Raw genomic sequence first — 288358 nt, forward strand, 5'->3', positions numbered from 1 at the left:
AACAAATGAATCAATGAGTAATAAAATCTGCCAGGGTAAGATCTCCAGAGTTCCTAGCCAAAACAGAAACAATTGTTATTTACACTAACTCAGGCCCAATTCAAACAATGATGAGGCTTGGAGTGGGACCTATTATTGACCAATCAATAAGAACCAGCGTGATTTGGATTTAAGGATAAACTGTTTAAGGAAAGAGCCCATGTTTCTTGATCTTTAAATTGTTAGTAGTGAGTATAATGAATTGAACATAGTAAGTACTTATTAAGTATATGAAATGAAAAAGGTACTTGAGGAGTTTGATCTTATCTATTTTTCTTATCTTGATTATTCTGTTTTCTTAGCAATGTTTTCTTCAACTGCAGAATGTAGGTAAATTTTAGACCACATATGAATTTTCATTTATTCTCTGTCAATGGTGTCTAAGGTAATGCATTTTTAACAGATTGCTCAGTTAAATAAGGAAACCCAGATTTGTTTTGAAATTACCTTTAAAAAAATCTCAAAATAATTTCAGTTCTCAGACAATGATTGTTTTATGATGTGGGATTCTAAAGTTCACCTTTCAAAACCAATTGAATCAAGAATAAAACTTTTGCTTAGAAAACACAACAGCAGCAATTGACTGCCTCTTTCCAGAAGACAATTCCATTTCAACTCTACATTTTTCTTTATATATTTTTAATAGAAATGTACTTTCTTAAAGGGAAATTACAGTAATGAAAAACATACACTCAAGAACTGCTCTCAAGACAGAAATTTCATCTGGCAAGTGTATGGTAGACATTGATAAACTACTCAACATTTGCTCTTCTGGTTTACGAGGTCATTAGGCTAGTTCAGTGAAATTGCAACTTTATATTACAGTGAGGTATGTAAGAAGACTCTTATAATTTGTCAATAATAAGAATCCTCAGAAGAAACAAAGCTGTGATTTTCCCCAAATCCTTCTGGATATTCTACAAACTACATGAGTGTAATTTGGGTAGGTTTATCATTGTCACCAGGTTTCCTGGATAAAGAGCCAGATAATCCTTTGGAAAATAATACTGGTAAAACTCTAGTGATAACTTTGTTCTATTATCAAAAAGCTTAACTAAGCAATCAACAGAGCTAGAATATCATAAATCTCTTATTTGTGCCTATTATAGATGAAATCAAAAGTACTGATTGCTATTGTGGAGGGGGTTGGAAACAACAGAAATATGGCAGCCAGGATAGAAGTTAGGCAGATAAATGATATAGAGCAAGAATGAGACTAGCCAAAACTTAAAATTATTCATTCTTTTTCTCAGAGTACTTTATACTCATTCACTTATCAATTCTAATTTATATAATATTTACCTATATAAATGTCTTACACTGTGAACAATCGCACTGTATAAATAATTTCTCAGCTTAATAAATATTGTTCACTTCCCATTTGAGACATAAACACTGAGGATCTTAGAATTTTAGTCTATAAGGTAAATTTAGAGGTTGATTTAACCCTTTCATTTGTAGCTGAGGAAACTAGAGAATATTTTTTTTTATCAAGAATGCCCATCATTGGAAGTATTCAAGAAGATGATGTATGACCATTGTCAGCAATGCTCCCAATGAGACTCCCAAATGAGGCAGGATAAATTAAATGACTTCTCAGCTTCCTCATAATTGAATGATCTATCTGCCCAGGGTTATATGGTCAGTTCACAGCAGAGGCAAAGTTAGAATTCAAGATTGTGAGCCCAGATCATGTTCTTTCTCATTTACTATTAACCAATTAGCTTCTTCTGGTTTTCTGCTGGAAGTCAATTATCATATAAAGTTTCAAAATTTCATAGTGTAATCTACAAAATAATTAACATTTGCTAAATAAAACTATACATATCCCTTTAAAGTTCAGAAAAGTTCCTTTGTTCCCTCATCTTAATTGATTTAATCAAACCAAGTAGGACTGAAAAAATCTGAAGGGCAATCTGCTGTGGAAGACAGAATATTTCTTTAACTTCCTTAGCTAGAAGGAGACAAATTGCTGTTTCACTGCCTCTACCATGCACACCGATCTTGCTTTCATTTTCAGACAATAGATAGTGAGCTCCTTGAGAGCAGGCACTTTTTCCTCCTTATATTCTCAGTACTTAGTATAATGCCTGAAATATAGTAGGTGCTTAATAAATACTTATTGTCTACCAAACTGACAGGATTAGTTTCTTCTCAAAGGAATGAAAGCCAGTCTAATTGATGGAATCAGTGGTGGTTGCCAACAGAGAACTTCCTCCTTTTGGAGATTTTTCTTGATTCTGCTAGCCTTTGACCTTCACCCCACTCCAAATTACTGTTTATGTAGTACAGCCTAAATTTATTTATTTCTATATATCTTCCTAGAAGAATATAACTCTGTAAGGGCAAAGATTATCACATTTTAAAAAATATTTGTATCTCAAGGGCCAGCATAGTTTAGGCAATTGTTGAGTTGTTAGTGGAGATTTCTTTTCTACATGACTTCCTTCCAAATCTCAAATTTCTTTTTGTATGACTGTATGATTTTGATTGATGGGGCAGAGTGTGCAAAGACAAAGAGGTTAAAAAAGAGAGAGCCTACAGGAAGAAAGCAAAAGTCAGGACCTAAAACCCTAATTTGGGATTTGCTTTTGAATCAAGTTTTTTTGGTTTTTTTGTTCATTTGTTTTCTCTTATTTTTAGTTGCCTAAGTGTAATCTCATTTCTTTCCTTTTCAAAGATGTGTCCTTTGTCCTTTGTTCTCTAAGAAGACCTTGACACAAGGGAGGAGATGCCATGATGTGCAAATGAACTGGATTTAAATGAGGGAAGGCTATGCAAGGTCACCTGCCTCATTTTCTCTTCCAGAGCCATCTGGATCCAGTAGCAAGGTACAGATTAGGAGAACTGGACATGGCCCTGGATACAATGGGAGACCTTGATCTTTTTAAGTAAGGTCTTCAGTTTGACTGAGATTGCACCCATTCAATTAGTATGACTAGGTAACAAATGAAGGAAAGAATCTCCTCTTTCACCTAGTCCAAAAAAAATCTAAAATAAATGAATGAATCCTGAAGGGAAGACCCTCAGGATTTCTGGCCAAAGTGGAAATGATTAATCAGGACCCAAACAATGACCAAATGGGACTTGGCTGGTGAGGTTACCCACAATCTTCACAGGGAGTAGGACTGTAAGACTACCTCTACAATTCAGAAGGTAATTTTGTTGAAAATTAATTCAGCATGTAATTTCTCACAGTCCTATCTGCAATTAATATCGAAACACACTCTTCTCACTTTATGAGCTATTATATGTATATATAATATATATTATATATACTATATATATGCATAGTAAAAATTATAAAACAAATATTCCAAGTCACCAATAAAGCCTTATGTTATTTTTCTTCAAAGGGAAAATTACAATGATAATTGCCCACATTTATATAATGCTTCAAAGTTTGCAAAATGCTGTCCTCTATATCATGAGATAGATGAGGCACATGTTCTTAGTGTCAAAGCTAGTACTTAAAATGAAGTTTTCTAGTTCCATATTTATTGCTATTTCTGCTATCTCATGGATCTCTCAAACAAATGTTCAAAAAAAACGGGAGTATATATTCTGTTGAGAATGAATACGATGTTAATAGAAACTCTTTTAACAAAAATCATACACATACAGTCACTAATGTGATATTTATAATCAGAGATGGGGACTGAAACTTGTTTCATTTCTATAATGAACTCTGCTTCCTCTTCAAATGAGTGATGAGTGATGAGGAATCAAGAAATTTGCCCACAGTCACACAGGGTGAATGTCAGAGGGATATGGACCCAGATCTTTTTGATTTCAAAACCAGCTCTCTATCCACTATCCCACACTATATTCCTTCTTGAGTCAATAAAAGTCCATTTTTCATTAATTAATTAAAGGATAGTTATATTTCTTTTTTTTTTGAAAATTTACATTAAACAAAATTCTTTTCCTCAATGATAATTATGTTTTTCTTAAGAGACATATATAATTATTTATTTTATTGTTCATTAAAATGCTAAGGAAAATCTTGCTCTACATTAGAGCAAGTCCTACATACCATTTTGCAAATGATATGTTCAATGAGGCCAAATTCAAGAAAGACAATAATAAAATTAAATGAATAGTACAAAAAATGACAGCTCCAGAATGAACTGATGTCTTTAAATATATATATACAAAAACATTAATTTTTTATGCCTTTGAGAGAAAGAGAATGATAATAAAAGATAAACAACAAAGTTTATTTTGCCAAGGATCTTCAAATTAAAAAAAAAGAATTTGGCTAAAGATTAAGATAGACACTTATATATCTAGCATAGGAGGATCAAGAGCAGCTGAAATTTGTGCTACCCCTTTGAGATGGACACATGAAGGTGAATCAGGAGTTTTTACTCCTTTTATAGTAAAATCCCCATCAATCTATGGGGAAGAGACATCTTACAACAGTTAGGACTATAAATGAGTACTTCAGTTTTTTAGGTAGGGCTGCTGTTGAAGGCCTGCCTGCATTCTCACCTGTTCCCATTCAATGGAAAACTGATACACCAGTGTGGGTAGAACAGTGGCCCTTAATAAGTGAAAAAATTCAGGTCTTATTAGATATAGTACAGGAGCAGCTTGACCAAGGACATTTGTGACTTTCTCTAATCCTTGAAATTCCCTTGTATTTGTTGTAAAAAAAGAAATCTAGAAAATGGAGGATGTTGACAGATTTTTAAAAAGCTAATGAACAGATAGAAACTATGGGAACTCTTCAGCCTGGACTTCCATCTTTTACTCAATTGCCTAGGAAATGGCCTCTTTTGGTTATAGACATTAAGGATTGTTTCTATTCTGTCCCTCTGAATAAGAAGATGTAGAGTTCTGGCCCTCTACAATTTCCCTTATCTCCAAGGAAAAGAGATCTATCTTTGTTTACCATTCCTAAGGGACCAAGAATTTTTTATTATATAGGTTTAGATTTTATTTTCATGTTCTTTCTATTGTCATTATGTAAGTCATTCTATATATTATTTCCCTGGCTTTATTTCTTTCTTTCTATATCAGTTCATAAATGTCTTCCCATGTTTCTCTGAATTCCCCATATGCCATTTCTTATACAATATTCTATTATATTCATCTTTAACAGTTTGTTAACATTCTCCAATCAGTTGGCAAAACAATTGTTTGTTTCTAGTTTCTTGCTGCAACAAAAAAAGTGCCAAGATAATTTAAATGAGTTGTTTTCAAACCCAAATAAATTGTTTTCTCATATACTAAAATAATTTTCAGTCACAATTACAAAATCACTATTATTTTTGAGAAATAATCTAGAACAGGAGAAATTGCAGAACATTGGAGATGGACCAACATCCCAGCATTCAAAAAAGGTGAGAAAAGCAAATTCCAGAAACAGCAGACCCAAAATCTTGATGCTAATTTCCCAACAAATTCTAAGCTGAACTCTTTAATAGATGATTTATGAGCACTGAAGAGGAAAATCGATAATCATCAGGAATCAGCATGAGTTCATTAAAAATAAGTCATACTAAAATAACTTAATTTACTTTTTTGAAAGGTATATCAAAAGAAGGCTATTATTATGCAGCACTTTAGCTCTAGATTTCAGTAAGGTACTTGACAAAGTCTTTAAAGTACTTGTGAATAAGATGGAGATATCTGGATTGCACAGCTAGGTGAATTCATAGTTGGTTGAATAAGCACCAAATGTAAATGTTCTTTTGTGAATTGTTTACTTTCACCCCAGAGGGAGGTCTCTAATGACATACCATAGGGTTCTCTCTCTAACTCAGTCCCATTTTAAATTATTTATCAATAGCTCAGTCATAAAGATGGAATTTGATGCACAAACACATAATTGAATTGCAAATTGAAAGAACATCAGTAACAGCATCAAGGTGATTAAATGAAATTTAGAAACAAACAGAAACAGCCAATGTGGCCAGTGTTTGAATACAACCAATCTTCATCTTTACTATTATTTCTGTCCACCAGCAGTAAATGAGACTGTCTGAGGCATAAATGAAAAGTGTGTTACATCTAAGATGAACTTTCCCTAACAGAGAACTTCAAACAATAGAAAAATGGTTGTCACCTTTTTCCTCTCTGTCCAAGGGAGCAGATGTCTAATTCAATTTTTCTTTTTTAAATTTAGATTTATAATTTACTTAATTAATTTTGTATTTTCCTATTATCATAAGGTAACTGCTTTGGTTCATTCTTATAGATAAACTAAGGGATTGAAAATAAAAAGGAGAAACATTGATTGATGTATCTATTGAGTGAAAGGACAGAGGTACAAATGTTCTGTTTAAATCATCAGAATCTTCTCATGACTAGATACTTGTCCCTGACAAGTATCATGGTATAGTGCATAGGCTACTAAATTCAGAGTCAGGGAGACCTAGATTAAAATCCTACTTCATATTCTTATTAGTTGTGTGATCCTTGGCAAATCATTTAATGTCTTCATACCTTAGTTTTCTTACCTATAAAGTGATAAGATTAGATTCATTAACATCCAGGGTACCTTGTAAGTGTAAATCTGTGAACCTACAACTTCACCAAAAAGATCAAGCTATTTGGATCCAATCTTTTTTTCTTAGATTATAAACAGAGTGAAATTTAACAACTGGGGCTTAGAAAAATCAATACATGACACACTTTTAAGTTTAATCTTCATTATTAAATTTTTTTCATTATCACTCTAAGTCTAGACAATCAATAAAATAGTAAATCAAGCTCTGATTTATAGGTTTGTTGGGTCCCAAGATGTAAATGCTCACAAATGATTTGACAATCAGCTTTGCTGGACAATTGGATATATAGTTGATCCACATAAATCATCAGTATGTCTGTATATCATTAACAAAACCCAGCAGGAAGAAGTAGAGAAATTTCATTTAAAATAAATATAGAATGTTTAAATTATTTCAGAATTTTGTCTACTAAGATACATGCAGGAACTGGGCATATTAAACAACAAAACCCCCTTTACAGAAATAATAGGAGAAATATTAATTGTCCATGGTCAAGCCAAAACATAATAAAAATGACAATACAACTTAAGTTTATTAAGTGTCATACCCAGTGAAATTACCAAGATATAACTTTACTGTGCTAGCAAAAATAATGAAATTTATCTACAGGAATGAAGAAATTTCTTAAGGGAAATGCTTAAAAAAAAAAAAAGTGGAGAGAGGAGGGGGGCTTGCAGTACTACATATCAAACTTTACCACAAAGCAGCAAAGATTCAAAGAATGGATTTAGTATTGCTTAAAAAATAAAAAGGTCAGTTCTCAAGCAAATTAGTCATACTATATTCAGAATAAAACAAATATAGATCGTAGTTATGAGAGAAGAATTCACTATTTGACAAAAATCATTGAGGAAACTGGAAAGCAATATTGCAGAAATTAGTATAGACTAATATCTAATCCTGTACACCAAGATAAGTTCCAAATGAGTACATGTTCTGTTACTATAAAAGATAACATCATAAATTAGAAGAGCAAAAAAGAAAGCTCCAGTAAGATCTGCAGATTATAGAAGAGCTCATAACTAAATAATAATAGAGAGGACTACAGAGTATAAAATGGAAATTTTTATTACATAAAATTTATATTTTCACAAAAAATGTAAAGAGAAATAGTTAATTGAGGAAAAACTTCTTTGCAGCAAATTTCTGTGATAAAAGTTTTGCTTCCAAGATATGTAAATTAATTCACATTTATAAGAGCCATATGCCAATAGATAGTCAATTTTTGCATAATAATATATTGTATGTTGTACTATATTAAGTGATAAAAGTTATGGTTCCAGAGAAACCTGGGGAAAATTATATGAAGTGACAGAAAGTGAAGGGACCAGAACCAGGAGATCAATTTATTCAAGATTAAAAAAAAATTATAAAAATCTGAAAATCTCTTATCAGTGTGTTCACCAACCACAATTCCGAAAGACTGAGGAAGAAGTCCACTGTCTCTCTCATAGCAGATAGGTGATGAATTCAAGATGCAAATTTATAACACTATATTCTTTGAACATGACCAATATAGAAATTTGATTCCTTGATTCTGCATATTATAAGATCACCTCAAAAGGTTAAAAATGGGTGAGAAGAAAAGAAAAATGAAAATAATTGAAAAGTAAAAAAATTAAGAAACTTGTATGACATCCTGTGAGAGTCTTTAGTTTTTCACTCATTTTACTTAAGGATTTTTATTGAACAGAAAATGGGAGGGAGAAGAGAGAGATGTTCTATGGCAAGTTTCTCTGATAAATGTCTCATTTCTCAAATAAATAAGGAACTAAGCCAAATTTATAAATAAAGTCATTCCCCAGTTGGTAAATGGTCAAAGAATATGAGCAGGCAATATTCAGAAGAAAAAAATCAAAGCTATCAATAGTCACATGAAAAAAAAATGTTCTAAATCACTCTAACTATTCTAAATTAGATAAATGCAAATTAAAACAACTCTAAAATAGCACCTCATGTTTACAAGATTGTCTAATATGACAGAAAAAATAAATGGCAAATGCTAGAAGGGATGTGGAAAAATTGGGACACCAATGCTCTGTCAGTAAAGTTGTGAACTACTCCAACCATGCTGGATAATAATTTGGAACTATGCTCAAAGAGATATAAAACTTTGCATAATGCCCTTTGATCCATTGGTGCCAATGCTAGGTCTGTATTCTAAAGAAGTCAAACAAAATGAAAAGAACCAAGTGGACAAAAATATATTTATAGTAGCTCTGTTTTTAGTGGTAGAGAACTAGAAACCAACCTGCTTGTCCTTTTTTTATAGCACAATAGTACATTAATGGTTGTGAGTATGTATTATTGTGCCATAAGAAAGGATTAGCAAGTTGGTTTAAAAACAAACAAACCTGGGAAGATTTATATAAACTCAAGCAAAGTGAATAGAACCAAAAGATCACTGTACACAGTTAAGGATTGTACTGCTGCTTTGATGAAGATGATAATTCAAGACAATTATAAGGACCCATGAAAAAAAATTACTATCTACCTACAGAGAAAGAACTAACCAATTCTGAATGCAGACTGAAATATACTTATTTTACTTTTGAGGGGTAGGATAGTTTTTGTCTGTTTTCTTTTGTAATATGGCTAATGTAGAAATACATTTTGTATGACAACATATCAATTACATATGATATCAAATTGCTTGCCTTCTTAGAAAGGGAGGAAAATTAGGAAAGAGGAAAAGAATTTGGAACTCAAATTCTTAAAAAAATAATGTTATTATGAACTGGAGTAGAAATTAAACTTTCCTAATTATTCCCCCAAATGTAATAACAAATAACTTCTAAATGTTTAATTATGAAATGAATATTACCTCTACATCTCTTTAAATTGAAAGTAAAACCCAATGTATAACTCACATTTTTAGTGAAATTTATTGAAAGATATGATTTATTGTAAAGATGAATTTTAGCTAGAAAAAAATTTAGATGACTAAAGAATGCTGGAAATGCAAAAGCTGAAAACTGCTCCCTTTGGTTACTTCTCAAAAAAAATACACTTTTTTGAACTTATAAAGTTTCTCCTAGTTTTGTGAACAGCAAAAAGTTCATGATTAAATAAAGGATAAGGAAGATCACAGAAGATAAAAATAGACAAATTTTCGCATATTTTGGGGGGAGGATCAGTATCCCTATAAGGAGTACAGAATGAATTTTCACCAGTGATGTGAAGTGGTTTGAGGCTAAAATGCCCCTTCATGATATATTAAAAAAAAAAAAAAAAACTTTACATGTCAGACATCAATCTTCATCAATGTAAAAGTTACATTAAAGTCTTTTTGCATGCTTATGATTAATCACTGATGAAATTCAAGTATGATACATTTAAAAGTTTTAGTGGACTTTGACAAAGTGAGCTTCCCTACTACTATCTAAGGGAAAGCATGTGCATTTTTTCATCATCATTATAATTTTTTTTTCTTTTTTTATCAGCAATTCAGACTTCAAGGAATGAGGAGGGTACTGAGTATACTGTTAGCCTGGGAGTCAGAGAAGTTCTAGAATGTTATTCCATCTAATGAGAGAGAGAAGCCAGAATGAGCTAATCCCATAGAGAAGGTGAATCCTTAAGTTATAAAGGAAACAGATTCCAAGAAAGAGATGTAAGATGAAAGAAATTATGAAGGACAGTTAGTGCAAAGGAATGGAGATGGGAGATAGAATCTTGTGCATCAGAAATGGCAAGACCGGTAAAACTGGAAAGATGTGTTAGAATTAGTGAAGTACCTTTGACAAATTCAAGTAACAGGAAGCTACTGGCATATGCCATAGTTAAATGACATTACAGCATCTGGATTTCTGAAAGGCATTTGGCAAGATTTTTTATTATAGCCTTGCAAAAAAAAAAAAATGGAGGGATGTGAACCAGATGATAGCATAGTCAAGTGAATCCATAAAAATCAAATGAGGTAATAAATGCAAAGTACTTTGCAAGTCCTAAAATATTGTATAAATATTACCTAATATATTGTCAAACAATTGTATAGAACAAATGTGGAGTTGTGGATTAATGTTACAGTTCAGCCTAACTATCCATACAGGAAAATACAAGTAGATGAAGAATGATGGTTATATAGACTATAATATGCTTTTTTGTGAACAACTTATAGAGTTAATTCTCAGCATTTATGTTGAATAGGCACTGCAGATGGATAAGAAGATGAACAAAAATGAAACAGAAGGACGATAACAGATTGGATTGCCTCTGGTAAATATCCTAATACTTTTAATGATTACTAAGTTTCTCCCCCAAAACAACAGCTCATCTTTTTAACCTCAAAATTGTTCTATTCTATGTGGCTGACAGCCATGACATACAATAACTGTCAAAGGATTTAAGTTGTGGAACAAATGAAAGGGAATGAAGACACATATAGTGAGTAAGCCACAATGAAGAATTATACAAAAGAAAAAATATGTTAAAGATTTACCAAAGGAAATGAACAGGACTTGTCACAAGTGTCAAAGCAAAGATTGTGAGAGAAGGGTGGGAGGGGCAACGATGGATGACCTTGTCATCTTCAAGGTCTAATCAAGCTCTTCTCATGATGCTTCAGCTACCTTTATGGCCACCGCACAAATTGTTCTCATCTGCCTATTTCACAAAGAGAAGTCTTTGAAAGACATCCTCTTTACTTACTGACAGGTTTGAAGGTTATCAGTTACCCTCGACCTGGTTTAATCCACCTGCTGAGCAGTTTTACCAAAGTGTGGCCATATACTGAATCTTCAAGGAGCCACAGGTAAGATTTGGGTAAAGGTGGACACCCAAGGTAGAGAAGTAGCCATGACAACTAGCAAGCCTTCACACCAGAGGCATTAATCCTCACAGAATATCCCAAACACCCTTCAGAGCTAAACAACAATGGAATGAGCTGGCTTTGATGTAGTAAATTTCTTGTCATTGGAAATATTCAAATAGATGAAATAAACTCTGGCTCACTCCCAAAGCCAGACTGGTCATATCTACCCCCTGCCCCCAGGATCAAGAGTTTCTCAGGGTTTTATAGGGTATTTCTTTTCTAGCTTGGTTCCCAGTGATTTGTACCTCTCATGCATACACTTTTAAATGCCAATGATTAGCATCCCAGTTTATTTAATCATTAAATATCAATTAGTTGTTACAAAGCTATAGTTACTTTGAAGAGGATATTTACTATGAAGAAAGAGGGAAGTAAATATTTATTAAACACTATGTTCTATGAACTGTGCTAAGTACTTTATAACTATTATATCATTTGATTTTCACAATCACCCTGGGAAGTCATAATTGCCATAATGTAATATACAGCAAATAGTTATATGTAATAAATTATAACATGTAACATAATATAACATTATTATGTACAGTGAATTTCTTCATAGATCTGACTTAGTCTGGTCCAGTACAATTAGAACAAAACAAAGTAGTCATTGACCATGTAAAATTTAACAAAAGGAATTATAATTTAAAATAACATGAGAATAATATTCATCAAGGAGACAGCATTGGTCCAATTAGGCACAAACCCCTTATCTCTGATTTATCATAGTGGTATGCCTGGTCAGAAACTATGCAAGCCTGATTTGTCTGTGACTTCTTATGGGAGAAACTTTTATATTATGACCAACTATTTTAATACTTGAAGTCTTAGTCCCCTGGTGCAATTAAATCTCAGATATGATTTCTATCCTTTTTAGGAAAAAAACAAAACAAAACAAAACAAAAAACAAACAAACAAACAAAAAAAAAAAAAAAACTAGTGCAAATGGCAGGGATCTTAGAGAATATTGCTCCCTACCACAGAGTTAAAACTTGTACAAAATGACTCATGGCCCCAGTTAACTTTGAGATTCTATGATACACGGATACAATTAATTTGTTTAATTAATTTATAAGTATAGCTTTTCAGAATCTGAAGAAAAAAAGAGGTCATTGAAGAGCAGCTCAACTGAAGCTACTTTAAAATTAGTGTGAATTAAGCACAATTCATTATGGGCCCACAAGATTATCAATTAACATTTACTAAAGTTCATCCCACTCTTTGGGCACATGAGATAATTAAGTGATTAGAGAAAACCTTAGTAGGAAAAGGGCAGCAGATTCAAACATAACTTGTATTCCTGATCTTCTTAATACTAGTTTAGTAATAACATTTCTCTACAAGACTGTAGGATAAACTGTAGGCAATATAAAATGAGAAGCTTTGAATATACACAGTGAATATTCTAGTACCAGAATCGAGAATGGTAAGATGGATACTATCACTAACACCCCATATAAGATTTCCATATGCTGGTTTTAGCTTTTTTGGGGGGTTTTTTGGTTGTGTTTTTTTGTGGGGTTTTTTTCATCAAATTGGAGAATACTGATGAAGGAGAAAAGGATTAGCTGGGACAGACCACCCACAGAGAAAACAATTCAGATTTCAGAATCTCTTCCCTATGTTAACCAATTAACCCACTTAGTCATCTTTTATCTAAACTGAAATACCTTCCAATAAAAGGGTATAAACTTCCCACTCAAACTTTGTTTACATCACTCCCCTATGACTGTACCTCCTTTAAAAACATGAGTTTCCTGTTAAAATATCCTATTATTTTAAAAGTATTTTTATATGGCCTATGAGGTAATACTTCACTGAAACTTGCTTGGAATCTTCCTTATGTTGGATTAAACCTTCTCTTTCAGCTGATCAATTTACAAGAAACCATATGACTTGATGTAAGCACTCAACTTTTCTTCATTCTTACACAATAACCATCACTCATAAAGGAGGATGTTGACCAGATCTGTAATAATTCTTAATAGTAGGCATCTTACCTACATTTTGTATTGTATCTGTAAGAGTACAGGAAACTCTCAGTGAGGAAACTCCTATCAATTCTGATCAGCATCTGCTCAAGTAATAATCAGAGTCAAGGTTAAATGAGGTCTGATTCCAAGGTCCAATCTCTACCTACTATACTATTTTCTTTATATACATAAGGAATGCAAATTACTAGTAGGAAAAATGAGCAGTTTCTAAATTTGAGGTCCACAAATACTCCTTTTCTTAACTCATTCAGAAAATAACATATTCAACTTAATGGAGCAATAGACAATCCTCTGCAACTTCTGTGGGCCTCAGTTTCTTCATCAATAAAATGAGGATAATAATAGCAACTGCTTTCTAGAGTTGTTGTAAGGATCAAATGAGATAATATCTATAAAGTTCTTAGCATTGTGCCTGGCATGTATAGGTACTATATAAGTGTAAAATCTAATACTAATTTTGTTATTGATATTATTACTATTACTAATATTATTATTGTATTATTGAGCCACTGTCAGTAATATGTGAAAGAACACAGAAGATGGGGAAAATAACTGCAACTCATTCTCAAGAATCATACAATATATTTATAAAGCACTTTGCAAACCTTTAAGTGCTATATAAATATTAATTAATATTATTTATAGTTATCATTATTATCATTTACACAGCAATGTGGTAGATACTTTATTTTTTAAGAACATGGAAAAAGAGCATTCTTCAGTTTTTGGTTTTTTTTAAATTTCTCTATTTAGTCCTTCTAAATTAAGACATTTACCTCTCTAAGTGTTTTCTTTTTAAATGCAAATTTTACGAGGAAGAGTAATCTTTTAAATTTTTAGTGTTAGTTGATCACATGCCTCCATGAGAATGCGCTAATGGCCAAAAGACTAAATACAAAGGGAATGAGAATTTAGGTGTGCTGAAACTCTGTATAGACAGAATAGGTTTTGTTAAATTTTCAGCTTAAGCATTTACAGCTTGATTTATTACTTTGTTGGTTATCTGGATTTAAAATAATAATGTTTAAGTGTTTGGAGAATGATAAGATCCCTAGCTACTTTTGTGTGGTATTACTATTTAAAGATTCTTGGGTTTTGAGATGATCAAGTAATTCCATATTGACTGAGAAGATCAATGACTTTAAGAAAAGGGAATGATTCCACTCTTGTTTCTTTCTTCCTTTAATTTTCCAGTGGAGCAAGTATTTCCTTCTTATTATATTTCCTGTAAAGTGGTTGAGGGTGGGAAAGAGTCCTTTCCCTCTTATCCAGACCATATGATGAACTCTCTAATTTGGCACCTACATCTAACTGAAATTCAACTCAGGACTCTGGTTGCCTTTTCCATTTTTTGTTTCTTTTCCTGAGTAGGTGACCAAACATTGGACTTGAAATGGGCATTTCTAGGCTTTGAGGTGACTTTGAATGGAACTCACCAGGAGCAGGGGAAGATTCTACATAAGAAAAGATGGCCACCAACAAGAAGAAAAAGAATCAGAAAGGGCAACTTCAAATTGAATTGCATTTCCCTTCTTTTCCAATCTTTGTTATAAAGAATGGCTTTCCTGAAGATGGTAGGGGAATACTGTGATGAAAAATACAAATGACAAAATTTTATTTTATTTTTTAAAAATACTCTTGAACAATATTATCTTCGACTGTTTAAAATTGTGAATAGAACATGTTTATTAGAAACAGAACAATGAGCATAAGTGAGCAGAGTTTAATATGCTAATCATATAAAAATCACCAAAAAGGCAATCTGACACGTTATTTTTTATATGACATTCTTCTTAGATTCTGTGGCACGTTGGAGTTTGAAGAAAGCCATATGCTTTCCTCAGAATAGGAGGAATATTGTATTGCAAGTGGTATTCTTCCTGTTTTATACATGAGGAAAATAAATCTTAAAAATGAGGAAAACTGATAAAAGTAGAAAGAAAAGTAAGTCAAAATATATATAGATACACTACAGAGATGGGATCTGGTTCTATAATTTCACTGGTTTTGTTCAGTTGTTTCAGTCATATTTGACCATTTGTGGCCCCGTTTGTGGTTTTCCTGGCAAAAAATATCGGTTTGCCATTTCTTTCTCTAGCTCATTTGACAGATGAGGAAACTGAGGCAAATAAGCATTAAGTAACTTGCTAGATAGGGTCCCACAGACTGACACTCTATCTACTGCACTACCTAACTGGCCCACAACTGGGAAATGGCTAAACAAATTGTGCTTGAATGTAATGTAAAAAAACAATGAATTTGAAAATTACAGAGAAGTATAGAAAAACTTATGTGAGGTAGTACAAAGTGAAGAGAGCAGAATCAAGAAAATAATATATGCAATGACAAGAATAATGCAAATAAAACTAGAAAAAAATAAGTGAACTCTATAATTATAAAGATCAGGCACAACTCTGAAAAAGAAATAAGAAAATAAACCTTCCTCCCATCTTTACAGATGTGAAAGACTATGAATGAAGACTAGATTGCTGTTTCAGTTAGTTTTGATGAATCCCTTTTTTTAAAATTAACTATAATGGAAATGATTTTCTGGGAAGAAAAGTAAAAAGAAATATATTTAGAAAGTTAGGTGATATTATTAAAATCAATAATAGTTAACATTAATATACCACTTTAACATTTCCAAAGCACTTTATGAACATTATATAATTTGATACACCATCCCTGGAAAGTAAGTACTATTATTAAGTCTGAGACAAACAGAGGTTGAGGAACTTGATGGAGATCACTCTGAGCTTACATCTTAACTTCAGGTTCAGCACTTTATGTATCTTGTTATCTATCTATCTTAATAATATTAAAAAGAAAATCAAGAAAACTGAGCTCCAGAGTGATTTCCTCAAGACCAAACCTATCTGGAAGAGCAGGGACTAGAACTCAGTTCTCCTGAAATCAATCTAAACATTCTTTCAATATTAGCACACTGTTAAAATACAGAGCAAACTCCCCCCCCCCCCCAGACTAAGTTTACTTGATGCTTTTCTATCACCTTTGGTATTATAATAATGCTTTGTATTGATACAGATGATGCATTTACAATCACTACAAGACCTTTACTGAGTGATTATTGGGCATAGGATTATCATAAAAAAATAATTAATAATAATAATTGTAGTAATAATTTCCATTTATATAGAACTTTAATGTTTACAAAGTATTATATATGAATATAATCTCATTTATCTTTCTATTGAATTTCTATAATTTTATAAACAAGTATTTCTATTTTCATTTAAAAAATAATGAAATTAAGAATCTGAAAATAAATTATCTATTAGTTTGATAATTATTTAAGAAAACAATCCAATAATAAGAACAATTTAGATTTTTTTTTCAGTTAGGAAAGTATGAGGAATGGGAAAACATAGGACCTGGGAGGGGGGTGCAGTATGTGTGTGCTTTGAGAGGCAAATCCATAAATGATTAATTATTCACATATACTAATTACTCCATACAACATATGTTGCATATGTATATGTACATTTATATATAGTTATATAAATATGGATATTATGCATATATACATATATGAATATACAAAATGCATATTTGGAACATTTAATACTATTTTTAAATGAGCAATATATCTCTAAAGATTAAAATAGATATGGTATTACTCAAGGAAAAGTAGAAAAGAAAGGATTAAGAGGTTAATGGTATTTTTTCCCAAAAATCTATATACTTTTCTTTGAGAAAAAGGACTAAAAGAACTCTGGCTTCAACTGAGGTAAGCAGTTCTTTCAGGAGGCTTTTTTTTTTTTTTTTTTAAAGGAAAAGCTTAGCATAAGAGTTCTCATGATAAATATTCAGTTTTATTGCCTCAAGATGAGTATCCAGAATGAAGGTAAGAGGAAGAAAATATTTATCTACCTGAAAACTGACACCTAGTACAAATTATACCCCATCAAAACTTTTTCCAAATTATCCATTATTCTCTTATGGAAGAAAAAAAGACATTGATTATTTGGGACATCATTGTGTTCCAAAACGCTTCTGATGTATATTTTATTATTCAAATGAGGACATTCTAATAAATTGGTTTTTAGGGTGATTGCTTGCTTTGTAGAAATTGACATTTTTGGCCATGACCCTATGAACAAATGCCAGGCAAAGAGTGATTTGGAGATGATGTACCATAAAGTCCATTCTTCAGGAAAGTCTTCTGTATATCAGTGCCTCAAAAGATCTATTGCTCATGTAAACTGCAAGCAAGGCTCTTGAGTACCCTAAAAAGTAGTTTCATGGATTGCTGTGGCCAAAAGAAGTCATTAACTAACTGGCGGACAAATTTCTAGTGATAACGTTCTTCAAACTTAACTTGGCTGATTCTCAAATAGCAGTTCATTTCTCAGTCTGTACTGTCCAGATTGCTAGGACTAGCTCCATAGCTCTGTAGCTTTTATCCAGGTTCCAATATTTGAGAAGCACACTTCCTTCCTACAGCTCTTTGGAGACTTCCATCCCCATACCTTGAATCAACTGTCAGTATCTTCATAGGAGATAGGACAGAAGCTGAGTCCTAGAAGTGGGTGAATGAAATGAGGTTACAGACTAGTAGAAGTTGGGAGAAATAAGAATGGAGATGATCTACCCCTTTTTCCATCACAACTGTAGCCAGGATAAAACTGTCTCTCCAGAAGTCTCCGTAGACTTTCCCTTTATCCCTGAATACATTTACTATAGATGCTTAGGTTTCTAGTTTAACATTATATTGGCATTGCTTCCAAAACTCCAAGGTCTTTTCTGTGCCAGAATGACACAATTTGGCAACTTTCCATGTACTATGATATAAGGGGTTCTAAGACTCCTCTACTTGTCTGCTGAAACATTCAATGTTATTGTAACTCTCTCTGAGAGTTTGACCTTGCATCATGGTGGCCATGGAGAAACTGATGCTTTCTCAAGATCCCACTGGATGTTAGAATCATGAATTATATATGAAGTCTCATATTCTGGAAAATTTCTGAAGAATTCTGGAAATTTCTGCAGAAAAGATTCAAGAATCAGGAGGAAGAGGAACCAATGAATATCCAAATGCATCCTTCATCTTGGGAACATGTAAGGAGCTGCTGACACCCAAGCTTCTTCCTTTCAAGAATTTTTAAAAGAATATATGGCAAAAGATGTTAATACTTCAATTTATTTCCTCTCAATATATCAGAAAGACAATGTTAAGTATAACAGATATGAAAAGCCTGAAACAGCACCATGAGCTAGTAGGATGATTCATTAAATATGTAAAAAAAACACCCAATGTACAGCTAAGCCCTAAACTTCCTTTCTTTCTAATGGACCATTTTACTGGAGTGGCATCCCATATGTCTTCACCAACAAACAAAAAAGATATCACCATACAAAGTGGTCTTTAAAAAGGTATTGAGGACCTGACATGAAAGTTTTGAGTCAGTAAATTAAGAATTGAGAGTGTGGACATACCAAAAATAGGGTGAAGGCATATCCAAGATGATTTCCATCAATGTTTCACAACTTGCTTTCAAAATTGCATTTCTTTGATGCTACTGAATAAACATCTAAAGCACTCTATTAGAAGAACTAAATTTTATTAAGTCAGAAAAAACTTGGTCTTTGCCAAACCATAAGAATTTGCAAAGAACAAAAGCAAAATAGATACAAATATCCATAGGTAAAACTGTGAACACAAAGAGCTAACCAAAAATTAAAGACTATCCTGTGTTTTAAGCAAAAAACTGGAATTTGCAGTGTTCACCTTCACCCTTCAGAAGCCCATGGGAAAGCAGAGAGAACACAGAATACCTTTATATAGAAAATAAACTGCCTAAAGGAAAAGCTTCTAGCAGAACCATTTCCAAATGTTTTAAGCTGTGCACACACTTCTTGCATTTATCACACTATTATGTTAGTAAAAACACATTTTGGAGGCTGAAATAATAAGTCTGAACAAAGAACTAAACATAGAATGGATGTACATTGACCTATGGGAATTCAACCAATGGTTTATTTAAAGATTTCAGCAGTAAAGTATTCTAAGCGGGAATAGTGGGCCCAAAATGCTGTAAATCAAACAAAACATTTGTGAAGGAAAACTCTTTAATTCCTCTCCAAACACTTGTATCAATGAAAAAATAATCAGAATAGAACAAATTCAATGTCAGAGGTTAATGGAGATGTGTGGCATATCAGATTGCAGCCTTCTATTATATAGTATGTAAAGTATGCTATATACGAGTTCATTTTTAATCCCAATCCCAATGTTTCAACTATACTTACATATGGATCCAACTTAGTTATTGGAATGTATTTTCCCTACTTTTCTCCCTTCTATTTCCTTTTTTAGGATAGCATATAGAGATTTTAAAGGTCTGGTAAATAATATTCCCCATTCACTCAGTTTGTTATGTAACACAACATGCTGTCTTTCTATACATGTAAAGATGATGCTTCACCATCGGTGGGAAATGTGTCATGGTAAAGATACTTCACTTATAAATCCATAATCCTTTCTTGGTCTTATCAATCAAGTTCATGAGAGCCAAATATTGAGCAAAGAAAATCAATCAATCCCAAGTGAGATATAAACCAATGACTTTAACATCATTAATGTTGTACTTTGACTGAAAATCTAGCACAGATACACCCTTCATAATGTGTGTGTCCCTCAGCTTATACACAGCAATGATAATAAATTAGCATATTGTAGTGATCAACATCAGGGATTGTTAGTATGTCAAAAAAAATTAGCACAATGAAACACAGATGTGATTTTATTTTTAGCTTGGCCAAGTTCAAAGTACACTACATCCAATATGCTAATAGTGCTAAAGAGATAATGGATAGCAAACAAAACTCAAAGGCAGGAAGTGTTGGATTAAAATCCTGCCTCTGACAACTATAGCTGTGTGATCTTTAAGCAAGTCACTTGATATCTCAGTGTCTAGACACCTCTCTGGAACTATAAGTTAAAAGCTCTGACTTTTATTAGTAGAGGGTTTTTCTTTCAGATGGGGAGGAATTCTTATACCAATGAAATTACAGATTCAATACATATTCCCTAATAGGGAAACTTTTTTCTTAATTAAGATAGCAGCCATCAGTTTCAAAAAATACTTAAGTTACAAATAGAAATATCAGTAAAGATAGAATCTTCTAACCAGCTGATTTTTAGTGAATTTTTCATTCATTTGTTTATTTCAGAAATCTTTATTGAACACAAGGCTCAGTATTGACTGCTATATTGAATTGATAGGTCATATGCACATATACATACACATTCCTTATATACCAAGATGGCTTTGCTAACCACAAGCACAAATGCAGCTGAAAGATTTATGCATAACCAACAATTCTTTCCATGCAACGAACTGTGTTTTGGTTTGCAGCCAGAGCTGCTGTCTGTTGTTGTTTGCCTCACAGGCTGAATGTCACCTTTTCTCAAAAACAACCACTTCATCTCTGGTTACTAACTGTGGGGTCATCCTGTCATCTGATGCGCTATTCCAACATTCTACAGCTGTTGTGAGTCAGCCTGGTCCTTTTGTTTCTGGGACTCACAGGTACCCCATGCCATCCAGCAGCTGCTTAGGTGGCCTCCTATTATTATTCCTCATCCCCAAAGGTCCTCCCTTTCAGAGTTGCATCTCTTTGATGACACTGAATGGTCCTTGGTATGGGGTCTTATAGTTGGTAATCATGTTTTATTGTGTCATTTCAAATTCAGCTGAAGTAATGATGAAATTTCTCAATAATACAGAAATGGTTCACGTTCAATAATTTCTCAATAATTCAAGCTCAAAGGAAGATTGATCATTTTAAACAGTTGACCCCCTTTCTTGTCCATTGTATTCTACTTCACTTCTCCCTTCCAAACTAATCCTTTAATAAAATGAAAAGAACCAATATTATTTAAATAGCATACAATTATACAATATCCCCTGTAATTTCTAATATTTATTTATCACTTTACAGTTTGATAATGTTTAACTTATTGTCTCATTTGGTTCAATCCTTGCAACTCTATAAGGTATTATTCCCATTTTACGGATGAGGAAATTAACATTGAGTGAGACTAAGTGACTTGCCCAGGATCACATAGTTAGCAAATATGTGAAGCATGATTATAACTCATGTCTTCCTGATGCCAAGTTTAGCACTCTATCCACTATATTATCTAGCTACTTCAACTTTGCTTTGCTTTGCACTACATGGAGCTCAGGCCAAAAAAAAAAAAGAAAAGAAAAAAAAAAGAAAAGAAAAGGAAAAAGGAAAGAAAGAAATGCTGTCATTCAAGAAGCCAATAAAGGTTTCACAGGAATTCCAAATGGCAGAATGAGAAATACATTGTGAGTTTCCTGTAGTCTGGCATGTTGTGCATAGCAAGGTGGCTGTGATCAAGGGTCCTTGTAACCAGTGGGATATTATTTATAAATAGTGAACTATTCTCTTTGCTTTTTTATTACAAATTTTTTTGTGCTAGATGTTAGTGACATGAATATTTGCAATTATTACCCTGAATAAAGATAACCTTCCAATCACTAAATACAAAGAAATGATATTTATCCTTCAGGAGAAAGCTACTAGCAATATATAAATAGCAAATATGCAGCAGACAAACATTTTCTAAAAAGATATATTTTTCACTTTTATTATTTCATGTTAAATTTTATCTCTTTAAATACATTTCATTTTATGCTTGAAAATTCTCTAGTTCTATGAATGGAGTAGAAATAAACAAAGTGGCACATGACATCCTTAGTGAAAGTTCTTGCTATATATCTTGACAAACCAATTCAACAGATTGCCTCTTCAGTTAAGTCTTAGCTCAGGCAAATATGTTTTTCCTCTACTTTTTTTCCCCCCTCATTGTGGTTAGTTAACCCAATCTTTTTCACATTGCTACAGATTTCATTAACAAGACTTTAGAGTATTCTACAAGAGTATGATGTGATTAGTACAGGAGCATTTGAAAACTACAGCATTTGAAAAGCTTAGATGAAATTGTAAATCACTCTGAAGAAGAGAGAGTACCATCATGTACCAGGCTATTATTCGTCATTGCTCTAATTGACTTGAATTGAAATAAGTGTCAAGAGTATGTTTTTGTTTCACACAAATCAAGCACATTTATTCCAGTTATGAAAGGACTGAATATTTTGTAAGAGATTGACCTTTTTCAAAGGATATGAACAGACAATTCTCAGAGGAAGAAATTGAAACTATATCCACTCACATGAAAGAGTGTTCCAAATCACTACTGATCAGAGAAATGCAAATTAAGACCACTCTGAGATACCACTACACACCTGTCAGATTGGCTAAGATGACAGGAACAAATAATGACAAATGTTGGAGGGGATGTGGGGAAATTGGGACACTAATACATTGCTGGTGGAGTTGTGAAAGAATCCAGCCATTCTGGAGAGCAATCTGGAATTATGCCCAAAAAGTTATCAAACTGTGCATACCCTTTGACCCAGCAGCGCTACTACTGGGATTATATCCCAAAGAAATACTAAAGAGCGGAAAGAGACATATATGTGCCAAAATGTTTGTGGCAGCTCTTTTTGTTGTAGCTAGAAACTGGAAGATGAATGGATGTCCATCAGTTGGAGAATGGTTGGGTAAATTGTGGTATATGAAAGTTATGGAATATTATTGCTCAGTAAGAAATGACCAGCAGGAGGAATACAGAGAGGGTTGGAGAGACTTAAATCAACTGATGCTGAGTGAAATGAGCAGAACCAGAAGATCACTGTATACTTCAACAACGATACTGTATGAGGATGTATTCTGATGGAAGTGGAAATCTTCAACATAAAGAAGATCCAACTCACTTCCAGTTGATCAATGATGGACAGAGGTAGATACACCCAGAGAAGAAACACTGGGAGGGGAATGTAAATTGTTAGCACTAATATCTGTCTGCCCAGGTTGCATGTACCTTCGGATTCTAATGTTTATTGTGCAACAAGAAAATGATATTCACACACATGTATTGTACTTAGACTATATTGTAAAACATGTAAAATGTATGGTATTGCCTGTCGTCGGGGGGAGGGAATAAGGGAGGGGGGGTAATTTGGAAAAATGAATACAAGGGATAATATTATAAAATATATATATATATAATAAAAAAAAAAAAAAAAAAAAAAAAAGAGATTGACCTTTTCCAAATGGTATACGTATGTAAAAAAAAAAAAAAAATCACAAAATTCCTTACATAGATTATTCTTGCATTGAAACAAAATATAGACATAAAAGGCTAATTCTAAGACTAATGTAAAAAAAATAAAAAATGTATCGTACAAAGAAAGAAATTAGGAGGAAATCTGATAAATAAAATTCCTAAAGATTGTGTGTGTGTGGCTGAGGGAGGGGGGGAGGGGGGAGAGGGGAGGTGAATGCTATAACAATTCTTTGAATTATCTTTTTTTAACCACAAAATAAAGTTGTCCAAAGAAATGCACATGTTTAACTTTTTGACATATATATTGTGGTGAAAAGTTTCAAGAGTAATAAAATAAACCTTCATTTTCTTGTTCTATTCTAAGTCACTAGTCTGGAATCAAAAGATGTTTCTTTACATGGGGTCTTCTGTTTATAAATTAAAATTCTCATACTAATAAAGCCAACTGGGGAAAAAAATCTATATTACATTATTATATATTATAACAAAATATTGTAACATTATTATAAAAATGTATATTACAAAATATTATATAACAAAATATATTATTATAACAAAATATTATATTATATGTTTTCCTTATAAATATAACAAAAATTATTTTAAGCAAGATTGAATTACATTTTTACATTACAATTTTGGGCACAATATGGAAGATTTTTCCATTCTAAGATGTTTTAAGCACTTGAAATATTAAAAACATAAAATTATATTCCTTAAGTGAAATTGTGTAGAATTACTATCTTGATTTTTTTTGAGTGGGAAAAGGAGTCCTCATTCGTGTGAGCAAGTCCCAGTGTGGAAACTCCCATTATCTCCACCACTGCGGATAAAGTATGTGTGACAACTTAAACACAACTTGCTCACATCACACAGAATGTATGAGTAAAGAATACAAAATGTAGAGTCAGAGGAACTAGATTTAAATCTTTCCTCTGTCATTTACTAATGATAGAACTTTAGGAAAGTCACTTACTTTTCTGAGTCTCAGGTGTCCTCTAAAGTGCCGTCTAGCTCTAAATCTATAGTTCCATGTGTCAGAGGCCAGATTCAGAATTTGCTTGATTCCAAAACTTGACTATGATGCTATGCTGTTTCTCTATTACTTTAGTGTCCTTTCTTAAATGTAAACAACTAGTAACTTAATAAATCATATCAGAAGTTCATGTTCCTGGACGAATTCCTATTTTCTAATTATCTCAATTAGAATATGTGTTGCTAAGAAGGGGTAAGCATCTGACATTTCTTAATGAATTACTATTTAAAGGAAAAAGAAATTAAAAATGCCTCTGCTACATGACTAAGCACTTTGTTTCATACACACTTCTCTAAATTCAAGCATTTGAACACATTTCATTTCTCCAAGAAGAGGGGCTGTTGTACTGAAAAATATCTATAAAAATTTACAGCATTGACAGATATGAAATAATTTTGTTTTGAAATTGCTTCCAAACTTGTTTCCAAATTAATGAACTCAAAGAATATTACTGTAGCACCTGCTATTATAGCTAAGAACTCAGTTGCCACATCTTCCCCAGGTTGGACCTGAAGAGGGCCAGGATTAGGGCTTATGGCTGTAGTCATACTGCCATCTCCTGTTCATAGCCTAGAATGACAAGTAATTAATCAACCTTTGAAACAAGGAAATGAAGCATGAGATGTAAAATTAGAAGCTAGGAATGTTTGACTTCTCAATAAATATTTTTTTTCAAATTGCAAAAAAAAGCACACTTTAAAGTGTGAGCTTCATGGAATTTTGTATTAATCTAAATATTTTTAGATTACCTAATGTGTTAAATAGAGGCCTTTCTTCACATTCTGTTGAAGGTAGTTGTAGGAGAACACATAAATAATTTTCAAGGGTCATTTTCAGAACTGAATGTTTCTCTTTTGGTGATTCCAATAAACTTGTGATGAAGAGAGCCATCTGTATCCAGAGAGAGAATTATGGAGACTGAATGTGTATCACAATTTGTATGTGTAATAAATGTATATTTTCATCTTTTTTGTTGTGGTTGCTTTTTTTCCTCTCATTTTTCCCCTTTTTGAACTGATTTTTTTTTCATGAAGCATGATAAATATGGGAATATGTTTAGAAACACTGAAAACTGCACATGTTTAACCTATATTGGATTACTTGCTGTATAGGGGAGGGGAGAGAAAGAGAGGAAGGGAGAAAAATAAGGAACACAAGGTTTTACAAAGGTGAATGTTGCAAATTATCTTTGTATATATTTTGAAAAATAAAAAAGCTATTTAAAAAAAAAGTTTCTCTTTTAAAGCTTTACTAAACATAATTCCCTGCAGCACTTACATTTAAATAATTTATCTTACATTATAACTAGTTCAATGAAATTAAAATAGATTGTAAAAAAAACTTTTTCATGAATTGCTATTTTAAATTTAGATAAAATACAATAGCTGAATCCTTTTTTTTTAAAAATATATCACTTGCTGGCTCTCTGAGAATATCAAGAAATAGGATTTTATTCACATAAATAAAAAGAAATTAAATTAAAGCAACTTTTCAGTAAGTTCGCTGAGGGCAGAGATTCATTTTTGTGTTTATGTACCCAATGTCTAACACAGTATCTACACATAGCAGGTACACAGACAATGCTTGTTAAAAGGTTGATTAATTGATCTAGAAATATCAGGACTGAGGGCAGCTAAGTGATATAGTAAATAGACGATTGGTCCTAGGGTCTGGAGGATTTGAATTCAAATCTGACTTCAGATACTTACTAGCTATGTAAACCCCAGGCAAGTTACTTAATCCCCATTGCCTTCAAAAAAATAAACAAAAATGTCAGGGCTGAAGCCTGATGTGTATTTTTCCGACCTTTTCTGAGAGACATGATGTCATAGAGGAAATAGTTTTGTCTCTCTTGAGTTTTTTAACTTTTTCTTAAGATTTGTCAAACCTTATGCTCCTGATATCTTTTCATCACTATAACTTTTTGCTTTTTCCTGTCATGAGATGACTTTTGAAATCAAGGATTAACTCATTCTAAACTGTGCAGCAAGAATTTCCTTATAAACTTAGGAGGTAACTAGTGGTGTCATGGATAGAGAGCTGGACCTAAATCAGGAAGACCTAAATTCAAATCCTACCTCAGATACTTACAAGCTGTGTGACCCTGTGCTAGTCCCTTAATCTCAGTTTCCTCCACTGTAAAATTAGGATGAGGTAGGACAGCATCTACCTCCAAGGGTTGTCATGAAGATTAAATGACTTGCTATTTGTTAACCAATTTTGCCTGGCACATGCAGACTATATTGCTAGCTACCACCATTTATCCCAAAAAGGTAAAAGATATACACTAAAGTATTTATGCCAGCACTTTTTGTAATAGTAAAACTCTGGAAACCAAATAGATACCCATAGATTGACCAATGATTATGATTTAGGCTATGGTTCAGTAATGACATTATTTAGTAACAAAATATTAAAATTACAGAGAAGCACAGGAACACTTATGTGAACTCATAGAAAGTAAAGAATGCTGAGGTAGAAAAACACACTCAATGATTACAATACTGAAAATGGAAAGAAGAATAACATGAATGTTGTATAGGTATTAAGACCAAGCTTGACTCCAAAGAGTCATCTTTTATGTATAAAAAATTATTATGCTGAACTCAATTGATGTGTTAGTTAATTTTGCAGATTTTTAAATTTCTTTTTAATTCTAATAATTGTTAGAAGGTACAACTTTGTAGATGAAGAAAAGTAAAAGAAATGACTTTAGAAATAACAGTGATATAAAACCAAAAGGTATCAATAACATTATTAAAAATTTAAATGGGTAAGGAAAACTTTAAACAAATAAAACAAATAATTTGCTCAATTCTTTAATATAGTATATAATTTTGCATACAAAAAGGAACAATATTTAAGCCACATATATAGTTCTCCCATATTTATTTTAATTATTAATTTACTATCAAACACTAGCAGTGTTAGCCTAGACAAGTCACTTAACCCTGTTTTGCTCATCTGTCAAATGAGCTGGAGAAGGAAATGGCAAACCACTCCAATATTTTTGCCAAGAAAACTCCAAGCAGGGTCACAAAGAGTCAGGCAAAACTGAACAACAAAATAGATTCTATAATCATCTGACAAAAAAAGCTAACTTCAGGATGTAAAGTAAAATATAGTGCACAATTATGCCCTAGTCGGACACCAACCTACTCTGCTTTACATATAACCTAGAATTAGATAAAGCTTCTAGCCAAGTGGGCTCACTTCCAAAAACTTTTAAAAAAGGGGGACAAATTAGTATAGGATTGGCTTAAGATAGCAAAACTCCAACATTCATGTAAGTCCTCTTGGCAAGTCATGAGGTTTACTCCTCCACAGAAATCATAAAATCATGGAATTTTACAGCTGGAAAGAACCTTAGAGATCTGCTAAGTACAGCACCAGCTAATTTTTTTTTTTTATTATTCAAATAACAAATTGTTTCACTTAATCATAGATTCTCAGCATTAGGAAGAACTTCAGAGTCCATGTGAACACTTCCCAACAATTAGTAAATTGAGTTTTTGCCCCTCCCCCCCCAAAAAATCCACTTAGAGAAAATTCCTCTATCTCCTGAAGCAACCTATTTTGCTTAGGGATAGTTTTAATTATTGGGAACTGTACTTTCTGCTCTCAGACCTCAATTTGCTTCTGTGCCCATTCTATCCATCATTCCTTGTTATGCCAGCTGGGACTAAACCAAGAAAGTCTTTTTATTCCCTCTTCCACGTGACAATCTTTCCAATATTTCAAGATAATGATATCATCCTCCTTAACTCTTTTCTTCTCCAAGTTAAATATCCCCCATTCCTTCAAATGATTCTCACACTTGCAGTTTTCAATCATGCTGGTTGCCCTCCTCTGGATGACTGCTTTCCATCATATCATTGTTCTTTATAAAACATGGCATTCAAAACTGAAAATAATAACGATCCAGGGCAAAGTACAGTGTACTGTTTTCTCCTAGTCTTGGACGCCCTGACTCAATGTAATTTAAGCTTCTTGACTGTCACATTGATATAACTTGAGCTTGCAGTCATAATGAGCTTGTTTTCCTCCAAGACCCCTATATCTTTTTCAGATGAATTGCTTTCTAGCCATGTCTCTCACAACTTATACTTTTATAATTGAAAGTTGTTTTAATCCAAGAATTAAGACCGTATTTATCTCCATTAGATGTGATCTTTCCAATGTTCTAATCTTTTCTTTTTAATCTTGACTAATATCTAATATGATAGCTTTTTCTTCATCTGTGTCATTTCTATCTTTATCCAAGTCTCCCATATTTATTTTAAACAGCACAAATCTCTTTTGGGTACATCACTGGAGGCCAACTTTCTTGCTTGATTTGAGTCCATTTGATAATTTCCTATTTGAATATAAAAGTAAAAATTATGTTACTATTGAGTATTTTTTCCTTCTTTAAACAAAAGCTATAAAATATCACATCCAAATTGAATGATGCAATTTCTGAATAAGAATTGATACCTGAACAAGAAAATACCTCAAAATTAGCACAGATAGAATGGAATAATCTTTTACTTTGATGCATGAGGTAAAATCTAAAGCATTACAACCACTATTCTGTGGTTTGGCCATAAAGGAAAAACATCATTGACATTTTTCACTCCAATAAAATATCATTTTATGGAGAATATATGTAGCTTGCCAAAGCATAAAGTACTTAATATGAGAGATGAGGTCAGCTCTTGATTGATAGCATACACAGATTTCAGAGAAATCTGTTTCTTAGAACATTGGCATTTTTTCCCCACTGTCCTCATGTTTCCAATTCTTTAAAGGTATTTTTGGATAAAAATGAAAGGTTGTTATCTTTTTCATAAGAATGAACTTATGAGGATTAATTTCATCCTTTAAAAAAAAAGAAAAATTACTTGACTCTAAAATATTAACCTTGTTCCTTCTCATATTCCCAATGATAATGCATTCTTTCAACTTGAAAGCAAGTTAGACTTCTTGTAAATTTTATTCAACTTAAGAAATGATTATTAACCATAAATTATTGGTAAGGAACTATGTAGGTGAATATTCTAGACATCCATCCCAAGTAATGCATTAATGACAAAAATATGAATTTATTTTATGAATTTAACTACATTATCTCCTTTGAGCTTCACAAGAATATCAGACATTATCCCCATTTTACAAAAGAGAAGACAAAGATTCATAGCTAGAAAGAGTCAAAGGAGAGATGTGAACCTACCTAACTCCAAGACTATCTCTCAGTGGTCCTCAAACTTTTTAAATAGGGGGCCAGTTCACTGTGACAGGGCCGGACTATAGTAAACACACAAAAGCTCATACTCTGTCTCCGCCCCTCAGCCCATTTGCCATAACCTGGCAGGCCCTATAGCATAAATGTTCTCAGCGGGCTGCATGTGGTCCGCAGGCCGTAGTTTGAGAACCCCTGCATGCTATTTCCTTCAAAAACAGACTACTGGCTTATAAACCAATTAATATACTACGCCACTTTGAGTACAACTTACTTTAATTTTCAATAATAAGCTAAAATAACAATGGCAATTATACCAATATAGTATTCAGCACTCCATGAAAGACCTACAGTACTTCCCATAAATTATTTAGTTTATTCTCACAAGCATGCTTTATTTTGTTCTAAAGACCTCTCTTTACTTCAGCATATATAATAATGCACTGACATCATAATAGCGTCATGATTTATTTAATGGAAAACATTTCTGGATAGAAACTTCACAAATGAAATCTTGACCTCAAAAAAATATGAGTTCCTTGCAAGCAAAGATTACACCACTCTTTGGGTTTGTATATCCAATAACACATTAAATTGAAGTTTACTTGATCTAGGTAAAATGGAAAAGAGGACAGTTTTTCTTTAACTTTTATTCAAATGATTACTCTTTAGTAATATAAAAATAGTGTAACAGTATACACTGAAACCTTTCAGCAAGACAGTTTTCCCCACTAGGCAATATAGTTGTTGACCCATGAAAATTATTAAACATCAAGTCTAAAAACCAAGTTTCAATTTTGAATTAATTTGCACATTAATATTTTCTTTTCCCTCCTATTGATCCCACACATTTAAAATATATATATATGCACATTGTTCCTTTTAACCTGGTATGGCAGTAATGTGAAGCACCACAGTCCTTTTAAAGGGTATTGCTCTAACAAGCCAACCAGGTATAAACAGGAGTTTTATATCCATTGGTAAATTTTACTTAGGTGTAGTTAGGTTGAGGGAAAGGAAAATAGAGAGACAAATACTGTAATTGTATAAGGTTTTATTCACCTCACTCCTAAAATACAGTACTGTTGGCATATGTCTCAATAAATGGGCTTCAAAGAGGAGTTATAGCAGTGTAAAAATAGTTTCCCTGATTTCACATGCTCTTTAGTGCTCCCAGGGCTCAAAATGGCTTTTAAAATTATTTTTTCAGGCTCTTAGTGTTATATACCCCAGATTGTGATGGGATATATATTGCTCCACCCAATTCCCAAGGGTGAAGTTGAAGTAGAGGGAAATTAAGACAGCTTGGCACCATCCCACTCCAAGAGAGTCCCAATTGGAAAGATTAGTTTTCCCTGCCAGGGAGACATGACTTTAATATATATATGTAATATATAATATATATATTAAAGGGTTAAGAGAGGGAGAGAATGATGATGCTTTAAGTAAGAAATGATCATCCTCACTTCCTGATAGAAATTTTGATCAAATCCATTATCTCCTCATTAGAAAAGGAGTTGGGAGTAGGAGGAATCCACTTTCTAGAATTAGCCTGTTCTGTGGTCTTTTGATCTTCAAAGTATTCCAATGAAGTTCCCAACATAGTTCCCAACGTAGTTAATGGAAAAGGTTCTGAATCCACAATCAACATATCAGGACCAGTACTTCATGATCATCAACAAAACTTTTCTTCATTATCCAGGAATATGCTACAATTTCTCATTAATATTGTGATATGACAGTTCCAGTTCTAGGTGATGTTTTACAAAGCACTAGATAAACTTTTGCCTTTCCTATATTAACGTCAAATAGAATTGCTCCTCAAGTAATGAGTTAGGAAATTCCAGCAATAAAATTTTAAATATTATTTCACAGGATAATAAATTTAGAGTTGGAAAAAAAGTCAATGGTTATCAAGTCCAATCCCTGAATTCTTCTAACAAGAAAACTTACTTGGCCTAGAGAATTAGTCCTTTACTCAGGGTCAAAGATCAGAAATAGGATTTAATTACAGATCTTCTGACACCAATACAGGATTAAGATTTTAAGATAGCTAAATAATTTCTAATGACTATTATTAATGGATATTCAAAATAGTGTCAAAATTTAGATTTTGCTAGTGACACATATTTAGTCATCAATTCTAGAGAAAAAAAAAAAAAACAAAAACAAAACTTGTGATTGTGGAGCTATTTCCAATCCTTTGTGACCTCATTTAGGATTTTCCTATTTCCTTCTCCAGTTCATTTTACAGATAAAGAAACTGAGGCAAATATGAGACTTGCCCAGGGTCACACAGCTAATAAGTATCTGAGGCCAGATTTGAATTTAGGAAGCTGAGTCTTCCAACTTCAGCCCACTGTATCATCTAGCTGCCCTGCCTCCCTCCCCCCATATCCCTACTGACACACATATAACTTAGAAACACATTTTTTTCTTTCTTGCTCTTAATCTAGTAATTATAGCAACTCCAAATGTGTTACAACTGAGATTTCCATTAATATCTGCCACAGGAGGAAAGAGCAATTAAAAATTAATTTTCTATCTACTTTTCTACTCTCCAAGATTTTTAATTTAAATAATAAATTCCACTTTGATTAGAAAGCCTTACAGAAATGTTTGCATTTCACATTTTACTCTTTATAGCAAGAAGCTAGGCTAAACAAAATTCTTCAAAGATTGTCCATCTACCTTTTTAAAGTAGAAGGCTTCAACTAAAAAATTAGCAATCCAAAAAGACATAGGAAGACTTACACAGTAATGTAAAATGAAGCAGAAGAAAAATAATGACTTCAAAATATAAATGGTTGGAAAAAAATCTAAAGTATACACTATGTAACTAGAAGTACTAAAATTGCCACAAAGAGAAGATACAAGACCTTCCCTTCAGACATAGAGAACTGTGAATGTGATCACAGCAAACAATGTGAAATTTGGTAAATGTTTCGGTTAATTTCACTGATTTTTTTTCCTTCCTCTTTCTATTTTTTTTAATTTTTTATTGTTATAAATGGCTCATTGAGTGGAGTAGAGAGCTTCAGAAATTTAAAAAAATTGTACAAAATAAAAAATGTCAAGGATTCCTTTTTTTATTTTTTAATGAAAAGACCTAGAAGTGAAAAAAAAAAAACACAAGGAAGCACAATTGAAAAGGGATAGTTCTGATAATGCTCTTTCAATTTAACACACACACACACACACACACACACACACACACACACACACACATTTATTTTTTTTTTAATACAACTTGTATGCAAAATTTCAGTTTCATATTTAATCCATTTTTGTTCTTTGTATATATTGGAATATTTATGTTTGTTGATATTTAAGTACATATTTTTTAAAAAGAGTCTAAAAAACATGCCAAAAACAGTTGATAAGTCAAATAATTTTCAAGTTGGAAAAGACTATCTGGTCCAATCCATATTTCAAAAACAAATTCATTTTTTTTTTTTTTTGCTGAGCCAATTGGAGTTAAGTGACTTGTCTAGGGTCACATTGCCAGGAAGTGTTAAGGAGCCACATTTGAATTCCGGTCCTCCATGACTTCTGGGCTAGTGCTCTATCCATTGTACCACCTTAACTGCCCCAACAATTCCTTTTTTAAAAAAAATCTCACCATTCAGTTGTTACTAGATTTCACAGCTCAGGATTTAGCTCCTATCTTTTAAAAACAAATTATGTCCCTTCAAAGAACAATGGTCTAATTTACATCTATCCATCTTGCAAAACATTAATATTTGGGGGATGGAGGTAGTCTTACAAAGAAATTTGAATGAGTGAAGAACCTTCCTCCCTATTTACATAAGTACAACTTTTATTCAGAACTCTATCATCTCTCAGTTAGTTATTGCAATAGCTTACTGGGTCTCTACCTCAATTTGCTTGCCACTTCAGTCTACCTTCCCCACACCGCCAAAGTAACTTTCCTTAAGCAAGATCAGCCATGTTACTCCTTTTCTCCTATGATTTCCTATTGCTCTGAAATATAAACTCCTCTGGTGACCTTTTAAAAACCCCTTTATCACCTTGCCCAAACCCATCTTTCCAGCCTAATTTGAACCTTATTTCTCTTTTCAGCAATCTCTGATCCAATCAAATTGTCCTTTTCTTTATTCCTCAAAACAAAACCCTTCATCTGTCTCTAAAGCCTTTGCACTTCAATGACTGGAATACATACCTTCCTCATCTCCATTTCATAGGATTCTTTTCCTTCAAAATTCAGCTCAACGGAAGACTAGATAATGCAGTGGATTCCTTGAAATCAGGAGTTCAAATCCAGTCTCAGACACTCAAAATTTACTGTGTGAGCCTGGGCAATCATTTAAGCCCAAACCCCACCCCCCCAAAAAAAAGGCAAGGGAAGAGGAGACAACTCAAGCACAACTTTCTAAGGAAGGCTTCATTAATCCTTCAGCTTCTAACTATTCTATTGAACATTTTAAATGTATATTACTTATAAATACAAAGATACATATTTCTCCTAGACAGAATACTAGCTCATGTAGGGATTGCTTCATTCATTACACTTATATTCCTAGCATGTGACACAATGCCTAGTACATTCAGTTGTTTCTCTGATTCTTCATGACTCCATAGTCTTCTCCAGCTCATTGAGAACAAAGTGACTTGCCTAGGTCACCCAGCTAGTAAGTGCCTAAGGGCAGGTTTTAACTCAGAAAAATGACAGGCCCTGTACTTTATTCACTGTACCACCTTGCTGCCTTTCTGGGAGTATATACTAGGTGCTTAGTAAATACTTGATATATTGACTGAATTTTAAAATGCAGAAGAAACCTTATTCCATAGCAACCGAATTTCATTCTCCAATAGTGTTCTACTCACAAAAAAGAAAAAAAAAAAAAAAAAAAAAAAAGAGTAAAACAATAATAAAAGACTCAAAATGAGGCTAAGAAGCTGGCTTTTATTTCTGTTGATTGGTTGACTTTGTTACTTTCCGGTCATGTCTGACGCTAGGTTTTTCTTGGCAGTTACTGGAGTAATTTGCCATTTCCTTCTCCAGCACATTTACAGATAAGGGAACTGAGGCAAACGGGTAAGTGGCTTGCACAATGTCACACAGCTACCAAGTGTCTGAAGCCAAATTAGAACTCAAGAAGATGAATGACTCCAGGACTAACACTTTAACCATTGCATTACCAAGCTGCCCATTGATCAATTTTGAGAACTTGTTTTTTTATTAATAGATTTCGTGAAATACACAGGGGAAAGAAATGTATTTCAAAGTAAATTTTAGGGGGAGATAAAAATGTATAAAGGAAAGGATGTTTCCATGGTATGAGAGAAATTTGTTAGAGTATGAGATTCTCAAAAACGGAATTTTGACAATGTAATCTAGATCAATATTATCTGAGATAAGCCTACATCTATAAAAAGAGGAAAAGAAAATATACATAACATCCCTTAGTTGTTGCTTGCCCTTCATTTTTTAAGATCACCAATGTTCATGGAGTGATATCTTAACTTCCCAATGAAATCAGATTTAAATGAGGCAAAGACGAACATAGTTGTTAGTCACATTCTCCTTCTAATCATCCAAGTCCAGTGGCAAGACAAAAAGTCAAGATGATAGGAATTCAGTGGATGATCTTGGCATCTTCAATGTCTAATAATAATGTCTAATAATGACTAAATTCTATGCACTTCACAGTACTTACTTCAGCCACCTTCATGGTCCATTGGAACAATTTGTCCTCCTACTTCAAGTTTCCTTGTGCTTGGGTTAACATCCCCCTTAAATCACTGATGGTTTTGAGGTATGCTGATTATCCTCAATCTGGTTTAACTTGTCTATGAAGGTTTTACAGGGCTGTGGTTATTGTGCATGCTACAACTTTTTGAGGCTGGGGTTAACTGACTTGTTCAGGGTCACACAGCTAGGAAGTGTTAAGTATCTGAGATCAGATTTGAACTCGGGTCTTCCTGAATTCAAGGCTGGTGCTCTATCCACTGCCTACCTAGCCACCTAGCTGCCACCTAGCTGCCCCCGTAAATGATAATCTTTTAAAGCACTGTCAACATTGTAGTCAATGAATGGACTTTTCCCTTTTCAGAAGATGCACAAATGTCCTTAGCAGCTTAAGTCATATTATCAGATGGTTGCAGGGTGTGATAATGAAGTCTTTCAATGGGCTGCTGAGCTAGAACTCTGGTTATAGTGAAGGAATAACTTGACCATAAGATCTCCTCCTCTGTCTTTCTTCAAAGCCTAAAGACTGTTGGGGAAGGCAGATGAAACAAGTCTTATCTCTACCCAGTTTTAATGTTCTACAAGGCAAGGGATAGAGCAGTTGCTTTTATTTGTTTTACAATAAGATTACTGATCAGCAACTTTGTGGATTTAGGCTTTCCTAGGCCAAGAAGGAAGTGGCTTTAGGAGCCATTTAAAGTAGTCTTCTCCATTTACAGCACCAGCAAAAGAGGAGTGGGCTGGTTTGGATCACAATTGGTATAGACAGTGTTCATTATAGGTGAAATGTGAAATATCTAATCAGTAGCAGGAAAAGGTCAGTTCTAAAAACTGTAGGCCAATGTGCTAGATTTCAATCCCTAGAACTGTAGAGTATATGGTTAAAATCAGACATCACTTAGAAAAGGAAGCAATGATTATTAAAGACTGAAGTTCACTTTTAGAAGTCATGATATGGCTAATATGAAAATGTTTTACTTGATTGAACATGTATAATCTATATCAAAGCATTTGCCTTCTCAAGGAGGTAAGAGGGGAGAAGGGAGGCAATATCAAAGTCAAAAATTATAAAAAATTAATGTTAAAAATTGCCTTTTCATGTAAAAATAAATTTCTTTGAAGACATGCTAGAATAATCTCCTTTCCTTTGTGAAGTATTAGAATTTTAAGTACTGATTTCCAGCATGTGATTTTTGCTTCCCTCCATGAATGGAGGTTGAAGATCCCAAGACTTTTTAAGACTTTTAAGAGCTAGGTGGCTCAGTGGATAAAACACTGACCCTGGAGTCAAGAGCTCAAATTCAAACTCTTGCTGTGGGACTCTTGGACAAGTCAGTCATTCTGATAACCTCCAAAATTTTCAAAAAAATTATTAAAAACAAATCCTAAAAGATTTGCTTGAGGCTTGATCACATTTGTGATTACAGCTATAAAAACAGGAAGCAAAATTTGAACACAGGTCTTTTGAATTCTGGTCCAGCATTCTTTCCTCTACTAGATTATTAGATGGACCAGGATGTCGAGTTTACTTGATTTCAGCAAGGCTGACTTCATCAGTCTGGGTAGAGAATACGGAGCTATTTTTAGAGCTGTGATGATATATGAAGCAAGTACACCATATAGTCAATTACTGATCTTGGTAGGTCAACAACATGGTTGAAGATTTTTTCCATTAGCTCAGTAAATGAAATTGTCTTCAAAAGCACCAATTTTTTTTTTTTTGGCTGCCTTAACCTCTGGGAGGTGATGTGATTCCACTTCCATCACAACTCACACTTACCTCACAAGACCATGGGAGATAAGGGGATTATAAGATTCTTCAGCAAAGTAATATGCCCCCCCATTACCTCCTTGACCTTTTGTTTTCTAGGAAAAGAAAACTCCAACTATGGAAGGTTAAAGGCTAGGAAAATAAGCCACAAAAGTCTAGGAATCTAGGCCAGATGTTGCAGCCAGAACATGGAGTGGGCTTGAGACTCAGAGTCCTGAAGCCAATAGGCCATACAAACTTCAGTATACCAATGTTTTGTAAAAATGACAGTTCCAGCTGCACACCACTTCCTATCCACCTGAGATCTAAGGGGTACGTATTTTTCTCAAGTGTTATAAAAGACATTTGTACATTTGTTATTACAGCTTTTGTAAAAGTTCCATGTTTTAATGGAACAGGGATGTTAGTCACTGTACTAACAGGGTTCAGAACTGATAGGGGCTTAAAGCAATGGCAGAGAAAACAAATTCCTCAGGATGCCAAAGAACCAAAGAGGTGAACCTTGCAGGTACATAGAGCCCAAATATTAATACTATAGTATCAATACAAAGTGTCCCAAAAATCTTAGTTTTAAACACCAATAACTTTTTAGGCTTAATTGTTTTACTAAGATTTGCTAGTATACCAAAACTTTTGGTAACCGGTTTTTCAAACTTTGCATATACTAATCTGCATGCATGATTTTTCACAGTACAAGTCCTGCCAGGTAGCAATTCACAAGTGTTTGAATTAAAATTCCTAGACATGCTCCCATGACCTGACCCCTGCTTCTTTCCAATCTCAAAATATGCATTCTCTTAAAAACTAGTCTGTTATCCAAGTATAATATTCTATAACTCCTATCTACCTTGTTTTGCAGTTCACCCATGTCTGGAATGTATTCCTTTCTCCACCTTTCCCTGAGCCTTCTCTACTTGTCATGTTCCAAACCGATCTACCTCTCCCTCTTCACTGACAAGTTTCTGAATCCCTTCCTTCAGTGCCTAAAATGTAGTTTGAAAAACCACATGAAGTGAGTAGTTGTCATGACCCAGACCTACAGTTCCAATATTAACAATTAGGGCTGGAGCAGAGGCCATAAGGTTGATTAGTAGTACCCATCTTTCCACTTTCTTTTCAAATCATTCCATTCCAAACCGTTCTACCTATTTCATCCATAGTGATTGTTGACGACTGGAAAGATTTGGGTGTAGAATACCAGAAGATTAAAAAGGGACCATTATAGTGTGCTTCGTCTTCAAGATATCCCAGTCTGTCTGCTCCCTAAGCAGAGGAATTAAAGGTCTTCCTCTCCTTAGAAAGATCTTTTCAGTTGGGTTTGCTTTCCCTTTTAGGAGTGGGGCATAGTTTTTGATGTTGGTTTTATTTACAAAAAGAGCTCAGGCATTTAGGGTTAGGGTTAGAATGCATTTTTGAGAAAACAGGATGCAAGGTGTTAATCTAAATACAAATACTACTACTCTTGAGGCCAGTAAAATTTACTTTGTGACTTCATATAAGTTTGACACTCAAACTGGCAGAATGGAAAAGAGGTCAAGTTATGCAAGGACCATGTGTGGCAGGCCCCAAACTGCAGCTGTCAGAAGAACCCCTTTGCAGAAGTAATAAATTACATGTTTACAAAGCTTTCTCCCATTGCATGAAATAGAAATTTGATTTGTCCACAGCTATTATTGGATTAAAATAATTTTTTCCACAACTTGGAAGATATGGCAAAGATTCACAAAGTGCAAGAGAGCACAATTTCAAAATCAAAACAGGTTTTTAAAATAGTGTAGGTTCCCCTGAATCTACTTTAATCTAGATGAACAGCTAACACAAATCCACATTTAACAAGTCAAATGTCCTAGGCAACTGTCACAATGTACCCCCATATACATATAAGTAAAAATCTGATTTGCACCAAGTTCTTTTCCTAAAAATGACAGATATACTAATATAACTATTTTTAGGCAAAGTATTAGATATTATCCAAAATAACAGCTAATACAACAAATCAAATTAGACCAAAGCTTTTATTTATTCATTTCTTGCATTTAAAATATTCTTCGATGACATCTTTGGCCTGAGATTCCTTGCCATAGTCCTAAAAGAAATTAAGGAGCACTTTTAAATTTATGAACAGCATTTTTGAACTCACATTTCACAACACTAACCTTAGTGAATTGCTAAGCAGTAAGAACAGAATTTCAGGAATACACAAAGCAGCTATACAAAGCAAAAGACATCCTTTCAAATTCCATAAAAATATCATGGAATGAAAATGTAGCCACATTTCAGGGACCTCAAGGACCTTTGTCATTGAGGCTCGTACCATGGCTGTACTATTGCCAGCATTTTACTTCTGAAAAACACATTCAGGTAATCCAGATGTAATTAATTACACTGGCTTTTAGGAATTCATAGCATTTTTTTCAGATTCTAAAAAGACACTTGAAGGGGAAAAAGGTTAATTATTGCCATTAAAAAAAAATCCCATTTAAAACATCAAATTAAGGCCCAAAACCTTTTTTCCCCATATTTACACTCCTCACATTATAACAAGAGGCAAATTATTTTTTAACCTTACTGGTCTAAAGCCATTTACTGAATTGATAACCAGAATGAGTATTTAAATATATAATATTTAATACTATACGATATTATAAAATATTCAATATTTAAACTCACCTTAACAACCACGCAACTGCAGCCAACCACTTTTCGGGGTTTTCCCTCTCTATCAATTTTACAGAGGCCTACCCATTCACCCAGCTTCTTGTTGTCATCAACCTGTTTAAAAAAAAAATGTTGAAGATGGCACTATACAGGCACAACAAAATCAAAAAAGTTAAGTAAGCTGCCGTATGCTCAGAAATATTGGGTGACATGGCTGTTCTCTTCAACATTCTCAGTAGAGGGAGCCAAGTTATCATCATGTACAGCAGTTTCAAAACAGAACCCATTAACTCCAACCAATATTTTTTCCTGTCTCATTCATCTATCTTCAGTAATATAAAAAAAGTACATGCAATCCTGTTTACAAACGGTTTGCTAAGATCTTAAAAAAAGCAAATTGAAGCATGTGATTCTTCCTTAAGTTGCAGTCAATAGCAACTTATATTCATTCTTATAATTAGAAATTATCATTTAAGAAACTCACCTTGATCAAGTTGATTTGGTGTTCAGCACACAGGGCCTCAACCAACTTTACATACATAGGTTCATCACAGTTGGAAGCAAGAACACAAAGATGGGCTTGGCGCCTAAAAGACACAAAATTATTGTTACAGTCTAGCACGTTTTTATAAACATCAGGCTTACATACACATTAGTTTAATGTTGAAAGTTTTTTTTTCCTGTTTGTACTGGCTACATTGGCAATGAACAGCATGATACTACCATAAAATACCCAGCAGATCAACCCAATATAGTGGTCTTAAGTCTGGCATTTTGGTATCCTGATGTGTTTTCCTAACCAAAGTTTTATATTTCTGCTATTTAGTTGTTACCAAAGAGCTCTGAAAGCTTATGGGCAATCAACAAAGCATGCACTCTGAAAGCTTTAGCTTGTATCAGCTTTTGTGAATCAACATAGGATCAACCACTAGATATAGAGGGTTGTTACCTGTTGCTGGATCAGACATCGAATTAGAATCCATTTTTAAATTGTGCAGCAGCATTCCCAAGGTGCTAAGGTTGAAAGGGATTCATGACAGGTACTGCTGAAGTACATCCAGTCGATGTTTCCATTGGATTGAACTGTTCAGTCTATACCAAAGTGAATTGAACTGACTTGAAATTCATCCATTTTAGAAAGCTTTCAAAACTTACAATTTTTAAAACCAAATTAGGTAGTTTTTTTAACACATGCATACTTTGCCAACGTAACTAGTCTTGAAAAAAAAACTCTTTCAACTAGACCCAATAAGTATATTTTAAATAGCTCTTATCAAAGTTAATTGTTGATTACTTGGTCAGTTGTACCAAGTAAAAAGTGGCTATTTTGGTTTGTCCTGAAATACAAAATTGAGTTTGAGAGAATAAAGAAATTTTTATGGTGTCAGATAATTAGAATAGCATTTAAGCTGTAGTCCTTGAAATTTTATAAATGTACTTCAATATAACTTGTCAGTATCTCATGCTATTTTTTTGCACTTCCAATTTCCAAGGCAAGGGCACAGGTTTTTAGCAGTCTGCCAAAGGCATGTTATTAAAAAAAAAAAAAAACCGACACACCTCATTGACTTTTCTCATTTAGAATACACTGGCTACAGGTTTGTCAGACTGTTTTTTATCACTCATAAATAGAGTGAAGGGGTATCCGACAATCAAAGTCATCATTCAAACACTGTAGATTTTCAAAGCAAAAATTTATTGGAACTAATTTTCATTCCTAATTTTACAAAAATGTAAAAAGCAAAATTTAGTCAAAATAAAAAACTGCTGGTATATTTCAAACAATGTTACCATTTACACATATATACTCAATTAGGAGAACTTATCACTACTTAAAATGTTTCTACTAAACCTTTACAAAATCGTTATCAGGACATTTCTAATTGGAAAATCTTTCCAGACTTATGAAGCAAGTTTCCCGAACCCCAAATCATTAAAAGTACAACAAACTACTTTCCAGTAAAATATAATTTAAACGGTGATTAATGAAAACTGCAACATATGTGATTTTTTAACACTTAGAAGCTGGCAATCTTGAGCTCGTTACCAAAGATATTTCATTTTGTGAGGGCAGGTACATAGATCACTTAAAATAAGTCTTTTAAGAAAACTAAAATCTCAAGACCTACTTGTCCAAGGCTTTGGCAGCTTCACGAATTCCACGAGCTAATCCATCGTGGATGAGTGCGGTCTTCAGCACTTCTTGTAGAGCAGTGTTAACGTCCATTACACCTCCAGCAGCAATGCTGTAATCAAAGTATATCATCAAAAGACTGCTCGCTTTAGTCCACCAAAGTGGCCAGCCACGTGAAAGAGGCTTGGGTCTGCAAGTGCCCCAAGTTGGGGAAATGGGAAGGAGCAAGCAGCTCTGCTTTCCCCACCTGCGGAGTAAACTAGACAGAAGATGGGAGTCTAAAAGAGGCGCCAAACCCCCAGGCCGAGGTGCGCACGTGGCCGCGCCGCAGGAGCGGCCGAATAAAGGTTACACATCTCCAGAGGATTCCTCTCCCTTAAGGCTCACCCCTCCCCCACAACCCCCGCGCTTACCCTTCCTCGGCCATGGCAGCGGTTCACGGGTGAAGCTAAATCTTGAAAACACTGAAATAACATTGAAAAAAAAGAACAAGCACGTCAAGTAAGAAGCCAATAGGAGCTCACGCCCACCCCAGAAGCCCCTAGCTCGTGTAAAAGAGTTAAGAATTTAACTTTCGAACGCGCGCAGCCGTCATCAACACTCACCCCGGGAGCCTCAGCCTCCCGCTCGACTCAGCGGCGACAGGGAAAGAGGACCTTCCTCCCCGCCCGAAAGAATTTAAAGGGCTTAGGACCCCTTCCTGCGCATGCTCATTAGTTCTCTCGTTTAGAGGTGTCTGCAGCACTGCCAGACCTTGAGATGTCTATTTCCGGCGATCTCCGCAGAGTCTTTGGCCGGCAGCTACCGGCAGGCATAGGAATGGGCAGTCCCGGCCTGCTCTCCCGGACTGAGGATGGGGCCTGGAGATAGAGTCCCGAGAACACGTACGTGGGTATCCGGATCTGCACGTGGGTTGTGTGCATGGCTAAGTCAGTGTTAGTCCGAATCCTATGGTTCTGAGGTCCTCTTCAGAGCTATGTTAGACTTGGTCCCATTTTTGTGCTCGATCTTAACAGGTCTTTGCCATTCATAGTGGACCGGCCGCTTACACCATATTTACTGTGTCTTAGAGCAAGTCTCTTAACGTCAGCTCTCAATTTTATATGTAAAATGGGAACAATCACAGTCATTTCCTCCCTTCCCCTTCCCTCTCCCCCCCCCCCCCCCCCCCCGGTTATGAGAATCAAATGAGAAACTAATTGTAAAGAGCTCGCTGTAGCATTTAAACTTTTTCCGCTCCCGACCCTTCGTTTTCCCGGAGGAATTTCTATGTGGTCCCGGTATATAGATATATAAAATAGGTATGCAAAATCAAACATTTACTGATAATAAAGCACAATTTCATAATTGCCACATTTAGTTAAAAACCTGGGTGTGTGTCTTACCGAAGGGTGCAGCTATAGTGCTATATAAATATGAGCTATTTTTGTTATGGTTACTGCCCTTTCTGAGTTGTGGGAAGGATCGTATGCAATATTTGAAAAGCCACCTGGCACATAGTAGGTATTTAATCTATTTGTTTTTCAAAGAAAGTCACTCTGCCCTCATCTGACTTAGTCTCACTTAAATCTGCAGGAGACTGGTAAAAAAAAAAAAACTCTTCCAACTCGTTTTCTTGGCAGTAAAATGTTAAGTTCTTCCTTCCTCTTCCGTAACTCAACATTTTCTCTTAAATCAGCCAAAAGGAAAATGGGAGGGGGGAGGGGTAGAATGGAGGGGAGAAAGGGGTGCGAGGAGGAAGCAGTACCTGGAAGGAAGCGCGATTTTGTAACTGTAGACGAGGAGACTGTTTTCATACCTGATCATCACATTCCTAATTTAAGTAATTAAAACTGTGATCACTTGGGGGTGCTCTTTTTTCTTTCTTTCTTTCTTTCTTTTTTTTTTTTTATTTTCCAGATATATGCATGGGTAATTTTACATTGACAATTGCCAGATCTTTTGTTCTAATTTTTCCCCTCCCCCCTCCTCCCCATGGCAGGTTGACCAATACATGTTCAATATGTTAGAGTATAAATTAAATACAATATATGTATACATGACCAAACAGTTGTTTTGCTGAACAAAAAGAATCAGACTTTGAAATCGTGTACAATTAGCCTATGAAGGAAATCCAAAAATGCAGGCGGACAAAAATAGAGGGATTGGGAATTCTATGTAGTGGTTCATAGTCATCTCCCAGAGTTCTTTTGCTGGGCGTAGCTGGTTCAGTTCATTACTGCTCTATTAGAGCTGATTTGATTCATCTCATTGTTGAAGAGGGCCACGTCCATCAGAATTGATCATCATACAGTATTGTTGTTGAAATATACAACGATCTCCTGGTCCTGCTCATTTCACTCAGCATCAGTTCATGTAAGTCTCTCCAGGCCTTTCTGAAATCATCCTGTTGGTCATTTCTTACAGAACAATAATATTCCATAATATTCATATACCACAGTTTATTCAGCCATTCTCCAATTGATGGGCATCCACTTAGTTTACAGTTTCTGGCCACTACAAAAAGGGCTGCCACAAACATTCTTGCACATACAGGTCCCTTTCCCTTCTTTAAGATCTCTTTGGGATATAAGCTCAATAGTAACGCTGCTGGGTCAAAGGATATGGGGTGCTCTTTTTTCAAAGGACTTACACATTCATTCTCATTCCAAATATTGAGACTTTCTTCTGAAGCTTCACTGGGTCTTGGGAGTTGATGATCACGTAAGAGCTGTATTGTCTTGAACTATAAAGTTTATAATTATTAAGTGGTGTTTTAGCAGTTGCCTGTTGACCTAAAAGCTATTCTAGCAACTTTTATGTAGCATCTAGTGTGTACTGAGTTTGTATTAAAGCAGTTTATTTTTTATCCAAAGACACTAGAAGGACATGGGAACCTGAGAAGAGAAGGGGCTTCAAAGTAGAAGAGGAGAAAGTTTCTTCCTTTATAAAATAAATAATATTTATTTTGTTTTCGAAGTCCTTTAGGCTCTTATAGAATATGATTCTAAAGGTGTGAATTGGAAAACTGTACGTGTAGAGTTGTTTGAGGCATTGAACATAGTATAACACACATAGAGCTGAAAAAGATCTTAGGAGTCATTCCATTCAAAATTAATAAATAAGGTTCACAAATGACTTCCTGAAATCATGTAATTAGGATAGCTAAGTTTTGCAATTACTTTTGTTACAGAGTTAGTATCTATATCTACAATAACTTCTCATATTGGTGAGCATGTTTTGTTTTGTTTGTCAATTTGTCCAGTTTTAGTTTCTCCATGGGAACTGTTATGGAGCTAGGTTCTGCCCTATGCTACACTTTTGAGTAGGATGATCAGTCCTGCCTGGTCTTACTTACTCAATGGTACCTGTGCACCTGGATTGGACCTTAATCCCTGGAGTTAGTTCCCATGGACCTTTGAGGTTCAATACTGAATTTTTAGAGTCTTGACTTAATTCCTGAGGCAGATAGGAGACTCTTTGACTCTAAGCTTATAGTGCCCAGATCTAAGTGTTACATACAGCTCCATTCTCTTTGTTACCTGCTACACTTCCCCGAGGCTCACCTGTGAGCTTTCCAGAGCATATTGACATTTTCTCAGAAGAGCCCCCCATCATGGTCTCCAGTCACAGAGCTTTCTAGGCCACATATATCTCTGTCTACTCTACTTGTTCTGGAATAATATTCTATAATGGCATCAGTGTGACATGCTGGAGCCAATTCCTACTAGCCAAGAGCTGATTATTAAATTTTCGTAATGAACATTTAAATGCCAGAAATTGGCAAATAGTACAATTAGGGCTTGACTTACTGCTTTTTTTGATTACCTAGACTTAAGAAAGTGGTGAAAAAAATATTAATAATGAAGTTTAGGCTTAAAAGTATATTCTATTTATATATTTTTTCCCAGAACTGGTTATTAAACATTTATTAGCACACCCCTGACAGCCCTTTTTCCTATTTTTGTTAGTCTTTTGGCTGACTTCTTGTGTTCAGGTATGAAAAAAGCTACTTATTATAGTTTCTCATTGTGGTACAAATTTAAATTTTTTTGTTGAAATACATATGTGGGAACTGGGCAGTTTGCCTCTAGCTCAAGCTTTTTATTAAACATTTATTAAATACTTGTGAATTGACCAATTGAATCATATCTAACCTAAATCTTTACCTGCTATAGTTTTAAACCAGGCTAATAATCCCTTTGCCCTTAGGTAAATTCCACTAATGATACTGCATTCATTGTTTTTTACACTCCTTGGGTGAACATCCTCAACCACATACATTCACATAGTTTACCAGAGGCTGCAGCCCCAAATACAGCCTATGGCTCTTCTTAAAAGGGATATTATTGGGGAATGTGAAGAAAGGATGGAGAGGGCACTGTATGTATATGTAAGGAGATATTAATATAGAGCAAATGAAAGAATAAGGAGAAATGTTTTGGGGAAAGAACAGAAAATTGGGATAAAAGAATGGAAATAGTGACTATCTGTATTTAGAGGGTTTCCTGAAATTCTTAATAATTCTAACCAAGAACATCCCCTTTGGCATTGTTGCCATTAGTTACTTATTCCCTGGAATAGTCCAGGGGAAATAGACAAAAAGTAGCTATAACACAATTATCTGTAACTTCAAGATTTATAGAAAATATAAATTATAATCAAAATACTTACCTCATTAAAAAAAAAAAATCTAAATTATTTAGAAATCTCTTTCACTATTGCTCTTCTAACTCTTCTTCCTTATGCTCCTTAAATTTTGATGTTTCATAACTTGGAGTCACCATTATGTACATGACACTATCTCCTTCCCAAAATTTTCACTAAACGCTTGTTCCCATGATCTGTTATAAGTATATATCTGACTGTCCTACAGATATTTCAAATTCATCATATCAAAAACCGAATTCATTGTTTATCTTATTAAAACTTTTCTCCCTCTAACTCTTTTCTATTTCTGTAAATGGACAGCTACTTTACTATTGAGTATCCTAACCACCTTACTGTCATCAAATTTGACTTCCCACTCTTTTACCTTATGCATCTATCTAATCAGTTAAAAACATCTATTAGTTGTGTATCCTTAAGCATAATATAGTGGAAGGTATGCTAGTTTGGAAGTCTCAGGACCTGGATTCAAATCTTGACTTCAATGAGAAGGCCAAACTTTCCCAAAAATTACTCTGGAGAAGTTTTTGAACCAGAACTTGATCTACAAAACTAGGAGATTGAGGAAAGGAGAAAAAAAAAAACAAACCAAAATCAATGCTAGGGGATTGGATTATGTGACATTTAAGGTCACCTTCATTTCCAGACTCTCTTCTCAACTTCCAAAGCAATCACCCTATTTTAGGCCTCTCATCTCTTCTTCCCAAGGCCTTATCTGGAGAATAACCTCTTTAAAAGCCTTGCCTCAAGATTAACTCCTTTCCAATCAGTCTACCTTCACAGTGCTATACCAATAATCCAAATAATCTTATACCCTTATACTGTTATTCATCTCTTGAAAAAATGGTTTACTGGTGCTTACTTGTCTAATGAATAAAGTACAAGTTCTATATCCAGCTATTAAAGGTACTCTACAATCTAATTCAAAATTACCTGCCTAGCTTTATCTTTTTTGTTATTTAGTCATTCAAGACTCTTTGTGATGCCATTTGGGGTTTTCTTGGCAAAGATACTGAAGTGGTTTGCCATTTCCTTCTTTAGTTCACTTTAGATTAGGAAACTGAGGCAAAGAGTTAAGTGACTTGCCTAGGATCACACATTTAGTAAGTATCTGAGCCTAGATTTGAATTCAGGAATATGTCTTCCTAATTGTAATCTAGGCAATCTATCCACTAAACCACTTAATTGCTCTTTCTTAACTTTATCTACTTCTCTCCTTATACAACCTCTCTTAAATTAGATTACTTTCTGTTCCTTGTTCTGTAGTTTAACTCACATGGTCACCACAGTTGGGATAAATATATCATTCTCCTCCTAAGACTGTCTGTAGAAGTCCCTCTCATCCTGTCCAGAAGAAGCATGATATATTGAATAGAGTACTTGACTTGGAGTCAGTACAACCTGCTCTCAAATTCCCCTTTAAATATTTGTTACCTATGTGATCATGGGCAAAACACTTATCTTTCTGTATCTTAGTTTCTTTATTCATGAAAATGAAAGGATTTGATTTGATGGCCTCTAATGTCCCTTCCAGGCCTAAATCTGTGCCTTCAATATCTAATTTAGATGCCACATCTTTCATGAAATCTTTCCTGATAATATTCAAGGTTAAATTGATCTCTCTTCTCTGTCCAAGATACTTTGGAGTCTAACCTTCCTTACCACAATTCCAGTCACAAGTGTTGTCTTTTCTTGTTAGAATAGTAAGTTCCTTGGGGTAGGGGGAAGAATTGGAGGAGGAGGAAATAATCATTCAATAATCATTTACTATGTGCCAAGCACTGTGCTAAGTGTACTACAAATATTATTGTATTTGATCCTCACAACAACTTTGAGAGGTAAATGCTATTATTATCCTTTTTTATAGATGTGGAAATTGAATCAGACAAAAGTTAAGTGACTTACTTGTTAGGTTCACACATCTAGTAAGCATCTGAGGCAGAATTTGAAAGTGACTCCAGTGCTCTATTTACTGTACGAAAGATATAGAGATTGTTTTGCTTGTTTGAATTTGTATCCCAAATGCTTAGCACATTGCTGAGATTATATTAGGCACTTTAAAAATGTTTTTTCATTTTTCATTCATTATCCAAATTATTTCCCTTGACTTGTCATATGACCTTACCTCAGTCTTCCACATGTTCATGTCCCTCCTTTGTCTTATATTTTAAACATTTTTAGAAGTCTTATATCCTCAGCACCCGATGTATAATAAGGACTTAATGATTTTTTAAAATAAATGGAATCATTAACACCAAGTAATTAGTAAAATAAATGAATATTTTTAAAGCATGAAAATCATTATAATTGTGTTTTCTATTTTGGATCAGTTTCTTAAAGGTAATTTAAAAATCATACATCTTCCAGATGGCATCTTTCAAGTCAAGAAGTGTGTTTTAACTATTACATACTAGACATATTACTAAGCTGTAGGGATACAAATAAAGGCAAAAACAGTCCCTTTCCTAAACAAGTTAACAATCTAATGGGAAATAAACAGCATGAAAACAACTTCATATAAAGTACAAGTTTAACTAATATCACTACTTCACAGGATTCATTATTTGAACTAATAGGGACCTAGATATGTGTGCAAACAAGATATATACCAAATAAATTTGAGATAATATCAGAAGGGAGAAACTAGGAAAATATTCTTGAAGAAGGTAGAATTTTAGCTAAAACTTGAAGAAAGCCAGGAGGCAGAGGCAAGGACAGAGAACATTTCAGGCATAAAGCACAACCAGTGAAAATACCTAGTCTGAAACTTATGCAAGGAATGATAAGAAGGTAGTGTTACTGAATCACAGAATATATGGAGGAATATAAAGTATAAACAGACTGGATAGATAAAGACCTAGTTTAGGAAGGGCTTTAAAATCCAATTTGAAGATTTTGCATTTAATTCTAGAAGTGATAGAGATTCACTGGGGGTTATTGAATAGAGATATGACATAGGCAGAAATCCACTTTAGGAAGACAATTGAGTGTAGGATGGGCTGGAGTAACAAAACACTTGAGGGAGAGAGACCAAACAACAGCAGGCTATTGTAACTTCATTGGTGCAAGATGGGGAAGGTGTAACTTGTGGGCATAGGTCAAAGCAGAGAATAGGGAGGGGTTCACAAATGAGAATTGTTGTAAAGGTAGATAGGACAGAACTTGGTAACACTTTGGATATGGGGGAAGGGGGAGGGACAGTTTGAGAGTGAGAAGTGTAAGATGACATTTAGATTTCAAGTCTGTATGACAGGGAAGTGGTGGTACTTCTAACAGCAGGAGAAAAGTTCAGAAGATGGGAAGGTTTTAGGGGAAAAAAATATTCATTTAGTATTGAACATGTTGAGTTTAAGAGGTTTTTAAAAATCTATTAAAAGTAATATGGAACTGGAAATTAAGAAACCTGTCAGTGGTAAACTTGGCAAGGTACTTTCCCTTTCTGTAAAATGAGGAGTCTAGATTAGATCTACTATGAAAACTTAGTAGATTTTAATATTTCAGTAGTCATTCAATCAACTAGTACTTATTAAGCATTTATTATGCACCAGCAAGGATACAAGGCTTCAGGTCTGGAATCTGTGATTTTATTGATGTAGGTAGGTGTACTATAGAGCCTCTATAGAGCCTTACTGAACCTTGGTTCTAGAGCAAAGCATCTGAATTGACTGTTGTAAAGGAGCAACATTTCAAAAGAAAAGTACCACTAATTCCAAATTACTTCAGACCAGTATTCAGCTTTCTTGCCACAGTGGGACAGATCATTAAGTCATATGTAATAAACAAACTTTGTTTAATAATATATTACTTTCCATTACAACGCTGCTTATAAGTATAAATTGAGTTCTCCTTTGAGTTTCACATTTTCATAGTTTCTCATTCTATTTGGTCTAAAATTAAGTAGTGTCACACTTTATTGTTGAAGTCTTTTAGGACTAGTAAAATGGTCTAAAGGGAAGAGAATTAACTGAATTTATTATCTTCAAATTTAAGTTTCAATAGTCAAGTTAACATATATACATATAAAACACATTGATAAAACATATCCATAATAAGATTTATAATTTTTATGATTAATAATTAATATTGTCACATGTTCTTTAAAACCAATCATATATTCATACCTGTACTTGCAACTTTAGTAATAATTTCTGACTAAAAAGTAGAACTATGAAGATAATGATTTGCTAAGATTGGGTGGGGGCTTTGGGAAAAAAGTAGGCTTACATTTTGCCATGTTGTAATTGAAGTTTGAGTACTATAATTCTTATCTCACTAATAAATTCAGGCACAATCTTGGAGTGTAAGTCTATAAAGCACTAACAGTTTGATACCAATAGCTTAGAACCCAAAACCATGAGGGATAAATTATCTTTAAATTCAGCTCCTTTTCCTTTCTAACGTTCTATACTTTTTACAGTACTTTAGAGCAGTTTAAAAAACAGTAAGTACACTATATGAATTCAACGAATTTAATTTTTAAAGTTCTACATTTTTTTCACCACAATAATCTTTATTAATGAACAACCCCATTTTCCACGTCAAATTTCACGCATATATTTTGTTTCCTTTTGAGTTTTAATGGACATTTATGCTCTTTTTTTTCTCCTTTTCTTTTTTAGGTTGAAAGGGAATCGATTATATGCCAAAAGTGGTACCACGTGGGTTCCAGTTTCTGAGTTCCCTCTCTTTGACAATCTAGTGGCCTGTGCCTTTAAAAAAAAAAAAAAAAAAAAAAAAAAAAAAAAAAAAGCCGGGTGGAGAGAGCTACTCTAAGGTCTCCCCAGGAAATCTCTCCTTGTGAAGCAGAGAACCTATGACGGCTGGGGAAGATGCTGGGACGTAGCAGAAGGGCTCACGTTTAAGCCGGTGCAAAGTCAAAGCTGAATCCGGACACCTCCTGCACGATTCCGTCCAGAGAACTTGCTTCAGTCCCGACTCTGCCGGCTCAGGATGGACAAACCTTTTCTGCCCGAGAGCGACTTTACCTCAGGTGGTCAGGGAAGTAGTGGATCGTGGCTTTTAAAAGGCTTCCTTCTGAACGGACTTATTCCCTCCCCTCCCCAAAGAAAGGTCCCCGAGACCCGAGGACAGTTTTCGGGAGCCTTTAGTTCAGAGAAGGGTCCTCATGACTTTGTTCACAATAAAATCATTTAGTGCGGGATATTATGGATGTTAGGGCAGATTTCTTTAATCCTCCTGTACCCAAGATTTGCGCTCACGCACTTGTCTCCCACCCGGAATTCTGGTTAGGAAACTGTTATATGTTATATTTTCTTCCCCTCTCTTCCCCTCCCCCACACACTATACTCCTTCCCTCTTCCCTTTCACTCCAACTCTCAGCTTCTTTTGTTTTTATTTATTTATTTATTTATTTTCTGTGATCCTTTCCGGACTGGGTTCGTAGTTCCTAATCCAGATTTGCTAGTGGTGCAACAAGTGATTTAGGTGTTGGGCTTTATTTTTGCTTCTTTGTGGCGAAGTTTATGCAAATAGAATAATTTCTCTCAAGGTTTCTCTCTTTGGGCCATTTTAGTTATTTACTAAGGAATACAGCTTGCTGGAAAGATTCTGGGAAAACAGAAGCTGCAACTGTTTCTGCATGAATGACAGTTTTTCAGTAACTGAGTTCAGAAAGTTCTTGAAAGTTTTACAATAAATCAAAGAGCCATTCTGAAAACAAAAGCTACACTAAAAGGTGCATGAGTTTATTAACTAACTTGAATGTGATGATCCAAGTTAAATTAAAAAGTTGCTGTTCAGTCCTTTCAGACTCTTTTTAACTCCATTTAGGGTTTCCTTGGCAAAAATTCTGAAGTGGTCTGCCATTTCATTCTCCAGCTCATTTTATAAATGAGAGACCTGAAGCAGAGTTGTCACTTGCTTAGGATCACTGATCAGAACTATGATCATTTTTGAGTTTAGCCTTGGCTCTCAATCCACTTCACTGCCTAGCTACCTTAATTAAAAGGTACATGAGCATAATAATTAGTTTGAATGTAATAATCCTGAAAAGAAAAGCTAAATTATAAGTAATACACATAGTTAATATGAAAATATATTTTGTATGCCTTCATATATACGATGGTATCATATTGTTTGCCTTAAGAGGTTGGAGGAAGAGAATTTGGAATTCGTTTTATTTTTTAATGAATGTTAATTTTTTCTTCAATTTGAAGATAATGAATAAAACAAAATATTTTTTGAACAAAAAGGTACATGAGTATATTAATTTGAATATATTAAAACTTTCAGATTTTTTTTTGCTGAAGCATACTGTTTTCTCCTGTAATTGTGACACTGTCTGATTTTACTTATTTGCCTATATCCTCATTTCCTTTAATGACCTTAAATGAAAAATAATGAACTACCACTCAGTCCTGAATGAAAAATTATCCATTCTAGCTAGCATATGAAATTGGTCAAAAAAGATTTGCAAATTCTTCAGAATAAAATCCAAAAATTCATTCCCCTGTTTAGTGTGGGTCAGTTAAGTGGTATAGTGCCAGACTTGGAGTCAGGAAAGCCTAAGTTCAAATCCAGATTCAGGCACTTATTAGCTGTGTGACCCTGGGCAAGTCATTTATTATTGTTTGCCTCAATTCCACCTCTGTAAAATAAAATGATGAAGGAAATGGCAAGGTACTCCAGTATTTTTGCCAAGAAAACCCCAAATGGGGTAATAAAGAGTAGGATAGCATTCAACAACAACAAAGAGTATGTGTCTTAATTATAACATTCCCTTTAAACTAATTAGATGTTTTTGTAAATTTCTAGTTTGAAGTACTTATTGCCAAACTTATAGAAATGAAAATTGCAATTCTCTAAAATTACAGTAAAACAATATGGAGATTGTGTATCTCAGTTGCAAGAACTAATACATTGTTTCTCTTTTAAAACTGCTGCCCAGCAGAATATCAGGAGCAATTAAAAAAATATAACATTTCCATTTCAAAAAGGCATATATAAATAATAGAAGAAATTATATTTGTGAGTGTCAATTTTTGCTTTCTTGGAGGTTATTTTGTTTTCTGCTGACCACTTTTTACTTTATTCTTTTTCCCCTTTTATCCCCTCTACCCTACCCCCACCCTCAATTAAGCACAGATATATTTAATATGCATACACACACATACACACACACACACACATTCACACCCATCCACATAATTATATATCTCTACACACACATACATAGATCTACAAGCATACATACCCAAATATACTTAGACATATATATGCATAAGAATTTATCCATATATAAAAATTGCATCTAAAACAATAATATGACTAAATAATAATAATAGTAATAATCTAAAACAATAATATGTAGATTTCTCTTGATTGAATATTTAAATTTGGCTTTGTCTAAGATCAATGAAAGTGCTACTTTTTTTTTTTTTTAAGGAAATTATACTCCTAATCCTTGTTGTAATGTTTCTATAAATCTCTTATTTCCTATTCCAGATAACTCTTCTACTTTAATTCTGCTCCTTAATTTACCTTGCTATTATTTAACTTCCCTCCATTCATAGATTCAATCTTTTCTTTCTCTTTTTATCTCATTCTCATTAATCTACACATTTTATCCCACAACCATTACTCCTATCTTATTTTATGCAATCCTTTCCTCCTTCTTTATCCCTTTCCCATTAATCTACATACACTAATCCCATTACCATTACTCTATACATCTTTCTGCATCCCCACTTTATCCTTTATCCCTTACCCATTAATCTACACATCTTGCCCCACTGCCATAAATCTATAGATCCTTCCATACTGCAATTTATGCCTTCTTATCTTCTCTCACCCTTTGTTTCCCCTTCCACCCATCCATCCCTCCCCATTCATTTCTTTATAGATTTTGAAGAGTGCTATACCTTTCATGGCATATATGTATAGTGTTGCCTACTTATTCCCTTTGTGAATAGGTTTTCAGAACTATGAGGGATCTTCCTATCTTCTATCGCTTCTGTGTCTATTTTTCCTCTGTACCTCATTTGTATAGCATAATTACTATTTTTACATTTTTCTAGATAGTTTTGCTTTTTAGAGTCAGATGATATTCAATCCTCCCCAATCCTTTTTTTTTTTTTTTGAGCTACGCAATTAGTGATGTCAATTTTAAACATATGGTACATATTTCCATGTAGTTAACAAAATTTGTCCATATTAAGTTCCTTGAAATTAATCTTTGATATTGGCTCTTATATGTTAAATTTTCTATTAAAGTCAGATTTGGTTGAAAATTCTGAAAATCTACCAAGTCCGTTGTACATTTTTTTCATTCAATATTATATATAATTTTTGCTGATTTTTGGTTGAACACCTAGTTCTTTGTATTGCCCAGGATATATGATTCCAGGACCTGTAGTCTTTTATTGTAGCTGCTGATAAGTCCTGTACACTTCCAATTATAGCTCTGGCATATTTGAATTGTTTTTTTCTTGTTTCTTACAAAGTTTCTTTTTGAATCTGGATGTTTCAAAAATGTGTATTCACTAAGGCTCTCTTTGAGACTGGTGGTGAATAGATTTTTTTCTGTTTCTACTTTTCCCTCATGTTCTATCACTCCAGAACAATTTTCTTGGATTATTTCTTGCGTCATGGTGTCAAGCAAGGTTCTTTTTTTGGTTACAGCTTTCAGGAAATCCAATTATTCTTAGTTTTCTTGATCTGTTTTCTCTCTCTCTCTCTCTCTCTCTCTCTCTCTCTTCCCTGATGCTGGGGTTAAGTGACTTGCCCAGGGTCACACAGCTAGGAAGTGTTAAGTGTCTGAGACCAATTTGAACTTGGGTCCTCCTGAATTCAAGGCTGCGCCACCTAGCTGCTCCTCTCTCTCTCTCTCTCTCTCTCTCTCTCTCTCTCTTATAAAATGTTTCATATTCTATTATATTTTCTCATTTTTCATATTTTCTTTTGGTCTCATAGCTTCACTGGCTTTCTCTTATTTTTTTTTTTTTTTTTTTTTTTTTTTTTTTTTCCTGAGGCTGGGGTTAAGTGATTTGCCCAGGGTCACACAGCTAGGAAGTGTTAAGTGTCTGAGACCACATTTGAACTCGGGTCCTCCTGAATTCAAGGCTGGTGCTCTATCCACTATGCCACCTAGCTGCCCCCTCACTGGCTTTCTCTTGACCAATTCTAATTTTCATAGTATTTTCTTCTTTAAGACTATATCTCCTTTACTAGTTGGTTAACTTTTTTTCATAATCTTGTTTTTCTTTGGTAGTGTTCATTATTATTTTGTTTGTTTTTCCTCACTCTTATTTGATTTTTAAAGTTCATTTTCTGAGAAGTATTAGTATGAATACCCCTAATTGTGGGGAGGCAGAATGGTGCTTCTTGCTACACTTCAGCTTTCCCTACTGATCAGGAACCCCAAACCAAAAGCTACCCCCTCTAGCAAGTGCCTGCTGCCACCAGCATCCCTGCCCCGCCTGCCTCTGTACTCCCAGGTGTGCTAGTTCCTTTCCACCCAGGGCAGAGTCTCTGCAGCACAGCTAGGCCTGGTGTTCCTAACAAACAGAGGTTCACTCAGTCTTCCAGGACTCATACCCCACATACCTGGGAGGTAAAAGTTTTTGTGATTTTGGAGGAGCCTCTAGCCAAACCCAGATCACCCACGGGCTCCCTACTTGGTTTTTGTGTAGATCTATGCTGGAGGTATTTGCACTTCAAGTGGCTTACTCCCCTGCCTGGGGTCTTTCTTTGGGTCTTCTCCAGTTGTATGGGGAGGACTACTGTTCTGCCCCAAGTTTTCTTTGTTTTTCACCTGTCTATATTTGTCCTGAGGCACAAATTTGTTCTATTTGTGGGGGAAATCTGGAGAACTTCATATTTACTGATCTACTGTACCATCTTCCCAGAATCCTCCTCCAAAGATACATAGTTTTAAAAGTATAATATATGTATATGTATGTATGGATACACACAGAGAGTACCTAATGTGTAACTATGTTGTTATCTCAATTTATGTAACCTAGAATGTTTGTATTTAAGATGATGGTCAGCCGGAGGTTGTCAGAAGAGAATCTACACGGCTTTCAAGAGAGCAGCTTTGTACACTAATATCTGCTGCTTCCATTAATTTGGGATCAATGATGTGCTATTCAATATTGGGACCATTTTTCCCTAATGAGGTGAGAGGTTTTTCATTTCTTTACCCCCTTCATGCTCCTCAAAAAGGACAGAAATTATTGTTGGACTTAATTGTCCTGTTAAGAAAAAAAACATATCATGCAGAACCTTTATTTAGGGTAAAACAAATGTCGATAATCAGAATTGTAACTTAGCAAAAACATATTAGGTCAAGTCAGAAGTCCATTTATCTCAAGCAATAGAGAACTAAAATTCCATCAGGATAGGGAACTCTTGGATAAGGGAAACTGGCTTTACCAACAGATTCAGGCAGGCACCTTTTCTGCAACCTAATATTCTCAGAGAATTGTCTAAAGAGGCAAAAGATACAATGATTTGTCTCTAAAGAGGCAAAAGATAGAATGATTTCTCCATGATGACATAGCCAGCATTACTTAGAAGCAAAACTGGGACCCAGTTCTTCATGACTCCAAGTCCAATTTTTTTCTCCACTACATAACTAGCAGTTATTTGTAACATTTTAAGATTTGCCAAGTACTGTATGTGTATTATCTCACCTGATCATCACAATTCTGAGAGGCTAATATTATCTGCAGTTTACAAATGAGAAAATTGAGACTGAGATTAAGTGGCTTGCATAGGGTCACACAGTTAGGCAATCACTGAAGTTGAATAGTAATTCAGCTCTTTCAGACTTCAAGTACAGTGCTGTATCCCATATGCCATAGATACCTGTCATTCTGATATAAATAAATCCTTTACCAGAAGAATATATATGGTTTCTTGGAGTTTCCTAGCCTATGTAATTGATTTCTCCTGAAAGTAACTTTACTTGTATTCTGGTGGAAGTGGATATCTTTGACAAAGAGAAGATCTAATTCAGTTCCAATTGATCAATGATGGACAGAATCAGCTATACCCAGAGAAGGAACACTGGGAAATGAATGTAAACTGTTTGCATTTTTGCTTTTCTTCCCAGGTTATTTTTACCTTCTGAATCCAATTCTTCCTGTGCAACAAGAAATTCGGTTCTGCACACATATATTGTATCTAAGATATACTATAACATATTTAACATGTATGGGACTGCCTGCCATCTAGGAGAAGGGTGGAGGGAAGGAAGGGAAAAATAGGAACAGAAGTGAGTGCAAGGGATAATGTTGTAAAAAATTACCCATGCATATGTACTATCAAAAAAAGTTATAATTATAAAATAAAAATAAAAAAAGAAAGTAACTTTACCATACATTCTGATTTTTCTTCTTTTGAATAGTTGTTATTTATTTATTTATTTTTGGGACTATAGAAAAGAATAACTGAGAATAACTTCCCCTAGTGTTAGGTTTACCAGTTTCTACTTACAAAGTCTGAAAATCATTACAACACAATAACAGGTAGCACAGTGAGTTGAGTGTTGTTGGACCTGACATTAAAAAAACATGAATTCAGATTTGACCTCAGGCACTTACTAGTTATATAATCCTGGGCAAGTTATTTAACCTTTGCTTGCCTCAGTTTCCTTATTTGTAAAATGAGTATAATAATTGTACCTATCTCTTAGGGTTGTTGGGAGGATGAATTGAGATTTTTGTAAAGTGCTTTACAAACTTTAAAGCACTATATAAGTACTAGCTATTACTACTACTACTATTACATAGTTCTTTGGAATTTGTCTTTTCCCCCTAGCAATCTAACTTCTGAAGTGTTGTTGAGTTAGAACCTATAGTGGTATAACAACTATAAACTTGCTTACATTTCATTTCAAGGAACCATTAGAGCTGTCCTATTTATTAATTTAATTCCTATATTAATTCATGTTTAGCTAATTCAGTGTCAACAGCAAGATCCACATTTAAATCTTGCTGACTACAAGTCACTGCCACATTCATATTAGAGTTGATACTGAGTATTTATTCCCAGGGAATGCTGATCTTAATCTTGTAGTTTTGAATATCTTAAGGGATAGAATATGAACCCATCTTCTCCTATTCCTTATTCAGAATAAGACTATTCTTCTAAAGATTTATTTTGCCTTTGTTATGCTAATTTTTTTTTTTCCTCTAAAGGCTGAAAAAAAGAATGTAAGCAATACAGTTATTGGAATGATCTTTGGATGTTTTGCTCTGTTCGACTTGCTATCATGCTTGTTATTTGGGAAATATGTAAGTATCTTTAGGGTTAATCTGTAAATTGTAGTTTATGATGATGATCTTTGATTTATCATGTTTTCTCAATGATTTTTCCTTCATTCCCCTTAGTATAGGAGTGATCATGCTATATATATTGGGTGGAAGAAATAATATCATGAATTACTCCTCTGTTTATACTTTTGTTCTCAGAAATAATGATTTAAGCAAAGATTTTTTTTGTTTTAACTATAGCTATTAAATAAATTTGTAGGCATTACTCAAGTATAATAATAGTACACTTTTATATTATGATGTATGGTTATAATGTTATTTTACATTTTGTTTAATTTGATCACAACAAAAAAGTTTGGCAACTAATTTATATATATATATATATGTATATATATATATATATATATATAAAATTTATTATATATGATAATCCCCATATGACAGATGAAGAAACAGACAAGTTAAACAACTCTCTAATATTGCACAGTAAATAAATGCAAAAACTAGAACTTGAAATATATATTAATGGAAGAAATACCAACATTGATAAAGCAATTTTTTCAAACATTAAATTGCATTTAAGTATATAATTGCATTTAAAAATTTATTTTATTAAAAAAAAAGAATAGAAAAAAAGAAAAATAGAAAAAGAATGCAAAAGAAAAGAAAACAAAAGAGAATATTGTCATGTGCCTAGCAGAGTATCAGGGAGGGTTCAAAATGTAGTATGTTTTCTAGAACCCCAAAATTGGGGTGCCAAAATATATCATCCGGACTAGCTCTCTGGAGGATCTCAGGACCAGCCCGAGTCCTTGGACTTAATGGAGGAGTGATGAGGCTGGAAACATGAGTATTGGTCAAAGATGGAATCCCTTTATTTCAAGTCCTCTTAGCCTCTAAATACCTTAGTACAATTACATCACTACAGTATACTGAGCATGTGCCAACTATAGAACTATTAAATCACCACAGCATACTCTTTATGTGCTAACTATAAGCAGCCTGCTATAGATATATAAATTCCTCTTACTATAAATATCCCTTGCTTCTAGTGGAACACAGGTGGTCACACCCTCCTAGACTTCTCAAGAAGAGTGAGAGAGAGGCATTAAAGGGAGATGGGAAGCCTAACCTGATATTGTCAGCAGGTTCCCTCTGGACTGAAGGGTCTTATACCTTACTCAGAGTTCCTCCACTATCTGAGGCCCTCTACACAAAATATATAGCAACAAATTACCACTTCAACAAAAAAGTATATGCATTTCTCTATATATATGTATACACACACACACATATAAGTAGAAAAAATTATACTCATGAATGTCGGTATTTTCTTTACTTCTTTGTAAATTGTTTTTTTGTTCTGTGTTGTGCACTTTTTTTACTTCATCCTTTTTTTCTTCCTTTTTTCTCCTCAATACCTCAAAGCAGGTTGTAGTTAAGAAAGGATATATTTATGTGTACTTTTGTAGACACACATAATTCTGCTCCTTAACTTGCCTTGCTATTATTTAACCTCTCCCCATCCACAGATCCTTCCCTTGTCTGCTTCCCTCACCCTTTACATCCCCTCTCTCTCCTTGTTTCTTTGTAGATTTTGGAGGGTGCTATATGCTTCATTATATATATATATATATATATATATATATATATATATATGTAGTGTTGCCTATTGAACCCATTCTCAATGTGAATAGGTTTTCAAAATTAGGAGCCCTTCTCTTTCCTCTAATGCCTTTGTGCCTATTATTCCTCTGTACCTCATTTGTATAATATAATTACTATTTTTGCCTTAACTCTATCCCGATTTTTCTTTTGAGCTCCCTATTGTGGATGTCAATCTTAAATATATTGTATATATTTTTCATGTAAAAAAACCAATTTGTCATGTTGAATTCCTTGAAATTGTCTTTGCTATTGGCTCAGATGTTAAATTTTCCATTAAATTTGGGTTGGTTGATAGAGTTCTGTAAATCTGCAGTTTGTTGAATGTTAATTTTTCTCTTTCAATATTATAAATAATTTTGCTGGATATGATATTTTGGTCTGTGTCAAAGTTCTTTTGATTTCTGCTAGATATGATTCAGGATCTGCAGTTTATTATGGTCGCTACTGATAAGTCCTGAACAATTCTAATTGTAGCCCCAATATATTTGAATATTTTGTAGTTGTTGTTTCTTGCAAAATTTCTTTTTGCTCTAGGGATTTCAAAATTTGGCAATAATATTCTATGTGTTTTTGTTGTTGTTGTTGTTTGTTTTTTGTTGTTTTTTTTCTTTTTTTTTTTTTTTTTTACAAAGGATCTTGTTAAGTTGGTGATTGGTGGATTTTTTCCTATTTCTACTTTCCCTTCATGTTCTATCATTTCAGGAGAATTTTCTTGGATTATTGTGTCAAATTTTTTTTTTTGTTTGTTTGTTTTTTTGTTTTTGTTTTTTAGAATCTGTTTTGTTATTTCTTGGTCTCTCCTAGCTTCATTGGCTTCCCCTTTCTCAATTCTAATTTTCAAAGGGTTGATTTCACCTTTGAGACTATATTTCCTTTTCTAGTTAGTTAACTTTTTTTCCCCTAATCTTCTTGTTTTTCTTGGATGGTTTTTATTTTTTTTTAAAGTTTTTCCTTAATGTTTCTCATTTGATTTTTAAATTATTTTTTGATTTTTTTTCTATAAATTCTCTCTTGGCAGAGAGCCATTTAATGCTACTCTTTGGGGTAGCAGCTTTTTTTACTTCAGTAATTTCCTCTGAAGATGAACTCCTGTCTTCCCTGTTCTCATAGTAACTTTCTATGGGGGAGGAGTTCCTTTCTTCTTTGCTGGCTTTTTTTTTTTTTTTTTTTTTTTTTTTAATAAGAGATTAGTGTTAGTACCTCTAATAATGGGGTGAGGGAATGATGCCTCTGGCTTCCCTTAAGTTCGTTCCTCTGACCAGGAACCCCAAACCAAGAGCTCCACTCTCCAGTAAGTGCCTGCAACCAGTAGCATTCTTGCTCCACTGCTTCTGCACTCACCAGGTGCTGGTTCCTTCTTGCCCAGGGCCAGGGCTTTGCATCACAGTTGGGCCTGGTGTTCCTAATCAGCAGTAGTTTCCTCCATCTTCCCAGACTCAGACCTGGTTCCACCAACAGTCCAGGGAATGAAAGTTTCTGTGGTTCCAGCTGAAATTCTAGCCACCCCAGAGCTCCTCATTTGGAGTTTCTTTGGAACTAATCTGGTTTACATGGGTTAATCCCTGGCCTGAGATTTTTCTTCAAATCTTCTTGGATTGTTCCAGGAGACCCCAGTTCTGCCCCAAGTCTTCTTAATCTTTTACCACTCTGTATTTTCCCTGAAGCACAAATTTATTCTGTTTGTGGAGGAAATCTGGAGACCTTGAAATTTACCAACTTACTCTGCCATCTTTCCAGTATCCTCCATGTATAATTGCATTTTAAAAATACAATATAGAGAGTTAACAGAGAATATAATGGATACCAATCTGGCCTCAGAACGGGAAAGATTTGGGTTCATGTTCCACCTCTGATACTTCAAGGTCATCTCTCACTGTTCACTGAGGATGTGAAGGAGGTGATTTGCTTGGGGTTGGAGAGTTTCCTCACCTTGAAATTCCCTATGTCAGTGAAAACACAAGTTTGGTCACTTTCCTCTAATACTTTTATAATAGGGCTTTGCTGATTATGCCCAGATCACCTTGTGGAAGATGGCAGGTCCCATGGTTTCCGTCACCTTAGCTGCTCAGGGCATACTCAGCAAAGCCTCATTATACCCTGTGTCTAATCAATCAATGAGCATTTCTTATGCATTCCTTTATATTTTATCTCCTTTATTCAATTGTAAACTCCTTGAGCATAGGCACTATCTTTTGCTTTTTTTTTATATTCCCAGCACTTAGCACAGTGTCTGGCAAATTGTTTTTGTTCAGTCCAACTTTTTGTGACTCCATTGATATTTTTCCCTTCTGAGGTTTTCTTGGCAAAGATACTGGGGTTGTCTGCCATTTCCTTCTCCAGTGGATCACTATTTTTTGTCAGAGCTCTCCACTACAACTTGTCTGTTTTAAGTATCCCTGCACATCGAAGTTCATAGTTTAATTGATCTATGCAAGGCAGTGATTTTCAAGGGGCTTTTTAAACAAGAAAAGGGTAATTGATTTAACTCAGGTGTTTCTTTCTCTCTTGTAACTGAACTCCATCATAGTAATTACGTAATAAATGCTTGTTGACCAACTGACTGACTTTGGTCCAGGGACCATGCCCAGTTCTGGTGATACAGACAAAATTGGAAGATATGCCTATACAGGGAGTTCCAAATATTGCAATTTTAAACTTTAACAGTTTAAAGCTACATTAATACTTTTAGAACACACTGTATAAATACATGTATAATACATACAAAATGAATACAAAGTAGTCTGTTAACAAACTTTTAGATTTCAAGTCCCCAGCATGAGACTTGAAGGGAGCCAGGGGAGTCAGAAGTTGGAGATAAGGAAACAGAGAATCCAGAAATAGTATACAGCCAATGAAAATGCTGAGTCAGGAGATAGAATGTTATGTTTAGGAAACATCAAGGAAGCTGAATCACAGAATACATGAAGGGAAGTAAGGTGTAAGAAAATTTGAAAAGGTAAAAAACCCACCAAGTTATGAAGGGCATTACAAGTCAAAAAGAGGTATTTGATCCTGGAGGTGTTAAGAAGCCACTGGAGTTTACTTTTTGGGAGAAGGGGTAGAAATATGACATGGTTGTTCTTTTGCCTTAAGAAGATCAATTTACACACTAAGTGGAACATGGACCAGAGCAAGAAGATACTTGTGGCAAGAAAACCAAGCACAAATTATTGAAATAGTCCAGGTATAGGCTTGTACCAGGATGGTAGCAGTATCATGTCATTAGGTTTGATAGGAAAGGAACTAACAGCTGATGGTATCAAGAAAGACTTCTTGTAAAAGATGGTGTTTGAATTAAGTTTTTTTTTTTTTTTTTTTTGGCAAGGCAATTGGGGATAAGTGACTTGCCCAGGATCACATAGGTAGTAAGTGTTAAGTGTCTGAGTTCGGATTCGAACTCAGGTCTTGACTTCCAGTGCCCTTACTACTGCACAGTCTAGCTGCCCCTTAACTTAAGTCTTGAAGGAAAGTAGAGATTCCAAGAAGCAAAAGTGAGAAGGGATTATACCCAAGAAAAGAAGGGTTAGACAATATAATGAATTAATTAAATTTAATTGACAAGTTTAAATAGTCTATAAATTTAAAAATCTCTTGTCCTGACTTGATATATAATAGCAAGCCAAAAGATACAAAACAGACAGATTTTTAAAAATATATTTAAATATAATAGGAGATGAAGTGTCACATCTGTCTTCATCTGTAAAATTAGGATAATAAGTCACCCACCTCCTAGGGATGTGAGGATAACATAAGAATTGTTTTTTGGTAATGTGCTTTGCAAACATTAAAGCATTATATAAATGCTAGATATCATATGACACACTCTTCCCCACATCTTGTAAATTAATTCAGCAAACATTTATTAATACTTAACATGGAAAATGCAAGGTGCTGGATACATGGGAAAAACAAGAATAAGTCCCCTGAGTCTCTTAGTACAATTTTAGATATAATGGATACTCAGTTTTGTTAACATAGATATAGCGCTGAAGTAAGGAACTCATTATTGTTATTTAACATTTTATAGCTTGTACACATTGGAGCAAAGTTTATGTTTGTGGCAGGAATGTTTGTCTCAGGAGGAGCTACAATTCTCTTTGGGTAAGTATCTGGCTTTCTGGGCTGCTTCTAGTCTTATCAAAATATATTACTAGCCAAATTGAAGTATAATTTTTTTTCCTTACTTTATTTTCCTTGCTTTTTTGGTTGCAACATGGCTAATATGGAAATGTGTTTTATATTATTTCACATGTACAATTGACATATCATACTATTTGCCTTTTGGGGGGAAAAGGGAGAGACTTTGAAACTCAGAATTTTTTAAAAAGAATGTTAAAAATAAGCATTTAAATAATTAAATTTAAAAAATATTATTAGTGTAGTTAGAATTAGAATGTGAAGAATCTAGGTAAGAAAAACGAGTGTACCTTGAATGCAGAAGATTATCATCTTAGGTCCCACAAAAAGCCGCTCACACCTGACATTATTGCTGATGTTCATATTTTTTTCCTTGTCTTCTGAAAATCAGTTTAGGTAGTGAGAGGAAATGAAAGAGAATAGAAGAAATGTTATGTTGAGCTCTAGGACTTTTATTAGTAGATAATTAGTAGTATTAGTAATAGTAGATGGTTACAATTTTACAAAATCCAATCATAGAGGACACATCAAACTGGTTGTAATGAAGGTACCTATTAACCTGTTACAATTTTAATGTAGTGTAGACCCTAGTGAGTAAAAGCAAATCTTTTCTCAAACGGTATCATAGGTACTCTTTACCTTAGGCCAACCAGTGCCAGGGATTTGAAGGTAGTTTAAAGTCATGAAAGTTAAAGCTCTAAACTGAGGGTAGCCTTTCTGGGTAATTCTGACTAAATTGTTCCATTTTTAGGGTACCAAAGGATTTCAAATCACTCTGAGGTTGCTAAGTTCTCACCCTCATTCATCAGTCTGTCAATAAGTATTTCTTAAATACCTCATCTGTGCCAGGTACTGTGGAACTATATTCTCCAAACATTATCTCAAGAACTGGGGAAAAAGGAAGCAACTGAGTTACCCCAGAACAAAGCAAATTCTTAAAGATCTTAAAGATCTCCTTGCTGTGAGAATGTAACCCAAAACTACCTCACAATGATTAAAGAAATTGAATATTTGATTTGCTAATCAGACTGCTATACTGATCTGTTGATTCAGGTAGAAATCTTTATATTTGAGAATTGTTTTTATTCTTTTATAGCCTGTTGGACCAAGCTCCTGATGGACCAGTGTTTATTACTCTGTGTTTTCTAGTGAGAGTGGTGGATGCCATAAGTTTTGCTGCAGCAATAACTGCATCGTTTTCTATTCTTGCAAAAGCTTTTCCAAATAACGTAGCTACAGTAATGGTATGTCTTTAAATGCTTGCCAAATATTTGGCTTCTGAGTTTTTCCCATGTCTAAAGAGGCTGTGGACCCTTTTTTCCATACATATTAATATTATTTTCTTCTCCTGATACTTTTATTATACTAGGTCCTTGAGAAGCAGGATAGAAAATAAGAGCCTCAGAGTAATAAGGATCCCATTTGACTTTGAAAACACACATTGGTGACCCTGAAGTTAGCCTCTCAGTGTTCCAAATAGTCCTCTCTAAGACATAATTTACCAAATAGTTGAACATCTGCCTTTGTAGAAAGCATTTTCTCACCAGTTTTTATCACTATGTGGATGGAATCACAGGTCTGGGTGAAAAAAAAAAATACTGCATTCCTATCTTATATTCCAAGACCACAGAATTATCATTACTGACTCTTTGTAGTTGCTTAGGAAGATGTAACCCATTTTTCACAACCTTCTGAAGAGAGAGAATTATAAGTAAATGAGGTAAAAGCCAAATTATTCCTTTACTTCTAATTTTCTTTGAAACTACTTTTCCCCCTTTTTCTCCAGCTAGGTGGAAGCATGAATGTAGCCACATTTGCATTGGTACAAGATCTACTCTCTGTGGGGTAGCATGAAAATTTGGGTCCTAACCCTCACTTTTAAATATTCAAAACTATGGGCTGCTGCCATGGACATTTTGAAGATTGAGTAATGCATGGATATAAAACAACTATACAGAGGGTTTTATCACATATCACTCTAATTTCTAGATTTTGTACTGCCACTCATTTCTTACACTTCACTCTTATGGGCTTTCTTATTTCCTTGAAGAAAAACCTTATTAGTGGTGGGGAACTTGTTTTGTATGTACCCAAGACCTATGCTGGTTATTATAAAAAGCTACCCTATCAGCAGAATAACTGCCTCTAGTTAAGTTCAAGGAAGCTAGCTTAACTTTGATGAGGGAAAATGGCTATGCAGTAGTTTGCTTCTGGATGGCCTTTAAGAACTTATCAGTTTTAATGTTACCAGTAAAACACATTCACTTGATTTTTCTTTGTTTTCCTACTTTTAGGGAAGCCTTGAAATCTTTTCTGGTCTGGGCCTAGTTTTGGGACCTCCTCTAGGTGGTTTTTTATACCAAACCTTTGGCTATGAAGTACCCTTTATTTTTCTTGGATGTTTAGTTCTACTGATGGTGCCTCTCAACATGTGTATTTTACCTAATTATGGTAAGACTACATTTCCTACTCACTTTTGGTACTTGACTAGACAGAATAGTCTTGTGAATGTTATAACCCCTCCCCAAATTGATTATGAACACATGATTTATGTTTATTTCTGTCTATATCTTTTAAAAGATGCAGCTATTATTATGGAATTATAGCTTTATTACCAAAGGGGATCAACCTAATTTAGAGTTTCTTAACCTTGAATCCATAAACTTGATTTTTTTATATTTTAATAACTATATGACATGAACTTGATTTTTTAATATTTTGATAACCATATTTCAAAATAATTGGTTTCTTTTGTGGACCTATATATTTTGTTTTATTCAGTTAAAAAGCATTATTCTGAGAAGGGATTCTTGAATTTTACTAGACTGCCAAATGAGCCCATGATACAAAAAAAAAAAAAAAAAAAAGATTAAAAATCCCTATTTAATATAACCCCTTTACATCTAGCATAAGCTCTTTTATAGATGAAATAACTGAGAACTATAGTTTTAAATGATTTGTTTAAAGTAACAAAGTAGTAAGTAGAAGAGTTGGGTTATTCCATTTAAAATATAATAATAAACAGTCATGTTTTGGCAATAAGATAATAGAGCAAAAGGAACTCCAAATGACAATCCATAAGACCAAGAAATATAGGAGAGTATAGTTCTGCAAACTCTGTGTTGTTAGGTGTGAGACTTAGCTATAAATAAACTCATAAAGTAAAGCTTATCTTTAGCATCTGCTTAGGGATGATTCTTTCTATAGTGGTCATGCCTTTCCCAGTTGACACTTTCTGTTATCTCAAATCAGAACTTCTTTTTCTTCCTTATATTCCACAATTGCCAGTTTCCCATTTCTCCATGCTGTACTTTTGCTCTTGATTAAGTTGAAGAGAAGAATGCTGACTTGCTATTTTAGCATGAGTTTCCTCATGTAGAAATTTCATTTACCAGTTAAATTCCTTTCCCTTTTTAGCACTGAGTAGAGGGAAATTGCCGGTTTGATTTATTTTATTTTCAATCCTTCAATTAAAAATAAACACAATAATATTTCAAATGTTACCTTATTTGATAGAGATAAGAACTTGACCCAAGATTTCATTGGTATTGGGAACTCCCAAGTAAGGAAACTATGCAGGCTGTGCCTTCTCTTCCTTTGTAGCTTTTGAGAGGACCTTTTTCCTTTCTTGCTTTTATTTAGTTATTTGATTACCCTCCCCCCTTTCTTTTTTTCTCTCAGTCAAGTGGTCAAGTATAATTTTCCTTCTTTTTCTTGCCTTCAACTTATTTTGTTCATGATTTTTAAAAAAAAAAGGTTCAGCTCTCTTCTAAAAAAAATTTCTTTCCCTTAATTTTATTCATTATCCATCTTCTCTATTCTAGATTTTTATTCTTTCATTCATGACCCTTACACTTATTTGGGCTTTTTTGATCTTTCTATTCCTCATGAAATTAAAGCTTCCAAGGTTTATCAATTTGATAGGGTTTCTTCATCGAAACAGTTTCTGTGTTATTGTCCAGTGATCTTGTGCCTGGCCTGCTTTTTTTCTGCTATTCCTCATCTTAAAAATAGCATTTTCCTACAGGTAATAGAAAGTATTTTACCCACATTAGAAATTTTCCTATGCCTTTGATCATCTAGGCATCTCTTTGGTATTTTTCGTCCACATTTTCCTTGAAGTCTCTTTCCTGGGTCTATGCTTTTCCTCTGTTCTAGCCTCACTTGTGCCCAGGAACTTTAGTTCCTTAAGACAGAATGAATCATCTCTCTAAGCATCAAATCCCTGTAGATTTTACCTATTGTAAGGTGCCCATTTCCTTTTATAAAACGTTTCTTCTCCCCATAAAAGCATTCCTCCCACCAATGAAATAATATTTCTCCTTTCTTACCTTTTCAGTCTTCTGCCTTCTTTTTCATCCTTTGGAAGGGCACCTTTTTCCAGAGACACTACAGAATACTTCCTTTTTCTTTTTAACCTTTAACTTGATTAAGATATGTCATATATTCCCCTCTATCCCTTCCATATGTCCTTGTGAATGCCCACAAGGCATTCACTACATTTGTGGATACCCTTGTTGATGCCCACTCAGCATTCACTCCTGCCAGTCTCTCTTAATTCTCAGGCCCTTAGAGAAACCTCTGGTCACTGTGTTTTGCAGCTTAGAAATTATCTGTTGCTCAAATATCCTAAGCAACAGAAATACAGAAAGGGCAAACAAATATAGTGACCAGTTTTACCAAGCTCACCTCTGTCTGAGGTCATCAGAGATCTCTGGCCTTCATTTCATATGAACGATGGTTTAAATACATGATAGCTCAAAAACAGCCATGTGCAAGCTCAAGGTCTTTTATTACACATCCTGCCTAGCTGACCTTCTGCTGACTCCCAGTGAACTCCTAATTTATTCCAGGTCAAAGAGAATCTGCTTCCTCATCTCACAGCTCAAATAGGGTCTATGAGGACATATGCACAGCCAAACAGAGAAGGAGACACCTCTTATTAAAGATGCCATCTCAATGTGATGGAGCTCCCGCCCACAAGGCAGTCCCTGTTTCACAGAAACCATTTCTGGGGTCTCAGGCTTTATTGCCTGTTTACTTCCTGTTTTTACTGCGCCTGAGGTCAGTACAGAGGAGGCTCTGACCCTTACACATCCTCCTGTTCTGTAACTCAGCCCTGCCCTCCAAAATAAATCCACTTGTAGGTGAAGGGCTATGAAACTTACACCATGATATTTCAGAACTGTTTCTTCATCATCCCTTCTATTTAATTTTTGTTCTTAATTCTTGTCATCATCACCTCATGTACATTTAGAAAGAAATCTCTTTAATGTGGTCTTTTTCTTATTATGTTGTTGTCCTTGGTCACTATATTTGTTTGCCCTTTCTGTATTTCTGTTGCTTAGGATATTTGAGCAACAGATAATTTCTTTAAATCTAGTTTTCTCTCTGGGAATATTTTAAATACTTTTTTTTTTTTTTTAACTGAACATTCACCTTTTTTTATTAATAGGTTCAGATTTACAGGATAAATTTGGGCCTCATTTTGAGTTCCTTTGCTCTGGAATATATTTTTCCATTTCCTCCTGTGGTTCTGATTAATGCAGAATAATTTTGTGTCATTTGAATTTTTTTCCCCTTTATATTTGAAAGTCTTTCTCATGGTCACTTTGTAATTTGTTTTATCTTAATGGAATTATTTTTAAATCTCCATATATCTTTTAAGCTGCAACATAATTTTTATTGTTTTCATTTTTCTTTTTTTCCTAAAGGTAATCTGTAGATTTTCTTAATTGACAGTTTGTTTGCAGTGTTCAAAAATTCTCTGCAGTGTTCTTGTCATGTTGTGTCCAGGTTTTTTAATGTGTTCTTCGGGGAACCCTATAATTCCTAAGTTATATCGCTGAAGCTTTTCAGTATATTTTATTTATATGGAGATACTTTTTAATGTTTTTGCATTGTTTTTAATATTATTGCATTGTGCTTTTCTTTTTCTTCCAATTGTCCTTTTCATCTATATATTTGTATTCTCAATTATTCTCACTTGTTTCTTTGATAAGGACATGTGAATTTGGATTTTTCTATTTTACCCATAATTTTTGCTCTTCAGGACATATATTTCAGAATTTTAATTTCTCTTTTAAACCATTCAGGAATAAACTGCTGTGGCCCCATGTTCTCTTGCAAATTTACAAGCTCTTTTGCCTCTTTAGGCATTGATTCATTTCCTTTACATTGCATCAGTGCCTGAATTCTTTTAATTGACCTAGAAGTTATATTCTCTTCTAATATTATTATTTTCCCTGTTGGCTTATCTATTTGTGCTCATTGTTTTTAATGATTTTTTTTTTCCTCCTGAGATATTTGGTAATTTCAGCTTCTAAAAAAGGGAAAAAACCCTTTATTATTTTCTTTTACTCATTTTTTTACTCCTTCTTTGATGATAGTTTCCTTTGAGTTTTGTATCTCAAAGTATCTCAGCTTCTTCCCTCACTGGGCAAGTCACCACTTATCACTCCAGATCACTGCCTTAAATGCTTCTTGGGAGACAGAAGTGACCCCAGGTAGATACTGTGCTCTTTCCCTCAGGGTTTATGGAATGCCATACAACCATATAGACATTCTGTCTCAATTCCTCTTGCTCTCTGGTTGACCACTGTTTTTAGCAGAACTAATATCTTCTATTTGTATTTCTGTAACATTGGGAGAGAGGGAGATAAGTTAGAGTATAAAGTTGAATTCTTATGAAAACAGTTCAGTTTATACAATCTTGCTTCCTGGAGGATTGTAGGAGGTGTTGGGAGGGATTGCTAAATGACCCTGTAAAGAGTTAGGGATTCAAAAACAAAACAAAACAAACAAACAAAAAAAAAAAAAAACGAATTAGAGATTCTTCTCAGTTGTTATTTCATCAGGTTATTTGTTTGGGTTTTTGGTGTTCAAGATAAAATAGCTGTGTTTCAGCGGCATATTTTCTATTTTGAAGAGGTTTAATCTAAGCCTTCATCTTGTTGGTCACCTCCTACAGTGTACTTAAAACAAATACTTGCTTTTTGTTAGTTTCCATAGGGCAGGGATAATTAAATAGTATGTATTTAACAAAAATTTTCTAATAATGTATTGCTTGGGTAACTAATTATTATTAATGGATTTGTGCTCTCATTGATGTTGTTACTCTCAGATTACAACCTATTCTTCACTTCTTTTCAGTTTCTTTGAAAACCCAAACAAAAAAATGAGAAAAATCTCAAAGGAACTCACTGAGCAGCCCTTCTCCTACCTTCTATAGCCCTTTAGGAAGCAGGGTTATAGGGTGGGGATCTTCCCAGTATGCTGGAATCCTTCCTCAGAAAATCTTGACATGGAATAAATAGGAGTAAAACATGTGAGCTTTTTGTATGTCTCCTTCACACTTGCTACAGAACCGGTCTAATTCTTTTTCTTTTTCTATTCATGTATCTTTGTTGTCTTTTACACAGATTCTCTTGTGCAATTATTTGTTGGTACTATATTGAAATTACTCCAAAAATAACATTTCTATAGATGTTTCCTTATAGCTTTGTAAAGGAAAGATGGTAGAAGCAGTATTTTCTCCATCTTCAGATGAGGAAATAGACTCAGAGAAATTAAGTAGTTTTCTAAGGTCATAAGGGTATGAAATAAGATATGAACCTGTCCATATAACTAAAAATTCAAGATTATTTTCACTGAATTAAATGTGTCTCTGCCAGAATCCGGCAGAATTTTCTTTTTGTCTCTTGTACCTTGCTAAGATTGTAAGACTTTTGTTAAAATAATGGTCCCTGCTGAAATTTTACTATAATTTTGTGAACCAGCCTCAGTGCAACTGACAGTGTTGTTTTTCCTGACTTATAACTTGATAAGTTGTCATTTCAACTTGTGAATAATTATTGTGAAATGATTTTTAAATATAAAACAACTAGGAGACACTTTGAGGGGCTGTGGTATTGTCTTTTTTTTCATAATTTTATTTTATTTTATTTTTGCAATAGTTTTTTTTTTTATTTTTTGAAATACATGCAAAGATAGTTTTCAACATTCTAAAAATCTGTGTTCCAAATTTCTCTCCCTCTCTTCTCTTTTCCCCCTTCCCCAGACAGCAAACAATCTTATATAGGTTAAATGTGCAATTCTTCCAGATATATTTCCATACTCATCATGCTGTACAAGAAAAATCAGATCCAAAGGGAAAAAAAACAAACAACAAAAAGTGAAAGTACTATGTTTTGATCCACATTCAGTCTCCATAGTTCTCACTCTGATTGCAGATGATTCTTTCCATCACAAGTCTATTGGAATTATCTTGAATCATTTCATTATTGAAAGGAACCAAGTCCATCACAGTTGATTATCACATAATCTTGTTGTTGCTGTTTACAATCTTCTTTTGGTTTTACTCACTTCACTTAGCACCAGTTCATGTCTTTCCAAGCTTTTTTGAAATCAGCCTGCTCATCATTTCTTATAGAACAATAATATTCCTTTACATGCATATACCATAACTTATTCAGCCATTCCCCAGCTGATAGACATCTATTCAATTTCTAGTTCCTTGCAATTACAAAAAGTTCCACAAGCATGTTTGCAAATGTGAGTCCTTTTCCCTTTTTTATGATCTCTGTGGGATACAGATCTAGTGGAGACACTGCTGGAGCAAAGGATATGTAGTTGATAACCCTTTGGGCATAGTTCCAAATTGCTCTACAGAATGGTTGGATCAATCCACAACAATTCTTTTAATTAGGGTCCCAGTTTCCCCAATCCCCTCCAACACTTATAGTTTTCTTTTCCTATCATCTTAGCCAATCTGAGAGGTATGAAGTGGTACCTCAAAAAAAAAAATTGTCTTAATTTGTATTTCTTTAATCAGTAATAATTTAGATCATTTTTTTATGTGACTAGAAATGGCTTTAATTTCTTTTATCTGAAAATTGTCCATATCTTTTGACCATTTGTCATTTGAGGAATGCCTTGCATTCTTATAAATTTGACTCAATTCTCTATGTATTTTAGAAATGAAGCCTTTATCAGAAACACTGGATGCAATATTTTTCTCACCCAACTTTGTGGTTCTGGGGTATGATCTTAAAGGGAATGTGAGCAACCAACCAGAGAATTCTAACTAAATTTTCTTCAAAATATTAGGCAAGAATTTACATTTGAATTTAAATATAAATGACTCAAAACTACTCAGTTTGAACTCTGGTTATACACCACCTTGCCTTTTGCTTTTCCAAAAGTGCAGTTACTATATTTAGCCACAAGGTGGCATCCATCCTCTACTAAACCTAATAACCTCACCTATTGTATTGGAGTTCAACTTTTAAATATAGCACACCCTAGCTGAGTTTATCAGGAGACTCTCCCATATGCTTTGCTGCTACTTTAACCAATCACTGTGCAATGTAGTCTCTGCTCCTCTTACTCTCCTGGTCTCTCCTCTCTGTGCCTTTTCCAGTTTTCCAATGTAGTAACCACTTCTTACAATGTAGTAACCAGAAGAATACTTGATTTGTGCTCTAATCCAGGTAGAGTTTCTTCTTTTGTTCTATGTATCATCTCAATGCAATTTAAAATTGTACTAACTTTTTAAAAACTATTGGGTCATATTGTTTTCTTACAATAAACTGATGCTTCCAGATTTTTTCACATGAAGAGTATCTCCATTTCTGATTTTTGTATGGATGGAGTTTGTTTGCTTGTAATTGTTAGACTTAAATTTTAGCAGAGGTAAGTGAAATCATTTTAGATTTGAACTTAAAGGCTACATTAGCCTTTAGAAACATTTTGTATTTTGACTCTATCACCCAGTGTCTTCATTGTCTCTCACTCCCAACTTTGGGTCATCTGCAAGTGTGCCTTCGTCCAAATCCCTGATAATAGATTTAGTCAACACAAGGTCAAGGTTAGATTCCAGGGCATAACACTGAAGCTGTTTCACTGGGTTGACAATGATTCATTTATCACTTCTTATCAACTTAAGAGAGTAACTCTCATGACTGGTTAGGAAAGTTAGGTGCTGTTTTAAAAACTGTGGCAAATATGAGAAAGAATTTGTTAAGCAAGGACTTGCAATCTTTTCTAGTTTCTGGAAAATATATTCCCAACTAGATCACTAAGTGACTTTGTGACCTTAGACAATCATTTTAGTTCTCTGAACCTATATCTTCAAATGAGAAAATTGGACTTGAAGATTACCAAATCTCATAGGTATCCATTTCATAATTAATAGGATTGGATCTCTATATGGGGAGGGGGAAGACGTATTTTGAGAAATAAAGATGATCATAAAAATAAGAATTATCAACAACTTTTTCAAAAGTTGCATTTAAGATTACAGTTGTTCTTGTTATTTACTTTGATCAATAGATTCTGCTCCTAGTGAACACTCATTCTGGAAACTCATTACTCTACCCAAGGTTGGATTTATATCATTTGTCATCATTTCTTTAAGTGGATGCTTTGGCTTCTTGGATCCTACATTGTCTCTCTTTGTATTGAATAAAGTAAGTAATGTTAATATGAACATTTTCAATTTCCCATATAACCATAAATTGCCTGCTTCTCTGCTTTTAGGAATGGTCTCTATATAGACATGAAAAAAGTAAGAGCAGAAGGTTTCTCTTAAGCTCAGAGTTTCCTATCTCTTTTGGTATAGTGGTATGCTGCTGCACCTGAAGGGAAGAAGGGGCTGGGAATATACCTCTTTCTGACACTTACCAGTTGTCAGTTTCCTCATTTGAAAACAAAATGTGAGGTTCAAATGAAATCATGTATTTAAAAAGGCTTTTCACAAATCTCAAAAATGTTTTACAAAATTTAAGACTTCCACTGGAAAGGTGACAACTATGAAAAGACAAAAGTGACCTAGAAAACTGCATGGGCAGCAGCATAATCCCTAATCTTTTGTACATGGCCTTCAGATGATAACATTAAGCATAGTCCAAGTCTTCATTGGAACATTTTTGATAAATTGTCTCTGTAGTGTCTGTGGAGAGAGAACAGAGAAAAGTATTGTTTCAGAAGGAGAAGGCGTTGATGGGTTGTGATCTGCACAGATGAAGAGAATATCCACATTCATGAAATCATTAGATCCAATAAAATAATTTGAAAGAATTAGTACTGATAGCTGGCTTAGCTTATAGGCCAAATTGATTTAATTATTAATATTTCTTTAATATGTAAATGATTAAACACTATTATTTAGGTTTTTATATCCTGTGATTTTTTTTTCTAAAGCCTTAACTTCTTAGAGATAAGAATATGAATTATCCTAAATTCTGTTTTTACATATGTTTTCTTTTCTTTTCTTTTTTTTTTTTTTTTTTTTGAGGCTGGGGTCAAGTGACTTGCCCAGGGTCACACAGCTAGGAAGTGTTAAGTGTTTGAGATCAGATTTGAACTCGGGTCCTCCTGAATTCAAAGCTGGTGCTCTATCCACTGCGCCACCTAGCTAACCCTAGATATATTTTCTAAGTGATAGACTTCAATTTCTCTTGGGGAGAGGAAGGGAAGAGGAGATAAAATTAATAACATCAGCTTTAAGAAAACATTTAAAATACTAAACTAGTAAACCACTTTAAATTTGTATAGTGCTTTACAATTTTCAAAGGGACTGCATATAGACATCTCATTGAGTCCATACTTATTTCTTTTTTATAGATGAATAAATTAAATCCCAGAGAGATTACTGACCTGTCAGCTTCTGGCTTGTGAGAAGCACCCAGAGCTTAAGAAGGAAGCCTTCAGATTCCTAGAGTTCAGTGTTCTTTTATCTGTTCTATGCTGTCCCTGCCACACTGTTCTTTCCCTAATAAGTAGAAAGAGAATTACCTTAAAAAAAAAAAAAAAAAAGGCTTAGATAAGTTGAATAGAAGATATAATAAGAAAGGGTTTTAATTTTATTAGTTGATTCATACTAATGAATAGGAAGATGAAAAGTGGTGGAAGGGTAAAAGGAGGAACATTGTTTGAATCAAAGGTTAGTAATTTTTTTGGGGGGTTCATGGACCCCTTTGACAAATTCTGTGATGCTAATGGACCGATTTTCAGAAACATGCTTTGTTTTTTTTTTTTTTTTTTAATTCTTAATTAAAAAGAAGTTTCTTTTAGGGGTTACTTTAAATAAAGATGCAACTGTTTTCCCATATACATTCTGAGACCTTCTGAAATCCACTGACAGGATCCTGAACTTCAGGATCAATGGCTTAGATCAATGACTTAATATGACTTCAGTGTAATATTTTTCTTGCAGTTTAATTTGTCAGCAGGATATGTGGGGCTCGTATTTCTGGGATTGGCATTATCATATTCTATTTCTTCACCCCTCTTTGGATTGCTAAGTGATAAAATTCCAGTAAGTATTCTTTCTTTCTTCTTAAGAATTTACTTTAGTGTTTTCATTTTTCTGGTTGTAAAACACCAGTATTGTTTCTTTTTTCCTCCCTCCCTCCCCCCCTCCTTCTCTCCCTCCTTCCCTCCCTCCCTCCCTCCCTCCCTCCTTTCCTTCCTTTCCTCCTTCCCTTCCTTCCTTCTTTTTCCTTTCCTTCTCTCCTTCCTTCCCTTCCTTTTTTATTTTTAGATTTTGAAACAAGAGACCTAAACATAGACTAAAATTGTAAGAGTGCAGAAAATTTGGATTTTATTTATAAGAGAAGGAATTGATCAAGGAAGTAGCTATTGATATTTTGTGAAATCACTGAATGTCACTTCATTTTAACTTGGACTAAACTGTTATGTATCAGGGAAAGATGTTAGTGGCCAAATCTTGAGGTTTTGTAGCCCTTTTAGCTTGTCTTTCTTCTTTTTTTCTATTCCCAATTGGGATTTGCATTATTCTTTAATTTACTCAAAATTGTTCAATTTTGACAATTGTTGAATATTGCTTATAGTGGTGTCTGAAACTTGATTTAAAAGGAAAGATTTGAATCTCTTGGTTATTTTACCCCATAATCTTTAGCCCCTTTTAAAGTACAAGTATGAGGCAAAATTTGCAATTTGTGGATTTAAAAGAAAATAGGTTTACAGTAGAGATCCTTTTCTCCTTACCTCATGCCTCTCTTCTAATTTTACAAGTAGCCTTTTTTTTAAAGGTGAGATTTGGTGAAGACATTGGCATATGATTATTATTTAATTCTGGAAATCATAACTCAAAAGGCATCTCTAAGATTACTAAGTATGTATAATAAGCAAACCAGAACTTTTTCTTCATTCTCCCTCAATTTTCTTTGAGGGATAATAATGAGATGAAAATGTGGTAATTGTAAAGCATATAGTAAGTAGCATATAAATGTAATTATTATTATGATGCTGATGCTGATTGTCATTGATGAATTCTGTCCTCATCTTCATTCAGTTTACCATTCTTTTTTTTTTCCCTCTCAAAATGAAAGGGGAACTGTTTAGTCTATTCATTTGAATCTTATAAATAGTATTGTCTTAACTTTAACTTCTGCTTGCAGAAAAAGCATTTGATAAAATCCAACATCCATTCCTACTAAAAACTCTTGAGAGTATAGGAATAAATGGACTATTCCTTAAAATAATAACGAGCATATATTTAAAACCTTCAGTAAACATCATATGTAAGGGCGATAAACTAGAACCTTTCCCTGTAAGATCAGGAGTGAAACAAGGTTGCCCACTATCACCATTACTATTCAATATAGTACTAGAAATGCTAGCTTCGGCAATAAGAGCTGAGAAAGAGATTCAAGGAATTAGAGTAGGAAAAGAGGAAATCAAATTATCACTCTTTGCAGACGACATGATGGTATACTTAGAGAACCCCAAAGACTCTGCTAAAAAGCTATTAGAAATAATTCAGAGTTTTAGCAAAGTTGCAGGATACAAAATAAATCCACATAAATCCTCAGCATTTTTATACATTACCAACACAATCCAACAGCAAGAGATACAAAGAGAAATTCCATTCAAAATAATGGTCGATAGTATAAAATATTTGGGAATATATCTACCAAAGGAGAGTCAGGAATTATATGAGCAAAATTACAAAACAATTGCCACAAAAATAAAGTCAGATTTAAATAATTGGAAAGACATTCAGTGCTGTTGGATAGGCCGAGCAAATATAATTAAGATGACAATACTCCCTAAACTAATCTATTTATTTAGTACTATACCAATCAGACTCCCAAGAAACTATTTTAATGACCTAGAAAAATAACAATAGAATTCATATGGAAGAACAAAAGGTCGAGAATTTCAAGGGAAGTAATGAAAAAAAAATTAAATGAAGGTGGTCTAACTGTACCTGAACTAGAACTGTATTATAAAGCAACAGTCACCAAAACCATTTGGTATTGGCTAAGAAATAGACTAGTTGATCAGTGGCATAGGTTAGGTTCACAGGGCAAGATAGTGAATAAAAATAGCAATCTAGTGTTTGATAAACCCAAAGATCCCAAATCTTGGGATAAGAATTCATTATTTCACAAAAACTGCTGGGAAAACTGGAAATTAGTATGGCAGAAACTAGGCATGGACCCACATTTAACACCACATACTAAGATAAGATCAAAATGGGTCCAAGATTTAGGTATAAAGAACGAAATCATAAATAAATTGGAGGAACATGGGATGGTTTACCTCTCAGACTTGTGGAGGAGGAAGGAGTTTATGTCCAAGGGAGAACTAGAGACCATTATTGATCACAAAATAGAAAATTTTGATTACGCCAAATTAAAAAGTTTCTGCACAAACAAAACTAATGCAAACAAGATTAGAAGGGAAGTAACAAATTGGGAAAACATTTTTACAGTTAAAGGTTCTGATAAAGGCCTCATCTCCAAAATATACAGAGAATTGACTTTAATTTATAAGAAATCAAGCCATTCTCCAATTGATAAATGGTCAAAGGATATGAACAGACAATTTTTAGATGATGAAATTGAAACTATTTCCACTCATATGAAAGAGTGTTCCAAATCACTATTGATCAGAGAAATGCAAATTAAGACAACTCAGAGATATCATTACACACCTGTCAGATTGGCTAAGATGACAGGAACTAATAACGATGAATGTTGGAGGGGCTGTGGGAAAACTGGGACACTGATGCATTGTTGGTGAAAGAATCCAACCATTCTGGAGAGCAATCTGGAATTATGCCCAAAAAGTTATCAAAATGTGCATACCCTTTGATCCAGCAGTGCTACTACTGGGCTTATATCCCAAGGAAATACTAAAGAACTTTAACTTCTGCTACTTTGTTATTAAAAAGTTTTTACTTGTTTCGATTTCATCTGGCCTTTGTCTTTTTTATTTTTTTTAGTACCTAAGGAAATGGCTCTTGGTTTTTGGAAACATAATAACAGCAGTATGTTATATGCTTTTAGGACCTATTCCAATCTTGCATATTGAAAGGTAAAGTTTCTTTTCTCAGCATTTATTGTCCTACTTATCATTAAGAAGTCTTTAAGTCTTTAAGTAATTAAGTTAATTTTAGATTTTTTGTTGAACTTCCTTTTTATCAGTGAGTTACTTTGGGGTTGGACATGTGGAATTCTGGCCATCTCTTCCATATTACTCAAAGCACAAGAATCTGAACTTATTAAATGATCTAAGTTACTAAGAAAAATGAAAGAATTAAGTATGATGAAAAGATTGCTTGTAATACCCATAAATTTCTTCATCATTTCAAAATATTAATGCTAAATTTCTTTTTGTGTGCCAAACTAAAGGAAGCAGTTCTGGTGCTTTGATTAAAACAAAAACAAAAACTCACCCAAATCTAGCAGCTTTTGTTCTCTTTTGTCTTTTTTTTTTTTTTTTTAAGAACTTAGAATGGAAATATAAGAGTTCTGGTGAACTTGAACTGGTTGCTTTTGAGGGGGGCAAGAATTACTAAAGACCCTGAGTGCTGGATTTCTTCCCAGCTTAGCAAAGCAACCAGTCCAAGTTTTGCTAATATAAAATTCAGTCGTGCAGTAAATATGGCAAGGATTTGCCATCTTGCTGGCTTCCAGAGATTCTTTAGAAGAAGCAAGACAAACAAGTCCAAAATCTAAATCTAAATCTAATACTCAAAAGATGTTGGAACTAACCTGAGGAAAGTGAAGGAAACATGATAAGTAGGTCTAAGTAAAGTAAGTGGGCTACTCTTAGAATAAGGAGATAACTGGGTTTCAATGGGGTATTTATGCTTATATATGATTTCAGCAGCAGAGAAGTTCCTCTGATGATTACATTCTCAGGCATTCCCCTTTCCTGTTAGGAATCATGGCTTTTAGAGTCAGTGGTCAACAAGTTCTTCTCTGTGTGAAACTAACTTATCATGTTAATACCATTAGCACAATTTACTAGCTTTTCATTTTTCTTTAAAACACTAATTTTTCTTTCTTAATTCTTTTTTTTTGGTAGTCAGCTCTGGCTGATAATCCTAGTACTGGTTGTGAATGGCATCTCTGCTGGAATGAGTATAATACCAACGTTTCCAGAGATACTCAGTTGCGCATAGTAAGTGATTAATTCAATTGATTAGACTATTTTTGTATTTGAGATAATGTGTTGAAAACTTTGTTTAGTTTCACCATGTGGAGAAACACTGTCATAGAAGGTAAGTGATCTTATTACTTAAAACCTTCAAGATTTTTGATCCCATAAATTATTAATAAATGAATGTTTAAATTAGGGTATAAGTTACAGTTATCTTTTTGATGGTTGTATGTGTCATCATAGGTTGGGACTGGAAGGCAACTTAAGAGATCACTAAGTCCAGTCCCTTCATTTTACAGATAAGAATGCAGAGCCTCAATGAAATGAGCCAAGTGACTTATGAAGAGTTTTACTTCAGAGAGCCAGTGTTTGAGGCACAGGATCTTACTGAACCTGGATTTTATTGGCTATAAGTCCAGTGCTCTGTGATAGGCAGAGGATTTGATATTTTTTCCTATAGGTGATAAGAAGTCACTACAGCTTTTTGAGCTGAGGAGTGACAGACATCTCCCAGAAAGATTATTTTGACAACTATGTGGATTTTAGAAGCAGAAGAGATAGATTAGGAGGCTGCTGAGAAAAACTGAACATGGCTTTTAAAAATACCAAGCACAAAGACCATCTTTTCAACAAAAGTGTTTCTCCAGTAATGCATCATGATATAAATCTCAGAACTGTCTAGGGCATCAGACTTACAGGTAATCCATAAAACAATTAATAGAATATTTCCTATTATCACTTATACTCAAGAAATGGCATAAGGTATATAATTAAGGAACTGCGTAATTAAAAGAGGAGATAAGCTGGCTAAGTGGAGGCATCATGACATAATAAAACATCTAATGACGCTGGAGTCAGAACTTAGATTCAAATGCTACTTCTGATACTACGCATATGACTTTGGTCACTTATCCTCTGTAGGCTACAGTCTCTTTAATGATGATAATAACAACAACAATAATAATAACACTCACTATATATTATTTCTGATTGATATATGTTATCTCATCTCTGTGAGGTGGGTATTATACCCCCATTTTACAGATGAGAAAATTGAGGCTGCTGAATAAAATTAAGTAACTTGCCCAAAGTCACACACCTAACAAAGTGACTGAATTAGTATTCAAACTCAAGTCTTCCAGACTATAAGTCCAGCACTTTTATCTGCTGAACCACCTATTTAGCTATCTGTTAGGCCTTTATCAAATCATCATTATGAGAAAGACTTAAAATGAGGAGGTTAAAGTAGAAGGCTTCCAAGGTCTTTTCTAGCTCCTAAATCTTTAATCTTCTCTGAAAAGAACAGAGATGACAGGGATAGCTAGGTGGTATAAAGGATAATCTACCAGTCATGGAGTCAGAAGGGCTGAGTTCAAATCTGGCTTTAGACACTTAACTGGTTGTGTTACTCCTGGTCAAGTCACTTTGGAGAATTATAGGAAAATATAAATGAATTGAAACCATGTAATAGGCAGAATCAGGAAAACTATCTATTTAATGACAACAATCTTATAAATGGAAAGAAAACATCAGCAAACCAAAAACAAACAAACAAAAAAACAAATGCCATATAATTCTAATGACCAAGCACCGTCTCAAAAAAGACTTAAAAAAGAAACCATACCTATCTCCTTTTTGCAGAATTGAGGGATTAGAATATTGGGTATATTGTCAGTTCTTTTATATTTTTGTATGAGATAACCCACTGAGTTATTATATGTTTATAATGAAAGTGGGAAAAGAGAAATATGGCATTTTTTTTTTTTAAAGGCAGTTTCATGCATCAATGAGGGCCCAGATGATATTAGGTAACATCCTTGTAGTGGACCCAGTCAACACTGTTGTATACGTTCTTATAGCATTCAGCAACTTGAGCAAAGTAGATAGACAGGGAGGGTCTAAGACTGAAGAATGACAGGACTTGAAATATAAGGGAGTATGGGAATAAAAGGCAGTATGTTATTAAACTTTTTGCTTTCAGGGTTAAAGAAAGAAAGTGAGCCTACAACAAAATTGTTCTGGCTTATATGAAAAGGACCAGATAGAGGTACTAGTTATAAAAAAGTAAAGCAGAGAAAGAAATCAAAGATTAGCAGATAAGGATCACAGAAAGGAATTTGAGCTCTAAAATTCATAGTTATAGGTGATATTGAATTCTGATGTTTGACTACTTCTAAGCATGCATGGAATCTGGAATGAAGATCTGGGTTATGGGACCTGAAGAAGTTAATAAATTGAGAGGCCAGGCTGATCAGAAGGTAACATGCATATTTGTTATTCAAGCTTGAGGCTAGTGTTAGAATAGAGAGCTTGGGAATGAAAGGAGAGTAGCCCCATTGCCTACAGATGGTGACAGTCCTGAGAATCTGCATAGAGTGACACAGATGAATAGAGGACACTCCAAAGAGGAAGTGGCAGAAGGTTAGGTGCTATTATCAACCCCATTAAGGCCATTGAGGCAGTTCAGGGTTAAGTGACTTGTCCAGCACTAAATGTCTGAGATTAGATATGAACTCAGGTCTCCCTCCAGATTCCCACTGCAGTACTCTATCTTAGCAGCTAGATAGAATAATTGATACAGGACTGGGCCTGGAGTCTGCAAGACCTGAGTTCAAGGGGCAGCTAGGTGGCTCAGTGGATAGAGTGCCAACCTTGAATTCAGGAGGACCCAAGTTCAAATCTGATCTCAGACACTTAACACTTCCTAGCTGTGTAACCCTGGGCAAGTCACTTAACCTCAGCCTCAGGGGGAAAAAAAAAATTAAAAAAAAAAAAAGAAGAAAAAACCCGAGTTCAAATCTAGCCACAGGTCCTTACAGTCCATTGGTTCCCTTTTGCTTAAAATACAAACTAAAATATAAATGTTCTTTTCTTAAATCTTTGCCAATTTGCATGATATGGGATGAAATGTCAGAATTGTTTTTAATAAAGATATAGAATTGTTATAAGGGAAGCAGAAAGGTGATGGCATCTGTTGGGAGAAATAGAAATTTAGGAAGAAATTGGCAAAGATTTAAAAAAAGGAAGAAAGTCAGTGTTAGAAAAGCTATAGGAAAAGATATTTACAGATACATTTCAGTGGAAGTTTCATTAGTCCAATTATTCTGGACAGCTCCTTCAACCAGACAAGAAAGATGACTAAACTGTGATCCCATCATTGGGAATACAGACCAAAGAAGTCAGGCAAAAAGAAGTCTAAAACACTCCTACCATTGCTTCTTGAGGCAATACATTGGAAACAAGGTTTTTGTCACTGTCTTTATCTTTCTTAAACTATCAACACTTCTGCTTAATAAATATTTGATTGTTCTTTCTCTAGTGAAAATGGATTTGAAGAAGGATTAAGCACATTGGGACTTGTGTCTGGGCTTTTGGGTGCTATGTGGTCACTTGGGTAAGAAGTTATTTTTCCTGTAGAATTTGCTTTACTTATATTTACTGGAGTTTTCATGTGAGATTTATTGTGCTAATAGTATAAGATTTATATATGAGAATTGGTATATCAATTTCAATCCCTTGATTCTTGAAATCCTCTCAGAAGCATTATGGAACTAGTGGAAAGTATTTGATGTAAAGTAGGGGATGCAAATTTAGATCTCCTTTCTGCTACTTACTAATTGTATGACCTTTGGCAAGTTTCCTATCGTCTCTTATTGATGAAGTGCACAGTATCTGGCACATAGTTGTCATTCTAAAATAAATGCTTGTTCACATCGCTCTCCTTCCCCCTCTTAGCTTTGGTTTCCTCACTTCTAAAATGAGGTTAGACTAAATGACCTCTGCTGTGTGTTAAATCACACTTTACATTCTTTAATTAAATTTTGCTCCTTTTTAAGTTGCTTCCTAATTTAAACAAGCCTTTTCTCTTTTCATGGCCAAGAAAAAATTAAGTAGAGGTACTTATAGTTTTTCTTCACTCTGAGATTATTTTCAAATTAGCTGCCTTTATTACATTAAAACAGTATCTCTATCTTAAAGAGAAAAGTAATCTAACTATTATTTACCTCTAAAACCTTTTAAAGAATTTACTTTTTATTTTTTCTTCTGACAAATTCTACAGAGTAGTATCTTAAAACTCATTAAGATATTTCAGCATATGTTAAACTTCTGTTAAGTGTCTTATTAGATAGGACAAAGAGAAGGGGGGTGGTGGTGTGTGAGCTCTTAGAATTACTCCCTTGCTATTTTAAAATTATTAATCTCCAATCTCCTTGATCTGCAAACCTCCAAAATCTACTATGATATTAACAGTTCTACACCAGGAAAAAGTTTTCCTTTTTTAATTTGATTTTATCTCTGTAATTGCAATATGACTACAGCTGAAATGACAGCAAGCATCTTGCAGGATTTTTTTTCCCCTCTTGCCAAAAGTAGGAGCAGTACTGCTTACTGGGAACAGCTGATTTTGTATTGCTGGAGAAACTGAGCAAGACAGAGATTAGAGATTAATAATTTATTAAATGGAGAGATATACTGGGACCAATGGATCCATGTTTGGTCCCAGGGCTGAATGAGACTTGGCTCCAAGAATCCAACAAACAATCAGAGTTCTCAATAACATATATACACGTGGCTCAGACACAGAGGGTAGACTGAGTCAGGGGCAGAGTCAGGGTACTGAGAGCGAGAACAGGATTCAGACAGGGTGGGATAAGCCTCTGGAGAGGGGATGACATAATCAGGGGGAGGTACCACAGACCTGGGGAGAAGCTTCTTGATAAGACAGTATCTGACATTCCAATAGCTTGATATTCTTTTAGAATAAGATCTTTTATCCTTATCAGGTATTCTGATAAAGAGGGAGGGGAAGTTTTGCAGAATTGAGAAGCAGGGAAACCAAGGCAGGACTGAGTCAGGATAATTAGGGAAACTGAGTCAAGACAATAAAAGAGAATTGTGGCATAACAACTTAAGTATAAAATTTCAGTGCTCTTTCCCTGCATTTTAAACTCTTTGACTGTAGCTTTTTAGAAGTTTTTCTGGCACTCTGCATTTTCCTCTTAGAAATATTTCAAATTCAGAATCTGCAAACAAAAGTAAACACAAGACAAAAAAAAAAAAACAACAGACAAAATGATAAGATATATTTGTTAGCCTTACTTTTTTTTTCATTTTACAGTAATGAAAAGAGGACCAAAATTAGGACCAAAAAAAGATTTACCTGCTGAATCTCTAGCATATTTATTTCAGATATCACATATTTCAGTTGTTTAGTGCTGTTTAGTCACTCTTACAACTATCAGGAGCATTCCTTAGTACAATGTTATCAAAAAGGAAGCAAATTTCCATTATGGGAACTCATAATTCTTCCCCACCCCTGGAGGAAAACCTAATCTTTAATTAAATTGTATTTTAAACTTCCCCTTAGGGGAAAATCTACCCATCTACTGGGGAAAATGTAATCTAAAATTATGCCACCCCCTCTTGGGGCAAACTAAATATGTAACTACATTAAATTAAACCTTACCTGAGCTCTGTAACCAGATTACTCTAGGGAATTTTTCTGAAAATTCTCAGCCCAAGAGTCAGAGTCCCACCCCAAGATGGCTGGCTTTTCCAAAAAATGTGCAGATGAAAGATGAAATCATTAAGAAAAAAAAAGCTTGAGTTTCCAAGCATGTTAATTTACTAATCAATGCTTGCAAATTGCCTAACAAATCAGTTCCAGGTCACAGTTTTTTTTTTTAATATATACACATATTTAAACACATTGCACACACAATCTCTTCTTTAGTCCTGTGGGATATACACATGCAACAACACTTCAAGAAAGAATTTGTGATCTGTGAGCCCGAGAACTTCCCAAAGTAAAAGCTTCCTTCTAGGACTTAGTAGACAAATCCAAAGGAAATGCCTGAAGCAAAGAGAGGTTAAATGAAAGAGTCCAGATCACACAGCATTATTGTTGTTGTTCTTTGTCCTGCATTCTGGAAGAGGACCATGACATCAGAGAGGAGATGTCATGACATGCAAGAGAATTGGATTTAGTTATGGGTGCAATGGCAAGAAAAAGATCGGGAAATTTGGAGATGACTGTGGATGAAGTGGAAGACCTTGGGCTTTTTAAGCTAAGGTCTTCAACAGGTCTCAATCTGAGGCAATGTCCTATAAGTGATTAAGGATAGGTAAAATATAAAGAAGAGAATGGCCTTTTTACCTAGTAAAATGTGTGTGTGTGTGTGTGTGTGTGTGTGTGTTGTGACTAACCTCTTTTACCTGATTTATAAATATGTGATGTACATATAATTTTTTTTTTAATTTTTTATTTTATTTTATAATTATAACATTTTTTGACAGTACATATGCATGGGTAATTTTTTACAACATTATCCCTTGCACTTACTTCTATTCAGATTTTTTCCCTTCCTCCCCCAACCCCCTCCCCCTGATGGCAAGCAGTCTTATATATGTTAAATATATTACAGTATAATTTAGATACAATATATGTGTGTAGAACCGAATTTTTTGTTGCACAGGAAGAATTGGATTCAGAAGGTAAAAATAACAGTTTACATTCATTTCCCAGTGTCATATAATTTTCATAATAGATATGTTTCTTACTATATATGTGTGTATGTCCATATTTTATATATGTGTGTGTGTATGTGTATATATCTATATCTATATATTATTTGTTTATTTATTTGGGTTTAAGCCATTAGAATCCTAGCCCATAAACCCCAAGATATTTTTGACATTCAGAAGTGGTGTTTGAACTCAGATCTTCCTAATTTCAAACCAGAACACTATGCAGTACAATCTCTAGATATGTATGTGTTTATTTGTGTACATATATTGATGATAGAAACAATATTTCATGCTATCATTGTATACTCTACGAATTTAACATGGTAGATATTCTTTGAAATAGAGTATATCATTTAAAAGTACTGTTTTATAGACCTATGGATTAGAAATATAAAGAACATGTGATAAATATGGCATCAGTTTTTAAGAAGTTAAATTTTTGGAATACTTTGCTCAAGTTCTACATTTGACCAATAGATGCATGTTATTTGATAACCTTAAAAAGATAATTTTTCGTTTGTCCTTTCAACTGAATTACCATGTAGCCATAATTCCAAAAGAATTAGAGGTTCTTTTTAACTTATAAAAGCAACTCTTTTGGGGTACATTTTTGTCCTCTTTTTTTTTTTTTTTTTTTTTTTTTAAAGAGCATTCATAGGACCAACACTAGGTGGATTTTTATATGAAAAAATTGGTTTTGAATGGGCTGCAGCTGTACAAGGACTCTGGACTCTAATTACTGTAAGTAATCAGTTTTTTTCTCTTAAGTTATATTACTACTCATGGAAAATAAATTCAAACATTAAAAAAAGAAGAAAAGAAAACATCTACAATGAAAAAATACACAGATGAGAACAGAATGAATTTCAGAAAAGAACACAGATAAGGAGGGCAATTTTAGTACTATTTGGATAAATTTAAAAGTATATAATGGAAGTTCACAGTTTTGTATAAAAATATCTGCATATTGCACAAGTAATTTTAATCAGCTACTGTAATTCTATTAAAGGGATTGGCGATGGGACTGTTTTATGTTCTGGAGCATTGTCGAGGAAAGAGGTACTTTAAACTGTTCACTTTTATTTATTTGTCCCTTATTAATTTTTTTTTTTTTTTTTAGTTTTTCCATAGCATTCATTTTAAAGTATGTTCCTTCCTCTCCTGTTCCCCTTCCCCAATCAATAGGCCTTCTTTTAGCAAAGATTTAAAATGGAAAAGCAATTTTAACAAAACCAACAAATAAATGAAATTTGACTGGCAGCATATGTAATGGCCTCATCTAAAGTCTTCCCACCTCTGGGAATGAAAGAGGATTTAAATTTTCTGCTTATTATATGCTCCACTGTTGGGGCAATAAAAGCCTTTAATAATCTGATCTCAGCCTTAATATAACTTACTTCCCTTCCTACACCCAGTCTAACTTTCTTGCTTTCATACACTATTTGTACTCTATAGTTTCATAATTTCCTTTAGTAATAATAATAGCCAAACTTTATATTGTGCTTACTATGCTAAATGCTTTAGAATTATTATCTTCACAACAACTTTACAAAGTAAGTGGGTTATTTTCCTCATTTTGTATTTATATTATTTAACATATTTATGTATTCCCACTTTACAAGTGAGAATACTGAGACAAACAGAAGTGACTTGTCAAACAGCTAGGAAGTTTTGAAGGTACACTATGGTGTCACCTAGCGGCCCCAGTTTAATCACCACTTCCCCCATCAAATCTTTCCTGATCTCCCTCAACTGCTAGTACCTATTCTTCCCCCTCCAAATTATCTTTGATATATTTGAACATACTCTTACCTGTAAAATTTTTGAGCACAGAACTGTTTTCAGTTTGTCTTTCTAAAAGCCCAATAAAGTATCAGACATATAGTAGATACTTGTTATATTCTTGCTGATTAATTAAAGAACATTTTTCAACCCTTCAAATTACCAGGCTTGAGCATTATAATTACACAAAGTTCTGTTATGTTATATTGTTGTATTTTTTGTGTATTTTTTCTTAGTTATGTTTACTTTATAATGATTTCTTAATTTTGGTAATAAGGGAGAGAACGTAGAACTCAAAAATCTTAAATGAAATAAAATTGTTTTAAATATAACTGTGGAAAAATATTAACATTAAATAAAATTCTGATTTGAAGGAAATATAACTTCAAATACTAGATTTTTAGAGTCGATTCAGTTCTAAGAAAATGAAATCATAATCACTTGGCAAGAGTAGTCATAAAGTAAACATTTTGTTACAATTTAAAATATTCATCTTTTTCTTTTAAGAACATTGGATTATTTCTCAGTAGATGAGATTGGGAGGGAGAAAAGGCAGATATTTTATGAAAAATAAAATATAGTTAAAATTTTTAAAATAAGCATTGTAATATCTTTCTTTTTTTAAAAAAATTGTAGACGTGAACTCCAAAATACCCTCATCACAGAAGAAGAAAGAGAAGAAAGAACATCTCTATTGCCCCATGAAATATAACCTTACATACTCTGGATAGAAAGAATGCTTGAAACTGTATTTTTGTTACTTTTAGAAATTAGAAATTTTTTTTTTTTCAGAAAGAAGATCCTGTAAACAGGACACAGGGCCTTAAAACCAGTCTTCTGAACCTGTTGACACTACCTTTTGAATAATCCAGTTAGGCAATCAATGGCCCTAATAAAGTGGCTAACTTTGATGCACATTGTACAGGACAAATGTTGGAAAATTCTGTGGACCTTTTTTTAAGTGAATGTCATAGCTCCTTGCTTTCTGGGCTGGTGGCTAATGTATTCAAATTTCTTACTAGTTCAATATATGTTTTACCAGAAGTGCAATCATTCTGTAAATGCACCTTTTTATAGGGGGGGTTGGGAAAAGAGGATGACTTGACTTATCTATGGTAACTAATAACTTCAATGAACTTAATAACTCAAAATATTTAAAAACTGAATTTGAAGTTAAATAAAACATTTTTCTTAGTGTTGAACTTATTTGTCTATCTGATTCAGGAGGGAAAATTCCTTATTACTGTGCTTGAAATCTAAAGTGTACCTTCTTATTTCTTTATTTTTTTATTTTCTGAGGCTGGAGTTAAGTGACTTGCCCAGGGTCATACAGCTAGGAAGTGTTAAGTGTTTGAGATCACATTTGAACTCAGGTCCTCCTGAATTCAAGGTTGGTGCTCTATCCACTGTGCCACCTAGCTGCCCCCTTCTTATTTCTTTAAAAAGAAAAAGAAAATAAAGGAAAGGAAAAGAATGATCTGCTGTGCTTTTGAAAGGTGCATGAGCAACATTCCTTGTTTGTCCTTTTTATAACATACAAATTTGGCCTTATTTACATAATAAGATTTATCCCAGCTCAGCAGCCTCAGGCTTAGTTTTCCCATCTATAAAATAAATAAATTTTTTACTTCAGAAGTTTTCTTTTAAGAAAGAAAACTTGAAAACTCCTTTGATCTATTGCTAAAATGTCTAGACAAATGTTCAGATGCAGTTTTTTCTGTTTGCAAACTGAGAACAACATGGCCTTAGATTCAGCTTGATTCATCTTGGACTCCTATTTAACTTCCATATCAAACTTATCACCAAATCTTGTCATTTTTACCTTCACATTTGATTTTCTAGGCATCATCTTTTCTCCATATACAAATAACCACTATTCTCATTCAATTTTTAATCACTTCCTGCCTGGATGATTGCAGTGGCCTTCAATTTGGTTTACTATCCTCTGGTCTCTCCTCTCTCCAAACCATTTTTTATCCAGCTGCCAAAGTGATTTTCCTAAAACTTAATTCTGTGTAGGTCATCTCCCTGCTCAGTAAATAACAGTGGCTCACTAATTCCTCCAGGATCAAATAAAAAAGTCCTCTGTTTGATATTTAAAGCCTCTTTACAACCTGGATTACTTTTCTAGTTTATTATACCTTATTGCCCTCCATGTTGCAATTTAGCTATGATAGTTTATTTGTTTTTTTTTTTTTTTTTTTTTTTTAATTTTTTATTTTATTTTATAATTATAACATTTTTTGACAGTACATATGCATGGGTAATTTTTTACAACATTATCCCTTGCACTTACTTCTATTCAGATTTTTTCCCTTCCTCCCCCAACCCCCTCCCCCTGATGGCAAGCAGTCTTATATATGTTAAATATATTACAGTATAATTTAGATACAATATATGTGTGTAGAACCGAATTTTTTGTTGCACAGGAAGAATTGGATTCAGAAGGTAAAAATAACAGTTTACATTCATTTCCCAGTCCTTTTCTGGATGTAGCTGGTTCTGTCCATCATTAATCAATTGGAATTGGATTAGCTCTTCTCTATGTTGAAGAAATCCACTTCCATCAGCATACATCTTCGTACAGTATCATTGTTGAAGTGTATAATGATCTTCTGGTTCTGCTCGTTTCACTCAGCATCAGTTGATGTAAGTCTCTCCAAGCCTCTCTGTATTCCTCCTGTTGGTCATTTCTTATAGAACAGTAATATTCCATAACATTCATATACCATAGTTTACCCAACCATTCTCCAATTGATGGACATCCATTCATCTTCCAGCTTCTAGCCACTATGAAAAGGGCTGCCACAAACATTTTGGCACAAACAGGACCCTTTCCCTTCTCTAGTAGTTCCTTGGGGTATAAGCCCAGTAGTAGTATGGCTGGGTCAAAGGGTATGCACATTTTGATAACTTTTTGGGCATAATTCCAGATTGCTCTCCAGAATGGTTGGATTCTTTCACAACTCCACCAACAATGCATCAGTGTCCCAGTTTTCCCACAGCCCCTCCAACATTCATCGTTATTTGTTCCTGTCATTTTAGCCAATCTGACAGGTGTGTAATGATACCTCAGAGTTGTCTTAATTTGCATTTCTCTGATCAATAGTGATTTGGAACACTCTTTCATATGAGTGGAAATAGTTTTAATTTCATCATCTGAAAATTGTCTGTTCATATCCTTTGACCATTTATCAATTGGAGAATGGCTTGATTTCTTATAAATTAAAGTCAATTCTCTGTATATTTTGGAGATGAGGCCTTTATCAGAACCTTTAACTGTAAAAATTTTTTCCCAATTTGTTACTTCCCTTCTAATCTTGTTTGCATTAGTTTTGTTTGTGCAGAAACTTTTTAATTTGGTGTAATCAAAATGTTCTATTTTGTGATCAATAATGGTCTCTAGTTCTCCCTTGGACACAAACTCCTTCCTCCTCCACAAGTCTGAGAGGTAAACCATCCCATGTTCCTCCAATTTATTTATGATTTCGTTCTTTATGCCTAAATCTTGGACCCATTTTGATCTAATCTTAGTATGTGGTGTTAAATGTGGGTCCGATAGTTTATTTGTTATTCCTTGTCTTTGCACTGGCCATCTCTTTCCTGAGTTTCCCTTTTTTCTTTCAAGTTATTGTTATTCGGTCACAGGTATTTATTACACACCTGTTGATTAAAGCACATTTTCTCAATTGTTCTTATTGCCAAACTTGATCATTATAATTGCACAGGTTTCAGTTATGTTCTATTGTTAGTCTTTGTGAGTGTGTGTGTGTGTGTGTGTTTCTTGATTATGCTTACACTGCATGATATACTATTAGCTTTTCCTTTTTCCTTTAAAATTTTTGATTTGAGGAAATGAAGGCAGCATAACTTTAAATGTTATAATCCTAAAATTATTTGGATGTAATTTAACATATGCACTTTTTTTCCTTATAATAAACATCAAATTCCAGTTTTAGATACTGTTTCCAATTCCCCACCTTCCCTCTCCCCCTTTTCCCCTCCCCCCCAAGAAAATAGACCATTAACTACTGGGTTCTTTTGTCAAAGAAATTCATTCAGCGTTTTTAAAGTGCCTAGGCTGGGAATACAAGACACACTGTTTATAGCTTTATTAATGGGAAAGCTAATGGTACAACCACAGCTAATTAACTATAACTACAAGAAAGAATATGGAGAAAGCATCCATTCTTCTTGAATGTCTCTGTATTATGTGGTGATTAGATGGGATAGGATGGTGTTATCAGATTATCAGGAAAGATTTAACCTTAGTTGGGTCTTGAAAGACTGGAATTCAACAAGCAGAAAAAAATTTCTTGTAAAACCAGAACTTTGAGAAAGTACTGAAGTTTTTAGAAGTGAGCCTTTTCTGTTTTAGAATTTTGTATTTCAAATGTCATCCATGATAGTCTTTTTCTGGCAAGAACATGACCCCTTGGGTTCTTAAAGGTACATGGAGAGAGAGCAGACTAGCAGAAGCTATTGAGTTGCAAAGGCCCATTCATCTTGTATATCTTGGCTCTGGAGAAATAGCTTGTTCATTCATTTCAGTCATGTCTTGTAGCGAGCTGTCGTCTCTAGAAGCTGCTGGATCACTCTCTGGGAAGAGATCTGCTGTGTCTTCTACTCAAATCTCCGACAGATTCTTCTTCCTGTAACAAACCGTTGTCTCCAGGCAGTTGCTGTTAACTCTTGTCCAGAGAAGTGACTTCCCTTCCTGCAGGGAGTCCTGTCAAGCCTGATGCAATGCAGAGTCTCTTCTATCTCTGGGAGTCCTCTCTTTTATTCTCCCAGAGAATGGGCGTGGGATAATGCAAGGGCTTCTGGGAAGAACCACCTCAGCCAATGAGCCTGCTCCTTCCATCAAGTCAACCTGAGTTCTCACCTTGTAATTGTCCAACCTGAATTCTCACCTTGTCACTATCCAGACAACCCGAGTTCTCACCTAGTAATCCCAACAATGTCTGATAATGAAATTTGCAATTTCCTTCTCCAGCTCATTTGACAAATAAGAAAAGTGAGGCAAACAGGCTAAGTGTCTTTCCCAGGATCATACAGTAAGTATCTGAAGATGAATTTGAACTCAGGAAGTTAGTCTTCTTGACTCTAGGCCTACTATGATATTCATTAAACCATCTAGCTGCCCTGGAGAAATAACTTAGCATTGGTCAAAAGACTTGTCACCAGATTGTCCACAGGATGATGAATTTTTCTGCTTTCACTCCCACTTATAGGGGATCATTATCTGCATAAATGGAGGGAGTCTCTATATCTGAGAAAACACTGATTACTGAGATATTCATATGCCATGATCAATTCCTCTGAAGCATTCAATTGTTTTAATATCCTGAAATCCACACTAAAATTGTGATTAAAACTCTAATGCCTGTGCTTTAAGCTGTGTAGTCAGTATTGGTTTAATCATTTAGGTCTTCCATTTCTTGAAATCACTTTTAAGGGAAATACAAATAATTAAAGTGAGGTTAAATATTCAAAATTAGTACAGATTGGAATACTCTGAATGAATGAAAAATTATCAGTTATTACTTTTTATTAGAGATATTGAAAATTCAGAAAAAAATTCCCTTCTAATTCATTAATTTTCATTGACATTGAGAAGACCCTATAATCTTAGTTATCTAGGGAAATAAGAGATTTTTGGCTTTTATTCTCATTAAGGTACCACATTAATAATAATAATAGCAATGATAGCATTTATATAGCACTCACTACTGCTTGGTGCTATGTTAAGCACCTTAGTAAATGTTATTTAGTTTGATTCTCATGACAATCTTGATAATCATTGTTATTATCCTCTTTTTTTATTCAGGAGAAAATTAAGAAAGACCTTAAGTGCCTTGCCCAGGGTCACCCAACATTTTTCTATATGGTCATATATAACTTTGATTACTTCATCTGAAAACTTCATATCTTTTGATCATTTATCAAATGCAAATTTAAAAAAAATCTGAGATATATCTCATATTTATCAGATTAGCTAATAGGCCAGAAAAGAAAAAAGACAAATGGTGGCAATGTGGGTAAAATGAGGCATTAATGCATTGTTGGTGAAGTTGTGAACTAATTCAACTATACTGTAGAGGATTTTAAAACTATGCCCAAAGGGCTATAAAACCACTACAAGGTCTACATCCCACAAAATATTAAAAAAAAAAAAAAAAAAAAAGAAAGGCCCTATTTGTCCAAAAATATTTATCATATTTAGCAGATAAAAATAAAGCATTTTTCTGGGGGCAAAAAATTTGAAATTGAAGGAATGCCCATCAATTGGAAAATGGCAGAACAAATTGTAATATGTGATAATGATAGAATACTATTGTGCTTTTAAAAAATTATAATCAAGATACTTTCAGAAAAACTCAAAAAAACTTACATGAGCTGATATTTCAACCTTTATATCTTTCCTAAACATCTTCTCATATGGAGACAGATCTGTCTGGGCCCTAAAGTTCTTCACAGTCAGATACTTTCATATCTTTCCCGCCTTTTCATACCAGCAATACCACTGCTTTGACATGGCTGTTTTCCATGCATACCATGCTCTCTTCTCATCTCTGTCACTTAAAGTCCATGGCTTCCTCAAAGACTCACCTTAAACTCTACCTTCTATGGGAAACCTTTCTCAGATTCTTCAGACATTGAAGCCTTTTATTCCAAGTTACCTTCTTTCTACCTTGCATGTACCTTATACATACCGATTTATTTACATGATGTCTCTCTTTCTTTCTCATTGTCCAATGACGGCAAGGACTGTTTTTTTGTGTTTTTGCCCTTTTTAGAATTCCTTGCATTAAGCACAATTCCTGGAACATAGTAAATTACTCAAAAAGTGCTTGTTGGTTGATTGATTACCAGATAATAAATAGTATAATCAAGTTTAAAGATTCTTATTTCTTTTTTGAAAATCAACTTGTTTTCATGTCATCTACATTTCCTGATATATTCCTCTCCTACTACCTAGAAAGTCATTCCTTATAAGAAGGAATTTTTAAAAAAATAGTTCAGTAAAACAAACCAGGACACTAATCAAATCTGAAATGTCACATTCTACAACCATGATTTTCCTTCCTCTGCAAAAGAGAGAGTGACAGTAATACATTCTTATATCTCATCTTTGGGGCCAGGATTTTTATATTTCTGTTTCAAAGATTGACTCATAAACTTTATTTTTTTCTAAAGCAGGCTCCTTAATAATAATAATAATAATAATAATAATAATAATAATAATAATAATAATAAAACTTTGTCCTAAATGATATTTTAGACAACTGAAAGTGTTTATTGTTCTGCTGCCATACTTAACTGCATTTTGATTGAAAAGCCTACAAAGTATACACAATACACATGTATAACATTTTTCAGCATTAAGTTTTATTTTATAGTTGCTGAGGCATTTGGGGTTAAGTGACTTGCCCAGGATCATACAGGTAGGAAGTGTTAGGTATCTGAGACCAGATTTGAACTCAGGTCCTCCTGACTTCAGAGTTGGTGCCCTATCCACTGCACCACCTAGCTGCCCCTTTGGCATTAAATTTTAACAGGAATCTCCTTCCCTTTTCCTACTCCCTAACAAATAGTTTACTTGATTTGGTCATCTCTCAACATCAGAAAAAAAAGACGAATTTACTTACTTTAACAGCATGTAATAATTTACTAACTAAAGCACTTTTTCTTCTTTTTTTTTATTAAAGTTTTTTATTTTCAAAATATATGCACAGATAATTTTCAACATTCCCTTTTGCAAAACTTTGTGTTCCAATTTTTTTTTCTTTCCCTTCCCCCCACCCCTTCCCCAAATGACAAGTAATCCAATATATGTTAAACATGTGCAGTGAAAAAATGAGAAAGGAAACAAAATGCAAGAAACAACAAAAAGAATGAAAAAAACTAGGTTGTGATTCATACTCAGTCCGGACAGTCCTCTCTGGGTGCAGATGGCTCTAGAATCCCTTTTTCTAAAAAAAATTAAAAAAAAAAAAAAAATCATTCATTTCCCCAAAACTAATCAATTTCCTTTGCTTTTTTCTGGTGTCTATTCTTTCACCATTTAACGCAATACCTTAGACACAACAGGTAGGTGAATTGTTAAAGATTCTCAAATAAATGAATGGTTGTTATTTAGAATCTGAGTTTTGAGCTGTTACTGTTAGCTTAGTAGCAAGTACTAAAAGCAAGAATTGAAGTATTTGAATTGATTAGATAATTTAGATTGAGTAGCACAGAGAGGAAGCAGGGTTTACTTGTGGTAGTTTGGATATTTCTCATCCTCATATTTCCGTAGTCCCTTCCTAATCATTTCAGAGAATTTTTATTAGAATATTGTCATTATTTCTGAAGGTAAACTAGTGCCATTAGCTGGCTCAAAGGTTTGTGCTTTGAGAGCCAATGTGTGACAAGAGGGAAAAATAGAGAATATGAAGTCAAAGAGTTGGGGGTTCGACTCTGTTACTTGTTATCTTTCTGATACTTTGCAGCCCTTGACCTCAATATTAAGTCCGAAAAAATGAAGAGGGTGAACTAACTGAACCCTGAGTGCAGGGAAAAGAGGACTGAATTTATGTTCAGGGAATCTGGTTCTGAGCCTCAATTCCTCAGGGAAGCTGGTCTGAGTCTCAGTTTCCTCCTCTGTAAAATGGGAATAATAATTTTTCCCTGAGCTGCCTTCAAAGGGCTATTGTTATTTGGTGTGGAAAAGAGATATGGATATGTATAAAAAGCCATTGGATATAAACATGGTGGAAACAGAAGCAAGCATTATTATTTTATTCTGTTTCATAGCTGTGTGCCTCTGGGCACAATGCTTCTCTTGTTTGTGAAATCAAGCCTCCCAAAGTCCTAGCCCTTAATCACCTAGAATTCAATGTAGTTATGTGGATTAAAAACATTCCTCAAATCAAAAAAAGAAAAAAAAATTGAGTTTTGGTTTGACATTGCTTCAGGTGCTATATACTTGGCTCTAAGAGTTGCATTGTACAGTTTTTTTTTTTTTTCCTTCTCAGTGTTGTCTCATGTGATGCGTTCATAAGATTTCTAAACAGCCAATAGCCAATAGTGACATTATCCAGAACTATTTCCCAATCTATAAATATCCAGGTATCTTGGTTTTCATTTTCAGAAGACATTAGATTCCAGCCATGGTTACTTCTTGGTTTCCCATTTGTGTGACAGCTTAAACACATTTATAGGTGCCATATGACCATGCTGTTATACTACAAAATATATCATAAACATCTGTTTTTCCAGTAAAGATGCCCTGAGGTTGATGAATAAACACTTAGGTGTTTTAGAGAAAGCAATCAAACTGACAGGCAAGCAGATAATATTCCTGAAATACAAGGTGAATAAGCATATGCTGTTATTTAGTACTGTACCCCCAGAATTTGGAGTTCATGTCTGGATCATCATAAGAGACACTCATTTATCCTTATTTAGATTTCTCAGACCCTCATATCAATTGGAGGCCATGTACAGAACCTTGCAGGATCTATTTGGGAAAAAAAAAAAAATAAGATTCTGTAATAGATAACATTTGTATAGCATTTTAAGCTTTATAAAGTGTTTGATGTGTATTATCTCACTTGACCTTCATAACAATCCTGTGAATTGGTATCATTCTAATTTTACAGATAAGGAAATTGAGGCTGAGAGCATTTATATGCCCAGGGTCACATAGCTGGTAAGTATCTGAGGAAGCATTTGAACTCAGATTTTTCAGGTTCCATGTCCAGTGCTCTAACCACTGTAATACCTCATCATCTAAGAGGCAGAGTAACTCAAAGTTCTTTTTTATTTTATGCTAAGTGCTGGGCTAAGTACAGGGAATAAAAAAGACACTAATGAAATAATTCTTTCCCTCAATGAATGTACATCCTAATATTCTAACGGGGAAAATGACATGTACATGTGTAAGAAAATTAATGAAAATGTTAATCAAAATTAATACATTTGAGAGGGATGATATGAATAGCTAGGATGGATAGGGTGTTCATGTAGAAGATGACTTGAATTCTCTTCAAGGAAACCAGGAGCTCCAGAAGATAAAGAAGATAAGATAGAACATTAAGGACAGCTAATGTTGAAAGGAAAAAATCTCTCCTAGGTCTTCACACTCATAAATCAGGCAGTTCAGGAAAATGTAGAAAAAGGAGTTTGCTATTTTATACAAAGCATATAAATTGCATGAGTCTGGCAGTGAACAAGCCTTGTTTCAAAGACAAACTTTTGTAACAAGAGAAATTCTGAAAGACTGAAAATACAAAAAGGGTATAGACTAGTGCTTCATCAATGGCAAGTTAATCCAGTAGGATGTGGATTCTAAAGCAGTCAAAGCATATGTGACTGGAATGTTCAGCCTGGCATATACAATAGCTATCACATTTGTCTGTGTGCCCTCCTCCCAACCTGTGATGCATGAAGTCTTTCACCTTTACTTGTGCAGCTCCTTGTCCTGTAGATCTCTAAAGGGATGAAACTCATGGATACATTCATATTTACATGGTAAAAGTGTATAAGTAGTGGTAGTGATGTAGTGGCAGACCTGTAGTCACAACTGTGTACCTCAATTTCCTCATTTGGAAAATAAACTGAGGAAGGGAAAAGGCAAACTATTCCAGTATCTCTACCAAAAAAATCCCAAATGCGGTCTCAAAGAATCAGACCCAATCAAAATGACTGAACAACAAATTGGATAAATTCTTCAATAATGTGAAGCTACTTAGATGATCTACTGTATGAGCAGAGCAAAAGTTGGCCATGGATGGAAGAGTGTGGGAAAATGAATAACATGTAAAGACAGTAGAAAGATAGGGAGAGACCAAGTTTTGAAGAGATTAAAATTTCAAATAGAGGCATTTCTATTTGATGCTAGAGGCAATAAGGAACCACTATTTATAAGGAGTAGGTATGCAGTACTGCTCTTAGATCTAGTCAAATACTACCCCTTCCCTACAAAATAATTATGAATAATCTATATAAAGAAGAGAATGTTACCTCATTTTACATACGTATATGTACATATACATGTATATGTATATACAATAAATTACACCCACCAACTGTCAATTGTCCTAGAATGTGTGAATGCAGCAGAAATTTAGTACTATGACAATAGCATAATAAGGTCACAAAGTCCTCAAATTAGTGCCAAAGTAACTGTCAAAAATTTATTTCTAAAGCATCAGGTCTCTATTACCAGTAGCTACAGGACAACCAATTAGGGCTTGACTTGTCACCCTCCCCTTTGCAATTAAAGTTTGAAGACAAAGAGAGAAAAAGCTCCCACTGTCCTATAACCCTATTGATAAGCCCTTGAGCTGGACTATGGCAAAGCTTCCAGACAAAAAAAGGATAGAACCTGAGGATGAGACCATGCTCTAGAACTAGCGACCAGGGAGTGAAATGCTGCTCACCCTCCATATTGTTTAGGGCTCCTAGAGCAGCAGGCATCTCAAATCTCTATAAGAGTAGGATGAAGCAGGTAAGGAGAGGAGTTGTTCATCCATGTCATCTTCCTGCTCCCAAGTATTTCTTTGTTTTTCACACTCCAAAGCCATATCAAGAGACCAAGTGAACAATGGAGTTATGATCATATCATCATCATCATCATCATCATCATCATCATCATCATCATCATCATCACTAGCATTTATATGCTGCTTTAAAGTTTAGAAATGTTATGTAATACTCATAATGATTCTGGGAAGCAAGTACTATTATTATCCCCATTTTACAGGTGAGGAAACTGAGGGTGAGAAAGGACTTGCTCAAAGTCACACTACCAATTAGTCTCTAAGGCAGGATTTGAACTAAGTTCTTCCTAATTCCAAATCCAGTGCTCTCTCCACTGAGCCACCCAGACTACTTGTCTCATTCACTATTTTGAAATATCAGAAATAGTAAATTTGGATTTGGAAACATTTTTTCTTTTCTTTTTTCTTTCCTCTTCCTCCCTTCCTACTTCCCTTCCTCCCTCGTTCTTTTCTTTCCTCCCTCCCTCTTTCCCTTCCTTCTTTTCTCCCTTCTCCCTCCCTGTCTCCCTCCTTCTCTCTCTCTCTCATTCACTTTTTTTCCTCCCTCCTGTTTCACATATTCTAATTTTTGCCTATCAGCAATGGAATGGTGTTGAAAATGCTTTCTGAAAATGAAGCTATATATATCTGTGGCCTGCTAAGGGCAGCAAAGGGGTGAGGTGTAAAATATTTTGCTGGACTATCTAATGAATAGTGGTGGGATAGGATAATGGGAAGATAGATGGGTAGATTTGCTCTTTTAGTCATCATTGGTCGTGAGTACTGCATCAAATTATCAATATTGAATGTAGACTACAATAAAAACAATTGGAAAGATTAGTATTATTCAGTAAAAGTTCTACTGGCACTTAAATAAATAGTAGAGTCCTTCAGAAAATCCTTTAGATTTTGACATCAAGAATGTCATGTGATAGAATCATACTCTACAAAAATTTCTTTTCTTTGCCTTCTCATATAGGTCATGCTGGTTTTAACTTGAAAGGTGACAAAGTGATTCCCAAGACTTGATTGACCCAGGGGGCTAAATCTCAGGTTGTTCCACATTTGACCCAATTTCTGGCCATATTGACATAGTTTTCTGATCAGACTTGGTGAATGCCCCAGAACCATAGAAATTGTCACATCTGCCACTGCTGTCCAGTAGTGCTTCCTTATAGAAAGGGTCAGGGCTGGATCTATCCAAAGCTAAATTCTAAGTATTATTGTTGGATATCCTTTCTATGTGACAGTTAATCCAACTTTTTGTTTCATAAGTGTATACATATTGTTTTCATAGAATCTGGAATAGCTCTCTCTGAACCGGTCTAGTTCTCTATTCTTTAAGTGATCTGATTCTCTCCTGCTTCCCTTACTATATTAATGCAGATCTTTGTTCAGAGGTTAGATTCATGCGTCCAATCTTAGACACTGACTAGCTTTGTATCCCTGGACAAATCACTTAATCTCTTCTTGTTTTGATTTTATCAGTAAAATGGGATAATAATAATAATGTAGGGACATCCTAGGATTATTGTGAAGATCACATGAATTAATACCTGTAAGGTGCTTAGCACAGTGGCTGATAGACTAGTATGTACCATATAATGTTAGTTTTTATTATTTGTTTACTTTTTCTAAAGTGTGTCAGATGGGGCAGATATGTTATTTCCTATTTTTGATATTTCAACCCCTTGTTTATCTTTCTGTATATTATCTCTCTATGTAGCTTTCTACAGAATAACAATAAACTAAATGCATAATGCCAAGCTACAAAGGCAAAAAGCCAAACTCTATACTACAATCTGTTGCAAGGAAAGTACTGGTTTGATATCTCCTTCCAAAGATCTTGTTTTAGGTCTTCAGCTGTACTAGAAATCTTTGGACATGGGGAAACCATGTGGGAAGCTGCTGCTGTAGAATCCTATTCTAAGTAATTATACATCCTAACTTTGAGTTAGCTTTAATTTTTTCAGTGTTGCTGAAGATCAGAAGTGATTATCCATGTCCTCTAAATTTGCCATCCTGAAGTAAAATTCAGATATACCCAATCTGTCTACAAGCCCCATTTAAGCCTTTTAGTCTAAATATCTATCTGTTACATATAGGAAATAAAGATATTATCAAATATATTTAGCATTTGGAGATATGGGTCCAGCCTATATCATATCAGTTAGAGTAATCAGACTTGTTAGGAAACAATGGTTTTTTTAAATGATGGGACTACCAAAAAAAATTCCACACAGGAATTTCCATTTATTTCCTCTTGGCTCTGACAGTAACACTTGTTTATTTAAAAGGTTTAAATGAGTAGATATTCCAGGCCAGCAAATTACTTGTTCCCAGAAATAGGTGAGGGATAACATGGTTAAACTTCAATTTTAGGAAAATCTCTCTGGAAAATGGAATGTAGTAGGGAGAAGCTTAAAGTAGGCAGAGCAATCAGCAGGTTACTATAATAGTTTAGGTGTGAGATTTTTAGGTGAAGAATTTTAGATAATCTTAGTTCTATTTTGGAGAAATAGCAGCACAGCTCAAGATTATATTAAAATAAAAACATTTCTTCAGTGTTTTGCAAGGAACTCATGGTTGCAGTGATTCTGTAGGGGCAGCCTCCAAAACAATGATTACTTGTTGAGGACCACACTTAATTGTGGAACCCAGAAAAGCCTGTGAAAAGGTTCAAGGGAACTTCACTTTTTAAGAAAGGGGCTCAGTTCTCCAAAGCCCCTCACCCCTACCTTAAACTGTGAATCACAGAACTTTAGAGAAATTAAAATATGTTTTGGTAATAGGTATATCTGTAAGGATGTGGTTCCCGCAAAACAAGAGAAGGGAATTGTAAGGGCCCTTTAAATGGCCGGGCACAGCACAACAGCAGATTGAGGCCCAGAAGTAATCTCTGTGGATATAGGACTGCGCTGTGGGTGGGATCCTGGCCATATTGAGATAGCTTCGTAATGGGTGACCACTCTCTCACTGGTTGGCTGTGTGTGTGTGACCTCACAGGCCCTTTATAAGCCCACTGCAGACAGCAATCGCTCTCTTTAACCTGGTGCTCTTTAACCTGGATAGCTGAGAGGTAAGGAATTTGGTAGAGAACACGTGGGTCTTCAGACCAGGTGTTCACTAGGGAGCTGACAAGTCAGGGCATTATGTGAGTAGGTATAATAAAGGCTTTTAAGATTACATGTGGCTATTATTGAGCATGCTACCGGTTATTAAACTACAGATTCAAGAAGTCATGGCCAGAGACCTTTGAAGGCCTCAGAGGAGGCGAGCCGGGTAGAGTTGACACTGCAAAGGTCAGTGGTCAAAGGTACTCTGTTGGGCCTAGGGCAGACTAGTAATTGTAACTACCAGGAGGGCATGTTACATATATCACTCTTTGAGTACAACTCACTGACTTTAGGAACTGCTCTGACCCATATTGGCATTCAGGATAAGAGTCTGGAGGACATTTTTACTGATGCAGATGTTTCTTGAGAAAGAATGTATGCTTTTATTTAAACAGTAATAACCTTGCTATGCTTAGAAAATATATATTCTTGGATGACTACTTCCAAAAATTTTTTGATTATATCACATTGAAAAGTTTTTGGACAAACAAAACTAATGCAGACAAGATTAGAAGGGAAGCAATAAACTGGGAAAACATTTTTACAGTCAAAGATTCTGATAAAGGGCTCATTTCCAAAATATATAGAAAATTGCTCTAATTTATAAGAAATCAAGCCATTCTCCAATTGATAAATGGTCAAAGGATATGAACAGACAATTCTCAGATGAAGAAATTGAAATTATTCCTGGCCATATGAAAAGATGTTCCAAATCATTATTAATCAGAGAAATGCAAATTACAACAACTCTAAGATACCACTGCACACCTGTCAGATTGGCTAGAATGACAGGGAAAGACAATGCAGAATGTTGGAGGGGATGTGGGAAACCTGGGACACTGATACATTGTTGGTGGAATTGTGAATACATTCAGCCATTTTGGAGAGCAATTTGGAACTAAGCTCAAAAAGTTATCAAACTGTGCATTCCCTTCCAAAGACATTTTAAAGAAGGAAATGGGACCTGTATGTGCAAGAATGTTTGTGGCACTCCTCTTTGTAGTGGCCAGAAACTGGAAACTGAGTGGATGCCCATCAATTGGAGAATGGCTGAATAAATTGTGGTATATGAATGTTATGGAATATTATTGTTCTGTAAGAAATGACAAACAGGATGATTTCAGAAAGGCCTGGAGAGATTTACATGAACTGATGTTGAGTGAAATGAGCAGGACCAGGAGATCATAATATACTTCAACAACAATACTATATGATGATCAATTCTGATGGGCGTGGCCCTCTTCAACAATGAGATGAACCAAATCAGTTCCAATAGAGCTTTAATGAACTGAACCAGCTACACCCAGAGAAAGAACTCTGGGAGATGACTATGAACCACTACTAGAATTCCCAATCCCTCTATTTTTGTCCACCTGCATTTTTGATTTCCTTCATAGGCTAATTGTACACTATTTCAAAATCCGATTATTTTTGTAGGGCAAAATAACTGTTTGGACATGTATACATATATTGTATTTAACTTATAATTTAACATATTTAACACATATTGGTCAACCTGGCATCTGGGGTAAGGGTTGGGGGGAAAGAGGGGAAAAGTTGGAACAAAAGGTTTTGCACTTACCCATGCATATATCTTATAAATAAATAAAAAAAGAAAATATATATATTCTGTGAAGAGAAGAAATAAATCAGAGATAAGAGGTTGAGATTTTCACTGCAACTATCTCTTAATCTCCTTGTATCCTTATTGTTCACACAATCTATTCTACTGGTTAGAATTAGATCCCAGCAGTCACTAGCAGGTGGCTCCCATGACAAGTGGCATCCAAACTTGGGGCACAAAGCACAGGAAACAGGAAACAAAGAAGCAACAGCATTAGAGAGCTGTTTGTGACAGGATCCTTTGCACAAATGTCCCTTGGTAACCCTTCTCGGGGAAGGAGAGTGGAGAAGAACCAGTAAGACATTTTTCAGTCAGGGTAATTAAAATGGATCAAAGTTGCATCAAAGGACTTAGCTAGGAGACTTATGAAATATGCTTAGTAAAACTGATAAAGCAACAAAAGCCTGTTAAGATTCCTTTAATTTATCCACCTTTATCTAAGGAAAAGATTTTTGCCTTATCTTATATTACTAATTATGCCACCACTGCCACCAGAGGCTCTTATATGCCAACAGCAGAAAAAACTAATGTCTCCATTAGAAAAGGGAATCATGAAAGCAAGAGAAAAGGGTGATATGTATTATGATTTAGGAATTATCACCTGTCAGGTCATAGAAAGATTTGGCTCCAATAACTTAGGACAACAGAGAGGAATGTATAAATCTTTTGATGGGAGCACCCTTAGAAAATTTTAAAAAGCAGCCTATTATGACTACAATCCTATTTCTCCATTTGTCAGAATGATATTAGAGCAAATTGCATATGAGATACTGACTCCCAATTATTGAAAACATTGGCAAAGGCTTGTTTGGAGCCAGGTGATTATGTGATGTAATCCAAAGAACACACTGATAAATGCAAAGATCAATTGAGAATTAATGCCAGAAACCCACAAGGATACCAACTGACATTTGAGATATTGTCAAGAACATGAATGTACCAATCTAATGCTGAACAAACAAGACATCCTATTGAAGTTTATCAGCAGATAGCTTCTTGCTCCTTAAGTGCTTGGATGAAAATTCCAGAAAAGAAAGATCAAGAGGTATGAAATTACACAAGAACAACAAGAATTATTTTCTGATTTTCTCGGACTTCATAATGAAGCCCTGGCCAGATCAATTGGTAATGAGGGAGTGCTAGAAGTACTCCTGATACAGCTCTAGAAAATTATAATGCAATTTTTAAAAAAAAGCCTTGGCTGGTTTGAATAAGGATGTCTCTGTAGAGGAAATGTTGAGTTCAGCTGTTGGCATAGAGGCACTTTATATATCTGCACTATCTGATCAATTTCAGACCATGTTTTTCAGATAAAAACAAACAAACAAACAAACAAATAAAAGGTGTTTTATATGTGGAAAGATAGGACTCTTTAAGGCTCAATGCCATCAGAGAAATAAGAATAACAGGCCTCAAACTCTGTGCCCTAAATGCAGAAAAGGCTTTCATTGGAAAAATGAATGCATTTAATAAATCACAGACGGTAAATGGCCAGTGGGGCCAAATTCCCAGGCCCCTCAACAACAATGGGAAAATGATGGCTGGCATGAAATGCCCTCAGGGAGTGAGCCCATTAATCCTACAGGAACAATATGCACAAGTACCAGAAGAAGCCAATTCTACACTGGAAATCTTATCCAGGTGGTGGTAGTTACCCTTTATGCTCAAAAAGAGATCAAAATTATCCCAAGGTACACTAGATATGCTAAAATCCAAAAAATACCTCCTTTACCTATTGGGTCAGTGGCTATAACTCTCCACCGCCCAGAGAATATTCAACAGGTGTGACCCAAAATATATGCTGGGGAGAGAAAGAAAAAACTATTGAGTGTACCTAAATGTGAGCACACAAACTGTAACCATAAAAGTAGGGGATTGTGTTGCACAAACTTTAATATTACATCAGAGGCAGTTAGAAGGCTGTATAGTAAGACCAGAAGAGATTTTTTTTTTGGAGCCAGATCATTACAGATACATGACCTATCTTAGCCTTGTACATAGAAAGAATACCTTTTAGAGGCTTGGTTGACACTGGTGCAGACAGAACAGTTATAACATAGAAATAATAGCCTCCTTATTGGAAGATGGAACCATTTTTAACCCGAAATCTTGTGGTAGGTACTCCCTCCCCTCCAAACAAGCTCCAGTGAATTGATAGAGACTCAAGGTTTACACCTTGCATTCTCACAGATCTCTCAGTCAACTTGTGAGGTAGAGACCTGCTAGGTCAATCAGGTATTGTACTTACAACACCTTTTTAATTGGGGCCCCAGTCTTGAAGCCCTTCCAATACACACCCATACCTCCTATCCATATTCATAGGAAAGATTGTGGCTCTTCAGGACATAGTTGAATTACAATTAAGGCAAAAGCACTTTGAGCCTTCCATCAGCCTTTGGAATTCCCTAGTATTTGAAAAAAAACCTGGAAAGTTGAGAATGCTGACTGATTTGAGAAAAGTTAATAAACATATGCACACTATGGGCACATTGCAACTCGGCCTGTCTTCGCCTAATGTTTTACCATCAGGATGCCCAGGATGGATTGTAGACATAAAAGATTGTTTTTATTCTATACCCAATGGACTTTCAGATAGTTAGATTTGCATTTTCTTCCAATTGATTAATGATGGACAGAATCAGCTACATCCAGAAAAGGAACAATGGGAAATGAGTGTAAACTGTTATTTTTACCTTCTGAATTCAATTCTTCCTGTGCAACAAGAAATTCGGTTCTACACACATATATTGTATCTAGAATATACTGTAATATATTTAACATGTTTAAGACTGCCTGCCATCTGGGGGAGGGGGTTGGGGAAGGAAGGGAAAAAATCTGAATAGAAGTAAGTGCAAGGGATAATGTAAAAAAAAATTACACATGCATATGTACTGTCAAAAAAAAGTTATAATTATAAAATAAAATTAAAAAAAAGATTTGCATTTTTATTTCCATCCATTAATTATACTGAACCCTAGAAACTATATCAATGGCTTGTTTTACCCCAAGGAATGAAAAATAGTCCCACAACGTGTCAAGAATTTATTGCAAAAATACTAGCACTTATAAGAAAAAGATATAAAAATTTAATTCTGTTACATTATATAGATGACTTCCTGGGAGCCCATTAAGATGCTTTTATCTTAGAGCAAGCTTTACAAGAAATGTTAAGATAGTTAAACTTGCATAATTTAGAAGTAGCCCCAAAGTGCAAAAATTCCCTCCTTTTTTTTTTAGTACTTAGGCTTTCAGATTACAATTGATATTAAAAAAAACAAACAAACAAACACATACACACACAAATTGCAGATAAGAAAAGATAGATTAAAAGCTTTAAATGATTTTCAAAAACTTATGGGTGACATACAATGATTTCGTCCAAAACTAGGATTTTCTAATGTACAATTGTCTCCTTTATGTGATATTGTGAGAGGAGATTCAGATTTAAATTCTCCACGCCAACTTAGTCAGCTATGAAAGCACTATAAACAGTTGAACAAAGCATTGGAAAGATTCAAACAGGTCTCATTGATCCAGACAAAGGGCTAAGTATTGTAGTGTTGGATATTCCTGAGTATTCTACTTTGATTTTTCATCAAGAAAAACTATTGTAGAATGGATGACAGGTCCAATGCAGTTTAACTCTTCATTAACTCCATATGTTACTATGATAGCCAAATTATTATTCAAGGCTGTGAAAAAGATAATTATTTTGATTGTATATTCTGTAATAAATAGTGTCCCTTTTTCTACAGAACACCTAAATGATTTGTTTCAGATATCATTATAATGGCAGTTATTGCTACAATTTCCTTTGTTTTATTTACATGACTCTCTTTTACATAATGTAAAACTGTATTCTACATGAACCTGGATGATACCCAGAATAATTACTGACAAGCTTATTCCACAGGATCTTAATGTTTTTATTGATGTTACTAAACATAATAGCAGCTTTTTTTGTCCTCTCAATCAAAAATATGTGTTTGATACTCCTTTTGAGTCTACACTACAGAATTAATTATTTGCTATTTTACAGGCTTTAAAGACTTGGGCTATGGATATTAATTTACTTTCTGACAGTGCTTATGCTACTTTTGCTTTAAAATATTTAGAGACAGAACATATTAAGTTTCAACCAACTATATTCCAATTATTTGTTGAAGTACAGACACAATTAAGAGCATGACATGGGGGCAGCTAGGTGGCGCAGTGGATAGAGCACCAGCTCTGAATTCAGGAGGACCTGAGTTCAAATCTGGTCTCAGACACTTAACACTTCCTAGCTGTGTGACCCTGGGCAAGTCACTTAACCCCAGCCTCAGAAAAAGAAAAAAAAAAAAAAAAAAAGAGCATGACATGGCAAAATATTTCCTTATCATACAACATCTTTTGGGACCCAGAAATATGTGCATGTATCACTGGACAGTACTCTGGTTTTACTTATGCTAACATTAGCAAATCTGAGGGAGTTCAGGCTGTCATAAAACATCTTTGTGCTATTGGATAACTCATGTAAATGTAATATTAAAAATATTGTAATTTTAAAAATGTAATATTAAAAACTGATATTGCTCCTGCCTTATAATCCTTATAATTCCTTATAAACCACAAGGTCCAGGAATTAATTTTCTGATATTTGATGACAATGGTGTAACCCCCACAGACAAATTTTGTCCCCTCCTTTCAGTGTGCCTTGGGCTCCACTGTGCCCTGCAACAAAAGCTTATTAGGGCCATGCAAAGAAACTTCCTCACCAATTTCAACAGGTGATGGAGAAGAAAAATGGATTCCAACCAGAAATATCCACATTATAGGGAAAAAGCAAACATCCCACAAGATTCAAGCTACTACATCGTCTCACCCTGCAAACTCATGAGCTTCCTTACGAACAGCGACCATACAGAAGGAAAAGGCGGAGAAGAGGAGGTTTAAGTTCTGTTGAGACTCTCATACTGTTTCTGTTCTTTAACATGCAGACTCAGATAACAGCTGCTCCACAATATTGGACTTTTCTTTTTCCACCATGGGTATGAACTGTGACTTGAGAGGACAAATTTACTGATATAACTACAAATAACACCATGCTATTAAGGAGAAAAATATATCCTGTGGGAAACTTAGACCTGCAACAGCTTTTAACCATATGCTTTGGTAAAACTGTAACTGAAATCTGGTTATTAAGTTAATGCTATATTGTATATGAGGGATTTAAATGCAATAATTAATAACACTGAACATAGCCAAAGACCAGAATTTGATCCTGAAAATGTTGCAAAAAATGTTATCTGTCATACAACAATTGACTCCTTTAGGCAGTATAACTTCTTTGTTATACTTTGGAGCAGCTCTTATTGTGCTTGTGTTATTATTACATTGCTTGTGAGGATTATTGAAAGTGTTCCTTCAGCCTATCAGCCAAAGTAGCACCCAACTTCATTTAGCTTCTCAAAAACAAAAAACAGGGAATTTGTTGAGGGCCACACAAAGTGTAGAACCGAAAACAGCTTGTAAAAAGATTCAAGAGAACTATACCTTTAAGAAAGTGTCTGGGTTCTCTAAAGTACTCCTCTCCCCCCCCCCCTGCTATGAATCACAGAAGATTAGAGAAACTAAAAGATGTTTTGATAATCGTTATTATCACTCTCTGAGCAGAACTGATAAATTTTAGGAACCTGCTCTGACCTACTTTGGCATCCAGGATAAGAGTCTGGAGGTTATTTTTACTGCTAGAGAAAATTGCTTAAGAAACAATGCATGCTTTTCATTTTTCTTTTTTCTTTGCTGAGGCATTGGGGGTTAAGTGACTTGCCCAGGGTCACACAGCTAGGAAGTGTTAAGTATCTTAGGTCATATTTGAACTCAGGCCTCCTGACTTCAGGGCTGGTGCTCTATCCACTGCACCACCTAGCTATCCCGTGTATACTTTTCACAAAACCAATTCTTAGTTTTATTTATTAGTTCAATAGTTTTCTTTCAGTTTTATTAATCTCCTTTTTTATTTTCATCATTTCAAATTTGTTATTTAACTAGGGGATTTTAATTATTCCTTTTCTGGCTTTTTTTTAGTAGCATGCCAAATTCATTGATCTTTTCTTTCTCTATTTTATTCCAGTAAGCATCTAGAGATATAAAAAAATTTCCCCTAAGAACTGCTTTTGCTGCATCCCATAAATTTTGGTATGTTGTTTCATTGTCATTCTCTCAGATAAAATTCTCATTGTTTCTATGATTTATTGACTCACCCAATAGTTTTTTTGTTTGTTTGGTTGGTTTTTTTTGGTATTAGATTATTTAATTTCCAATTAATTTTGGTCTATTTTTTTACTGGCCCTTTATTACATGTAATTTTTATTGTACATTGATCTAAAAAAGGTGTATTTATTATTTTTTGCCTTTCTGCATTTGATTTTGAGATTTCTATGCCCTAATATAGGTCAATTTTTGTGTAGGTGCCATGTGTCTGTGAAAAAAAGGTATATTCCTTTTTATCCCCATTAAAATTTCTTCAAAGGTCTAGCATACCTAACTATTCTAAAATACTATTTACCTCAATTTCTTTCTTATTTGTTTTGTGATTTTTATTTATCTAGTTCTGATAGAGCAAGGATGAGATCCCCAGTTGTACAGTTTTGCTTTCTATTTCTTCTTCCAGCTCTCTTAATTCCTCAAGGAATCTGGATGCTATCCCACTTGTTGCATATATGTTTAGTATTGATATTACTTTATTATCAATGGTAACCTTTAGCTAGGTGTAGTTTCCTTCTTTATCTTTTTTAATTAGATCTATTTTTTGCTTTTGTTTGATCTGAGAACAGGATTGCTATCCCTTTTTTTTTTTTTTTTTTTTTTTTTTTTTTTTTTTTACTTCAGCTGAAGCATTATAGATTCTGCTCCAGCCATTTACCTTTATTCTGAATGTAACACTTTACTTTAAATGTTTTCTTGTCAACAACATATTGCAGGATTCTGGCTTTTAATCTAGTCTGCTATTTACTTCCAATTTATGGAAGAATACATCTCATTCACATTCACAGTTAAAATTATTAACTCTGCATTTCTCATTATACTTTTCTCTTTTTTCCCCCTTTCCCTCCTCCTCAGTGTTTTGCTTCTGACCATCCTCTCCCTCAATCTGCCTTCCCCTTTTAAAGTCTCTCCCCCCTTTCTTATCACTTTCCCCTTCTAGTTCTGTTCTCCCTTCTATTACCTTTCCTTTTCCTTTTTGCTTTCTCATCCTACTTCCCTAGAATCTTCCTTTATCAAATTAAATATGTATGTCATTCTCTTTTTGAGCCAAATATGATGAATTAACACAATGTTCATCTCCATCCCTTTTTTCCCTCAAGTGTAATAGAATTTTTTTTGCCTCTTCATGTAATGTAATTTACCCTATTTTACCTTGCTCTTCCTCTTCTTCCAGTACAATCCCTTTTCTATTCTTAGTTTCTTTTTTATATCATCACAATAAAGTCAGATTGTACCTATATGCTCTAAGTATACCCATAGCAACAATACAGTTCTCAAGATATAATAATGTAAACATTTTAACCTTTAAAAACCTAGGTCTTTTTCTTCCCTTTCAACCTTTCTATGCTTCTCTTGATTTCTGTATTTGAAGATCAAATTTCTGTTCAGCTCTGGTCTTTTCATCAAAAAGAAATAGAAATTCCTTCTTTCATTGAATGTCCATCTTTTTCACTGAAAGATAATGCTTAATTTTGCTGGACAGTTGATTCTTGGTTGCAATCACTGAGAGAAGCCCATGTGAAGTTGGTGCAAAACATTTCCATAAAAGCCATATTACAAAAGAAAATATACATCTCTCCCCCACCCTAGGCAGTTCTTAAGGACTGCTCAGTATCCAGTCACTCATTACATAAGTATATAATTAATATAGATATAGAAGATGAAAACAAGGTGATCTTAGAAAAAAGAATACTAGCAACAAGGGGAACTGGGGAGGAGGGAGAGCAGATAAATAATAATTTACTAGAAAAATACTATTCTATTATTAGGAATAATAAAAATGTTAGTGTATTTGGTTTCGTGATTTCACTTTCAATACTTGTAATTTGGGCTTTCAAAAATATATTAAAAAAAAAAAAAACAATCCTATGTGTACTACTCAATTTTTCCTGGATATATAACAGTTGTCTTTCACAACCTTCTTTCTCAATGTTGGATTGCATAATATATTTACTGATATACTCCCTAGGTGACAGTGACACAATATGTAGCTTTTCCCCACATATAAATACCCTGGTATTCATGCTCTCTTTATCAGTCATTTGTCCCCAGCCATGGTTACTTCCTGGTTCCCCATTTGTGTGATAGCTTTAGCAGTCTGTGTCCTCAGGATTGATGCCTTAGACACATTTGTAGCTGCTGTATATGAACATGCTGTTATCCTTCCAAATAGGACAGAAACACCTGTTTCCCAGGAAGATGCCCTGAAGTTGATGAACAAAAACTTGGACGTTTTGGAGAAAGCAATCAAACTGGCAGCTGAGAAGGTATGGATCCTTGCTGGGCAAGATGTTGGGGCATAAAGAGTAAGTAAGTTGAAGGGCTCTGTGCTTTTGTTCATATTGAGAAATTGATTTGATTTGTTTCTGATTTAGTAAGGATAGAAAGAATGCTAGATTTGATATCAGGGGATTTGGATTCAAATCCTATTTCTGCTACTGGGAAAGTCATTTAACATTTTTGGGGCTATTCTGATTTTTGAGAAGATTAGATCAGATGATATCCAAGTTTCCTTATAGCTTTATATCAATGATCCTGTGATCCTTTTGGAACTCAGCTTAGATTCTTGAGATTGGGTTCTAGTTCTCAATTAACAATCTGTGTAACTAAGCAAATCATGGATTCTCTAGATCTTTGCCTTTTTTAAGATGACAACCTGTATCTTACTGGATTTAAAATTCTATAATTCTATTGTTTTGAGCAGGGTGCACAAATTATCGTGACCCCTGAGGATGGAATTCATGGCTGGGATTTCACAAGGGAAACCATTTACCCATATCTAGAAGACATCCCAGACCCTCAAGTAAACTGGATTCCATGTATTGAACCAAACAGGTATTTATAATTTTTATTGTATAAGTAAAGATATGGTTCTATAAAAGGCACAGTTAACTTTATTTTTTATTGTTAACTTTTTTCAGTAGTATTTTATTTTTATAGAAAGTATAAAGACATTTTTCAATGCTAAATTTTTTTTCCTCCTTTCCCTCTCTCCTCCCCAAGACAGCAAACAATCCGATGTAGGTTAAATATATGTAATGCTTTTAAACATATTTCCATATTTATCATGTTGTACAAGAAAAACCACACCAAAAGAAAAAAATGAGAAAGAAACCAAATAAGCAAACAAAAAATTAAGATACTATGCTTTGATTCACATTCAGTCTTCATAATTATCTCTCTGCAAATGGAAGGCATTTTCCACCTCAGTATTATTTTGATTTTGTATTGCCACTGACAAATACTAACAGAATGCCCATGGACAACTTAATATCACTCTTTCACCTAGTGCCCTAATTTTGAATTGAGTTGAGTTGCTGAGATCTTAACCAATGAACTCCACACCTATCATTGGTTTGCTTTGACAGTAAAACAATAGTGCCAAATCCCCACCCACAAAAATTAATTTAAAATATGCAAAAATCTGTATCATCTATGTAACAGAATGCTGTAGTTCCTATGTATCACAAGATAGAGTAGTTGTCTTCTTCCAGCATTCTAAAACACATAGATCCTGAAAAACAAGTTCAGAAAATATTACTGTAGTTATGAACTCTCAAGTAGATTCTGCTTGAATCTCTTCACTCCATAAAACCACTCTCTGGGCTGGGAGGTTAAGAAATCAGGCTTTATTCACACCAATGTTCTGGATTCAATGAATCAAATTTTTCATAAACAATGTTATTTGTAACATGTCACCTTTAGTGGAAAAAAGTGGAACACTCAGCATATATATATATATATATATATATATATATATATATATATATATATATATATATATATATATATATATATATACATATTCATACACAGAAAAAACTTTTACCATGAATTTATTACATTTAGGACCAAAATTTATAAAAAGCAGAGTTGTTACTCACAAAAGTGTTTATAAAAATCCCACTGATGCAAGTGAAATTTTAATATACAAATTTCTTTTAGTATGTCTGGCTCCTAATGACATTTTTATATATTTTAATGTTACCATTAAGTACCTTTTTTCAATGGATTAAGATTTTGTGTTTACAAAATGCAAAGATGCTAATCTGTACTAATGAAGGATTTTATTCATTGGTAGTTCCTTATACTATAGTAATCATAGGTCTAGTGTCACATAATAATATTTATATATAATAAAGTATAAATGATACAAAGATAACTGTGTCAAATTAAAAATTGTTTCTTATGTTTACATTAATAATTTTAATGGAAGTAACCAAGTCTGTTTACCTGTCCATTGAGGATATCATCATTATTGTTAGGACCAATATTGGTATACTTTGCTTTGAATAAACAAGTGCAATAATATCTTGTATGAAACACTGCATTTGCTAGACATTATTTGTAGAGTTTACTCATTTTACGAAGATTTTACCACACTTTCCCTCTGAATATCAGCCTTTCTTAATGGCTTTAAAAGTGACTATTTGGATAACACTTTTCAGGGACAACTTGTGTACATAAAATGAAGTTCATATGTTGAATTTTGTTACTTGGTACTTGCTGTCTCCCGGAAATCAAAGTCTAGAATTACTAATAGGAGAAAGATTCAACAAGAGTTGCACAACCTTAACTCTCATGTTGGTCTCTGAAAAAAATTCACTGGATGTTGCAAGTATTTTGTTATCATAGATCATCTTAGAATGACAGTACTTAGCAGAGTGTTGGAACTTTTCCCAGTGCAAAGAGCATTCACTGTATACTTGACTGTGGTTCAGGAGGACTCATGGTCCTAAATTGTTCTCATTTCCTGAGCTGATAATACAGGAACCTGATATGATTGATGTAACTGAATACTAATAATCATCTTCAATTAAAGGTGTTATATAGTTACAAAACATTTATTTATGTTATTTAATTAGATCATTAAAACAAAACTGTGAGAAAAGCAAGGCAAGTATTATAATCTTCTCATAGATGAGAAAATTGAAGTTCTGAAGAAGTGAATTTTCCAGGGTCATACCCAAATATATGAAAGACCCAGGATATGAACCCAAACCATCTGACTCAGAATCCAATTCTCTTGCTGCATTAGTCTATGTCTTATTTAATCTGAAAGAGAAAGGTAGGAGGGAGATTTATTAAGAGACTGTGTTATCAAAAAGAATTAATGCATAAAGAATTCTATTCAAGTCTTCCTAATTTTTAATGAAAAGAGTTTATTTAGGGGAAAAAAGTTCAAAGAATGATTTAAATGTACCTTGTAGTAGAGGAAAACATGCTAGAATTCAAATTTTGGTTCCATGTTGACTGCTTATGAACCCTTCAGCATGACACTTAAATTATCTCAACTGTTAGTCCTCAGCAAAATCATGAGGTTAGGTTTGAAGGCCTCTATCCATTCTAAATCTACTATTGATCTTTGCAGTAAAGGGCCAGAGGACTCAAAAATGAGCAAAACAGAATTTCAGAGTCAGGAAGACATCAATAATCTTATTATCCAAGACCCCTCCCTGCCATACACACACACACCTTATCTGCCCAGAAGTGATTCAGACTATCCAAGTATAAGGCAACATGATTCAGTGGACATTTTTGGACTTTGAAATGGAAATTATTAAAATAGATTACAATTAATGGAATGGTAAATGTTCATAAGAACTTTAAATGTGTTCATACTATCATGGATTTAGACCTGGAGTGTTCTTAGAGGATAAGTGACTTATTTTCCATTACATTCTCCACTACTTAGGCTGTTGATATAATACTGTGTATGTATGATCAACAAAACAATCATCTATAAATCCACCTCTTGAATTCAAATTTGAACTAGATTTGGCTATTCACCAGTGCAAAAAAGACTTAGCTGCTTGGCCAGAGAGAACTCTATCTATGTGGTGGCAAGTATTGGAGACAAGAAAGAATGTGATGTCAATGACTTCAACTGCCCATCTGATGGTCGGTATCAATACAACACTGATGTAGTGTTTGATTCAAAGGGGAAACTGATTGCCAGATACCATAAGGTAAGAAGTTATTATATATAGTAAAATAATTAACATTCATTTCTTATTGATTAAATCCCTCATTTGAAAGAGAAAAAAAAGATTAAATTTGGAGCATCATGCTCTGAGCATTGATAAAAAAAGATATTAGAGATACTTAAGTTGGGCTTAACAGAATTTCTGGGCTTTTTTGTACCTTATGAAAAAGAGGTAGAAATCCTGCACTCATTAGAATAAGCTTTGACTGACTGTCTAGCCAATCACTTTTCTTTCTTTTCTTTTCTCATCAAGCAGTTGCCAGGTATAGCATGTTGACTAAAAATGTTACACAAGACACTCCATAAAACAACTTTAAGACAACATAATACAAAGTGAAAAACAGATAATGTGAGCATTATTCAGATCAAAAAAAAAATCTCAGGTGTGAATTTTTTAAAAAGGGCTTATTGACTGATACTAATCTGATTGACTATAAGTGTTAGCTTTTTGATTTGCACAAGTATAGCAAAGAACTAGCATTAATGTTATCTTCATGCTTCATACTTTATAATGAGTAAAAGGAACTAATTAGTTTCATAAAATTTTAAGTAGCCAACCAGGCTACTTGCCAGGATCAAGCTTCTTAAAATCAACTTGAAGCAAACTCCATAAAATATATATCTGGGAGAAGCAACATGACAACAGAATCAAATCAATTGTGAACACAAATTCATTTGGGAAATGGGCAAGAAAGACCCTAAGATGCAACAATTTTTTACTTTTATATAGATGTTGGTTGAAGGAAAGGAGTGTCCCTGATGTAATCTGGTCATTTCCTATTTTAGGTAATAATTCTTACCAATCTTGTATTAAATTCAGTAGTTTCTTTGCTTCTGAAGGAGTACAATTGCTAGGGACATCTTATGATCTTTAGCATACTGGGCCAAAGACCTGATTGTTTAGCCTCAATAGACTATAGAGGAATGAAATCAAAGATTTGAACATGAACAAATTTGAAGAGGAATGACATGTCAGACCTGTGCTTACTTTGGTAGTTGATTGAAATAGGATACTCTTAGAGAGAGAGACTAATGAGAAGGTTACTGAAATATTGCAGGCATAATATGATGAGGGCCTTCACCTTTGTGGTATTGTGCCAGCAGTGTGAAAAAAAAAGGAAGATATATAGGCAGAAATGCCTATAAAAGATAAAGATAAAAGAGATAAACTCTTCATTTCACATATGTAGGTTAAATGCCATGTAAAATTTCCTCTCATTAATGTACCCCAGTTTTATGTAACTCTCTTGACCCATATATGAAGGAAACATTCATATGATATTAAACACATATTTACTGGTGGATTATTTCTTATTGTTTTTTCCTTCCATTTCTTTAATAGTACAATCTCTTTGCAACTGAAGTTCAGTTCAACTTCCCTAAAGATTCATCTTATGTGACCTTTGATACACCTTTTGGAAAGTTTGGCATTTTCACTTGCTTTGATATATTTTCTTATGATCCTGCTGTAATTTTGGTGGATAAATTCCAAGTGGACAGCATAGTGTTCCCCACAGCTTGGATGAACACTCTGCCCCTCTTGTCTGCTGTTCCATTCCATTCATCCTGGGCTAAAGCCATGAGGGTCAATCTTCTCTCAGCAAATACTCACAACACCAGGATGCAAATGACAGGTAATTTACTGAATCATTAGCTTTTCATACTAGTTAACTACTGATTACAACATTTATGCTTTCTAACAACTTGTTCTGGGTCAATGAACATTCTTCCATCAGACGAGGAAAATTAAGCTCATAGAAATTAAACAATTTCTTCAAACCCATAGGATAACTAATATTGTTTTCAGGATAGATTATTTTCTAATCTTTGGCTAAAACTTTTTTTTTAAATTAAATTATGTATAATTTGAATAACTAACAAGTTATCAAGTTATTAAATATCTCTCTATACTGCATAATGAATAAAGTTTGGGGAGGAATAACTCCCAACTCTAACATTAACTCTTTATATAACCTTGGGGAAGTAACCGATTAAGCCTTATAATGAGGAGAATAACTTGTGCTATTTCTTATCTATTCCTACATCTTTAAAATGAAAAGAATAATACTTGTGCTATAGATGTTTATTAATCATAAAGTGCCATATAAACAGAAAACTCATGCTTTTTTTTGTATCATTCCAATTCTTAATGATTTATGACTTTGTCAATGTTATTCATTTTACTAATGTAAATAGTAACTCTCATATATTCTAATCATCATGTTTTATATGTATTGTTTTCATTAAAATGTGAGTTGTTTGAGAGTAAAAAGTTTTAAGTTTCTCTTTTTTATTTCTATTTGTTAACACTTAGCATAATGTTTTATACATAGTGATTTACAAATGCCTCATTCATTCATTCCTTCATTAATACCCATTCTTTCATTCATAAGCAGTTTTGGATGAAAAATATGTCATCTTTGAACCATATTTCTGGTGTTGAGGGACTCTTTATTTAGCTAGATTGATTCTTGAATAATAGACATGCCATAAAATTATTGTTATAAACTAAATTTTTCTCCACATGCTGACCATATTTTTTTTCCTTTTCCTAATGGTTCTCAATTCTATACTGCTTTAATATGTACAAACCACTTTCCACACTCTGGTGTGACCCTTGCTTTAAGCATTTCTTTAGAATTGCTCTTTTCAATCACAGGTTGTAATGTTCACTGATAGAGTTCTCACTCTGGGAACATCACAGATTCTTCATGAATCCCTGTATTTCTAACAAGTCAAAGAAGAGAATGCTATTCAAGTATTTAACTGACTTTCAAGATTTGATAAAAATTAGCTATCATTAGTTGTAGTAACTGGTAATATATTCGTGGTAATAAGATCCCTAGAAAAAGTATCCCCATTTTATAGAGAAAGAAACACAATCACATCAAATGCTTTGTCAAATTTGGGACAGCTAGTGTTAATATCAGACCTCAAACGTTTTGACCATTAGCTGTTTCCATGAACAATTTTTAATGGTGTAATAATTTTAGATTTTATTCCTTAAATTTAACTGATTTTAGCATTCTGAATTTGTGGCATTTTAAAAAATAAATAAACTCAAGGATGAAACGAAGTTTTGTTTATTTTAATAAGAATGTGTTTTTTATTCTAAGGGAGTGGAATCTATGCACCAGAGGCAGTTAAAGTTTATTACTATGACATGGAAACAGAAAGTGGCCAGCTATTGTTATCAGAACTAAAGTCAAGGCCTCGAACTTCTCCCAACTACCCTGCAGCAGTAGATTGGAGTGCCTATGCCAAGAATGCTAAGCCATTTACTTCTGATCAGGCAAACTTCCCTGGGAATATCTATTTTGATGTGTTTACCTTCACTGAACTTACTAAGGACACAGGAAATTACACCATTTGCCAAAAAGATCTCTGCTGTCACTTGAGTTACAAGATGTCTGAGAAAAGAAGTGATGAAGTGTATGCACTAGGGGTTTTTGATGACTTTCATATTGTTCAAGGAGAATATTATCAACAGGTAATATTTTATTTATTTTTCAAAATATCCAGAATGGATTTTGCTTTGGCTAGATTATTCATGCTATTAGAGCACATCACATATTTTAAAAAGAGTACTGATGTAAATTGACTCCTGTAATTTTATTATTTTTAATTTGAATTAAATTTTATTTTTAATACTGAAATTTGTGAAAAAAGAAAATGTCTATTTACTAAGTAGAACAAAAAAAAAAAACCCAACTGTATATGAAACTTTCGCATGAACTTTCTTTTTAAATAATAAATTCAACATATAAATCTCATAGCTGTCCTACTTATCTTTCTTCTGAAATTCCTTTGTTCTCTTTTGTTCGTTTAAAAAATGTTTCAGTGATTTCTTAGTGTTTCTTTTTCTTTTCTTTATTTTGGGCACCATTATTAATAGCTTCTTTCTCTCCCTGCCTATCACCCCAGAAAAAAAGAAAAGCAATTATTGTAGCAAATAAGCAAAGTCAAGCAAAACAAATTCAAACATTTTCAATAACCAAGAATATGTATCTCATTTTGCACTTTGATTCTATCTTCTTTCTGTCACAAGGTGGGTGCTTCATACCTATTCTTTTGGAATGATTATGGGTTATTTGAATGATCAGAATCCTTAAGTTTTGCAAAGTTGATTGTCTCTATAGTGTTGTTGTTAGAGGACAAATTCCTGGCCAAGTTCTGCTTACTTTACTCTGTAGTGGTTCATTTATGTCTTTCCAGTTACTCTGAAACAATTCTTTTTAACATTTCTTATCGTATAATATTCTATTATATTCATATATCATACTTTGTTCAGCTATTCCTCAATTAGTAGAAACCCTCCTTTTTTCTAGCTTTATTTTTTCTTACAACAAATAGAACTGCTATAATATCTTTGTACATAAGGAGTTCTTTTTTTTATTTCTTTGGGGTATGACCCCTATATTTGTTGAGTCAAAGAGTATGCATAATTTAGACGCTTTTGGGATAGAGTTCTAAATAACTTTCTTAGCTCTAATATATATCTATCTTCCAGCGTCCACTCCCATAATTACCTCTCTTTTTCATATTTTTGCTAAAGATAGGAATAAGGTGGAAACTTGAAATTGTTTAATCTACATTTCTCTAATCATTAAACATTTGGAGCATTTTTGTAAGTTTGTTATTTTGAATATTTTCCGTTGAAAATCGCCTTTGACAATTTATTTGCTGGTAGTTATTCATATTTATTTAGTTTCTTATGTATCTTGGATAGGAGATCTTTATTGGAGAAAAAAAAAGAAAAGATGCAAGAAATTTCCCCCATTTAATTGTTTGATTTTTAAATGTTATTTATTTTTTATTTTAAATTTTAAAATTTAAACTGCATTGGTTTTGTCTGTTCAAAAACTTTTAAACTTTACACAATCAGAATTGTCCATTTATTTTCTATACATCTTTCTATTTCTTATTTAGTCATATCCTCTTTCCCTAGTCATACTATTTTCTATTTTCTTTTTTGTTTCTCTAATTTGTTTGTAATATGACTTTATCTAGATAAAGCTCCTGATTTTTGAAAACCTTACTCTCTTTCTGTATTAGTATGATTGTGTTGTGGGAAAAACAATGTGTCTTTTCATTTTCATATCATTTTCTAACATTTTTATGTTTTCTCATCTAGATATGCACATTATTAAAGTGCCAAACAACTGATTTAAAAACTTGTGGTGAGCCAGTTGGATCAGCTTTCACCAAATTTGAAGCATTTTCCCTCAGTGGCACATTCAACACCAGTTATGTCTTCCCACAGATAGTGCTAAGTGGCACTCAACTTGTACCTGAACAATACTTTGAGGTAGGATGGTGGATTGAATATTTCTGAATAACAATAATTGTCATCTATACTTATTATTTAAAATATGCAAAGCATTCTATACCTTTTTGTAATTAAAACTCATAACAACTCTGTATGATAAATACTAATGGTATTATTTTATAAGTGAGGAATCTAAGGTTTGATAAAGTCAGGCCACTTAACCATAGAGAAACAAAGAAGAAAATGTCTTACTGGGCTATGGATAAGGAAAGAATTTATGACTAGCTCTTCAGTAATAAAGATAGGATGCGCCTAACATTCTATATACCTTTTTATCACTAAACCTCATAACAACTCTGAATGGTGGGCACTACCAGTATTATCTTACAAGGGAGGAAATTGAGTTTTGATAAATTTAGGCAACCTGTCAGGATTGAGTAGTTCTTCAGTAACAAAGATAGGATGAAGATCCATATCTTGCTGAATCTAGGTCCAACACTCCATCCATTATGTCATATTGCCTTTAAGAAATATCTTTTAAACTGAATAGTAACCAGATGTGATTAGTGTAGAGAAGGAAATATGATTCTAAGTTGTTGAAACATCATTTTATTTTCACTTAATATTCCATAGTTTTGGAGTCATGATTTTTGTAATCAAATAAAATGTTGAAACCATTTGTATTGGATGATAGTATGGAGCAGCTGAAGTCCTGGTTAGTTACTGGTGAGATATGCAGAATTTATGGAATTTGGTGGATGGCAAAGGGAAGTGAGGAGGGACAAGGAGGGAAGAAATTTCAGGAATCCTTTATTACCATCCTTTCATTTCACAGGTTTACAAATGGGCCTGAAGAGACTATGTGGCTCAAATTGAGTTGTGGTAGAGCCAGAGTTGACAATCAGGGTTCCTATAGCTGTCCAGGGGAATGTTTTTCCCTCTATATGAATTCTCCTCCATATCATAATTGTGTTCCTATATCTGTCCAGGCTAATGTTCTTCCTTTTATATTACTTTTCCTCCATATCATAGTTGTATGATTGTCAGCATTCATGAAAATTGTGATAAGGAACAGAACATATCATGGTAAACAGAGGTACCTAGGGGATACTGTGATTAGAGATCTGGGTCTGGAGTCAGGAAGACATAACTTCAAATTTGGCCTCAAATAACTCTCAGCTATAAAATGGAGATAATACTGTATCCACTTGCAGGGTCATTGTAAGCATCAAATGAAATAAAATCCATAAAAGTTCTTAACATAGTACTTGGCATATAGTCACTATATAAATATATATATATTTTTTCCTTTTCCCCTTCATGTTCCCCATTAATCAAATGTTATCAAGTGAGGTTGAAGGAATAAAGTCTAATAAATCCATACTACAGTGATGCAGTGATACCCAGGGCAAACATAAAGGGTACGGGAAGAATGATTGAAATTAAAAGGGATCATCATCTAGTAGTGTGGAAAGTGATGTTTCCTGAATCTTGAGTATGTAGGGCTTCATGAATATCCAATAGCTTTCCAAAACTTAACATTTCTAACTCCATTTATCTTACAATTCTTCCCACTCATTTGATTACTATCTTAATTCAGTTTATCCCCACCCTGTCATGGGAGTGATCTATTGAAACCATCCTTGCATCTTGATTGGCTAATTTTTGTTATCACAGCCTAGTTACATCAACATAAAACAGTCATAAAGAGCTCCAGGCATCTGATACTTGGATCACAAGAGACAATTCAGAGGCAGGGAAGCCTCAATGTATGTCCACAATGCATATCCTTGTTCATTAGCCTTTTCTTGCCTTGGTGAAGCGTGTCTCCTTTTGTTAACTGTTGAATGACTTATTTCTGCTTCATTTCATTCTCATATTAAACATAAAGTTCCAGACTGGAGGCCTGGTCTGAACTAAGCCAGCCTCAAATACACAGCTAGTCCTAATTGATGACCTTGCTTCCTATCTCCTCTCTCTCTAATCCATCTTCCATACAAGAAAAAAAAAAATCTTTCTGAAGCACAGTAGGATCATGTTACTCCCTCCCTCAAGAATTATCAGTAGCTTCTCATCATTTCTATGATGTAATTCGAGCTCCTCAGGATGGCATTTAAAACCTTGTGCAGTCTAGGACCAATATAGACCTTTCCAGGCTTATCCAAGACACACTTTGTCATAGAGGCAAACGATTCTATTTACATTTCTGGGGATATCTTATCTACAGTAGCTTTGTCCAGACTGTGCACTATTTCTGAAAAGTGCTCCCTCTTCCTCTACCCTTTAGTATCATTAACTTTGACTTCTTTAGCTTTCTTTTTATAAAATTTCTTCTTGTTATCTTTTTTTCTGGTTATTCACATACATTAATTTAAATTTATAAAACATATGCATGGATAATTTTTTCAACATTGATCCTTGCAAAATTTTCTGTTTCAAATTTTCTCCTCCTTCCCCCCCCCCATTCCATCCCCTAGATGGCAGGTAGTCCCATACATGTTAAATATGTTAAAATATATGTTAAATCCACATAAAGTTATCTTGCTGCACAAGAAAAATTGGATCTAGAAAGAAAAAAAAAATCGGAGAAGAGAAACAAAAATACCAGCAAACAATAACAGAAAGAGTGCAAATGCCATGTTGTGGTCCACACTTAGTTCCCATAGTCCTCTTTCTGGGTGTAGATGTCTCTTCATCACTGAACAATTAGAACTGGTTTGAATCATCTCATTGTTGAAGAGAGTCACATCTGTCAGAAATGGTCATCATATAGTGTTGTTATTGTTGTGTACAATGATCTCCTGGTTCTGCTCATTTCACTTATCAGTTCATGTAAGTCTCTCCAGGCTTCTCTGAAATCATCCTATTGGTCATTTCTTATAGAACAATAATATTTCATAAGTTCTCTTTAGGATATAAGCTCAGTAGTAACACTGCTGGTTTGAAGGACAACGGGATAACTTTTTGAGCATAGTTCCAAACTGCTCTCCAGAATGATTGGATCTGTTCACAGTTCCACTAATAATATATTAGTGTCCAGTTTTCCCACAATCTCTTCCAACATTCATCATTATCTTTTCCTGTCATCTTAGCCAATCTGATAGGTGTGTAGTGGTATCTCACAGTTGTCTTAATTTGCATTTCTCTGATCAATAGTGATTTGGAGCATCTTTTTTATATGATTAGAAAGTTTCCAATTTCTTCCTCTGAAAATTATTTGTTCATATCCTTTGACCACTTATCATTTGGAGAACTTACATGATTATTATTATTATTATTTTTTGGCTGAGGCAATTGGGGTTAAGTGACTTGTCCAGAGTCCCATAGCTAGGAAGTGTTAAGTGTCTGAGACCAGATTTGAAATCAGGTCCTCTTGACTTCAGGGTTGGTGCTCTATCTACTGCCCCCATACATTAATTTTTAATAGATATTTCTTTATGAATCATGGTAAGAGAAAAATTTCTTCAGCTTTCTTTGAAAATAAGTAGATTTCTTCAATTAGAAAATTTCATTGATATGGAGATTAAATCTTATGTAATCATTGACCATTGTCTTCATTTTCTTTCTTAGGTACTGAGTGATGGCCGTTTGCAGAGCAGAAGTGATGTTCCATTGCCTATTTTAGTAATGACACTATATGGGAGAGTATTTGAGAAAGATCCACCTCAACTAGGACAGGGTGATCATACTTTACAAAGAGACAATGTGGAAAGAACACAGAGCTAAGAAATTGCTTGGACTCTAATTTCTAGGGGTTTCTAATTAGCTGCCTAACATAGGAACTTGGGAAGTCATACACACCCACAAACACACATAAGTGGGTCCATTTTGATATGGGTTTCTTATTGTTTAAGTGGCAAGTATATTTTTTTAGAACAATTGAAAATAACAATAAACTATCTATTGACTAGACATTCAGTGAAATGCCTTTTGATTTATTACTTATTAGATTATGCTAAGTCGTGTGTCTGGAAATTCTTCAATTAAATGATGTGGGTTGTGCTCCCTTTAAGAAACTAATCCTTTCAGGGAATGATGTGGGTTGTGCTCCCTTTGGGAAACTAATCCTTTCAGATTGATTTATTCCTTTCTGATTCCCAGCCCCTCCTAGCTGATGCATTATCAATTCAAGAAGCTAGGACTTTTGATTCACAAATCCTGTCAAAAGCACTCTTTTGAATTCCATTAGGAGATCTGGGCCTGTCCCAGCCCCCACCAAATCTGAGCCAACTTGGGACATCACCCACAAGCCCCTTTAGCTATAAAAGAGCCAAACTGGAGCTCTCTCTTTGCAGGGATTCCTAACATGGCAGCCTTATGCCTGGCTGCCAAGAATCTCTGTCCACTGGAATCCTATTTCTTATGCCCTTTTATCTCTACCTTCATTTTTTACTAACTGGACTTTAATTTTACTTCCAAACCCCATAATAAACCTCCTTTATCAATCTAGGTTTTGGGGTCTGTAAATTTCTTTACAGGGGACCCTGCACTGTCACTAGACCTCATTTAACTCTGTATCCCTGCACAGAATCCAAAGGGGTTGCAGGAGAGCTCTATTTGGCTCCCTGTACCATGAACCTGCCACTAGACCTCAATTAAACCCTAATTTCATTTAGGTATCCCAATTCTACACCTCATTATAAACACATTAAATTAAAATGGAATTTTAAAAAATGAATAGTAATGTGTTCAAATTCCAATTCAGATATCTAACTAGATGTGAGATCTTAAGCAAATGATTTTAACTCTCTTACCCTAATAATAAAATTAGTCAATCAATCAATACTCAGTAAGCACTTGCTATGTGCTAGATACAAAGATCTTGAGTATCAAATGAGATAATATATGTTTTGCAAACCTTGAATCACTTTATAAATGTTTTTATTGTAACTATTTTAAATCTAATCTCTAAGTAATTAATTTTTATTTTCCCCAGGACCACAGCAGGTAAAATTTAGGAGACATGAACTCAGTTTTTCCCTAGTAAATATCTTTTTTAGGAAGAACATGACAAACCAATCAATTATTACAAAGATTACATAAGATCAATGAAATTTTCTAGCTCAAGAAATCTACCATAATTTTCGGCCATGTATCACATATATTTAAAGAAAGCTGAAGTAATTTTTCTCACTTAACATGATTCATAAAGAAATGCCTATTAAAATTAATGTATATATATATAACCAGAAAAAAAGAAAAGAAAAAATTTTTAAAAGAAGTAAAGGTTAATGATACTAAATGGTAGGTGAAGAGGAAGCACTCTTCAGAAATAGGGTACAGTCTGTGCAAAGCTATGTAGATGAGATACTCCCAGAAATGTAAAGAAAATGGTTTGGCTCTAAGATGAAGTATGTGTCTTGGATGAGCCTGGAAAAGCCTACTGGCTCCATGTTACATATGGTTTTAAATGCAAAGAACATGACAAAACAGTAGAGGATCAGAATCTATGCTAAACATTGTTTTTCCTTCTTTCAGGACACTATCTTAGGAGAAATAAGGCTGAGAAATTATCAATGATTATTTCTAGGAAGTTGCTTTCTTTCCAAGCTCCCCTCATCTTGAAAAATATATTACACTGTCCAATAATAGGACATTAAGAAGTAATTTTAACCTACTTTCTACAACTTGTTTTTTACAACAAAAACTGTTTTCTATTCATTCTTTATGGGTAATGGTTCTTGCCTCAGTATTCTCTTTCCCTTCATACCATGACATCTTGCTTGTTCCTTATTATCTTTGTTTTGAACTGATGTAGTTTTTTGAGGCTTTGCTTCTGGATATTTTCAAATTGTCTCCTATGTTTGAGCTTTCCTGTCATCATAGTAGCTATCACCGAGGTTTTTTTGTTTGTTTGTTTGTTTGTTTTAATTTACTTTTTTTGTTTAATTCTTTCAGCCTCATTCTTGAGTTTGGACTTTCTATTACTGAAAAGTTCAACACACTTTGGGGGGAAGGGGACAGGTCTGACCCCAGATTCTGTCCTTTTATATGTTCTTCTACTTCTTTCATAGCTGAAATTGGGATCAGAAGTTTTCAGTACTTAGTCACTGGTGTGATTCAGGGAGTGGCTTGTTTCATGCCATCCTGGTTTGAATTCTTCAAGTTCCTGACCCAGTTTTCAACTATTGGCTTATTCATAGTTAAGTTTTAGTAAATATCTATTGAACTCAGTATCTGTTAACTTATTGAAAGACTTTTTTCAGTTTGGAGTGACTGAACCTTGCTCCCTTTTATTTTTCTGGGACTCCTGCCCTGGTTATTTCATGTAGATTTAGATGCTAGAGTAAATTTTAGAAATGAATCTCTCTTGGTATGATCCTAGACTCAATTACATAACTACATTTCTGGAACTGATTTCTTGATCAGTGAACAAGTAGGATGGGCTCATATAATTCAGAACTAAGCAATAAACTCACAGATGGCCCTATATAAATTCAAGGATCCCCTACGATCTCTCATGGTTCCTGCCCTGGCATTATATCTATCTCATTTTTCTAAAGGGCTGAAATGCTTTTCTCATTCCTGGCTAGTCCTGCATCCCTAGTGTCTGCAGATCTCTGCCTCCTAAGCCTTTCTAGGATGAGAAAAAATGAAAATTAGGAGAAGTTCAATAAGAGTTCCTAGAAGAGTTTAAAAGTGAGCTAAAATGATTTTAAAAACTAAATGATAAATGCTGAAGGAAAATATAAATTTAGTTTTAAAAATGGTAAAAAAAAAAAAAAAAAAACTTTATTGAAAGAAATATCCTGGATATAATGTTTTATGAAATCATAAAAGAAAACTGCCCAGATATTTTGGGGAAGCTCCAAGGTTATGGAAAAATATTTCAAATAGTGAGGAAGAATTCAAATATCTTAGAGCCACAGGCTTGACCACACAAAACTTAGCAACAATTTTAAGGAATGGAAAGTTTGAAATATGATATTTTTGAAGGTAAAGAATCTGAATTTATAACCAAGAATCACATACCTGAGTATAATCCTGCAGGAGATAAAACATATTGTTAATGAAATCTAGGATTTTCAAGTATTCCTGATAATGAGACCAGAGCTAAGTAGAAAATTTGGTGCATAAAATGAAGGCTCAAGAAAAGTATAAAAAAGATAAACATAAATGGGAAATCATAAGAGACTAAAAAAGATTAAACTGTTTACCTTCTAATATGGAGAAATGGGGCATTTAACCACCTTGGAACTTGTTATTACCAGGTATTTTAGAAGGACTCTAATTAGAGGGTTTAGGTATGATTCTATTATATTTGGATGATCTCAAAAGAATGGAAAAGTGAAGAGAAATGCAAGAGGGGAGATGAGAGAGGAATAAATGCAAATATAAAATATATTCAATCTGTTTTGGAGGAGAGAGCATGGGGTAGTGGATTGAGACCTAGGCTTAGAATGAGGAAGAATCACAGCTTTTTTGTTAGATTTGAGTCTAGACTCTGATTAAGGTAGACTAAGAAATCACTAGTAATTTCTAATATTGGAAACTGGATTGCAAAGACTTAAAAATGAGGCACTTATAGATAGCCTTCCCAAGGAGTTTGGCCCAAAAGGGTAGAAGATATATAGGATAATAATTAACAAAGATGCAAGGATCATGATGTTCGGTGTTTTGTTTGTTTTTGAGGACAGGGAAAAAACGGGCATGTTTGTAGACAGTAGGAAATGAACCAGTAGATATGAAGGATTGAAAAAAAGTAAAAGGGTGAGAATGACAAAGGGGGAAATCTGTCTGGATTCCCATCTGGACATGGGATGGAACAGGAGAACTTGAACAAGTAGAGAGAAGTTAGCCTTAGTGAGTATTAAGTCCATTTCATCATATGAAATATGGGTGCAAGGGAAGATCATGATGGAAGGCATCTGAGTGATATGAAATGAGGAAGAGCAGAGAAGAAGGAGCACATGGGGAATGACTTCATTTTTTTTTTTTTTTTTCTGTTTAAAAAAATGAGGCAATATTCTTACCAAAGAGAGTGACAGCTCTGGGAGATTTGAGCAGGGATAAAAAGGATTAGAAGCATCATTATGGAGAATAGGATAGTGAATTGATAAGGCAGGATTACCTAGGAGCAGTGAGGTGCTATTCTTCACTTTTACTCCACAGCATGTGAGCAAAGGTGGCAAATGATGGGAGTGATGTAAAGCTGAGCACAATTAAGAAAATGTTAAGGGACCAAGGGATCCTCAAGAGAGGATGGCAATGTGGAATTCAATTGGATCACTGAATGGTCAAGAAATGTAGAGAAATGCATAAAGAAAACTGGCTAGTGCAAAGGAGATGGTTTGAGGGAGAATTGAGGAGTGAGTGAATGACTGGAAATCACCATAGAGATGAGGAATAAGTTTTAGTAATAGAAGACAGGTAACAGTGAAAAGCCAATAAATTATGGTCAGATAAAAATAATTTAAGAGAAGCATAAAAAAGTAATTATGAATTAGAAATCATAAAAGCTTCAATTAGGCAAAAGTGTTTATATTCTTCCATGAGAAGATGATACACGGAACTCCTAAGAACTTTATCACCATTAGGACATTTTGAAAACATCTATATAGACAGAGGGAATGGATATATGTTAAGGACCACACCTAAGTGTGTAACCCAGAACACCTGTAAAGGATTAAAGGAGACTGTACCATTAAAGAACTTGTCAGCTCTCCGAAAGCCCCCATAACACACTTGAAGGAATTGCAAATCAGCCTTTACTAATGTAGATGTTGCTTGTGCATTGGGAATGAAATAAATCAGAGGCAAAAAGGAAGAGGAGAGAGGTCAGAGAATGCACCTGCCTCTCTGTCTCCTTGTATCATTATCATCCTCTCACATGAAGGGATCTATTCTGCTGGTCAAAATTAGATCCCCAACAACCACTAGCAGTTCGCTCCTGTAACAGGTATGAGTTGATTATATTAAGATGATCTAAAAAAATGAAAGGTCTAGCATTGGAAGAAGGGGGAAAGGAGAATATGATAAAAGAGAGAGCAAATTAAGAGAGGCAGGGGCGAGAAATAAAATAGATATTTGAGGAGGTTCTGGGTAAAAAAAAAATAAGGAAAAAATAGAAAAAATAGCTTGGAGGGAAATACATAGTAATCATAGTGATAGTAATGTACTCATACTTGAATGTGAGTGGAATAAACTCACATTTAAAACAGAAAGAATAGAAAAGTGGATTAGAAATAAGAATCCAACAATATGTTGATTACAAGAGATATACTTGAAACAAAAAGTCATACACAGTTAAAGTCAGGGATTAGAACATTATCTGTTATGTTTCAGCTAAAGTAAAAGAGACAGGGGTAGTAATCATGTCCCAGACAATGCAAAAGCAAAATTAGGCCTATTTAAAAGGGATAATAAAGGAAAAATGTTTTCTTAAAAGGCACTATAGAAGATACATTACAATAAATTACAATTTTTTAATAGTAAGTTTCTCTGATAAAAGCCTTTTATAAATTTGACTCAGTTTCTTATATATGAGTCATTTTCCAGTTGACAAATGTTCAAAGAACATGAATGGGCAATGTTTAGGAGAAGTTATCTAGTAATTTAAAAGAATGATCTAATTATTAGAGAATGAAAATTAAAACAAATGCACGTATCAGATTGGCTAACATAAGCTATGAGAAACCAAGAAATAACAAAACAGGTTCTAAAGAATTAAAAATAGAACAAAATATGAAACATCTTATAAGAAAAACGAATAGATCAAGGAAGAGAAAATATAAGAATAATTGGACTACCTGAAAGTTGTGACCAAAAAAGAGAACCTTGATACAATAATACAAGAAATAATCCCAGTGATAGAACATGAGGGGGAAAATAGAAATGGAAAAAAATCTACCAATCAGCACCTCAACTAGATCCTTTGTGAAAAACACATAGGAATATTATTGTCAAATTTCAAAACTCCCAGAATAAAGAAAAAATTTTGTAAGAAACAAGAAATAAAAATTCAAATATGCTGGAACTACAATTAGAATTGTATGGGACATCAATAGCCACAACAAAAGACTGCAGGTCCTGGAATAATTTCTACTGACAACCAAAAGAACTGGCCTGTGGCCAAAAATATCATATATAGCAAAATTATCTATAATATTGAATGAGAAAAATGGATATTCAATGAACTTGCAGATTTTCAGGACTTTCAATCAAACGCAATAGAAAATTTAACATTAAGAACACATATCAAAGATCAATTTCAAGGAACTTATCCTTGACAAATTGTTTTAGTATATGGGAAATGTATACCATATGTTTAAGGCTGACATCAACAATAGGGTAACTCAAAAGGAAGATCAGGGCAGAGTTAAGGCAAAAATCATAATTATACTATATAAATGAGGTTCAAAGGAAGACTAGAATCAGAAGCATTAAAGAGGGGAGAAGGGCTCATAGTTCTGAAACCTGCTTACATCAGGAACGAGTTCAATAGGCAACATTACATATATACCATGAAGGTATAACATTCGTCAAAATCTATAAAGAAATAAGGGGGGAGAGAATGGGCAGATGAGGAAGCAAAGGGTGAGGGAAGAAGACAAGGGAGGAATATATATATATATATATATATATATATATATATATATATATATATATATATATATATATATATATATATACATATGTATATGAATACATCTTCTCTTAACTATAACCTGCTTGGGGAAGTGGGAGGAGATGAAAAGGGGAAAAGAATAAAGTAAAAAAAGGTCCAGAGCAGAGAACACAAGAATAATTTATAAGGAAGTAAATTAAAGATGGACACTCATGAATATGATTTTTTTCTACTAATCTATCTATCTTTACTTCCTTGAACTGATAAGTCATTGTTATATATTTTGAGTAATCCCTGATGTTCTTCTGGGCACATGACTTTGCTCTCTTTTGTTTTGTATTCCTTTTGTTTTTCTTTTTTCTTATTGTTTTTTAAATTAATCTTGTATATACTCAATTTTTCCTGCTTCTTTTAGATATAACAGTTGTCTTGCACAGTCTTCTTTTTAATGTGGGATTGCAGAATATATTTACTGATATGTTCTCTAGGTGACAGTGACACAGTATCTATCATTTTCCCATATATAAATAAATACCCTGGTATTCATGCTCTCTATTTCAGAATCACTTGTCCTCATTCATGGTTACTTCTTAGTTCCCCATTTGTGTGTTAGCTTTAGCAGGCTGTGTCCTCAGTATTGGTGCCTTAGACACATTTGTGGCTACTTTATATGAACATGCTGTTATCATTCCTATAGGATAGAAATACCTGTTTCCCAGGAAGATGCCCTGATGTTGATGAATTAAAAACTTGGATGTTTTGGAGAAAGCAATCAAACCTGTAGCTGAGAAGGTATAGTTCTTTGCTGGGCAAGATGTTGGGGCATAAAGAATAAGTTGAAGGGCTCTGTGATTTTGTTCATATTGAGAAATTGATTTGATTTGTTTCTGATGTGGTAAGGGTAGAAAAAATGCTAGATTCGAAATCAGGGATTTGGGTTCAAATCCTGTTTCTTCTACTGGGAAAATCATTTAACATATTTGGAGCTATCTGATTTTTGAGAAGGTTAGATCAGATGATATCCAAGTTTCCTTATAGCTTTATATCAGTGATCCTGTGATCCTTTTTGGAGGGTAGAACTCAGCTCAGATTCTTGAGGATTAGGTTCTAGTTCTCAATTAACAATCTGTGTAACTAAGCAAATCATGGATTCTCCAGGACCTTTGCCTTTTCTTATGTAAAACGACAACCTGTATCTTTCTGGATTTAACGTTTGATAATTCCATTGTTTTGAGCAGTACACAAATTATGGTGACCCCTGAAGATGGAGTTTATGTCTGGGCTTTCACAAGAGAAACCATTTATCAATATCTAGATGACATCCCAGACTCTCAAGTAAAGTGGATTCTATGTACTGAACCAAACAGGTATTTTTATTATTTTTACTGTATAAGCAAAGAAGATATGATTCTGTAAAAGGCACAGTAACTTTATTTTTTATTGTTAAATTTTTTCTGTAATATTTTATTTTTGTAAAAAGCATAAAGATATTTTTCAACATTCATTTTTATAAGGCTTTCCTTACTAAATTTTTTTTCCCCTTGACTCCCTTTCCTTCCTCCTCCCCAAGATAGCAAGCAATCTGATATAGGTTAAATATGTGCAATACTTTAAAATGTATTTCTATATTGTTATGGGCCAGAACTTTGAACTTGAAACAAAGGATTCTTACAAGGTACTAAGTCAGTAGAATTGATAGAAATAATAATTATCTATTTAGCGTGATTCAGTATGATAGATTTAATCTTACAACAAATAATGGTTCCCTAGTGATATAATGATTTATCAATGATTGATGCTCAGTGTAGAGCATATAAACTAGGAGCCTTAGCCAGGATTCATTTGGAGAGATTCAGACGGCAGAGAAGACAGGCTCAAGCTCTCAAAACCAAGGAGAGAGGTAGGCCTCTAAGAAAACTAGCTGAGCCCCAAGTGAAGGAGATAGGACTTTGAAAGGCATAATAAAGGATTTGGACTTTAACCTCTGGCTACTCGTGTGATGATTACTGAACTGAAAGGAAGGCTGCTCCCAGAGACCCCAAGAAAACCGAACCAAAGAGAACACTACACTATATGTCATGTTGTACAAGAAAAATCAGAAATAACTTTGAGTTACAGATGAGTTGAATTGTTGAGATCTGGACCAGTAAACTCCACACCTATCATTGGTTTGCTTTGCCAATGAAAAAATAGTTCCAAATCTTCACAAAAATATTTTTAAAATATGTAAAAATCTATAACATGTAACAGGATACTGCACTCCCTATGTATCAAAATAGAGTAGGCTTCTTTTTAAAAAATATTTTTTTATTTTAATAGTTTTTATTTACCAGATATATGGAGTAGGCTTCTTTTTTCCAGCATTCCCTAAAAAACATAGACCCTGAAAACCTCATTCAAAAAATATTACCACACTTGTGAACCCTGGAATATATTCTGCTTGAATCTTTCAACTCCATAGCACTACTCTCTAGGCTGAGAGGTACAGAAATCAGTCTTCTTTCACACAAATGTTCTGTACTCAATGAATCAAATTTTTATATATTGGCTGTTATTTGGCATGTCACCTTTTACAGAAGAAGGTGGAACACACACACATTTACATACAAACACATACACACACATAAAACTTTCTGCTTTTTACATAAATATTTTATTACATTTAGGAGTAAAACATATCACAAATGCAGTTATTAGCTACAAAACTGTTTTTTGGGGTTTTTTTGAATCCCATTAGATGTTTTAACATATAAATTGTCTTGAGTTATGTCTGGCTTCTGATTATTATTAATTTTTTTAGACATTTTCATGTTGCTATAGAAACCTTTTTTCATTTGACAAATGTTTTGTGTTTATAAAATGTAAAGCAGATACTAATTTGTACTAGTGAAGAGAATTTCCTTATTGGTTATTCCTTACACTATAGTAATAACAGGCCCAATAGCATTCTGGAATATTTACTTATAATAAAATAAAATATGAATGATATTACTATCATTGTTATTGTTATTTTTGAAGTAGTACATTTAATGAAAGGAACCAAGTATTTTTAATCTGTTAAGTATACTGTCATATTGGTAGGACAAATATTGGTGTACTTTGTTTTGAATAAACCAGTAAAATAATACCTCATATGAAACATTGCATTTTCCAGACATGATTTATAAAGGCTTTACCACACTTTCCCTTTAAATAGCAAATTTCCTTAGTACTTTTAAAAGTGACTTCATATACTATTTCTCAGAGATACCCTCCGTTCATAAAATGAAGTTTATATGTTGTAATTTTTGTTAGTTGGTACCCACTGTCTCCTGGAAATCAGAGTCTAGACCTACAGGAGAAAGATTCAACAAGAGTTGCATAAGCCTTACCCTCTTTGTTGGTCTCTGAACAAAAATCACTGGATGTTGCAAGTATTTTGTTATTGCAGACCATGAGATAGTACTCAGCTGATTGTTGGAACCTTTCCCAGTGCACAGAGCATTCACTGTATATTTTAACTATGATTTAGAAGGAACCTGATGTTCCTGGACCATGGAGGAACTTGGACCTCATGGTTCTGAATTGTTCCCTGAACTGATAACCCAGAAAAAGCTGATGAATGACTGATATAACTGAATACTGATAATTATCCTCAATTAGAGGTGTAAGCATTTACTTATGTTATTTCCTTAGGTCATCAAAACAAAGCTGTGAGGAAAGCAATGAAAGTATTATCATATTCATTTTATAGATAAGAAAACTGAAGGTCTAAATAAGTGAATTTTCCAGGATCACACCCAAATACAAGAAAAAGCCAGGATATGAACCCAAGCCTTATGACAGAGATCCCAATTCTCTTGCTGCATTAATCTGTGTATTATTGAATCTGAAAGAGAAAGATGAGAGGGAGATTTACTATGGGATTGTGTTATCAAAAAGAATTAATGTATAAAGAATGCTATCTAACTCTTCCTTATTTGAAAAAAATTAGCATTCAAAGAATGATTTAAAGGTACTTTATAGTAGAGTAAAAAATGCTGGAGTTCACATTTTGGCTCCATGTTGACTACTTGTGAATCCTTCAGCATGCCATTTAAATTCTCTGAGCTGTTAAGTCATCAGCAAAATGAATGAGTTTAGGTTTTCAAGCCTAAGAGGCCTTCAGGCCTCTACCCATTCTAAATTTACTAATTATCTTTGAATTAAAGGACCAGAGGACTCACAAAGCAGAATTTCAGAATCAGAATATCAGTGATTATGTTTTCCAAGAAAATATATTTGCCAAAAAGTGATTCAGCTTTGGTGTGTCCAAATGTAAGGCAATATGATCCAAATGGATAGAGTTTTGGACTTTGAATAAGGAAAGGTTCAAATCCTGACTCAAATATCTATTAGCTGTATGACTGTAGAAAAGTCACTTATTTTCTTTGAGTTTTAGATTCTCATCTTTAAAATGAGGGAATGAAACTTAGGGGACCTTTCAATTTCCCTGTCCATCACAGTTGAGCATCACATAACCTTGTCATTACCGTGTACAATATTCTCTTGGTTCTGCTCACTTCACTCAGCATCAGTTCATTCAAGTCTTTTATAACTTTTCTGAAATCAGCTTGCTCATAATTTCTTATAGAATAATAATATTTAATCACATCCATATAATATAACTTTTTTGAGAATTGGGAGCAGTAGTTAGAAGATGTGAAGATGCAGACTTAGGATGGATGTCAGAAAAAAAAACAAACCTTTCAAATAATTAGAACTCTTGAAAAATGGAATGAGTTATTTCAGGACGGAAGGAGTTATACCTCCCTGGAGAGCTTCAATGGACATGCTATCGAAGAGATTGGTGTTCAAGAGGTTGAATCATGTGCTCTCTAATGTTCTCTTTATCGCTCAGATTTTTCACTGATAACAGCTTAATGATTTTATTTTATTTTACTTTTTCTCTTCAAGAGGAGAATTTTATTACTAAGAGCATCCATAATGGTCTTTAGCAGTAACCAGGAGGAAATGCCATTAAGACGTGACATACCTTACTGAGTTTCAAAAGAATGAGTGTCATAATTAAGAGGGAGGTTTGGGATATGTACACTATTTTACTATGTGTGAATTTTTTAGCGCCACAAAAGATGAACCCCAACAAAAATATTTTGACTTGAACCCACATAATTCATCCATTTTATGATAAAGCTGAGAGTGGAATTCAAATCTTTGGGTTTCCAATCTATTGTTCTTACCATATATATGGCATTAAAATGATAACTATGCTGAATCATTTAATTTGTTTCCTGGTTTGTAACTTGTTCATAATGTATATTTGATTTTTAGGTTTGGGAGAAATTATTTGTGTGTGAGGGAAAAAATACTTTCAACTCTGTATCATAGTTGAAATTTCAGGCCCTACCTTTGTTTGTCTACATGGTTCAAAGTGAAAGAAAATACTGTTTGTCTTTCCACCTAAAAAAAATTAGTTTCAGTCCTATCTGGTTACATGCTAATATATCACTCTTCGCTTATTAAAGGAAAGGCAAAAGTCAATAAGAGCCTTTAAGTATGTTTTTATTGTCATGGATTTAGAACTGGAAGGTTCTGAGAAAGGTAGTTTAAGAAAAGTTAATTGACTTATTTTTCATCACACTAACTTTTGTGATACTTTGGCTGTTAAAATAAATTACTTTGTATATAGGATCAATAAAAAATCATGTATAAAAAACACTTGTTGCTTTCAAACTTGAACTAGATTCAGCCATACGCCAGAGCAAAAAATACTTAGCTGCTTGGCCAGAGACAGACAACTCTAGCTATGCAGTGGCAAACATTGGAGTCAAGAGAGAATGTGATGTCAGTGACTTCAGCTGGTCATCTGATGGCTGCTATCAATATAGCACTGATGTAGTGTTTGATTCAGATGGGAAACTGGTGGTCAGATACTATAAGGTAAGGAGTTATTGTGTATAGCAAAATAATTAACATTTATTTTTTTATATTATATTATACATTTTTTTATTAAGTTCCTTGTTTGAGAGGCAAAGCTTATTTTCTGTAGTATCACATAAGGGCTCTGAGCATTGGTAAGAAAGGATGTGGGAAAAACATTTAAATTGGGCTTAGCAATAGGATTTTTTTGTACTCTTTCCTTTTTAAAAAAAAGGTAGAAATCCTTTTCACCTTAGAATAATTTTTGACTAACTGTTCAACCAATCACTTCACTTTTTTTTTCTTTCTTTTTTTTGCTTTTTTCTCAAGGAGTTGATAAGGGTAGCATATTGTCAGAAAGTATTACATAGGCCATCCCATCCAACAACTTTAAGACAACATAACTCAAAGTGAAAAACAGATAATGTCTACATTTTTTATTAAAGCTTTTTGTTTTTCAAAATATATGCGTGGACAATTCTTCAGCATTAGCCCAAAACCTTGTGTTCCAATTTTCCCCCTCTTCCCCCACCCCTCTCTCCTAGATGGCAAGTAGTCCAATATATGTTAAACATGGTAGAAATACATGTTGAATCCAATATATGCATAAATATTTATACAATTATCTTGCCACACAAGAAAAATCAAATCAAACCAGAAAAAATGAGAAGCAAAATAAAATGCAAGCAAACAACAAAAAGCGAAAATGCAAATCATACTCAATGTCTACAGTTTTTTTTTTTTTTTTTTTTTTTTTTTTTTTTGAGGCTGGGGTTAAGTGACTTGCCCAGGGTCACACAGCTAGGAAGTGTTAAGTGTCTGAGACCAGATTTGAACTCTGGTCCTCCTGAATTCAGGGCTGTGCTCTATCCACTGTGCCACCTAGCTGCCCCCTGTTTTTTGTTTTTAACCAAAAAAAGTCACAGGTGTGAATCAAAAGATTTATTGACTGAAACTAATCTGATTGTCAGTGTTGACTTTCTCATTTGCACAAATATAGCAAAGCACTAGCATTAATGTTATTTTCATGCTTCATATAATAAGCAGTGCTTTATAATGAAAAAGTATAAAGAATAAAAGGAGCCAATTAGCTTCATGAAATTCTAACTAGCCTCCTCCATGCCAGGATCAAGTTTCTTAAAATCAATTTGAGGCAAACTCCATAAAATGTATAACTGGAAGAAGCAGCAATGAAATGGGATCAAATCATTCAAGTGGGGATTGGACAACAAAAGTTTCTAAGACTCCACAAGACCGTTTTACTTTTAGGCACTACATGAAGGGGAAGAGTTTTCCTGATGTAATCTGGTCACTCCCATTTTAAGTAAAATTCTTCCTAATTTTGTATTAAATTGAGAGGTTTCTATGGTTCTAAAGGAGTGTAAATGCTGTGAACACCCTCTGATCTAGAGCATACTGAACCAAAGACCCAATTGTTTAGCCTCAGTCACTAGAGAGGAATGAAATTCAAGATTTGAGCATGAACAATTTTGAAGAAGAATGACATGATCAGACCTGTACTTAATTGGTAGTTAAAGAGAGGATAGATTAAAATAGGGATTCACATGAGACAGAGACTAACCAGATTGCTACTGAAATATTGCAGGCATAACGTTGATAAGGGCCTTCACTTTTGTGGCATTGTGATAGCAGTATGAATGGAGAAAAGATAAAGGTAGAGATGCTGAAATTCATAGAGACACGCTAAATACCATGTAAAATTTCCTCTCAATCTACACCAGTTTTATGTAACTCTCTTGACCCCACATATTAAGGAAATATTCATATGATATTAAATATATACACATCTGGTGGATTATTTCTAATCGTCTTTTTTTCTCCTTTTTTTAATAGTACAATTTCTTTTTAACTTATGTTCAGTTCAACTTTCCTAAAGATTTCTTGTATGTGACCTTTGATACACCTTTTGGAAAGTTTGGCATTTTTCCTTGCTTTGACATATTCCTTAATGATCATGCTGTAGTTGTGGATAAATTCCAAGTGGATAGCATAATGTTCCCCACAGCTTAGTCCAACAATTTGCCCTCCTTGTCTGCTGTTCCATTCATTCATCCTGGGCTAGGGCCACGAGAGTCAATTTCTTTTGGCAAATATTCACAATACTAGCATGCCCACGACAAGTCATTTAAGATCTATTTTATTTCATTCCCTAATAATACTCAACCGTTAGCTTTTCAAACGAGTTAACTCTACTGACTATAGCATTTGTGTTTTGTGACAATTTTATTTATGCTTAACAGATGAGGAAATTCAAGCACATAGAAATTAAATAATTTATTCAAATCTATAGGATAACTAAGATTTCATGCTAGAGTGTTTTCTAGTCTTTTGCTTAAACCTTTTTTATTAAAATAAGTTAACATTTGAATAAGTTGCAAGTTATCAAGATATCGAACAGTATCTGTCTAGTATTGTATAATGGAGAAAGTTCTGGGGTGGAATGAGCCCCAGATCTACCATTAATTATTTATATAACCTTGGGGATGTAACTTATTAAATATTAGTTTCTTCATTTTTAAAATGAGGAACATAATACTCATCCTATCTATTATCTAACTTGGAGTGTTAAATGGATTCAATGAGAAATGTTCTAATATTTATTAACCATAAAGTACTACATAAATAAAATAATTCATGCTTCTTTCTGTATTATTACAATTCTTAAGGATTTGTGACTTTGCCAATGTTATTGCTTCTTTTACTAATATAAAATAAACTCCCATGTATATTTTAAACTTTGTATGTTGTATATGTGTTGTTCCCATTAGAATGAGTTTCTATTTTCCAGTGCTTAGCATAAGGTTTTTTACACAGTAAGCACTAAATAAACATTTCATGTATTCATTCACTCACTCATTTATTCATTCACAAGAATTTTAGTTTAAAAGTACATCACCCACAAGAATTTCAATTGAAAAATATGTCACCTTAGAGTCATACTTCTGATGTTAAGGCATCCTTTATTTAGGTAGATTGGTCTTTGGATAGCACACATGCCATCTAGAATAAACTAGAATTTTTTTTCCAAAGTCTTTCTATGATCCCAGTTTCTTTTTCCTGTTCTTAATAGTTTACAATTCTATACTGCTTTAAAATGTACTAAACACTTTTCACACTCCTGTGTGACACTTGAGAAATAGTTTAATTCTTATTTGCTTTAAGCATTTCTTTAGGACTTCTCTATTCAGTCACAGATTTTGATCTGCACAGGCAAAGAGAGTCCACATTCTGGGAAATTCAAGAGTCACTATCACAGATCTTTCATGAATTCTTTATTCCTAACAACCCAAAGAAGAGAACGCTATTCAAGCATTTTGTCGAATTTGCTGGCAAAGAGCTACATAATTGTCAACTATCATTAGAGGTCATAATACTGTTGGTAATGTGATTAATATAAATAGTTTTCCCATTTTATAGAGGAAGAAACATACACTCAAGTTAAATGCTTTGCTGACAGCACAATTAGTGTCAGTACCAGGCCTCAAACCTTCTTCTGACCATTAGACCAGTGCTGTTTCCATGAAGAAGTTTTAATGAGTGATAATTTCAGATTTTATTCCTTAAATTCAACTAGGAGAAGCACTCTGAATTTGTGACAATTCAGAAAAAGTAAACCCAAGGATGCTACCAACTGTGTGTGTGTGTGTGTGTGTGTGTAGTTTTTAATAAAAATATGTTTTGTTTTCTTAGGGAGTGGAAAATATGCTCCAGAGGCAATTAAAGTTTATCACTATGACATGGAAACAGAAAATGGCCAGCTATTGTTATCAGAACTGAAATCATAGTCCCGAATTTCTTCCAACTACTCTGCAGTGGTAGATTGGAGTGCCTATGTCCCAAATGCCAAGCCATTTATTCTGATCAGACAAACTTCCTTGGGAATGTCTATTTTGATTATGTTTACCTTCAGTGAGCTTACTAAAGGCAGAGGAAATTACACTGTCAGAAAGACTTCTGTTGTCAAGAGCTACAGGATGTCTAAAAAAAGAAGTAAAGTCTATGCACTAAGGGCTTTTGATGGCCTTCACACTTTTGGGAGAAAATATTATTTACAGGGAATATAGTTGGTTTTTGTTTGTTTTGCTGAAACAATTGAGGTTAAATTACTTACTCAGGATCACACAGCCAGAAAGTGTTAAGTGTCTGAGACCAGATTTGAACTCTGGTCCTCCTGACTTCAGACTTAGTACTCTATCCACAACACCATCTAGTTGCCTCAGGTAATATAAATTATATATTTTATTTTCTGTCCACTTTTTGCCACTCATTTGACCACTACCATTAATTCAGCTTATCCCCACCCTGTGATGGGAGTGATATATTGAAACCATTCTTGCATCTTTGGCTAAAGTGAGGCTTTTGTTATTACAGCCTAGTTATAGCAACATAAAACAGTCATAAGGAGCTCCAGACATCTGATACTTGGATCACAAGAGACAATGCAGAGGCAGGGAAGCCAGCTTGGTGTGTCCTCAATGCATATCCTTCTTCATTACCCTTTTCTTGCTATGGTGAAGCATGCCTTCTCTTGTTAACTGTTGAATGACTTATTTCTATCTCATTTCATTCTCATATCAAACATAAAGTCCCAGACTAAAGGCCTGGTCTGAACCAGGCCAGTCTCAAATACACAGCTAGTCTGAAATATTGCAACAAGCTCCTAATTGATAACCTAATTGATAATCATTTCTATAATGTAACTCCCTGTGCAATCTGGGGCCAGTAGGCCTTTTCAGGTTTTTCCAAGACATATTTTGTCTTAGAGGCAAACCATTTTATTTCCATTTCTGGAAATATCTTATCTACATAGCTTTGTTCAGACTGTGCCCTATTTCTGAAAAGTGCTCCCTCTTCTTCTACCCTTTAGTATCATTAACTTTGACTTCTTCAGCTTTGGTTTTTTTTTTTTTTTTTTGAGTTTGATATTGAATGCTAATATTCAGATTTATATTTTGTTTAGTAGGCAATCAGATACTATTTTAAGCAGAGGAAGAGATCACGACACAGTTGCTTCTTGACAAAATTATGTACAATAATTATAAAAGTGGAACTGAAAATAACAATATAATATTGTATGATACAATACTGTAATGAAATTTGGGCACCTCTAAATTAAACCATAGTCTCTACAAAATAATTTTTTTCTTTTTTTTCTTCTTTTTTCCCCTCAATTCTTTTTTTAAAATTAATTTAATAATTATAACATTTTTTTTGACAGTATATATGGATAGGTAAATTTTTACATTATCCCTTGTACTCCTTCTGTTCCGAATTTTTCCCCTCCTTCCCTCCACCCCCTCCCCTAGATGGCAGGCATTCCCATACATATTAAATATGTTATAGTATATCCTGGGTACAATATATATGTGCAGAACCGAATTTTGTTGTTGTTGTTCTTGTTGCAAAGGAAGAATTGGATTTGGAAGGTAAAAATAATCTGGGGAGAAAAACCAAAAAATGCTAACAGTTTACCCTCATTTCCCAGTGTTCCTTTTCTGGGTGTAGTTGATTCTTTCCATCATTGATCAATTGGAATTGGATTAGCTCTTCTCTATGTTGAAGATATCCACTTCCATCAGAATATATCCTTATATAGTATCATTGTTGAAGTGTATAATGATCTCCCAGTTCTGCTTGTTTCACTCAGCATCAGTTGATGTAAGTCTCTCCAAGCCTCTCTGTATTCATCCTGCTGCTCATTTATTACAGAACAACAATATTCCATAACATTCATATACCATAATTTACCCACCATTCTCTAATTGATGGACATCTGTTCATTTTCCAGTTTCTAGCCACTACAAAAAGGGCTGCCACAAACATTTTGGCACATACAGGTCCCTTTCCCTTTAATATTTCCTTGGGATATAAGCTCAGTAGTAGCACTGCTGGATCAAAGGGTATGCACATTTTGATAACTTTTTGGGCATAATTCCAGATTGCTCTCCAGAATGGCTGGATTCTTTCACAGCTCCACCAACAATGCATCAGTGTCCCAGTTTTCCCACATCCCCTCCAACATTCATCATTATTTGTTCCTGTCATCTTAGCTAATCTGACAGGTGTGTAGTGGTATCTCAGAGTTGTCTTAATTTGCATTTCTCTGACCAATAGTGATTTGGAACATTCTTTCATATGAGTGGAAATAGTTTCAATTTCATCGTCTGAAAATTGTCTGTTCATATCCTTTCACCATTTATCAATTGGAGAATGGCTTGATTTCTTATAAATTTAAAGTCAATTCTCTGTATATTTTGGAGATGAGGCCTTTATCAGAATTTTTAACTGTAAAAATGTTTTCCCAATTTGTTATATCCCTTCTAATCTTGTTTACATTAATTTTGTTTGTACAAAAGCTTTTTAATTTGATGTAATCAAAATTTTCTATTTTGTGATCAATAATGATCTCTAGTTCTCCTTTGGTCACAGATTCCTTCCTCCTCACAAGTCTGAGAGGTAAACTATCCTATGTTCCTCTAATTTACTTATGATCTCGTTCTTTATGCCTAAATCATGGACCCATTTTGATCTTATCTTAGTATGTGGTGTTAAATGTGGGTCCATGCCTAGTTTCTGCCATACTAATTTCCAGGTTTCCCAGCAGTTTTTGTCAAATAATGAATTCTTATCCCAAAAGTTGGGATCTTTGGGTTTGTCAAACACTAGATTGTTATTTTTATTCACTATCTTGTCCTATGAAGCTAACCTATGCCACTGATCAACTAGTCTATTTCTTAGCCAATACCAAATGGTTTTGGTGACTGCTGCTTTATAATATAGTTCTAGATCAGGTACAGCTAAGCCACCTTCATTTGATTTTTTTTTTTTCACTACTTCCCTTGAAATTCTCAATTTTTTGTTCTTCCATATAAATTTTGTTGTTATTTTCTCTAGGTCATTAAAATAGTTTCTTGGGAGTCTGATTGGTATAGCACTAAATAAATAGATTAGTTTAGGGAGTATTGTCATCTTGATTATATTCACTGGGCCTATCCAAGAGCACTTAATGTCTTTCCAATTATTTAAATCTGACTTTATTTTTGTGGCAAATATTTTGTAATTTTGCTCATATAATTCCTGACTTTCCTTTGGTAGATATATTCCCAAATATTTTATACTATTGACCATTATTTTGAATGGAATTTCTCTTTGTATCTCATGCTGTTGGATTGTGCTGGTAATGTATTCAGCTTTCTTTGAAAATAAATGTCAAAAGGCTGGAAATTTTGGCAGATTTCTACTGCTAGAAAATTTCATTTTTGTTGGAGATTAAATCTTATGTGATAATTGACCCATTGTCTTCTTTTTCTTTACATAGGTATTAAGTGAAGGTCAGTCAGAAAACATAAGTTATTTTCCATTGCTTATTTTAGTGATGATGCTATATGGGAAAGTATTTGAGAAAGATCCAACCTATATGGTACACTGTGATCATCTTTTAGAAGAGGTAATATGGAAAGAAGTTTAAAAATGGCTTGGGCTCTAATTGCTATTGGTTTCTAATCAGTTACCAAATATAGGAAGTTAGGCAAGTCAGACACACACATATATATGTATGCTTATACATACATATATATTTCTTAGGACTATTTAGATATGAATTTCTTGTTTATATGGCAAGTTCATTTGTTTTTCAAAACAACTGAGATAAATGATAAAATAATTATTAAAATTATTCCTCTTCCCCATATTTCCATTCTTATTTTGAGATCATCCAAATATATTACAATATATTAGAATCATACCTGGACCCTCTAAATTGATTCCCTCTAAGATATCTGGTGATAATAAAATTCCATTCCATATTAGAAGAAAAACAATTTAACCTTGTTTGGTCACTTATGATTTCCCACTTATGTCATAATCAAGTAAACAAGATAAAACTGTTTACCTTCTAATATGGAGTAATAGTGCATATAACCATCTATAGAACTTTATTATCTTAGAAGGAGTCTAATTAGGCAAATACAAAATATGTTCAATATATTTTGGAGAAGAGATAGCATGGGGTAGTAAATTGAGACCTAGGCTTAGAATGAGGAAGAATTGAAACATTTTTTGTTAGATTTGAGTCTAGTCTCTAACCAATATAGACCAGGGAAGTCACTTAGGAAGTCACTGGGAAAATTTTCCAAGATTGATTAATTTATAGAATAGGTGTAGCTCTGCATGAGTAGAGGATGTTCTTCACTGGGTACTCTTCATGCCAATGAAACTGCAGATGAGTCAAAACCAATTTTTTTTTCTGTAAAGAGGTACAATCTAATTTGAAAGGCAGTTTGTCAACAGTAAAACAAGGGCCCATAATAAAAGAGTAGAAAAGAGTGTGAGAGAGACAAGTGAAGCTAGGACTGATAAGAATGAAGATGAAAAGGAGTAATGGTCAGGGAAGGGAGCTCTAGCTTAGGCAGTCTACAATGAAAAGTCACAGAGATATACAAATGTCATGCTCTTTTCAGCAGTATAGGTAATATTGATTATTAATCCTTGAGAAAGAAATGGGAAGGGTGGAGGTATTGAATGGATGAGAGGCAGACAGAAGCAGAACAATCCATCCTGATGGAATCTGAGGGCAGCTATTGGTACTGGGGGTAGATTGTAAAACTTGAGAGTTGGAATACTATATGATGATCCATTTTCAACAATGAGATGAACCAAATCAGTTCCAACAGAGCAGTAATGAACTGAACCAGCTACACCCAGCGAAAGAACTCTGGGAGATGATTATGAACCACTACATAGAATTCCCAATCCCTCTATTTTTGTCCGTGTTTTTGATTTCCTTCACAGGATAATTGTACATTGTTTCAAAGTCTGATTCTTTTTGTACAGCAAAACAACTGTTTGGACACGTATACATATATTGTATTTAATTTATACTTTAACATATTTAACATGTATTGGTCAACCTGCCATCTGGGGGGGGATGGAGGGAAAAATTAGAACAAAAGGTTTGGAAATTGTCAATGTTGTAAAATTACCCATACATATATCTGGTAAATAAATATTAAAATATATAAAAAAACTTGAGAGTTGGGAAAATCTGATTTTAAATTTTGATTCTGCCACTAATTCTGTGAGCCTTAGCAAATCCTTTATCTTCTCTCTCTGTTTTCTTATCTGTGAAATAGCACCTCCCTCACAGAGTTGTTTTGAGGATCAAATATTCTAAAACACTTTGCAAACTTTAAAACTTTTCCCATCATCAATCTGTGTCTTCTTTATGGCAGTTTTTCACATAGTTATCACTTATATATAGCCTATGTATAGAAATTGTAAGAAATGGGTGCTCCAATGTAGCTGGTCATCAGACAGTATCCCTTAGTTGAAACCAATAAACACTTAGAAAAAAATAAATCTTTGTCTTTCTCCTTTTTTTTTTTTTTTTTTTTTTTCCCGGTGGTGCCTTTAGATGTCCCATTTCTCTCCTTCCTTTTCCAACTCAAAATCTAAGATCTTTTCTGCCCTGGTTCCTTCCCACTTTAATTCTTTCAAGTTTTTTGTTGTTCAGACATTTCCAACTCTTTTACGGTTCCATTTAGTATTTTTTGGCAGAAATATTGGAGAGGTTTACCATTTTCTTCTCCAGCTTATTTTACAGATGAGGAAACTGAGGCAAATAGGATGACGTGGTTTGCCCAACCTCACACAGCTAATCTAATACCAGATTTGAACTCTTGAACATGATTCTTCCTGACTTCAGGGCCAGAATGTTACACTGCTTTAAAAAAACAAATAAGAGAAAAGTATTTTTTCACTCTTTATTCCACTGGAGTAAAAAAGGGAAAGAACGTCTCTAGCAAATACACACAGATAGTATGTGGACAAATTCCCTTCTCAAAGGTCTCATTCCACACCCTGATTATTTAAGGTCTCAGAGAACAGAGGGATCAAGCAAAATGCAAACAAACAAACAAAATACTTCGCACATTTTGGCCCTGCTTAAGCAAAAGTGGTACAGAGGATAGGGTGCTAGACTCTGGAAGACCTGAGTTCAAATTCTGCCTCTGACATTTAGGCAGAAGCATGAGCGAACCCCTTCATCAAAAGGGGCACCCTCCAAAGTCCCTTCCAGATCTAAGCCTAATCGATTTGGAGGTGATATTAATCCTGGTCACCAACTTTACAGGACCGTTATGAGAAAGGACCTCTCAAACCTTAAAAGACTACAAAAATGGTGGGCACACTTTACGTAGAGCGTGCCCTCCCTCCGTCCTCTGGCTCTCAAAATCTCAAGTGAGGGATGAGGCGTGGCCAATTTAGGGGTATTAAAAGCTACATTCTGATTGGACGGATTCCGGCCCTTGGCAAAAAGTCCTGGGCGGTGGGAGGAGCTGAAGGATAGAAAGTCTCTCTGAGGAGCATAGAGATTCCACGAGGACAAGAGCATCTACCTCTAACGTGTGCTTAGACCGCCTGCCTCGTGCCTGGCTCGCTGCACCCCTAGCGGTCAAGCTCACGTTGTTTCTAGTCAAGCAAATTTCTTTCTGGAAAGTTCTTTGGTAAGGTAAACTAGTACGATTTCAGAAAATTTAATGGGAACAATTTTCTTGGGTATTCATGCCTCCTTATTCTGTATCTCAAATCTCCTAGCTTTTCTTCTGAATCCGAGCTTCCCTTCTCACACCTCCTTTAGTGCGATGTCTTCCCCCACGCTTCCTCCCTCATTCCCATCCCCCACATTTCTACTCCCCACTTCCATTTCCAGTTGCCCGTCTCCACCTCCTCACCCCTCTCTAGTTGTTCGAATTTCATTATTTTTTTTTTTTACCAAGTCCCTTAGTCATCTCTCAAGAATCCTTTATTTTCTATCTCCCTCCCACAGAGAAAAAAAAAAAAAAAGAAGAAAGCCATTGTAACGAATTTTCATCCTCAAGAAAACCACGTGATCAAACATACTGGACTTGTCCAGAAAGTTTGTTTTAAATTTTAAGTCTTGAATCCATCTCTGTCAAGACTGGCTGAACGATATATTGATCAAAGTTACTAAGTTTTTAAAAAAAATTATCTTTACATTGTTACATAAATTGTTTTGGTTCTGCTCATTGCTCTCTAAATCACTTCGGACAAGTCTCACCAGATTTCTCCCAAATCATCCCTTTTTTATTGCTTATGTCCAATTACAATCATATAATAGAAACCATTTGTTAATATGTGGAAACTCCCTTAGTTTCTAGTTCTTTCCACCTCAAAAAGAGCTTCTATAAACATATTTAGTCGTGTGGACTTAAGTATCAGTATAAGTATAAGCTTGTTGACAGAATTTTTGACTGAATGACCTCCCAAGTCTAATTCAAACTAATTTGCTTTTATGATGAACGGTATCACTAATCCCTTTATATTTATCAAAATTGTGAATTTTATCTATAATGTAAAAATAAGAGTGAGTTTTATGTGAATAATTAAAATGATATTATTATTAGAATTAGGTTGGGAAATTTTTTGGGACTTAAAAGAAAGAGAGATCAGTAGACAGAGAGGAGGGAAAACATTCCAGGCATGGGGGTTGCCAAAAAAAAAACCCCAAAACCCCCAAAAAAACCAAAAACCCAGAACCAAGATGTGGAGAGTATTATTTTTAGAATATCTAGAAAGTGATTTTCACTAGATTAAAGAGTACTTGGTGGGGAGTAAAGTGTAAAAAAACTGAAAAGATGGGAGGGGCTAAGTGTGTGGGAAGGAATGACATAGTCAGATGTCCAATGAAGGAAAATCACTAAATGAAAAGTAGATCATATTGGGGAGAGTTGCAATAACTCAGGCCTAAGGTAATGAGAATCTGCACAGGAGGTGGTTGTGTCAGGAGAGAAGGGTGAATGAATATTCTAGAAATGGTGTAAAAGTGAAATATTTGATTGGGACAAGTTAAGTAGATTTGACAATCATTAGCATAGAGATGATAATTAAATCCATGGGAGCTAATGAAAACACCAGTGAAATAATATAAAGGGAGCTGGGAGAGGGTGTGATGTGGATAAGAATATTACAAAGAAGATTGAGTTGGAATGATCTGATGATAGGAAGTAGAATCAGGCTAGAGTAGTGTACTAAAAACCTAGAGAGAGAGTATCGAGGAGGAGAGTGTTCAGCAATGTCAAAGGATAAAGAGAGGTTAAGGAGAATGAAGACTGAGAAGAACTGCTGAATTTGGCAATTAAATCACTGGTACCTTTGGAGAGAACTGTTTCAGTGGAATTTTAAGATCCGAAGCTGGAATGAAAGGAATTAAATAAAAAGTTAGTAAGAATGTGGAGGTATTTGTAGATAGCCTTCACAAAGAATTTAGCCAAAAAGGGCATAAAGAATATCAGTGGTTCTCAAACTTTTTAAATAGGGGGCCAGTTCACTATCCCTCAGACTGTTGGAGGGTAGGACTATAGTTATAACAAAACCTCACACTCTGTCTCCGCCCCTCAGCCCATTTGCCATAACCCAGCTGCCACATAAACGTCCTTAGCCCTCGGGCTGTAGTTTGAGAACCCCTGAATAGGCCAATGATTAATAAAGATGAAATAGTCATGAATTTTTTTATTTTATTTTTTTTGAGGATGGGTGAAAAATGGACATGCTTGTAAGCAGTAGAAAATGAGCCAATAGATATGGATGATTGGAAAAAAAGTGAAGAGATGGAAGTGACAGGGAAAAATCTGTCTGATTCTCTTCTAGTCATAGAATGGAATGGGAGGGCTTGAACAAGTAAGAGAGAGGTTAGCTTTGAAAAGTATTAAGACTATCTCATCATGTAAAACATGGTTTCAGAAAAAGATAGTAGTAGAAGGCATCTAGGTGATAGGAAATGAAAAAGAGGAGAGAAGAAGGAGCTCTTGGAGAATAATTTCATTTTTTTCTGTTCAAAAAATGAGGCAATATTCTCATCTGAGAAAGTGGAAGCTATGGGAGGTTTGTGCATAAAAAGGTTTGAAAGAGCCATTCTGGAGAATAGGATAGCAAGTTGATAAATCAAGTTTAGAAGGATTGCTTAGCAGCAATGAGGGCCCAGCTAAGGTGCTTTTCTTCACTTTTACTCCACAGCATGTGAGTGAAGGTGGCAAATGGTGAGAGTGATGTACTGAGACTTGGCTGAGCACAATTGGTAAAATATTAAGGGACCTGGGAATTCAAGAGAGGATAGCAATGCGGGATTCAATTGGTTCACTGAAGGGTCAAGATAATGAAAAAAGAAATGCAGAAAGGAAACTGACTAGTGCAAAAGAGATGGTTGGGGAGAAAAGTGAGGGGTGAGTGGGATTAGATATCATAGTAAAGATGAAAAATAAATTTTAGTAACAGGAGACAGAAGGAAAAGTGGAAAGCCAATAGATTATGTTCAGACAAGGAGATTTTTGAAATCTTGAATATGAAGGTAGTACATTTATGTATACTGGCAAGATCAAGAATATTATGTTCTTTGTGTGTGGTAGAGGAAACAGTATATCATAGAAATTATTAGGTGCATGTATGAGGGAAAAATCAGAGAATCCATTTGAGGCAAAGGAACATTAAGGACAACACCTGAATGTAGGATGGAAATTAATAAAGTACATAAAAGGGAACACTATTCTGATAAGTACAAATAATAAGTTGGAACTGAATTGTGGAGGGTCTTAAATAATAAAATAATTTATCCTAAATTCTAAATTTTTGTGAGACAACAAAAATATTCTCATCTGTATTGTCACTAAAGCTAAATTGTTAGGAAAAATTGATATCTGGTCATCTATTTTGGCATCTCCTTTTTCTGTAAAATTCTTCTCATTTTTACTAGTATCTAATTGCTTTTGGGTAGCTTCTCTCCATTCTTTGTAAGAATGGGTTTTGTTTTTGCTTTCAGAGGTTTAGCAGATATAAGCTTGCTAATATTCTTAGTGGTTCAAGTTTAGCTTTGTTTTTACCCATTTCTTTTAGATTTTATTTTGGACATAGTAATGAAAGGATATGTGGTACATTATTTGGTAACCATCGTAAAGTCACTGAAGGTTTTTCAATAGTGATGTGATCAAGTTAGCATAGAAAGATTGAGTATTTGTACTAACAATAGAAGGATAAATCTAGATAAAAGAAAATTAAATATAATTACTGTAATTATTTGTAATTAAATTGTAAGTATTGTCAGCAAGTTCTTATAATCTAAAAAGATACAGAGTGTAAACTATGGTATGAAATTGGTATGAAAATTGGTATGAAAGTGAAAATTAGAGTGAGCATAAAGGCATGAGCAAGTATGGCTAGCATTAGGAGTGAGAAAAAGGGGTGAATAAATAAGTCAGAGACATTTTGGAGGAAAATTTGATAGTATTTCCAATTCAGTTAAGTTGACTTGATGACAAGATGAGAAGGAAAAGGAAAATGACTAAATTATATAGAATATCAAGATTGAGGAAATTAGATAACTTATGGTTCTTTTAATAGAAGCAAGTTTTCAAGAGGGATGGATTCAATTTTGGACATGGATCGCTGTCAATAATAATTTGGGGTGGAAGCAGGATGTGATGTAGAGGTACCAATATAGCCAGATCCTCCCAACATTCCTCACCAAACAGTTAGAAAAGTGCTAAAATTGAATTCTGGAGCAGCAGAACCAACAAGAGTCAGGTGCACACATTTTTTCAGAACAAGACAACATAGCAGATCAGTAGGAGAGATTTGTGACAGGTGGAAGCTAGGTCTGGGTAGATTGCTTTAGTGATACCATGACATCAGTGATAGGCCTTGGAGGCCACTATGACAACAGCAGAACAATCTTTGGAAGTTCTCAGACCAGAGATGGTAAGGGGATTTGACAACTGGTCAGAAAAAAGATTAACAGGGAATTCTGACCTGGCACTGGGTACAGAACCTGGTGTTGTTTGGCAACTCTGTTGCCCATATATAGTTTTGGGTCACAGTTTCAGAGAACAGATCAGCATTAGTGCTTGCAGATGCAGAAGAGAAGGGGCCTTGGTCAAAATTCCAAATCATACAAAAGTGCTAGCACTTAAGGATTTAAGGCACTTTTTTGGAGGTATCAAAATTTTGCAAAACTCACAGAGCTACCTTTGAAAATATCAGGACAGAAAAGCCTGACGCTTGAGACTGGGTAGTCCTACCCCAAGGTGAACAGAGCTTAACTCTTTATATATTTTTTGAAATTAATTGTAAATTTAAATACAAAATGAGAAAAAATGTATTTCTAAGTAACAGCAGAACATAGAGGATACAACATAAAACCATAAATTTTCATTTTCAGCTGTTTACATAAAAAAAAAAGCTGTGTAATAAATACTATACATTATTTTCAAAGGTAACCAGCCTTTCTGTGCTTCCTTCTAAGTTTTCTTTGGCTCTCTGCTGTGCACTTGTGCACTTTTTAATTTTTTTCTCCCATTCTTCCCTAGAGAAAGTCCCCCTCTTCCCCCCCACCCCCGCCAAAAGACTATATACATAGACACATACAGACACACACACATATATCTGTATGTGTTAAAACCATACTATTATATACTTCTAATTATTAGTTTTTCTCTGTAGGAGGATAGCAAATTATTTTATAGATCTAAGTCTTTCCATATTTTTCTAAAAATCAAGCAAGAACCCAACTTTAATATGAAGTTTAATGTCAAGAAATAGATTGGAAAAATAAGCAAACTATAGAAAAAGATCTTGACCAAAAAAAAAAATAAGTATGGTGACAGAGAGACCAAGACAGAAGCTAAATAACAATATGAAAACAGCCACAATCAAGTGTCAAAGAAAAATGCAAATTGGACAGAAGGTCAACAAGAATTCTCATAAGCATTAAAGAAAGAGATAAGAGTGGAAGAAGAAAAATTGGGAAAAGAAATGACAATGGCACAAACAAATTATTAAAAGAGAACAGCTTAAAGAGGTACAAAAATACAAAATAGCACCTTAAAAAAATTAACCAAATGGTAAAAAGCACAAAAATCTATTAAGAAAGGAACTAATTAAAAAAGCAGAATTGACTAAGTGGAAAAAAGTGGCACAAATGCTCCCTGAAAAAAATAATTCCTTAAAAATTAGAATTGGAAAAGTGAAAAGTATTGACACTATGAAAAATTTAGTAACAATGAAATAAATTCAAAAGGATGAAAAAATAGGAAAAAAGTGAAATATTTCATTGTAAAAACAAGTGACCTAAAAAAAACAACAAAAAACTGACCTGAAAAATAAAGGAGAGATAATAATTATTTGACTATTTGAAAGCCATGTCTAAGAGCCTAGACATCAATTTTAAGAAATTATCAAGGAAAACTGTCCCAAAATAGTAGATTCAAAAGATAAAATAGAAATTGAAAAAAAAACACTAATCACTTCCTGATCAAGATTCCAAAATGAAAACTCCCAAGAATATTATTGCTAAATTCCAGAGGTAATGGCCACGTGAAAATATAGTATTGTGATGTTAGATATTGTTGACACGTTAAAGAGCAGAGAATTTGAGAATATGTCATCCTAGAAGGCAGAGAAGATAGAATTTTGACCAAGAATAATATATTTAACAAAATTGAGTATAATCCTTCAAGGAGAAAAATAATGAAACAGAGGACTTTCAAGAATTCCTGATGAAAAGACGAAAGCTGAAAAGAAAATTGGACATTCAAACATAAGATGCAAGAGAAGCATAAAAAGATAAACACTAAAGAGAAATTATAAGGTACTCAATAAGGCTAAAATATATTTTTATGTGACAAGATGATACATATAACTCCTAAGAACTTAATCATTAGGGCACTTTGAAGATGTCTATTAAAAAAAAAGCATGGGAATGAGTCGATTATCTTGTGATCTAAAAACAGTGAAGGTGTAAGTATGCATTAAAAGAGGGAAAAAGGAGAGGAAAAAAAAGGAGAAAGTGTGTTTTTACAGTGAAGAAAATGGGTGGGGAACTCATAGGCATTGCTTGAATCTTACTATCATTGGAATTGGTTCAAAAAGGGAAAATACATATATATGTATATGTAAATATGCATAATCTAATCTATTGTTTATACACATTTATACACATAAATGTATACATACACATACACATAGTTGGGTACTGTAATCTTTCTTACCAACAGAGAAAAGTGGATAAGGGAAAGGAAAGTAAATGAAAAAACAAGAGAGTGGTTAGAAATAAAACATTTAAGGAGGAAGAGGGTAAAAAGAAACAAAAGAGGATAAACAGAAAAATATATGTTGGAGGGAAATAACAGTAATCTTATCTGTGAATGTTAATGGGATGAATTCATCCATAAAACAATAGAGGATAGAAAAATGGATTAGAAACTAGAATCCATCAAGTAAGAGACACACTTGAAACAAAAAGTCACACAGTTAAAATCGGGAGCTAGAATAGATTGTTACACTTCAGCCAAACTAAAAAAGACAGGTTGTAATCATGGTCTTAGACGAAGCAAAAGCTAAAATAGACCTAATTGAAAGAGATAGTCAAGAAAACTATATTTTTAAAAAGGATACTATGGATAATAATTTTTTTACAATAAGTTTCTCTGACAAAAGCCTCATTTCTCAAATATATAAGCAACTGAGTCAAAGTTATAAAAATAAACTTCATTAACCAGTTAAAAATAGTCAAAGAATATAAACAGGCAATGTTCAGAAGAAATCTAAGTTATTTCTAGTTAAATAAAATAATGCTCTAAATAGCTGTTGATTAGAAAAATGCAAATTTAAAAATTGTGAGGTACCACCTTGCATCTATCAGATTGATTAATATAAAATAAAAGGAAAATGACATGCTTTTTAAAAAACATTGCTCATGTGGAAATATGTTTTTCATAATTTCACATTATAATTTGTGTGGTATTGCTTGCTTTCTCAATGGCTTGGAGAGGGCTGGAGAAAGAGAAATCAGAACTCAAAATTAAAAGAAAAGCCAATAAATAATAATTTTTTAAATTAAAAATATGAAATTTCTCTGAAAACCTGTGCAGTATTTCAACTCTAGGGATACAGGGAGGAGAGGTGATATCATTTGTGGAATAGATGATAATAGATTATAGAATACCAAATGGCAAAACTTAGAAAAGTGATCCATCACTATCACAAATTGAGCAAGCATTTAAGTGCTCACTGTGTGTAAGACAAGGAGTGGTCTTAATATTTTTATAAATATGTATATATTTAAATCCTTCCCAAGTCTGAATTAGGTATAGAGTAATTCAAAGTAAACATCTTCACTAAAAAGGATAAGCTGAATTTGCCAAGTTTTGAGTTTTGACATAGGGCTTATTCTCAGAACTGTCCATTGATAGGATAACTGATTAAAGTTGTTAATCGGATGGGCTTAATCTGGGCAGCGAAGATCACTAACATGTAATTATTAGCTACATTTAGAAGTCAAGGACTCACTACTTAATGTTACTTCTTAATGAATTACTACTTAATGATAACTCCTACAATATTCTTTACTTATCAATAGACTATAATAAAAGTTTTTTCATTTGATATGTATACATTATGAGTTTATCTGTTTTTCAGAAATCATTGGATAAATATGCTTTCTTCTCAATGGCAGAGTTATATGGTAATTTTTGCTCTTTGTGCCTTCAAAACTACTTGTCTGGATAACTTTATTGCAGCAGTGTATGAGCATGCAGTAATAACACATTCTGACAATATAACGCCTGTTACTCGTATAGAAGCCTTAAATTTGATGAACAAAAACATGGACATTTTGGAGCAAGCAATTATATCAGCAGCAAAACAGGTACTTTTTCCTAAATATGTTTGTTACAACTACATTGTAGTAGAGTGAAATCTGAACTTTGGAACCTATACTGAAGGGCTCAGGAGAAAGGACTATATAGGAGCAGTAAATTCATTTGTGCTTGACATTGGCTAAAGAGTATGTTATCTGATAAAGATTTGTCAGTTTAGTGTCTACAACCATAACATCAGTCAGAAAAGCTAACACCAGAAAGCTAACATAATTTCAGGGTGCATGAAGGGATATGTATTGACCTTATATAGAGAAAGCATAATTTTGATGTATTCTGCTCTAGAATACTTCATTAAATTCTGAGTACCACATTTTCAGAAGGACTTTGGTAAGCCAGAGAGCATGCAGAGGAAGGAAAATAGTAAAACAAATAGGCTAGATTTCCATTAAATGTACATTAGTGGGGGCAGCTAGATGGCTCAGTGGATAGAGCACCAGCCCTGAATTCAGGAGGACCAGAGTTCAAATCTGGTCTCAGACACTTAACACTTCCTAGCTGTGTGACCCTGGGCAAGTCACTTAACCCCAGCCTCAGGAAAAAAAAAAAATGTATATTAGTTTAAAGAATTGAGGATATTTATCCTGGAAAAGAATAAAAACAGGGAATTCTTGATAGATTTCTGCAAGTATTTGAAGGAATGCCGCTTGAAAGAAAGATTAGACTTGTTTTATTTAGTGTAGTAGGACAGAAATAAGAGCAATAGGTAAAATTTTCAAGGAGGCAAATTTTTACTTTATGTCATACAAAATTTTATAACTATTAGAACTTTTCCAAAGTGACATAGGAAGTGAGATTCCTTTAATTTGAGGTCTTAAAGTAGAGGCTAAATGAATATTTGTCTGTTATATTTATTCAGGGATGAGTTAGACTGTAGGAATTTTCTATTTACTTCCAAATCGGAAATTCTGTGTTTTGTGAGTGTAAGGGGAAACCAAAATTTTAAAAAATGTTTATAATCAAATTATGTAATTAAGACCCTGACTCAATGAATATTATATAGGCTTCAGAGATATGTAGAGAAAATTTATAGTTGTCAATGTTCCCTATCCCAAATAACAGGAAGATTAATTTCCTTAATAGTTGAATTTTTTAAAAGTCTAGAAATTCAATAATTATTAGGAACCAAGGATAATAGGACTTAATGATCAATAAGATTTCAGAAATTATCTAGTTCATTCCCCTGATTGTATAAAAAAGGAAATCAAAACTACAGAGGTGAAAAGTAAAAAGTCCATGGTCAAACAAGTGGCAAGTAGCAGAGGTAGGTTTTGAAGGCTTATATTATCTAAATTCAATGATTAAAAAAAAATAAAAACAAAAGACAAATTTCTGCTCTGCTTTCCTGTGAGAATTGAGTTTCCTCATAAAATTCAGGGATTAGGTAACATCATCTCTTCGAACTTAAAAATCTAAAAGTCAGAATCTCAGAGTTAAATATAAAAGAGACAAGAAGACAGCAAGAAAATTGGGACAGGAATTTTATTTGGGCTCACTATTAAAGGTAGATAAACTATGAGACAGCTGAAAGAAAGTTGATAAAGGAGCTAATGTGGTACAATAGTGGGTGTTATTTAGCCAACATTATTACTGTTATAGAGCTTACCTGAAATTATATTAATTAAATTTATTTTCAATAGGGTGCACATATCATTGTGACTCCAGAATATGGTATTTTTGGATTTATCTTTGATAGAATAAATGTATATCCTTATCTGGAGGACATTCCACATCCAAAGGTGAATTGGACCCCTTGTACAGACAGCAAAAGGTATTAAAATATATTGTCAAACTCCGTCTTTCTCTTCTTGATTTTCTCTGTACTTGCCTCCATTGTAGCGTTTTATACTGTTGATAATCTTTCAAAAACTCTTCTGTTTCTCCTTTACACTGTTTCCTCTAGGTTCTTCTATCAGTCTCAGTGCTCTTTCTTAGTTCGTTTGCTAAATATTTTCATGTATATCATGTTTTCTAATTATAGGTCTACCTTATGTTCTGACCTGGGTCCTTTCTATTCTCTATTTTCTCTCATTGGTGACATCCCTGACATTTTGGAAATAATTCCCTGATCTAAAAATCCATCTTTAGTCTCTATCAACAGACAAACACAGCTTCACAAAACTTATGTTAAAACTATATTTTTATAAGAGAAAAGAATAAGAGAAAAGAGAAAAGAATATGTGGAATCTGAAGAGCTCCCAATCCACACAGAAATTTTCATATTTATATCCACAAGACAAAAAAAATTCAAAATATTTCTACTTAAAGGGATTTGGCATGAGAATGAAAGGGTGCAGGAAATATTATAGGACAAAAGAGGGAAGGAGCAAGATAATGGCAAAAGCTGCATTCTTTTCCAGTGGGAATTGCCAGAGTACTAAAATAGAATGTTCTGCTAATCTACCTGGTCTCTTCTGAATAAGCAGCTTCTTAGTCTAACTTAGACTGACTGATGACTCCCAAGAACGCACGGGGACTCCAGTTTAGGTTGCAAATAATAAATTATGTTAGCTGGGGCTTCATTCAGGATGCATTCAGGGCTTCCATGGTCAGAGTCCGATGTTTCTGGAAAATATGGCAACTCAATAACACAAGTTCAGGGGACCCTTTAAATGAACATTTCTACTGGAGCTCTAATTACTCATCTTCAAGTGGATTGGCTGTCCCATAGACTCTCCAAACAACACATACAAAATAAGACATATTATTTTTCCTCTAAAATTCAACCTTCTTCTGAATTTCCTTTTTTTTTTTTTTTTTTTTTTTTCCCTGTGCAGGATACTGTGATACTTCCTGTGTCCAAGTTTCATAGTCTCAGAATTTTACTATACTCTTCACTTTCATCTTACAAATCCTGTCAGTTGCTAAATTTATTTTTTCTACTTTTGAGATTTTCATGCTAGTTCTTTGTAATAACTTCTTCCTTTTTAAGGAAACTTATCAACCATTTCTCTAATGATCCATTCTAAAATTTCTTCAGGAATTTGTCAAACTCATTGATTTACAGTTTATAGGCTCTTTTCTCTTCCCTTTAAAAATTTTTGGATATTTTCTCCTTTCCAGTCTTTTCTATTTCCTATAATCTTTCACATATTTCCGATAGTAGTTCAGTAATATAACTTTAATAATAGCTAATATTTATATTGTACCATTTATGTGCCAGGCACTGTGCTAAGCATTTTACAATTATTTTATTTGACTTTCACAACAGCACTGATAAGTAGATGCTATTATCTCCAGATGGGGAAAATGAGGCAAATAGTGACTTGCCCAGAGTCATGTAGCTTATATATGTTTGGGCTGTATTTGAACTCAAGCCCTAATTTTATCCACTGTGCTACCAGCTCCTCCAGTGTTTTTAATACTGAATATCTGTCAGTACTTTCACTACCTGGAAATCTAATTCATTGAAGTCCAATGATCTGAATTCATCAAAGGCAACTAGATGCTATATCATCTTGCTTCTTTCTCTTGGCTATCAATTCTCTCCTGGCCATTTTTATTGTTACAAGCAATCAAAGAGACATAATCAAAATAGGAGTTGAACAGAAATTCCTTCTCATTCAGGCTCCTTAAGCAAAAGTCTTTAATCTTTATCTTCTTTTTGTTTCACAGTGTTAACTCAAAAATGAAATAAACATACACCAAAACCTCTTTCTTGTCCTTCTTGTCCCTTGCCAGGTCACCTTAATCTCAGCTCCAGTGTTCCTATCACTAATTTTTTACAGGACTTTGCTATGCTCTTATATACTTTCTGGGTTCCTGACCCTTGTTTCCATTTTCTTTACATTTCTCTTTAAATTTTAAGTTTGTGAATTTCTGAAGCATCCACTGGTGTCTTCAGACAAATCCCATTTTCCCTCTCTTTAATGAAATTGTTTCTCTTTTTATCTTTAGAATTTCATTCTTGACCATTTCCATGACTCTTGGACTAACTTGCTCCTGCAGCATTTTAGTCCACTGAATGTTACTTAACTGTTTTCTGAACCTTGTGAATTGTTTGCCCAAGATCTAATATACAAGGCAGACTAAGTCTAGATTTCCTCTCTTTTTTTTCACAAAATTTGTAGGAACCTTTTCTCCTTCCTTTTCTCCTACCTCCCAGGTTTCCCATAATTTCTGCACTAGAAATCAATTTCTTCAAGATAGTGAGAATTAGATTCAGAATAAAATTTCTCTATATTGCTTTCTTTACATTTTGAAGAATGAAACTGTTACTAAGTCAAGTTAAAAAAGTTATTATTTGCTCTGCTTTTTGGCAGAGAAGGTGTCCTAGTAAATGTTTGGAAATTTAAAATCTCCATTACCATTATATTATGTCTCAGTACTAGATTTGTTGTCTGGCTCCAAATTCTTTTTTCTTATATAACAGTAACTCAAATCTGGCAAAAAGAACACACTACACCATTGATTCAAATCACTGTTCAATTGCCTCTGCTTTCTATAATAGAAAATCTCTACAACTTTGGTACTATATCTGACTACAATCTCCCTCAACTTCTAGATCTAGTCGCCAAATTCTGTTGTTTCTGTCTCTATAATATTTCTTGCATCTATTTTGTTTCTATTTGCTTGGCCATTATCTTAGTTTAGAATGTCATCATGTTTTTCTTTTCTTTTTTTTTTACATTGTCATGTGCCCAGCAGAACATCAGGGAGGATTCAAAATATATAATAACAGATTACCAATTAAAGAAAATATACACATATTAGTAGAAGAAATTATATTCATTAATGTCCATATTTCTTGTAAATTGTTCTTTTGTTCTCTGCTGCACACCTTTTTTATTTTATTCTTTTTCCCCCATTTTATCCCCCCTACTCCCAAGTAGGCTATAGTTAAGAAAGGCTATATTTATGTATACATTTGTAGATATATACATCCATACACACACACACTTGTACATATGCACACACATGAACATGCACATAAATCTTTTTCCTATCCTGCTGACTCTTTGCTTTAATTCTGTTCCTTAACTTGCTTTGCTATTACTTAACCTTTCTCCACCCAAGGATCCTTCCCTTGTCTTCTTTCCTCACCCTTTGCTTCCCTGTCTGTCCATCCCTCCCCCCTTATTTCTTTATAGATTTTAGAGGATGCTACACCCTTCATTTTATATATCTATACACACACATATAAAACTATGAGCCTGCCTTCCCCCTTTAAAGCTTTTGTGTCTGTTTTTCCTCTGTACCTCATTTGTATAACATAATTATTATTTTTATCTTAACTGTGCTCCAATCTTTCTTTGAAGCTATCCTCTTGTTGATATCAATATTAAACATATAATATATATTTCCTGTGTTAAAAAAAAACAAAAACAAAAGCAATTTGTCCATGTTGAATTCCTTAAAATTGGTATTTGATATTGGTTCTTATATATTAAATTTTCTATTAAGTATGGGTTTGGTTGATATAAAATCTTAAAAATCTGAAAGTTTATTGAATATCCATTTTTTTTTGGAAATTTAGCAATAATATTCTTATGTATTTTCCATAAAGGATCTCTTTGAGGTAGTGATTGATGGATTGTTTTCCATTTCTACTTTCCCCTTATGCTCTATCCCTCTAAGACAATTTTCTTGGATTATTTCTTGCATTATTTGGTCAAGGGTCTTTTTTTTTAGTCACAAATTTTAGGTAGTCCATTTATTCTTATCATTTACTTTTGTTTATCTATTCTACAACCTGTTGTTTTTCTTATAAGATGTTTCATGTTCTGTTCTATTTTTTCATTCTTTAAATTCTGTTTTGTTATTTCTTGGTCTGCCCAATTCTAATTTTCAAAGAGCTGTTTTCATCATCTCTGTATCTCCTTTTCTACTTGGTTTAACTTTTTTTTTATCTCCCTTTCACCTTGGTTTAACTTTGTTTCATAATCTTGTATTTTTTGGGTTGTTTTTATTTTTACTATTTAATTTTTGCTCAATGTCATTTTATTTTTAAATTCTTTTTTGAGTTGTATAAATTCTCTCTGAGCAGGGAACCATTTAAGGCTACTCTTTGGGGTAGGTTTTTTACTTCAATTTCCTCCTCTGAAGGTAAACCCCAGTTTTCCCCATTCCCATAGTAAGTTTCATTTCTGTGGTGGGGTTCTTTGCTGGTTCATTTCTTTTAAAATAAGAGTTATTAGTGTAAGCATCTCTTATTGTTTGATGGGGAAACAGTGCCTCTAGCTTCACTTCAACTCTTCTCTCTGATCTAGAACCCCCAAACCAAGAGTTCCACACTCCTGCAAGTATCCACAGCCAGCAGCATCCCTGCACCCCTGCTCTTGCACTCACTGGGTACTGGTTCCTTCTCACTTAGGCTACAGCATAGCTGGGCCTGGTACTCAGATCACTCAGGTCACTCAGGTTCACTCAGACTGAGATTCACTCAGTCTTCCCAGAATCAGACTCCAACTTCCAGATACAGCCTGGCAGATGCAAGTTTTTGTGGTTTCTGCTGAGATTCCACATAACTCTCTCCAGGGGTCCCTACTAGATGTTTCTGCAGAGCTAGCCTGGAAGTGTTTGCACTTCACACTGGCTAATCCCTGGCCTGAGGGCTTTCGTTGGATTTTCTTGGGTTGTACCATAAGGACCCCAGTTCTGCCCCAAGTCTCCACCAGTCTATGTTTGCCCTAAGGTAGAAATTTGTTCTATTTATGGGGGAAATCTGGAGAGTTTAAAATTTACCAACCTTTCCTGCCATTTTCCCAGAATTCTCTCCCCACATTTTTCCTAGATACAATTCATCTCATTCAAGTTCCCCTCAGCCCCCACCTGGTTGCTTAAGTTATTTTCATAACAGGAAGGTGTTACCATTCCACTGCTCTGGTTGGTAAACTCCAACAGCTCTGTATTGCTTCTTGAATAAAATATAAATTCCTTTATATGGTTTAAAATCCTTTGAAGTTTGCCTCAAATTTACCTTTTGGCATTGGAATACATTTCATCCTCTCTTGTAAGCGATGATAAACTAGATTAGCTCCAAGCACCTCATCTTCTGTCTCTTCTGTTATTTGTCTTGGTTGCCTGTCATTCCTATAATGAACTCCCTCTTTACTTTCCTTCTACATGAAGCCTTTTCCATTGTTCTCAATTGCTTGTAGCATTCCATAATCCCATCAATACATCTCATTCATTTTGTGTGTATCTGTGTGAATTTAATACCTAAACACACCTGTACATGTGTACAATTGAATGTAAACTCATGGAGTGAACACATTTTTTTGTGGGATGTGTGGATGTGTGTGTGTGTGTGTGTGTGTGTGTGTGTGTGTGTGTGTGTGTGTGTTTGGTATCTCTAGCATTCATTACAGTTTCTAGCACATAGTAGGTGCTCCAGAAATGCTTAATGTTAGAGAATCAAATTAACACATGTGAAAACACTTATGATTCTTTTTAGCTTTAGTTTCTTTATGATTTCTCTTACATAGAATTGAATATGATTTCAAAGTTTAAAAGAGAGTCTAACTAAAATATGTTATTTACCACTTGCTGTTAATGGATGGCATGAGGTTCTATGACTCAACCAAAAATAACCTTAAACAGCTTCTTTATTTTTTTCCCCAATGAAATTAAAATGACTGAACATGCATAAAATTCTTTGTAATGCTTAAGAAAACTAAAACTTAAATCCAGAAGACCAAATGAAAGAATAGATTTTTATGTTACAAATAGTTTGATCTCCTCCAGCCAAGACTCAACTAAAATGTGTTTTTCTATGTCAAAAGACTTGTTGGCATCTTGAAATCAAATATCAGTGAGAAAAACATATTAAACAGTAAGACCGATGTAATGTCAGTCTTACTATACACTTTTAGAACTGTCCACATTCAGCTGAGAAAAAGAATGATCTCCCATATGACTCTAGTCTTTCCATCTCCTATAGCTTGTGACCCCCAGGGAAAGTTTCTGTGGCTTAGTATGATTTCCATTTGCTGCAAAGCACCATATCCCTTTCGAAGTGAGGAGAGTCTCTTCTAGTTCTCTATATCCTTCTGCACCTATTCCTTGAAGAGGAAAGTTGGCAGTACTAGGACCCATTTTTGCTGTTCAGGTTTGATTTCTATTTCATGTTCTGTTGTCTCTTGCCCAATTTTCACCCTTTGGAAGAAAGAGAAGAAGTGAGAAGCCTTACATCTAACTCTGACCCCCATCTTGTGCTGCATTGTCTCCTGCCTAATCTTCAGTTTCTTTTGGGACAAGGAGTAGTTCCTTCCACTTAATGATGAACATACACATACCTAATCACACCCCAAACATTCCAGTGATTCTGAACCCTTGTAGGTCATCATTTAAACCTCATGCTACATATCCCTTACACAATTTTTTATTCCCATCCTCTTCAAGGATCCCACCCCAAACTCCTGACCAAACACTATTTATTCTTACTGTGCTTTCTGAAATCTATAGGTTACAAAGTTACTTTCATCTTTAACCTTCTTTCTCTTCAACATACATATTGAAATACCCTATTTAGTTATTTCAAATGTAGCACTAGACTTAGAATTGAGAGACCTGGAATGAAATTCTAATAGTGCCACTAACTAGATTTTAGTAAAATTCTTAGAATTATATAAATAATTTAGATATGAAAGAGACATTGATCTAATTCTCTCATTATGTAAATGAAGTGGAGGTCCACCAAAGAGGCAATGCTACTCAGGAAGTTAGCAAAGAATCAGAATTTGAACTGAGGTCTTCTGATTCCAACACATGATTTTTCAATATATCACACCTCTGACTCAGTTTGTTTATTTATAAAATTTAGATAATACTTATATTATTGACCTGCTAGCTGTAAAAAATGCTTTGAAAACTTGTAAGTTGTAAATACTTTATAAATGTGAGAATAAAAAGAAAAAAAATCTATATTACTCACTCTCAAAATGATTTGGTATGAAAGATGATTTGAAAAGTTACTTGCCAGCAGGTGGCACCGAAATAATGTGTTTTCATATCTGTTTCATGCTCTTCATCCTCTGCACTATCCTGTTCCTATTATATTCAAAGTAAACTGGAGATATTAACTTACTTTTTGTCAGTTTGCTTTGTTAAACCTTGTAAAGTGTTCACTGCTTTTATAATTTTTTATTAGGCCAGTTATTTAACCTCTCACTACTCTAATTTGCTCATCTAAAATAATGTTTATATTTCTAGAGGCTTGAAAGCTTCAAAACATGTTTCTCTTTCCCACAACAACTTTTGTGAATTATAGTTTGGGTTTTTTTTTTTTTTTCTTTGTTTTTTTTCTTTCTTTTTTTTTTTTTTTTGTTGTGATTTATAATTTCACTGATTGGGGAAATTCCCTGTAAGGAGATTGTTTCTATGAATGCAGAATAGAAATTGTTTTGGAATTTATATGCTTAGAAAATTGCCCAGGAACTCTGAGGATTTAAGTTAATTTGTCTCCTCACAGAAACAATGAATGTTAGACATTCTCAGATCTAGGACTTGAATCTAGGTCAACCTGACCCATCTAACCATTATGGTATGCTATTTTTGCTGTAAAATAGGTAGCATTAGTATTATCTTCATTTTACAGATGAAATTAAAGATTTTGCTCATAACAACATAACTGAATTGTCAGAGCTGGGACTCCAATTGACATCTTATGATTCTAAAACTAATGCTCCTGTGGTGTTACCTTGTCTGTCTCTTTTTAAAGGGTTAGGCTTAAAGAAATTTGGCAGTTCTTAAGAACAGCATTATCAGCCTGTTAACTTACCCAAGGAACCTAATTTATTTATTGATTTTAAATTTTATTTTTTTTATTAAATTACATATATATATATGTGTATATATACATATATATTTGCTGAGGCAATTGGGTTTAAGTAACTTGCCCATGGTCACACAGCTAGGAAGTATTAAATGTTTGAGGATAGATTTGAACTCAGATTTTCCTGACTCCAAGGCTGTTGCTGTATCTACTGCACAATTTAGCTGCCCCAATTTTTAGTTTTTTAAATTTTTATTTATTTTTAATTTATGGAATAAAATGAACATTTCTATAACATAGTATAATAAAAATATATTGCACATAAAAATCAATTATGCATTAAATAGGTAATACAGTTATCATATACATTTTTTATTTTCCTTTTTTCTTTTCTATATCCCTGCCCAAGACATAGATTTTCTTCTTAAACAATATTACTATTATTGTATACAACATTATCTTGGTTCTGTTTATTTCACTTTTCTTGATTTAGTGCAAGACTTTCTATGCTTTTCTAAAATTATTGAGCTCATCATATCTTATTGTACAGCAGTAGGAACATAATTTATTATAGAAAATTCAATCTGAGAAGATAGTGATGATATACCCCACCAGAATCTCTTCTCTTACATGCCTCTCTATTCTTCAATTTCATTAGTGTTGCATTAGTTCTGATTATCCCTTTTATATGACATATGATTCTACATAGTGTTACTATCACACACATACATCTATATCAATAAAGCTTTATACTTTCTAAAGTGCTTTCATAATAATAACTTCTGTTCCCTTGGGTTAGGTAGTATGTACTATCATTTCTACTTACAAACAGAAAAACAAATCAAAGGAGTTACCCAAAGTCATATCCTGTAACCAACAAAGCCAGAACTAGAACATGGGACTTCAAATTCAATGGGCTTTTCCTTTGGGACTCACTTTTTCCCTTTCTCTTTTTCTTTTTTGAAGGGGTTATCTGGGCTTGTAATTTTAGTAGTTTGTGGAAATACTGTTTATGAAGACTTCCTCTACCAATGTGCTTTGTCAATTCATCCACAAGTTATGATTATAAAGATTTGCTTGGAGCATTGAGAGGCTCATGGCCACATAACTAGTTTATGTTAGAGACAGGACTTGAACCTATGTGTAATTGACTCCAAGGGCAGCCCTTATTCTCTATGCCAAATATTGATTCCTAGGACCTGATTTATTTCTTCCTTAATGAGTTTTGCTAATCTTTTGACACCTTATTGCCATAATTTTCTCTTAATATATATGCCCTTTTATAGTCATATATGTCCCTAGCCCTCTTTTGAGAATATTGCCCACTGAAATTTCCTTTTATCTTCTTTTTTATTCTTCTACCTCTCTTTTGAATTGGCTTTTTGTGGATAAAACAATTTATTGTAGTATCACTTTTTTTCTGTTCACAAATATAGTTTTAAAAGTATTAACTTAAGAAATGAAACAAACGTTTCCATAACAAAGTAGAATAGAAAAAAAGATTGCACAAGAAATTAAAAATCTATTATGTATAATTTGCTTCTTCTTTTTAAATATATGATAAAATAATTGTGTAATTTTGTTTTTTCTCCTCCTTCTCCAGCCTTAGAGATGGCTACCATTAGACACAGATATGTATGTAAAATATAATATTAAATAATAATAAAATTATATATATTATAAACATAAATATACATATTTTTATGTTAGCTCTTTCTCTGGATACAGATGGAATCTTTGTTTCATAGGTCCTTTGTCATTAATCTGTACTTAAAATAGTCAAAATGACTTTGTTGCTCAAAGTTGTAGTATCACTTTTAATTCTTTAGATGTTGCATTTAGTGGATCCTGTTTTTTTTTTTTTTCCTTCCACTTGAATATCTACTAGATTTGCCAACACACCAGTTCAAGAAAGACTCAGTTGCATGGCCAGGAATAACTCCATCTATGTGGTAGCAAATATAGGGGATAGAAAGACATGTGATCCCACGGTGGCCAAGTGTCCCTCTAATGGCTATTACCAGTACAATGCTAATGTGGTATATGATTCAGAGGGGAAATTGGTGGCCCGTTACTATAAGGTATGAATTCATTTTTAAATAACTCGGCAACCGAATGTCAAATAATAAAATAATTGTCAAAGAAGAAATATTGAAGATTAAGATTATCAAAATAATACTGATGTCAATAGTAACAGAACTTTAGAAATAATTTTTATCAAAATTACTTACCCGCATTGTTTAACTTCAAACTTGCAAGTAGTAGTGAAGCAACTGGAAACAATGGCCTTATAGGAAGGGGCCTACAAAGTTTCAATTGTTAATATATATTGGAAAAAGTTACTATTTTAATGAACTAGAGCATATGAGAAACAGAAGTTATTATTTGAAATTGAAATGCTTCATTTGGTCCCAAACAGTGAAAAAGATAGTAGTACAAAATGGTTGTATATTGGACTGAGAATTAGCAAGTCCTGGGCTCAAATCTTTCCTCTAACACTTGTTAATCTGTGTAAACCTTATGTCTCTTAACTGATATATGCTACAAACATGCTTGGGATTCATCCAATTAATCCTTTAAAGAAGCCAATCTTTGTTATTGGAGGCAGTTCTTTATATTGATGGCATCAGAAGATTTTATTACATGTTTATGTATTCATGCAGTAGTATGGGAAGTTTGTTCTGCCAAATTAAAGAAATCAAGGTGCACTTGTCCATAGAAATTATAATTAAGTATTTTTGATAGTCATTAAAATTGACAGCTATTTATTGCTTTCCTATAATGGATAAGGCAGAACAAATCATATCTTATCTTTCCCCTATAATTGTCTTTAATTTCTTTCACTGTAAGAAAAATAATGTGGTTATACAATTCATTATCTCTATTTTCTCCAGAAGTTTTCATTCTGTCTGAGGCAAAAATCAATACTGTCCAATAACTGTAAGCTAGCAGTATTTAAATACATTACAGTATTTATATCAACTTTCTTATAAGTTTTTTTTTGTGTGTGTGTGTGTTTATTACAGAAATATATGTTAACAAATGAAGTCCAGTTTGATAGCCTAATGGAACCTGAGTTGGTGACTTTTGATACAACATTCGGAAAATTTGGCATTTTAACAGGCTTTGACATACTTTTTCGTGACCCTGTGGTAACTCTGGTGGAAAAGTTGAAAGTGGACACGATTGTGTTACCAGTAGCTTGGATGAACAATTTACCACATTTATATCCTACTGCATTCCATGCAGCATGGGCTACGGGAATGAGAGTTAATTTGCTTGTGGCCAATATCCGTAATACTGTCAATCAAATGTCAGGTAATTTATAATTTCTAAAGGAAGACTTAGGGATTTTTTGTAATAAAGTCTCAGACACCATTCCTCTAATTGACATACAGACCCAACTAAAGTATTTATTTCCCAACTTAAAACTTTTCAATCAGCAAATTTGGAACAGAATATAGACTTAATTTGGATTTTAATTTCTTTATAGTTTTCTTATTTAATTTTCTAAAATTGGATACTTAATTTGTTCATAAAAGTTTCAATAAACCTTTTCCAAAGCTTTTTTCCTGATTGTTTCTGCTTCCCTTCCTCCTATCCTCTAATCCTGAAATCATTGGCAATACGATTATTTGTTCAGTATGTTAAATAGTACAAGAGTGGCTAATTTAAAAAGTTATATATTTTGTACTTATTGAAAAAATTTCTTATTTGTTATTTTTAGGGAGTGGTATTTATGCACCAGATTCTCCCAAAGTATTTTATTTTGATATAAATTCAAAGAATGGGACACTCCTCCTTGCACAACTGGACTCACATCCCAAACTCTCACCACCAGTGAATTGGAGTTCTTATGCTAATAGCATAGAACCTTTCTCAACAGAGCAAGGAGAATTTAAAGCCTCAATTCTTTTTGATAAGTTCACCTTCAAAGAACTTGTTAATGATACAGGAAACTACTCTGTTTGTCAGAAAACACTGTGTTGTCATTTAAGTTACAAAATGTCTGAGAAGAGACCAGATGAAGTTTATGTTTTGGGAGCTTTTGATGGACTTCACATTGCTGAAAGGGAATATTACATGCAGGTAATCATTTTTAACAGAAGGAAGTTAGGTGGAAAAATTGTTAGAACAGTGAAATTTATAAGAAAATATATGTTAAATTTCTTATTCAATATTGATCTGTAAAGTTTGTATATAATTAAAAAAAACAAAAAGCTAGTATTTATATAGTGCCTTAAATTTTACAAAACACTTTATATGTTACCTCCTTTGCTCTTCACAACCACCCTGTGAAGTATTATTATCATCCCTATTTTACAGATTAGGAAGCAAGAGGCTAAGTGACTTAGCTAAAGTGACATATTTAAGGTCTGTGGTGAGATTTGAACTTTAGTCTTCTAGAAGCCAAGATCATTGCCTCTCCACTGTGCCACCCAGTGGCTTCTAGGTACTGAACCCTGATAAAGAGCATTTTGGGACTGTGGAAAATATACTGGCCAGAAAGTCAGAAGATGTGGATTTTCATCCATGCTTTCTCATTAATTGGCAGTATGACATTGTACAAGTCACTTATTCTCTCTGGATCTCTGTTTCTTCACTTATAAAATGAGGGTACTAGACAGAACAATCTTTAGCGTCCCTTCCCGCCTGCAGCTAGAACATTTTATGAAATAAACAACAGATTATGTTTCAATAGATTTTTCCAATCATTATTTTAAGATATTACCAGTGTTGAATTGAATTGAATTAAATTAAATTAATAATAAGTCATAAGCACAGGCACAAATAATTTCAGGTTTTGACAGAGAACACCTAAGGTCTTGTTCTGTTTCTTAGTAAATGTGTGAGTATATATTTCAGTTACTACCTAAAGGGAAGCATGTACTACACTATAAAAAACATTTTATCAAGTGAATTGTTAGAGCCTCAGACCTGCTCTAGGACAAAGGAATGACTTATTAAATAGGGAAGTTTACTTTACTTAACAAAAGAACAAAAGCAGTTTATACTGTTGAAGTTATATATATTGATCATTTGATCTGTATTTATTTCACCCAGATTTGTACTCTTTTGAAGTGCTTAACAACTATGTTAGAAACTTGTGGGCAGCCAGTTGAGAATGCTTCTACTTTGTTTGACATGTTCTCTCTCAGTGGCACATTTGACTCTAAGCACGTTTTTCCAGAGATGTTGCTGAGTGGACTTCAGACTGCACCTGGAGAATTTAAGGTAGGAGTTTTTTCTGTATATTTTCACATAATTTCTTTGTGAGATGAAGGAATAGTTTATGTAATAAAATCTAATTAAAATAATACTGCAATGCCAGAAACACCATATATATTTATAGAAATTAAGGGGTAATGTGGCATTTGAGAAGCATCAGAAATACTTGAATATAGTCAGAAAATAGATCTAAGTAAAAATGATAAGCCATAAAGTAGTACCTATTTACATGTGGGAACTTAGCAATAAATCATTTATTCTGTGTCATGTAGTCAAATTAGTCTTCTATTTCTTTTTTCAGTTAAATTTTGTTGATATTGTTTGTATTGCCACATTTTTTTCTTAGTATCTCTTCCCTCTCACTTTCAGAGAAACATCCTATATAAGAAATAATAGCTTATAAAGAACAAAAAAGAAAAGTAAAGGGAAAAAAATCAGCAAAAGTAATCAATACAATAAAAAAATCTGAAAATATATATAGTACTTCACATTTGTTTAACTCCTACTTCTGTAAGGGAGCAGGATGTATGATACTATACTTATCTTGTCATGCTTGTTATTTTTAATTTTGCAATTATCATTTTTGATTTTTTTATGATGGTTTTTTTCATTGATATTGTTGTAGTCATTGTATATATTGTTTTGTTTTTTTTTTTGCTTAGACTAAACTATCTACTCATGTTGCTATAAATATTTTGGTGTATATGGGAACTTTCTTTTTAATCAGTGACTTCTGTGAGGTATATACCTTTTAGTAGAATCTCTAAATAAAAAAAATGGATATTTTTGCTATTTATTTGCATAATTTTAAGTTCCTTTCTAAACCAATTATACTGATTCACAGCTCCACCAAGAAAACTCTAATGTGCCATCTTGTGCCTCAACCTCTCCAGTAATATTGCTCTTAGATCTAGACAAGAAGGGCTTCTGCTTCAGGACCAGAACCTCAAGGACTCTTGCACTCCACACATCTTAATTACAAAAAATTAAAGAAAATGTGAGGAGTAAGAGGAAATCCTTGCTGGTGCCTTAGAAACCCTTAGGTCTGACTGGAATAAACTTAGGCCTTTATGAGTGTTGCCTCCCATAGAGAGAAAGAAGCTAATATTATAGTTTATTCAAGTAAGCCTTGTTTCTAGGGTCATGCAGTTAAAGCTTGGGGTATAATTTAAGTTTTGGCCTTCCTCACTTTTTAGATCAATGAAAGCATTGAGTCACCTAGACTTGACATCTCAATCACTACCTTTTCTGTTGGAAATAGAAATTTTAGACTGGAGAAACTAGAATTAGGGGTATAAAGTAGGTATGATGGCTATAATATACCAGGAGGTAGATTTCAGCTCAGTAAGTTGCTGTTGAAAATCAACTTGGCCTAGGCCAGCCCATAACTCATGCATGTTGGCTGTATGACCATGGGTAAGTCTTTTAAATTCTCAGTGCCTTTTGCCAGGCATAAAGCCTAGGCAAATTATTTAAATTTGGATTGTTCCAGTTTTCTCATTATAAAATGAGATGTAGTAAGAAATAGCAACGCATTTCAGTGTCTTTGCCAAGAAACTCCCAGAATGGGGTCCTGAAAAGTCAGGGCCAACAGAAACAAGTGAGCAACAACTTAATGTTGTGAGCAGTTAACTACTTTTGACATATATTTACTTCTTAGAATTTTTATCTCCTATTGACAGTTTCAAAATCCTGAGTGCTTTATCTAGGTTCTTAATGACTCATAAAATTAGCCATTTTTTTCACTAATTTAAATTGGAAAGGTCTCTCATTTAAGGAAGTACAGGTAAACATTTGCCACCAAAATGTGCATGCACTCTACCTCATTGTATTATGTTAGATGTATTCTATTATGTAGCATTATATTAGAAACTGAATATTTTAATTTTATACCTTTTGTGTTTGGGTGCTATGAAAATATAAAGATAGTATCAACATTCTATTTTCTGGTTTATTTGTTTTGCCAATATAACAATATTTTTAAAATAACATTTTAAGTTTTAGTGTAAGATGAAACCAAAATTATATTTACAATTATATAGCTCATGAAAATAAAGGCTTTCTATGAATGGCCTTTTTTCATGTGAAATGTATTGAAAGAGTTTTTATTCACTATTTTATTCTCTGGTTCGTGCCGTTACAAAAATGACATCATTTTCAGTTTTTCTTAAAATGTGTGTTATTGAGGAGTGATAGTGGCCTGTTTTGTGTGTTCTATATCCTGGTTATCAGCTTTTGAATAATATTGAAAATATTTTCTGGAAATGAAGCTATCTTTGTGATGTGGAGTGAGACTGTAGGCATCCAGAAAGTAAGATGAACAATAAAGGTATAAATTGTTTTCCGACAAAATCTGATAAATATTGTTTGATAAATATTGTATGAAATAGGTAGGAAGATGAAAATCAGGAGTTGATATCTTCAGGGAATTATAGCATAAGTGGTCATATGGACTACAGTAGTAACCCAATTTAGATATTCTGTATAGTTCAGTATTTTTAATCACAATATTTATTATGAAAAGATGAAGATTGTAAGTTAATTATTCCAGTTTTTCACAAAAATCATTATTTTTTTCCACTTGGGGCCATACATTTTGTATTGCACTTTTTAGTTAAATTGTTTATATAGACAGATTTGCTTCTTCCAAATTTTTTTTTTCCTTTTGCCTTGTAAAGTCCAGTGATAGTTCTTCCCATCATTATTTCCTATTCTCATCTTTTGTGATTACCAGTTTGCTGAGTGAGTTGAAACTCTATGGTGGCTTTGATTTACCTTTTTCTTAATATTTATTCAAGTAATTTGGAACATTTTTCATGTTTGTTAATAATTTGATATTATTCTTTTGAGATTTATTTATATATTTGACCATTTATTTTATAAATAATGTACATATTAAATATTTCTATATTTCTATCTATATAATCTGTTAATTGTCTTTGCACTCTGGATAACTTGTCTAAGAAATTTGATACAAAGATTTATTTTTCTATTTGACCATTTCCTTTTGTATCCTAGATGCATTTGTTACAGAACATTTTAACTTTCATATAATTAAAATTATTTTTATCTTAAGTAATTAACTTTTTCTCTTGTAGATTTAAGAATACATTTCCCATTCATAGCTATGTAAGGTATATTACTGCTTCTGTTTTAATTTTGCATAGGATAATCTTTGAAATTAATATTACATATCCATTTTGAATTTATTACAGAATATGGTTTAAAATGTTGGTCTGTGCTTAATCTGTGCTTAATCTTTGCCATGATGCTTTCCAGGTTTCTCGATAGTTTATATTGGTTACATGTATTTAGTTAACAGTATTTTATTTATGTCGAATGTTATTTTTATTTTGTTTTCTTCCATCTTGACAATTTTAATTAAACAGTTAACAATTTAATATTCCTGACTATGATCCATAAACTAATTTAACACATTTGTTAATCATTTCTTGGCTCAAGAGTTTGAAAATATTTTGTTTATAATATCATTTTGAGGTATTGTCTCTTTATTATTAATGAAAGCAACTTTTTTTTTTTTTTTTTTTTTTTGTTAGATTTTAAATGATGGACGCATAATAAATGAGAATGGTACGTCTGGACCTGTCTTAATGGTGACTCTATTTGGGAGGCAGTATGAGAAGAATAAACCAACAAATGCTTCAATTGAACAGGAAATTGCATTATTGATGAGGATAATAACTATGGTATTTGTTTTCTACTCAGCAGTTTGGTAGGAACTGCATAATATCGTGTTGCCTACCATTTATTGTTTCCTGATGGTAAGAACATATATGTCTGGACTACTTTCCTATCCTCAACAATTCTTAGGTGAATGCTTAGGTTAGTATAATTCCTACCTTTCTCTGTAGTATTGAAAAGTTACTGAACCACAGTGGCACATTTAAACCCACCAAATGATACTGGTAATTGGATACTGGTATAGGAGATTCTACCACATGCTTATCAAAGCAGGATCACTGATGCTACTTGCTAAATTATATTACTACTATTACCACTTGCATCCTTCCATTTACAATGGGAAGAGCACTGAATCTGAGTTCAATTTCCGATATTGACTTGGAATCTTATATAAACACAAATCTCCCTGAGCCTCAGTTGCCACATCTATAAAATGAAAGGACCATACTCTCTTATGTGTATATAACATCTTAAACAGAATATCCCGGACAAACATTCTCTCATGCCATTCTCCTAACACCCCTATGAAATAAGCATCGTGAGTACTATTATACTTCAGATGTGGCAATTGATCCTCAAGGACATGAATCATAGAATCCTGAAGTGAAAAATGGGCATCTGCTTTACCATTACTTTAAACATGGATCCTGCTTTTATAGCATCCCTTACAAGTGATCCACAAACCTCTGCCTCATGATTTGACCAGTATCACACAGTTATGTGGTAGGAAAAGAATTGAAAATTGCTTCTTCAAAGTAAATTTTTAGATTTCATGTTTGTATTATTTCATAATTGTACTGTTTAGTCTTAGCATGCATTAGGACATTAATGATGAGATCAATATCCAGTTTCCTACTATTTAGATGATCCAAGCTTTAACTCTATTGACAGGCATTTGGGCTTAGTCTGTAGATTTCTCAGAAAAATCTCACTATTTTAAATATGTCCTTTTTTAATCACCTCTTTGATTTGTCACATCTTTCTATTTACAAATAACAAATGCCATTGCTTCTCTGAATAAATAGATTTCAAAAGAATTTTGTAACTTTAGTCCCTTACTACATTTCCTTATACATAGTTACTTCAGGTTTATATATGAAATTTGTCTGCCCCTAAATGGCTTCTACATCACTTATGTGAGTCTTTCATTGCTGTACAATGTTAACAATTCCTTTTGCTTTTTATATTTACAACCTCAAGGTTCAGACTTGTTTTAAAATAAAGTATATTGGAATCCTGTGAAGTACAGAAAACAAATACAATTATTAGATTGTTCATCAAAGGAAATTTAATAAATATTATAGGTGGAGAAACATACCATCATAGAAATGCGTATTTCTTTTGTGATTAATTGATTCATTCCATATTTATTAGATTCTTAAAGTGTACTTGGACTGATATTTATAATTTTTTTCCCTGAGGTAATTGGAGTTAAGTGACTTGTCCCAGGGTCACACAGCTAGGAAGTGTTAAGTATCTGAGGTCACACAGCTAGGAAGTGTTAAGTATCTGAGACCAAATTTGAACTCTGGTACTCCTGATTTCAGGGCTGGTGCTCTATCCACTGCACTACCTAACTGCCCCCAATGTTTACAAATTCTTTACAAAAATTCTAAAGCTTTGTAATTTTATTTTTCCTATAGATAAGCTTTTTTACTATCTCAGTTTCTCTTTGACAAACTTTGTATTTCTTTGTAAATGCCATAATCTCAGGAGATAAGCTCACTGAAATAATTTTAGGATTATTATTAATAAAAATGGTAGATAGCTACACAACTCATTGTGGTTTAAAAAGTACTGTTCATACTTGATCTCATTTGATCTTTAAAACAGCCCCATGAGGTAGGCAATAGAGATATTATTTTCTGTGTTTTCCAGACAAGGCAACAGACTCTGAGGGATTAAATGACTTCCCATGATTATATAACTATTAAACATTGAAGATGAGATTTGAACTTAGGTCTTCCTGATTTCAAGCCCATTCATCATTTCACTATATTTATGTATAATATATAAATAATATTATTCTATAGTTGTAGATGTGTTGCTTTATAATTGTTATATATTCTTTGTTTTCTCTAATGTTTCAACTAGAATATAAACTTCACAATGGCTGTGAAAGTGGCCAAAGGAGGTTCTATAAAGCATTTAGACATTAGTCAAACATTGAAGATGTCTATGTTTACATGTGCATCCTAGGCCATTACCAATTGGCATGACATTTTTCTTGCCACTGGACTTTGATGACTTCGGAAGAAAGAATGAAACTGAAAACTGTACAACTCTGCCTCACTTAAATCCAATTCATATGCAAGCCAAGACATCATCCATGATGTCATTTGTCCCCTTTGAAAATTGTGGTCAAAAAATTAACACCTTAAATTAGGAAGATAGTTTCTTCTCTATAATTTAGTGAAATTTTTTTTTCTGTCTTTTGGAACTAAGCAGACCAAGCTTAGTCCCTTTCCCATATATTAGCTCTTCAAATAGTCAAAGACAGCTATCATATGTTCCTTCTAAGCTTCCTGTCTTCTATGCTAAGCATCTTTAGTTCCTTTAGTCAATATTCATATGGTATAATCACATGGTCCTTTACTATCCTGCTTGTCCCTTTTGGGCAGTTTCCAGTTTATAGATAAGAACAGCTAGATGCCACAGTGGATAGAATACTAGACCTGGAGTTTGGAAGACCCGCATTCAATTTTAGGCTTAGAAAATAGCTACATCTTTGTTAGCAATTCACATAACTTCTGATTACCTCATTTTTATCAACTATAAAATTGAGATTATCTACTTCCAACGGTTCTCATAAAGATCAAATGAGATTTTTTTTTTAAAGCATTTAGCACAGTGCCTGGCATTATAGTAGATGCTTAATAAATACTTGTTTGTTTTGTTTGTTTGTTTGTTTGTTTTTTGTTTGTTTGTTTGTTTGTTTTTTCTTCTCTTTCTCAACCTGAATTTACATTAGTTTTCTTTTTTTACCATATTATATTTATATAGAGTATACATTTCACTAAATCCCAAAATCTTTTTTTCAGATATACTCTTGACTAGGCTCTTTCTTATATTATCAAAGTTACTTTAACCCCAAGTATCAAACTTTGCAGTTATCCCTATTAAATTCTGTCTCCTAGAAGTTGTTTATAGAAATCCTGTTGGATTCTAACTCAGTCACCAAGTATGCTTGCTATCCCCTCATAATTTTGGTTCAAAGGCAAATTTGATCAACATATATCTTGTGTCCTTTTCTATTATTGATAGAAATGTCAAATGACATAACATCAAGATCCGTGAAGCACTCCATGATAGATCTCTCTCTAATTTAGACTATGAATAACTATTTTTGGGGGGGTTTGGCTCTTCTACCAGTTTTGAATCTACCCAATTTTACTGCCAACTATCTTATGTTTTTCATAACACTATAAAACTTTGCCAAGCTTTGTTGAATTCTATTGATAGCATTCTCTGATTTTCTGATATAGCAACTGTGAAAAGTGGAAATAATGTTGATCTGCCATCATATTGGTTATTTGTGTTTACCTCTTCCTTTTTATAGATATTTACTAATAATTCCTTTAATAATATTTCTAGAATTGTGCCATAATTTTGGATCAGAAGTCACATTATGGCATAATGGGAATACCACTAGATTTGGAGTCCAGATCTGGGTTCGAATTCCATTGGTGAAGTCAAAAACTTTGAACTTCAGTTTTACTCATCTGTAAAATGAGGGAATTGGACTGGTTGGCCCCTTAAATACAATCCAGCTTTGATCTTCAAGGCCCTGGGCTATGATTTATCAACTTTCTTTTATTTGAAAATCAGGAACTTGCCTTTTACATTCTTCATAATTGTTCAAAGATCAATGTTTGTTCTTTCTGAAACACGGGGTGGGTGACACGTGGACACTCAGTATTTCTTTACTAGGAGTAGTGTCTCTTGGAGGTGTGTGATATCTGCCCAATCCACTAGAGTTTTCTATTTCCTTCTTCTTCCAGTAAAATCACCTTTCCTTTTCTAGTTTCTTTTTTTATGTCATCACAAAAAAATCAAATTATACGTGCACCCTCTAAAAGGTGTATAACAGAGATACAGATCTCAAGAGTTAAACATATCATCTTCCCATATAAGGATATAAGCTTTTTAACTTTTAAAAGAAAGTTATTTTTTAAATTTACTTTTTACCTTTTTATGCTTCTTTTGAGTTCTGTATTTGAGAATTAAATTTTCTATTCAGGTCTGGTCTTTTCATCAGAAATAAATGAAATTCACCTGTTTCATTGAATGTCCATCTTTCCTCCTGAAAGATAATGCTCAGTTTTGCTGGATAGTTGATTCTTGGCTGCTATCCAAGTTCCTTTTTTACCTTTTGGAACATCAGATTCCACAATCCCTTAAACCATTTAGCTGCCTCAGTTTCTTCATCTATAAAATGGTGACAATAATATCTAATTCAGGATTGTTATAACAAATGAGTTAACAGGTAAAGCACTTTGCAAACTTTGGAACACAATATAAATGCTAATTATTTTAGTAATTATGCTTAATACTGTTTTTTTTTTAAAGTTGATCAGTGAAACACAATAGATACACAACATTCAGAAAGAAACAAATTAAGACACACAATTGTTTGGTAAGCTCCCAAAACTCAGATACTATAATAAAGGAATAATCATAATTCCTCAAAAACTCCTTGGAAAAATGGAAAGCAGTCTGGGAGAAGATAAATATATATACAATCACTTCACACCATATACCACTCTTAAGCTTCAAAAGGATATGACTTAGACATAAAAGATGATATCACAAGAAAACTAAAGGAGATGAAAGTCTTATTTTTCACAGTTACATTAAGGGGGAAAGTTCATGACCACACAAGGGATAGAATCACAAGACATAAAATGGATAATTGTCACTTCCTTAAAGGGACTTCAGAAAGACATGTATACCATTGCATTGCTGGTGGAACTATGAATTGATCCAGCCATTCTAGGAAACAATTTAGAATTAAATTTAAAAAGTCATTAAACTGTGCATATCCATTGACCATATAGATAGATGTATCCTTCAAAGAGATCAACGAAGATCCACATGTACAAAAATATTTACAACATTTTCTCTTTTTTGGTAAAGAAGTAGATATAGAGTGCCCATCAATTGGGAAATGGCTGAAGAAAGGATAGGATATTATCAGTATAATATTATGCCACAAGAAATGCCAAAATTGACTGTTTCATAGAAAGCTGGATTTGTGTAAACTTAAAAGTGAAAAATAACAAAATTAAGAAGCATTTATTAAACATCTACTATGTGACAGCCACTATTCTAAGCATTAATAATATAAATATGGAAGGCAAAAAAGGGCAGAAATTCATAAAAAGGGGGTGATCTTGATGAGGAAACTCTTCTGGACTCTGCCTCAGGGACTCTGCCCTACCCCAAGCACAAACAGTTTCCTCCTTATCTAAAAACCCATTAAATTCTATTCAAATTCTAACCCTGGCTGAAGCTCAAGCAGGAAGTCAACCTGGGACTCCACCCACGGGCCCCTTCAAATGATCCAAAGGCCTCCCCATTATAAAAAGGGCCAAACTGGTGTCCACTCTTTGCAGAAGTCCCAATATGGCATCCTTACGCCAGCCATGTCAAGGATTCTGTCCACGATGCTAGCCCTGGCTCTGGTGTCTTTCTACCTTTTACCTTTATTTCCAAACCCTGCAATAAATCTCTTTTATCAATCTAGGTTTTTGGGTCTGTAAATTCCTTTACAGAGGACTCTTGCATCGTTACTAAACCTAATTTAACTTTGTATCCTAGCACTGAATCCAAAGGGGTTGCAGAGGAGCTCTATTTGACTCTCTGTATCACGATCCTGCCACTAGACCTCAATTAAATCTAATTTCATTTAGGTATTCCTTATCTAGTTCTCATCAATCATAGTCATGGAAGTTGTCTGTTCTTAGTTGGGCACACTTACATATTCTGAGCAAAATGGTCAACTACTACCAAGAAGCTAGTTATATTTTCCTTTTTTTCTTTCCAGAGACAAGAAGCTAATACATACCAGCTATATCAAGTAGAGCTGTCAATAACATATTCCCTGGGGCAACTAAGTGGCTCAGTGAATAGAGCACCAGCCCTGACATCAGGAGGACATGAATTAAAATCCAGACTCTGACACTTAATACTTCCTAGTTGTGTGACCCTGGGCAAGTCACAACCCCAATTGTCTCAGCAAAAGAAAAAAAAAAAAAAATTCCCTGATAGAAGTATCAGACTCTTAGCTGCATTTCCATTTGACTTTGGCCTAATTTTTCATTACAGACTTTCATAATCACAGATTTTATATCACAGACTTTATAACTTTGAGAAATATACATAGTTTTGTTCTCATAAGGCCTATAGCAGGAGTGGGGGCCAAGAATCATTTGGATATTTATAACATTCATAGACCATACAAAATCATTAACTTACATAACTCAATATAACGTAATGATTCAAATGCAATCATTGGGAGGTTGTTATAGCTAGCTTTCAGCTCATCGTAGGTAGCAGTTGCCTTAGCAAATGATTTTTCTGGCCTTATATGGCCTATGGGCCAAAATGTTTCCTACCTCTGGCCAATAGGATGGAGCATGTGCCTCTGTATTAGTTTCTCCTGGTCGATAGTATATATTGAACTAATATTTATTGAGTACAATGCATCTCTAGCAGGCAGTATTTAATTTGGTACATGTTTATTCTATAGTCTTTGAAGTTCTTGGTGACATCTCGTTTCAAAGCTAAGCACTACAGTTTGAATGGGAGATAAAAACTCTCATTGTCAGTATGTTCTCTACTGGCAAATGCAAATAGTTTTCTGGTAACCATTGCTCTTTTGATTCAGAACTGCTCTCAAGTCTTTTAATCTAGAGTAAATAGACAAAGTATATTTTTGAATTTACATAGACAAACACTGATTAGTATATGTGAGACAAAGACTAAATCTTTAAAAACTTGTTCATCTAACCATATCAGATCCAAAACTATATTAGAAAGAGGCAATCATCAAAACCACTTGGCACTGACTAAGAAAAAGAGTGGAAGATTAGTGTAATATGTTAGCTATACAAGACACAGTAGTAAATGTCCACTGTTTGATAATCTAGTGTTTGATAAATCCAAAGACTCCAGATTTTGGGATTAAAAACTCACTGTTTGACAAAAACTGCTAGGAAAACTGAAGAATAGTACGGCTGAGGCTAGGTATAGACAGCATCTCACACCCAATGTCAAGAGAAGGTCAAAATAGGTACATGATTTAGATATAAAGGGTAATACTATAAACAAATTGGAAAAGCAAGAAATAGTTTACCTGTGAGATATTTTGCAGAAGAGAGGAATTTATGACCAGAGAAGAAATAGAGAACATTATGAAATACAAAATGAACAATTTTGACTATGTTAAACTAAAAAAAATTTGCAGGAACAAAACTAATGTAGCCAAGATTTGAAGGAAAGCAAAAAAGACAATTCGTATAGCTAGTATTTCTTATAAAGACATCATTTCTAATATATATGAACAGTTATGTCAAATTTACAAGAATACATGTCATCTCCATGTGATAAATGGTAAAGAATATGAATGAACAATTTTCAGATGAAATTAAAGCTAAATAATAGTCATATAAATATTAAATCTTCACTTAATGGTGTATAACTAATGGAATACTATTGTACTATAAGAAATGATGAGTAGCAGGGTTTCAGAAAAAACATGGAAAGATTTACATGAACTGATGCTGAGTGAGCAGAACCAGGAAAACATTGTACACAGTAATAGCAACACTTGCAATAATCAACTGTGAAACACTTAGCTCTTTTCAGAAATACAGCGATCTAAGACAATTTCAAAGGATTCATGACAGAAGTTGTTATCCAAATCCTGAGAACTATGGGACTCTAAATGTTTTCTGTCTTGTGATTTTTCTCTCTTGTTTTGTTTTTCTGTTGTTGTTGGGGTTTTTTTTTTCTTTTTTTGGTTTTGTTTTCTGATCTTTCTTTCATAAGACTACTATGCAAATGTGTTAAACATGATTGTACATGTATGTATATCCTATATTGGAAGACAAATTTGGAACTCAAAATCTTACAAAAATGAATGTTGAAAACTATCTTTACATGTAATTGGAAAATAATAAAATATTATTAATTAAAATAAAAAATTGTATTTCTCATGCTAATGATCTCATAATGATTTCTAAGGCTTCAGGCCAAACTGACATTTATTGTCCTTCTGCTTAGAGTGCTTTTTGGTTATATAATAAGAATGAAATTATTTAGAACTTTAAAAATGACAAAAATAATTATTCACAAATTTTCTAAAATATCTGCCAAATCCAGAGAGAAAATTATAAAGACTGAATGTGGATCAAAACATAGTATTTTTACTTTTTTGTTGTTGTTTGTTGACTTGGTTTTTCTTTTTTGTGGTTTTTTCCCCTTTTCATCTAATTTTTCATGTGCAACATGAAAAATATGGAAATGTTTAGAAATATTGTACTTGTTTAATCTATATCAGATTGCTTACTGTCTTGAGGAAGGGGGAAAAGGAAGAAAAGAGGGAGAAAAATTTGGAACGCAAAGTTTTGCAAAGGTCAATCTTGAAAACTATCTTTTATGCATTTGGAAAAAATAAAATACTATTTAAAGTATAAAGTATATGGCAAATCCTAGAAAATTAAATCTTAAAAGTTCTTTGAATATGACTAACTGACAAATCCTTTTGTGTTCTCTGCATTAGTAATGAGTTATAGAAGATGTTATGTAACTCAGGAATTCTAGAAAATGTTATATAATTCACGAATTGTTTATTGATATCTCTAGTCTCCTTCCAGCTACTCCAATACAAAATTAACCAAAAGAAGTAAAATCATTCAATTCAATGAAATTTCCCTTTAATTCATAGCTCCAGTCATCTCCATAAGTCTTAAAATGTTAGCAGGTACTTATACTAGGCTGGGGATATATGATCAGATTTGTAAAGTCCACCTGAAAATGAAAGTTCTCTTCTTTGTCTTCCTGTGCTATAAAGATCTGATGGTATTCTACTGGATAAGCCTCTAACCTAATTGCTCCTTCTCAAGTTTTCTTTGTTGGTTATTGTCCACATTATCCATCCTAACTGCTGGTGTTCCTCAAGGAACTGTATTGCGTCCTTTTTTTTCTTGATAACCTCACTAGTTTCCATGGGTTTATCACCTCTGTGTAGATAGATCCAGTTTCAGTCTTTCCCCCTAGCTTCTGTCTTGTATCACCAATTGCCCAGTGGCTAATTCAAATATCCAATTATCTTGGGTGTCTTAGTAGCATCTTATATTCAATGTTTAGAATAACTCTTTATTATCTTTCTCCTTAAAAACTTCCCTTTTTGACTCAGCAGTGTTACTACTGGGCTTATATCCCAAAGAGATCTTAAAGAAGGGAAAGGAACCTGTATGTGCAAGAATGTTTGTGACAGCCCTCTTTGTAGTGGCCAGAAACTGTAAACTAAGTGGATGCCCATCAATTGGAGAATGGCTGAGTAAGTGATGGTATATGAATATTATGGAATATTATTGTTCTGTAAGAAATGACCAACAGGATGATTTCAGAAAGGCCTGGAGAGACTTACATGAACTGATGCTGAGTGAAATGAGCAGGACCAGGAGATCATTATATACTTCAACAACAATACTATATAATGATCAATTCTGATGGATGTGGCCATTTTCAACAATGAGATGAACCAAATCAGTTTCAATAGAGCAGCAATGAACTGAACCAGTTACACCCAGCGAAAGAACTCTGGGAGATGACTATGAACCACTACATAGAATTCCCAATCCCTGCATTTTTTATTTCCTTCACAGGCTAATTGTACACTATTTCAAAGTCCGATTCTTTTTGTACAGCAAAACAACTGTTTGGACATATACATATATTGTATTTAATTTATACTTCAACATATTTAATATGTATTGGTCAACCTGCCATCTGGGTGGGGGGGAAGGAGGGGGAAAATTAGAACAAAAGGTTTGGCAATTGTCAATGTTGTAAAATTACTCATGCATATATCTGGTAAATTATATATATATATATATATATATATATATATATATATATATATAAAACTTCCCTTTTTCAAAGTACCCTGTTTCCGATAGAAGGCAACCACCATCTTTTTATTGTCTCAGGTTTGTAATCCTAGCAGAATTCTTCAATCCTCCTTTTGATCCAATCAGGTACCAAATGTTGCTCATGCCTTTATAATATCTGACCCTTGTTCTCCACAAAGCTACTGCCTTAGTTCAGCTTCTCATTCTTTCTTGCCTATATTATTGCAATTGAATCCTAATGGATCTCTCTTCTTAAAGCCTCTGGATAATCTATCCTATTATACACTGCTGACAAAATAATTTTATTTAAGCAAAAAGATATGACTATGACTTCTCGGACACATCCAGTGGCTTTGATTGGGAGATATGGGAGACATTGGCACAAGACCATTTAGCAGGTCTTGCTCACAAATAAGATATTGTATTCCTTGAGCAAAACAATCACAGTAACAAATATTTCCCTGGCTCAGAGCAGCTGAAGAAATTGACTGTTTCCTCTATTGAGTATACCTGAGAAGAGAACCAATCATTAAATGTTGGCTTCAAAAAACAAGAGTAGAGTCAGAACAGTGGTTAACTTGGATCTGAAAAACAATCCCTTTCTGATCTGGAAGTCACCAGATGTTCAATTTATCAATTTATACCTAAAAAATCCTAGTGACAAAACATTAAATCATCAGCTAGAAAGGACATAATTCTAGTGAAGAAAAAAAATTTGAGAAATACCTTTAATCTCAAAAGGAACACTACCAACTTTACGGAACTTTTTTTTTTTTTTTTTTTTAATTAAGCTTCCTGTGGTAAGTATATTCTTGTGGAGACATTCTGGGAGCAGCACTTCTCTACTAGGGACCAGACTTAGAACAGCGACTCCGAAGTGCTATATCTACACAAACCACCAGATGTCACTCAAAGTTTGAGCTAGACTCTGCCTGGATCTGGTTTCGGAGATCATGGAAGTGGGGTTTGGTGGGCTAAGAGTGCCGAAAGTATAGATCTCTGCAATCTACCAAACTCCAGATGACTGTTTTCTTTCATTATAGATCATTATTTACTTCCTTGAGCTCTTCCTTAGAATGTAAATTTTTTAATACATTTTATTATTGAGAAATAATGAGGAAAGAAGTGTTCATTTTTGTCTTTATATTTTCAGCATCCAGCACAATGCCTGACATCTGGTAAAGACTTAAATTTTTGCTTGTCTCCAATTACTAGTCACTGTAGGCATATGGCAGCTCTGTGTAGCTTCAGATTGGCTTTGGGAAAGAAAGAAGTCTCCGTCCTCAGGTCTCTTTCTAGGGAGAGATGTTCTCCCTGGGAAATCTGATCCTTTAAAAAAGTCTTGTCGAAATTGGAAACTGAGTGGATGTAGTTGGAGAATGGTTGAATAAGTTATGCTATATGAATGTTGTGGAATATTATTGTTCTAGAAGAAATGATCAGTAGGATGATTTCAGGCCTAGAGAAACATGAACTGGTGCTAAGTGAAATGAGCAGAACCAGGAGATCATTGTACATGACAACATCAACATTATAGGACAATCAATTCTGGTGGATGTGGCTCTAGTCAAGAATGAGATGATTTAGGCCAGTTCCAATGATTTTGCGATGAAGCCATCTGCACCTAGAAAGAGGACAGTGAGAACGGAAAGTGGATCACAACATAGTTTTTTCACTTTTTTGTTGTTTGCATTTTGTTTTCTTAATTTTTTTTTTTCCTTTTGGATCCATGTAGATATTGTAGCATATTTGTGGAAATATGTATAGAAGAATTGCACATGTTTAACATATATTGGATCACTTGCCATCTAGGAAAGGGGGTGGAGGGAAGGGAGAAAAAAATTAGAACGCAAGGTTTTGTAAGCATGAATGTTGAAAATTATCCATGTGTATAGTTTGAAAATAAAAAGCTTTAATTAAAAAAAAAGTTTTGTCAGCACAACCAGATTGTGACTTCTCAAAAAACTGCCTTGGAATAGACCTTTCATCCTCCTTTGTATTTCCATTTCTTTTTGATACTCCCCCCCCCCCCCCAGGCTGGGGTTAAGTGACTTGCCCAGGGTCATACAGCTAGGAAGTGTTAAGTGTCTGAGATGAGATTTGAACTCAGGTCCTCTTGAATTCAAGGCTGGTGCTCTATCCACTGCACCATCTAGCTGCCCCTCTTTTTGATACTTAAGATCTGGAAATTTCAGGGAGGGAAAATAGGTGCTTGTATCAGCAGAAAGAGAGACCCATGTGGGTCTAGTCATGAATTCATTAAGAATATCCAGGTGTTCTTTTTTATTCTTCCTAATTATTTTGAGTGTCAACTCTATTAGCCATTTTTGTTCTCTTTTCCAGTTCTTTTGGCAGGATAAACAGGAAGCAAAGTAAGCACTGATGAACTGCATTTTTTCATCCATTATTTTTGCAGGGGTCTCCTGTCTTTTAATCCTCCTCCCTCCTCCCTGATAGCTTAAAAGATCTTATCTTTTTGTAGTCTGTAGTTTTATTCATTGTAATGAGCTAATTTTGAGGCTTAATATTCTGATGCTTACAAGACTGTGAAGTTTTTGTGGCCATTCTTTATTACAATAAAAACTGAGTAAGGAATTGTGGACCATTTACATGGCTGGGGGGAAGAACCCTACCAGGGGCATGTAATTCTGGGTGGACCCTCATTACAATCCTGGAGTCAAGGAGAATGGAGAGGTATGGGATCTTAGAGCATGGGATTCTTGGTGTCCAGGCTGTTGACCCACCCTGCTCAACAGTTGATGCTTCTAAAAGAGATAAGTGACCTGGCAAATGAGCATTATCACAATAGGACATAAAAGCTGGGAGCTAACTGCATGAAAATATTGAGAATACAAGGGGGTCAGAGAGAATGGGAATAGGTTAGGGCATTAAGGTACAAAAGGTGGTCTGTTTTTAGTAGGATCTTTATTTGGATGGAGAAGGTACTAAACAATGTGGGGAATGAGCAGGAATCTGGACCAGATATACAGGTACTGGTGGTAACACACAGGGGGCAATATTTGGGAACTTGACAGTCTAGTTTATGTTACAACTTTTCATCATGAACTTTTGGATATTATAACAGGCCTTCCTTTTGGAATCTGGGATTTTCTGGTTTATTTATTAGACCCAAAAGCTACTGAGACCTGTGGGAGAAAAATAGGAACCATAATTATTTCACATCATCCTGAGGGACTAATTCCACAACCCTAAGGTAAGTGCTAGAAAGTCTTCAAGTCCTTTTGAAAGAAAAATAAAAGAATAACAAACCATATATGGACATAGTAAAGAGAATGGTCTCATTCACTGAGACCCTGACATAATTTCTCCCTGCCTCCCTCTGTCTCTCTCTCTCTGACTCCCATTATGTCTCTGTCTCTGTCTCTGTCTCTCCATCTTTGTCCCTGTCTCTCTCCTTTCCATCCCTTTCTCTGTCTCAACTAGAAATCCTTAGAGAACACAATAATGGTATGTGAATGATTTCTGGCAGATTTGTGCCTAACATCGAATATAGCACTGCGCTAATTATTTTCTTTAACAAGAGTTTTTCAAAAACTTTGAACCCCTGCCAGTGCAAATAGAACCTACCTATTAATTAAGTGGCTGATTACTTGATAGACAATGTTTGATCCATTAAGTAGATGTGATGATGGAAGGAGAACAATTTACATAGAGATACAAACAGATTATATTTACTTTGCCAAAATTGGTGACATTTTGTCTTCCTGTCTTCAATGATATTGAATCCTATTATATTACAGACAATTACTGGGAACCTGTTTGCTGTTGTAGTATAACTAAGAACTTACTGGAAATATATTGGACTTAGTGGTATTGCTAAGAGTTTAATGATAATTAATACAGTAGGAAAAGAGATCAATTTTTGAATCATTGTTAAAAATAAAGCAAACTAATGATTTACAAAAAATGGTCTATAAAATGGTATATAAATATATGTATATAGATGCATACATACCTACATACACTAAATGGAGTGTATATACAACTGTATTTCTATATTTTTCATTATTTTAGCTGAGATATTGAATGTTGGATATATTTAGATTGCTCTGACAAAATAATATAAAACTATAAAAGTTTTAGTTGATAAGAAATAACTAATGTTTATATTATTATTAAAGTTTACAAAACATTTTATATCTCATTTGAGTTTCACAATAACCCTGTGGGTAAAGTGTTATATTTATCACCATTCCCATTTTATAGATGAGGAGACAGATTAAGTGATTTGCCTGTGGTCACATCAACTACTAAATGTTAAAATTAAGATATGCATCTAGGTCTTCCTGACCCAAAGTCTAGTACAAGCTTAAATAAAATTATCAACGAGTAATTGGCAGGCATTTATTTTTAAGTACTTATATGATTTGCCAGATACTTTTCTAAGAGCTGAGGATAAAATAGAAAAATGAGCCAGTTTTTTCTTTCAAGGTTTTTGTTCATATTCCACAGTGGGGATTCCATATGTTTACAGATCAATAAGATATATACAAATATACTAAGTTATTGGGAAAGGGGAGTATTAATTACTGGGGGGGGGTGAGAAAAGTCTTTTGGAGAAATTTGCTTGACCTGATTCTTAAAGGGAAGTAAGGTTCCCAGGAGGTAGAGTTGAAGAAGTACATAGCACATAGTAAATGCTTAATAAATGCTTTTTGACAAATTTATTGTAAGAATTCCAACCCTGGCAAATAACTTAGATAAAAACTTGGACACAGAGGATGAAATGATATATCTAGCGAACACCAGGTAAGCCCCAGAAAACTGTGTATTAGGGGAAGCACCACACTATCTGAAAATGAACTAGAGAAGGAAATGGCAAGCTATTCCAGTATTTTTGCCAAGAAAATCCCAAATGGGATCACTAAGAATAAGACATGATTGAATAACTAAATAACATCAACCCTCTGGGGTATATTCAGTTAAAGTACTGCTATATTTCTAACCTGTTTACCTGAGCTCATGCTAGTTTGCCAGGTGAGACTGCTCTTCTAGTGCTCAGAGCTTCTCCTTGTCCTTTTTGCAATCCTAGGCTCATTCAGAAAGAAACTTCTGATTTTTTTTCTTTGGATTCGGGATCATTATTTGATCTGGAATGCTTTTTAAAGCATTGCTAATGTTTATGTGGGAAGACTGGGCTTCTCTGTGACTCTTCATGCTACCATCCTTATTTGGAAGTCCACTGTCATAGAACTATTTCAAAGAATCCCACTGTCTTCCCCAATTTCACCACTTATTCACTTTACTGAAGATTTTGGTTCATAACTAAATGGTTAGGTAGAGTCTTGAAGGAATGCAGATACATTATCTACTATTTCTAGCTTCAGTATCTTGAAATTTATAAATGGTATTGTCCAGTTCTTTGGTTTTCATTGCTCATACAAAGTTTGCTAAACATTTTATATCTTATTTGAATCTCATAATAACCCTCTGGAGGAATGTATTATAGGTAGGAACATCCCCATTCTATCAATTTTAAAGGTCTGAATTGTGACTCAGTCACATAAGTAAACGTTTTATTCATAAAGATGATTGTAGGTTTATGGAAATGGAAAGTAATACACTTGTCTTTAGGCATAGAAAAAATGAAGAAGCAATATTCACATACATCATTAGGGTGTGAAAGTCAGTACCTTAATCATAATCCTGGAATATAGGGGCAAGATACTTGTTGTTATCAGTCTAGAGCTATTTTTATCAGACTGCAAGGAGGGTCAGGAAGGGGAAGGAAGGAAATTTTGCATAAAATATAAGTAGTAAATGTCTAACAAATGTTCTCAAAGATGATGTTGATGGTAATGGAATTATAAAATAAATGTTCAAGCCATCAGTTCACCATCATGATAGCGATTTATGAAAATTAGTTAAATTTCAAAGTTTTCATGATTTTCCACATTTTAAATTTTGTTCTTTTTTTAATTACCCAGAAATTCCAAAAGGATATTGCAACACAGAGGAAATAGTATGTAAAATGAAAAAAAAACCACTTTGATTTTCAAATGAGCTTTATTATTTATAGGAAGAAATATGACGTTACCTTACCAAGATGTCAGGATCATAGATTTAGTACTGGAAGAAACCTTATCATTCCATAGATGAAGAAACTGAGGCTCAAAGAGGTAAAAATGAATTGGTCAGAGCCACAGGGCTACTATGTCCATCAAACCCAGATCTTTTTTTTTTTAAATTTTTTTACTGTAATTTAAAAAAATTATTAGTATTATATTTTTTATATTTTAATAGTTTTTATTTAACAGATATATGCATGGGTAATTTTACAACATTGACAATTGTCAAACCTTTTGTTCTAATTTTTCCCCTCCTCTCCCCCCCAAGATGGCAGGTTGACCAATACATTAAATATGTTAAAGTATAAATTAAATACAATATATGTATACATGTCCAAGCAGTTGTTTTGCTGTACAAAAGGAATCGGACTTTGAAATAGTGTACAATTAGCCTGTGAAGGAAATTGAAAATGCATGCAGACAAAATTAGAGGGATTGGGAATTCTATGTAGTGGTTCATAATCATCTCCTAGAGTTCTTTTGCTGGGTGTAGCTGGTTCAATTCATTACTGCTCTATTGGAACTGATTTGGTTCATCTCATTGTTGAAAATGGCCACATCCATTAGAATTGATCATCATATAGTATTGTTGTTGAAGTATACAACGATCTCCTGGTCCTGCTCATTTCATTCAGCATCAGTTCATGTAAGTCTCTCCAGGCCTTTCTGAAATCATTTTGTTGGTCATTTCTTACAGAACAATAATATTCTATAATATTCATATACCACAATTTATTCAGCCATTCTCCAATTGATGGACATTCACATAGTTTCCAGTTTCTGGCCACCACAAAGAGGAGTGCCACAAACATTCTTGCACATACAGGTCCCTTTCCCTTCTTTAAGATCTCTTTGGGATATAAACCCAGTAGTAACACTGCTGGGTCAAAGGGTATGCACAGTTTGATAACTTTTTGAGCATAGTTCCAAATTGCTCTCCAGAATGGCTGGATGTATTCACAATTCCACCAACAATGTATCAGTGTCCCTGTTTTCCCACATTCCCTCCAACATTCTGCATTATCTTTCCCTGTCATTCTAGCCAATCTGACAGGTGTGTAGTGGTTTCTCAGAGTTGTCTTAATTTGCATTTCTCTGATTAATAATGACTTTGAGCATCTTTTCATATGACTAGAAATAGTTTCAATTTCTTCATCTGAGAATTGTCTGTTCATATCCTTTGACCATTTATTAATTGGAGAATGGCTTGATTTCTTATAAATTAGAGTCAATTCTCTATATATTTTGGAAATGAGGCCTTTATGGGAACCTTTGACTGTAAAAATGTTTTCCCAGTTTATTGTTTCCCTTATAATCTTATCTGCATTAGTTTTGTTTGCACAAAAACTTTTCAATTTGATATAATCAAAGTTTTCTACTTTGTGATCAATAATGATCTCTAGTTCTTCTTTGGACATAAATTCATTCCTCTTCCACAGGTCTGAGAGGTAAACTATTCTATGTTCCTCTAATTTATTTATAATCTCATTATTTATTCCTAGGTCATGAACCCACTTTGACCTGACCTTGTGTACAATGTTAAGTGTGGGTCAATGCCTAGTTTCTACCATATTAATTTCCAATTTTCCCAGCAATTTTTGTCAAACATTGAGTTCTTATCCCAAAGGCTGGGGTCTTTGGGTTTATCAAACATTGGGTTATTAGAGTTATTAATTACCTGATCAACTAGTCTATTTCTTAGCCAATACCAAATAGTTTTAATAACCGCAGCTTTATAATATAATTTCAGATCTGGTACAGCTAAAACCCAGATATTTTTGAGTAATTCCTTTCTCTTTCTAAATCATCTGATCTCCAAGTCTTGAACTTGGGAATGTTCAGCCTTGAGGTGACTAAGGCAACAAGAAAGCTAGTATTTTCTGGGAAATCTCTCATTAGAAGGCTAAAGTGCCATCTTTGGGTGGTAGTAGAAAATGGACAACAAAGGCCCCAAAGACTGAGGGTGGAGTATAGAAATAATGAATGTTTGTTTTTGTGGCTTCCATGGAGTTTTTCATTTATTTCAAAGCTATAACCTTAGTCAATTTTCAGTATTCCTAGGTTGAATGAAATATTTAGAGACAAATTTCTCAAGGAGTAGGACTGTCTATAAGACTTTAAGTTGGGAGGGATACTTAAAATATAACTTGCCATCTTATAGACATTTAAACATTGCTTTGGATCCTAGTAAGCCACTTTCTTGCTTGATGCCAGCTTTGCATACTTATTGCTCCTGTTATTTTTATCACCTTATAAGCTATCTTGGACCCTCCAGGAATCTTACTTGACCCACTCTGCTTGGATTACTTCTTTCAATCTTAGTCTTTCCTTTAAATGATTAACCACCTAACCAAACCTTACAATAACTAAATGCCACAACATTTGAGACATTTGCTTAGATCCTGGCAGGTACATTTAGAATAAACAGTTACTAGTATCTGCTGTCCCAAACCAGCTTATTTTGGCAGCAAAATCTCAAAAACCTTATCAAGCAGGGACAAGCCTGATTTATTCTAGGCAAATAGGTCAATGGATCCTCAGAAGTTTATTTTTTTCCTTCCATTTCTAAGGTTTGTGATTATATGTTAGATACAAACCAGATGATATAATTAGTACAAGAGAAAGAAATTTTGACTTGCTCATCCATTCTCTTGGACATTTGATCTTAATAAGCAATTTAGGTATTTCAATTTAGTAGTAGAAGTCACTTGTTTTAAATGTGAATTATTTTAACATGCCAGACATTTACAATGTTGAGATCATCCAGTAAATGAAAACAAGAGACATTTTAAAGTCATATCAATGGATAAGTATTTGAAGCTATGCCTCCAGTAACTGGAGACACAGATTTAAAAATATATGATTAAAGTAAATTGTAATATTCATATATCCATTTAGTTTGTTCATTTCTAACTTCCTGATTCTGTTTTTGAACAAAAGCACTTTCATTTATCATTTTCAGCACTGTGAGCTTGTCTTCAGAAAGATTTATTATTAGCTTATCTTTTTCCAGTGTTTAATATTTACGTCATCCTGTCATCTAACCCACCGTTAAGTAGCAACAGGCTCAAATCAGCTGCAGTCGGGTTTGTGGATTCATGTGAACTCATCACTAATGCATACTTGGTACTTTCTGGCCTCTCTGATCATATCCTGGGAAGGTATGTTTGTTAAAAGTTGCTACAGAGGAAATAGAGTCAAAGGATTGCAATGGCCCTATATTTGATAGCTCAGAGGTCTAATTTGGAGGGAGAGGGATTATGTTTTATGTGAAATCAAATGAAACAGCAGTGGTTTGGTAATGATCAATATTTTGAAATTTAGGTTAATTTAATATAGAACCACAGAGTTTTGTAATTAAAATTTTTTAAAAGATTCAGTTTCTTTTAGTTTCAAGCTTTAAAGGAATATTTATATTTTTGAAAATAGATTGCTTTACAAATATGTCTTTTAAAGATATTCATAGTTTTTTGACTATTCACTTATTAAGATATGTAAGATGCAGGGGTGATTTAAAACATTGAATTTTGTCTACTAATCTTTAAAAAAACAAGAAAAGAATATCATGCCAGGGATGTTGTCCAGATTTTATGCAAGTCAGATTCAGAATAAATTAATCATTTTGTAGCAAGAAAGAATAATGTTAGAACATCAAATTTTAAAAGACAAATTCCTATTGGAAATTTTTACCATTACATTTAGTTAATGCTCTTTATTAGATCTTTAAAAGTATACCTTTTACCCTAATTTTAGAACTTAAGATATTATTTGGTTTTAAAACATTTCCTTTTTGCTCTTTCACCTAAATGTATATATTTGATTAGGCATAAATGGTATATTTTCACATTTTAAAAAGAAATGGTATATATACACACTCTTTTTGGTACTTTCAAAAGCTCATTCAATCTTCTGTGTCCAATATGCTGATGGTTACTATCCATTCCTAATATTGGGAGATAACCCTAACATCCACTTTTAATGTGATTCTGTTTGGTAGGGATATTACTAACAGCCACATGTTCTGATTTTTGGTTCAGAAAATATGGCCACTATATCACATGCTGTTTCAATATATACTATGACACTTCTGATTTGCCTTTGGCTATGTTTAAACTATTATTGACATTATTCAAATCTGTGCAATAGAATAATTGTAATACTGTTTTAATTTTTTTGGTCAACATTTTGTTTTGTTTTGTTTTTCTGCTTATATTTGCCTCTTTTGAAATAAATGTATATATATAGCTGGCATTGTTGTTCCAGTTTTAATAGTAGAAACAGTTTACTTACTGACTCTATAGTACAACCTCTGTGCAGTGCCACAGACATATTGGCAATATCTTCTTTGTCTCTTTACTTTTTTCTTGTTCTAATTAATCTTTTTGGAAAGTTCTTTCAGTGTTGGGAAGGGAGTGTGGTAAACTACTGCATTAATTATGGAACTCCTAAAGGTTTTGGAATTAAGACCAAACTACATTTTGAGTCTTATTATTTTCTTTGGTCTTATTTCCTTGCTATGTGTCCTCATGCCTTTTTCTAGTTGTTCCCTCCCTCCACTTGTAAATATTTCTCTGACTTCACTGGAGCCTCTTTTGCCAGATACTTTTCCTCTTTTTTTCCACTCAATTCATACCCAGATTTCTTCTTCCTTAACTTGCAAATGATGGGTCTGGAAAATTCTGGATTGTAGTATCTTGTCTCATGTTCTGAAATATAAATTCTATAACTTTCTGACTTTTTTTTCTTTCCTTTCCTCTTTTTTTCTTTTTCTTTTTAACTACATGAAACCTATACTTCAGTCAGAATAATAATATATTCACTGTTGTTAAAATACCAGAATCCCCAACTTTCCACAGTTAATTTCCCCCCATTTCCTCCTTCCCACTGAACTAAATCTTATCTACATTTTGAGACCTATTTTGGATTTTCCCTTAATAAATATCAAGCAAATAAACATTTATTACTTGCCAAATATATACCAGGCACTATGTTTTAGTAGTCATAGCTTTCTGATGATATCTACTATACCACTGTTTGCTTTTTACATCTAGATATTAAATATGGAATCTACAAAGGTTTACATCTCAGTTAACTAGATAAGAACATTTTTCTAAAGTTATGTAGACTAAACCAGGTCTTATTATCTTTTTTCCCCTTCATTAACCCCTTTGGACCTCTTCTCAGAGCAATGTTTTTAAACAGATGAAATAGTTATAAGAGAAAACTGATGATACTGAAATACAGTTATCAATTTAAAAAATTCCATAGACTTTATGTTAAGAACACCAATTTAAAACATCTGAAGAAGAAAATTTCATTGAAATTATTATTTTGTACTTTTTATAGGCATATAGAACACAAGAGGGATATCTGGCTTTCTCAGAGGATAAAGCACTGTTCCTGAAGTCAGGAATACTCATCTGTAAGTTCAAATCTGGCCTCAGACACTTAGTACCTGTGTGATCCTGTACTAGACACTTACTACTGTTTATTTCAGTTTTTCATCTACAAAAAATGAACTGGAGAAAGAAATGGTAAACCACTCCAGTATATATGCCAAGAAAATCCCAAATGAGGTCACAAAGAGTCAGATGCAACTAAAATGAGTAAAAAAAGAAAAGAACACAAGAAGTTAAAGGGATCTAATCATCTAGGATGTTCAAGTTCTTTGTGGTAGACATAAAGAAACTGGCTCCAGTGGTCAAGTACTTTGTTCAGGTCACACAAGTGGCAGAATAGGTCATAGAAATCAGATCACCAGTATTCTTTTAACTACATCACAGTTCTTCACAGCCAGACAAATGAGAAACTCAAAGAGAATAAAACACCACTGTGTTCCATTTTTAGATAACTGGGTAACTCAAAATGCTATGATAAATCTCTTAAGTCAACAAGTTAACTTATTTTAAACAAAATCATTTCATTTTTAAATTGGACATTTAAAATTTTAAATGTTAAAAATAACATATACTAATTTTATTGCTACACAAAGTGGTATTGACAAGCAAGGTTTCACCAAAGACATTTTCAGTAGGGGCATCTCTTTCAAATAATGAACCAAAATTTCTCCTTGGAAAAAAGGTCCATCTTTTATTTTTTAACATCAGTATTTTGCTAATACTGCATAGTCAAAAGCATAGTTAAATGTCACTCTTCCTGATTCTAATGTAGAGGTACATTAATGTGAATAAGCAGCAGCAGAGTAATTCATAAAGTATTATTAGAGATATTTATTGAAAAGGAGGCAGAATGGCCAATAATGTAGATATTGGAACTAATAATGCTCTGTTTGGTATTCATGCAATGTCAAGAGAACCAAAGAAAGGCTTTCAGTATGTTGGGTAAACCATTTGTGAAGAATATTCAGGTAAACACGAACCTAAGGAAGGGGCATAAAGATAGGTTGCAATCTATACTGTTTAGAGGGAGTAGCTATACCAGTAAGATTAAAGAGATATAGTAAATTGTGAGAAAGGAAGGTATTTTGTATTTCTCCAATTAGTGGAGTAATTTTTCAAAAGGCTGTTTGCTCCTCCCCAAAATATATCACTGATACATAAAGTAAATGTTCTAGTCAAGTTGTCAGCAAAGTGAATTCCTACAAAGTAAATCCTATTTTCAATTTAATTTCCATCATTAAATTGGAACTATGATCCCCTGAAATACTAATTTACCAACAAACTAAATTGAAAGCATTTCCTTAGTATGCCTAAGGCAAAAGGCAAAGAATGGGTTTAAAAGATGGCCAGTTCATGGTATATTGGATGTTGTGACACTTTTAAGTACTTTGACCCACTTTTGTCCATGAGCAGTATCTCAGAAATTTAGAACTTTCCATTCTTTCCTGGCATCTTAGAAATCTATCATCAATATGTCATATTTGTGGCTAACAGAACAAAGAATATATCTTTGAGATTCTTGTTATCTAAGAGTTTATTATTATTACATTTTTATTGGAACTTTTTTTTTGTGAAAAATCTTTCCATGAATGCAGATTAGAAATAAATTTAAAAATTTATAATCTTGGAAAGTTCTTTAAAGTTCACTTAACTAAAAAAGTTAAGTGAGTTGCTCATGATCACAGGGTTAGCATGTGAAAGAAGTAAAGCAGGAATTCTTCTCAATTCCAAGATCAGTCATCCAACCTGCCTCTGAATAGATGCATGTCCAAAAGAGCTATGCCATAATAATACATTATTGAAGATGTTATCTATTCTAGTTTGGAACCTTGAACTTAAGGTGTAATAAGTCCAAATTATAGAAAAAGAATGTATCTAAAAGAAGAATTGGGTATATAAAAGTGTTACAGTGAATCCATTGAGGTGACGATATAACATTTATGCTAAAAGAACATTTAAAATATTTTTTAGTTTTTTCCTTTAAATTTTTTCAGTTGCAAACCATTTCTAGCAATTTTGTTTTATGAGGTAAAACTCCTTCCATAGTGGATTAAACTTCATCTTTATTTTGTGGCTCCTTTTTTTTCCAGCAGTGAAGGTAACCAGGCACATTCATGATTTAGATTTTTCTTCTTTCAGGTTTCTTGGATGAATATGTTTAATTGGAAAGGTGAAACAATTCTCTTCTGATTTTGGACATAGGACTATTATTTCTCAAGTAGTGTCTCATGCACTAAAGTGGAAAAAACTTGTCTCAAAGGCCTTCCTTGGCAAAATGTCATTTTGTTATGAAGCCATAAATGGTTCCTGTATAAAGAACAGTTGGACAAATATCATCCGCATTCCCATGTACTGTGTAATGATACTCCTGATTCTCACTACATTGGCTGGAAATCTTATGGTTATTATCTCCATTTCACATTTCAAGCAACTTCATACTCCAACCAATATGCTAATCAATTCCATGGCCACTGTTGATTTTCTTTTGGGATGCTTGGTTATGCCTTACAGCATGGTAAGATCAGTCGAAAAGTGCTGGTACTTTGGAGAGGTCTTTTGCAAACTTCATACAAGCACAGATATTATGCTAAGCTCAGCATCAATTTTCCACCTGTCTTTCATTTCTATCGACCGCTACTATGCTGTGTGTGATCCTCTAAGATATAAAGCCAAGATCAGTGTCTTGGTTGTACTTGTGATGATTACAATAAGCTGGGCTATCCCTGCCATTTTTGCCTTTGGGATGATCTTTCTGGAATTAAACTTAAAAGGAGCTGAAGACTTGTATTATAAACATATTCACTGCAAGGGAGGTTGCTTTGTGTTTTTCAGCAGAATATCTGGCATCCTGGCCTTTATGACTTCTTTCTATATTCCAGGATTTATTATGCTATGTGTCTATGGGAAAATATATGTCATTGCCAATGGGCAAGCCAGATCAATAAAGAATTCAAACCAGAAGATCCAAAATGGATTTGAAGAGAAACAGAAAATTTCACGAAGCAAAGAAAAGAAAGCAGCAAAAACTTTAGGGATTGTGATAGGAGTTTTTCTCATTTGTTGGTGTCCATTCTTTCTCTGCACAGTCATTGATCCTTTTATGGATTATACCATCCCACCATTTTTAAATGATGTACTAATTTGGTTTGGTTATTTAAATTCTACCTTGAATCCAATGGTTTATGCATTTTTCTATCCCTGGTTTCAGAGGGCCCTAAAGATGATTTTTTTGGGTAAAGTTTTCAAAAAGAACTCTTCTAGGTGCCAATTATTTTTAGGGCTAGATACTTAGAAATATGTTTAACTTGGATTTGGTTTTTCTTTCTGTACATCCTCTCACTTGATGACCATTATGGGCTCCCCTGGACTTAATTATAATGTTTTATGGTAATTGTTATTTTATTTTTAATTCATGGAATAAAAAAAGCATTTCTATAATATAGAATAATAAAAATGATTGCATAAAGAACTGTAACATGTACAATTTGTTATTCCTTTTAAATATATAATTATCATGTAAATGTCTATTTTCCCCTTTTTTTATTTCCCTCCCACTGCCCAGAGAGTATTATTAAACACAAATAGGTACACATACATACACATACACACATTTATTTCAACATATCTATATAATAAGCTCATGTGTTATCTCTGAACTCCAAGCCTCCATCATCAACTTCCTATTAAATATTTCATCCTGGATGTTTCATACACATCTTATATATAATAATGTTCTATATGGGATTATTCCTCTAAAATCCATCCTCTTATATTTCTGTCAAAGGTTCTCCACCCTTTTAGTTTCCCAGATTTATATTATGTCCAAACTCCTCGCTTCCTTTCACTCTACAGAACCAATCAAGTTTCCAAATTTTGCCATTACTATTATTTCAAAATCTCCCACATCAGTCCATTTTTTTGTTACTCACAGCCACCATTTTAGTTCAGTTCTTCGTCACTTATCAATTAAAGCTATTGTAACAATCTCATAATTGATCCTCCTGGTTAAAGTCTTTTTTTCCCCCATTACAATCCTTCCTTGGAATAGCTGTGAAAGTATCTAAAATACAACTCTGACTATGACACTTTTCTATTCAGAAAACACCAATGGCTCTCTATAATCTCTAGTATAAAAGATAAAATCCTCTTTTTGGCTTTAAAGCCTTTCACAACCTAATCCAACCTAATTTCTAGCCTAATTATAAACCACTTCTCTTTCCAAAGTCTATGATCTGGTTGCTAGGATCTAGCTAAATTAATTTTCTTCTATTCCTTACACATGACATTTCATCTCTATACCTGTGCTTCTATACTAGTTGCCCGTATTCCTAGAATGCTTTTCATTTTTGCTGAAATCTCAATTCCTTATTTCCTTCAAGACTCACTGTTTTTGACATGAAGCCTTATCTCATCCCCCGAATGCCAATATCCTACTTCTCCAAACTAACTAATATTTACTCTGTATATATTATACTCTATGCTCTGGTCAAATGTAATCTCCTTGAGAACAAGGACTGATTTATTTTTGTCTTTCAGTAGCCCCATAGAATAGTTCTTGGTGCATATTATAAACTTAATAAATGTTTAGTGATTGATTTCTGAAACTGACTACAGCTGTTTTTATATCAGCTTCCTGCTAAAATAGATGTACATTATTTGGCCATGGTGTGTTTTGGAGATTTACTGAAATCATAGCCATATAACATGCAAAAATTTAAATAAGAAAACTAGTTAATAGTTGCAGAAATACTATTGTCAGACTAAACATACCATGAGAAGTTGAGTTTTAAGAATTTACAAGTGGCAGCAGTTACTCAGTAAAAGTCTTTAAGGTAAACATTGATCCTTTTAGTTTCCTGAAGCATATTACTCCTTTGTTCACAACAATGAACTGAAGAGGGGTACAGACACAGGATTGAAATCTAAATCTGTGTACTTGCAATTTGGTGACTGTTTACTGGGACCTAGAAATATTTGCCATATAAATGGTACAAACTACATTGCTCTGGAATTTCACAGGTGGAGGTTATCCTTGTGGATTGGGTTGGGCTGAAAAGACTTCATAAATTGGTGGGGATTTTGAAAAATGGATAGATAGAAATTGGAAAAATTAAAAGAGGAGCCACTTTCAGAGAAGCTGAAACAACATGTCAACTAGCATTATTTATATAAGGAGCAATATAATAATAAGTATCAAGAAAATATTTTACAAATATTATTTTGTCCTCCTAAGAACTCTTAGAGATATCTCCATTTTACAAATGAGAAAACTGAGGCAAATAAAAGTTAGAGTTAAGATAGTAAGTGGTAAGATAGTAATTATAGTAAGTAAGGTTAAGATAGAATATAAGCCTAGAATCAAAGAAATAATAAGGGTTCAAGGCCAGATTTGAACTCAAGTATTCTGACTCCAGATTCAGTTCTATATGACATAGAAAACATAAGATATGTTCTGGAGGTGGCGAGTAAAATCATTTACTTGGATTGGAGAGGAATTAATTTAAGTATGTAAGATTATAAAAGCAAGTCCATGATAGATTGTGGTAGATGCTGAATGTCAATTTATCCAGGACTTGTAATTTTGTAGGAATGGTAATATAAATTGCAAATTATTTCTAATTTATAGTCCTAGAAAATTATATGAGGTTCAGAGAGGTTAAATAGTCTGTCAGTAATTTAGCAAACATTTAATATGCACTTATTTTTTCTCAATATTTTATTTTTTCTAATCACATGTAAAGATAGTTTTCAACACTCCCTTTTATGAAATTTTGAATTCCATTTTTATTCCATTTATTTATAAATTCCATTTGTTTATCAAGTTTTCTCCTTCCCCAAGACAGAAAGCAATCTGATATAGGTTATACATGTGCAGTCAAGTAAACATTTTCATATTAGTCATGTTTTGAAAGAAGAATAGGACAAAGGGAAACTCCATAAAAAATTTAAAAAGTGAAAATGGTATGCTCTGATTTGTATTGAGACTCCAAAGTTCTTTCTCAGGATGTGGATAACATTTTCCATCATGAATCTTTTAGAATTGTCTTGGATCACTGTATTTCTAAGAAGAGCTAAGTCTCTCAGATTTGACAATTGAAATGTATTGCTGTTGCTGTGTACAGTGTTCTTTTGGTTCTGCTCATTTCACTTGTAGCATCAGAAAACTACCCATTCATATCCTTTGGCAATTTATCAATTGGGGAATGACTTGTATTCTTATAAATTTGACATCATTCTTTATATATTTTAGAAATTATACCACTTAAAAAAACTTGTAAAAAGTGTTTCCCAGCTTTCTTATTTCTTCCTAAACTTAATTGCATTGACTTTGTACAAAAGCTTTTAAATTTTATGTAATCAAAATTATCCATTTTGCATTTCATAATTTTCTCTATCTCTTGTCATAAATTCTCCCCTTCTCCATAGATCTCACAATTAAACTTGCTCTCCTAATTTGGTTATAGTATTACCCTTTATGTCTAAATCATGTAGCCATTTTGACCTTATCTTCATATATAGTGTGAATGTTGGTCCATGACTAGTTTATACCATATGATTTTCAAATTTTCCCAGAAGGTTTTCCTGAAATAGTAAGTTTTTATCTCAGAAGTTGGAGTCTGTGGGTTGATCAAATAGTAGATTATTATAATTTAGTACTATCTTATGTACCTAAGCTATTCCATTGATCCTCTACTATATTTCTTAGTGCCAAATAATTTTGATAATTACTGCTTTATAACATAATTTTAGATCTGATTTGGCTAAGTTTTTTTCTTTTGCATTTTAAAAATTAATTCCCTTGATATCTTTTGCCTTTTGTTATTCCAGATAAATATTGGTATTATTTTTTCTAGCTCTATAAATAATTTTTGGTAGTTTGATTGGTATAGTATTTAATAAATAAAATTTTATAATATTAACTCAGACTACCTGGGAGTAATTGATATTTTTCCAACTGCTTAGATCTGACTTTATTTGGGTGAAAAGTGTCTTATAATTGTGTTTATATAGTTCCTGGGTTTGTCTTGGTAGGTAGATTCTCAAATATTTTATATTTTCAATAATTATTTTAACTGGAATTTCTCTCCTGCTGCTGGGCTTTCTTGGTAATATATAGAAATACTCATGATTGATGTAGGTTTATTTTAATCCCTGCCACTTAGTTAAAGATACTGGACAGGATTGCGATTTCTTTCTTCAATTCATTTTACAAATGAGAACATGTAGGCAAATAAGCTTAACTGACTTGCCCAGGATCACATATAAGAGTTTGAGACTAGATTTGAGCTCAGGAAGATGAGTCTTACTGACTCCAGGCCTGGTGCTCTATGTACTGTGCCAATGAGCTTCAAATTCTCTTTCCCCAGATATATGAAGCTGTTGAGTGTCTCAATAGAGTGTCCATTCAATTGCATGTCATTTTTCATCTACTTGATTCCTGCTAGAATGGTAGGATAATTGTGTTAATGACTATGGAGTTCATTCAGCAGTCCTTGTAATATCCTCTGACTCAGTGCAATCAGAACAAGGAATAATGACTTGTATATAAAAAGTACTCTAAAAACATTTAGAATATGTATGATAAAAAGAAAGTAAACTATTCATGTTCCAGGAATGAGGGATAACATATTAAAAGCTTGAATGTTGCACTGGTACCCCCAAAATATTCAAGACTCAGAGAAAGGCTTTCATTTCATTAAGATGATTAGCTATGGAGGATTTATTGAAGATTTGATTAATTTATTACAACTTAGATAGATGAGAAGGCCTGAATTGCTTGTAAACATATACATATTCACAATCTTATCAAAGTGTAAAATAGCAATAAATTTCACTCTTCTATATTCTAGAATATCATCTCAGTGACATTTTATTTTAGATTTTCAACATATTTTAATAATGAATTAAGTTAAACATAAATGCATTACATAATTAATGTGAACTATAATTTTCAGGCTTGCCCAGGACACCATAGCTTTCTTGACTTAAATATTTCAAAGATAGTTGGTTTTTTCAGTGAGAGTATTCCCTCCACTGATAGACATTATAGCTTTCCTTTGTTTTATTAGATAGTGTTCATATCTTATGATGAGTTCCTGTATGAAGTCTTTCTAGCTTGGCAGACTTCCCAAAGTTTACATTCTTTCTTTAAAATACTAGATTCAGCTTAACCATGTAGAGTCTTTGGAGTATGAAGTTATGAAAGATACTTTTTAATGTAAGCAAATTCATCAAAATTACCTATAGTACCTTATTTGCTACTTCAACACTTTTTTATGATTTGGCTAAAATCAACTCAAGTCCCTGAAAGTTTATTAAGTACCTACCATGAGACAGATACTATGATAAGCAATGGCTAATCCTAGTTGGGGTGGGGAAAAGGAAAATTGTATGTTTCACCCCCCATCCCCTCCAAACAAGTATATAGTAACAATAGTTTTTATCATATTGCCAAGGAGAAGTGCACAGGCAAATTCCTAAGAGTGGAACTTGAGGGAAAGTAAGGAAAGTGCATCAATTAAAAAAATAAACAAACAAACAATTCTTATTATATTTTTGCTAAACTTAGGTAGCAGCATTAATCAGAGTATGATTTGATGAAATCCAGTGGTACATTAAACATATTTTGAATGTCATGTATCATTTTCTTCTCACAGGCTAGGAGATTTTATAACAAGAGCACCAGATTTAGAGTCAGAAAATATGGATTTAAATTCTGGGTCGTTTACTTTTCTCCCTATGACCTTTGGCTAGACACTTGTCCTCTCTAAATTTCAATTTCACTATCTATAAAATGAAGGGGGTTGATATTGCATGACTTCCAAGGTTTATGTCTATAATTTATTTTGATGGGGGTTGAGGTCCCTTTAAGATTCCTTTCTAATTGCCCAACCCATGGCTGACCTTGATTCACAAATCCTGGTCAAAGGCACCCTTAGAATATCCGGGCCCAGCCCCACTATCTGCTCAGCTTCCCCCAGCCCTCAAATGATCTGAGCTAATTGAAAAGCCCACCAAATATTTAGGGGTACCGCCCATCATCTTCTAGGTATAAAAGAAATGAGCAGGAGCCTTCCCAGCCATGGGTTGGGCAATTAGAAAGGAATCTTAAAGGGACCTCAACCCCCATCAAATTTATATGTAATTTAAGGTTAAACCTGTTCTTACTTGAAATGCCTGCTTAGAATACTAAATTGTTTTCCTTGAGATTTGCAGCCCTATCAAACAGGACAGGACATTTCTTTGTCTCAATTATATCAACTAAGATTTTCCCTTCTAAGTTAACAATTTGCCTTCTCTTTACAAACTCTTCAAAGTCCCTAAGCACAGCTGTTTCCATTTTTTTTTAATTAAAGGAAAACAAATATCAGAACTCCTTATTTCTTAAACTCCAACAAAACACCTGTTGCCCTAATTGGGACGGTATGAAATTCTCATAACAAAATGGGAAGGGGGAAAAAAAAGCTGTGTTAATGATGCCCTTTGGTCTGCATTTCAACTCAGGTTTGGCAAATTAGATTCAACTGAGGGAGTTGTTTTGTACACATAGCCTTCTAGAATAGGAGATTGAAGTTACTGATGTGGTACTGTAGCTTCCAAGTGTCAACTTGTAAATAAAGTGCAGTGGGCATTGTTAAACATGCAATCAACACATCTGATTAAGAGGCTCATTAGCGGTGTTCTCTCCAGGCTCTTTTCTTCAAAACAAAAAGTTTCTGAAGGATGATATCATTTATTTGTAATCTGTTGAAAACTTTAAAAAATGGTTTAAATTTTTTATCTCAAGTGTGGCCTTAAAAACAAACATTTTGGAGAACCGAATGATCAAAGCCCATTACAACACAACATTATAAATTTTGATTTTGAGGGGTAGAAGTCCAGACCTATTATTTCATCAGTGTGGTAAATTCCTTTTGTGAAAATTTCCTTTACTCATACAAACGACTCCTTTGTAAATTTACAATCTTTGAGAGTTGCTGAGGAAATTGAAAAGCTAAAAGCCATTTGCCCATGGCTATAAAATAAATATAATCAGAGGCAAGACCTGAATCTTAGTTTTCCTGAATCCAAAGCCCACTCTTCAATAAAGCCTCAAATCACAAGCATCCTATGCCATTTTTCATGCTCTCACTGGTTCTACAACATGGCCTATATATTCTACCCATGATCTCTATTTTTCCTTCTCTGTATGTTTCTGGTTCTTTTTTTCTTTTTCTCTTACATGAACCAGTCTAGATGTATATAGTCAAATATTTTTTGACTATTCAGAAGGGAAGGAAACCCATATTTTTTCTTCATCAACAATAATTTTTCTGTATCATATATGTATATATGATACAGATACATATGTATATATGTAGGCTTCTATTATCTATTTTCTTAGGCTCTGTGAAGAATGACCATTGTACTTGTGATCTAATTATAGTATTAGTGGCATAATGGAAGTAACCCTGGGCACAAAGTTAGAGGACTTGGTTTTTTGTAGCAGTCCTTTTTGATGGTAAGCAACTGGAAACTTGAGTGGATGCCCATCAATTGGGGAATGGATGAACAAGTTATGGTATATGAATATTATGGAATATTATTGTTCTATAAGAAATAATCAGCATGATGATTTCAGAAAAGCCGAGAGTAACCTACATGAAGTGATGTTAAGTGAAGTAAGTAGAACCAAGAGAACATTGTACACAGCAACAACAAAATTATGTGATGATCAATTTTGATGAACATGGCTCTTTTTAACAATGAGATGATTCAGGACAATTTCAATAGACTTGTGATGGAGAGAGCCATCTACAAGAGAGAGGATTGTGGGGACTAAATGTGGAACACAACATAGTATTTTCACCATTTTTATTGTTTGCTTGCTTTTTTTCTGTTTGTTTTTTCTTTTTTGATCTGATTTTTCTTGTGCAACATGATAAATGTGGAAATATGTCTAGTAGAATTAGAGATGCTTCACATATATTAGATTACTTGCTATTTAGGGGAAGGCATGAGGTAAGGTAAGGAGAAAAATTTGGAACATTTACAAGGGTGAATGTTGTATGTATTTTGAAAATAAAAATCTATGTTTAAAAAAGATTTGGTTTGAGTTCCATCTCTGCCATTTACTAGTTCTGGATAACTTTTCTGAATCTTGTTGCCTTTTCTAGACAATGGTAATAACATCCCAGATTTTTGAGACTCACATGAAATCATAGAATCAAAATCCTTTGCAATTGTAAAGTATTATAAAAGCCATCATTTTCATTACTTTTCTTTACACATCCTCCAATGTGCAGATTTGACTTTTTGCATGTAATTTGAAGAGCATCAAAAGACTGGCCTGTTAGAAATCTCATACCTCATTATTAGAGTTGTTTGCTAATGACATGTTGGGTTCTTAAGAGAAGACAGAAATTAAGTGACCTGCTCAGGATCACACAGTTAGACAGTGTCTGAGCCTGGATTTGAATTCAAGTCTTTCTGAGGTCCAGCAGCGTTCCATCTACCATGGCATATAACCAATGTGATATCTTCCATAAGGAACATGACCAATATCACTGCCTTGTTAATGTCCAAATTCTACAATGTAATAGGATAATAATATTGGTAATAGTCAATATTTATATAGTACTTTAAAATTTATAAGGCATTTAACATATATTATCTCATTTGGGATATATAACTCTCATATAATGATCTTTGTCATACACACACACACATGTGTGTGTATTCCCCTTTCTCCATTCACACAGCTTGTATGCTGGTGCAAACCCTCATCATCTCATACCTAAAGTATTACAATCAATCTCTATTTGGGCAGCTTTTCCAAAGTCTTCACTAACTTTTCTTTTTCCTTTGGCTGAGGCAGTTGGGGTTAAGTGACTTGTCCAGGATCACACAGCTAGGAAGTGTTAAGAGACCAGATTTGAATTCAAATCCTCCTGACTTCATGGCTGGTGCTCTATCTACTGAGCTACCTAGTTGCCCGACCTTTACTAAGTTTTCAAAATGATTTTTCTAATTTGCAGATTTGACCATGTCACCCCTTTCTCAGTTAATCTCAATGGCTCTCAATCATTTCTAGGTAAAATAGAAAATCTTTTATTTGGCCTTAAAAGCATGCAAAACATGAGTCCTTTCTACTTTTCCAGTTTTCTTATACTTTACTTCCCTCTTTGTACTCTACAATCCTGTGAAACTTTCTATTTCTTGAATCCCATTACTGCATCTTCTTATTCTTTTCACTGGCTATCATTCATGCCTGGAATTCTTTCTTCTCTGGCTTCTGGCTTCTCTTATTTCTTTCAGGACTAAGTTAAAATCCCAGCTTCTACAAGAGACCTTTCCTGATTCTCTCTTTTTACCTAGTGCTTTCCCTCAGATATTATCTTCAATTTACACTGCACACACACATGCACATTTGCATAGATAGATGTATATGTATATATATATTACTTATTGTCTTGTATGTTCGTCATATTTGTTTATATTCTTAGTTATTTGTATTGTCTTCACCATTAGAACATAAACTTGAATACAGATTTTGCCTTTCTGTGTCCCTATAGCACTGAGCACCATGTCTGACACATAGTAGACACTTAATAAATGCTTACTAACTTACAAGGGGCTTAGTCACTCCAAGTTGCATTGACCCTTAAAAAACTTTGTGTTCCCATTTTCTCCCCATTCTCCGCACCTCCTTCCCTAGATGGAATTTAATCCAATATATGTTAAACATGGTAAAAAATATATGCTAAATACAACATAGGCATACATATTTATACAATTATCTTGCTGAATAAGAAAAATCAGATCAAAAAGTAAAAAAAAAATGAGAAAGAAAATAAAATTCAAGGAAACCACAACAAAAAGAGTGAAAATGCTATGCTGTGATCTACCCTCAGTTCCCATAGCAATCTCTCTGTGTGTAGATGTCTCTCTCCATCAGAGTTCTATTGGAACTGGCCTGAATCATTTCATTGTTGAAAAAAGCCATGTGCAATAGAATTGATCATTATGTAATCTTCTTGTTGCCATGTACAATGATCTCCTGGTCCTGCTCATTTCACTTAGCATCAGTTCATCATTCAGAAACTTAAACTCCTAGTGCATGAAACTTTGATTGTACCCTCTGAAAGAGTCAAATAGCAGATTCTCTTCACTAAAATCCATCCACTGAAATACACTAACCAGATATTTTAAATTCAAGAAATATTTATTGCACATACATTCTGTTTAAAGCATTGTGTTAAGTAGTGTGCTAAATAGTAGCAGAGTATTAGGAGGGATACAAAAATGAACATTTCTGTACTCCTAAAAAACTCCACGAAGTAGGGGGAATAAGATAAGGTATAGTAGATGATATGAGAGGTAAGTAAAAGAGAGAATAATTTCAAGCTGAAGGTGAAGTGGTATTGATTTTGTTTGAGTTGTCTAGATTCCTGGTGGTCTAGAGGTTAGTGGCAATGAGAAAGTTATTAAGAATCCCCTTTAAATCTGCCACAGGTTTTAGGAGTGAAAGAATTCTTGAATTCCCGAATTATTAGTTGCAAAATGAAAGTTTATTGTTTATTTTTTTTGTTTGTTTTTTTCCTTTTCTGAGGCTGGGGTTAAGTGACTTTAGGGTCACACAGCTAGGAAGTGTTAAGTGTCTGAGACCACATTTGAACTCAGGTCCTCTTGAATTCAAGGCTGGTACTTTATCCACTGCACCACCTAGCTGCCCCTGAAAGTTTATTGTTAAATAGAAATCAGTTTACCACAAGACTGACTTCTATAGTGACAGATGTATGGAAAATGGAGTTTTGCACTGAGATTATAGTTCTCAGTGGACAGAAAATCCTGGCAGCTGAGTGAGCCACCAAGGTCCATCTGCAAAAGACCTTCCTTGGTAGAAACTATTATATTGGGTGTCTTGAGGTGGGGCTGGGACAGCCCCAGCAGGTCAGACCCAGTGGGAGCAGGAACAGCCTGGATCTCCCATTGGAATTAACAACACTTCAGAGGGGTGCTTTTGGACCAGGATTTCTACTTGAATCAAAGGCTCTGGCAACCTGGAAAGATAACTTATCTAGGGAGAAGGGACTGAGAATCTGAAAGGGATCACAGATCAATAGGAAATACAGTTTCTTAAAGGGACCACAACCTGCTTCAGTATCAGAAAAATGTTATGCAGGGGATGGCACCTGATTAAGTTCTTCAGGATGGTTGAGATTTTAATAAAAATTGAAGGAAGTAATGATATGTCAGATGAAGAAAATCTGTTAATACAGATGGTTGGAAATCACAAGGTATGTTTGGGGAATGCTGAATATAAATTCCAAGAAAATGAGACGATATGGGGAAATTGGGTTTGGGTTACATCAGGAAGAATCCATTAAGGAATTTGGGCCTTTATTCTTAAGGCAATGGAAGCATTATTTTGTAAGCCTGTGATTGATGTGATAATATCTATGCTTTAAGAAGATTGCTTTGACAGCTAGGTATACAATGGATTGGACACTGCAAGACAAGAGGATTAAGTCAGGGATAGAAGTAAGAAAGCCATTTAAATAACGTACTTGAGGATTGACAAAAGCTTGTACCAAGTGTTAACAGTAAGAATGGAAAAGAAATGATGAATGGGTGAGATAGAAAAGTTTTATGTTATGAAGGAAGTTGTGTTCTAGGTCTACATAATTCTTACTGTTAATAAAATTTAGGCAGAATTGATTTTGGGGGATTAAATTATCTCCAGCTCTTAATATCCAGACTGACCATCTATGCCAGCAAAATTGAATAGACAATTTGAAGATGTCTGTTTTATATTCTCTTGTTTAGGCCTAATGAGTCGAATATATTATTTTAGAAAATCAAGGAAGAAATTAAAAAATAATTACAATAGCATATAAAATATATTACCTTTTATCTTCATATTTCTCAATCTACCCAGGCACCCCTCTGTATACCTAGTCTAGGAACTCAGAGGCAATTGACATTAAAACATTCAGGAAATGAATGGACATTATTATATTAAGGCTACATATAAGTTTTATTGACATGGAATTTGGAATAATATGGTCTGGCTTCAAATACTCTGTAATATTTTAAGTATGATTCTTATTGTAAGGAGAAAAACTAAGCTGGGACCTTATTACTGTAGGTTTTCAAATATAGATTGTTGAGTTCTTCTTCCCACCCCCGCCTCCAAACTAGCTTAAAATAGAAACTATTTCCTTTGGTTTTGAATCCACAATGCCTAGCATAGTGTTGTGTACATAGCAGCACTTTATACATATTCACTGGATTGAATTGAATATACTCTAATTTATTGTGGAACTGGTAAATAATGTAGGTATCTGTAAGTTCTGGGCTAGCTTCCTGGAGGCCTCAGAATCAGCTAGACAGGATAAGCAAAAGTCCTGGGTTTTTAGGGGGAGAAGTGAAGGGGATGGACAAAACTGCTACAAGCTCTCCACAATCTCTCTTCTCCTTGTCCTCCTCCAAAGTGGCTTATCTCACTCCACCCCCTAATCCCTCCTGCAATTATCTATATACAACAAAAGATCAAGCCAGCACAGAAAAGTGAGAAGAGCCATTTTTCCAAGCGTATGCTAATAGTCATTGTTCACTAGGTAATTAACCTTAAGTGCTTGGTTGTCTGATTACTGTGCACCCATTCAGCATTTCAGCCCTTTACAGGTATCTTACAGCCTTTCATGATTTGAATAATATTCCTTAAGCAAATAATAGTAGTCTGAGATAACAAATGGTATTCCATTTTGACTCCTGAACAATAAAGTATGTTTCCTAATTTGTGGTTTCAAATGTGCAAAACATACCCTTCTTGTCTGTGAATTTCATGTGGAGAAAAAAAAATATCCAAGGGTAGACCTACAAAGATGGAGAATATTCTTGTTACTATTGTTGCTGCTGCTACTACTGCTGTGATGAGTTCTCCTCCTCCTCCTCCCCTCCTTCTCCTTTCCTCCTCTTTCCCTCTTTCTCCATCATCCCCTCCTTCTCTTCCTCCTCTTCGTTCTTCCTTCTTCTTCCTTCTTCCTTCCTTCTTCCTTCTTCCTTCCTCCATATTCCTCCTTTTTCCTCTTTTCTCCTTCCTCCTTCCTCTTTCTTCCTTCCTCCTCCTCCTCCTCCTCCTTCTTCTCTGACAATTAATTTTAATTTTATTTTCCCCATCAATTACCTTTTACTTCTTAAGAGTAGCCTTAATGCTTTTTTTGGCTAAGCTGCAGTATGGAGTAATGTCTAATGTATAATGGAGGATATGCTATGATTTTGATTGTTGCTGATTAAATAAAACTTTTTTCTTTTTCATATATATTTGCAACTCACTGTTATTATAAGGTGATTGGAAATGGGAGTCACGGAGAGATGACTGTGAGACGGGATGTATTTTTGCAGAAGGAGAACAGCAGTGGAAAGCTGCAGCCGTTTTTGGCTGAAGAAAGCAAACTGATTTAAAGGGTCTGGTTACTCATACAAGATGTTAATTGAGTGAACATTTGTTTCTAAAATACATAATGGTTTTTGTGTTTAAAGAATATGATCAGAAATGTGATATATAGTCTGAAAGGGTAATTAAAAAAAGTTTAATTGATGTTTTTAAGAACTTTTCAGATTCTTTTATGTGAAAATAGAAGTTTTAATTAACTATATTGATGTCAATTATTTAGAGGGACTCCAAGGATAATAGTTTTTGCTTTTGTCCTTTTAAGAATGTTTTTGTTATGGACAATATGTAGTTTGGGATTTTTCTGTGTATTGGGTATTTTAAAAAAAAGCAAAATGATTGATATAATATTCAATTTATGGAACATCTATTTGGGTATATAAGAATTCTGTGAACATTCTGGGATAAATTTCTTATTGTTAAAAGTCTTACAAAATGTAGATGATCTTCTTGTGACAGAAAAAAAAAGAGTGACCTTGTCCAAGTTACTATCAGTTTGTTAAATTATTTATTTAAGAGCACAGGGTCTGAGAATTTCTCAAGAGAAATTGCAATTTGTGAAATGTGAGGTAAAATATTTAGGTCATTGTATAATTGAAGGGAAAAAGAAATTAGATCCTATAAATTACTTGAGGGAAAAAATGGAAACAGTAAAGGAAAGGGATTGGCACACAGGGCGTTGGTCATTGAAATTTTGACAAATCTTATGTTACCTAAGAACATTGCAGTGATTCAGGTGCAGGGGCACCAAAGAGGAGATTCATTTGAGATAAGGAGAAACTGCTTTGCAGATGAGGAGGCAAAGTGGCCTGGAAAAGAGGAATCTGTAAGTACGGAGGAGATGATGGTGCTAATTCTGACGTTTCTGACTCTAATGCCTCCACTTTCCCTTACCCCAGAAGAGAAGCAGGAAATCTAAAGCCTTGGCGCTCAGGAGGATAAAGAAGGGCACTGGTTCCTCCCTAATGGCAGAGAGATACTGACCACAGCAGGTATGAGACATGTACCCAAACATTTACATCAGGGCAGTCATTGGGGTGTCCGAGACTTGTGTGACGTGGTGCTAATAGGCAACTAGTCAGAGGCTGTCCTGTTTGTCAGAGGATGAATAGAACGGAAAGGACTGTTCCAGATCCTCTTGACATCAGATACAGCAGTGCTACACAGGAAAGAGGGTGGACTCAGCATACCAGAGTTAAAGGACTGGTGGACTCCAAGGGTGTGGACTTCCCAACTGAATGCAGAGAACAAGCTGAGACAAACACTAAAAAGGAACTGATGAACTGTGCATGTAAAATCTTGATAGCGGTATTGGAGCCTCACTATTAGATAAAATATCTATTACTGACACCTCCCCCTCCTATAAAACATCCTCCATCAATCATAAGAGTTCCTAAAACTTGTACCAATAATGTAACTTTTCCTCCTCTGATGAATTGTGTTAGAAAGAAAAGAACCTGGTATGATACCCTATTTGGTGGTGCTGGAACTGGTTTGGGTATAGTTAATTCTATAGATCTTGAGACCTTGGCCAGCAGACTGCGCAGTGCTGGACAAGCTGTTTCTCAGGCTTTGACTGTAAATGCTCAATAGTTGCCCACGACGATCCTACCCCACCAAAATACTTTAAAATATCAAGACCAATTTCTATAGATTTTTAATTATAGTATTATTACTAGTTTGGGTTTTACTGGAAATATTAGTAAACTATTTAAGTGGACCAAATGCTCTTTACAAAATATGTATAACTTGATACAAAAAGAAAATGCTCAGAGATTATTACAAGAAGGAGATATTCAAATGTGGGATCATATGTTTAATTTACCAGAAGCATGAAAAAAAAAAAAACAACGACCTGAAAATGCTATGTGTACTTCTCTTTGGTGTACTGGAACTATTGTGTATTATCAAGTTAAGATATGGACTGTTATGTGTCAATTTCATGTGATACCTTTTGTCTTACATAATTACTTTGCTTTACCTCATATATATGGAAACTGCATAGATTTGAATAACGTAACCCACACTTTGTCTGACTGTACTGAAACTGATAGAGGGATTGTTTGTGGGATGATGATTCGGCAGATAGAACACTGCCTTCTCTCACATTCATCCAATTTGTGTGATTTAGCATTGTATCTTGTGAATAATTTCTCCATGATATATGAGGTATCCTCTCAGCACATATGTATAGCTTCTAATAATCGTACTGATCTTATTTCTGTAAATATTGTTACTGCCTCCTTCTCTGGTTGTTTGCCTAATGTCTCTTTTTTGCATTGGCAAGGAAACGATTTTTATTTCTCACCTGATACAGATGTAATCAAAAATTCAACCTGGGTACCAAGCTTCTTCCTTTACCCCATGTCTCCCTTTCACTACAACCTCTTATGGATATCCTGAACAAAGCTTTAGTTATGAAGAAGCTATTAGAGTCTAATCAGCGCGCGTTAAATGAACATCGAATACAGACTCTTATAGCTGCAGGACAACTTATCTAGGCCTCTCATTTAGTAACATCGGATACTAACCACCATTGGTATGATTTCTTATTTAGATCAGGTAGCGCTACCATTTATTTTAATAGTTTAGCCATACTCATATTATTATTATTACTTTTTCTGGAGATGTGTAATTGCTATATGTATTGGAAGATGAAATTAATTTATTCTAATTTTACTCCCTTAGCTCAGTCCTCTTATTACTTTTCGTGATCTTAAGGCCAAATGAATAAGAAATTAAGATTTCATATTAGAATTGTAAACTCATTCAAATCTAACAGGCCTGAGCTTCTAAATTATAGGAACTTGACCTTTCCATGAACTCTGCATGTTCTTGACAATAGATACCAGGAACTAGCTATTCTTGGAAAATGCTTATGCTTAGGGCTGGGTGGCTTCCTCCCTGTGCATATGCAATAAGGACATATGTCAAGCCTCAGAGGTTTGGGATGAGTCAACATGAATATGTCCCCAAAAATATATTGAGCTTTGTCACGCAAACTGCACATGTTGCAAGTCCTTGTCAAAAAAAAAAAAAACAAAAACAAAAACAAAAAAAAAAACACCTTATATAGCTACTTTGGCCGGGAGACTTATTTGTTTGAAAACATATAAAAAGTCTGTGTTCTAAACCATAAGTTGAGCTTCACCCATGGGAAGGACAATTCGCCCAGGAAAATCTTTACACAATTCAAGTTGATTGAGGCTGAAACGGGGCTCCCAGCCATTTGAGGTTTTGAGGTTCCCTTGAATTGGTGATGTATTTTCTTCCTCTATCTGCTATAATTGTCATATTGTTAGTTGTTCTTATTTCTATTTGTTTTTTTATGCAAATCTAAACTATCTATACTTTGTCCTATTTGATTAAAACCTTACTTTCGTTTTCAATTGAGTCTGAGAACGTCATTTATAGGAATGAATCCGAACACATACAACTTTTCTTAATACACAAGGCTATATCATGAGTGCTGTTGTACAAGGCTGTAACTCCCATCAGACCAGAAGACATATTTACTTAGGATCTTCAGAGTCCACTAATGAAAACTTTTTTTCATTTTATATATCAATAAACTGAGGCACAGAATAGTTGATTTGTCCATGGTTACTAGGCAGTAATTGGGAGATTTGCTTTGAAGTCCAAACTTAAGAATCATTCTATGATATTATAATCCCTTTGAATTTACCCCAAAGATCTTGAGCAAATAAGACAATGGATCCCAACAGTGGATACCATGAGTGAATAACTTAAAACAAATACAACAGGTTGCTCTGAGACACCGTGCTAAGTGAGAGTAACCTAGTAGATTACCAAAATAACATTATCTGCTACATAGAGACTCCATGCTGGACTGTAAAATTACATTGGGGACTACTCATTGTAGAACTTAATGGAAACTGGATATATTTCAGTTTATTGGAAAAGTGTGAAAAATTATTTTTCAATGAAAGCTTCTTTTTTCTACATATTATAGGAAATGTGCTTACAAGTGTGAAATGTGGATGGATATATTGGGCTGCCCCATTCAGAGATTTTCCTTGGTTTCTGAGTTGGGGGTCCAGGCAACACATGTCATAAAACCAGTTGATTAACTATTATGATCTTCCTTAGAAGGTGAAAGATATTCCTGTAAAACTGCATCCAACTCCTGAGTAATCCCATCATTTATCTCTCAAAGATGATAGCTTAGTTAACAGTCAGCAAACATTTATGAAGCTCTTGCTATCCTTCCTAGATACTATGAGTGGTGAGGCTATAAAAAAGCAAAAAAAACAAAAACAAAACCAAAAAAACAGTCCTAGCCTTCCAGGAGTTCTCACTTAACAGGGGTTATAAATAATATATCATATCAGTAGCATATAAATAATAAGGTCATTCTGGGTTTCTCTGTCTCTTCTCTTATTGTTCTGCAGTCCCTGGTCTGCCAGTCTTTTACTGGGAGCTCTTGTACTAAAAAATTGTGGGACTCAAAGTCATATTTTTGTTGAGATGTTGTTGGCAATGCCCAGCAACTATGATCCTGGTGATTTCTTTAGACTCTTCTAAGTGGTCAAATTAATTTACATAACCCAGCCCAAGTTCTGGAGGAAGGAAGAATGATAATAGAGGATGTGATTATTTTTCCCTTGTGCTTTAACAGGATGTACTGACTATATGGGAGGCATAGTGTCTATGTCAATAGGCAAGGAAGAAAAGTATCATTTTATTAGCAGGGAGAACAAAATGGTAACAGACAAAGCAGTCAGAGGGGAAAAAAGTGCAAATTGTTTTCCAGAATGCTCTGTGACAAATGTATGGAATAACAGAAAGGGAAACACCAAGTTCTTTGACTGATAACTTGTGATGCTTTTACATAGCCCTAGTATAGATCACTTTTATCTAATGCTTTAAGATTTGCAGAACAGCAGGAGCTAGGTGGCGCAATGGATGGAGCACCAGCCTTGAATTCAGGAGGACCCAAGTTCAAATCTGACCTCAGACACTTAACACTTCCTAGCTGTGTGACCTTGGGCAAGTCACTTAACCACAGCCTTGGGGGGGGGGGATTTGCAGGAGGGGGAAAAATTTGCAAAACAATCTATTTGTTTCACCACAAGAATCTTGTGGTCTAAATACCATATTATGTCCATTTTTACTATCTGCATTTTATATATTGGCAAACAAGCTCTGAGGTTAAATAACTTGCCCAGGATAATTAGTTAATGACAGAGGTAGGATTTGAACATCGCTAGAAAAAACAAAAAATACTGCTTCACCTATTATATTGTTTTAATGTGTCAAATAATACAAAGCAATGTTAAGAGTAAGCTGGAAAGAACACTGGCAGATCCTCTCTAGTTGTGGCAAGAAACATGTCCTCTCCTCCACAGATCACCTTACTATACCTACTCCCAAGTGACATATTATTACGTATGATCTCCTCAAAATTCTAAATAGAATATGGGGGTATTTGTTATTTTTTTCCAATAATTATTAAGGCTTAATGCCTTTAAGATTTTGGAAGATGAGTACACGTGGACTGAAAGCATCATCTTAATAGATGGTCTTGGTTAGTTATTGTGGGGGGAAAAAAAGATCCCCTGATGGACCAGCTTCTGAAAATAGTTAGTCTAGGCTGATCCTCTGATGACCAGAATAAAATAGAGATATTCTAGAAGCATTTCTAGGGGAAGTACTAGGATTTGCCCTTTATTTGCAAAACCTTCAAGCTATCTCAATCCCATGTTGAAATGTCAGAGTAGATTTAATTCAGTGGAATTAAAACGTAATAATTACTCCTCAAAAAGAAGCATTTGATGTAAAAGGCATAGAAACAACACAACACGAAGCATAATATGTGAGTCTCAGCTCTGACACCCTTTCCTTATGTGATCTTAGGCAAGTTATTTTACCTCTTTGGGTCCCAGTTTTATTTTCTGAAAAATGGAGACAATATATAACTTACTCATTCAACCACATTCTTGTCAAGAAAGCAAAGTGAGAAGCTTTATATGATTATGAGCTATTATCAATTTCAAAAGATACTTGGGTTGCTTTAATATTAACAAATCAGTAGTTTTTAGTATATAATTAGAATCACTTTGGTATAGTGCACAATGTTGAACTTGGAGACAGGAAGACTTAGCTTCATATCTCAATAGGCAAGTCATTAAACCTCTATCTGTCCAGGACAATTTCCTAGAATTTCCCTACTAAGTCATAGATAGATTGAATCTGCTTGTGTTTTCATAATAGATGTATTTTCATAATAGATATTTTCTAGGAATTGAAAATTGTAGTTTACTTTTTTAGTGAGAGTACATAAGAGGTCAAACATAAATATTTCAAAAGTGAAAGGATAAAATATAAAAAGATTGGATTTAAGCTACAATTCTGCTGTAAAAAATGAATCACACTTCAAATTTCCTTTATTATATTATTTATAAAAACATTTTGTAGGCTAAAGTGATAATGGATCTTACTCTAGAGTTTCTAATTAGGGAACCATCTATTAAATTAATAAATAATCTTTTTAAAATGTCCAAATCCCTATCAATTGGGGAATTATTAAACAAGTTGTGGTATATGATTATGATGGAATACTAATGCACTATAAGAAATGATGAGCAGAATTATTTCAAAAAAACCCTGGAAAGAATGGCACGAACTGATGCAAAGTGAAGTGAGCAGAACCATGTGAAAATTGTACACAGGAACAGCAATAGTAAATGATGAAGAATTGTTAATGATTAGCTATTCTCAGCAATACAGTGATAGAAGACAATCCCAATGATGAAGCATACCATCTGCCTTGAGAGAAAGAACTGATATTATTTTAATACATACTGAAGCATGTTATTTATTCTTTCTTTCATTTTTCCTTTTATTTGATTTTTCTTGTACAAAAATATGAAAAATGTTATATATACATATATATTTATATATATGCACATATACAACCTTATTGCTTACCTTCTCAGGGAGGGCAAGGAGGTAGAAATTTAATTTTGAGCTCAAAACTTTAAAAAATGAGAATAAATTGTTTTAAAATATAATTGGGGGAAATAAAGTATTACATATTTTTTAAAAAATATATTTCTCTAGCATTAATGTTAGTATCAATGTTTTTTTTCAGTGAGACCAATATGAATAAATATACTTTAAAGTTTTTTTTTTTTAAAATTTAACACCATGATAAAGTGATTTTAAGGTCCAATATTAAGTTTAGTTTATTTTTATACTTAGTTATTATGCAAAATATGTCTCATGAAAACCAATATAAATGAAAGGATATTGGCTATACTTCCTAAATCAGCAAATTCATTTTAAAATTTCATTTGACAATTCTGCACATTTTTGGGGTTTAAATTCAGGTAATAAATTTTTTACTTCATGGATATTTTTGTAAACCAAATGAAAGGTTTTAAATTTTAAAAAAATTAATACATAACTATATAGCTATTCTGTAATTGGTTGTAGGTACTACTTGCTGAATAGGAGGAATTTTGGTTAGTTGTGGAGGTATGTAACAAATACAACTCCTAGAATCTTTAGACTTGCCAGAAGAGTTTTTATAGAGTTCTATATGGTCAGCTAATATATTAAGGCACAATAAACATTTTAAAGGAAGGTCATTAATAAGAGTGGATATAGGGGGCAACTAGTTGGTATAGTGGACAGAGCACTGAAGTCAGGAAGACCTGAGTTCAAATCTGTCCTCAGACTCTTAACACTTCCTGGATGTGTGACCCTGGGTCAGTTGCCTCAGAAAAAAAAAATCATGGATACAAATCTATATTTAAAAAAAATCTTATTGATAATTTTGAACTTAGAGCATAAAATTATTTTTACATCAGATTAAATAGCTGATGTTTCCCACCATTTTTGTTCTACAAACTCTTCCTGTCCGTATTTGGTTAATACTTGAGATCATTTGGTATACTATTATACTATATTAATATTTCTTTATTTTTATTCATCTAATACAATAGTTATAATAGTGACTTTTGCCCTCTTCCAAACTCAAAATGATAATTTGTATCAAACAATTAAAATAATAGAATATAAAAGGTTATTGTACCTAAAATTGTGAAACCCCAAATGTAATATTATATAGTAGTTATGAAAATTTATATGAGACATGCTGTAAGAATTTAAAGAAGTAATCCACTAAGAGCTTCAAAGGCTTACTATTTCCTGTTAGGTTTCCTATATGAACTAACCTTTGAAAAGAAAGAATGTCTTTAGATGTGATTTCTTTTTCTTTATTACATTCATTGATACACTTTCCAAAACACCAGCTATACTGTAACAGAAGCTCTACTGATCAATGTTGCCAATTAGTTCATTTGAAAATCTGCCAGAAAGAATAGCATAAGTAGAGGATATGTTTAAATTGAAGAATAGGTTCACTACTACAATGAGAGACAAAATAAGGTGTATTTCTGACTATCATTTGTCACAGCCCATGATGGTTTCAAAATGAATTACAATGTGATGCCCACCAATCATAGTTTTCAGACATCCCCCTGAAAAGATGCAAACATTTGTAATACTTAATCATATCATTGCTAGTGTATTGTAGTGTACAGCATACAAAATGTGAGTATTTCTGTGAATCTTATTATTGATTATACATTTATGCTTGAATGTCACATCCTTGTGACAATTTGGAAACCACTTGAAAATAGATTGAGAAACCTCAAGAATATGTTATGCTTAGTCACAAATAGTCAAAGTTTGATGTAATTACTCTACAATTACCAAGATTATTGTGCTAATTCAATTCAGTTCAATAAATATTTATTAACTACCATTGATAATCATAATCATTGAAGAAGCAAATACACATGTTTACTGGCACAGTATAAATATAATTGTAACATAATTGAGGAATTATTTGTTACTTAAAGCTAAATTTTTGTGTGTGTGAATCCTTTGGATCATTTTTGTGAACCCTAAAGGGTTCATTAACCATTAAATGGAAACCATTAGATTTGATCATTGTTTTTTAAAATTTTGTTTTGTTTTATTTTATTTTTTATTAAAGCTTTGATATTTTCAAAACATATGCATAGGTAATTTTGAGCATTCACCCCTGCAAAACCTTGCATTCCAATTTTTTTTCTCTTCTTTCCTTCTACTCCTTCCCCCAGATGACAAATAATCCAATGTATATTAAATATGTGTAATTCTTCTATACATATTTCCACAATAATCATGCTGCACAAGAAAAATCAGTTCAAAAAGGAAAATAAGAAGAAAACAAAATGCAAGCAAACAAAAAGTGAAAATATTATATTGGAATCCACAATCCTCACAGTTCTCTCTCTGGATGCAGATGGCTCTCTCTGTCACAAAACCATTGGAACTAGCCTAAATCACTTCCCTATTGAAAAGAACCACATCTATCAGAATTGATCATTGCATATTTTGTTGCTTGTACAGTGTTCTCCTGGTTCTACTCACTTCATGTAGCATCAGTTCATTAAAGTCTCTCCAATGCTCTCTGAAATCATCTTGCTGATTCCTTTTTTTAAAACAATAATATCCCATAATATTCATATGCCATAATTTATTCAGCCATTCCCCAACTGATGGATTATCTGCTCAGTTTCCAATTCCTTGCCACTACAAAAAGGGCTGCTACAAACATTTTTGCACATATGGGGGATCCTTTCCCCTTTTTTATGTTGCTCATTGTTTTAAACATGGCTGACAAAGAATTATTATTGATTGAATTTATCAATTTCAGCATTTCTCTAGAATGATTTACATAAACCAATTAGTTAAGCATTTTGGATCATTAGTTAAAGTAATTAACTAGTTTGTACATGTAGACATAACTCATGTCTTACCCCAATTAATGCTCATGATTGCAATGCTTTAATTCATCAAATATTTGTTTTCATTGGTATGGGTATATAGTTTAACAAAACTGATTACAATTGTACTATAGTGGAAAACTTTCATTCTAAAGACAACTTGGTGATCAATAGTTATAAACTTAGCAAGGTGGATCTTCAGACAACTGATATACAACTCATTATCAGACTCATACTGGAAACCTGAAGCTATATCTTAGAGAGTTCAGGAAATCAGGTTCAGATTCAGGGCTTGAAATCAGGCTTTACAGATTCTTAGATTACCTTTATATCATTTCTAGATTCTGTTTGTCTGAGAATACAGTAGAAGGAACTCAGAATTGAGGAAATTAGGTGCTTTTCTCAGAAGTCTGATTTAAATAGGCATCATAAAGATATTTCAAATTCATTTATTGTCATCATAACCAATTCACTTTAGATATATATTTGAACTATTTAGAAATACTAGACTATTATCTATAATAGTTTATAGACTAAGTCTATGAAATTTTCTAATTCGATGGTAATAATTTACAAATGAAAAGGGGCCCAGAGTGAAATGAAAGATTTTTTTGTTACTCCACTCAATAATTAGTTCTGAATGTTATTAGCTTTACACATGGAAGAGAGAGTTTAAATTTAAAGCTACATGGATTTAAAACAAATTGTAATTAAAAATCATATCTGTAGTTAAATGACAAAATTATAGAACCATATACTATTACTGCTGGAAGGGATTCATCAGATCTAGCTTTAACAGATAAATAAACTAAGAGCTAGAGAAATAGATTTCTGAAATCAATACCATGTTGTTGATTAAGTTATTTTCTTCCCCTTAAACTCATGCCTATCATTGAATAACCAATTCATAAAAGATATGCATTTGGTTACATTTCTTTAACCTTTGTTTTTCTAGTGAGCTCTAATTTTACAAATACAGAGTTATATATATGACATAGAACTTCTAAATATAAATAAATACACACAACATATCTATCTATCTATCTATCTATCTATCTATCTATCTATCTATCTATCTACTATTACAAATTTCTTTGTACATATATAGTCTCTACATATTTACTATATTATTCAATGGTGGAAAATCTTCTACCTTTGGGAATAGAGTTGATTTTTGGAAATAGTTAAAAAGTCATCTGGAGCTAAATCTGGTGAATAAGTTGAATTCAAAATGTTGTGTCTTTTTTGAGGGTGGGGAGAGTAAGAAGGAGTGGTAGATGAGGAGAGATAAGATGAGAGGGCATTTTTGTTTTCCTTCTCAGGTTTTTTTAAACTTTCTTTCTAGATCTGATTTTTCTTGTACAGCAAGATAACTGTATAGATATGTATACATATATTGGATTTAACATATACTTTAACATATTTAACATGTATTGGACTACCTGCCATCTAGGGATGAAAAGGGGGAAAAGTTGGAACAGAAGGTTTTGCAAGGGTCAATGTTGAAAAATTACCCATGCATATGTTTTGTAAATACAAAGCTATAATAAAAAAAAAATTCTAATGCTTAAAACTTCACCATCTGAAAAAAAAGAGAGGGCTATAAAATACTGAGACTGTTTCTTTTTCAGCTCTTCCTTTGATGGCAGTTCAGACAAAGTGAAAGAGATCCTGAAATATTTGAACAAGATTAACTTTACTAGGGCAAATGCTTATCATATCAATGTTACTATTGTATAGGTATGACACTCATTTAAATGTGTTAACTCTGATATGTTTATTTAAAAATCTTTCTTATTTATTTATAGTAAAATACTACCCCAAAATATTTTAATTTTTGAGAACCTGTCTGTGGGCACTCTTCTTAATAAAGATTAAAGGCCCTTTATATTTTGAAAGTTGTTTTTGGTGACTTGGCACATCACTGAAAAACATCCTCTAGTAATTAACTTTTAACATTAATAATTTTAATTAATTATGACACAGTAGTAAATTAATTATATTAAAATTTTATTTTTATTACAAATATTGAATGACTTATAGAAATAAAATAATTTCAATAATAATGATTAATTCCTCATAGTTGTATTACATTTTTCTTTCTTTTCCCTTTGGGTTTTACATTCAATTCACAGGCAGTGTAATAGAGTGGATACAGGGCTAGCTTTGGAATCAGTTTGACAAAATTCAGGACAATTCATTTGATGTCTCAAGACTCTCAGTCAATTCCACCAGATAGATTATAGAACAGGTGCCAACTTAAAATGTTAAAAAGAGGTTTCCTCCTTTAGGAGTCCTTTTATCATTGAAATCTAAGTCCAATTCCTATCTTTATATTAAATCCATTGATCTCTTCATTCTCTTCTTTGTTGACTTTTATTTTCAAAATAATTTTATTTACATTTAAATACCATCAGGATATTGGTTGTGCATTTTTTGGGTAGGAGACATTTCTTTGTCTCTCCCTTATTGCTTTTCTTCATAAATAAAATGAATATCCCAGAACAGTGTTGTTACATTAAACAGGACACTAGTATCATAGTTTGTCATTTCTATGCCCTAGTCAAAATAAATCTATCTTGCTTCCTTAAGTACCTAGTGAGAGTCAGCAGTGAACTGAAGTTGGCATCAGAAGACACAGGTTAGGCTCTTGACTTAGTCTTTTACCTCTTTGAACTCAATTTTCTCATATATGAAATAGTGATAATACTATCTACAGTAAAGTGTCAAAAGATTGTTTTGACTAAAGTGCTTTGTAGTCCTTAAAATATTATATAAATGGTATTATGGTTGCAAGAATAACTTTCACATTATAGAAATAAGAAATACTCTATGACATGTGAACAATTTAAAATAATAAATTCTCAGAAAAATAGTGGAAGGAAGGCTTCTGTGATAGATATTTTGATCAAAAAAAGTCATAGCATCAATTATTGGGCCAGCATCAATTATTGGATGCTCTTGCTCTAAACCAGAATCCAATCCAATCTTTTATCATATGCCATATTTTGATGTTTTTCATAGTGAAAAAGGTATGAGTTTACCACCTTAGGAAAAGGGATACTCTTCAGTGTCTGAAGTAAAAGGAAAAAAGGAAACAGAGGAATGACATTCTGCTTCCAACTGCTTTAAGCACTTATCCAAATTTTGTCTGACTTGGAAGTTCTTACTACCATTCTTACTACCATTCACCACTAAAATTCAGTGTTGCTCTTAATGACTCATTTCTAGTTGAGGATTTACAGTTTTAGTGTTAAAGATGAAGGAAACCTGTGTGCATCAAGATCAATTAGAAATAGATGCTGAGGACCTCAGAGAATAGAAGAGGAGGGACCTACCCTAATTTAGTCCTTGAAACTTCAGGATGCAAAGTTCCTGTTTTTATTTTCAGTTCCAATCCCCTAGAGAGACATTGTTGAATTATAAATCACCACAACCTGCATCTTTTAGTCCTTTGAATTCACTCATTAACATTTTACAGTGCTATAGGCAAAAAACAAGAAAAAGGGTAACAAATTCATCTCTGGCTCTTTTTTTGGGAAATGGAGCAGGTAAGTGAGGAAAAGGGCATTGGCTTGACTGGATCTGCATTTTTTCTGTTACTTGAACTTTTCTTAATAAGTAAAAAATACAGTTTCAGTTACAAGGTCTTTGTGCTTCATGCTCTGTTTCTCATTTATAACTCTTTTCAACAACACATGTCTTGAAACAAAAGATGTTACTGAAGGCTAAATCTAAATTTAATCTTGTGAATTTTGCATCTTACCTATGTAATATGTTCCTTCCTCAAAATGTCTCATTTTTGTTCGGCTTTTGGCATAAAAAATCTTGGAAAAGATGAATTAACTACCTGCTCCTAAGTTGCCAAGTGTATCATAGTTTTGCCAGCTTTTTCTCCTGATGAACTTTTATTATAGCAGGAAAATAGTACGGAAGGATAGTCAGTGAAGACATTTAATCTCAATAAGGAAAAAAAAATAATCCAGATTCGTGTGTGTGTGTGTGTGTGTGTGTGTGTGTGTGTGTGTGTGTGTGTGTGTGTTTCTATGATGTGAATAAAAGATTGGAAGGGAAGGGACAGCTATTAGAATTGTGGTTTATAGTGTGGTATCTAGGTTTTAGAAATGTTTGGGATCCATGATGTTTCAAAAACAATGAGCAAATAATTATATTCTTCTTTGAAAATCTTTATCATCAAATAAAACATGATGTATATTTCTTACTATAATTAGGAATTAGAGCATTAATATTGGGTGTCCTTCCTTACACAAAGTACAGAGTTAAGAATTTTGCTTTTTAGTATAAAGTGTGTATAAAACACCCAAAACAACTGTGTTCTGTCAGTATTAGCTCACTCACCAAAACCCCTTTGGAGAATATCAACAAAATGTTAAAGCTTAGTTGATGAAATTCTACAAGCAAGAAGGGAAGAGGGAAAAAGAATTGCCTTGATATCATCCCTTGGTCACATCCCTCTCTTAGCCTTCTTGGTCAAACTTAAACAAAAATACTTGACTAAGAACACTGGTCCATGAAATTTTGGATCATTTTTCTGCCTTATGTCATCCTATAACACAGTGATATTAGTATCTGTCCCATGTAGATGTGTTAAGAATTATGATAACTCATATTTATATAGTACTTTACTATTTATAAAACAGTTCCTAGCAATCTGACTTGACCCTCATACTGCTTTGATAAAGTAGGCCCACTTTTATGCCCTCTTTACAAATTGTCATGTCCTATTTCTGTTTCTTTCCCTAAATTGACCTCCTTGATTTATACATTTCTTAGAATCCGTAACTCTCTTTGAAATTACTGTCTGAAATTACTTTGCATCTACTTATCTCTCTCTATACACTGTAAATAAGTAAGTAGAACATTAATCCCTTGACTGCAGGGTTGCTCCCTTTTATTATTATTATTATTCAGGATCCCCAGAACCTAGCACTATGTCTTTCATTAGTAGGTACTTAATAATTTGTTGAATTAGACTGAAAAAATTAAGACTTAAGTAGGTTAAGTGATTTATCTGAACTACATAGCTAATTATTGTTGGATATGGGATTTGTAACTAAGTCTTCCTGATTCCAAGTCTGGCACACCTTTTAGTACAGTATGTTGTCTCTGAATAAAAGTCAGATTACTTACTTCAGCTTTTTTTTTTTTTTTGAAAGACACATGTCAACTAAGAATGAATCAGCAGACATATCTTTTTACTTAGAATAAATGGCATCTAAATTGTTTAAAGGTGCTTTTAAATATTCTAACATAATATAACTGAAAGATGGTATTAAAAGAAATATGAAACCTTTTTTAAATTATACTTGACTCAAAGAATACATGTGATTCCTCAATTTAATCAAACTATTTGGATGCATGTTTAGATGCCAAGAATTTATTGAATCTTTGATGTCCATTTCAAGATATATGCACTTAGAAGATGAATAACTTAAAACCATGATTCTTCATGTATTCAAAAATAAATTCTGAAAATTTATAGTCATTAGGTTGAATTTGTATGAAAGTGCAAACAAATATGAGTTGGGAAGAAAATCTCATAAATTTTTAAAATCAAAATCTTTGATCTAGATATGTTATCATATTTCTGAATTATTATAAGCATTTTTGCAAAGCATAACACATGTAAAATGTTGCCTGACAGAACCTAATATCTTATTTTGCTTTTCTGAAGGTAGCCTTTGACTGCTCAGAATTTGGAAACGGATCATGCCCAGAGAATAACAGATCATTAGGTATTCGAACTGCCATGTATCTATTCTTATCTGGGGCTATCTTCATTACTATTTTTGGAAACCTTGCTATGATTATTTCCATTTCCTATTTCAAACAGCTTCATTCTCCAACCAACTTTTTCATTCTCTCCATGGCCATCACTGATTTTCTCCTGGGATTTAGCATTATGCCCTACAGCATGATCCGGTCTGTGGAGAACTGCTGGTATTTTGGAATCCTTTTTTGCAAGATCCATTACAGCTTTGACTTGATGTTAAGCATAACATCGATTTTCCACCTTTGTTCTGTAGCCATAGACAGGTTTTATGCTATATGCTACCCTTTGCATTATTCTGCCAAAATGACCATTTCAGTGGTAAAGAGGTTGCTGCTTCTTTGTTGGTCAATACCGGGAGCATTTGCCTTTGGGGTGGTTTTTTCTGAGGCATACGCTGATGGTATAGAAGGCTACGATGTTCTGGTTGCATGTTCCAGTTCTTGCCCAGTGATGTTCAATAAGCTGTGGGGTACTACTTTGTTTATGGCAGGCTTCTTTACTCCAAGCTCTGTGATGGTAGGAATTTATGGCAAAATTTTTGCAGTGTCCAAAAAACATGCTCGTGCAATCAACAACATTCCTGAAAATCAAAGTAGTCAAATGAAGAAGGAGAAAAAAGCAGCCAAAACCTTGGGAATAGTGATGGGCATCTTCTTGTTATGCTGGTTTCCTTGCTTCTTCACAATTTTACTTGATCCATATTTGAATTTTTCTACTCCAGTAGTATTTTTTGATGCTTTGACTTGGTTTGGTTATTTCAACTCCACATTCAATCCTCTAATATATGGTTTCTTCTATCCTTGGTTTCGCAAAGCACTGAAATATATTCTCCTTGGTAAAATATTCAACTCACATTTTCACAATACTAATTTGTTTCCTCAGAAAGAATCTGAATAGAGATTTAGCAGAATTATTTTAAGTTTTTAAAAGTGTAGAAACATATCTATATATGTATGTATAGATGTGCATATGTTTACATATGTATATAATATGTACATACATATACACATATATGCATATATATATATATATATATGAAAGGACTAATTTTGGAGTCAGGAAGACCTGGGATCAAGTTTTACCTCTGACATATATTGACCTTTGACATATAATGTAAATAAATATCTTCATTTTTCCAGGTCTCAGACAAATTCCTAAGATTTTAAATTATAGATGGATTAATGATGATTTGTAGCAGTGGAAGAGATTTCAATACAGAGAAGTTAATGAGATCAGTGAAATAAAAGCTCTGGACAGCAATGACAAAGTGTATATGTATAGTTCTTGAGAAAAAAGGTGTAACCAAAGCATTAGCTTTGATAGCTTAATCAATTAATAAACTTTATTAACTACTTACAATGTGCCAGGGATCAGCTAAGCACTAGGGATACAAAAAAGAGAAAAGACAAGCCCTTTCTCTCTAGCAGCTTAGAATCTAATGGAGAAGACAATGTGTAAACAAGTATTTACAAGGCTAAAGGATAAATAGAAAATAATTAATAGAGAGATTCTATAGAACATGAAACTTTAATTAGGACTTAAAAGGAAGCCAGGAAGGTCAGTAGTCAGAAAGGAGGAGGAAAGCATTCTGGGCATGGGAGCTAGCCAGGGAGAATTCCAGGAGCTGAGATTTGGAGTGTTTTGTTTACGAAATGGTAAGGTTAAGCTGTAATAAGTTACTTGAAGTGTTCAGTAATGTAAAACTTCATTAAGAGTTTGGGAACATCCCTTATAGAAATAAAGGAGATGTGAAAGGTGTAACTGTGTCCAACTTGTAGTCCTCAATTCCTCCTGAATTTATGTCCAAACATCAACACATGAACTGTGTGACCATAAGCAGTCTTTTTCATTTTCTTGATTTCAAATCTGACCTCAAATACTTACTAGCCTTTTAATACCTGGGTAAGTCCTTCACTCTGGTTACCTCATCTGTAAAATGATCTGGAGAAGGAAATGGCAAACTATTCCAATATCTTTCAAGAAAATCCCAAATGGGGTCACAAAAAGCTGGACATTATCGAAAATGACTGAATAGCAGCAACAGCAATATTGTGTATTGTGATTTTGATAAATCTAAAGCTATTTTGTCAAATTGAAATATAATTTCCTCTTTTAAATGAGAAAATGTTGTTTGTTAATTATTAATAATAAAGTTTATCCAGAATTTGGGTTCAGAAATCTTTAATTGACTTAAAATTGAAATGGGTTACATTATTGTGAAGGCTATGTTTCATTTTATTTGACTTGGATTATATCTCTGAAAGAATCATTTTATTAAAGCAATGACATGTATAAGTCAATTTTTAAAAAAGACTAAGCATGGTGATGCTGAATTGAATTTGAAGTCAGAAATTCTAGGCTTAGATTTCAGTTTTGCTCCTCACTACCTGTATAACTCTAGATTAGTCATTTTATCTTTCTAAGTGTCCTTTGTGTGTAGCATTATTCTCCTATCTCAAGACAATTTCCCAGTCATTTCTAAATCATGCTCTTTTGCTCCTCATGTTTTGCCTCCTCTCTCCCAGTATCTTTTGAGTTTTCTTCCTTCTCTAGAATGAGAGCTCCTTGAAGGCAGGACTTGTTTTTGCTTTTCTTTTTATCCTTGGTGTCTGACATATGCTTAATAAATGCTTGCTGATTTTATTGTTATGCCATAATGATGATAATAGTACTTATCTCGCCTTTTTATTATGAGGATCAAATGCTATAATATATGTAAAGTGCTATATAAAGAAAACTGATGATGATGATGATGATGATGATGGTGATGGTGATATCAGTCTGCACTGTTTCATTATTCCATATCCCTATAAGGAAAAACTAAAGTCATTGGTGGCTTAAAAGAGAGCAATTTTAATAGAGTGATAGGAGTAAAAGCTATATTGCAAGTAAGGAATCAGGGTAGTAAGGAATTAAGGCATCCGGTATAGTTGTGGTTTACTTGTTTTTTCAGTGTGTATGACTTTTCATGATGTCATTTAAAATTTTCTTGGCAGATACTAGAATGGTTTGCTATTTACTTTCCTAGTTCATTTTATAAATGAGGAGACTGAAGCAAACAGGGTTAAATGATTTCACCTGGATCATTCAGCTAGTAAGCATCTGAGGCTGGATTTGCACTTTGGAAGACAAGTTTCCTGGCTCCATATCCAGTATTCTATATATGATATCACCTAATCACCCAGGTTTTAGACAATTGTGTTATGAAATCTATGGATGAAAGAGGAAAGAAAAAAGGAAGGGAAGTTAGATACTATATACTATATACTATATACTATCATGTCAGATAAATATTCTATTGATATAAGTGACTACCTTCTCAATTTGTCTCCCCTGGAATGATTATAGGTTTTTTTTTAATATATTAGGTACCACAGAGAGGAATGGCTATTTGAAAGATTATTTTCAACAGGCTTCACAGCCTTAAAACTATGAAACAAAGACAGACAGCATCTAAAAGCAATAAAAAGTCCTGAGCATGGAATCATGTGTTCAATGACCTTTTGGTAAATGATTGAATGAATATAGTTTCAGAAGTGCTTCCTATTATGTTGGTATAGATCATGAATGATTTTCACTTCTTCTGAGCTGTTATTATATAATTTCAATTGCCTTGACTATTTCAACTTATCCCATAATAACTTACATATATGTAAAGATTGCATCAACTAATTTATTGTCACAAAAAAGGTCTTGAATAGAACCCTCTTAAAGACTCTTCACATGGTTATATTATCATTTATTGAGAGATATGATATTGGAGTTCAGTCTTTATGCACAATATAGATGTATTATCTATTGTTCCTAATCAGTGAGTTCATGATAAAAAAAAAAGTATGCTTGGTAACTCTCCAATAAATCACTCTTTGTTAATTTTTAATACAATAATTGTTATGTTCTTCTTTGCCTTTTTTCCTCTCTCCCACAGAGATTTGTACAGCACTCTGCAAACAATGAGATCAATAAGTGCTATTTACAGACTGTGCTTGGCTCTCATTTTAGAGCCCTAGGTTGTGGGTAACAAGATAATGCTGCCTGCCACGTACTATGTCATGTTCTAAAGATGGAAATCAGTCTCTTCAATTACATGAATCTCTTTTATCCATTTGAATCCTGAAATAATAATAATAATAATAATAATAATAATAATAATAATAATAGCAATGATAGTAGCTGACATTTATACAGAACTTTAAAGTATGTAATAAGCTCAAATGTAAATGATCTCCTAAAAGGCAGATCAGACAATTTAACTTCCCTGCTCAAGAAGCTTGGTTGTCTATTGCCTCTATGATAAAACATAAATCATTCTTTTTGGCATTTTAAACCTTTCATGGTCTATGTTCTCTCTACCTTTCAAGGCTTGCTACTAATAATTTGGGCAGCTAAGTCATAAAATGGTTTTGGGGGACTGGACCACTGGACCATTGGGACTAGAGTCAGGAAGACTCATTAAATTTTATCTCAGACATTTACTTGACCTCAGTCAAGTTACTTAACCCTGCTTGCCTCAGTTTCTTCATCTATAAAATGGAGTCACAAAGAGTATGACATAACAGAAAAACAACTGAATGACAATTAATAACTCCTCTTCATATATTTCTGTCTGATATTATGCTTCTCATAACCAGTGTTATATTTCCTACTTCCACATTTTTGCACAAATAATCCCTCATGCTTGGACTAAATTCTAATTTTAACCTCTTAGAATCATAGATCAGGTAATTGATAATTTTCTACACAGGTTTTTTTTTTTTTTTTTTTTACAATTAATTTTATGTGTTCATGTGTTTTCCTCAAATTACAAGCCCCCAAATTCCATACACACACACACACACACACATATATATATATGTAAATTTGCCTATTATATGTTGTTTCTCCCTAGAAGGATGTCATCTCCTTGATTGTAAGGATTATTTCATTTTATGTTCATATTTCCAATGCCTATCTATCTGTATTGAATTAAATGGGAAGTTCTTCTATATTTGAAACTTAATTAGAAACAGAAACTCATATAAAACTGGCCAGGAGCATTCCCACAATGCTAGGCAGTGTCATTCAATTTCTAGGGGTGGCAATCCACAGCAATCTATGGTCTTCTCCACCTCAGAAAATGCCCCAAGTGGATGTTACCATATAACTTCCTAGGCAAAGGCCTGATAATCCCTTGGGAATAGCATAAATCAATACCAATCCCAAAATCAATTGACTACTGTACTTGTCACTAGTCTCAAGTAACCTCTTAGAAGATTATTATTATTATTAGGTTAAAATATGATGTTGGGATCCACATTTAGTCCCCAAAGTACTCTTTCTGGAGACAGATGGCTCTCTCCATCACAAGTCTATTGGAATTAGGTTGAATTCACTTTATTATGGAAAAGAGTCAAGTTCATCACAGTTAATCATCACATAATCTTGTTACCCCTGTGTACAATGTTCTCTTGGTTCTGCTCATTTCATTTAACATCACTTCATATAAGTCTCCCCAGGCCTCTCTGAAACCATCCTGTTGATTATTTCTTACAGAACAATAATAATCCATAACATTCATATGCCATAACTTATTCAGCCATTCCTCAATTGATGGGCATCCACTCAGTTTCCAGTTCTTTGACATTAAAAAAGGGCTTTTTTTTTTTTTTTTTTTTTTTGTACATGTCGGCTCTTTCCTTTTTTATGATCTCTTTGAGATACAGACCCAGTAGAAACACTGCTGGATAAAAGCATATGCACAATCTGATAGCCCTTTGGGCAAAGTTCCAAATTGCTTTCCAGAATGGTTGGATCCATTCACAACTCCATCAACAATGGATTGGTGTTCCAGTTTTCCCACAATCCCTCTAATATTTATCATTATCTTTTACTGTCTCAGCCAATCTGAGGGATATAAAATGGTATCTCAGAGTTTTGAAGGATTTTTCTTAGCATGTAATTGGTACATTGAATGTTTGATATGCTTGAATTTTGCCATTTTTTTCTTGTCATGTTGGATTTTTGCCATGTGTAATTTTTCTTATTGCATAATTGGCATATATACACACATATATATATATATATCTGTATCTGTTTATTCTATCTTTGCAATATCTCTCTTGTATATCCCCTTCTCTTCTTTTGACACTATTATAACTCTGTGCAGGCTCTCATTGCCTCATATTTGAACAACTGTCCTCTGATTGACCTCCAAGCCTTAGGTCTCTTTTAGCTTTATTTCATCTTCAACTCAGTTACCAAAGTTATATCCCAAAGAACCATGTCACTCTACTTGCTCCCCTGTTCAAAACTCTGGTACCTTCCATTACCTCCAGGATAAAATATAAAATCTTTTATTTGACTTTTTAAATCCTTTATAGCTAGGTTTTCTTATACTTTACTAACCCTTCCCAACTCTGCCTCTTATCCACCCATCTATGTCTCTCTCTTACTCTAAAATTCAGTGATACTAGTTTTCTTGCTGTTCTTCAAACAAGACACTTTATCTACTACTTCTATCCATTTTTACCAGTTATTTCCTATGTCTGGAAGTGGCAAGATACTCATGGCCCCTATAACACAAACATATATCAGCAGTAAATCCACTCATCACTCTTATATAAAAATACCATAATTTCAGACAAACTTTGCTTATCTAATAACTTGAAGATCAATGCAGACCAGAAAATTATTTATTTAATTGTACAGTGATGACCTTTCTGTTTTCCCAAAGTCAAATTAATAAATTATTTTCATGTTGACAATACAAACAGAGGTTGATGTTTTCTTTCATTTCAAAGGGAATATGGATTTCAGGAAGTGGGAAAATCCCATTTCACTAAAGAGGTAGTTTGATGACGTTAAGCATTTCATTACTGTAAATAGCTCAGTAAATGGACAGTGGAAAATGCAAGAGAAATTTCTGTTACAATAGAAGGCTATTGTGGGTCATTAGTTTTGCTGAGTTCTGCTCATTTCCATTCTCTACAGATGCAAGTAGAAAAGGCCGAAAGAGAATGAGAGAAGGGGATTTCATCACATGAATTTATCATTCAATATCTTGTGGAAAACAGATAGAAAAAGCACTATCTGAATTTCACAGGTAGTGAAAAGCAAGGGAGTTCTGAGAAAAAAAATTATGCAAATCCCATTTCCTCTGAGAAAAATAACTATTTTTCTCTTGTATTAATAACTAATTATTGAATCAAGATGAAGTTCCTCTACTTTTTACTTCCTCATCCAAAGATCAACAAGTGTGGGAATTCTTGGGTAAAATTGTACCCAGATTAAAATCTAATAAGACAATAAAAGAAATTTAGCCTAACAGGTGAATTCCTATTCATTGTGTTTGGTCAGAAAGATCTGGGATAGAAGAAAATTTCCTCTTTGATATGTATATTGATAAGTCTCTTTGACCAAGACTTGGATGATCCAAGTCATAGTATCTCATTAGAATGAGCCCACATCTCATTATAATATTCATTTTCTTATGAATTTTAACTAATTAGAATTGATTGTCACACTCAGGAACCTACTCTTCCAAGAGCCTATAAACTGTAAGTCCACTACCTGCATGGAATCCTAGTGCGTCTCAGTCATGTCCTTTGTTTAACTCTTTGATGAGAGTATAAGAACAGGCTTGTGTTTATTTGATATAATGCCAGGAGGCACAGGAAGGGAAGGCCACTCTCTCAGTGCATTGATTAAAAACCTTTTTGTAATAACTGACATGTTTTGCTCCAGAAATCTGACTAGTTCCCTGAGTAAAAATAGTTAACCTAGAGGAATGAATAAGCTATTCTCCCTGGAGGGACCTTTTAGACAGAAGTACCCACATCTGGAAGGCTGCTTTATCTAGAAGGTCATATATATATATATATATATATATATATATATATATATATATATATATATATATATATGTAAACCCACTTATTATAGTGTCTTTCTTTGTTCTTAGTCTATATAAACTGCATAGTAGGAAAGACATTTTGGAATCTCACCCAAAAAGGACACCTTGTCTAGGACCTTACCAACTAGGACCTGGAAAGCTGTGAATGGGATTCCCCAGCCAGGAAAATCAGGTGTTGCTGCTTCCCTGGAGTGATGATGCTGTATGTTTTTTTGTTTCTTATATTGTATGTATTGTTACAGTGATCACTGTACTTGTTGATTACGTGTTACTTTTATGTTATAAATTTTCTCTTTCCCTATGTCTTGTTTTAATCCAGGTTATGAGTAGTAATAAATTGTCTTTTAAGTCTGTGCCTACTGAAGGTGAATTCTGAACTTAGTTGAATTTTATCCCATCATGAAGGGCCTTTGATATTCAAGATTGCCATTGACTTCTTTTTAAATATGCTAGTTTTATTAATAAAATGATTATTACCAAGAAATTATGTTATACAGGGTGACCATTAAAAATGTAAATGAGACAGTGTCTTTTCAGTGTTTCTACTAGGGGTGACCTTGATAATATCTCCTGGAGTACAATGTGGAAAAGTAAGCAGAATGTGTTTAAGTAGACATATATGCCACATATGGATTTTAATGAGTATTTATTATTGAAGGCAGACAAGGTCATCTTTCATAAGCAGGAAGATGTGCATTTTGTCACCTTGATTGAACTAATGATTTCAGCTAGTCTAATCTAATAATAATAATAATGAAATTAATAATAATTAACACACTGTGTCAAGAACTGTGCCAATCTAGTTGTCAATACTTATATAAGTACAACTCCAAAACTTTTTATGAAAAATAATACGATGGATTTTAAAAAATGTAATGTATAAGAAAGATCTTTTGATTAACTGGGAATGAAATTTGGCAGAATAATTCGCATTCTCTTATTCTGTCCCAGAATAACCCAAAGGCTGTATCTTGAAGACAAATGTACAAGGTTCAGTTGAAATTTATAAGCTATGGGGTAGGGTGAAATTAATTGTCACACAAAATTGTCTTTATATATTCAGAACATTTATTTGTTAGAGCTAAGTTCATAATTATTTTTAAAGATAAAAGTGATTTTAAAATGGTTTGCAATTGAAATAATTTAGATCAAAACTCTTTAAAGAAGTAATCAATGATGAAAATGGAACATATACAATATTCATGACACCAAGATTGACTAACATAATTTTATCCAGAAATTTATTTCTATGAAATTAATAAATTTCCACATAAATTTATTTGTAAGAAAAAGAGGTCAAAAGCTCATTATAACAATCTATTTTCTAGTCAGCAATGGGTGAAACCACAACACAGAACTAAATTGGCATCACAGATCTATATGTGCTTATAGAGAATGCAAAAACAATATAACAGAAACTAAAAAAGGAAAAATCCAGAGTAAACCAAGTGATTTTACATAATAGATTCATGCTAATGACAATGTGATAGTGAAGTCATTTAAGGACAAAGAAAGGGCAAATTGAAATTGAAGAAGGCAAAAAATCTCAAATTTTCTTAATACTGAAAAAAAGTGACTAAAAGAACACAAACACTTAATTTGTATAATTTCTTTCCTGTATATATAAAATCTTTTAAAGTCATGTATAGATGAGTAGAGAACATCTTACATGAAGGCTTTAATAGGAAATTAACAGGCTTTAGCAGCTTATTTGCAACAATGGAACATATTATTTCAAAAAATTTTAAAATTTTTATAATTATAACATTTTCTTTGACAGTACATATTCATAGGTAATTTTTTTTACAACATTATTCCTTGTACTCCCTTCTGTTCCAAATTTTTCCCCTCCTTCCCTCCACCCCCTCCCCTAGATGGCAGGCATTCCCATGCATATTAAATATCTTATAGTATATCCTAGTACAATATATATGTGCAGAACTGAATGTTGTTGTTGTTGTTGTTGCAAAGGAAGGATTGTATTCGGAAGTTAAAAATAATCTGGGAAGAAAAACAAAACAAAACAGTGCTCACAGTTTATACTCATTTCCCAATATTATTTCAAAATTAAATGAGAGATGTAGAAAACATTTTATTACATTGTTTTGTTGTTGTATAGTTTCACTGAGTCTGACTCTTCATGAGTTCTTTTGGGGTTTTCTTGACAAAGATACTGGAATGATTTGCCATTTTTTTTCTCCAACTCATTTTATAAATGAGGAAAATAAGGCAAAAAAGTTTAAGTGAGTTGCCCAGAGTTACAGCTAATAAATGTCAGGCCAGATTTGAACTCAGGAAGATGTCTTCCTGATTCCAGGCCTGGACTATTCACTATGCCATCTAGCTGCCTATAACATGTTCACTGTTTGAGAAAGCATTCAATTTGGTAGAAAAAATGCTCCCTTATGACAAAGGGATGTCCTTATGACATCTATACATTAAAATCATTCAAGATAACTTAAAAAACATGATCAAAAACCCTTGTTCAATGATTCTCTAATTATAAACATCAGAGAAAACATCAAGCAGAAATGGTAGATATTTAATGAAGTGACTAAGGTGAGGAGAGAATCCCCGTAGACAATAAAGTTCTCCAGATGCTCCTACTTGTGGATGCTGTTGGGATGATTGCATCAATCTTTAGACAATTATAGAACCTCCTGAAAGAGATTTATAATCATTCAAAGTAGATTGACTGGACCCTCCTCACAGGAAAAAAGAAGTAATTGGAAAAGAGTCTAATGTTCATTTTAATACATGATTTTTTGGTGGCTAATCTATAGTTTTTCATCACAATATATGTCTCAGACAGAGAATTGAACACATGGTAAACTGCAAGATCATTTAATGATCTCAACTTTTTCACAAAAATAAGAACAGATTTAAAAATAACATTGTATTGGTGCTTCCATAAAGGGGCAAGGCAAGATAAATAGCAATCTCTGAAGAAATAAAAATGAATTTCATACAATGGTCAATGAAGAGAAATCTAGTGGATTTGAGGAGACTAAAACATATTACAAATTAAGAACTAAGAAAAAAGGAGCAAGAGATGTAATCAAGGGATTATGTGAATTGGAAAATAAAACGGGCTGGTCCTGTGACAAGGGACACAAGTTGAGCACTTAATGTTCCACCAGTACCTACATCATAATAGGAAGTGTTAAGGAAGAATTTCAGCATGGTTGGGTAGTTAAATGGTCCACTGCATATAATGTTGAGTCTGTCTCCCAGGATCATTTTGAGATTAAGATGAGGTAATATTTATCAAGTATTTAGCACAGTAACACGGATAGAATAGGTGCATAATAAATGTCTTCGCAACCTTATGGAAGGTATTGGTAAGAGTTTCACAGGACCTACCAAGGGAATTAGAAGGTGAAAAGACCCAGAAACTTCTTTCAGAAAAAGAAATGTGGCTGAAGGCCTTTGTCTAAGGAAGATCTGCATGATACCTCCCTCTAGACTATTTTCTGTTCAAGTTATAGCACTCTTGTTCATGACAAGTTGTATTTATTATTGTCTGAAATTCTGTTATATTGATTTCCATATCCTACTTCAAATAATTTCACTTTCCACCAACTTCTTGATTCTCTCCTTAGCAACTGCTTACTTCCTGCTGGGATATGTCATTTTGCTTTGCAGTGAAAAGCTGCTGGTAGTTCAGAGGTAATTTTTAAGAACATTGCAAGGGAATGATGTGATATGGAACTTGTCATCTGTTTCCCGTATATGCTTCATTGTAATTGATGAGTTTCGTGCTGCATAAATTTCACTGTATTGCCAAGATGTTCACAATAAAAGGGCTGCTACTAATTTCCTTGTTAATCTTAACTATCGCTTCCTTTCTCTTTGTCTCTTCACTGACAAATATAGCATGCAGACTTATAAGATTTTTGTCACCTGCTTCAATGTCTGTCTTGCTTTTTCAACAGATTTTGGGGAGACTATTCTTTATCACTTGTTCTTTACTCTAAGTTCCATCAAAGTTGTTATAAATTTTAAAAAATTCAGTTTCCTTATGACATGCTGTGAGAATCAGCAACACAAATGAAGAAAGGAAATGCAAAAAAAAATGCTTAATAGGTGAGTTGTAAAGTCTCTGGAAGTGATGGTTTACTGTAAAGGTCCTAAATTGTAAAGGTCCAGTCATCTCTAAGTTATCCTTGGGGACTGCCATCTCAACTCAATCTCCCAGCCAGATTCTCTCCTTCCAGCCTGCTGTCCCAACTCTGTCCCAGACTCTACTACTTCTTGCCCTCCTGCCCTCCTCTTTTATCCTAGCAGAGATTGTAGTGAGAACTCAATGGGGCTTGTGAGAAAATATTTCAACCAATGAACTTGCTCCTTTTAAAGGGACATGTGAGAACTCAGGAGCTTGTGGGAAAATTACTTTAACCAATCAACTTTCTCCTTTTAAAGGTTGTGTAAACTCCTTTTCAGAAGTTCAAAGGTGTAAACTCCCCCTAAAGGCTGGAACTAGAGGTGTGAATTCTGAGCTAGAGAATTGCCCAGACAACCTGAGTTCTCACCTTGTAATCCTAATATCTCCCCCTTTCTTTTGATTTAGAACATAGGGTGGTCATGACCTTGAAACATAAATCCATCAATATGGGAGGTATTACACATAATTACATAAATTACATGAATACATAGTAACACAACATATTCTAGAAGTATGTAACAAATAACATGATCAAATAATCATAAATTGAGAATTTATAAATGTCCATAAGTCCATTGTCCATTAGTCTCATCTTGTGTTAGGAAATCAAGTGATTCCTGCTGTTTTAAAACTCTTTAACAGTCTTCTTATTAGCTAAGCTCTTTCAGTGTCAGATGTTCCTTAGATTTTCTCCTTTGTTTTGAGGTCTTTCTCTTTTTCTATCTCTCTCTGATGGACAAGGTGAATATGACTCATTGGCACCCATCTGATTCCTTCTTTATCTGAAGAAATACAAGCAAACCCTCTCCCCCAGGCACTTAACCTATTTGGTCCCTTCCATTCACCACTTTCTGGGTCTCTCCACATCACCTGGTGATTATCTAAGGACAGTGGAGCTGTTCACACTGGACACTGCCCTTCTGGTGGGTTATAAAACCTGTCTGCCAGAGCCAGTGCATCTTTGTCAAAAATTAAAAAAATTAATGGTATAGAAAACCAAATTTAAAAGTTCTCTAGGGTTACCTGTGGGTCCCTCTTTCTTTTGTTTTTGGAGGAGTGTTTTAATGTCTCTGTTTCTTCTCTCTACTATTGCCTGTCCTTGAAGATTAAAAGGTATGCCAGTGGTGTGTAAAATCTTATACTGTGCACAAAAGTGCACAAAATGTTTAGAGGTATATGCAGGTCCATTATCTGTTTTTATTTCTTGTGGGACACTCATAATTGCAAATGCTTGGATAAGGAATTCAGTGACCATTTGGGCTGTCTCTTTTGCTGTTGGCACTGCAAAAGTGAATCCTGAAAAAGTATCTATCACCACATGGATAAAAGATAGACGACCAAAAGATTTATAATGGGTCACATCCATTTGCCAGATTTCATTGGGTCTCAAACCACGAGGATTCTTCCCTGGAGGGAGTGTAGAAGAGTGGAAAGGAAGACAAGCTGTCTAGCTTTTTACTATGCTCCTAGCTTCCTCTCTTGTTATTCCAAATTGTAAACGTAAAGCTCTTGCAGCCTGATGATATTTAGAATGATATTCTTGTGCTTCCTGAAATAAAGGTACTGGCTACCATAGTTAAAAGGCTATCTGCCTTTGAATTTCCATCAAAAATAGGACCTGGAAGTCCACTGTGTGAGTGGACATGCAAGATATAAATCTTGCCTGGATGCTTTCTCACTTGCTCTTTTAAGTTCTTTAAAGAGCTGATAAATATTAGAGGTTGCAAATTTTATTTGGGCTGTGGCAATTCTTTGTACTACACCTACTGAATAGGCTGAATCAATAATTATATTTATGTCTCCTGGGTAATAAGTAAGAGCTAGCATGATAGCAAATAATTCATTCTGCTAAGTGGACTGAAAAGGAGTCCTGACTACTCTCTTTATGGTTAAATCATGAGAGTATACAGCACAAATATTTTCTTTGGACGAGTCTGTAAAGATTGTTGGTCCTTTAAGAGGAACCTTAGAAACCTTTTTTTCAAAAATCCATCACCAATTATGTAGTAGCTGGGTTATCTTTAATGGAGATCCATGTGCAAAATTTGGAGCTGCGGCCAATAAAATTTGCCATTCTGGGATGGTCTCACAGCATACATAAATTTGTGCATTAGTATAGAATGTGTATATTTTTTCAGGACTTATCCCAGATAATTGTACTACTCTCTTAATAGCCTTTAATAAAATTCTAGCCACAAGCACTGGGTAAGGAGTAAAGCTTTGTTCTGGTTGTGCTGGGAGGTTCACCCACTCAATCACACTGTCTCCTTGATGAAGGACTGCTGTGGGTGCCTCTTTTGTAACAAAAACTGATATTTCTTTTTTTTTTTTTTTTTGTTTTTGTTTTTGTTTTTTTATTATTATATATATATATATATATATATATATATATATATATTTTATAATATTATCCCTTGTATTCATTTTTCCAAATTACCCCCCCTCCCTCTATTCCCTCCCCCCGACGACAGGCAATACCATACATTTTACATGTGTTACAATATAGTCTAGGTACAATACATGTGTGTGAATATCATTTTCTTGTTGCACAATAAACATTAGAATCCGAAGGTACATGCAACCTGGGCAGACAGATATTAGTGCTAACAATTTACATTCCCCTCCCAGTGTTTCTTCTCTGGGTGTAGCTACTTCTGTCCATCATTGATCAACTGGAAGGGAGTTGGATCTTCTTTATGTTGAAGATTTCCACTTCCATCAGAATACATCCTCATACAGTATTGTTGTTGAGGTGTACAGTGATCTTCTGGTTCTGCTCATTTCACTCAGCATCAGTTGATTTAAGTCTCTCCAGGCCTCTCTATATTCCTCCTGCTGGTCATTTCTTACCGAGCAATAATATTCCATAACCTTCATATACCACAATTTACCCAACCATTCTCCAACTGATGGACATCCATTCATCTTCCAGTTTCTAGCCACAACAAAAAGAGCTGCCACAAACATTTTGGCACATATATGTTTCTTTCCGCTCTTTAGTATTTCTTTGGGATATAATCCCAGTAGTAGCGCTGCTGGGTCAAAGGGTATGCACAGTTTGATAACTTTTTGGGTATAATTCCAGATTGCTCTCCAGAATGGCTGGATTCTTTCACAACTCCACCAGCAATGTATTAGTGTCCCAATTTCCCCACATCCCCTCCAACATTTGTCATTATTTGTTCCTGTCATCTTAGCCAATCTGACAGGTGTGTAGTGGTATCTCAGAGTGGTCTTAATTTGCATTTCTCTGATCAGTAGTGATTTGGAACACTCTTTCATGTGAGTGAATATAGTTTCAATTTCTTCCTCTGAGAATTGTCTGTTCATATCCTTTGACCATTTATCAATTGGAGAATGGTTCGGTTTCTTATAAATTATGGTCAGTTCTCTATATATTTTGGAAATGAGACCTTTGTCAGAACCTTTGTTTTTAAAAATATTTTCCCAATTTGTTACTTCCCTTCTAATCTTGTTTGCATTAGTATTATTTGTACAGAAACTTTTTAGTTTGATGTAATCAAAATCTTCTATTTTGTGATCAATAATGATCTCTAGTTCTCCTCTGGTCATAAATTCCTTCCTCCTCCACAAGTCTGAGAGGTAGATTATCCTCTGTTCCTCTAATCTATTTATTATCTCCCTCTTTATGCCTAAATCATGGACCCATTTTGATCTTATCTTGGTATATGGTGTTAAGTGTGGATCCATATCTAATTTCTGCCATACTAATTTCCAGTTTTCCCAACAGTTTTTTCCGAATAATGAATTTTTATCCCTAATGTTGGAATCTTTGGGTTTGTCAAAGATTAGATTGCTATAGATGTACCCTTTTTTGTCCTTTGTATCTGATCTGTTCCACTGATCTACCGGTCTATTTCTTAGCCAATACCAAATGGTTTTGGTGACTGCTGCTATATAATATAGCTTTAGATCAGGTACACTTAGACCACCTTCCTCTGAGTTTTTTTTCATTAGTTCCCTTGCAATTCTTGACCTTTTATTCTTCCATATGAATTTTGTTGTTATTTTTTCTAGGTCATTAAAATAGTTTCTTGGGAGTCTGATTGGTATAGCACTAAATAAATAGATTAGTTTGGGGAGTATTGTCATCTTTATTATATTCGCTCGGCCTATCCAAGAGCACTGAATGTCTTTCCAATTATTTAAATCTGATTTTATTTTTGTGGCAAGTGTTTTGTAATTTTTCTCATATAATTCCTGACTTTTCTTTGGTAGATGGATTCCCAAATATTTTATACTCTCAACATTTGTTTGGAATGGAATTTCTCTTTGTATCTCTTGCTGTTGCATTTTGTTAGTGATATATAAAAATGCCGAGGATTTATGTGGATTTATTTTGTATCCTGCCACTTTGCTGAAATTTTGAATTATTTCTAGTAGCTTTTTAGCAGAGTCTTTGGGGTTCTCTAAGTATACCATCATGTCATCTGCAAAAAGTGATAGTTTAATTTCCTCATTTCCTACTCTAATTCCTTGAATCTCTTTCTCGGCTCTTATTGCCGAGGCTAGCGTTTCTAGTACTATATTGAATAGTAATGGTGATAGTGGGCAACCTTGTTTCACTCCTGATCTTACTGGGAAAGGTTGCAGTTTATTTCTATTGCATATTATGCTTACTGACGGTCTTAAATATATACTCCTGATTATTCTAAGGAATAATCCATTTATTCCTATACTCTCAAGAGTTTTTAGTAGGAATGGATGTTGGATTTTGTCAAATGCTTTTTCTGCATCTATTGAGATGATCATATGGTTCTTATTAATTTGATTATTAATATGGTCAATTATATTAATAGTTTTCCTAATATTAAACCAGCCCTGCATTCCTGGAATAAATCCTACTTGATCATAGTGTATTATCTTGGAGATGATTTTCTGAAGTCTTTTTGCTAATATCTTATTTAAGATTTTAGCATCAATATTCATTAAGGAGATTGGTCTATAATTTTCTTTCTCAGTTTTCGATCTACCATGTTTAGGTATCAGTACCATGTCTGTGTCATAAAAGGAGTTTGGTAAGACTCCTTCATCCCCTATTTTTTCAAATAATTTATATAACATTGGGGCTAATTGTTCTTTAAATGTTTGGTAGAATTCACATGTGAATCCATCTGGCCCTGGGGATTTTTTCCTGGGGAGTTGATTAATAGCTTGTTCTATTTCTTTTTCTGAAATGGGACTATTTAAGCAATTTATCTCCTCCTCTGTTAATCTAGGGAGCCTATATTTTTGGAGGAAGTCATCCATTTCACTTAAGTTATCAAATTTATTGGCATAAAGTTGGGCAAAGTAACTCCTTATTATTTCTCTAATTTCCTCTTCATTGGTGGAAAGATCCCCCTTTTCATTTGTAAGACTATCAATTTGATTTTCCTCTTTCTTTTTTTTGATCAAATTTACCAAAGGTTTATCTATTTTATTGGCTTTTTCATAAAACCAACTCTTGGTTTTATTTATTAATTCAATAGTTTTTTTACTTTCAATTTTATTGATTTCTCCTTTTAATTTTTGTATTTTGAGTTTAATTTTTGGTTGGGGGTTTATAATTTGGTCTTTTTCTAGCCTTTTAAGTTGTAAACCCAATTCGTTAATCTTCTCTTTCTCAATTTTCTTCAAATAAGCCTCTAAAGATATAAAATTTCCCCTTATTACTGCTTTAGCTGCATCCCAAAGATTTTGATATGATGTCTCATCACTATCATTATCTTGGGTGAAATTGTTAATTGTTTCTATAATTTGCTCTTTCACCCAGTCATTCTTTAAGATGAGATTATTCAGTTTCCAATTACTTTTTGGTCTATTTACCCCTAACTTTTTACTGAATGTAGCTTTTATTGCATTGTGATCTGAGAAGAAGGCATTTATTATTTCTGCCTTCCTACATTTAATTTTGAGATCTTTATGTCCTAATATATGGTCAATTTTTGTATAGGATCCATGAACTGCTGAGAAGAAAGTATATTCCTTCCTATTGCCATTCAGTTTTCTCCAAAGGTCTATCATACCTAGTTTTTCTAATGTTCTATTTACTTTTTTAATTTCTTTCTTGTTTGTTTTGTGGTTTGATTTGTCTAAATCTGAGAGTGCAAGGTTGAGATCTCCCACTATTATAGTTTTACTGTCTATTTCTTCTTGCAGTTCTCTTAACTTTTCCTTTAGAAAGTTAGATGCTATACCACTTGGTGCATATATGTTTAGTATTGATATGGCTTCATTATTTATGCTACCTTTCAGCAGGATATAGTTTCCTTCCTTATCTTTTTTAACGAGATCTACTTCTGCTTTTGCTTGATCTGAGATAAGGATAGCTACCCCTGCTTTTTTGGCTTTACCTGAAGCATAATAGGCTCTGTTCCAACCTTTTACCTTTACTCTGTATGTATCTCCCTGCTTTAAGTGTGTTTCCTGTAGGCAACATATTGTAGGGTTCTGCTTTTTGATCCAATCTGCTATCCGTCTCCGTTTGATGGGATCGTTCATCCCATTTACATTTACAGTTAAAATTACTAATTCTGTATTTCCTGCCATCGTATTATCCCCAGATTATGCTTTTTTCCCTTGACCCCCCTGATCCCCCTCCCTGATATTTAATTTACAGACCCCCCTTGTGACGCGCAACCCTCCCTCTTTTTTTTTTTTTTTTTTTTAGGATCCCTCCCCCCTCCCTCCAAGTCCCTTCACTTATTCTCCTTTTCCTTTTCCCTTTTCCTCTCCCACCTTTTAATGAGGTGAGAGAAAATTCTCTGAAAAACAAATATGTTAATTATTTACTCTTTGAGCCTCTTCTGATGAGAGTAAGATTCACACAATGATTCTCCCCCTCACTAAGTTCCCTCAGATATGGTGTATTTTCTATGTCTCTTCCTGGGATGTAGTTTCCCTCTTTTTATCACTCCTTCCCCTTTTTCTGAACCGACCTCCTTCCCTTTACTACACCCCCCTTTTTTTCTTTTATATCAGTAAAATCAAATTATCCTTGAGTATTTTTTATATACCCACAACAGAGTTACAGTTCTCAAGGGTTCTGTGTACCTTTTTCTGTTTCTCTTCAGTCTTGTGGATGTAGATCAAATTTTTTGTTTAAGTCTGGTTTTTTTCTTAGAAACATATAGAATTCCTCTGTTTCATTGAATGACCATCTTCTTCCATGGAAAAAGATGCTAAACTTAGCTGGGTAGTTCATTCTTGGTTGCAGTCCTTGATCTTTTGCCTTACGGAATATCAGGTTCCAGGCCCTTCTATCTTTTAATAAGGAGGCAGCCAGATCTTGGGTGACCCTTATTGTGGCACCTGGGTATTTAAATTGTTTTTTTCTAGCTGCTTGCAGGATTTTCTCCTTTGTGTGGTAATTCTGCAGCTTAGCCACAATATTCCGTGGTGTTCTTTTTTTAGGGTCTATTTCAGAAAGAGTTCGATGAATTCTTTCCACATCTACTTTCCCTTCTGTTTCTATTATCTCTGGACAGTTCTCTTTGATAATTTCCTGTAAAATAGAATCTAGGCTCTTTTTTTGGTCATAGTTTTCTGGAAGTCCAATAATCCGCAGATTATCTCTCCTAGATCTATTTTCCAGGTCTATAGATTTTCCCAGTAAGTATTTGACGTTGTTCTCCAGCTTCTCATTTTTTTTGTTTTGTTTGACTGATTCTTGGGTTCTCTGTGAATCATTCATTTCTATTTGTTCCATCCTGACTTTTAAGGAGTTATTTTCTTCTTTCACAGTTTTTAGTTCTTTTTGTAAATGCCCAATTTCGTTTTTAAATGAATTATTTTGCTCTATTGAATTTTTTTCCATTTCCCTAATTTTTTTTTTGAGAATTATTTTCTTTTTCCAATTCAGAAATTCTATTTTCTTGAGACTTTTTTATCTTTTCCAATTCAGAAATCCTACTTTCCTGTGTTTTTTTAACCTTTTCTAATTCACTAATTTTGTTTCCCTGCATCTCCTGTGAATTCTTTATTTTTTCCAACTCCAATTTCAGGACGTTGTTATTCTCTATCATAGCTTCCCTTTCCTTTCCCCATTTTTCTTCGATCTCCCTCAATTTTTTAAGAGCTTCTTCTAGGAGAGAGTTATGTGATGGGGGGCAGGAATCGTTCCACTTTAGGTTGTTATCTGCTGATTCTCTGCTGTCAACTTCCTCGGGGTTGGATACCCGCTCTTTCTCTGTATAGAAGGAATCTATAGTTTTTCTAGCTTTTTTGCTCATATTTAAAAAAATGTTTTGGGGTCTGTCCCTGGGGTAGGAAATTATTTACTTCTTTACCAGCTTCCTCCCAGACTGGATGGATGCAGCGGCTCCTGAGCCTGAGCTAAGAGAGAGCTCTGGGAGAGAGTTCCCCACCCCCTCCCTGGAAGTGCCTCAGAGGTGATTAGCACTACTGTGCTTCGAGGGCGTAGAATAGTAAAGACAGCACGAAGCCCAGCCTATGTGTCCGGGTGGGGAGTGGGTGTCTGCAGCAGGTGACGTGAAAAGCCCCTGTGCTCAAACTGGAAGTGTCTGCCAGAAACCGCGGTCCCTAGTTCAAAGGTTCCGCTTCTCTGGGACTTCCTGGAGCTGAGTTCCACTCCCTCCAGCTAAGCTAGGCAGTGTGTGTTGCCTTGGGCCGTATCCACCCACTTGTCAATCTCTTAACTATTCTCAGGAGGTAGCTGAGGCCACACCCCCTGGTGCCAAGAGATCTGCTGAGTCACCCCCAGGATCGGGGAAAATCTAATCTGAGTTTTAAAATATTTTGGCTTTCTCTTCTGAACTGCTAAATAATTAGCAGAGAAGAGCTAACAGCCTGTGCCAGATTCCTTTACCTCAGTGGCTTCTCTGATCCCAGAGCCCTTCCCAGAGCAATGGGCGCAGTGTGCCCCTACCCCACCGTCTGTGCTGGTCTCTCTTCTTCCTCCCCTGAGAACTGACCTTTCCTGTTGAAACTCCAGATTCTCTTCAGCTGGTAAGTCGTGCTTCCAGTCCTTGTGGTATCTATCAGTCCTGAGCTAATTCTGAGACTTAATTCATCTAATTGGTTGTGAGGGAGTGAGGACGTTCACTGAGTCGTGTGTTTCTTCTCTGCCATCTTGGCTCCGCCCCCAAAAACTGATATTTCCAAGGGTTTTTGAGTGACTCTTTCAACCACATTGGATAAACCCAGTTCAACTTCTCTCAAAGCCTCTTGTGCTTCTTTTGTAAGCTAGCATGGTGAATTTAAAGCATTGTCTGCCCTTAAAATATCATATAGAGGTTGCAGTTGATTGGTAGTTAAGCCTAACACTGGATGCATCCATTGGATATCTCCTATTAATTTTTGGAAATCATTTAAGGTGTCCAACTTCTCTGTTCTTAAGGAAAGCTTTTGTACTGTGAGTGTCATATCCTAGATATTGAAAAGGAGCATGTCTTTGAATTTTTTCTGTAGCTATATGCAGTTTGTAGTACTTTAGTGTTTCCATGGTCTTTTATAGACATGCTTCTAACATTTGTTCCTCAGGTGCACATCCCAAAATATCATCCATATAATGTAACAATATTACTTTGGGAAATGCTTTTCTTACTGGACTTACAGGACTCCTTTTAAAGATGTGAACTAAAAGTGTGAATTCTGAGCTAGAGAATTGTTAAGTACCAACTTAGCACTTAGTAAGAACTTAACAATTTACCTTCCCTTCTTCTTCATTTCTCCTCTTAGAATCTCTGTTACCGCTGTTCAGTTATGTCCAACTCTCCTTGACCCCACTAATCCCTTTTTCTTTTGAAGTTATGTGTTGTTCATGTGGAAAAATGTTTATGGCAGCCCTCTTTGTAGCATCAAGAAACTGGAAACTGAGTGGATGCCCATCAGTTGGGGAATGGCTGAATAAATTATGGTTTATGAATGTTATGGAATATTATTCTGTAAAAAACGATAAGCAGGATGATTTTAGAAAGGCCTGGAGAGACTTACATGAACTGATGCTAAATGAAATGAGCAGAACTGGGAGATCATTATACATGGCAACAAGAAGATTATATGATGGTCAATTCTGATGGACGCGGCTCTCTTCAGCAATGAGATGATCGAGGCCAGTTCCAATGATCTTGTGATGATGAGAGCTATCTACACCCAGAGAGAGGACTGTGGGAATTGAGTGTAGATCACAACATAGCATTTTTATTCTTTTTATTGTTGTTTACTTGCATTTTGTTTTCTTTCTCATTTTTTTCTTTTTTTGATCTGACTTTTCTTGTGCAGCAAGATTATTATATAAATATGTATACATATATTGGATTTAACATATATTTTAACATGTTTAATGTATATTGGATTACTTGCCATCTAGGGGAGGGGATGAGAGGAAAGGGGAAAATTTGGAATGCAAGGTTTTGTAAGGGTCAATATTGAAAAATTACCCATGCATGTTTTTAAAATAAAAATCTTTAATTAAAAAAGAAACCATGTGGTGTTCCTTTGCCTATAATTTGTGTATATATTTTGAAGATATATAAGTACATATTATTCCTCTCCAGTAGAATGGTAGGAGCAAGAAATGTTTCCTTTTTTATCCTGGTATCTCTAGTGTATTACAAATAATAGATGGTTTTGCTTAGTAAGGTTATTTTTTTTAATTGTTAAATTAAGAGAAAAGCATATAATTAAGTTTTATATTATGTGTTATAAAAACAAGATACCATTATTTAAACTTAAATGAACTGAAACATATTGTTAGCTGGGTTACTCAGGAATGGTTTCATGCAAGAGATGAATCTTAAATTTGTCCCTTATTGCTATTATTTAAAATTATAAAATCAGATCATTGCATTTTATTTAGTATACACATGTGAAATTCCTAACCAATAAATAGATTGGAGAAGAGGAATTTAAAAATTCATTTGTAGTGGTTATTTGGAATTTAAAATTACTTTTTCTTATAGAAGTAATGTTATAAATAATGGTTGGGTTCCCAGATTATCTACAAAATTTATTTAAGTATACTATGACAGAATTATGTTACCAGGCTAAGTTTAGGGTTTCAGGGTCAGATGTAAAAAGTGTAGAGAAATAAAAGTAGAAAAAGAAAATTAATTTGCTCTTTCCTAAGAATGGATTTTTACAAAATTTTGAAGTAAATTTAGTTTATCTTTATCTGCCTCTGTAACCTCTACCTATTCCCATTGTTCTTATTTCCAGGCCTACCATATTTGTTCAATGCCCTCATGCTCTAATCTCTCTACTGTGATCTGTCAACTATACTCATTATTCCAAAAATTGATCAATTTTAAAAAATTACCTATATATTCCTTCCTTCCTTCCTTCCTTCCTTCCTTCCTTCCTTCCTTCCTTCCTTCCTTCCTTCCTTCCTTCCTTCCTTCCTTCCTTCCTTCCTTCCTTCCTTCCTTCCTTCCTTCCTTCCTTCCTTCCTTCCTTCCTTCCTTTCTTCCTTCCTTCCTTCCTTTCTTCCTCCTTCCTTCCTCTTTCCTTCTTCTTTTTCCTCCCTTCTTCTCTTCTCCCTTCCCTCCTTCCTTTCTTCCTCCCTTTCCTCACTCTGTACACATAGGGAATCATATGTTTACCTATAGATATTCTTAAAAGCATTTCTTTTCTTTTCTTTTCTCTTGTACCTCTGAAGTCTCCCAAGAATTGGATTTAAGTGAGAGAGGGCTCTGAAAGGTCATTTCCCTCACTTTCTCCTCCAGACCCATCCAAGTCCAATGGCAAGATATAGGTCAAGTCAACTGGAGACCTTTTTAAGCTAAGATTTTCAACAGATCTCAATTTAACTGAGGTCAAATCCATTCAGTGCTTAAGGAAGGAAGGGCAGGAGGGAAGGAGGGAAGGAGGGAGGAAGACTGTGCTAAGTACTTGTATATCATGGCATCACTTCCCTGATCTGAAAGTCTCCTTTAAGAATGAGGACAAACAACAACAACCACAACCACCACCTTTTTGGTGGATGAAGATACAATCAATTCAATTAAATCAAGTTTACAGTTATTAAAAGCAGAATACATTGAGATTACAATATCACTCCTATTCTTTTATTACTTCTCTTTTTATTTTTGTATTCCTGACACCTACATGCAGTAAGCACAAGTAAATGTTGACTGATTCCTCGGATAACAGCCTTTGAAGAATTCAAGATAACTCTTGCATCATAAAAGATATCCAGGTACTACTTGATAGAGAATTCATTCATGTTCACACACACACATATTAACAATTGTTCTGTCTATGCTGATTTTCTATTTTTTGCAACAGAGCTTAACCATATGAAGGAGTCAGACTTAGACTTTTTAGCTCAATCATAAGCCTCTGGAAAATTCATGTTTATTTTGTAATTTATGCATTTCCACTTGATTTACTCTTAAAAGCAGTGGCTATTTTTATACTAAAATGTTCATTATCCTTTTAAATGTAAGAAAGCATTAGCAGCTTTTGATCCCTAAATAATTACTGACCCATTGCACCCTTCTTTTTTTTTTAGACTATAGAAAAACCAGCTTCATCCTGTTTGCTCTCCTGATTTGCTGTGCTAGTAATATCTAACCCTAACTCCTATGACTGTTTCTCAAACCACGGAAGACTCAAGAAAGTGAAAAATGAAGAAACTTAGGCAATTTTTCTCCTCTAATAGAAAGCCTAATATTCAGATATATGTATGGTCCAAGATTCCTATCCATGGAATTATAAATTCTTCAAAGGTAGAAAATGGATTCACATTGTTTATTTCCAAACTCCCATTATGTAGCAGTGTTGGGCACATAATAGGTATATAATTACAAAATCCTACATAAATATAAAAAAACTGATTCACATTTTTTAGTAAAACAATTATTATGAACTTACTATTTGCAGTACTTGCAGGAGGTGGGATGGGGCTAGGGAATAAGAATGAGAAATAAAAAGAATAACATTGTCAGGGACAATAGTCACAGCAGCAGCAGATAGATGAGACTGATCCTAATTCTCAAAGTAGATGATAGAGCTTTTCTCTTTTCCCAGCTTGAAGTTCAGTTTAAGAAGAAAAAATCCAGCAGAATGATTGAATAATATCTCCTTGGAAATAAACACTGGAACAACAGTGAATCTATTCTACTTTTGGATTCTCTCTTATTGTGTTAAGCTGCAAATAGGTGGTGGGAATAATTTCTAAATGCTTCTTTGATACTTTGGTTTACTGATTACTTACATTTAAATTTTCATTTTACTAGATAATAATTTTTATTGCATTATGAGTTTGTGTTCTTGCTATAGAAGCTATGATAAAGCCCTCTCTAATTTGTGAAGAATTGATTATACTAAATTCAGATGGCTAGGAGACTATCCTCCAAGCTTGCCAATTCACAAATTATCTAGAAGTTAGGAACATTTGATATATTTTAATTAAATTCTATATTTTTTTACTTAGGCACAGAAAGTTATATAGAATTTGACTGTTTTTAAACTAGTTACATTTTACCAGTGGCCTTTGAACCCCATTCCATTTCTTGATATGTTGTGTGCATGTATGTGTATGTGTGTGTGTGTGAAAGAGTGAAAGAGAGAAAGAGAGAGAGAGAATTACAGAGAGATAAAGACAAGCAAATATAGAGTGAGATACAGAGACATAAGTGAAAGACAGACATAGAGAGAGACATACAGAGTAACACACTGGGAAGAGGGAAAGAGGCGGGTGGATAGAGATATCAAGAGAAAGTTATAATCTGATCAAGCCCTACTGGGTGTATACAAGTGTGGACCATTACATTTACTTTCTCCAAAGAAAATGAGGATAACAAATTCATCCAAACTTTTCTTCACAGTGACCTCTGCTGGATAACAACTAAAATCAGCTTTGTTCACAAAATTTTGTTGTGCATGTTAAATTTAAAAGTATAATTTAAAGTTATATGTCCTTTTTGCAGTTTCTTTATGGATCTCAAGGTCACAGAGCAAAGAAAAAGAAATTTTAAACTTCAACTCTAAAACCTTTAGAGAAAGGAAGAAGGGAAGCATTATTGAGCACTTACAATGTGCCAGATATGTGCTAAATACTTTACAAATATTTCGTTTGATCCTCACAACAAACTTGGAAGGTAGAGATGGTAGGATTTATTATTATCCATTTTACAGATGTGAAGTGATTTGTTCTGAGTCACACAACTAGTAAATGCTAAAGTTAGGTTTGAACTTGATTATTAATTATTATAAATATTATTAATCATAATATTAATTAATTATTATATAGTATTATAACATTATTAAATTGCGAAGGTCTGGTCTAGCTCCTCTTGTCAGGATAAGCAAAAGTCCTTGCCCCACGTGTGGACGCCAATTGTAGTGAACTGTCGTCTCTAGAAGCTGCTGGATCGCTCTCTGGGAAGAGATCTGCTGTGTCTTCTACTCAAATCTCTCCGACAGATTCTTCTTCCTGTAATGAACCGTTGTCTCCAGGCAGTTGCTGTTAACTCTTGTCCAAAGAAGTGACTTCCCTTCCTGCAGAGAGCCCCGTCAAGCCTGATGCAATTCAGAGTCTTCTCCTTTGAATCCTGGCTCTGAATCTCCTCCAGCTCTTATCCTTCTCCAGGCCGATCTGCTCTCTGCGCCCAGTGCTGTGTCTTTTATCCTCCCAGAGAATGGGCGTGGGATAATGCAAGGGCTTCTGGGAAGAACCACCCCAGCCAATGAGCTTGCCCCCTCTATCAAGTCAACCTGAGTTCTCACCTTGTAATTGTCCAGAAAACCTGAGTTCTCACTTAGTAATCCTAACATCTCCCCCTTTCTTTTGATTTAGAACATAGGACAGTCATGACCTTGAAACATAAATCCATCAATATGGGAAGTATTACAGATAATTACATAAATGACCTTGAAACATAAATCCATCAATATGGGAAGTATTACAGATAATTACATAAATTACATAAGCACATAGTAACATAGTAACATAACACATGCTAGAAGTATATAACATAATCATAATCAAATAATCATAAATTGAAAATTTATAAATGTCCATAAGTCCATTGTCCATTAGTCTCATCTTGTGTGAGGAAGTCCAATGATTCCTGCTGGTTTTTAAAGTTCTTTAACAGTCTTCTTATTATCCATGCTCTTTCAGTGTCAGATGTTTCTTAGATCTTCTCCTTTATTTTGAGGTCTTTCTCTTTTTCTGTCTCTCTCTGGTGGACAAGGCGAATATGACTCGTTGGCACCCATCTGATTCCTTCTCCTGCTGAAGAAATACAAGCAAACCCTCTCCCCCAGGCAGTTAACCTATCTGGTCCCTTCCATTCACCACTTTCTGGATCTCTCCACATCACCTGGCGATTATCTAAGGACAGTGGAGATGCTCTCACTGGACACTGCCCTTCTGGTGGGTTATAAAACCTGTCTGCTGGAGCCAGTGCATCTTTGTCAAAAATTAGAAAATTAATGGTATAGAGAACTAAATTTAGAAGTTCCCTAGGGCTACCTGTGGCTCCCCCTTTCTTTTGTTTTTGGAGGAGTGTCTTAATATCTCTGTTTCTTCTCTCTACTATTGCCTGCCCTTGAGGATTAAAGGGTATGCCCGTGGTATGTAAAATCTTATACTCTGCACAAAAGTGTGTAAAATGTTTGGACGTATATGCAGGTCCATTGTCTGTTTTTATTGCTTGTGGCACACCCATAATTGCAAAAGCTTGTATAAGGAATTCAGTGACCACTCGTTACAGTGACCACTGTTAGGATTACTAAGTGAGAACTCAGGTTTTCTGGACAATTACAAGGTGAGAACTCAGGTTGACTTGATAGAGGGGGCAAGCTCATTGGCTGGGGTGGTTCTTCCCAGAAGCCCTTGCATTATCCCACGCCCATTCTCTGGGAGGATAAAAGACACAGCACTGGGCGCAGAGAGCAGATCGGCCTGGAGAAGGATAAGAGCTGGAGGAGATTCAGAGCCAGGATTCAAAGGAGAAGACTCTGAATTGCATCAGGCTTGACGGGGCTCTCTGCAGGAAGGGAAGTCACTTCTTTGGACAAGAGTTAACAGCAACTGCCTGGAGACAACGGTTCATTACAGGAAGAAGAATCTGTTGGAGAGATTTGAGTAGAAGACACAGCAGATCTCTTCCCAGAGAGCGATCCAGCAGCTTCTAGAGACGACAGTTCACTACAATTGGCGTCCACACGTGGGGCAAGGACTTTTGCTTATCCTGACAAGAGGAGCTAGTCCAGACCTTTGCAATTTGGCGCCCGAACAGGGACAGACACGGTCCTGATTCCAGTGGAAAAGCCTCCCATCCAGATCTCAGTCTCTCTGACCCAGAACCGTGAGTAACGAGGAAACTTTGTTAAAGATTAAGTGAGCGTGCTAATAGATAAATAAGGAACTTAACTTGTTAAGGGCTAAACCAGGAATCTCTTATAGCTGAAATGGGGCAGATGTTAGCTATATTCAATCCCTGGACCTCAGCCGACTCATCCCCAGCCCCAGAAGCAACCTCAGCTCCACCCCCATTCAGGAGTGGTACTATAGAGAGTATAATCAAGATAATTGAGGAGCAGAGTTTACTTGTAACCTGGGTACAGATTGCTAAACTCTTGGCTGCATTAAGACGCACATCCCCTTGGTTCTTAGAGGAAGAAAAGATAGATGTAGATAAATGGAAGCTAGTGGGATATGAAATGAAAGAATTTCAAGCAAAAAATGGGCCTCGTTCAATTTCTGCAGAAGTATTTTATATCTACAACATAGTTCAATTAGCCTTAAACTATCAAGCAAGTTGTAGGAGAAGGAAAAGTTCTAAAAATGAACAGAGGAGGAAGTGTGAGGAAAAAAGGAAAGATCAAGATCTTTCCCTAGACCAAGAGGATTTAAATGAGGAATTATGGTATGATTCTCTTGAAGAAGCTTCAATTCTGCCTAGAGAACAGATTATTGACAGGCCCACATCAACCCCACCTTCAGAGATGCAAGAAGGAGGAGAGGAAGAGGCAGAAACACAAACAGAATTGTCTGTGAAGCAGTCTAAGCCTATGACAAGATTAGAAAAAGCATTGGTTAAAGCTAAGAAAGAAGGACAGGATATAAGTGATTTTATACATGCATATCCTGTGATTGAAAATATTGATTCTGTAGGTCATAAAATGAGAAGATATGCACCTTTAGATTTGAATAAAATTAAGGATTTGAAAAAAGGTTGTACCCTTTATGGGGCTACATCAGCTTATGTTAAAATGTTACTAGATGGTTTGTCTTATGAAGTCCTAACCCCAAATGATTGGAAATCCATAGCAAGGACATGTCTGGAACCTGGAGAAAATTTATTATGGCTTGCGGAATTTCATGAATTATGTAAAATTCAAGTCAGATGCAATTTGGAAATAGGAGTTAACACACAATTCACTTTTGAGCACTTAGCTGGTGAAGGTCAGTATGGAGAGAATTCAGAACAGATTAATTATACCATGACAATATATGAACAAATTGCTAAGGCTGCAATAAAAGCTTGGGGTGTCCTTCCTGGACAGAAAGATCGTGGAGAGGCTTTCACTAAAATACAGCAATGTCCCAATGAACCTTTTGCAGATTTTGTGGGACGTTTGCAAACTGCTGTCAAAAGAACTATTGGAGAAAATTCAGCTACAGAAATAATGACCAGACATCTGGCTAAGGAAAATGCCAATGAGATTTGCAAAAGAATTATATGGGGATTAGACAAAGATGCTCCTTTAGAGGAGATCATAAGACGCTGTGCTACAGTGGGAACAAATGCTTTTTACACCCGGACAATGATGAATGTGGAAAGACAGGGTCCCTCCTGGCAAGGGACTTCTAGAGAAACTCGGAGATGTTTTCAATGTGGAAAAATTGGACATCTAAGAGCTCAGTGTAGGTATGGAGATACAGTGAGAAGACAGGGTGAGAGAAGACCTAAAACCCCATGTCCAAAGTGCAACAGAGGACTCCATTGGGCATCAGAGTGTAGAATAATTCAGGGAAATGGGATGAGGGGCCCAGGTCCAGGGCCCCAGGCAAAAAAGACTTGGGGCATGATGGCAGCTGATGTTACACCCAAAGAACCTTTAGAAGGCCAGGACTCTGATTTAATCAATCAGCAGAGAAGCAATCACATGGCAGAAAGGGATTACCTGATAAGTCAGTCAAAAGGCAATCAGATTGCAAAAATGGATTACACTTGGGGAGAATACAGGCCTTTTAAACCAACAGGGCTGTGCCCAGTGCAAACAACTCCAATGTAATTGTCAGATGATGAGAAGAGATTTAGAAAGTGGTAAATAGAAGGAAATTAGATAGGTTAACTGCCTGGGAGAGAGGGTTTGCTTGTATTTCTTCAGCAGGAGAAGGAATCAGATGGGTGCCAACGAGTCATATTCGCCTTGTCCATCAGAGAGAGACAGAAAAAGAGAAAGACCTCAAAATAAAGGAGAAGATCTAAGAAACATTTGACACTGAAAGAGCATGGATAATAAGAAGACTGTTAAAGAACTTTAAAAACCAGCAGGAATCATTGGACTTCCTCACACAAGATGAGACTAATGGACAATGGACTTATGGACATTTATAAATTTTCAATTTATGATTATTTGATTATGATTATGTTATATACTTCTAGCATGTGTTACATTACTATGTTACTATGTGCTTATGTAATTTATGTAATTATCTGTAATACTTCCCATATTGATGGATTTATGTTTCAAGGTCATGACTGTCCTATGTTCTAAATCAAAAGAAAGGGGGAGATGTTAGGATTACTAAGTGAGAACTGAGGTTGTCTGGATAGTGACAAGGTGAGAATTCAGACTGGACAATTACAAGGTGAGAACTCAGGTTGACTTGATAGAGGGGGCAAGCTCATTGGCTGGGGTGGTTCTTCCCAGAAGCCCTTGCATTATCCCATGCCCATTCTCTGGGAGGATAAAAGACACAATATTGGGCCTGGAGAGCAGATCGACATGGAGAAGGATAAGAGCTGGAGGAGATTCAAGGAAAAGACTCTGCATTGCATCAGGCTTGACGGGGCTCTCTGCAGGAAGAGAAGTCACTTCTAAGGACAAGAGTTAACAGCAACTGCCTGGAGACAACGGTTCGCTACAGGAAGAAGAATCTGTATGAGAGATTTGAGTAGACACAGCAGATCTCTTCCCAGAGAGTGATCCGGCAGCTTCTGGAGACGACAGCATGCTACATTAATTAATTATTATATATATATATTATTATTAATCTTCTTGATTATAGATCCAGCATTCTCTCCACTATACCAACTGTATAGGCTCTCTGTTGTATAGGCTTCTCTCTGTCCAGAAACTTTTGAGAATGTTGAATAACAATCAATAAAAGAAATAAATGGATGCTATCCCCCAAATCCTGTTTTCTCCACAACCTTTTAAGCCTAATCTTTTCTTTCTTTTCCCTTCTCCTTTAACAATGATATAATTCTCCCGCTTATCACACTTAAGTTCCACATTTGTCTTTCTTTCATGTCCAACAAAGAAATGTTATCCTTTGCTATTCATTCTCAGTCTATTAAAATTGTAATGATCTGCTAATGCTTGTTGTTTTAGTTCTTTTTCAGTCACATCCAACTCCCCATGATTCCTGTTCTCACCTTTGGAGATTTTTTGGCAAAGATTCATGGTCTGTTGTTTCCATTTTACAGATAAGGGAACTGAGACAAACAAGGTAAAGTGATTTGCCCGGAGTTATGCAGCTATTAAGGATCTAAAACTGGATATGACTCCTCTTACTAGACTCAATTTAACTTCTCCTTAGAGATTATTTCTTTCAACCGCTTTATTATAGACATCAGGCAATAGAGACTCACAGAATTTAAGTGACTTATCCATGTTACACAGAGAGTTAAGGATGGAACAGAGGATCAACATTCAGGCTACAGTTTTCTTTCTGTTATATTAATGTTTCTATTTAGAAATAACAATTTGGGAAATTCAAAGAAGGTTCTGTTTGAATTTGACTATAAAATATATGTGACATTTTAGAGTGATACCAGAGGGAAGTAACTGCCTACCCAAGGTCTGGTGTAAAACAATGATAGAGAATTTTATTTGTCTGAACTACAATATACTTCTCATAAGAAGCTGCTAATAATTTCATAACTATAGTTTTATTTAGAGAAGGAACACAAACTCTATGTAATGAGTTTCTAATAGATAAAACCCATATGCTACATTCAGATGTTAATTAGAGTTAGGATTATTAAATTAAATTGTGTTCTTATGTCTGGCATATAATGGCTTAAATTTCTGGCATATAAAAATGACAATTTTGATTCACTGAATTTTTAGAAACTAGTTTCATAAGTAATAAAATATTCTTAAATAATTTTAACTCATAAACTCAGCAACTCATAAACTCAATAATAAATAGACTGTAAATACACAAGTAAACCTATTTTAAATAAAATCATTTCACTGTTTAAAATAGCCTCTTAAAAAAAAACCCAATTTCTATCAGTCCTGTTTCTACCCCAAAGTAAGGGCTGACTACTCATTTTTTCTACTAATATTTCTGATATTGTCCCAAGAATGAAGATTGACACACGAAAGGAAAATGAAGAGGACACTGTGGGTTTGACTAGCTACTAAGATGCTTACATACTCTTAATGGAACATTGCATAGGAAAATTACCATAAAGGAAATCACCAGAGAGATGTATAATGAGAAAAGAAGTAGGCTGGTTATACAGTAAAGAAATAACAGATGGATAGGTACCAAGGCTCCATGTGTCAGTATCAAGAGATGACATTTATGGTCCCCATCAAATTGAATCAATTGAAGGATTTATGGGAGCTCATGGCCAAGATTCACACATAATAGGAAGATATGAATGAATGAAATCTGTGAGAGCTTAAGTCTAAGAGATCACTGATCCATATCAAGCTAGCCTTCCAATTGGTTTGAAACCAGGATATGGAACTATAAATGAGGGAAATTTTCTGAAGCTTTCTATGTCAAGTAATGGATATTACAGATCTACCATGAAATAAACTATACAGATTCACATGAATCAAGTTTTTCAGAATAACAGGGTTTGTTGTTGTTGTTGTCGTTATTGTTCTCCTCGCAGTCCTATAGACATTTCTAATTCACCAGAGTAGTCTGTCCTTTTCTCTTTTCCCTGTATCCCTTTCTTTTACTTCCTATCAAACGCTCCCAGGCAAATGGCATCATGTGAGAGAATTTGGGGGCCCGATACATATGCATACACACATACACACAAGTAAAAGAATAAGGTCTGGGGGGAAAGGGAAGAAAGTCTCTGAATAAGTATAACACTCAGAAGTTATAAATAAATTACAAAATATTTGTTAAATGATGTAGAATAAATAGCTAAGGTTGTAGCTTTTTAATGAACAGGATTTTCATTACAGACCAAGAGCTTTTTGATTCAATGAACCCTTTAGCCTGATGTTATTTCAACTTATGGTTTTGATTTTCTTGGAAGGTAGGAAGTACATTAAAAAGGCAACATCCCCTAATTCAAAACTTGGCAAAATAGTAGGTTTTAATAAATGTGTTGTACAGAATTTAAATATATATATATACATACACACACACACACACACACACACACACACACACACACACACATATATATATATATATATATATATATATATATATATATATATATATATACCTTTTCCTATTTGCTAATAGATGGCCCATTATATATAATGATGATTGGTCTATTTTTTAAATTGATAAATTAAAACTGGTTTTCTCTCATTCTCAAAATAAAGGTATTAAATTAAATAATACATAAGGTCTCTGTTAGCATTAAGTCCTGTGATCTTCCTGTAGGTAAACTATCTAATATGAGTCTGTATTCTAGTGTCCCCATAGACAGGGGTAGGCTGTGTCTTTTGGACAGTGTCAGGTTAATATGGTTTAATGATAAGGGAATTAATTCTCACTTGTGTCTTCTTCTATTGACTTGATTATCATCTCTATGTTGATGACTAATATATAAAGATATCCTCCTTATCTACTTATAATTGATACATCTATATATGAGATATTTACATATATAATCTACATATATTATACCTATATCTAAATCTAGAAAACATTCCAGATAGAATCCAAGAAAAAAGTGAGTTATTTTTCCAGCCAAAGTTAGCATAGGAAGACAGAAAATTCAGTGGATACTAGAAACATGTCTGGCCAGGAAGATGCCACTTGTATCATACTATTCCATTACAGGGGAAAATTGTGCACCAGATCAAGAAGAGGTTCAACAGGAAGCAGGAATGGATGCCAACCAGTAGCTACTACCCAATTATGGTCACAGATCCAGATTCAGGAGGGACTTAGTCTGAGGGATAACATTGCAGGTTAAGGAGTGGTAAGGTCCTAGGATATGTACCTAGAGGAACAAGGAGCAGCTTCCATAAACACCCAAAAACTAAAAGCAGTACATTGTGTTATCTAAGAATTAAAGCAGATGCTTTAAATTAAATGGTAATGGTTAAAAAAATGACAGTACATGAATGTCATGGGAGATTACTGTGCTATAAGAAATGATAAATATAATGATGAAACATGGAATAAACATATGAGCTGAATTAATGTGAAGTTGAATCAAGAAAACCATAAATGCAATGACTATAGCAATATGTATGGGGAAAATAATTTAAAAAATTTTTAAAAAAAATATCTGAATTCTCATGCATCATTTAAAGAGATTTGTGATTCTGAGCATACTGCCTAAGAATCTTGAAATTATTATTACAGTATCACTTTTCAGCAGCTTGACAAGTGTCTATTAAACACTGTAGCCACTGCTGCCTGTCTATTGGGATATTTGGTGATGCCCATCAGCTTAGTAAGATCAATTGAGAAATGCTATAATATTGGAGAAGTTTTCTATAAACTTCACACCAGTACAGATAGTATGCTAAGCTCAGTATCCATTTCCTACCAACTGCCCTTAATTTCTTATCATCACTATTATAATATGACTTGTTGAGAAAGAGAGTTAAAATGAGAATGTTAGCTGCACATAGTTGATTTAAATTATCAGATATTTATAATTCAACATATAACCAATGAATTACTATTTATCATGCTTATAATCAAGTTCCTTCTTTCATACTTGCTATCATTTCCCCCTGAAAAATCATACATGAGGGACAACTAGGTGGGGTAGAGAATAGAGCACCAGCCCTGAAGTCAAATCTGACCTCAGACACTTAACACATCCTGGCTATGTGACCCTAAGCAAGTCACTTAACCCCAATTGTCTCAGAAAAAAAAAAAAAAAATATATATATATATATATATGTATATATATCATACATGATATCATAGCTTTTGTATTTGTATTTTGTATCATACCAGATATGAAGAATGCTACCCCTTTTTCAAGGAAAGGGTCACTTTTTTTTTTTTAAGGTAGAATACTGTTTAGATTTATTGCAGTAATACAAGTTTAGAAAACATTTCACCCGTAGTCCTCAAGATGCTTAGTTATAATTAGGTTGGAACTTGCAAAGTAAATTTCTATATTATGACACTGCAAAGAGCTTTCAGACTTATTTAGGTTTTTCAGCAAAAAAGTCATTTAGTTTTCTTTTCTTATAATCACTTCTAAATGAACCAGTCAACCACACTTGTTATTGACACTCCATTTTTATTCCATGCTAACTTACACATGTGCAAAACATTTTTAAAATTATATATTCTATTACAAAAAAATTTCTCAAACACAGCCCATTTCAAACAACCTTTTTGATGTCTGTAGATTTTACTTTTACATCATTTCAATAAATGATTTTAAAATAGAAAACATGACACATACCAAATTCTATGGCTTTTCATTTTAAAAAATACCAGCTTCATTTTTTAATAAACTGTTTACAATTTTTTTTTTTTTTGCACCTCATTAGACAAGATTTAGAGAAGCAGGAAAGGTGGGAAAACCCTAGTGGTTACAATGTGTATGTAAGAGAATGCTTATATGGTTGATCAGTGCAAAATTTAAAAATTCTCAGGTGCTCAATACCAAAGGATCAGATATTCTATAACTACATAAAGTGCTTCTAGTTAACAGTAACAACAAAAAAGTCCCGTTTCAAAACTTGTACTGAATGCTGAGTAAGGGTTTAAGATAAAGCAGTTTTAAAAGCCTTATCTCATTCATGGTCTCCTTGTAGGCTCAATTAAGAATACCATGATTATTGACTACTGGTTAAATAATATACTCATATAGAGTCAAATTCCTTTCAACTCTACCAATTAGCTACTTCTCTACTGTGGTAGCTTGTGTGAAAGCTTTCTGACTCCCATCTAACAAGATTTAAATGTCTTTTTTTTTTAAAAGTCTACCTTTGCCATTTTCTATGAGGGAATAAAAGCAGACCCAAAATCATGGAGTTTTTATAAAGCAAAAGTGGATAACCGAAAGGGTCACTTTTTAATCAGAAAAGTAAAACATATTTATGATAGTCTATCTCCTTAATAGTGTCACTATGACTTTTTGGGAATGGCTCTTTTCTGAGATCTCTTGTTGGGGCAGAAACATGAAATATTCTGCCTCCCCATCCAAAAAACTTTGAGAATGTAACTGGTAACTGTTAAATTATAGTATTCAGTCCATAGATCAACACAAACTTTTATTGAACACATATACCAGGTACTGTGCAAGATACTGGAGGTACTAAGACAAAAATGACACACACAAAATAGGCACATGAATATATGTGCAAAATGTACTGGGAAAATAGAAAGCACCTTTGGATGAGGGCAGGCACTAGCAGTTGAGAGAGAATAGGAAAGAGAAGTAGTATTGAATTAAGCTTTGGAGGAAATTAGGGATTCTAATAGACAAATGTAAAATGGGTAATTGAATAGGAAGATCTGGTAGCACCTGTAGGAAGTATAGGAACCAGGCAAGGAGAGGAGCAAAGATAATGTAAGTAGAGAAAATCTAAATAACAATTGTTCTCAGGTTCCAGTTAAGTTTAGGGAAGAAAAACAGACCAATTGGAGTGTAACATGATGAAATGTTTCATTTTTTTAAAATGTTATTTTCCATTAAAAAGAAACTTACATTATGTTTTTATTTTTAAATAGGAGAATTGGACTTAGAATGAGAACATTTATATTTAAATTCCTGTTCTAGATTTAAATCCCAGTTCTGTTCTTCCTGTCTATGAGACTTGGGATAGTTCATCTGATCTTTCTGTGCCTCAGTAAAAGATCTCCTGTTACATTTATGAACCTATTATTTTATTTTCCCTTCCAGCATTGTAAAGATATTAGGCTTCTAAAATTGCAGAGTATTGACAGTAAGGTGGAAGTGTGGATTGGAAGAATTTTGTCTTTTGTTTTCTCAATCTTTTCCTTTCTATGTCTTTTCTTCTTTGAATCTTCATATTCTCTCCTCATTATTAAAAAAAATCAAGTTCAGGAAAGGACTTTATAAATGAATTCAGACTAAAATCTAAAAAAATAATTAAAGCTTGAGGTTTTATCTCTCCCATCCTGAATCATGGAATTCCAAATACTATCTATAACAAAGATTTTTAACATAGAATTCATGATATAGCTCATGGATAGATTTTAGGAGGTCTGTGAATTTTGATGGGAAAAATGCATCTTAATTTCTATAAAACTGAGTTAATTTGTAATCTGATAGATCCCACTTTATGTAGTTATTACTATTCTGAGCAGGGATTCTAAAGCTTCACCAGATTGCCAAAGGAATCCATAATACAAACAATTTCTTATCTAAAGTAGAGGGTATCTTGTTTGGGAACTTTTTCCCAATAGATCTGAAATTATATCTACAAGTAGGCAACTGTATGTTCTTCTTCCTAGTTGTTGGACATATCATAAAGAACATTCTTGTTGTAGAACAGTTTGGCCTAGGTGACCTTTGAAGGTCCCTTCCAACTGAAATTCTAGAATTTTAAAGGCCTAAATTATGTTTGTTTATATGTAACAAAGTTAAGACTCTTTGCACTTGGAAAAAAACCTAAAAGTTTTCTCTGTGGTGTATAATCTTAACAACCAGAGCAGGATTATTCTCTCTTGCATCAGCTAAAGTTTTCCCCTCCAGATCAACACTTTGCCATCTGTTTATAGACACTGGATGATTTCTAAATTGCAGTTGTTTTCTTTCTTTTCTTTATTAAAAAAAAAAATAAGGCTCTCTGGTACTTGTTTTCTTAACACCACTAAGTATACCTGTTTCCCTAATCAGGTACAGTGTGAAATTATTTCTCATTATAAGTAAGCTGGGAGGAAAAATAAGATGTGTTAATGATGCCCTATGGTCTCTATTGCAACAGAGGAGTTTGGCAAGTGAGAGTCAAATGAGAGAAATTCTTTGTACATGTGGCACTGCATCGTCCAAGTGTCGAACTGTAAATGAAGTGCAATGGGAATTGCTAAACATGTAATCAATACAGCTGATTAATAGGCTCATTAATAATGTCCTCTCTGGGGACTCCCCTTTCAAACGAAAAGAGTTTCCAGTGAATAACAGCATATGTTTGAAATCGATTGAAAACTTTTCTAAAAATGATTTTATATTTTCATCTTTTAATTATGTAGAAAGCTGCACAGAGGGAAAACATTTTGGAGACAAGAATGTACAAGATCTAATAAATCAATTTGGTTTTTTTACATGGCTACATCATTAACTGAATCACAATATAACATTATAATTTATTTTAAATGAAAGAGAGGGAGAGGTCCAGATAGGACTCTACTGATGCATGAAGTTTAACAAATATTCTTAGATCTATTACAATTTTAATCATCCACAAGCTAACGTAGTCATCAGGACTTGAAACTTTCTGATTCTAAGGGCTGTCCTCTACCTTCTACACCATTGTTATATATCATTGATTTCTATAATTCTTTCCTCTTGTTTAGAGTCTAAGATTCTAAGAAAAAATGTGTATACCCCACTTTCTTTTGCTTTGTATGCAATTGTTTACATGCTGTCTTTCCCATTAGATTCTAAGTTCCTCATGCACAGGGCCTGTCTTTTGCCCCTTTTTTATATATCAAGAACTTGACACACTGCCTGGCACATAGTAGGTGCTTAAAATGTTTATTGATTTATTAATTGATTATTCTTTTCCACGAACAAAAGAAGTTCGTGGTCTATAATTTCTTCACTCACACTCAAAGATCTGGAAATACCCTGGAAGAATATTTAGGACAAATCTGAAGGAGATTGCTCCATATTTGGTGTCTTTTCTTTCACTTTATGTGATCACAATATGCTTTGAGTCTGTGAATGTAAGACTTCTGAATTTTTAGATGGGAGTTTATGACTTATGCATTTTATAATTTATAAATTAATATTTTGAGAAGCACTCCATATAATCCCTTATATTAATTTCAGATTTGACCAAACTATATGCTACCTTTGACGTAACAGACTTGACAGTTGAAGAAATATTTTAGCTATCTGGAGGTTGAGCCCTCTTCTGGCCAGTGGACACACTGCAGTTTTTTTAGTAATTTTTTTTTCACAAAAAGTTGGATGGTGGCTCAAGTAGGGTGCTACCTGGTGGGCATGTCAGATATTGTACTAAACTGACTGGATAATTAATATAATAATATTCTTATCAACCTGTGGACTTAAGGAAGGCAGCCCTCACACCATATTGGATTGCTTGCCTGGTTTCATACTAGTATACTGGCTATCTCATTTATAGATTTTCCCATAGATTTTGCATGGGGGCTTCAGCAAAGAGAAATCTGAAATGAAGTAGGTAAGCATTTTGTCCAAAATGTCATTTTACCTCTAAAAAGGAACTCTTCCTACAAAACCAAATCATTTAATTTAATTAAGCCTTCTTAGATGGAGTCCAAAGTAAACTGTTTCAGATATTCATCCTTTAGTTACATGACTAGAACTTTCCCCCAATGTGGGGACCATCAACATACTTAGCAGGAAGAGCTGGCCATATGAGAAATGATATGGTTTAAGATGTGGGATTAGGTACCAAATAATGTGGTTTGAGTACCAAAGTTATAGGAATGATGTAGACACCAGATGATGGTAGACATCAAAAGTTGGGGTTCAATCATGTGAAGAATTCACACCTTTGGTAAAAGGTACATTTATTTAGGGGAAGGGGTTACAAACAGAATGAAGGGATCTATAGATATCAGGAATGGCATATATGAAATAGAGTTGGAGGAGTCTAGGGATTTTATTGAAAGGCATATAGTGTCCCCAAAAAATTATCTAGCAAAAAACAGCAAAAAAAAAAAAAAAAAAAAAAAAAAAAAAAATAATAACACAGAAAAACAGGGGTTAGGAAGCATAGTGGAGTTAAGAGAGATACCACACAGCATGGAGGAAAGGGAAGAGGAAAGATATGATTAGGCAGAGTGCTATGGTGGACTGACCCAAAGGAAGGCAGCAGCCATGGAATGTTCCACAAATAGATTTTATAGGGAAAATTTAACTTCAGGGACATAATTGGGATTTCTGGGAGGGTAACAGCAAGGTGAGACTGCTGGTGGAGTCAGGAGTTTGATACTATCTGAAGCTTCTCCCTGCCTGCCTCAGGGATCAATTCCTCTGCAACCACACCCAACATTGAAGACCCCATAAGGAAGTACACTATCTAAGCACAGGGGCCAGGAAGAAATTGTCCTTTTGTGCAACAGACTGAGTGGGGGACATTGTTATAAGGCTGCAGCAGACATGGACCCTGTAAGGAAATTACAATTTTCCAAAGTGTTATGGGTCAAAGATACATGGTAAGACAAAGGATAGAATAACTGATTTCTCTGTGCTTTTTTTTTTTTTTTTTTTTTTTTTTTAGCATGAAATTGCTCAGTCCTACCTTCAAACTGAGGAAGTTGCTAATTTTGGAAACGAGAAAGAAGCTGTTTTATTGATATATGCTTATCCCTGTTTGGAGTGGAGGGGAAAGGCCAGAACTTCTAAGCCACATCCTCATACTCAGCAGTGGTTAGGAAGTCATAGCTTTCCTTTCATCATATGTTTACTAACATTTACTTCAAGGAGTCAGTTTGAGTCTTCCATCTAGAATAAAGAAGGTAGCCTCGGATTCAAAAAGACTAATTCAGATCCCATTTCTGACACATATAGATTATATGACACTTATTCTCTCACTCTCCCAGTCAACTCCCAAGTGCTATGAGTTACAGAAAAGTTGTAGATTTGTGTTTAGGAGGCAAGTTTTCTCAGTAGGACTCTCACATATCAGTGATATCACGGGTCCAAACCTGGAGGGTTTAAAAAAAATATCCTTTGCCAAAATGCAGAGATTCTCTCAGCAAGGCCTACTTTCCTTTCAGTGCTGAGGATCCCAAGGAAGTAGGACATTTTTTGTTGATCCAAATTGAGTGAAGGCTTGTTAGGATGTTGCAGGTACTCTTTACTTAACTGTCTGAATGGACTTCAGGAAGCATTGTAACAACCTTCATATTCTGTCCACAGAGTTTGCAATAGGTTTTTCCACATTTAAATTTTTTTTTCTATTAATGAACCTTTTTTTTTTTTCTTTTCCTTCTACTTTTCTCCTCCTCACTCCCATGGGGGGAAAAAATAGAAACAAACTCCTCGAAATAACAACAACAAAAACAACAAAATCTTTTTACATTCATTCCCCTCAGTTGCTTTTAGTCTCACCTTGGAACTTCCCTCAGTGCCTGGGGCTTCCTCATGGTGGGACATTCCTATGTTTGTAGAAGGCCTGGAGGTCAGAATCCATTCCTGGTTTTGAAGCTTACAATAACTTGGCTCACCAAAACTCCTTTTTCTTTTTGAAATAGCAGAGACTACTTGTCAATATAATAAATTAATAATCTAGCAACTGAAGCAAAATACAAATACTACTTTTTGGATTAAAGGCAAAACCTTTGAATTTAGGACAGGAAAAACAGCCCACAGTAGAACTAAAGGTATTTGGGAGAAGGATACTTCAGACATTGGTAAGATAAGCTTTACCCAGATGTGTATCTCAACTATTTGCATCCCTGGTTTAATCATTTACATCTTAATAGATCTTGTTTGTTAGAAGTATAGGAACTTCAAAGAGTGTACTTTGTTTCAATTCTATGAGCATTTGAAGTATATATATATTTGTCTCTCTCTGATCAATAAACTTTGAAGAGTTCATAATTTGAACTTCTCCACCTGGCCCTAGAATGTTTTCACACCCTTAATTCACTACAGGAATTGGATTCCAACATATGTTTTCCCCTTTCTCTCTGGCAAATTCCTCCTGAGATCTTTATTTTGGTAATCTTCATTCCCATTCTAACTGTGTTTCAGACTTCCTGGAATTCAACACCATGCCTTTGAGCCTATACCCCAGCTCCATATTCCTACAAATAGACCTTTTCAGATCTATATATTCCCCTATTAGAATAAAAGCTCTTTGAGTGGAGCAACTGAGTATTTTGGTTTTTTGTTTGTATTGTATTTCTGATGAGGGTTGGGGTCCCTTTAAGATTCCTTTCTAATTGCCCAACCCATGACTGACCTTGATTCACAAATCCTGGTCAAAGGCACCCTTTGAATATCCGGACCCAGCCCCACTATCAGCTCAGCTTCCCCCAGCCTTCACCTGATCTGGGCTAACTGAAAAGCCCGCCGAGAACTTGGGGGTACTGCCCATCATCTTCTAGGTATAAAAGAAACAAGCCAGAACGCCCTCTTTGCAGGAGCCCTCCCAGCCAACACATGGTATCCTTCCACCCATGTAAGGGTCCCTGCCCGCCCAGCAGCCACCTTTGGCCCTGGCGTCTTTCTATCTGAGCTTTACTTCCAAATTCCTACAATAAATCTTTTATTTCTCAATCTAGATTTTCGGGCCTGTAAATTCATTTTACAGGGGACACTGCGCCTCATGGGATTATCTATGCACCGAGAAATGGGGTTCCCCCTTTCCTTTCCCTCATTATTCCTAGTTTTGACATGGCTTTTGCTGCACAATAAGTGCTTAATATGTTCTTAATACTTTGCCTTGCTTTGAAACAAATATGCATTGTTCTTGCATTGACCTTATTGTTGAGGGATAAAGAACCCCCAACAAAATTTGGGGGTTCCAAAGAATTCTCAAACTCGGTCTCCAAGTTAAGGGGCAAAAGATTTATTAAGCTGACAACCACAGGCTAAATTCCAAAAGGGATCACTAATATATCTTCCCTAAAATCTAAAGGAAGAAATATTATTATAGTCCTATAGCATTCCAAAGTCAGGGGAACCTTGGGATTGATGAGGTGGGAGAATTGAGGGTAAGAGATCCCCTCTGGTCCATGTCAAGAAGATCCCTTGAGAAAGAATTCACAAACCCAAAGTCTATGGCAAAAGGGGATTTATTTGCACTAAAAAGACAGCTTGCTAAGAAGACAGAATTCTTAGTGGGCAGGGTCCTATTTAGGAATTAGCAAAGGTGGGTTAACATTGAGAAGGAAATATCTTCATCAGTGGATAAAATCCTATTAGGACTTAGCAAAGGTTCAGGGGTTTAGAATAGTCTTTTATTAGCCTTCTGAGGCTTTATTGGGGTTTGCCCAGGCCCCAAGCTGGGAACAGTTCCAATTCAGTAGAGGTTGGTGATTATGCCCCTGGCCAATATTTCCAACTGAATGAGATTACTTAACTTGGGAAGGGTGTGTCTGGGAAAGATGTCCTCCTCTCAAGGTTTGAGACTCAGGAATTCCCTTCCCCCAAAGATTCCTTTCCAACCTTTCTCCCCGCAAAGATTAAAAGGGACATAGTATACATCATTTCTCTTCCCCCAAAAGATCTCAGTTTACATCAGGATCACTGATTCCAAAGCCAGAAGACTTTAGAATCACTGACAGATTGTTAGAGCAGAAACACCCCAAGTTCAGGGAAACCTCTCTACAGCTGTCTTCCCTAGAAGCTATATTCTATAAGTATCTAAAAATGTTCTGTCATATTCAGCATTTTGAGGCTATCACTTTTCTGTTAGGAGATTGGTGACATGGTTAATCTATCACCTTCTGGAATCATCTCATACTTTTTAATGTTAACTTTTATTTCCCCTTCTCTATATCCTCCTACTTCAGCTCCTTCAAACACTAATTGAAAAGGACCAAATCATAGATTTGTAGTAACTAATAATAGTAGCAAGTAACAAATAACATAATAATATCTCTGTGTGTGTGTGTGTGTGTGTGTGTGTAAAATGCCTACTATGTACTAGATATTGATAAGCAATTTTTTTGGAGAAGGGGCAAACCTAATAAGTATCTGAAGATGGTTTTAAATTAAGGTTTTCCTGACTCTAGGTTTAGCACTGTATTCATTGTACCACCTAGATGACCTTATACTAAGTTACTTTCAAAATTCTCCATGGCTGTTGATCACCATCAACATTCATCAAAAACAATCAACTATTAAATTTCTTTATAATCTTGTTCATAGTACTTACACCTAGAAGAATCCTTTAAGATCAGGTAGCCCAACTCCCTTGTTTTCTAAAAGAGAAAACTGAGAGGCAAAGAAAAAAAGGTCAATTTTTTTGGTGGAGAGAATAGAACATTGGACCTGGACTCAGGAAGAAACGGCCTCTGAAACTTACTCAATTTGTGGCCATTAACAAGTCATAGGATGACAGATTTTTAGAGCTGGAAGGAAGGGAATATATGAAACCATTTAGTCCAATTCTTTCATTTTATAAAAAAGAAAAACAAGGCCAAAGAAATGAGGTCACTTGCCTAAGGTTAAACAGAAAGTTATTGATCAAAGATATACTTCCAGGCTCTATTTTTCCAAATTAGTATACTTTTCATTGTGCCTTATTGCTTCCCACTTTTTGAGGTTTAGTTTTCTCATTTATATAATGAGGTTAACATGTAGCAATTATTTCACAGGACTTTTTAAGGCTCAAATTTATTATTATTATTATTAACAATGTGTTATTCATGGATAAAGTCAAGTTTCAATTCCAAGTCCTCTCACAAATTCCAATGTCTGCCTACTTTATCACTTGGCTAGTCTAAGGATACACTGTCCAATTCTTATCTGATCCTTTTGTATCTTTTAAGCCTTATAAAATAGGCAGGTATTTCCACAATTTATTACCTGGTCATATTTTTTCACAAATTCATATAATTTTATAATTATTCACAATTTATAATATGTTTCACAAATATTTTCACAATTTATGACATACTAATATTTTCCCTAGGAATTCAGAGGTTTAATAGTATATCTTTGTTTAATTCAACTGAACATGACAATGCAGAAAAAAATAATTTGACTAGCATCAGTTGTGTTTAATTTCAATATAGCTAATAAGTTATTTAGTCAGTAGTGCCTCTGAAATTAAAAAAAAAAAAACAACAAATCTTAATTAAGACATGATACTACCCTGTGGGAGAAGAAGAGCAGTAAGATGTCACAGAGGAGTTAACTTCCTATTAAAGATAATTGTCATAAATTGTATCAGGAACATCATTATTGACTTAGCCACTATATTTTTTCAAGTTTTTCAGTGATTAATTTATAACTATTATTCCATAAAAAATGTCTAATTTACCCTTTTTAAAACTTCTTTTTAATCATAAAGTTAGCTTTTACTACTCTAGAATTCAGAAATTTGGTGTCCATTATTTTTTGCTAATGACTAATTCTCTTAGTATATATTTTCTCATGATATAATAATATCATGTATATGATTTTAGAGCTAGAAGAATCATCTAATTTGATCCCCTTCTTCAGGAGACAAGAAAAGTGAAGGCTAGTGAATTTAAAAGTCATACTGGTAGTAAAATGAAAGAATTAGGATTTAAAATCTTCTGAGTACAAATTCTGCTTTACTTCTACTATACCACACTGCCTAAGCAATAAGGTATTAATTGCAAAGCAAGGCTGTCATAAGGCATGGTATACATGAATTGTTAACAAAACATTCTATTTTCCTACTATAGCAATGAGAACTAGATATTAGCAGTATTTTAATCCTTATTTTATTGATGAGGAAACCAACGTTAAGAGGTGGTTAAATAACTTATACAAGGTCATCTAAATGGTGAATATCAGATCTAGGACATAAATGTAGATCATCTGAATCAAGTTCAACAATTTTTTCACTTTTAAAAAACATTTGACAAATATTCTAAACTTTTTGACCCTGTTTCTTCTGCTTATTTTTAAGTAGCCTTCTCAAAAGAAAAAGCAAAACTATCTATTCTTCATTGCAGTTTTTAAAGAGAATTGCCATGTCACCTGAAAATAGAGATACTTTTGGTTCTTCTTTCCCATTGCTTATAGATTTGATTTCTTAATCTTGTCTTGGTGCAGTGAATAGAGCACTGAGCCTGGATTTAGGAAAACCTATCTTCAAATATGACCTCAGACACTTGTATGACCCTGGCCAATTTATTAAACTCCTGTTTGCATCAATTTCCTGATCTGTATAATGGAGATAATAATAGTACCTTCCTCATAGGATTGTTATGAGGATCTAATGTGATAATAGCTGCAAAGCATTTACCAAAGTACCTACTATGTGATAAATGCTATAAAAATGTATTTCCTATATGTCAGATAATGGGGAATATGTTCTTGCTTTAATTCTACATTTATTGGGAGTCCTGTGTTTGCTCATCATAAATAATGCTGACTTGTCATATACCCATATATCTATATCTATATTTATGTGTAATGTTCTTATTTATTTTCTGGAGGTCTCTGTGTAGCTTTCCTTTCAGCAGATTAATAACCCCAAGAATATCCAGGTGTTAAAATCCAAATCCGTTATCTCCTTCACAATCTTGTCTCCTTTCTGGGGCTCTGGCTAGCTTTCTTAGAGGCCTTCAAAGTGTTGGTTTCAATGGAGAAGCTAAGTAGGATAGGCCTGCCACCAAGGTGGTGTGAGATGGAGTGAATGAATCTGTCTCTGAATCCCAAAGCTTGAACTCCTGCCTCCTGTCCACTTGTCTTCTCTGGCTCACACTCTGACTGAGGCTCCCAGCTTTTATGCTCTCTTATAATTACATCATCCTAGGTGTGAATATTATAGAACTAAATTAAGTACTAAGTACATGTACTGAACTAGAGACCTATTAAGCACCATGCTAAACTAAATAACTATTGTCTTTATCAATTCCACTGACTTAGAACCTTGTAAAAATCCTTGTTTCAAGTTCAGAGTTCTGACCCATAACATTTATGCACACATAATTATATGTATATATGTATTTCATTTATATAGTTATATTTTAAAATATTTATGTTTTATAATTTTGAGGTTTTTTTTAAAAGCATAAAGAATTGGGGCAGCTAGATGGCACAGTGGATAGAGCACCAGCCTTGAATTCAGGAGAACCTGAATTCAAATCTGGTCACAGACACTTAACACTTCCTAACTGTGTGATTCTGAGCAAGTCACTTAATCCCAGCCTCAAAAAAAGAAAAAAGAAAAAAAAAAGCATAAAGAGTTTTTAAAGCATAAACAATTGTGCTTTTCCTTTTAATTGTGAACTTAGTGATCAACAAATACAGATAATCCCAGATACAAAGAACATTTCTCTTCACAGTTTTTAAAATGACATATATATACTCATATATACATATGTGTATATATATATATATATTTGGATGTAATATATGTATATTTAAAGTTTAACATGGTATTAATGAAACCACTGTATTTTTGTCCCCTTACTGTACTTTTTAAATGTTCATATTCAATTTGCATCTTTTTGTCTATCACTATTCAATAATTATTTCTTAAAGTAAAAACCCTCTTTCAAAAGAAATATGCATAACAAAGCAAAACAAATTAATACAGTTGCAATGTCTGAGAATGTATAATTTCATTCTATATTCCCAAAGGTGTCATATTTAATGATAATATTTTGAGTGATCAATCTTTTGAAGTCATCACTGGTTGCTTCTTTGGTAAAAATTCTTAGATTTTTAATAGCCATGTCTCTTTACATTATTATTATTTTTATCATATAAATTGTTTTCCTACTCATTTTTCTATGAATTAGTTCATATATTCCTTTCCACACTTCTCTGAATATACCATATTCCTAATTTCTTAAGGACATATAAGTGTGGATAAATACATACTTCACAGTGTATAAATCAATAAAATAAACCAACCCCATTTAAAATAAATGTCAATGTATACATATATTGTATTTAATTTATACTCTAACATATTTAACATGTATTGGTCAATTTGCCATGGTGGGGGAGGAGGAGAAAAATTGGAACAAAAGGTTTGGCAATTGTAAATGTTGTAAAATTACCCATAGATATATATGGTAAATAAAAACTATTAAAATATAAAATAAAATAAATGTCAAGATACTAAGCTCTATTATTTTAATTAGATGGTAAGAATTCTTTTTTGAATCAGTCAAGTGTTACATAAGAAGTGTGTTCAGATTGTCTTAGAAAAATTGAACATAGTTTATCAGTAGCCTAAAAAAAATCAATTATTCAAACCAGTATGAACCAACAAAATCAGATTACTTATTAGTGGAGAAGAGAGAATATAATATCTAAATTCATTAAGAGAGAAATGCCTCAAGAGAAAGAGAATTCCTAGGCCTTTCCCATCCAATCAGACAAGAACCTTGCAAATTTCAGGAGGTCCTTACAATTGGACTTTTTAATCAGCCATAAGCATTCCTTGGACATCAATGGCTTGTCAAGGACTAAATTGGGAGCAAAGGACAGACTGAATAAGATGAGAGAAGATTCCAAATTCTACAATCAATCCAGAAGAAAAGCTATAATATACTTAGAGAAACGTCTTGAGGATTTTAGAGATTATCTAGAATTATTTTACTTTTTTTTTTGACACATGTGCTCTAAATTTGTATATGTTTTTCCCGGTTTGTATATGCAGTTGTGAGTAAATGGATTATAAAATTGTAGAAGGATGTTTTTGTACCAATTTTTCTTTCTGTACTAGGTACATGAAAACTTTTCTTAAAATTGATTAAGTCTGGCTGACTAGTTTGCTATTACTGATAATTAAGAGGAGTGAAGGAAAAAAAGAAATTTATGAGAAAGAAAGAAAAAAAAGAAAGAGAGAGAGGGAAAGAGGGAGGGAAGGAGGAAGGGAAGAAGGGAGGAAAGAAGAAAGGAAGAAAGGGAGGAAGGAAGGAAGGAAGGAAGGAAATTTAAATTGATCATAAATTTAAAAGGAATAATAGATTTTCAGTTTCATATATAATCATCATTTTTACTATACTATACTTATTTTATTCCATGAATTAAAAATTAAATAAAATTTTATAATTTCCTAATATATTTCATTTTCTCCCTTAACATGGGAGTTTCGAAATTTGACTATGACATTCCTATAAGTTTTCCTCTTGGATGTCTTTCAAGTGATAAACAGTATTTTTTTTTTTCTTCTCTTTCTAACTTTCCCTCTTATTCTAGAATTTCAGTTCAATTTCCTTTACTTTTTAGGTAAATAAGCCTACAATCAGTTGATTGGTGAAATTGGAGATGTGATTGCAAGGGATTGAGGAGTGAATGTGAGGTACAAAAATGAAGGTAATGAATATAGACAGATTTTTATTTTTTTTTATTTATATTTTAGAATCTGGCTAAACAAGGGAGAAAAAAAAGGTGATGTAGTAAAGAAATAGTATAATAAGCAAACTTATTCTCAGAGGGAAAAGTGTTGAAATTAAAGGGGATAAAAATATCAATAAAATAAAAGGAAATGCAAGAAAAAAGAAAAGAAATAAATGGAGGAAAATATAATCCTAACACTAACAACTTAAACGCAGCCAACTGATACTTCCACCCCAGTTCTTAAGCAGTACTGTATGTACCCTGCAAAGCCTAAATAGTCAGTGTTTCTAAGGAGGGCCTAGCCCTCAGCATAATATGTCTATTACATAATACATACATACATACATACATACATACATACATATATCTGTCTATATCTATATCTATCTTTCTATCTATAGAGATACATATATCTATATCTGTTTATCTGTATATCTATTCTCAGAACCACAGAGTTTCTTTATAGAACAGAGAAATTATAAAAGATAAAAAGACAGAAAACCCATATGCATACTTTGTAGATGATAACAAATAAAAGTAATTAATAATTAGGACAAAAGCAAAGGATACAAATGGAATATAAGCTTTTGTGTAAATTAAGAATGGAAATGTATATATCCCACTTTAGTTTCTCTTCTGAAATCTAATCTCAAATCACCAACTACCCATTAGATAACTCAAATGAGATTTCCTTCAGGTATCTCAACATTAGCATTTTCTTTCCATCTTTCATCTCTCCCTTCAAAAACTCCCCTATTCCTAGTTTCTCCTTTTTCTGCTAGGGACACCATCTTCTCTCTAAAAACCCCAGGATCATACTACCTTGTAGCAACAAAAACTTGCAGACTGACCCACTTCTCAGAATTATCTCTGAAAACAGCAGCACAAAAAAAGACTGAAGCTTCGGATATGATTTCTTCACACCCAGGTGAGCAGAGCTCAACTTTAATGTAAAGTTCAAAGTCAAGAAATAGATTGGAAAAAAAAGCAAACAACATAAAATTAATTTGACTATAAAAAGCTACTATGGTGGCAAAGATCATGACATAAACTCAAAAAACAATAATGGGGAGGGAACCTTCAAAGACTCAAAGAAAAATGTTAATTAGAACCAAGAATTCCTTTAAGAGTTAAGGACATGAGAGTAGTAGATAAAAAATTGAGAAAAAAAATGTTTCAAAAAAAAATTAAGGAAAGAATATTAAGAGCTTAATAAGAAAAAATACTGAAGAAAATTACACTTTAGAAACACAATTGGCTTAGTAATAAATAAGGCACAAAAATTCAGTGAAGAAAAGAACTCAACAAGAAAAATAGGTCAAATGGAAAATTTCTGAAGAAAATAATTTAACTTTAACTTTCAGGAGCCAAGATGTCAGAGTAGCAATGAATTGCAACATTTATCTGCGATAACCATAAAATAATGCCACAAGATAGGTTCTGGAGCAGTGGATGGAGTATAATAATTTGGGAAAATTGCCAGGAGGGATCTCACTTACTCTAATAAGGGAAGAGGGTGCAGTACAGGACAAGAAGCTTCCCAGCAAGTCAGCAGCAAGCCCCACCTCAGCAAACCATAGGACATCCTGAACCTCAGTGATGGAATAGGTGAACACTCACACCACAATCCCCCATGAGTCTTCACATAGCCAAAGGAGTCAGCAGATTGCTGCTCTAGGAACTACCACATGCTTTGGTGTAGACCTGGGGAAATCCAGAAATGTCTCACTGGACTTTGGCACATATCAGTCACCACCACAAAGACCCCAACTAAGCACTAAGTAAATTGCCAGTTCATTATAGCCTCTAAAGCACCAGCTATTCCCTCCCCACCTCCTCTGTGCAACAGCAAACCAGAATGTCTTACATGGGTAATAGGGCAACATTAGTGCAGCACTAAATAAATAGCCAGGATCCACAGTGATTGGTACAAGAAACGTGAAATAGTACTCTTGACATTCTAGGAGCAGAACACAAATTAATTAATTAATTAATTAATTATATTAAAGTTTTTTATTTACAAAGCATATGCATGGGTAACTTTTCCAACATTGACCTTGCAAAACCTTTTGTTCCAAATTTACCCTTCCTTCCCCTTATCCCCTGCCCTAGCTGGCAGGTAGTCCAATACATGTTAAATATGTTGAAATACATGTTAAATCCAATATATGTATACATATTTATACAGTTATCTTACTGCCCAAGAAAAACCAGATCAAGAAGGAAGAAAAAGAAAAACTGAGAAAGAAAACAAAATGCAAACACGAATAGCAACAGAGAGAGTGATAATGCTATGTTGTGGTCCACACTCTGTTTCCATGGTTCTCTCTCTGGGTGTAGATGGTTTACTTCATTACTGAACAAGTAGAATTGGTTTAAATCATCTCATTGTTGAAGAGAGCCACGTCCATCAGAATTGATCATTTTATATTCTTGTTGCTGTGTATAATTATCTCCTGGTTCTGCTCATTTCACATAGCATCAGTTAATGTAAGTCTCTCCAATTCTCTCTGAAATCATCCTGCTGCTCATTTCTTACAGAACAATAGTATTCCATAGCATTCATATACCATAATTTATTCAGCCATTTTCAACTGATGGACATCCACTCAGTTTTCCAGTTTCTTGACACTACAAAAAGGGCTGCCACAAACATTTTTGCACATATGGGTCCCTTTCCCCTCCTTTAAGGGATGAATATCTTTGGGATATAACCCCAGTAGAAACATGACTGGATCAAAGGGTATGTACAGTTTGATAATTTTTTGAGCATACTTCCAAACTGCTCTCCAGAATGGTTGGATTTATTCACAGTTCTACCAACAATGTATCAGTGTCCCAGTTTTCTCACATCCCTTCCAACATTCGTCATTATCTTTTCCTGTCATCTTAGCCAATCTGACAGGTGTGTCGTAATATCTCAGAGTTGTCTTAATTTTAATTTCTCTGATCAATAATGATTTGGAACACTTTTCATATGACTAGAAATAGTTTCAATTTCTTCATCTGAAAATTTTCTCTTCATATCCTTTGACCATTTACCAATTGGAGAATGGCTTGATTTCTTATAAATTTGAGTCAATTCTCTATTTTAGAAATGAGGCCTTTATCAGAACCTTTGAATATAAAAATGTTTTCCCAGTTTATTGCTTCTCTTCTAATCCTGTCTGCATTTGTTTTGTTCCTACCAAAACTTTTGAACTTAATATAATCAAAATTATCTTCTTTGGTCACACATTCCTTCCTCCTCCACAGATCTGAGAGGTAAACTATCTTATGTTCTTCTAATTTGTTTATAGTATCATTCTTTATGTTTAGATCATGAACCCATTTTGACCTTATCTTGGTATATGGTGTTAGGTGTGGGTCTATACCTAGTTTCTCCCATATTAGTTTCCAATTTTCCCAGAAGTTTTTGTCAAATAGTGAATTCTTATCCCAAAAGCTGGAGCCTTTAGATTTGTCAGATACTAGATTACTATGGTCATTGACTATTTTTTTCTGTTAACCTAACCAATTCCACTGATCAACTAGTCTATTTCTTAACCAATACCAAATGGTTTTGGTGACCGCTACTTTATAATATAGTTTTAGATCTAGTACAACTAGGTTACCCTCATTTGCTTTTCTCTTTATTAATTCCTTTGAAATCCTTGACTTTTTGTCCATTCAGATGAATTTTGTTATTTTTTCTAGGTCAGTAAATAGTTTCTTGGGAGTCTGATTGGTATAGCACTAAGTAAATAGATTAGTTTAGGTAGTCATCATCTTTATTATATAACCTCGACCTATCCACAAGCACTTGATATTTTTCCAATTGCTTACATCTAACGTTATTTGTGTGGAAAATGTTCTGTAGTTTTGCTTGTATAGTTCCTGACTTTTCCTTGGCAGATAGATTTTCAAATTTTATACTATCGACAGTTATTTTAAATGGAATTTTTCTTTGTATCTCTTGCTGTTGGATTTAGTTAGTGACGTATAAGAATGCTGATGATCTATGGCTTTATTTTCTATCCTGCAACTTTACTGAAGTTGTGGATTGCTTCTAATAGTTTTTGTAGTTGATTCTCTAGGGCAGAAATCAAATTTAAAAGAAAAGGAGAAAAAGCCAAAGAAAAAGAGGGAAAACCACCAACACAGCAAAATCTGACTATAGAGAATTATTATGGTAACAGGAAAACCAATGAATTGGGCAAGCAACTAAACTAGAAAAGACAAATTAAATTTCTCCAATTGAGTACCAAATTAGAAATCCTGAAAATCAAAGATTTTTCTTTGAGAATTATGAGTGACAATAAAAACAAACAAAAATCCATACCAAACAAGCTAATCTTGGAACTGGCTTTATGGGGGAAAAAAAAAACAGTAAGAAAAACAAGTCATTGATTGATTAATTTGATTTTTAAAAGAAAGAAAACCAAATATCCAATATCAAAAACGAAAAGGGTAAAATCATTACCAACAAAACAATTATTAGGAAACATTTTGCTCAATTATATGTCAATTCAACTGATGTTCTGAGCAAAATTGAACATTTACAAAAATATAAATTACCTAAGTAACCTCATCTTAGGAAAAGAAATCAAAAAAGCCATTAATAAACTCTCAAAAAAAATCCCCAAGATCAAATTGGTTTATAAGTGAATTCTACCAAATATTAAAAGAATAATTAATTCCAACTAAACTAAATAAACTATTTGGAAAAAAAATAGGCAAAGAAAAAGTCTTATTTTATTATGCAAATATGTCCACACAAATAAAGTCAGATCTAAACAGTGGAAAAATATCAAGTGTCCTTGGAAATGTCGAGTGAATATAATGAAGATGACAATATTACCTAATCTATTTATTTAATGCTATACTAATGAAGCTCCCAAGAAACTATTTTACTGGTTTAGAAAAAATAACAACAAAATTCATCTGGAAAAACAAAAGGTCAAGAATTTCAAGGGAATTAATGAAAAAAAAAATCAAATGAAGTAGCCTAGCTATACCAGATTTAAAACTATATTATAAAGCAGCAGTTATCAAAACCATTTGGTACTGGCTAAGAAATAGACTAGTTCATCAGTGGTTAGGTTCACAAATCAAAATAGTCAATAATTATAGCAATCTAGTGTTTGACAAACCCAAAGACCCCAGCTTTTGGAATAAGAATTCAATATTTGATAAAAACTGCTAGGAAAATTAGAAAGTAGCATGGCAACAAAAGCATATGCCAAGATAAGGTCAAAATGGATTAATGGTCTAGAGCTAAAGTATGATATTATTAGAAGAACATAGGCTACATTACATCTCAGGGCTGTGGAGGAGGAAGGAATATGTGACCAAAAAAGAACTAGAGATCATTATTGATCACAAAAGAGATAATTTTGATTATATTAAGTTAAAAAGTTTTGATACAAAAGAAACGGATGCAGACAGGATTAGAAGGGAGGCAATAAACTGGGAAAACATTTTTATATTCAAAGGTTATGAGAAAGGCCTCATTTCTAAAATATATAGAGAATTGATTCAAATTTATAAGAAATCAAGCTATTCTCCAATTGATAAATGGTCAAAGGATATGAACAGAAAATTTTCAGATGAAGAAATTGAAACTATTTCTAGTCTATGAAAAGGTGCTCCAAATCATTATTGATCAGAGAAATGCAAATTAAGATAACACTGAGATATTACTACACCTGTCAGATTGGCTAAGATGACAGGAAAAGATAATGATGAATGTAGGAGGGGATGTGGGAAAATTGGGACACTGATGCATTGTTGGTGGAAATGTGAACAAATCCAACCATTCTGGAGAGAAATTTGGAACTATGCTCAAAAAATTACCAAACTGTGCATACCTTTTACCTTTTGACCCAGCAGTGTTACTACTGGGATTATATCCCAAAGATATTTTAAAGGAGAGAAAAGGACCCACATTTGCAAAATGTTTGTGGTAGCCCTTTTTGTAGTGGCTAGAAACTGGAAACTGAATGGATGCCCATCAATTGGAGAACAGCTGAATAAATTATGGTATATGAATGTTATGGAATACTATTCCATAAGAAAGGACTAGCAGGATGATTTCAGAGAGGATTGGAGAGAGCTGCATGAATTGATGCTAAGTGAAATGAGCAGAACCAGGAGATCATTATACACGGCAATAAGAAGACTGTACAATGATCATTTCTGATGGACATGGCTCTCTTCAACAGTGAGATATTTCAAACCAGACAGATCCAATTGTTCTTTAATGAAGAGAACTAGCTACACCCAGAGAAAGCACTATGGGAACAGAGTATGGACTACAGCATAGCATTTTCACTTCTTCTGTTATTGTTTACTTGCATTTTGTTTTCCCTCTCAGGTTTTTTTCTTTCTAGATCTGATTTTTCTTGTGCAGCAAGATAACTGTATAAATATATATACATATATTGGATTTAACATATCTTTTAACATATTTAACATATTGCTCTACCTGCCATCTAGGGAAGGGGTTGCTATAATAATTTTTTTTTAAAAACCACAAAAATGACACTGACATCTCAATCAGGAAGAACTAAAGCAGAGAAAGAAAAGCACAGACCAATTTCTAATGAATATTATTGCAAAATTTTTTAACAAAATACTAGCAAGACAATTACAGTATTACAAGGACTATACACTATAACCAGGTAGGATTTATTCTAGGAATGTAGGGTTGGTTCAATATTAGGAAAACTATCAACATAATTTACCATATCAGTAAAAAACCAAACAGCAATAATACTATTACCTCAATAGATGCTGAAAAAGCATAATAAAATAGAGCACCCATTCCTATTTATGACCCTAGAGAGCAGAGAAATAAAAGGAGTGTTCCTTAAAATGATAAGCAGTCTCTACCTAAAACCATCAGTAAGCATTATCTGTAGTGGGGATGATTAGAAACTTTCCAAATAAGATCAGGGGTAATTCTATCTCTATTTATGTTTATGTTTATATATCTGTATCCATATCATCTATCCACCTATCCATGCATCTATCTATCTATTATCCATCTAATCTATATATTTATCGATCTATCCATCCATATATATATTTCAGCCCATTATCATGGACCTATACCTGCTATACCTCCTCTTCTGAGTTCTGGGAGGTACATTGAGAACTTATGAGATATCCTTTCTCTAATTTGTGTTCCCTCCTCTCTGTTTATGTTCTAACCCACTGTTAGGTACTAGTGATTAGCACTTTAGTTCCATTTAGCTACTTAATCTCAATTAACTTTTATGAAGGCATTTTTGCTACAAATATTTATATATCTCTATACATACACACACACACACACACACACACACATATATATATATATATATATATATATATATGTACCTATATATGCACACACATATGTATATACACACAAACAGGCACAAGTTTTTGTTTGTTTGTTTTTGCTAAGGCAATTGGGATTAATCAACTTGCCCAGGGTCACACAGCTAGGAAGTGTCATATTTGAACTCAGGTCCTCCTGACTTCAGGGCTGGTACTCTATTCACTGCCCCAGGCATATGTTTTTACATGCATATATGTACATATACAGATACACATCTCTCTGTTTCTCCCTCTGTCTCTCCCTATGTGTATATATGTAAGAACTTAGGTAGTTAGCTCAGCAGCATGGATCTATTAGTAAGTTATTTTCAGGAACAAAACAAAAAAACATCAAATATTAATACACAGGGAAATTAACATAGGAATACCAGCCTCCCAAAACTGGATTATATGAAATTGTAACAGAGAAGTTTCACCAAATTCTCAGCCCTTTCATAGACAAATTGCATTGTAGGATCCACAAAATGAGATATCTTATAAACACCATTAGCAAAAATTGGCTTTTCTCAATTTTCATATCTTGCCTGAAGATAGCCCCAGGGGCAGGGAGAGAGCAGTGGCAGAACTAGTATTAGTACCCAGATCTCTTAACTCCTAGGCCAATTTTTTTTTTTTTA

General features: G+C 34.0%; 6 protein-coding genes, 3 non-coding genes and 1 pseudogene across 11 annotated transcripts; 6 read left to right on the top strand and 4 right to left on the bottom strand.

Annotated features, from left to right (window-relative positions):
* Window positions 1–28808: 28808 nt before the first annotated feature.
* RPS12 (ribosomal protein S12) lies at window positions 28809–42763 on the bottom strand. Of its 2 annotated transcripts, none has more exons than XM_074309806.1 (6): window positions 42686–42763; window positions 42494–42544; window positions 42076–42192; window positions 40431–40533; window positions 39959–40060; window positions 28809–28940 (listed from the first exon to the last, which is right to left on the bottom strand). In XM_074309806.1, exons 2-6 carry the CDS (start codon window positions 42505–42507, stop codon window positions 28863–28865), a joined length of 414 nt encoding a protein of 137 aa, XP_074165907.1. In that variant the 5' UTR covers window positions 42508–42544; window positions 42686–42763; the 3' UTR covers window positions 28809–28862. The 2 variants fall into 2 exon arrangements, with proteins under 2 accessions (XP_074165907.1, XP_074165908.1); XM_074309807.1 differs by lacking the exon at window positions 28809–28940 and adding an exon at window positions 39285–39374.
* Window positions 39550–39680, bottom strand: LOC141542061 (small nucleolar RNA SNORA33). Its single transcript, XR_012482065.1, has one exon. It is a non-coding gene; the product is annotated as a small nucleolar RNA SNORA33 (small nucleolar RNA).
* Window positions 40130–40213, bottom strand: LOC141542079 (small nucleolar RNA SNORD100). Its single transcript, XR_012482083.1, has one exon. It is a non-coding gene; the product is annotated as a small nucleolar RNA SNORD100 (small nucleolar RNA).
* On the bottom strand, window positions 41545–41617 carry LOC141542019 (small nucleolar RNA SNORD101). Its single transcript, XR_012482025.1, has one exon. It is a non-coding gene; the product is annotated as a small nucleolar RNA SNORD101 (small nucleolar RNA).
* Window positions 42764–42849: 86 nt separating the features above from the next.
* On the top strand, window positions 42850–90702 carry SLC18B1 (solute carrier family 18 member B1). Of its 2 annotated transcripts, none has more exons than XM_074309804.1 (15): window positions 42850–42964; window positions 51347–51717; window positions 56727–56866; window positions 58892–58987; window positions 64662–64735; window positions 65868–66015; window positions 67066–67222; window positions 75104–75240; window positions 76989–77090; window positions 80028–80119; window positions 81116–81211; window positions 84510–84584; window positions 88366–88459; window positions 88728–88777; window positions 90137–90702. In XM_074309804.1, exons 2-15 carry the CDS (start codon window positions 51678–51680, stop codon window positions 90210–90212), a joined length of 1377 nt encoding a protein of 458 aa, XP_074165905.1. In that variant the 5' UTR covers window positions 42850–42964; window positions 51347–51677; the 3' UTR covers window positions 90213–90702. The 2 variants fall into 2 exon arrangements, with proteins under 2 accessions (XP_074165905.1, XP_074165906.1); XM_074309805.1 differs by having other exon boundaries at window positions 90293–90702.
* Window positions 90703–114040: 23338 nt separating this feature from the next.
* On the top strand, window positions 114041–127182 carry LOC141565958 (vascular non-inflammatory molecule 3-like). Its single transcript, XM_074309808.1, has 7 exons — window positions 114041–114284; window positions 114722–114852; window positions 117794–117986; window positions 119346–119637; window positions 121120–121493; window positions 123138–123311; window positions 126843–127182. Exons 1-7 carry the CDS (start codon window positions 114072–114074, stop codon window positions 126996–126998), a joined length of 1533 nt encoding a protein of 510 aa, XP_074165909.1. The 5' UTR covers window positions 114041–114071; the 3' UTR covers window positions 126999–127182.
* A 2995-nt stretch (window positions 127183–130177) lies between these two features.
* LOC141540659 (vascular non-inflammatory molecule 3-like) lies at window positions 130178–143822 on the top strand (annotated as a pseudogene).
* Window positions 143823–150068: 6246 nt separating this feature from the next.
* Window positions 150069–178163, top strand: LOC141565959 (pantetheinase-like). The gene is made up of 8 exons (XM_074309809.1): window positions 150069–150260; window positions 158242–158470; window positions 160121–160251; window positions 170084–170276; window positions 171222–171513; window positions 171923–172284; window positions 173260–173430; window positions 176982–178163. Exons 2-8 carry the CDS (start codon window positions 158258–158260, stop codon window positions 177159–177161), a joined length of 1542 nt encoding a protein of 513 aa, XP_074165910.1. The 5' UTR covers window positions 150069–150260; window positions 158242–158257; the 3' UTR covers window positions 177162–178163.
* Window positions 178164–200900: 22737 nt separating this feature from the next.
* TAAR1 (trace amine associated receptor 1) lies at window positions 200901–202219 on the top strand. The gene has a single exon (XM_074309810.1). It carries the CDS (start codon window positions 201029–201031, stop codon window positions 202043–202045), a length of 1017 nt encoding a protein of 338 aa, XP_074165911.1. The 5' UTR covers window positions 200901–201028; the 3' UTR covers window positions 202046–202219.
* A 28545-nt stretch (window positions 202220–230764) lies between these two features.
* On the top strand, window positions 230765–231685 carry LOC141541151 (trace amine-associated receptor 2). Its single transcript, XM_074265299.1, has one exon. It carries the CDS (start codon window positions 230765–230767, stop codon window positions 231683–231685), a length of 921 nt encoding a protein of 306 aa, XP_074121400.1.
* Window positions 231686–288358: the final 56673 nt, after the last annotated feature.

The sequence above is a fragment of the Sminthopsis crassicaudata genome, chromosome 4, assembly GCF_048593235.1.
Source record: "Sminthopsis crassicaudata isolate SCR6 chromosome 4, ASM4859323v1, whole genome shotgun sequence".
In the NCBI taxonomy this organism is placed as follows: domain Eukaryota; kingdom Metazoa; phylum Chordata; class Mammalia; order Dasyuromorphia; family Dasyuridae; genus Sminthopsis; species Sminthopsis crassicaudata.

Excerpts from the sequence above, each read along its gene's own strand:
- RPS12 (XM_074309806.1), bottom strand. Across the intron at positions 40,534-42,075 it reads GCTGCCAAAGCCTTGGACAA|GCGCCAAGCCCATCTTTGTG; the intron begins GTAGGTCTTGAG and ends TGTGTCTTTTAG. Across the intron at positions 40,061-40,430 it reads ACCAAATCAACTTGATCAAG|GTTGATGACAACAAGAAGCT; the intron begins GTGAGTTTCTTA and ends TTTTTTAAACAG.
- SLC18B1 (XM_074309804.1), top strand. The coding sequence starts at position 51,678 with ATGGACAAACCTTTTCTGCCCGAGAGCGACTTTACCTCAG. Across the intron at positions 51,718-56,726 it reads CGAGAGCGACTTTACCTCAG|ATGATGGTCAGCCGGAGGTT; the intron begins GTGGTCAGGGAA and ends TTTGTATTTAAG. Across the intron at positions 88,778-90,136 it reads GAGCATTGTCGAGGAAAGAG|ACGTGAACTCCAAAATACCC; the intron begins GTACTTTAAACT and ends AAAAAATTGTAG.
- LOC141565958 (XM_074309808.1), top strand. The coding sequence starts at position 114,072 with ATGGTTACTTCCTGGTTCCCCATTTGTGTGATAGCTTTAGCAGTCTGT. Across the intron at positions 114,285-114,721 it reads TCAAACTGGCAGCTGAGAAG|GGTGCACAAATTATCGTGAC; the intron begins GTATGGATCCTT and ends TGTTTTGAGCAG. Across the intron at positions 117,987-119,345 it reads TGATTGCCAGATACCATAAG|TACAATCTCTTTGCAACTGA; the intron begins GTAAGAAGTTAT and ends TTTCTTTAATAG.
- LOC141565959 (XM_074309809.1), top strand. The coding sequence starts at position 158,258 with ATGCTTTCTTCTCAATGGCAGAGTTATATGGTAATTTTTGCTCTTTGT. Across the intron at positions 171,514-171,922 it reads TACTGTCAATCAAATGTCAG|GGAGTGGTATTTATGCACCA; the intron begins GTAATTTATAAT and ends TGTTATTTTTAG. Across the intron at positions 172,285-173,259 it reads AAAGGGAATATTACATGCAG|ATTTGTACTCTTTTGAAGTG; the intron begins GTAATCATTTTT and ends TATTTCACCCAG.
- TAAR1 (XM_074309810.1), top strand. The coding sequence starts at position 201,029 with ATGTCATTTTGTTATGAAGCCATAAATGGTTCCTGTATAAAGAACAGT.
- LOC141541151 (XM_074265299.1), top strand. The coding sequence starts at position 230,765 with ATGTATCTATTCTTATCTGGGGCTATCTTCATTACTATTTTTGGAAAC.